Below are 288,358 nucleotides of genomic sequence, written 5' to 3'. Positions count from 1 at the left end.
CACCCAATTCGAGCTCCCAGGTGGCTTTACCTACTTAAGCCTCAGCAATGGTGGGTGCCCCTCCCCCAGCCTCACTGCCGCCTTGCAGTTAGATCTCAGACTGGTGTGCTAACAATGAGGGAGGCTCCGTGGGCGTGGGACCCTCTGGGCCAGGTGTGGGATATAATCTCCTGGTGTGCCTTTGGTAAGACCCTTGGTAAAGCACAGTATTAGGGTGGGAGTTACCTGATTTTCCAGGTGTTGTGTGTCTCAAATTCCCTTGGCTAGGAAAAGGAATTCCCTTTCCCCTTGAGCTTCCCAGGTAAGGCAATGCCTCGACCTGCTTCAGCTCTTGCTCATCGGGCTGCACCCACAGACCAGCATTGACTGTCTGACACGCCCCAGTGAGATGAACCCGGTACCTCAGTTGAAAATGCAGAAATCACCTGTCTTCTGTGTCACTCATGCTGGGAGCTATAGGCTGGAGGTGTTCCTATTTGGCCATCTTGGTCGCCCCCCAACAATTGTGCTTTAATCCTTTGTTTTGTTTTAACTACTTGATGAAGAGTGCCCCCAAATGCTTGACAGAACTAATTCTCTTTAGAGGAACCTGCCTTCATTCCAAGACTTAAAGAATTTCCCATGAGGAAAATTAGCATATCACACTCAGGTTCTCTCCGATTTACCATAATATTTACCATTTTCTTGTTCCCTACTTCTTAAATTTCATTTCTTCTATCTGGATTGACTCTCCCCCCTGAAGTACATCCCTTTATAATGTTCTTCAGTGGGAGTTTTCAGATTGCAGATTTTCAGCCTTTGCTTGTTTGAAAATGTCTTTAAGTCCTCACTGTGGAGAGAAATTTTCTGAGTATAGAACTGTGGATTGAACAGTAATTTTCTTTCAGCATATTGAAATGCCATTTATTTTCTTCTCACTTCTATATCAATTGCTAAGAAGAGAACTGTCCATCTAATTGTGCTTCTTTCTCTCAGGCTGCATTTAAGATCTTTTGGTCTTCTGTGTTCTGTAGATGCATAGTGATATGTTTAGGTATGGATTTCTGTTTATTATTCTGTTTGATTTATTAAAGCTTTTGAATCTGTGAAATGGTGACTTTTTGGAACATTCCCAGCCACTATCTATTCCAATATTGCTTCTGCTCCACTCTTTTTAAAACTGATAAAGTTCATGTTAGACTTTTTTACTGTATCCCCTATGACTCTTAACATTTTTTTCCTATTAACTCTGGGATGTAGTCTGCATACCTTAATTGTTTTAATATGCTCTCTTTGTATTGAATCTGCTGTTAACTGTATCCATAAAATTTTAAAATTTTCAGTTATTACATTTTTCATTGTAGACATTCTCTTTTTTTCCTTCAACTCTACTTGTAATTTACTCATTTTCATGCTTGCCTTTTATTTACTAAAGCGTATTAAGCAAAATTATTTTATGTCTGAATATTCCAATGTCTAAACTTTACTCAGGTCTGATTCTGCTATCTGTGGTTTCTGTTTGTTCTAACCTGTGGGATCTTTTCCTTAATGTTGGGTGATTTGTATTCTGTCCTAATGTCTTAATTGTCCTCACATGGTAATTCTTAGCAGCCTGGAATAAAGAAAGTTTCCTCCAAAGAGGATTAGATTGTGTCAAGCATCTGAAGATCTGGAAGTACTATTAGTCCACTACCACTTTATATTTATTATCTGAGGTTTTGGAGACTACCAAAATAATGTAAAATTAGGCTGCAAACCTGCTCAAAGACTAGATTGTGAATACAGATTATCAGGAGAAATCCTGCCTATCTCCAGCGTGCTAAAGTTGGAGACAGATAATTTTTCTTACAGTCCTAATGGTTGTGTTAGCAGAAGGAGGGCCTTGAGTGTAAGTTGTCCAGGTTTTTGGCATTTTAAACAAAGAATTAGACAAAACCCACGAACAAAGTAACAAAAGAATGAAACACAGGAATTAAGCATCGAAAGCAGGAATTTATTAGAGAAAGCACTCCACAGGGTGGGAGTGGGCTCAAACAAGCGGCTCACGGGCCCCGTTACAAAGTTTTCCGGGTTTTAAATACTCCTGTTGAGGTTCCTACTGTTACCCGTTATCTGGATGAAGGATTTGGTTTGTGGCTAAAGGCTGAGGTAAATGGGTGCCCCATGCAGATGAAGGGATGGTCCCTGCTTGGCCCCAAGGCCAATCCAAGGCACTCTGCCTTTCCATCTGAGACATGGAGGAAGGGGAGGGTGGCAGGGACAGTAGCCTTTGATCCTTTGCTACTCAGGTGGTTGTAGGGAGATGGAATTTTTCCTTTGGTTTAGCTTTAGGAAGTTGGCCTGAATTGGCCTTAGAGTCCTTGCCTCCAGACTCAGGTGTTTTCTCTCTTAGAAAGTTAGCATAAATTGACCTCAGATTCCGTGCCCCCAAATCTTGGTGTTTTTCCTTGATTCAGCACGAAATGGCCTTCAGTTCCCTGCCTTCAGACCCTATTCTCCTACCTCAGTTGGGGAAATGTGTAAGTATTTCTAATTCACCCTTATACTAAAGGGTAGATCCTTGTGGTTTCAGCATTGTGTGAAGTTGTCCTCGTAGATATAAATTGTATTTTCCATCTTCTGTTGACAAGGCTGTGAAAACGCATGCTCACGTTCATCCAGTTCAGCAAACGTTCTCAAGGAAGAAGTCATCTCTCTGGGTTCTGCCTTCAATTCGTTTTTCTCCAGAGTGTTTTTTTTCTCTCTTTCCAGATTAAAGACCTATTTAAGAAAACTTTAAAATATTTTGGTTATTTTCAGTGAATTTTTTTTCCTGGCTCTACTTAATAATTTTTATTGGGTGGTTTGGTGTTTTCATCTGCAGATTCATTTTAAGTGGTATTTTTTTTTCCTTTGCCTCTTTCTGTGCTCCCCCTTCCCTGTCTAGCAGTTCTGTGGTTTCTCCCCTCTAGTTGTCTAGGACTCTGCTCCAAAATTATGCCTCAGTGGCTAGAAACTCCTGCCTCAAAGTGGCAGCTGGCTCAGCCTCTGAGGCAGTATGTAGCTTTGCTCAGATTTCTGTGCAGTTTTCTCTTATGCCACTCCCAACCATGAAGTTAGACAGGTTTACATAAGCAGTAACCTCAGGCAGTGATCACAACTGTTTTCACACAGAGAGCCCAGCTGTACAATGGTTCCATGCCACATACATAGTGCTTTCGTTACATCAAAGGAGTAAAAACTCCCAGTGGCCCCTGGCTGCTTCCTGGACCTAGACATCTGCAGGGCTGCAGCTTTAGCCCCAGCTTACTACGTTGCCGCCTTCTGTTTCTGACCCAAATAGATGCTTATTTTGTATCTGAGTATACATGAATCTGTCTTTTTCTTGTTAATTGAATCTATAATTCACATTTGTAGAGCAGGAGGAGAGTTCAGAGTGTTGAATTTACAGCACTCTTGACCTAAATTGTCCCCTTCACACATTTTTCTCAGTTTATTTTGTTGTTCTTTTTCTAGCTGCTTCATTTGGATGCGTAGTTCCTTTTGAATTATTCTTATTTTCTAAAAATGAGTTTAAGGTGAATATTTTGTATAGCTAACATTTACTAACCATTTGCCATATGGCAGGCACCAAGCTAAAAGTACTTCACATTGATTATTTGCTGTAATCTTCCCAAAAGCCTTTTGAAGTAGAAACTATTAGTATCGCAGTTTATAAATGAGAAAATTGAGATACACAGTGAATAAGAAATTAGTTAAGTGTAACCAAATAGGTACTCTGACTGCCAAAAGCGTGGACTCTTGACTAGCATTAGATACATACCTATCACAGCCAGTTAAGTGATGCATACATAGATATAAAGAATGACTTAATAGACGTTTTTCATTTCTCACTTTCCTTCCTCCTACCCAATATATCTAAAGTGCAATGTAGCTTTTGTTTTTTTGTTTTGTTTTGTTTTTTGAGATGGAGTCTTGCACTGTTGCCCAGGCTGGAGTGCAGTGGTGTGATCTTGGCTCACTGCAGCCTCCGCCTCCCAGGTTTAAAGGATTCTGCTGCCTCAACCTCCCGAGTAGCTGGGATTACAGGAGTCTGCCACCACGCCCATCTAATTTTTGTATTTTTAGTAGAGACGGGGTTTTACTATGTTGCCCAGGCTGTTCTCGAAGTCCAGACCTCAGGTGATACGCCCGCCTCAGCCTCCTTAAGTGTTGGGATTACCGGCGTGAGCCATGGCGCCCAGCCAATGCACCTGTATTTTGAATTGTTACCCAATTATCTATTTAAAAATAAATTTAAAATACCTATTTTAAGTCACTAAATTTGTAGGAATTTGTCATGCAGCACAGAAAACAAATACAAACTATTTCTGATTTTTAGCTATTAAGAGCTGCTTTGAACATCACATACAAGTCTGTGTATGGACATAAGCTCTGATTTGCCTTTGTTAAGTAGGAATAGGATGACTGGGTGGCATGGTAAGTATGCTTTTAATTCTTTAGGAAACTGCTAAACTGTTTTCCAAAGGGGCTTTTTGTTATATTTTCATCAGCATTGTATGAGAGTTCCAGTTGTTTCCAAATTGTCACTAACACTTGGTATGGTCAGTCTCTTTAATTTTGTCCATTCTAATGGGTGTGTAGAGGTAAACCAGAGAATATGCTTTCCATAATTGTAGTCTTTGACATATATTAAGATTGTCTTTATGGCTGAGTATATGGCGAGTTTTGGTAAACGTTTTATGTGCACTTGAAACAAATATATATTCTGCAGTTGTTGGGTACAATATTCTACATATGTCTGGTAGGTCAATTTTCTTAACTTTGTTATTCAAAACTTTTATATCCTAACTGATTTTGTTTGACTACTTGTTGTATGAATTACTGGATACCGTGAATTAAAATCTTCCACTCTGAATTCATTTCTCTTTTCAGGTCTTCAGTTTTTGCTATATTTCAGCCACTGATAGTTTTTCTTTTTGGGAGTATCACATAAATGAAATTGTTACTGGAAAGGCATCCCGATCCAGACCCCAAGGGAGGGTTCTTGGATCTCGTGCAAGGAAGAATTCACGGTGAATCTGCAGTGCAAGGCAAAAGCAAGTTTATTAAGAAAGTAAAGTGGTTAAAGTACCGCTACTCCTTAGACAGAGTAGGGCATTCCTGAAAGTAAGAGGAGGAACGCGTCCACCCTAGGTATGATAGTTGTTTATATATAGGATAAAAAAAATCATAGGGAGATGTGCTCAGGTACAAGGGTTTGTGATAAAGGATTAATTTTCTTAATTACTGTATTTTACAATAATCGATATTACCATTAAAGCAAAACTAGGAATGCTTCTCTTCTCAAGATATTGGGATATCAGGACACTCCCAAGTCTGGATCTGTTTAGTAAACATTATCAATCTGTTCCCTTAACCATAAACATCTAGAGGTTAGGAATACCTTACTTTCTGGGAATGTAGCCCAGCTAGTCCCAGCCTCAGTTTCCCAGCCCTCACTCAAGATAGTGTCACCCTGGTTTGAACGCCTCTGAAAGAATGACACGTTACGTAACACTTTGAGACTTTGATTCAGCATAAGGTCTATGAGATTCGTACAAGTTGTTGCATGTATCAATAGTTCATTCCTTTTTATTACTGAGTAGTAATCCATTCTATAAATAATACGTTTATTCATTCACCATTAAAGGACATCTGAGTTGTTTCCTGTTTGATTATGAATAGAGTTGGTATAAACATTCATGTACATATTTTTGTGTGACCATACGTCTTAATTTCTGTTGTAAATACCCAGGAGTAGGGTTGCTGGGTCAAATGGTAAGTGTATGTTTAACTTACAAGAAACCAGCAAGCTGTTTTCCAGAGTAGCTGCACAATTTGCATATTCACTTTTTACTTAGAATCAGTATTTTACTTCAGCTGGAATGTAGAAGCCTCACCCACATATGTTCTTTTATCCTGCATGCTTTGTTATAATTGTCATACATATTACATTTATATTCATTAAAACCCATTGGATAATGTTACGAGTTTTGCTTTCAGTCATCAAATATATTTTAAAGAACTCAAGAGGAGAATAGTCTATTATAGTTACTTAGGTAGCCGCCATTTTCGTTGCTCGTCCTTTATGCATAATATGCCAAGTTTCCTTCAGGTATTATTTCCTTTTGGCTGAAGACCTTTCTTTATAATTATTTTAGAGCAGATCTGATGACAACAAATTATCTTAGTTGTCCTTTTTCTAATGATGTCTTTATTTCATCTTAATTCTTAAATACTTTTAATAGTCTATAGAATTTTAGGTGGACAGATTTTTTTCTTTGTTTCTGCACTTTAAAAATGTCCATTTCATTTGAGTCTCTCTGGTTTCTGGTGAGAAATCAGTAGTCATGTGAGTCAATGTTCGTTTCTATAATAAAGCATTGTTTTTCTTTGCTACCTTCAAATTTTTTTCTTTGTCTTTAGTTTTCAGCAATTTGATTATGGTGTTGTCAAAGTCAAATAAAATGACAGAGATGAATCTCCAAAGAAAATGTTTTATTTGGAAAAACATAATTACAGTTCAGTGCATATACACAGACCTGGGTGGTCTTTGGTATCTTCAAAGAGCAAAAAAAAGGTTGGGGGTTTTATTAGAGAAATGTTATGTATTGTTTTGTAAGAAAACTCATGGGCATTAGGAAAGTTTTTGGGAGCTCATAAGCTCTGATTGGTGAGTAATGATGGGTAGGTATAACTAGGCTTAAAGTCATGGCAGTTCATCTTAGCAGCTACTAGGTAAAAATAGTCTTAAGGTTATAGCAGGTCATTTTGGCAGTTGGCTTAGGAGACAATCCCTGGGCAGGCACTTGTGCCCTAAGTGCTTTTCTTTTCTTCCCGTGGTCTCTTGACTCTAATTTAATTGGGCGTGATAACTCCAATTTGTATAATCAATTCTCATAGCGTTTGGTTGTGGATTTGTTTGGGATTTTTCCTGTTTGAGATTCACTGAAATTCTTGAATCTGTAAGTTTATATCTTTTGTAAAATATGGGAGGGTTTTTTTGTTTTTTGTTTTTTTGCCATTATTTATCCTACCCCTTTTTTATTGTGGTAAAGTATACAGAAAATATAATTTACCACTTTGACATTTTTAGTGTATAATTCAGTGGCATTTAGTATATAAACAATGTTATGTAACCATCACCACTATTTTGAGAAATTTTTCATCATCCCAAACAGAAACTCTCTGTTGAGCAATAACGCCCCATTCCCCCTGCCCCTAGTACCTGGTAATTTCAATTCTATTAATCCTTTCTGTCTTTATGACTTTGTGTATTCTAGATACCTTATATAAGTGGAATCATATAACATGCGTTTGTCCTCATGGCTGAATTACTTCACTTAGCATACATTTTTCAACTTCATGTTGTAGCATGTATCAGAATTCATTCTTTTTGTGGTTGAGTGATATTGCATTGTACATATATATCAAATTTTGTTTGTGCATTCTGCTTGTCCATCTTTTGATGGACACTTCAGTTGTTTCCACCTGTTGGCTATTGGGAATAATGCTGCCAGGAATGTTTGTGTACAAGTATCTGTTTGAGTCCCAGTTTTCCATTCTTTGGGGTATATACTTAGCAGCAGAATTGTTGAGTCATACGGTAATTCTATATTTAACATTTTGAAGACTGCCAAACTTCCCATAGTGGCCGCACCATTTTACATTCCCACCAGCAATGTACAAGGGTTCTGTCTTGGGTGAGCGACGACCATCTGGGCTGATGGTATGGAGGTAAAAGGATTTACCAAGACAGTTGTAGGTAAAGAAAGGCAGATTAGTTAAAGAAAGTATAAAAGTACATTGCCAGGGAGCTATGGGTGGAATCAGCAGAATAGTTGACTGCGAGGAAACAAGGCTTGCTGGGGATTTCACAGATTGGTTCTTATGCTGAAGAGTGCTACAGGCCATACTGATAATGCTAAGGTTGCACTGAGCTAACTTGCAGGTGTCTGGTGATAGTTGGACCCAGCAGGGCTATGTGTCCTGGACCCATGAAGAAAGGCAGACTTGAAGCTTATCTGCTTTCTCTTTTTGCTTTGCCTTGGTCCAGCCAGCCTGACTCCTTTTCCCCAATTAGGAATCTATAGGTTCCAATTCCTCCAAATCCTTGCCAACACATGCTAATTTCAGGAATTCTGGGAGTAGCCATTCTAGTGGATGCAAAATGATATTAGCCATTATTCCTTTCTCCTCTCTGTCAGTCTCTGATAACACAAATATTAGATCTTTGTTACTGTCCCACAGGCTCCTTATGTTCTGTACTTTATGAAATATTTTCTCTGTTTCAAATCAGGTAATTTCTATTAACCTATCTTTGAATTCACTGATTCTTTTTTTTTTTTTTTTTTTTTCCTTTCTGCTATTAAGACTATCTAGTGATTTTTTTTTTTAAATTAGCGATTATATATTTTTTCAGTTCCAAATTTTTCATTTGGTTCTTTACGTCTTCAGTTTCTTTGCTGAGACTTTATATCTTTTTATTCAATTTAAGAGTGTATGTCCTTACTTCCTGGAGCACTTTTATACTAATAATAGCTGCTTTAGCATTTTGGTCAGATAATTCCAACATTTGTGTCAAATCAGCATTGGTGTATGTTGATCATCTTTTTCTCATGTGAGCTCAGATTCGCCTAGTTCTTCATATACTAAGTAGTTTTGGATTGTATCCTGGAAATTTCAAATATTATGTTAAGGGACTCTAGGTTTATTTAAATCCTATGGAGAGTATTGATATATTTGTTTTAGTAGGCAATTGACTTTATTGGGTTCTGGCTGCAAGTTCCAACCAGTTTCTGTGGGTTGTGGTTTCAATGTCAGTTTCATTGTCAAAGCCTTCAGTTTTATTCAAATCTGCCACACATATATGCTACTCAGTGGCCATTCTGAAACCTGGCATGTGGTTTATCTCTTGGTTTAGTTCAGTCTTTGGTATGTTGTTTATGATCAGAACCACACATGTATCCCTCAGAAGTGATACCAGAAATTCATAAACAACATTATCTGGTGATTTCCCAAAGATCCTCCCTTTAAGTACTTTCCCCAGTAACTTCCAGTCCCCTAAGCCTCTTTTTTGATCTTCCATCTGTAATACTGTGGCTTTATTTGCCCCCACCCTGCCCTACATTTCCCATGTCTGCACTCATATCCAGGTACAAGTGGAGGGAAGTTGGAATTTAAAGAGCAATGTTGTTCACCTCACTCTCTTGAGAGTATAGCTCCTCTGACTGGAAAGTAACCCTCTCCCTGTCAGAATTTTGGTGCTCCTGTAGCTACCGGGAGATCTCTATCTTCTTCTCTGATCCTGAGTAGAAGTAGAAGGCTTCTCTGGAAGCTTTCTCTAGCAATTTAACCGTTGGTTAAATCCACACTGGGAAATACTAAAGGGGTTGAAAAGGGTCTATTCACTACCAGTTAGGTCTACTTCACTTAAAATGTTGTTCTTCAGTCTTCATACTATTATCTTGTATTCACAGCCCTTCCACATTTTTATATGCATTCTGTCCAGATTTTATAGCCACATTCAGTGGGAGAGTCAAAGTGGAGTGTGCTTACTCCATCTTACCCAGAACTGCAACTCCTAAAATAATTTTATAATTAACATCAATAGTAAGGGAGACTGCATAAAACAAATAAACAAAACCTAACAAATTTGACATGTAAGCACTCTCACTGCCAGGCCAGCATGTTGTTTAAAACTGTCCATATAAATTGAATCTAAGTAAAATTTCAGGTAGAATCAAACTTTATAATTCCACCAAACCAAGAGCAAGTCAAGAAAGCCTTCTATGCTACCCTGACTTCTTATTTTCAGGATGCAGAAGAGCTTCTCTGGCTAGCTTAAGAAAAATAACTTACTAATCAAGTATTATAAGAAGACACAAATACCTAAATCAGAAATGAAAGTGGGGACACAACTATTGATCTTTCAGAAGTAAAAAGGATTATAAGAGAGTACTCTAAACAATTGTATGACCAAAAAAAGATAACCTTGATGACATGGACAAATTTCTAGAAACAAATTACCAAAACTGACTCAAGAAGAAATAGAAAATCTGAATAGAGCTATAACAAATAAAGAGAGTGAAACGTTAATCAAAAATTTCCCAATGAAGATAATTCCAGGGTTAGATGTCTTCATCAGTGAATTATACCAAACATTTAAAGAAGAGTTAACACCAGTCCTCAATTTAAAAAAAAATAGATGAGAACACTTCCTAACTTATTTTTGATGCCAGCATTACCCTGATACCAAAATCAGATAAAGACCTCACAAGAAAAGAAAGTTACAGAGCAATATCCCTACGTAACATAGATGTAAAAATTCTCAACAAAATACTAGCAAGTCAAATCCAACAACATATTAAAAGATTATATACCATGACCAAATAGGATTTATCCCAGGAATCCAAGGGTGTTTTGACATGAGAAAATCAATGTAATATACCACATTAATAGAATGTAAGAATACCACATGTTCATCTCAAATGATGCAGAAAAAAATACTTGACAAAATCCAACACCTTTTCATGATAAAAACTGAGAAAACTCACTTTGGGAGGCCGAGGCAGGCAGATCACGAGGCCAGGAGATCGAGACCATCCTGGCTAACACAGTGAAACCCTGTCACTACTAAAAATGCAAAAAATTAGCCAGACGTGGTGGTGGGCGCCTGTCATCCCAGCTACTTGGGAGTCTGAGGCAGGAGAATGGTGTAAACCTAGGAGGCAGAGCTTGCAGTGAGCGGAGATCACACCACTGCACTCCCGCCTGGGCAACAGAGTGAGACTCCATCTAACAAAAAAACAAAAACTCAGAAAACTAAGAATGAAAGGGAACTTCCTCAACACAAGAAAGGGCAATTATGAAAAATTCTTAGCAGAAATCATACTCAATGGTGCAAGACTAAAAGCCTTTTCCCCAAGATCAGGAACAAGACAAACATGCCTGCTTTCACCACAGTTATTTGACATTGTATTGGAAGTTTTAGCCAAAACAGATAGGTAGGTAGGCAGGTAGATAGGTAGGTAGCTAGCTAGCTAGATAGATAGATAGATAGATAGATAGATAGATAGATAGATAGATAGACAGATAGACAGACAGATAGACAGACAGACAGACAGGTGAAAGATAAAATGGCATCCAGATTAAAAAGGAAAAAGTAAAACTATTCACAGATGATATGATCTTATATGTAGAAAATCCCAAATAATCCACAAGAAAGCTACGGGAGCTAATAAATTCAGTAATCTGTAAGATACAAGATCAACATGCAAAAATCAGTTGGGTTTCTGTATACCACCAATGAATAATCCAAAAAGGAAACTAAGAAAATAATTGGTATGGTTTGGCTCTGTGTGCCCACCCAAATCTCATGTTGAATTTTGATGCCAAATGTTGGAGATGGGGCCTGATGGGAGGTGATTGAATCATGGGGATAGTTTCTAATGGTTTAACATCATTCCCCTAGTGTTGTCTCATGATAGAGTTCTCATGAGATCTGATTATTTAAAAGTGTGTAGCACCTCCATCTGCTTGTGCTCTTCCTCCTGTACCAGCCATGTAGGATGTTCTTCCTTCCCCTTTACCTTCTACCATGATTGTAAGTTTCCTGAGGCCTCCCAAGCCAAGCTTCTGTACACAGTCTATGAAACTGTGAGTCAATTAAACCTCTTTTCTTTATATATTACCCAGTCTCAGGTAGTTCTTTATAGCAATGTGAAAACAGACTAATACAACAAACAATCTACTTGCAATAGCATCTGAGAATAAAATACCTGGGGATAAATTTAACCAAGAGGTGAAAGACTTGTACACTGAAAACTGCAAAAAAATGCTGACAGAAATTAAAGATGAACTAATTAAATGGTAAGACATACTGAGTTCATCGATTAGAAGACTTTACTATTTTTAAGATGGCAATACCCAAAGCAATCTACAGATTCAATGCTATCCCTATCAAAACTCCAATAGCCTTTCTTTTTTCAGGAATGGAAAAGCAAATCTTCAAACTTTTATAAAATTGTAAGGGGCCCCAAATAGCCAAAACAGAAGAACAAAGTTGGAGGGCACACACTTCTTGATTTCAAAACTTACTACAAAGCTACAGTAATCAAAACAGTGTGGTGCTGGCCCAAGGACTGACATATAGATAAATGGAACAGAATTGAAAATCCAGAAATAAACCATATATGTATGGCAGATTATTTTTTCATTCTTTTGTTGCTAAATAAATGTAACATAAAATTTACTCTTAGCCATTTTCAGGGTACAATTCAGTGGTATTAAGTACATTCATATTGTTGTGTGACAGTTGCCACCATTCATCTCCAGAATTCTTGCATCTAGTAAAACTGAGACTCTATACCCATTAAGTAATAACTGTACATTGCCCACTTTCCCTATCCCCTGGCAATCACAATTCTGCTTTCTACCTCTTTAATTTTGACTATTTTAATACTTCATACAAGTGGAATGATGTAGTATTTGTCTTTTTTGTGACTGAGTTATTTCACTTAGCATAATGTCCTCAAGGTTTATTCATGTTGTAGGATATGTCAGAATTTACTTCCTTTTCAAAGCTGAATAATACTCCATTTTGTATACCTATTCATCTGTCAATGGACACTTGGGTTGTTTCCATATTTTAGCTATTGTGAATAATGCTGCTATTAACATGAGTGTACAAATATCTCTTCAAGACCCTGGTTTTAATTTTTGCATGTAGGAAACAGTCAAGCTTTATAAAAATAAACCCAGTGCTCAGGCTATAGTCTAGACAGAGGAATTGCTGTGGTTAGGACCTAGGCTTCCCGATGTTGAGACTTTAAGGGTTAAAACTAGGAAAACTATTGACCTAGAACATCATAACACATAATAGACATTCAATGAAGGGCTGAATGAATGACTTAACTTGAGAAAGGCAATAGGATAGGCTGAAAGTAGCAGCTTGATGATGAATGTTCTGGCTTTCAGAAGCATGGTTACTGATGCCAAGTTGTTACTGACAGATTAGGATGAATTTAAAACCTAATTCTGGAGGCTACCTGATGCCACTAGCAGAAAACAATCAGTCCTTTCCTAGGACAGATGGTGGGAACCTTTACCTACTAAAACATTATTGTCAGACTAAACGCAAGGCTTCTAAAGCTACTTCCAGATTACAGCATCAATAAATAAAAAGATAAAGACCTATGAATTTCTGGATTCAACCAACAATTAAATTTCTGTAGTAGTTAAACACACTGTTTCTAGTACTTGATCTTATCCTAAATGCCAAATACATTTTCAGGATGAGGAAGATGAAGCAGCATGGGTGTAAAACTTGGTTTTGGTTGTTGTTATTAGGCCAATTTATAGACAGTGCTTTTCTAGAAAAAGAAAAACTTTTATATTCTCAGAATTTTGTTACTTCACTTCACTAATGTGTTAAGTAAGTATACTGAACCATATCAACATTTCTTGAAGTATATACCACACCTTGGTTCTAAGGCATGCAAACAGAAATTCTGTATAAATAAGAATTACCTGGAAAATAAATAAATATCATTACATCTGGATTAGGCAACAATAGGTGAGTTTCTGTATTTCAGAATTTCTCAGCATGAATCTACAACTGGGACGTATAGCATATGGCTTTCTATAAGGTTATTTGACTTTTTATTTTTCAGAGAGATTTCTCAAGAGTAGAGCTCCTCAAAACAGATTTTGATAAATATTATTCTGCATGATTATCTTTTTTAGGAGATGGGAAACTGTGGCCCATGGGTCAAATCTATCTGCTGCCTGTTTTTGTACAGCCTGCAAGCTAAGAGGAGTTTTTACATTTTTTAATGGTTTGGAAAAAACAGCATATCTTATGATGCCTGAAGCTTATATAAAATTTAAGTTTCAGTGATGAATACAAATGTATTAGAATACAACTATGCTTATTTACTCACATAATGCCTATGGCTGCTTTTACACTACAACGGTAGAGTTGAGTAGTTGCAACAGAAATCATATGTGTCACTCTTATTAATTCACACTGTTGCTTAGTACACTATAAGTCACAGTGATGTAGTTATAATTGGATAGAATTCCAAGTGTGTACCACCATACCACAATATTTTTTTTTACTAGTCTTACAAATCATGCCAAAACAAAGGAAGGGAATAGTAGACTCTAAATGTCATGTTTTAAAGATGCAGTGAAGTGTGGATTATTTTGTTGTCAAATTAGATGGCAAGGTATTTTATTTATCATGGAATAACATTAGAGCTGTGCTATAAAAATATAGTGTACATCTGCTTACCAGACTAAACACTTGTGATAGTCCCAACTCTCAGGAATACAATGGTCAGAAAAATTAAAAAATTAAAAACAACATTTTATTATAACATAAATTATTTACCAAGAAACAGTGAAGGAGACTGCAACCAAAGTGAGTTTCCAAATGGCTCATTTGTTAGTCACATGAAGAAAGCCATTTACCATTGGTAGGTTAATTAGATTGTTTGATTGCAAGAGAGAAAAAAATGTGTCTAGAGAAAATTATTTAACACTATTAGGCTTATGGTGAGAAGAGTTACTTGAAGAGAAGAAACATCGGTAACCAACTAAAGAATAAGGCAAATGATTTCAAGTTGTTTTCCTTGACTAGATGAGCCCACAGATCATACTGATACTGAGCAAGTGTTTATTCCTAGAGACAATGCCAAATTTGAAGTGAAATAAATATTAGACTCTTTATATAGAGAAACTACAGGTAAGATATATTTTCAGAGAAGTTGGGAAAACACTAATTCAGTAAAATCTGAAGTGGAATCTACCAAGATGTGTTATAATTGATGATGCTAAAAACATCTGGAGCAGGGAAAGTCTTTGGTTGACAAATTTACAAAGGTGTAAAAGTGTAAGTTGATTAAAACCTTGGTTTTTCATTGTATGACTCATCCGTAGGTATTTTGAGGAAAATATTTGAATCTATCATGTGATATTGAAGCAGTGGAACAACAATGAACTTCATTTGCTCTTGTGGACTTTATTACTTCCAAGAATTTTTGTCTGAAGTATAACTTGAATACTTAGATTTTCCCCATGAAACAGTAGTTTTCTGGCTTAGCAGTGGTAAAGTTTTACTGTGATTTTTTGAGCACAGGGCTGAGATTGCAATTTTTCTGAACAATAAGAACCACCTCAACCAGTATATCAAACACTGAATGGCTTTAGAAATTACCTTTTGCAGCAAACTTAATAGCTATTTAATAAATTCAACCCAAAATCACAAAGCAAGACAATGGTTAGATGTGAAACATACTGAATTAAAGTCATTTTGACAATAAATTTTTGAATCATAAAAAATGACAAGTAGCTTTATATGCTTCCCATGCTAGCAAAAATTAAAACAAGAAACAAGATCTTCAATACTATACAGTTTGCAGTGGATATATTTTCCAAGCTCAAACTACCTTTCTAGTAGAGTTTTTGGGACTTTGATGCAAGTGCAAAGGGCATTTCCATATTTTAAAATTAATTTAACAGTGAAATTGAGGAGGTTCCACCTAACCCTTTAACTAGAAAGTGATTAACCTGCAATGTAATGACATGCTAAAATGAGATTCTATAAATGCCTTCCAATTGATGAATATGTTCAATAAAAGTCATATGAGTGGCTCAATATTAGTATTTTATAGTAGTTACTGTGTATAAAAAGATATTTTTCATGATGAAATACATAAACTCTCATTACAAATTAGCATTAACATATAAACATTTGCAAATGATTTTTATGATAGGGAACACTAACTATGAATCCCAATTTAGCAAAAATATTATCCCTGCCATTAAAAAAACAAATTCAGTTCTTCTCACTAGTAGACCACTATAACAAAAATTTGTACTCAAGTTTTATTATATTTTGATTTTCATCAATTAAAAATTTGTGGAAATTTGTTTTCCCTCTTGTTATGTAAAAATTTATACAGTATCTTCAATTTTGCATCTTGGCCCACAGAGTCCAAAATATTTACTATCATGATTTTTTATTTAAGAGTCAGGGTCTCTGTCTGTCACTGAGACTTCAGTCTATTGGTGCGGTCATAACTCACTGCAGCCTTGAACTCTTGGGCTTAAGTGATCCTTCTCACCTCAGCCCCCTGAGTAGCTGGGACTACAGGCACATGCAATTGTTTCTATGTTTTGTAGAGATTGGGAGTTGGAGGGTCTCACTTTGTTGCCCAGTCTGGTCTCGAACTCCTGGCCTCACATGATCCTCCCACTCAGCCTCCCAAAGCGTGGGATTATAGGTGTGAGCCACCACATCTGGCCACTATCACACCTCCTGACCCATAAAAAAGCCTTTATAAAAAAGGCTTGCTGAATTATTAAACAGACTATTGAATTAGAATGGGAAGACCAGAGCAAAAACATGCATAGATGGATGAACCTTAATTTAGGAAAAGGTGGTACTGCAGTTTAGAGGGGAAAGAAAATTCTATTCAGATGAAAAAAATATAAACTTTACCCTACCTCACATCATCATGAAAACAATTCAGGGTGGGTTATAAATCTAAGCATGAAAAACTAAATAATAAAACTTTGACAGAGAATATAAAAATGTCCTTATGACTTTGAAATATAGAAAAGTTTCTTGAACAGAATATAAAAATTATTAACCATAACAGAAAATTGATAAATTTTGCTATATTATAATTAAGATATAATTATCAAAATATACTATGAAGAGAATAAAGAGTCAAGTGACAGTGTGATATAGTTTGGATGTTTGTCCCCTCCAAATATCATGCTGAATTCTGATACCCAATGTTAAAGGTGAGTCCTAGTGGGAGGTGTTTGGGTCATGCGGGACGTTTCCTCATGAATGGCTTGATGCCCTCCCCATAGTAATGAGTGTGTTCTTACTCTGTTAGTTCACATGGAATCTGGCTGTTTAAAAGAATCTAAGACCTCCCTCTTCTCTTTCTTATTCTTTCTGGTCATGTGACACACCTCACTCTTCCAGCATGATTGTAAGCTTCTTGAGGCCTTCAGCAGAAGCAGCCGCCAGCACCACACTTCCTGTACAGCCTACAGAATCATGAGTCGAAATAAACTTTTCTTTATAAATTACCCCCTCTCAGGTATTCCTTTACAGCAATGAAAACAGCCTAATACACAGTGCTTTAGATTTAAATAGACAAATCTGTGACAGCAAAAGTTTCAGTAAGTGGCCCTTGTAGGTATCAAGTTCCATTTCAAAAGGATAGCAGTCACAAAGCTCAAGGTTTACAGAAAAGAGAGCTAACAATCTTACCTTTCCTAGTTGGTAGAATTTATAATAAATCTAGAATACAAATTCTCAAATATGAAACTTAATTTATCAAATGAACAATGACTTGTTCTTATTGCTATTAAGCAGTACTTTGAAAAGAACACAGTAGATGGTACTAGAACTAAGATGTTCAGACATTTTACAAATAAATTATTTTTCATTCATATTATACCAACCACAACATTTTAAAGGCACTAGTTCTATTAGATACAAAATTAAACCTGATTAAATTGAAAACACATTACAAAGCAATTATCCATGTGGCTGTCATTTAAAGCACTGGCTCCACTGAAATAATCATTAGAATAGTAAATAAACCTCAACAAAACCAGTGTGCTATTTTACATTAGTAAATGCGTTAGCTTTATTGTAGCTAGTGGGCAAAACAATTTGATGAAACTCCTGGAGGATGACACATTTCACAGTGAGATATTTTTCCGTCCTTTTTCTGATAAAAATAGGAACCATTAGCAGTTTAAATGTGGCCAGTTTAGGTCAATAAAAACTATGAATATAAATTTTTTAAGTTAGTATTTCAAATTCAGTAATAGAATCCAGCAGACAGATGTTAATGTGCCTCAATCAAATGATCCTATGGCTTTTATATATAATTGCTGATCTGATGACTAGAGTATTAGTCATAACAATTTTTCTCATGTAACCTAATCCTTCATTTTAAAAAGAGCTTTTAAAACTTGGCCAGCGCTGTGGCTCATGCCTGTAATCATAGCATTTCGGAGGCTGAGGCAGGATCATCTGAGGTCACGAGTTTGAGAACGGCCTGGCCAACATGGTGAAGCCCCATCTCTACTAAAAATACAAAAATTAGCTGGGTGTGGTGGTGGTGCATACTTGTGATCCCAGCTACTCGGCAGGCTGAGGCAGGAGAATCACTTGAACCTGGGAGGTGGAGGTTGCAGTGAGCTGAGATCGTGCCATTGCACTCCAGCCTGGGCAACAAGAGCTAAACTCCATCTCCCAAAAAAAAAATTATTTTAAAAAAATGTTCTTCACACAGGGCAATTTTGGAACTTATCCCACTGTCTTTACTTCATACTATGTTACTATTTTTTACCTAATATTTAATTCATTTAGTCATTCAATAAACAAATTATTGTTTGTTTTGGAGGATTCCAAGAAAACTATTTTGTCAGATATTAGAAGACAGAAGACCCATAAATATTCACAACGTATTTATTATGTACCAAGAACTATACTAAGAATTTTGTATGCATTATCTCTAAATTTTATTTGGAAAAACTATTGTGATCATTTACGGACGAAGAAAGTAAGCCTTAGGTATGTTAACTCAAAAACATCTAATGCTGAGGTCCAAGATGAATGTTCTTTCACAGGCAGTTGAAACCAAAGTCTAAATTGAGAAAAATTTTGCTTACCTATTAAGGAAGACATGTCTTATATATTAAGACTTCACCGATAGAAAAAACAAACAGTGGCTAAAAATATGATAACTTCATTATGACAAGGAATCTAAAACCAATTGAATGAAATTAGTTAAAATAGCTGATCACTAAAATTTAAGAGTGAGCCTAAAATCATATATTAATCCAATGAAAACATTAAACTATGTTAACTGTTCCCATTAATGATAGATATAGTATGTCTGTTTGTTCAAGATTTGTTTTTTATCCTTAGACAAGATTTTAGAATTATAGTCCTAACATTTTGTTATATGTTTTCTTAGTTATTTACTACTTTTTTAATCCTATGGTAATGGAAGTTTTTCGAATATCCATTTCTAATGAGTTATAAAAACTATTGGTATTTGTATATTCATCTAGTATTCAGCCATTTTGATACATTTTGTCAGTAGTTCTTGGAGTTCTTCACTGAGTGTTCCAAGCATGTCATCTGCAAATGGAGATAATTTCCCCCCTTTTCAATATTTATATTGAGTATTTTAGTTTTTTTATTTCATTAGCTGGAACCTCCCAAAAAAGGGGTCAAATATACAGTAGACATTTACCATTTGGAGAAAAGCCTATTCAACATCTGAACCATTTCTTTGTTGAGAATTTTTTTGCCCTGTGAATCGGTGAAATCTGTCACTACATGAGCAGAAAAAGTCAAATGCTTTACCTTCCCAACCCCCTTTGAGCTAGGATATTGGCAATTGAATTAGAGTCAGCTAGTCAGATGTGCCTGCTAAGGAGTCTAAGATAATAAACCCAAGATGCAGATACAATAAAAAATTAAATTTTTGACAGTGGCACAGCATTCTTCTTCCAGGGAGTAACACTGCCTGTGCCACCATCTGCAATTGGATAGAGAATGCTTCTCTGCAATCTGTGGAATGTGTCCTCAGTCTCAGAGCAGCAGTGTCTCTCCACACTGATTCTGTAGCATGAATTCTATGTAATTCTGGCTGGCTGAACTCCCCTTTTTCCTGTCAGTTTTCCATGCCTGGTTCTTCAGCCTCTCTGGCAATTCCATGAGCCATGTGGAATATTCTTTAAAAAAAAAATCATCGAGGTGAAATTACATAAAATTAATTATTTTCAAGTGAAGAATTCAGTGGAATTGATTCTATTCGCATGTTGTTCAACTGCCGCCTCTATGGTATCTCCAATACTCCAAAGTAAAACCTTCTTACCAATGAAGCAGTTTTTCTGCACTGTCCACTTGCCCTGGTTTCTGCAAACCACCAGTATGTATTCTGTCTCTACAGATTTACCTATTCTGGATATTTTATTATAAATACTTATTTTTAATTATAAATATATAATAGTTGTACATATTTATGGGGTACATGGAGTACATGTGATTTTTTGATATAGACATATAATGTGTAATGATCAAATCAGGATAATTGGATTATCCAGCACCTCAAGCATTTATTTATTTTGGTTAGTAACATTCCAATTCCACTTTTAGTTATTTTGAAATATACAATAAATTATTGTTAATTATAGTTGCCCTACAAATCTTATTCCTTCTGTCTAACTGTATTTTTGGACCCATTAACCATCCCTAGTATAGTCACCCTACTGATCTATCAACACTAGGTCTTATTAGGTCTTATTTCCTCCATCATACTGTATGTTGTACCCATTATTCAACCTCTTTTCATTCCCCCACACCTTTCTGGCCTCTGGTAACCAATCTACTCTCTGTCTTCATGACAACTACTTTTTTAGCTTTCACATATGAAGGAAAACATGCGCTATTTGTGTTTCTGTGCTTGGCTTATTACACTTAACATAATGACCTTCAGTTCCATCTATGTTGCTGCAAATGACAGGATTTCATTTTAAGGCTGGATAATATTCCATTGTGTATATATACTACATTTTCTTTATGTATTCATCCACTGATAGGCACTTAGGTTGATTCCATATTTTGGCTATTGTGAATAGCGCTGCAATAATCATGGGAGTGCAGATATCTATTTGATTTATTGATTTCCTTTCTTTTGGATATACACTCAGTAGTGGAATTGCCAGATCATCTGATAGTTCTATTTTAAGTTTTCTGAGGAAGCTTCATACAGCTTTCTACAGTGGCTATACTAATTTACATTCCCACCAACAATGTACAGGTGTTACCCTTTTTCCATATCCTCCTCGTTAGCGTTGATTATTCCCTGTGTTTTTCATAAAAGCCATTTTAACTATGGTGAGATGGTATCTCCTTGTGATTTTGATTTACATTTCTCTGATTCGTGATGCTGGGAATTTTTTCATAAACTTATTGGCCATTTATGTCTTTTGAGAAATGTCAGTCCTTTTATCCATTTTAATCATATTATCTGGGAGTTTTTGCTATTGAGTTGTTTGAGCTTCTTATATATTCCCTTGTCAGACAGGTAGTTTGCAAATATTTTCTCCCACTCTGTATGTTGTCTCTTACTTTGTTGATTATTATCTTTGTTGTCCAGAAGCTTGTTAGCTTGATGTGATCCCATTTGTCCATTTTTGCCTTGGTTGTCTCTAGCATATTTGAGATAAGGTAGTGCGATGCTTCCAGCTTTGTTCTTTTCGATCAGGATTGCTTTGGCTACTTGGGGCCTTTGGTGGTTCCATATAAATTGTAGGATTTTTTTTTCCATTTCTGTGAAGAATGACATTGGTATTTTGATAGAGATTTCATTGAATATGTAAATCGCTTTGGGCGGTATGGACATTTAAACAAATACTGTTTCTTTCAACCCATGAACGTGGATTATCTTTCAATTTTTTTCAGTGTCTTATTCAATTTCTTTCAGCAATGTTTCATAGTTTTAATTGTAGAGGTCTTTCATTTCTTTAAGTTTATTCCTAGGTATTTTACTTTTTTGTAGTTATTGTGAATGGGATCACTCTCTTGGTTGCTTTTTCAGATTGTTTGCTGCTGGCAAATAGAAATGCTACTGATATTTCTAAGTTGATTTTTGCATACTGTAACTTTACTGAATTTATCAGTTCTAACAGATTTTTTGTTTTGTTTTGTTTTGTTTTTTTGATGGAAACTTTAAGCTTTTCTAAGATGTCATCTGCAAACAGGACTCATTTGTCGTCTTCCTTTACAATTTACATGCCCTTTATTTCTTTCTCTGATTGATTGGTCTGGCTAGGGCTTCTAGTACTATGTTGAATAAAAGTGGTGAAAATAGGCATCCTTGTCTGGTTCCAGATCTTCGAGGAAAGGCTTTCAGTTTTTCCTTTTTTAGTATACTAGCTGTGGATTTTTAGTATATGGCTTTATCATGCTGAGGTATGTTACTTCTGTACTCAGGTTGTTTTTATCATGAAGTATGTTAAATTTTATCAAAGGCTTTTTTAGACTGTATTGAAATGATTATATGGGCTTTGTCCTTTATTCTTTTGATGTGATGTATTACAGTTACTGATTTGTCTATTTTAAACTATCCTAGCATTTCTGAAATGAATCTCATTGATTACACTGAATGATTGTTTTAATGTGTTGTTAAATTTGGTTTGCTGGTATTTTGTTGAGTATTTTTGCAACTACATTGATCAGTGATACTGGTACAGTTTTCTTTGTCTGGCTTTAGTGTCAGGGTGATGCTTGCCTCATAGAATGAGTTTGGAAGCATTCCTTCCTTTTTGGTTTTTTATTTTTTTAAAGAATTTGGGTAGAATTGTTATTAATTCCTCTTTAGATGTTTTGCATAATTAAGCAGTGAAGCTATCAGGTCCTGGGCTTTTCTTTCATGGGATTTTTTAAAATTATGTCTTCTATCTTGTTATTTATTATTGGCCTATTCAGGTTTTGGATTTCTTCATGGTTCAGTCTTTATAGATTGTATGTGTTTAGAAGTGTATCCATTTCTTCTGGGTTTTCCAATTATTGGCATATAGTTGCTCAAAATAGACTTTACTAATCCTTTGAACTTCTGTGGTATCCAGTTGTCATGTCTCCTTTTTCAAATCTGATTTCATTTATTTGGATCATCTCACCTTTTTTTGTTTTTAGTTTGGTTAAAGGTTTGTCAATTTTGTTTATCTTTCCAAAAAAAAAACCACACACACAACTTTTTGTTTTATTGACTTTCTGTCTCAATTGTATTATTTTTGCTTTGATCTTTATTATTTATTCGGTTCTATTAATGTTGGGTTTGGTTTCCTCTTGTTTTCCAGTTCTTTAAGCTGCATTGTTAGGTTTTTGAAGTTTTTCTACTTTTTTTTTTTTTTTTTTTTTTTTTGTTGAGATGGAGTCTCGCTCTGTCGCCCAGGCTAGAGTGCAGTGGCCGGATCTCAGCTCACTGCAAGCTCCGCCTCCCGGGTTTACGCCATTCTCCTGCCTCAGCCTCCCGGGTAGCTGGGATTACAGGCGCCCGCCACCTCACCCGGCTAGTTTTTTGTATTTTTTAGTAGAGACGGGGTTTCACCGTGTTAGCCAGGATGGTCTCGATCTCCTGACCTTGTGATCCACCCGTCTCGGCCTCCCAAAGTGCTGGGATTACAGGCTTGAGCCACCGCGCCCGGCCTCTACTTTTTTGATGTAGGCATTTGTTGTTATAAACTTCCCTCAGTACTACTTTTGCTGTATGCTATAGGTTTTGGTATGTTGTTTTTCCATTCTCATTTGTTTCACAAATTTTTACGTCTTCTTTCTTAATTCCTCCATTGACCCAATGGTCATTTATGAGCATATTCTTTAATTTCCATGTGTTTGTATAGTGTTTAAAGTTCCTTTCGTTATTGGTTTCTAGTTGTATTCCATTGTGATTAGAAAATATATTTGATATAATTTCACTTATTTTGAGTTTTTTGAGACTTTTTATGGCCTAACGTGTGGTCTATACTTGAAAATGTTTCATGTTTGAAAAGAATTTGTATTCTGCAGCAGTTGGGTGAAAGGTTCTGCAAATTTCTATTAGGTCCATTTGGTCTAAAGTGCAGGTTATATCTGACGTTTCTTTGTTGATTTTTTGTCTAGATGATCTGTGCAATACTTAAAGTGAGATGTTGAAGTCTCCTACTATTGTCGTATTGGGGGTCTATTTTTTTTACTATAATATTTACTTTGTATATCTGGGTGCTCCAGTGTTGGGTGCATATATATTTATAATTGTTATAGCTTCTTGTTGAATTGACCCCTTTATATGATGACTTTCTTTGACTCTTTTTACCTCTTTAATTTTAGTTTACTTTATCTGATATAAGTATAGCTACTCCTGGTCTTTTTTGCTTCCATTTGCATGGAACACTTCTTTGCACCAATTTATTTTCAGCCTATATGTATCTTTATAGGTGAAGCAAGTTTCTTATAGGCAGCATACGGTTCGGTCTTGTTTTTTAATTCATTCAGCCACTCTGTGTCCTTTGATTAGAGAATTTTGTTCATTTACATTTATTCAATATTGTTGGTAGTTAAGGTCTTACTCTTGCCATTTTGTTATATGATTTATGGTTGTTTTGTTGGTCCTCCCTTCCTTCCTTCCTGTCTTCCTTTGTGTAAAAGTGATTTTCTCTGGTAATATGTTTTAATTTCTTGCTTTTAATTTTTTGTGTATCTATTATAAGTTTTTGTTTTGTCATTATTATGAGGCTTGTAAATAACATCTTTAACCAATTACTTTAAACTGATAACAACTTAACTCTGATTAGAAAGAAAACACAAAATTACAAACAAAAAGAAAACTAAAAAACTTTTCATTTTAACTTCAGTTCTTTCATTTTTTGTCTTTTTGTTGTCTCTATATCTTTTTATATTGTCTATCTCTTAAAAAGTTGCTGTAGTTATTATTTTTGATAGATTTCTCTTTACGTTTTCCTACTAAAGATAAGTGGTTTATACACTGCAATTACAGTGTTAGGGTATTCTGTATTTGTCTGTGTATTTACTATTACCAGTGAGTTAACCTTTAGGTGATTTCTTGTTGCTCGTTAACATTCTTTTTTTTTTTTTTTTTTTCAGATTGAAGAACTCCTTTTTATCATGTCTTATAAAACAGGTCTGGTGTTGACAAAAATCCCTCAGCTCTTTTTTGCTTGGGAATGTCTTAATTTCTTCTTCATGTTTGAATGATAATTTTGCTGAACATATTCTAGGTGGGAAGTTTTTTTTTTTCCTTCAGTACTTCAATATGTCATGCCACTACCTCCTTATCTGTAAGGTTTTCACTAAGAAGCATACTGCTAGATGAATTGAAGACACTGATGCATTCTTCACTGTGCCAATTGCATTTTTCAGCTCCAGAATTTCTGCTTAATTCTTTTTGATCATTTCAATCTGTTTGTTAAATTTATCTGATAGAATTCCGAATTCCTTCTTTGTGTTATCTTGAGTATCTTTGAATTTCCTCAACACAGCTATTTTGAATTCTCTGTCTGAAAGATTACTCTGTTTCTCCAGGATTGATCCCTGGTACCTTATTTAGTTCATTTGGTGAGGTCATGTTTTCGTGGATGGTGTTGATGCTAGTAGATGTTCTTCAGTGTCTTGGCATTAAAGAATTAGGTATTTATTGTAGTCTTCACTATCTGGGCTTGTTTGTACCTGTCCTTCTTGGGAAGGCTTTCCAGATATTTGAAAGGACTTGGATGTTGTGATCTAAGCTGTATCTGCTGTAGGGAACACCCCAAGTCCAGCAACACTGTGGTTCTTGCAGACTCATGGGGGTCCCACCTTGATAGTTTGGACAAGATTTTGTGGATTACCAGATAGACTCTTGTTCCCTTCCCTTACTTTCTCCCAAACAAATGGAGTCTCTCTCTGTTCTGAGCCACCTAAAGCTGGGGTGGAATGACATAAACACCTCTGTGACCAGTACAACTATGACTGCACTAGGTCAGACCTGAAGCCAGCACAGGACTAGGTCTTGCCCAAGCCCTGCTATAACCACTCCCTGACTACTGTCTATGTTTTCTCAAGGCCCTGGGGCTCTACAATCAGCAGGTAGCAAAGCCATCCTGGCTGTGTCCTTTCCTTCAGGGTAGCAAGTTCCCCCAGGCCCCAGGTGGGTCAAGCAGTGCAGTCCAGGAGTCAGGGACTAGAGTAAAAGTCCTTAGAAGTCTACCTGGTCTTCTACTGTACTGCAGCTGAGCTGAGTCTGAAACTGCAAGAAGCAGTCCTCCTCACTCTTCCTTCCCTTTTCCAAAAGCAGATGATACGGTTTGGGTCTATGTCCCTGCCCAAATCTCATGTCAAATTGTAATCCCCAATGTTGGAGATGGGTCCTGGTGGGAGGTGACTGGATTATGGGGGTGGATTTCCCCTTTGGTGCTATTCTTGTGATAGTGAGTGACTTATTGCAAAATCTGGTTGTTTAAAAGAGTGTGGCACCACCCACCTCAGTCTCTTCCTCCTGCTGCAGCCATGTAAGATGTGCCTGCTTCCCCTTTGCCTTCTGCCATAATTGAAAGAGTCCTGAGGCTTCCACAGCCATGTTTCCTGTAGAGCCTGTGGAACTGTAAGCCAATTAAACCTCTTCTCTTTATAAATTACCCAATCTCAGGCATTTCTTTATAGCAAGCAAGAACAGACTAAAACAGTAGAGGAGCCTCCCTTCATGGCCACCACCACCACCACAGGTTGCAGGGAGTACTGCTAGACTACTGCTGATGTTTCCTTAAGGCTCAAGAGCTCTTTAGTCAGATTGTGGTGAATGCTGTTTGGCCTGGGACTCACCCTTCAGGGCAATGGGCTCCCCTCTGGCCCAGGGAAGGACCAGAGATGCTGTACAAGAGTCAAGTCCTAGAACTGGGGACCCTAGGGGCTTGCTTGGTGATTAATACGGCTAGGACTGGGTCCTTCTCTTCAGAGCAACGGGTTCCCTTCTGTCACAGGGTGTGTCTAGAAATGTCATCTGGGAGCTAGGGCCTGGAATGAGGGCCTCAACCGCTCTAACCAGTGCCCTATCCTACTGTGGTTCAGCTGGTATCTAAGATGCAAGACAAAGTTCTCCCTGCTCTTGTCTCTCCTCTCTTCAAGCAGAAGGAAGGGATATCTTTTGGAGCCATGAACTGTGCAGCCTGGGGTTAAGGAAGAGGTGATGCCAGCACTCTCTTAGCTGCTGCAGCTGGTGTTTTAGTAGGTTGTATGCCCCTCAAGTCCACTGTCTCTGGGCCCAGTTCAGCACTAGGACTTGCTTCAGAGTTGCAGTCCTTATGGCTTAGATTACCTTTCAAGTTTATTTAGAGACCCATAGCACTTTTGCCCATGGTGGCAAGGTTTGCAGGAACTCAAGTTCTTACTACTGGGATCAGCAATTCCTCCTTGGCTAGGGCTGGTTTAAATGTTCCCTATGTGGGCAGGCATCAGCTGAGTTTGGTCACATTTTTCTTTCTACTCTAACAGTACAGCACTGAGTTTATTGCCTCAAAGTTGGTGAGTTCTCCCTTCCACAGCACCCAGAGAAGCTCTACACAGCACTCCACTGCCACTGCAAGGGGGTGGGGAGTGGGTGGTGTCAGCGATTCAAGACTGTTTTTTCTACCTCTTCAGTGCCTCTTGGTGATAGGAAATTAAAAACAGGTACTGTGAGTGTTCACCTGATTTTTGGTTCTTATAAAGTTTTTTTGTTTGTTTGTTTGTTTTGGTTTTGGTTTTGGTTTTTTTGTGCCTGTGTGTAGATGTTAAATTGGTGTCCTTGCAGGAGGGACAATCAGTAAAGCTTTCTATTCCACCATCTTTCTCTGCTTCTCTATTTATTTTTTGGTTTCTATGAAAACATATTTTTGCATTGATAGTTGTTCAATTTAGTGTTCCTGTGGTGGAACAATTGTTCAGTTGTTGGAGGGCTCTATTTGGCCATCTTTCTCTGCCTTTCCTGGGGATTTTATATGTATTTTATATATATATATTTTTTCTGTGTGTGTGTGTGTGTTTGTGTGTAATCCTGGTTTGTGACATGTTTCGTGCCTGGTTTCTTTTACATAATATTCTGAAGATTCACCTACTTTATAGCATGTATCAGTACTTCCTCCTTTTTATGGCTGAATAATATTCTGTTGTGTTTATGTACCATATTTTTCTACTTATTTGTTGATGGACACTTGGGTTGTTTCCACCTTCTGGCTGTTGTGAATAGTGCTACTGTGAGCATGAGTGTAAGTGTACTTGTTAGATTACATTTTCGATTACTGTTTCAAATACTCTGGGTTAAATACACTTATTATTGAAATTGTGGAGTAGTATGGTGATTCTATACTTGACTTTTTGAGGAACCACCACCAAACTATTTTCCATAGTGACCAGGCCATTTTACTTTACCACTGGCAATGTGCAAGATTTCTAATTCCTCTACATCCTTATCAGCATTGGTCATATTCCTTATTACTATTCTTATTGCCATCATAGAGGACATGATGTGGAATCTCACTGTGGTTTTGATTCACATTTTCCTAATGATGGACATATTCTTATGTTATTGTTCATCATTTCTATATCTTCTTTGAACAAATATCTTTTTAAAAATTTTGCCATTTAAAAGGTTGGATTGTCTATCCTTTTTGTTGTTAAGTTGTGAGCACTTTTACATATCATGGATCCTAGTCTCTTGTCAGATGTATGATTTGCAAATATTATCTCCCACTTTGTAGATTGCTTTTTCACTTTATGATAATGTCCTTTGATTTACAAAAATTTTAATTTTGATAAATTCCAACTTATCTATTTTTTCTTTTTTGCTTGTGTTTTCAGTGTCATTTGTAAGAATATACTGCCAAATCCAAGGCCATGAATATTTATTATGTTTTCTTCTAATAGTTTAAAAGTCTTAGATTTTATATTTATGTCATTGATCCAATATCCTATTGTCCCAGTATAATTTGTTGGAGACACTATTCTTTTCTCATTAAATGGTCTTGGCATCGTTACCAAAAATCAGTCAGTCAGTGACACCACAGGCACAGGCAAAAAAGGAAATATAAAGGCAAATTGGACTACATCAAAATTTAACATTTCTTGCATCAATAGACAGTATCAACAGAATAAAAAGGCAAAAAGAATGGGAGAAAATACTTGAAAATCATATATCTAATAAAGTATTAACACCCAGAATATATAATGAACTCCTACAACTCAACAACAACAAAAACAATCTGATTCAAAATGGGCAAAGGACTTGAATAGACATTTCTCCAAAGAAAATATACAAATGTCCAACAAGCACATAAAAACTCAACATCACTAATCATTGGGGAAGTCCAAATCAAAATTACCTGGTACTCTCTCACACATATTAGCATAGAAAATATTTAAAAACATAACCACAAAATAACAAGTATTGGTGAGAATTTGGGGAAATCGAAATACATGCACTATTGGTGGGAATGTAAAATTGTAGTGGTCCGACAGGTTCTTTTTGCCCCCTGCCCAGCTAGATCCAATTTACCAACAGTGAAATTGTGATAGAGAAGGAGTTTAATAAATGCAGAGACAGCTAAGCAGAAGACCAGAGTTTATAACTCAAATCAGTCTTTCCAAAAATTCAGAGACCAGGGTTTTTTAAGGGTAGTTTGGTTAAAGGGGCGTAGGAGATAAAGAATACTGATTGGTTGGGTCGGGGATGAAATCATAGGGGATTGAAGTGGGTTCTTACTGCTGTCATTAGTTCTTGGGTGGAATTGCAAAACTAGTTGAACCAGTTTATTGGTCTTGGTGGCACAAGCTTGTCCATCACAATGCAGGGTCTGAAAAGTATCTTGAGCAGCAGTCTTAGGTTTTATAATAATGAGGTTATCCTAGGAGCAACTGGGGAGGTTAGGAATCTTGTGGCCTCTGGCTGCATGACTCCTGAGTCATAATTCCTAATCTTGTGGCTAATTTGTTAGTTTTAGGGCTGTTTTCATCTCTGTTTCAGTTAAACTATAAAATAAATTCCTCCCATAGTTAGCTTGTCCTATGTCTAGGAATGAACAAGGGCAGCTTAGAGTTTAAAAGCGAGATGAACTCACTTAGGTCAGATTTTTTTCATTGTCGTAACTTTTCTATGTCAGATTTTTCTCACTGTCATTTTTATAAAAGTGGTTTCAAAATGGTACACCTTTTGTGGAAAACAGTGTGGTAGTTCCTTACAAAACTAAAAATAGAATTATATCCAACAATTCTTATAGCTAGGTATGTACTCAAATGAATTAAAAGCAGAGTCTTGAAATCTTGAAGAGATATTAATACACCTATGTTCATAGCAGCATTATTCATGATAGCTAAAATGTGAAAGCAACAAAGTGTCCATCAATAGATCAATGGATAAGCAAAATGTGCTATATGTAATAAGAAAAGAATTGTGAGCATGACATGAGCAAGGTGGCAGAATAGTAGGTCTCAGCCCCTGCCTCCTCATAGAAACACTGATTTAATAACCACCTATGGTGAAAGTACCTTTACAAGAGCTCATGCATCCAGGTGATAGGTTCCAGCACCCTGGTGGATCACAGAAATGAGAAGACATTTAAAAGAGTGAGGACAGTGGCTTAACTTTACCCATGTTATCCTCCCTCAAGTTGGCATGAGAGAGCTCAGCCCTGCTTTTCTCCGGTAGGGAATAAAAGAGTGTAAAGGGAGTGTTAAACCTTCCCAGCCTTTTAGGATGCCACCCAAGAAGCCTGTTTCTTTCACACTTCACCCAGAACACTGAGAGAATAGGCATGGCTAGATCACATAGGAGTATCTATGAACAAAGTAAAGGAGCAGGGGCTCTCAAAAATTAGCACATGGATCTCAACAGCTAACCTGTGGATCTCAACAGCTAACCTGTGGATCTCAACAGCTAACCTGTGGCCTGCAGTAGCAGGTCCACCTGCTCATGAATCCTTGCAGTGTGCCTGCTTGTCTTTCCACAATCCCTGGCAGTTGGCCTGACGGCAGACACTGCCAATCAGCCCATCTAGAATCTCTGATCAGGGTGACTAGTAAAAGGCTTTCCCTGCCAAAGCCAGTCTGTAAAGATGCAATATAGTCACTGCTTTTTCAAATGCACAGATACCAACCTGAGGCAAGAATCATAAAGAATCAGGGAAACAATGGCACTGAAGGAACAAAATAAACTTCCAGTAGCAGACCCTAAAGAAATAGAGTTTGACTAACTTCCTTAAAAAGAACTCAAAATAATCATCTCAATGTAGTTAATTGAGCTACAAGAGAACACAGATGGACAACTAAACAAAATAAAGAAAATAATACATAAACAAAATTAGAAGTTCAACAAAGAAATAGAAACCATAAAAAGAACCAAATGGAAATTCTTGAGCTGAAGAATATGACAACTGAACTAAAAAACTCGATAGAGAGATTTAACATCAGACCTGATCAAGCAGAAAAATCGATTACTTGAAGATAGGTTAAACTATAAACTAAATTCCTCCCATAGTTAGCTTGTACTATGCCTAGGACATTTGCAATTGAGTCAGAAAAGCAAGAAGGAAAAGAATGAAAAACAGCAAAGAGAGCCTATGGGACTTATGGGACACCAGCAAGGGAATCAATATATGCATAAGGGAGTTTCCAAAGGAGAAGATAAAGAGATAGTAAGCTTATTTAAAGAAATAGTCACTGAGGGCCAGATGTGGTGGCTAACACCTGTAATCCCATCACTTTGAGAGGCCAAGGTAGGTGGATTGCTTGAGCCCAGGAGTTCATGGCAACATGGAAAACCCCATCTTTACAAACAAAAACCAACTAGAAGTTTGCCAGTTGTGATGGTGTATATCTATAGTCCCAGCTACTTGGGAGGCTGAGGTGGGCAGATTGCTTGATCCCAGGAGGGCAAGGCTGCAATGAGCCATGATTGCATCACTGTACTCCAGTCTGGACAAAAGAGTAAGACCCTTTTTCCGAAAAAACAAAAATTATTGAAAATTTCCCAAATTTGTGAAAGAAAATGAACATCCAGGTTCATGAAACCCAAAAGACCCAAAATATGTTGAACCTAAAGGAATTTACACAGACAAACAATATAATTAAATTGTCAAACATAAAATACAAAGAAATAATTTTGAAAGCAGCAAGAGAAAGAAAATGATGACTTGTTGCATACATGTAACTCCGCAAAAGGCTGTGAGAAGATTTCTCAGCAGAAACCTTGTAGGACAGAAAAAAGTGGGATGATATATTCAAAGTGCTGGAGGGGAAAAAAACAACAAAGAAATCTTGCAACCAAGAATACTATACCCAGTAATAGTATCCTTTAAAAATGAAGGCGTGACAGGGCATGGTGGCTCACACCTGTAATCTCAGCACCTTGCTAGAGGCCAAGGCAGGCAGATTGCCTGAGTTCAGGAGTTCAAGATCAGTCTGGCCAACATGATGAAACCACGTCTCTACTAAAAATACAAAAAAATTAGCCAGGCGTGATGGCATGCGCCTGTAATCCAGGCTACTCAGTAGGCTGAGGCAAGGGAATTGCTTGAACCAGGGAAGTGGAGGTTGCATTGCAGTTAGCCGAGATCGTGCCATTGCACTCCAGCCTGGGTGACACAGCAAGACTCCACTGAAAAAAAAACAAAATGAAGGAGTGAGAAAAACTTTCTCAGATAAACACAAACTTAGGGAGTTCTTCATCACTAGGCTACCTTACAAGAAGTGCTAAAGAAAGATAGTTCTTCAAGGTGAAATGAAAAGGTGCTCAGCGGCAACACAGATATGAAAATATACATCTCCCTGCTAAAGATAAATATATAGATAAATACATAAAATATAATAATAGCACATTAATCATTTCTGATCCTACTATTAAAATTAAAAGACAAAAGTAATAAGAATAAATACAACCACAAATACAAAGTAAACACAATACAAAGTAAAATAAATTTTGACATCAATAATGTAAGGTTGAGGGGAGGGAAAGAACAGTGTCAAATTTTTGTATGTAATTGAAGTTAAGTTGTTATCAGCGTAAAACAGACAGCTATAACTGTAAGTTGTTTTATGCAAGCTATATAGTAACCACAAACCTATAGTACATACAAAAATGGTAAACAATAAAAGAATCAAAGAATACCACTACCAAAAAAACATCATATCTATAAGGAAGACAACAAGAGAGGAAGAGAGGAATAAAAGAAGTACAAAACAGAAAACAATTAACAAAATGGCAGCAGTAAATCCTTACCTATTAATAATTACATTAAATGCAAATGGACTAAACTGGATCAAAAGACAGAGTGGCTGAATGGATTAAAAAACAAGATCCAACCATATGCTGTGGGAAGAAACTCTCTCTAGCTTTAAGGACATGCATAGGCTGAAAGTGAAGGGGTGGACAAAGTTGTTTCATGTGTCAACCTAAATAGCAGAAAGAGACTCTCTTTAAAAATGATATTTATTGGGCAGGCGTGGTGGCTCACGTCTGTATTCCCAGTACTTTGGGAGGCCGAGGCAGGTGGATCACGAGGTCAGGAGATCAAGACCATCCTGGCTAACAGTGTGAAACCCTGTCTCTACTAAAAATACAAAAAAAAGTCAATGGGGCATGGTGGTGGGTGCCTGTAGTCCCAGCTACTCCGGAGGCTGAGGCAGGAGAAAGTTGTGAACCCCGGAGGCGGAGCTTGCAGTGAACTGATATCGCGCCACTGCACTCCAGTCTGGCCACAGAACGAGACGCCATCTCAAAATAAAAAAAAAAGATACTTGGCCGGGCGCGGTGGCTCAAGCCTGTAATCCCAGCACTTTGGGAGGCCGAGACGGGTGGATCACGAGGTCAGGAGATCGAGACCATCCTGACTAACACGGTGAAACCCCGTCTCTACTAAGAAGTACAAAAAACTAGCCGGGCGAGGTGGCGGGCGCCTATAGTCCCAGCTACTTGGGAGGCTGAGGCAGGAGAATGGTGTGAACCCAGGAGGCGGAGCTTGCAGTGAGCTGAGATCCGGCCACTGCACTCTAGCCTAGGCTACAGAGCCAGACTCCGTCTCAAAAAAAAAAAAGATACTTATTTGGAAATGGGTATTGCAATGGAAATATGTGTGCCATAGTAACCTATATGTATATTCAGGAGGTTAAGGAAGACAAAGGTTTTTAAAGGAAAAATGATGAGGATTATATAAGTTTTTGAATCAATTATTTTTGGCTATGAGGATCAATAATAAGGGTGGTATCAGTTTGATGTTGGACAAACAGTTACTGGGCATATGTCCTTGTAGGAGTGTTTTTTGTATAAGATTGTGATGGCTTTTGTGCAAGGCTGCAATTTTTATAGTCCTTTATGCCAATTCCTATTATCAGTGATTTATGCATGAAAACCCTCCTTTTATGGCCTTCCCTGGCTCCATTTGTCAGGCTTTTTTTTTTTTTTTTCTTGTTTTTGTTTTGTTTTGTTTTGTTTGTTTGTTTTTTGTTTTTTTTGTTTTTGAGACAGAGTTTCACTCTTGTTGCCCAGACTGGAGTGCAATGGTGCAATCTCGGCTCACTGCAACCTCTACCACCCAGGTTCGAGTGATTTTTCTGCCTCAGCCTCCTGAGTAGCTGGGATTACAGGCGCCTGCCACCATACCTGGCTAATTTTTTGTATTTTTATTAGAGATGGGGTTTCACCCTGTTGGCCAAGCTGGTCTCAAACTCCTGACCTCAGGTGATCTGCCTGCCTTGGCCTCCCAAAGTTCTGGGATTACAGACATGAGCCACTACGCCTATCCTTGTCAGAGTTTCTAACATGAGTATCTCCATTTTGATTCTGGCAACTTTTCAAAGTACCCTGCTAATCCCCTACCTTTTCTTTGGAGACAGGGTCTCACTCTGTCACCTAGGTTGGAGTACAGTGGTGTGATCATAACTCACTGTAACCTTGAACTCATGAGCTCTAGTGATCTTCCATTTCAGCTCCCTAAGTAGCTAGAACTGCAGATGGGCACCACCAGACTTGGCTAATTTGTTTTACTTTTTTGTTGACATGGGATTCTGCTATGTTGCCCAGGCTGGTCTCAAACTCCTGGGCTCAAGTGATCCTCCTGCCTCAGCCTTCTGAAGAGCTGGGATTATAGATGTGAGCTACTATGTCCAGTCTTCCTTCTTATCAGAATCTTTCACTAAAAGCATTGCTGATTAATCATCCTGTGGTTAGGTTTTTGTTGTCTCTTGATGCCAAGATAGACTTGTCCCAATTTGTTGCTCTGGTCCCATGTTTTAGGTAGTAGTTGGCAACTATGAGTCAGTGTCAATGCTCTTTAAGCCATATTTAAGCAACAAGGGAGGTTTGGAGGAAGTGACTCTGAGGCTAAGTTTACATGGAGTTCATTGGTAAGTTCAATTTTTGTCTGTTCCATAGGCATTGCTACCATCTCAAAGTACAGGGCCAGCATTATTGTGTTAGAAGTTGTACATCTGCAGAAATTGAACAAGTATTGGTAGTTTTTAGCCATGAATGTAGGCTTAAAGGCAACCAATTGAATAAAGGAAATGACCATAGGGAACTAGGTGGGATCTGATATAACCATGTGGCCTGTTTTCTTATTTTGTATATATGGGCCTCAGTTTCCTCAGAGGAATTTGTCCAGGTAAAGCGTGTAGTATCCATAGTATATACATTTTCTTATTTAACCAATAGATAATATAGAGCAATTTTACCATCTAGTAGTCCATGATTGGGTTGAATTAGAGCAGAAAGTGAGCAATAGTTGCATTAGGAATGTTGCTAAAGTTACCCACTAAGGGGACTAAGGGATCTCAGTTCAGGTTCTATCAAATTACCAGTGCAATGTACTGTCTGGAAAATTTCAATTACACTGTTTTCCTGCTGAGTGCAAAAGGTAGGCATTAAGAGGGTAAGAGTCTCATAATATAGAGTCCTGTTCTGATGTCTTGGGAAAAGCTGTTTACAGTATGAAGCCATCAACTTATTATCCTGGTTTGCAGCTTGAGTGTCTTTGGTTATGGCAATAGTTTGGTGAGCTTATCTGTGTGGCTCACACATCAGGCAAAAATTTGTCCCTTAAAATTCACCTAAGTTCAGCTCATAGGGCTTCAGGAACAGAGCAATTCCCATTTTTTAGTGGTCCTACAGAAAAAAGTTGAATTGGAGAAACCTAGAATAATTCAGGATCTAGTCTGGTCTACAGGTAGATAATAAAAACTTGAAAACAATGCATAGGGCTACAATCTAATAAATGGAGTATTACAGCTTTTCTTTAGAAATACAACTTTTCTCTCTATAGTCATCCCAATTTTTATTAAAGCTAATCAGTAAAAAATTATTTATAAAGTATATTTAATTTTATCACATTTTGGTATGATCATTTACATAAGTGCAGTAAGAATAGTGGTTGACCGCAGAGAAATCTCAGATTTATAAATCTCTCAAGATTGGGAAGCCAAACTAAGGCAGACTTTAGATTTCTTCTACAGTCTTAAGGTTCCTGGGCCTGCCAGGAAGTGACAATTTTTACTCACTATAAAGCTAAAAACTCTTGGAGCTAGGGATTCTATGCACATTCTCAAATATATATTCCAGCCAAAGCCTTGAAAATATAACCATTTGTTCCAATTGTGTCCTGTTATAAAGAGAGTAGATTCTTACTGAACTTGTGCAAACAATTATCCTTCCATAAAGATAACAGGACTCGTGAATACTTTCTGAATTTTGGAGGGATCAAGTAGAGTGCAAAAGTAAATGTTTTCACTTTTGTTTATAAAAGTACACTTTACCAAATTACTATAAACTATAGATAATTTAAGAGAAAACATTCCTTTAAATCTGGAAAACAAAATAGTTAAGTAAATAATAAAAAATTTTCAAATAAAAGTCTTAAAACATTGTCTTAATCAGTTATTTTATTTCATGTAATTAATTTTCATTTGGCTTTGAATTGATTAGTAGTTTTGCAAATTTTCCAGTTTTTTTTATTAGGGTTCTGGAAAATTTATATTTAGTCCATTGATCTTAAAGTTTAGAAAAATGTATTTAGGAATACTTTCAATGACTCTTATTACAAATGCTTTTAGAGAAGATTCAAAATTGTGGATGACAGAGATTTAGAATAGCCATGATTAAAAATCTGATGGAAGTTTATTCTAATCAGCAGTTGACAATAAAATTTGGTTATTTTTGTGGCATACAACATAACCAGAATTATGACTGATGATATATTAGAATTCTAAGAGTTCTATATAATTTTGGAACATTCATATAAATAACATACCTATAAATATAACTGAAAGAAGATCTAGCGTCACTTATCATTTGACAATGCTTCCCATACAATTTACCAAATAAGCCTAATTATTACAAGATGACACATCTTTCTATTGAGGCTCTCCAGGGGCCTAGGTTAATTCTAGGTCAAAAACACTTAATTTAGAATTTTGTTACAAAGGCAGCTCATCAAAGATGTGAAAGGTTTAAAACAGCGATCAAAACAGAATCACAGGTCACTGTGGCCCATAATCATGTCATCACTATGATACTATAATCATTCATTTGAGCAGAGTGATCAAAAGACTTCAAAAGCAATATAGAAAAGTCACTTGGATGTAAAAAATGCCTTAACCCTTTCAAAATTCAGTTTTCCTAAGTAATAAAAACAAACTAGTTTTTGTTTTAAACCCAGGGAATTACTGATAAAACATAAAATCTCTTTTTTTTGGACAGTTTTCAAAAATGTAAACAAAAATATTTTTCCGTGTGATTGTTTCTCCTTATGGGAAGCTATTTAGGTAACCCGGAAGTCAAATCTAATAAAAGACACTTAAATTTAATCAGATACAGGAAGAGCGTGTGCCCAAGGTTATGAGTGTATATCAAATCACAGAGGAAGGTAAACCAGAAAATTAATACCTTGAGCATGGAAATACATGATTCTTGTAAAAGCATGGGAAATTTTCTGAGTATGTGAAACAATTCAGACATATCTGGAAAAGCCAAGAGTACAGAATCAAGTTATACTAGTGCAAACATTGCTCTAAAAATGTAAAGCTGCAGTTCAGAAGATGGTTGAAAATTTAAAGAAACATTTCAGAATTAAAAATCAAAACCTCTCCTAATTTTTTACTAAGAGCAGATTAATACCTCAGGAAAACCTTGTGCTACCATACAAGACCAAATTTGTAATTTTGTATCACTGTGTATTTATAGCATGCACACATAAATCAAAATTAATCTTTAGAAAGACTCACAATTTCCTTCTAATTATAGCCAGTACACACAAATGTTTTTCTTTTCTTTGTTTTTTTTTTTTTTTTTTTGAGATGCAGTTTTGCTCTTGTTGTTCAGGCTGGAGTGCAATGGTGTGATCTCGGCTCACCACAACCTCCACCTCCCGGGTTCAAGCAATTCTCCTGCCTCAGCCTCCTGAGTAGCTGGGATTACAGACATGTGCCACCTCGCCCAGCTAATTTTTCTTGTATTTTTAGTAGAGCTGGGGTTTATCCATGTTGGTCAGGCTAATCTCAAACTCCTGACCTCAGGTGATCCTCCCACCTAAGCCTTCCAAAGTGCTGGGATTACAGGCGTGAGCCACGGCGCCCAGCCCAAATGTTTTTCATAAATTCATTCTTCACAAACTTTCCATGACTTACACCAACCTTCCATGACATGCTTAGACTATTAGTTTTGTTCTCTATTTCTTCTTTGTGAAATAACCAGGCATTTTACTTTAGGACAGAAAATTTACCACACAAGGTTCTTTTTAATAAAAAAAATTCCCTTAAATTTTTAAAAATTATTTTTAAAAATGTTTGTGGATACACAGCAGATATATATATTTATGGCATCCATGAGATGTTTTGATAACTTTCTTTACATCTCTCTCTCTGTCTTTCTTACTGGTTATTTTCTATCTTTGTATTTCCTTCCTTAATTTTACTTTTTGAAACAACTAGCCTCTAAATGACATTTTTTTAATGCCTTATAATTTTTCTCATCAGAAATATGTTCATTTCTGTATAGTTTGTATGCAAAATTATATATGTTAATTAGAATGTTTAACTCTTAGTAACCTTAATTTCTAGTGATAACCTAGGAAACAACAAATTTTGAACTGTCTGTTGCATGTTGGTGTTTTGTAGAGAAGAAACATTTTATAATTTTTAGAAAGAAGTTTTTCCATAACATAATTTTTATGCACATTGATAGGCTCAACTATATTTAGTCTTTTTATCAAATTTATGAAGCAAAGTAAAATCTTATGTTCAGCAATATATGTTTCATTATTTTATCTTCTTGGGAAGTTATCCAGACATTTAATGAGTATTGGTAAATTTAATATAACATAACTTTAAGATTTCAAATTATATAAAAGTTTGTTTATAAACATTTATCTCATTTACATTTACCTAATTAATTTTTATCAATTATACCTAGATTACTTATGAAAACTGAAATATTAGACAAAATTAGCTATTATTTCAGGTTATTTTTCTGTTAATGATTTTTACAGCCTGTGAATATTAGGTGTTCACCCAAGTAAGAAATTTGCAAGAGTATTTTGCCAATAAATTAGAAGATACAGCTATTTTCATTATACCAACAGTAATAAATTATTCTTATTTATTACAGTAATTATAAATTATTGTAGAATAATTATTAAAGTAATTATAAACAAAGATCATTCTGTTTTCAGGCTGGTTTTGTAGTATTTAACCTTTGTATCAAACCCTGATGCCTTAAAACATCTAGCAAAGACAAATATAAAACTGACTAGTAAGTCCAAGCAAAAATATATGCTAACAATTTTGAATTACATTTTTATTTTTTTTACCAAGAGTTTCAAAACCGACTTACTTATTAAAGGCCTACTTACATCACATAAACTAAAGGCATTTGGGTTAATTATTAGATATTTTAACAGTTTATATGAGTACTCGCTTATCTAAGCCAGTTTGAATGGAATTCCTTAAGGGATTTTTGGTCAACTATGCCAAATTCTACCATGTAGACACAACATACAACATAATACATGTGCATATATATAGACATATCTAAACATATATATGCACACATAGATCTTTTGCCTTTCATTTTAGAATTTTAGTTACGAGTCAGTAAAACATATTAATACATAGTATAAACTCATGAGTTTTAAAAGGCAGTTGAATCTAAATTATATTTCTGACAAAATGGGACTGGTTCACTTGACTAAATTTTATTTTCCCTGATAGGTAGTCTAACGAAGGCTGTGGGCCAAAACTTTGGATAAACCAGTTAAAAAAAAATTTTTTTTTACTCTCCCCATTTTTCAGTTTCAAATGAGTTTAAGTGGTTACATTTTTTAAATGTTTACATTTTAGGTGGGATGATCCGAATTGTGTGAGAAAAACAAAATCTCCAAGTAGTCTTGAATTTTAGTAACAAATTTGTCTTTTGTTTGTTGGTTTTGTTTGCTTGACTAGTCAATTGTGCAAGGAAGTACTGGAGGAAAAGTTATTTGCAGTTTTTTTCCCCCAGATTTTTCTGGTTCATGCATAGCAGACAATGAAATTCTCATGCCAGACAGAGATATCTTAGATTATGGCTCTGAATTTAAGATTTTGACCCCTTTGATCTGACAGCCTAACTTTGATAAACATTTATCTATTTATTTCCTTTTAGAATGTCAATCTTTCAATTAATTCTTCTATCAACTTAAGTGATTGTCATCCAGACAAACCTAAATATATATTTCCAAAAGGTATCTAGATTGTTGGTTACCATAGAGCTGTTGTATTTAACCTTTGTATCAAACCCTGACACCATAAAACATCAAGCCCTTTAAACCTAAAAAGAATCTTAACTGGAATTCCATAAGCAGTGAGCTTATCTTAATACCAAAAGAAAAGTCAGCAGATTCAAAGTAGGCAGATAAAAATGGAGATAGACACAGAACTTAGAAGGTTCTACATGTTAATGCTACAGTTGGCTGCAGTTTCTAATTTAGTTATAAGAAAAACAAGGTTGGGGAGTTTGAATGATCTCCTTTAATGGCCATAAATTATCCTCGGTGTAATTTCTGTCCATTGATTTAAAATGTATACCAGGCTGGACCATAAGTCTTGAGTTTATAGCTGTTTGAGGTCCTAGAGGTTTGGCATGATTTAGAATTTCAGGGATCCCATTCCATTCCTTTTTGTTCTGTTTGCTTTATTTTATTTTTTATTTTTTTTAATTTCCGTAGGTTATTTATGGAACAGGTGGTGTTTGGTTACATGAGTAAGTTCTTTAGTGGTGATTTGTGAGATTTTGGTGCACCCATCACCTGAGCAGTATACACTGCACCCTTTGTGTAGTCTTTTATCCCTCACCCACTTCCCACCCTTTCCCTCTGAGTCCCCAAAGTCCATTGTGTCATTCTTATGCCTTTGCATCCTCATAGCTTAACTCCCACTTATGAGTGAGAACATACAACGTTTGGTTTTCCATTCCCGAGTTACTTCACTTAGAATTATAGTCTCCACTCTCATCCAGGTCACTGCGAATGCCATTAATTTATTCCTTTTTATGATATATCACATATACATGTGAGAGAGATATATATATATGTCTCACAGTTTCTTTATCCACTCATAGATTGATGGGCATTTGGGTTGATTCCACAGTTTTGCAATTGTGAGTTGTGCTGCTATAAACATGCATGTGCAAGTATCTTTTGTGTATAATGACTTCCTTTCCTCTGGGTAGATAGCCAGTAGTGGGATTGCTGGATCAAATGGCAGTTCTACTTTTAGTTCTTTAAGGAGTCTCCACACTATTTTCCATAGTGGTTTTACCAGTTTACATTCCCACCAGCAGTGGTGAAGTGTTCCTTGTTCACTGCACCCATGCCAACATGTACTATTTTTTTATTTTTCGATTATGGCCATTCTTGCAGGTGTAAGGTGGTATTGCATTGTGGTTTTGATTTGCATTTCCCTGATCATTAGTGATGCTGAGCATTTTTTCATGTTTGTTGGCCATTTGTATATCTTCTTTTGAGAATTGTCTATTCATGTCTTTTAACCACTTTTTGATGAGACTTTTTTTTTTCTTGCTGATTTGAGTTTGTTGTAGATTATGGATATTAGTCCTCTGACAGATGTACAGATTATGAAGATTTTCTCCCACTATGTGGGTTGTCTGTTTACTCTGCCGACTGTTCCTTTTGCTCTGCAAAAGTTCTTTAGTTTAATTCCCTGCTATTTATCTTTGTTTTTATCACACTTGCTTTTGGGTTCTTGGTCATGAAATGCTTGCCTAAGCCAATGTCTAGAAGGGTTTTTCCAATGTTCTAGAATTTTTATGGTTTCAGGTCTTAGATTTAAGTCTGTAGTTCACTTTGAGTTGATTTTTATATAAGGTGAGAGATGAGAATCCAGTTTCATTCTCCTACACGTGGAGATTATCCAATTATCCAGCTAGCCAATTATCCCAGCACCATTTGTTGAAAAGGGTGTCCTTTTCCCACTTTGTTTTTGTTTGCTTTGTCGAAGATCAGTTGGCTGTAAGTGTTTGGGTTTATTTCTGGATTCTCTATTCTGTTCCATTCGTCTATGTGACTATTTTTATACCAGTACCATGTTGTTTTGGTGACTATGGCCTTATAGTATAGTTTAAAATCAGGCAATGTGATGCCTCCAGATTTGTTCTTTTTGCTTAGTCTGGTTTTGGCTATGCAGGCTCTTTTGGTTCTATATGAATTTTAGAATTTTTTTTGATTCTGTGAAGAATGATGGTGGTTTGATAAGAATTGCATTGAATTTATAGATTGCTTTTGGCAGTATGGTCATTTTTGCAAAACTAATTCTACCCATCCACGAGCATATGATGTGTTTCCATTTGTTTGTGCTGTCTAGGATTTATTTCAGCAGTGTTTTGTAGTTTTCCTTGTAGAGGTCTTTTACCTCATTGGTTAGGTATATTCTTAAGTATTTTAATTTTTTTTTGTTTTGCAGCTATTGTAAAAGGGGTTGATTTCTTGATTGATTCTCAGCTTGGTTGTTGTTGGTGTATATGAGGGCTACTGATTTGTGTACATTATTTTTGTATCTGGAAACTTCGCTGAATTCTTGTATCAGTTCTAAGAGCTTTCTGGAGGAGTCTTTAGGGTTTTCTAGGTAAACAGTCATATCATCAGCAAATAACAACCGCTTGACTTCCTCTTTACTGATTTGAATGCCTTTATTTCTTTCTCTTGTCTGATTGCTCTGGCTAGGACTTCCAGTACTATGTTGAAGAGGAGCCGAGAGAGTGGGCATCCTTGTCTCATTCCAGTTCTCAGAGCGAATGCTTTCAACTTTTCCCCATTCAGTATTATGTTGACTGTGGGTTTGTTAAAGATGGCTTTTATTACATTGAGGTATGTCCCTTGTATATCTGATTTTGTTGACAGTTTTAATCATAAAGCGATGCTGGATTTTGTTGAATGCTTTTTCTGCGTCTATTGAGATGCTCATGTGAATTTTGTTTTTAATTCTGTTTATGTGGTGTATTACATTCATTGACTTGTGTATGTTAGACGATCCCTGCATCCCTGGTATGACACCCACTTGATCATGGTGGATTGTTTTTGGTATACTGTTGGATTTGGTTAGCTAGTATTTTTGTTAAGGATTTTACCATCTGTGTTCATTACGGATATTGGTCCATAGTTTCCTTTTTTGGTTATGTCCTTTCCTGGTTTTGGTGTTAGGGTGATACTGGCTTCATAGAATGATTTAGGGAGTGTTCCCTCTCTATCTTGTGGAATAGTATCGATAGAATTGGTACCAATTCTTTCAACATCTGGTAGAATTCTGTTATTAATCCGTCTACTCCCGGACTTTTTTTTGGTAATTTTAAAATTATTTCAGGCTCACTGCTTGTTACTGGTTTGTTCAGAGTATCTAATTCTTCCTGATTTAAACTAGGAGGGTTGTATCCTTCCAGGAATTTATCCATCTCTTCTAGGTTTATCTAGTTTGTGCGCATAAAGGTGTTAAGAGTAGCCTTCAGTCATCTTTTGTATTTCTGTGGTGTTAGTTGTAATATCTTCTGTTTTGTTTCTTATCGAGCTTATTTTGATTTATCTCTCTTCTTTTCTTGGTTAATCTTTCTAATGGTCTGTCAATTTTATTTATCTTTTCAAAGAACCAGGATTTTGTTTCATTTATCATTGTATTTTTTTGTTTGTTTCAATGTTACTTAGTTCTGCTCTCATCTTGGTTATTTCCTTTCTTCTGCTGGATTTGGGTTTGGTTTGTTCCTGTTTCTCTAGTTCCTTGAGGTGTGACCTTAGATTGTCTGTTTGTGCTCTTTCAGGCTTTTTGATGTAGGCATTTAGGCTTATGAAGTTTCTTCTTAGCACTGCCTTTACTGTATCCCAGAGGTGTTGATATGTTGTGTCACTATTGTTGTTAAGTTGGAAGAATTTTTTAATTTCCATCTTAATTTCATTTTTGGCCCAATGATCATTGAGGAGCGGGTTATTTAATTTCCACGTATTTCCGTGGCTTTGCAGGTTCCTTTTGGAGTTGATTTCCAGTTTTATTCCACTGTGGTCTGAGAGAGTGCTTGATATAATTTCAATTTTCTTAAATTTAGTGATGCTTATTTTGTGGCCTATCATATGGTCTATCTTGAATAAAGTTTCCTGTGCTGTTGAATAGAATGTATATTCTGTGGTTGTTGGATGGAATGTTCTGTTTATATCTGTTAAGTCCATTTGTTCCAGGGTATACTTTAAATTCATTGTTTCTTTGTTGACTTTCTGTCTTGATAACCTGTCTAGTGCTGTCAGTGGAGTATTGACATCCCCTTCTATTATTGTGTTGCTATCTCATTTCTTCTTAGGTCTATTAGTAATTGTTTTATAAATTTGGGAACTCCAGTATTAGGTGCATATATGTTAGGATTGTGATATTTTCCTGTTGGACAAGGCCTTTTATCATTATACAGTGTCCCTCTTTGTCCTTTTTAACTGCTGCTGCTTTAAAGTTTGTTTGGTCTGATATACCAATAGCTACTCCTGCTCACTTTTGGTGTCCATTTGTATGAAATGTCTTTTTCCACCCTTGTACCTTAAGTTTATGTGAGTCCTTATGTGTTAGGTGAGCCTCTTGGAGGCAGCAGATAGTTAGTTGGTGAATTCTTATCCATTCTGCAATTCCGTATCTTTTAAGTGGAGCATTTAGGCCATTTACATTCAATGTTAGTATTTAGATATGAGATACCATTCCATTCATCATGCTGTTTGTTGCCTATATATCTTGGTTTTTTGTTTTTTGATTTTGTTTTCTAAATTGTATTTTTGTTTTATAGGTCCTGTGAGGTTTATGCTTTAAAGAGGTTCTGTTTTGATGTGTTTCCAGGATTTGCTTCAAGATTTAGAGTTCCTTTTAGCAGTTCTTGTAGTGGTGGCTTGGTAGTGGTAAATTCTTTCAGCATTTGTTTGTCTGAAAAAGACCATATCTTTCCTTCATATATGAAGCTTAGTTTCACTGGATACGAAACTCTTGGCTGATAATTGTTTTGAGGAGGCTGAAGATAGGGCCCCAATCCTTTCTAGCTTGTAGGGTTTCTGCTGAGAAATCTGCTGTTAATGAGCTAGGTCTTCCTTTATAGGTTACCTGGTGCTTTTGTTTCAGTTCTTAAGATTTGTTCCTTTGTCTTAACTATAGATAAACTGATGTCAGTGTGCCTAGGTAATGATCTTTTTTTCAAAAAATTTCCCAGAGATTCTTTGTGCTCCTTGTATTTGGATGTCTAGGTCTCTAACAAGGCTGGTGAAGTTTTCTCAATTATTTCCCCAAATATGTTTTCCAAAATTTTAGATTTCCATTCTTCCTCAGGAATGCCAACTATTCTTAGGTTTGGTCATTTAATATAATCCCAGACTTCTTGGAGACTTTCTTCATATTTTCTTATTTTTTTCTTTGTCTTTGTTGGATTGGGTTAATTCAAAGACCTTGTCTTCAAGCTCTGAATTTCTTTCTTCTACTTGTTTGATTCTATTACAGAGACTTTTCAGAGCATTTTGCATTTCTGTAAGTGTGTCCACTGTTTGCTGAAGTTTTGATTGTTTTTTATTTATACTATTTCACTGAATATTTTTCCCTTCACTTCTCAATTTTTTTTAATTTCCTTACGTTGGACTTCGCCTTTCTCTGGTACCTCCCTGATTCGCTTAATAACTAACCTCCTGAATTCTGTTTCAGGTAAATCAGGGATTTCTTCTTGGTTTGGATCTAGTGCTGGTGAGCTAGTATGATTTTTGGAGGGTGTTAAAGAACCTTGTTTTGTCATAGTACTAGAGTTGGTTTTCTAGTTCCTTCTCATTTGGGTAGGCTGTGTCAGAGGGAAAATCTAGGGCTGAAGGCTGTTGTTCAGAATCTTTTGTGCCACAGGGTGTTCCCTTGATGTAGTAGTCTCCCTCTTTTCCTATGGATGTGGCATCCTGAGAGCCAAGCTGTAGTAATTGTTATCTCTCTTCTGAATCTAGCTACCCAGCAAGTCTACCAGGCTCTGGGCTGGTACTGGGGGATGTCTGCACAGAGTTCTGTGATGTGAACCATCTGTGACTCTCTTAGCCATGGATACCAGCACCTGTTTTGGTGGAGGTGGCCGGGAAGTGAAATGGTCTCTGTGAGGGTTCTTAGCTTTGGTTTAATACACTATTTTTATGCTGGTTGGCCTCCTGCAAGGAGGTGGTGCTTTCCAGAGAGTATCTGCTGTGGTAGTATGGAGAGGAACAGGTGGTGGGTGGGGCCCTAGAACTCCCAGGAGTATATGCCCTTTGTCTTCAGTTACCAGGGTAGGTAGGGAAGGCCATTGGTTGGGGGCAGGGTTAGGCATGTCTGAGCTCAGACTCTCCTTGGGCAGGTCTTGCTGTGGCTGCTGTGGGGATTGGGGGTGAGGTTCCCAGGTCAATGGTGTTATGTTCCTAGGAAGTTTATGTTTGTCTCTCCTGTGTCATGCAGGTTGTCAGGGAAGTGGGGGAAAGCCAGTAGTCACAGGCCTCACCCAGCTTCTATGCAATCCAAAGGGCTGGTTTCACCCCCACCGTGCCCCACAACCCCAGTAGCACCGAGTCTGTTTCTAGGCAGGGGCAAGCAGGGCTGAGAACTTGCCCCAGGCTACCTGCCTCCCAGCTGTGAAAACAAGTATGGCTTTCCTTCTTCCCCTGCCTGTGAAGTCTGCACATCGGATTCATGCCCTCCCCCAAGTTCTGGCCAGGAGACTTCTCAATCAGTTCAAATTGTTGCAAAGTTCAGCTGGAGATTTCCTTCTCCCTGTGGCCTTTCCAAGTGCCTCTGGCCACCCTAATGAAGGACAACTGTGAGACCAGGCAGAAATAGTTTGCTAGGGTACCCAGAGAGCTCACAGGGCTTTTCCTGCTGTTTCCTCTTCCCCTGTATAATGCTTGGCTCTGTCAGTTGACTCAGCTCAAGGTAAGATGAGAATCTTCTCCCATAATCTAGACCTTCAGTTTCCTTAGGGTGGTGTGTGTTCAGAAGCGGACAATCTCCCTTTCCCACTTCCACAGTTTGGGCACTCAGTATTGGGGGTGTCTCCCAGGTCCTGCAGGAGCAATCTGCTTCCTTCAGAAGGTCTGTGGGTCCTCCCCGGTTTCCTGATTTATTCCTGCTGTCATTGAAGAGAGGCGACTTCCTCCTTGGAGACTTTAGATTCCACTGCTCAGTCTGGAAAAGCCCATTCCATTTCCTACTAATCTCTTGAGGGCAATGACAATCCTGAAAACCCCATAAAGGAAAGTCAGGAGTTTGGACCAGTGTTTTAGATGGTGGCCACTGCCCTCATGACGTTTAATTAGCCATCTTGCACCCACCATTTAGAATGGTTATTTTTGCTTGCAAAAGATAATCAGAAGAAAGCCGGGGATAAAAAGTTAAAAAGCCAAATTATTTATAAACATGCATAGCCAAACCAAAATAACAATGCTCAGAAAAATTTTAAGCTAGGCATGCAGAACAAACAAAGTATTAGACATATAGAAAGAATCAAAAGTGAATTCACCAGAAAAGGCATGCCTTACACACAGAAGAGAAATTCTATAGAAACCGGAGTACACTAACTAGAAGCACACATGGCTTTATACCAGAAAGGGTTTGCCAAAAACAAACAAAAAAATTTTTTTTTATTATTATACTTTAAGTTCTAGGGTACATGTGCACAACGTGCAGGTTTGTTACATAGGTACACATGTGCCATGTTGGTTTGCTGCACCCATCAACTCGTCATTTACATTACGTATTTCTCCTAATGCTATCCCTTCCCCAGCTCCTGACCCCTGACAAGCCCTGGTGTGTGATGTTCCCCACCCTGTGTCCAGGTGTTCTCATTGTTCAACTCCCACCTGTGAGTGAGAACATGTGGTGTTTGGTTTTCTGTCCTTATAAAAGTTTGCTGAGAATGATGGTTTCCAGCTTCATCTATGTCCCTGCAAAGGACATGAACTCATTCTTTTTTATGGCTGCATAATATTCAATGGTGTATATGTGCCACATTTTCTTAATCCAGTCTATCATTGATGAACATTTGGCTTGGTTCCAAGTCTTTGTTATTGTGAATAGTGCTGCAATAAACATATGTGTACATGTGTCTTTATAGTAACATGATTTATAATTCTTTGGGTATATACTCAGTAATGGGATCGCTGGGTCAAATGGTATTTCTAGTTCTAGATCCTTAAAAAATTGCCATGCTGTCTTCCAGAGTGGTTGAACTAATTTACACTCCTACCAACAGTGTAAAAGCATACCTATTTCTCCACAACTTCTCCAGCATCTGTTGTTTCCTGACTTTTTAATGATCACCATTCTAACTGGCATGAGATGGTATCTCCTTGTGGTTTTGATTTGCATTTCTCTGATGACTGGTGATGATGAGCATTTTTTCATGTGTCTATTGGCTGCATAAATGTCTTCTTTCGAGAAGCGTCTGTTTGTATGCTTTGCCCACTTTTTTGATGGGGTTGTTTTATTCTTGTAAAATTAAGTTCTTTGTAGATTCTGGATATTAGTCCTTTGTCAGACGGGTAGATTGCAAAAATTTTCTCCCATTCTGTAGGTTGCCTGTTCACTCTGATGGTAGTTTCTTTTGCGTGCAGAAGCTCTTTAGTTATATTAGATCCCATTTGTCTATTTAGGCTTTTGTTGCCATTGCTTTTGGTGTTTTAGTCATGAAGTCCTTTGCCCATGCCTATGTCCTGAATAGTATTACCTAGGTTTTCTTCTAGGATTTTTATGGTTTTAGGTCTAACATTTAAGTTTTTAATCCATCTTGAATTAATTTTTGTATAAGGTGTAAGGAAGGGATCCAGTTCCAGCTTTCTATGTATGGCTAGCCAGTTTTGCCAGCACCATTTGTTAAATAGGGAATCTTTTCCCCATTGCTTGTTTTTGTCAGGTTTGTCAAAGATCAGATGGTTGTACGTGTGTGGTGTTATTTCTGAGGCCTCTGTTCTGTTCCATTGGTCTATATCTCTGTTTTGGTCCAGTACCATGCTGTTTTGGTTACTGTAGCCTTGTAGTATAGTTTGAAGTCAGGTAGCATGATGCCTCCAGCTTTGTTCTTCTTGCTAAGGATTGTCTTGGCAATGCAGTCTCTTTTCATATGAACTTTAAAGTAGTTTTTTCTAATTCTGTGAAGAAAGTATGTGGTAGCTTGATGGGGATAGCATTGAATCTATAAATAACCTTGGGCAGTATGGCCATTTTCACAATATTGATTCTTCCTATCCATGAGCATGGAATGTTTTTCAATTTGTTTTTGTCCTCTCTTATTTTCTTGAGCAGTGGTTTGTAGTTCTCTTTGAAGAGGTCCTTCACATTCCTTGTAAGTTGGATTCCTAGGTATTTTATTCTCTTTGTAGCAATTGTGAAATGGGAGTTCACTCATAATTTGGCTGTCTGTTATTTGTGTATAGGAATGCTTGTTATTTTTGCACCTTGATTTTGTATCCTGAGACTTTGCTGAAGTTGCTTATCAGCTTAAGGAGATTTTGGGCTGAGACAGTGGGATTTTCTGAATATACAATCATGTCATTTGCAAGCAGGGACAGTTTGACTTCCACTTTTCTTAATTGAATACCCTTTATTTGTTTCCCTTGCCTGATTACCCTGGCCAGAACTTCCCACACTATGTTGAATAAGAGTGGTGAGAGGGCATCTTTGTCTTGTGCCAGTTTTCAAAAGGAATGCTTCCAGTTTTTGCCCATTCAGTATGATATTGGCTGTAGGTTTGTCATAAATAGCTCTTATAATTTTGAGATACGTTCCATCAATACCTAGTTTATTGAGAGTTTTTAGCATGAAGGGCTGTTGAATTTTGTCAAAGGCCTTTTCTGCCTCTATTGAAATAATCATGTGTTTTTTGTCATTGGTTCTGTTTATATGATGGATTACGTTTATTGATTTGTGTATGTTGAACCAACCTTTCATCCTAGGGATGAAGCAAACTTGATCGTGGTGGATAAGCTTTTTGATGTGCTGCTGGATTTGGTTTGCCAGTATTTTATTGAGGATTTTCACATCGATGTTCATCAGGAATATTGGTCTAAAATTCTCTTTTTTGTTGTGTCTCTGCCAGGCTTTGGTATCAGGATGATGCTGGTCTCATAAAATGAGTTAGGGAGGATTCCCTCTTTTTCTATTGATGGGAATAGTTTCAGAAGGAATGGTACTGGCTCTTCTTTGTACCTCTGGTAGAATTTGACAGTGAATCCGTCTGGTCCTGGATTTTTTTAGTTGGTAGGCTATTAATTATTGCCTCAATTTCAGAACCTGTTACTGGTCTATTCAGAGATTCAACTTCTTGCTGGTTTAGTCTTGGGAGGGTGTATGTGTCCAGGAATTTATCCATTTCTTCTAGATTTTCTAGTTTATTTGTATAGAGGTATTTATAGTATTCTCTGATGGTGATTTGTATTTCTGTGGGATTGGTGGTGATAGCCCCTTAATCATTTCTTATTGTGTCTACTTTGATTCTTCTCTCTTTTCTTTTTTATTAATCTTGCTAGCAGTCTATCAGTTTTGTTGATCTTTCAAAAAACCAGTTCCTGGATTCAATGATTTCTTGAAGGGTTTTTTGTGTCTGTATCTCCTTCAGTTCTGCTCTGATCTTAGTTGTTTCTTGCCTTCTGCTAGCTTTTGAATTCATTTGCTCTTGCTTCTCTAGTTCTTTTAATTGTGATATTAGGGCGTTGATTTTAGATCTTTCGTGCTTTCTCTTGTGGGCATTAAGTGCTATAAATTTCCAGCTACATACTGTTTTAAATGTGTCCCAGAGATTTTGGTACATTGTGTCTTCATTCTCATTGGTTTCAAAGAACATCTTTATTTCTGCCTTCATTTCGTTATTTACCTAGTAGTCACTCAGGAGCAGGTTGTTCAGTTGCCATGTAGTTGTGTGGTTTTGAATGAGTTTCTTAATCCTGAGTTCTAATTTGATTGTGCTGTGGTCTGAGAGACAGTTTGTTGTGATTTCTGTTCCTTTATATTTGCTGAGGAGTGCTTTACTTCCAATTATGTGGCCAATTTTAGAGTAAGTGTGATGTGGTGCTGAGAAGAATGTATATTCTGTTGATTTGGGGTGGAGAGTTCTGTAGATGTCTATTAGGTCTGCTTGGTGCAGAGCTGAGTTCAAGTCCTGGATATCCTTGTTAACCTTCTGTCTCATTGACAGTGAGGTGTTAAAGTCTCCCATTATTATTGTGTGAGAGTCTAAGTCTCTTTGTAGGTCTCTAAGGACTTGCTTTATGAATCTGGGTTCTCCTGCATTGGGTGCATATATATTTAGGATAGTTAGCTCTTGTTGTTGAATTGATCCCTTTACCATTATGTAATGGCCTCCTTTGTCTCTTTTGATCTTTGTTGGTTTAAAGTCTGCTTTATCAGAGACCAGGATTGCAGCCCCTGCTTTTTTTTTTCTTTCCATTTGCTTGGTAGATCTTCCTCTATCTCTTTATTTTGAGACTATGTGTGTCTCTGCATGTGAGTTGGGTCTCCTGAATACAGCACAGTGATGGGTCTTGACTCTTTATTCAATTTGCCAGTCTGTGTCTTTTAATTGGGGCATTTAGCCCATTTACATTTAAGGTTAATATTGTTATGTGTTAATTTGGTCCTGTCATTATGATGTCAGCTGGTTATTTTGCCCGTTAATTGATACAGGTTTTTCATAGCATCAATGGTCTTTACAACTTGGCATGTTTTTGAAGTAGCTGGTACCAGTTGTTCCTTTCCATGTTTAGTGCTTCCTTCAGGAGCTATTGTAGGGCAGGCCTGGTTGTGACAAAATCTCTCAGCATTTGCTTGTCTGTAAAGGATTTTATTTCTCCTTCAGTTATGAAGCTTAGTTTGGCTGGATATGAAATTCTGGGTTGAAAATTATTTTCTTTATGAATGTTGAATATTGGCCCCCTTACTCTCTTCTGGCTTGTAAGATTTCTGCCTAGAGATTTGCTGTTAGTCTGATGGACTTCCCTTTGTGGGTAGCCCAACCTTTCTCTCTGGCTGCCCTTAACATTTTTTCCTTCGTTTCAACCTTGGTGAAACTGACAATTATGTATCTTGGGGTTGCTCTTCTCAAGGAGTATCTTTGTGGTGTTCTCTGTATTTCCTGAATTTGAATGTTGGCCTGCCTTGCTAGGTTGGGGAAATTCTCCTGGATAATATCCTGAAGAGTGTTTTCCAACTTGGTTCCATTCTCCCCATCACTTTCAAGTACACCAGTCAAACATAGATTTGGTCTTTTCACATAGTTCTGTATTTCTTGGAGGCTTTGTTCGTTTGTTTTCACTCTTTTTTTTCTCTAAACTTGTCTTCTCACTTTATTTCATTAATTTGATCTTCATTCACTGATATCCTTTCTTCTGCTTGATCAAATCTGCTATTGAAGCTTGTGCCTGCATCGCGAAGTTCTCGTGCCATGATTTTCAGCTCTATCAGGTCCTTTAAGGTCTTCTCTACACTGTTTATTCTAGTTAGCCATTCGTCTAACCTTTTTTCAAGGTTTTTAGCTTCCTTGTGATGGGTTAGAACATGCTTCTTTAGCTCAGAGAAGTTTGTTTTTACCGACCTTCTGAAGCCTACTTCTGTTGACTCATCAAAGTCATTCTCCATCCAGCTTTGTTCCGTTGCTGGTGAGGAGCTGCGATCCTTTGGGGAAGAAGAGGCACTCTGGTTTTTAGAATTTTCAGCTTTTCTGCTCTGGTTTCTCCCCATCTTTGTGATTTTATCCACCTTTGGTCCTTGATGTTGGTGACCTACAGATGGGGTTTTGTTGTGGATGTCCTTTTTGTTGATGTTGATGCTATTCCTTTCTGTCTGTTAGTTTTCCTTCTAACAGTCAAGTCCCCCAGCTGCAGGTCTGTTGGAGTTTGCTAGAGGTCTACTCCAGACCCTGTTTGCCTGGGTATCATCAGTGGAGACTGCAGAACAGCAAATATTGCAGAACAGCAAATATTACTACCTGATCCTTCCTCTGGAAACTTCGTCCCAGAGGGGCACCCACCTGTATGAGGTGTCTGTCAGCCCCTACTGGGAGGTGTCTCTCAGGCTAGACAGGGGTCAAGGACCCAATTGAGGAGGCAGTCTGTCCGTTCTCAGAGCTAAATCACTGTGCTGGGAGAACCACTGCTCTCTTCAGAGCTGTCAGACAGGGACGTTTAAGTCTGCAGGAGTTTCTGCTGCCTTTTGTTCAGCTATGCCCTGCCCACAGAAGTGGAGTCTATAGAGGCAGTAGGCATTGCTGAGTTGCAGTGGACTCTGCCCAGTTCAAGCTTCCTGGCCGCTTTGTTTACCTACTCAAGCCTCAGCAATGGCAGACACCCCTCCCCTGGCCAGGCTTCAGCCTTGCAGGTCAGTCTCAGACTGCTGTGCTAGCAGTGAGCAAAGCTCCATGGGCATGGGACCCACTGAACCAGGCACGGGAGAGAATCTCCTGGTCTGCCAGTTGCTAAGACCACAGGAAAAGTACAGTATTTGGGTGGCAGTGTCTCATTTTTCCAGGTAGAGTCTGTCACGGCTTCCCTTGGCTAGAAAAGGGAAATACCCTGACCCCTTACGCTTCCTGGGTGATGCAACGCCCCACCCTGCTTCACTTCACTCTCCATGGGCTGCACCCACTGTCCAGCCAGTCCCAGTGAGATGAACCAGGTACCTCAGTTGAAAATGCCAAAATCACCTGTCTTCTGTGTCAATCATGGTGGGAGCTGCAGACTGGAACTGTTCCTATTCGGCTCTCTTGAAATGGATCCCCCAACAATTTTACAGTTCTAAGAGGAATACAAGTTTCTTTCTTTATAGCAAGCTTATAAGCAAATCAGATCCTGAATAAAGTAAAAAAGAACCCACCAGAGGAAAGAATCTAAGAATTCAAGATATTCACCAAGGCCAAAGAGGTAACTCACGGAAGTGGAGAATGCCAAGGGCTCAGTTAGTATTACACTTGATTCCAAGGGCCATTGATCTGTCTGTAATGAGGTTGCTTTCTTTCTGCTTAGTGAACACCAAATTAGATCAACCTATATAACAGACAGAGAGAAACTTTCTAAAAGCAAATGATGTTTATTTGTGAACGGGCATTACAATGGAAATACAGGTTGGTGCAAAAGTAATTGCGGTTTTGGACCATGAATTTTAAATCATTATAACTAGGCTCAGTCACATCTTTATTAATCAAAATAGGAACCATTATAATCAATACATTTTTTGCCAATAAGAAATAAGTTTGTTTATTCCTATAGCGTAAAAATCCATGCTTCAGGATTTGACAAACTCTTGGAAAGCTTTTTCTGCCTCCTGCTGGTTGTGGAAGCATTGTCTCTGGAAAAAGTTGTCAAGATGCATGAAGAAGTGGTAGTTGGTTGGTGAGAGTTGGGTGCATATGGCAGATGAGGTAAAACTTCGTAGTCCAATTTGTTCAACTTTTGAAGCATTGGTTGTGTGATGTGCAGTCGGGCATTGTTGTGGAGAGGAATTTGGCCCTTTCTGTTGACCAATGCTGGCTGCTGATGTTTCTGTTTTTGGCACAGCTCATCGATTTGCTGAGTATTTCTGAGATATAATAGTTTCTCTGGGATTCAGAAAGTTGTAATGGGCCAGGTTCGGTGGCTCACGCATATAATCCCAGCACTTTGGGAGGCTATGGTGTGTGGATCATTTGAGGTTAGGAGTTCCAGTCCAGGCAGACCGACATGGTGAAATCCCATCTCCACTAAAAATATAAAATTAGCCAGGTGTGGTGGCATATGTCTGTAATTTCAGCTACTCAGGAGGCTGAGACTGGAGAACTGCTTGAACCCAGGAGGTGGAGGCGTGAGCTGAGATCACGCCCTTGCACTCCAACCTAGGCAACAAGAGCAAAACTCCATCTAAAAAAAAAAGAAGAAAGGAAGGAAAAAAGGAAAAGAAAGAAAGAAGGAAAAGAAAGAAAGAAAGCTGATCAGACTGGCAGGAGACCACCAAACAATGACCATAACCTTTTTTGGTGCAAGTTTGGCTTTGGGAAATGACGTGGAGCTTCTTCTCAGTTCAACTACTGAACTGGTTGTCATCAGTTGTCATATAAAATACACATCACAGTCTGATCAAGAAATGATTCATTGTTGTTGCATAGAATAAAAGAGGACAACACTTCAAAATGACAATTTTTAAAAATTTTCACTCAGCTCATGAGGCATCCACTTATTAAGCTTTTTCACCTTTCCAATTTGCTTCTAATGCCAGATTATCATCAAATGGTAAGCACTGATTTCTTTGACAAACTTCTTGTATAGTTGTAAGAGGATCAGCTTTGGTGATTGCTCTCAATTGGTACTTCCGATGGCTGGCCACTGTGCTCCTCATCTTTAAGGCTCTTGTCTCCTTTGCAAAAGTTATTGAATCACCCCTGCATTGTACAGTTCATTAAGAGTTCCTGGGCCCAATGCTATTGATATTGTGGGTTATCTCCACTGCTTTACGACACATTTTGAACTTGAATAAGAAAATCACTAGAATTTGCTTTTGTCTAACATCATTTCTATAGTCTAAAATAAATATAAAATAAACAGAAAGTAATACCTCATTAGCACAAAAACATAAAGAAATGCACATTAAAGTGATGTGTAACATAACCACATTTATTTAAGAATATGTTCCAATATCAAATGGAGAATTTAAACAATGCGAAAATGACTGTGTACATATTCAGGGAGGTTAAGGAAGAAAAAGGTTGTTTTTTTTTTTGTTTTTTTTTTTTTTTTAATGACAGAATTACATAAGTTTTTGGAATCAATTATTCTTGGCTACAAGGACCAATAACAAGGGTGACACTAGTTTGAGATTGGACAGGCAGTTGCTGGGTAGATGTTCTTGTAAAAGAATTTGTGTGTGTGTATGGTTGCAGTGGCTTTTGTGCAAGTTTGTGATTTTTGCAGTGTTTTATAAAAGTTCTTATCAGGGATTTGTGCATAAGAACCCTCCCTTTGAGGCCTTCTCTGGCTCCATTTGCCAGATTTTAAACATGAGTGACTCCATTTTTAATCTTGCAACTTTCACATATGTAAATGATAACCAAAAGAGAGCAGGCATGGATACAATTATTTAAGATAAAATAGACTTTCAGACAAAAGCTGTAACAAGGGAAAAAGAAGGAGATTATATAATGATAAAAGGGCCAATTCAACAGGAAGATACAACAAATATAGGTGTCTGACATCAGAATACCTACATATATAAAGCAAATACTGACAGATCTAGAAAGGGAAATAGACAGTAGTACAATAATAGTGTAGACATTAAAACTCCACTTTCTTTTTTTTTTTTTTTTTTTTGAGACAGAGTCTTGCTCTGTCGCCCAGGCTGGAGTGTGCAGTGGCCGGATCTCAGCTCACTGCAAGCTCCGCCTCCCGGGTTCACGCCATTCTCCTGCCTCAGCCTCCCGAGTAGCTGGGACTACAGGCGTCGGCCACATCGCCCGGCTAGTAAAACTCCACTTTCAATAACAGATATTGCATCCAGATAGATTACCATAAAGAAAATGTCAACTTAAACAATACTAAAGACCAACTATTCTTAATAGACATACAGAACATTCCATATAACAACAATAGAGTACAGATTCTTCTCAAGTACATATGGAACATTCTTCAGGATAAATCACAATATGTCACAAAATAAGTCTTAATGTAAGCAGATAGAAATAATTCTAAGTATTTTTTCTAAGCACCATGGGTTGAAACTAGGAATCAATAACAAAAGAAAATGGGAGATTCACACTTCGTGCAAGTTAAACAACACATTTTTGAACAACCATTGGGTCAAAGAAAAAACCAAAAGGAAAATTTAGTAATATCTCAAGGCAAAGGAAAACAAAAACACAGCACACCCAAACTTATGAGATACACAAAAGCAGTACTAAGAGGAAAGTTGATCCCTAATAAACAACCTAATATTTTACTTCAAGGAACTAGGAAAAAAATAAATAAAGTTCAAAGGAAAGAAGGAAGGAAATAATAAAGATTAGAGCAGAAATGAATATAATAGGGAAGAGACAATACAAAAATTGTCAATACTAAGAATTGATTTTGAACAGAAAAGTATTGATAAGCCCTTAGCTAGACTAACAAATAAAAAAGAAAAGTTGAAAACAAAATCAGAAATGAAAGAGAAGATATTTCTGGATGTGACAGAAACAAGATAACGTAAGAGATTTAAGGGACTATTATGAACAATTATAGGGGAACTAAATTGGACAACTTAGAAAATTATGAATAAATACTTCAAAATGCCTACCAAAATGCAATCAGGAAGAAATAAGTAACCAGAACAGACTAATAACAAATAAAGAGATTTAATCAGTAATCAAAAACACCCCAATAAAACAAGCACAGCACCAGATGGCTTCACAGTTGAATTCTACCAAATACTTAAAGAATGAATACCAATCCTTTGTAAACTCTTCCAAAAAATAGAAGAGTAAACACTTCCAAACTAATTTTATGAGGCCAGCATTAACATGATACTAAAGCCAGCCAAAGACATCACAAGAAAAAAACCACAGGTCAATATCCCTGATGAACATAGATGCAAAAGCCCCCAAAATATTAGAAAACTGAATTCAACAGTACCTTGAAAGGATCATACAGCTTGACTAAGTGGTATTTATTCCTAGAATGCAAGGATGGTTAACATATATGAATCAGTCATTGTGATATACCATATTGTGATATACCGTTAAAAAATAGAAGATTAAAAAATCAAATGATCATCTCAGAAGGTACAGAAATTTTTTTGACAAAATTTAACACTCCTTCATGTTAAAAAAATTTTCAACAAATTAGATACAGAAAGAAACTTACCTGAATAAAGAAGGCCATATACAAAAATCCCACACCTAATATCATACTCATTGGTAAAAAACTAAAAACATTTTCGTCTAAGATCCTGAAAAAGACAAGGATGCCCACTCTTGCCACTTATATTCAACATAGTTCTAGAAGTCCTAGCCAAAGCAGTCAGGAAGTAGAAAGTTATAAAATGCATCCAAATTGGAAAGGAAGAAGTTAAATGCTCTATTTGTGGAAGACGTGATTTTATATGTAGTAAGTCTAAGATTATACCAACCACTCAATCCAAACCTGTTAGAAATCATAAATGAATTTAGTAAAAGTTTCAGGATACAAAATCAACATAAAAAATTAGTTGCATTTCTATATATGAACAACAAATGGTCTGAAAAGGATTAAGAAAACAATCCCATTTAATAAGCTCAAATATTTAGGAATAAACTTTCACGGAGATGAAAGACTTGTACACTAAAAACCATAAAACCTTGAGGAAAATAATTAAAGCAAACCAATGAAAAGATACCCCCTGTTCATAGATTGGAGGAATTAATATTGTTAAAATATTCATACTACTCAAAGCAATATAATGCAATCCCTATCAAAATCCCAATGACATTTTTTACAGAAATACAAAAAAATTCATAAATTCTATGGAACCACAGTAATCTCTAAGTAGTCACATCTATTTTGATCAAGGAGAACAAAGTTGGAGGCATCACACTTCCTGATTTCACAATACATTATAAAGCTATAGTATTCAAAACAAGATAGTACTGACATTAAAATGCACATGTCTTAGGCCACTGGAACATAATAGAACAGAAATAAACCCTTACACGTACAGTCAATTGATCTCCCACAAAGATGCCAAAAATACACATGGATAAAGGATAGTCCCTTCAATAAATGACACTGAGAAAACTAGATGTCTACATATAAAAGAATGAAATTGGAACTTTATATTACACAATACAAAACAATTTACTAATAATGGATTGAAGACTTAAATGTAAGACCTGAAACTGTAAAACTCCTAGAAGAAAACATAGGGAAAAAACTTATTGATATTGGCTTTGGTAATGATTTCAGGGATATAACAACCAAAAGCACAGGCAACAAAATAAAAAAACAAGCAGGATTACATCAAACAAAAAAGCTTCTGCATAGCAAAGAAAAAAAAAATTCCACAAAAGAAAAAGACAGCCTATGAAAAGGGGGAAAATATTTGCAAATCATGTATTTGATAAATGGTTAATATCCAAAATATCCGAAATATATATAGAATTCCTAGAACTCAATAGCAAGGAAAAAGTCCACAAATAACCCAATTTAAAAATGGGCCAAGAAACTAAACAGACATTTCTCCAAGAAGATACACAAGTGGCTACCAAATATATGAAAATGTGCTCAACGTCACTAATTATCAGGAAAATGCAAATCAAAACCACAATGAGATATCACCTTACACCTGTTATGATGACTGTTAGCAAAGAAACAAAAGATCACAAATGTTGGTAAAAATGCGGAGAAAAAGGAACCATTGTACACCGTTGGTGGGAATGTAAACTTGTAGCCATTATGAAAAACAATAGTTGTCTCAAAAATTAAAAAAATTACTGTTTGATCCAGCAATCTCACTTATGGGTGTATATCCAAATTGAAGTCAGAATCTTGAATAAATATCCACAATCCCATGTTCATTCCAGCATTATCATAATAGACAAAATATGAAAGCAACCTAGATGTCCATGGATGGATAAAGGACAAAGAAAATGTGGTACTATACATATAATGGAATATTACTCAGGCTTTATAAAAGAGTAAAATCCTGCCATTTGAAACAAAATGGATGAACATGGAGGACATTATACCAAATAAAATAAGCCAGACACAGAGAACAAGTACTACATGATTCCACTTACATGAGGAATCTAAAATAGTCACAGGAACAGAGAGGAATGGTGGTTTATGGGGGATAGGGAACGAGGAATATGGGGAAGTATTGGTCAAAGGGTACAAAGCATCACTTATGCAAGATGAGTTAAGTCCTAGAGATCTAGTAAAACAAAACCAATAGGAGTAAGTGTATTATATATATGTATACACACACACATATAAAACAAAACCAATATATTACACTTCTATTTGTTTTGTTTTATATATATGTGTGGGTATATATACACACACATGTATAAAATAAAAAATATACAATTTATATATACATTATATAAAATATATGTAGTTGGCTCATGTGATTATGAAGGCAACAATCTACAGTCTATGAGCTGGAAACCCAAGAGCTGATGATATAGTTCAGTCCCGTCCAAGTACAAAGGAACAAGAACCAGGAAAGCTGATGGTATAATTTTTAGTCTAGGTCCTGAAACCACCATAATAGTCCCATAGACTGTTCTTTTGGATAAACATAGAAACTGACTTTTCTGGTCTTAAAGCTTGAAACTTTTTGTTTTATCTGAGTTCCTTCCTCAGGAAAGGACCTTCAGGCTTCTCAAAAAAAAAAAAAAGAAAAAAAAGAAAAGAAAAGAAAAGAAAAAAAGTGTCAAAGAACTGAAATTAACCAGATCACCACATCCAGAGGATGAGACTTTGGACCCCCTCATTCATCATGATTGCTTCCTTGCCCCTCCCTAGTTCCTGTTTTCTTACACATTGTTACATTTCTTCCCTGCTATATAAACCCCTGGTTTTAGTTGGTCAGGGAGATGGATTTGAGACTGAGCTCCTATCTCTTTGGCTATAGTACTGGATTAAAGCCTTCTTCCTTGGCAATACTTGTTGTCTCAATGATTAGCTTTCTGTGCAGTGAGCTGCAGGACCTAGACCAAACCCCTGGTGTTTCAGTAATAGTCCAAGTCCAAAGTCTGAGCCAAAGATTGGTGTACCAGCTTGAAAACAGGCAGCGAGAAAGATTTCTTTCTTACTCAGCCTTTTATTCCATTTATGACTTCAACGGATTGGATGAGGCTCACCCACATTAGGGAGGACAATCTAGTTTATTCAGTCTACTGAACAAATGTTATTCTAATCCAGAAACACCCTTACAGACAACGTCAGAAATAAGGTTTAACTTAAGAGTGTCTTGGCACCTTGTGGCCCCGTCAAGTTCACACATAAAATTAACCATCATAACTGGTTCTTACCTGCAGCCAAGGCTGAGAACCACTACTCTGGGCACTGGAAAGAATGGCATTTAAATCCTGGAACTTTCTTCAAAGAATTAACAGTATTCTAAATGTTCAGATGCTTCTCAAAGGAAGTAGACATCCAAGATTAAAGAATGATTAAATAAGTCAGACTGGGACAGATAAATTGGAGGAAGTGGTATTTCAGCAAAAGTTTGTTTTACATAGATCTAGAAACATACTCACTTTTTCCACAGCACTCCATACAAGGGGGCAGATTCTAAACACAAAAGTAGGAGTTTTTATCTCTTTTAAGCAACAAACTACTTTAAAATTCTAATTCAGGTTTGTTGCATTGAACTAAAAAGATGACTTTAATTTTCTACCATGATTTGAAAACTTGCCATTCATTTACTAAATATTTAAAAACTTTTCAGTATGTTTCCTCTTGTACTCTTATAAACCTTTTATGAGTTGGGTAAAAGTCAGTGTAGGATTCATGAATAAGTAAGTACAAAGTCTGGATTGATGCAAATTCAATGATCATCACTATTTTGTTTTGTCATTTGGCAGCAGGGATAATCTTAACATCTAAACATAATTATCATTGAATTTGTGATACTTTATCCTACAACCCCAAATTTCACAATACAGAATTTGAATTTGTTTATCCTCTGGCAGTATTAATATAGGAACCAAAGCCAAACGGTGGAATATGAATCCTCTTTCCTCTTGGCAAAGTGTAGTTGCATTCTCTCTTTAGGGAAACATCTTTTCCACAGCAACTGGGAAAAGGTACATGAAGAAATGAGAAGGGCATATGATCTTATCTCAGTCAAGGGCCTTTCTGGCTTTGTTCTGGTTACAATCAAGTTTCACAAACTCAGTCAACACTCCAGGCAAGACAGAAAACAATCTCAGAACAAACAAACCCGTGAGTTCTGAATTCTATTTCCTTATTCTGTGTGACTTTGTTAACATTGGGAATGTTATCAAAGCTCTCTGAGCCTCTGTATATTAATTTATTTAATAGGTAATGATAATATATACTTCATAGGCTTGTCATAAATATTAAATGACATAACCTATTTAAAATCAATAGCACAGCTTTAGAGATATATTCAATAGATGCTGGTTCCCTGTGTCTACTAGTTTTCTATATCACTTTTCCTCTTCCCCTGTAAAATGTAACTGGACTTCACTTATCTGTCTAAACCTATAGTTCTGATAATGCAACATAATAATCTGAGGCTGAGGCAGATCTCAAATGAAAGGAAGAAAATAATCCAAGTGAAATTTCAATATTTGATGGAAGTGAGTCTGAGGTGTACAGTGAGTCCAGATAAATGGAAAAATCCTTAAAATTCTAGTAAAGTGAGCATACCAAAATGACTTCTTCAAACTGGATTGTCAGTGTATTGCATCAGTTCTAGAGGTACTGGGAGAGAAAGATTTCCTTTATAAGTAACTGAAGCTAATTTACAAATATTCTTAAAGGCCATATGACCAAATCACCTGATGTTGATTTATCCTTTCTGCCTGTTTTCCTTATCTGGGATCCAATCACATGAGTATGTTCAAATTTGACTATGATAACCATTCCCTACAGGTATCTATTGCCGTGAAGTTTTTCTGATTTTAGTCTATACTTCCCACATTGGTACCCGGGTACTATTATCTAAAACAAAATCAAAACCCAAAAACTTGTGCAACAGTTTAAATTCATGCCTTTGTCTCACTTTCTCCCACAAATCTATTAAAATTATAGTAAAGGGATAAAATGACAATAGATGGATGTGCCCCTTCCTAATCAAAACCCCTTCCTACCTCTCCAAAGGTAATCACTATACTGACTTTTTAAAAAAATTGTGTTAAAATACATATAAAATTTATCATCGTAATCACTTTAAAGTATACAGTTCAGTAGTAAGTTCATTCACATTGCTGTACAACCAATCTCCAGAATACTTTCCACTTGCAAAACTGAAAAATTATACCCACTAACAGCAAGTACCCATTCATCCCTCCCTCCAGCCCCTGGTAACCACCATTCTACTACTCTAAATATTTCACATAAGTGGAATCATAGAATACTTGTTCTTTGTTTTTTAACTGGCTTATTTCACTTAGCATAATGTCCTCAAGGTTTATCTATGTTGTAGCAAGTGTCAGAATTTTACTCTTTTTTAAGGCTGAATAATATTCTATTGTATTTATATAAGATACTTTATTTGTTCATCTGTTGATGGATACTTGAGTTGCTTCCACCTTTTGGCTATTGCAAATAATGGTGCTATGAACATAGGTATGCAAATATCTTTTTGAGACTCTTCTTTCAATATTGGAGGGTATATACCCAGAAGTAAGATTACCAGACTATATGGTAGTTCTATTTTTTAAGTTTCTGAGGAATCATCATATTGTTTCCCACTGTAGTCACACCATTTTTACATTCTCATCAGCAAGGCACAAGGGTTCCAATTTCTCCATATCCTCTCCAGCACTTGTTATTTTCTATTTTTTTGATAATAGTCATCCTTTGGGTGAGAGGTGGTATCAGTTTATTTTGATTCACATTTCTCTAATAACTCATGATGTTGAATGTCTTTGTATGTGTTTGTTGGCCATTTGTATATTTCTTTGAGAAATGTCTACTAAAGTCCTTTGTCCATTTTTTTAACGGACTGGGGTTTTTGGTGGTGTTGTTAGGTTGTAGAAGTTCTTTATATATTCTGGATACTAATCCCTTATTGGATATATACTTTGCTAATATTTTCTCCCATTCTGTAGGCTGTCTTTTCATTATTGTGTCCTTTGATGCACAGAAGTTTTAAATTTTGATGTAGTACAGTTTGTCTATTTTTACTTTTTTTTGCCTATGCTTTTGGTGTTACAGCAGTTTTACTTGTAATAGACTAAAACTGGAAACAATCCAAATGTCTTTCAACAGCTGAATGGATAAATATATTGTGGTATATCCAAACAATAGAATATTACCCAGCAATAAAATAAACCAAACTTTTGATACATGCAGCATTGTGGTTGGATCTTAATATAATTAATCTGAGTCAGACAAATATAAAATTCTAGAAATGCACATTAATCTGTAGTCATAGATGGTCAGATGGCTTCACAGATGCATTTCAATGCTTATCAGATGCTATGCCTTAAACATGTGCAGCTTATTGCTTGTCAAATTATAACTAAAAAAATGTTAAAAAGAATTATCTCTTTGGTATTTCTACAGAATTTTGTTTTAAATCTCTATTACAGTGTTACCTTTGAAGTTAGAAACTTTAGAGTTAGAATGTCTGGAATGGAGTCCCATTTCCATTAATTATTAAGCATGTTACTTTAGGGAAGTTAAAATCAGTTTTATAATCTATAAAATGGATATAACTAAAGTGCTTCTCTCAGAATATTGTTCAGATGATTGAATGTAACAACTTGGCCTATTGCCTATCAATTGGTGAGTGCTCAAAAATATCCATTGCTGTTATCACTAGTGCCACATGGTGACCACTTAATGACAGAGTTTGTGTTTTATCCATCCTTATATTCCTGCTGTGTAACTGTTGAACAAAAGTACACTCTCAATTACAGCTACGTAGGAGGAATAAATTCTGATGTTCTGTACCATTGTAAGATACCGTAACACACAATAATATATAGTTTAAAATACCTAGAAGGAGGATATTGAATATTTCCAACAAAAAGAAGTGATAAATGTTTGAGATATGAATATGGTAATTACCCTAATCTGATCTCTATATATTGCATCATTGAAACATCACAATGTACCTATGAATATGTACAATACGACTTGTCATTTAAAATAATAAGAAATTGAATGGGTTAAACTGGCTTATTATTGCAAACTTCCAAAGTATATTTAACCATTCCTTAGCATTTGAGCATTTGGAGCATTTCCAGTTAATTTTTTTAATGTTCAAATGTATGTAGCTATAATATGTTGGCACAGTAATCATACAAACCCTCCCCTACCCCCATTTCAACTTACTTCTTGGGATATATTCTCAGGAATACTATTATCACAACGAAGAGCATGATGAAAATATTGGATTGTAGTGGCTATTTTCTTTTGTCTAGGATGTTTTCCCATTTCCTGTCTTCTTGTTCACCATCCCCTTTTCTTCAGGAAATGCACAAAGAGGAGTGTGGTCCAGGGAGTGGTCATTTGTAGTGCTCACCTTCCCTGGCTGGGCTCCTCATCGTCCTATATTCCCCTGGGAAATGAGTGGTTTGTGAGGGTTGGGGTAAGGGCATGTAACCTGAGTCTGTCCAATCAGTGTCCATGTTGGAGACGGAAAGATCCAGTCCTCTGTTTCTCTTGGATCTTGAGATATAGGATTCAGGCCTTAGATGGCCAACAGCTCAGTCTTCAATGGTGTGAGCAACTCTGGGGTCCTTCAAAATTACAGAGGAATGCAATTTTTACTTACTTCAGAAAGCCTTGACCAATATGATTTGTTTTGTGATTTTTTTTCTCTAAATCTTCCTCAATTTGCTGTCCCGAAGGATTACTCATTTGCAATGTCACTAGCAGTGTATGAGTCAACCAACATCCCCATTGCCCCACACACATGGTTTTAGAATTTTTTTTAATTGCCTTTACTAATTTAATAGGTATGAAGGTCATCTAAGTTTAGAATTCTGGAACTATAGCCCATCTTGTCACATATTGCTTTTCTCAGACTCCTTAAGAAATGCAACGCAGAGGACTCTGTAGCCCAATGCATAATCTACACTGCAATCTGAAGTTTCTCATTCAACCTTTGTCTGCTTTGCAACCCTGATGAGCTTGCCTTAACATTAACTCAATGACCCATGTTGCCCTTTTCACCGAAATCCTGACACCAACACTGAGGTAGTCCTGGAGTCTGGCTGTGGCTCTGCCCAACATTCCTGAGCTTTCTCCACCCCTTGCTACTACTGGTCACAGTGGAGAGATACATAGAGGACAACAGGCAAGGAAGAGAGCCAAAGAAGATTTTCATTATTTCCTCACCCTTTCCACCAAAGATATTATCTCCTGGTCCTGAAATAGTAGTGAGTGAAGCATTGTTATCACATAGCTACCATTTATTATTTAGTGCTTATTAGGAGTTGGATTCTATGTTTTTTATTTTATTTTACTTTTTGAGATGGAGTCTTACTCTATCACCCAGGCTGGAGTGCAGTGGTTCCATCTCGGCTCATTGCAGCCTCCACCTCCTGTGTTGAAGCGATTCTCCTGCCTCAGCCTCCAGAGCAGCTGGGATTACAGGCACCCGCCACCATGCCAGGCTGATTTTTGTATTTTTAGTAGAGATGGGGTTTCACCATGTTGGCCAGGCTGGTCTGGAACTCCTAACCTCAGGTGATCCGCCTGCCTCTGCCAAAGTGCTAGGATTACAGGCGTGAGCTACCATGCCCAGACGGGTCTTATGTTTAAATACAGTCATTTTAACCCTCATAACAATTCCAGGTTGGTGTTGCTATCCTAGTGAACAGATAATGAAACTAAGTTTAGGGGAGGTTAAACTTCACATGTTAGTAAAGAACAGAGCCAAGATTTGATCCCAGATACCTGACCTTCCTGACACAAAGCATGCTGCTTTGCAGAGACAGCCCCATTCTGAGGCAGGATGCTTGGCAGTGCCCCTCTCCCCATGACAGGTACAGAAAGGTGATACACACTTTACAAACATGCTTTTTAATAAGAAAAATACTGCTGTCACCAAAAATAAATAAATTGTATTCACAACTTTGGGATCAAGGTAACTATCCTGAATGCCTTTTGTTGCTGTAGGAAAATCGATCAAAAGAAAAGGAAGGCATCAGTGCACATGAATTTTTTTTTTATTTTGAGACAGTGTCACTCTGTCGCCCAGGCTGGAGTGCAGTGGCGAGATCTCAGCTCACCGCAAGCTCTGCCTCCTGGGTTCATGCCATTCTCCTGCCTCAGCCTCCCGAGTAGCTGGGACTACAGGTGCCCGCCACCATGCCCATCTAATTTTTTGTATTTTTAGTAGAGACGGAGTTTCACTGTGTTAGCCAGGATGGTCTCGATCTCCTGACCTCGTGATCCACCCACCTTGGCCTCCCGACAGTACACATGATCTTAATAGATTTTAAATGTTCTTTATGATCCTTGAGCCACCAAATCTACACCAAAATGCTTTCACGTTCTAAACTGACTAGTGAAATTATTTTGTGCAGCCAATTTAAAATATGTTATATTCCTATTCCAAATGTGCTCCATTTGTAATTTATGATACGTTGTGATCCTTTGTATGAGCAATATATGTATAAGAATTAATTTGGAACTCGCAGTCTAAGTTTTCTGTTTTAGGATACAGTGGAGGGCAATAGTTGTATATTTTGTGAGTACATAAATACACAATTATGAACTTTTTCCTAAGTCAAAATATTAATGCTATATCGAAATTTCTAGTATCTCATATAGTAATACCCCTATTTCTCCCTTTCAGCTGCTCCTTGACACTCTCCTGAGATACCAGACAATAAAAAATGTAGATTTTAAAAAGTGACCATCACCTTATACTTTATAATAAGTCACAGTTCTGTGCTGTTCTTATTCTATTAAAGACAATAACTACAATATATAAATATGGTAAGTCAGTGACAAAAATTCAGTGGTTTCTAATTACTGTGAAAAACTTTGATTAGTTTTTCTTCCATGATTAAGTGTCAGACTTCTCTAAATCTTTTAAAAATATATACATTATTCTCTGTTCTTGTTTCCATCATTTCGCTTGAGATTTTTCAGAGCACTTTTGCTGTCAGTCTTGTGCCATTTTAAAATAAGATCTTTCACTACCTGTATCCAGTGTCAAAAAGTCCCTGGGTATAACTCCTATTAATAATTGAGAGTCCTGGTGGCTTTCTTTCTCTGCTTGTTAGTATTCAGCTAACTTATCTCTGCCAAAGAGAGTTAATAACAAGCTGGCTATTATACATTTTAAATGAGCTATGCATATTAAAAGGATTATTAAAATGTTACATGAGACATAAACTCAAAGGTAGAAACAATCATACATGAAGAGCAAGAACATTCTAATACTACACTCTGAATAAACAGGAAAGACATGGCAGAGGTTCACTGGTTTGCTGACACTAACAGCAATGAAGTCAGGAAAAGAGCTGGTACCTCACTAAAAATAACCTTGGGGGCCACCCACGAGCAGGTTTGCAAATAACTAACACTTGAGTTACACCACCACTTGGCCTAACCTGAATGATATTGATCCATGTGACATTTAATAATAGTGTAATTATACAGCCTTTTAACCTTTTCAAATGCAGCTCCAATTTGAGATAAGAAAAATGACAAATCTACATATTTTTTCTTCTATGAAATTTGCATAAAGCTGAATAGTTGTATCTGTGAATAAATATTTATAATGACAGAACAGAATGTTTCATTAGGAACAAGACTGAGTACCATTTTACTGATTCACTTACTTCTTTTGTATATCCATGTCATACCTTTTTTTGCCTTTGTAATTTTACACTTTATTCTAAACTATACATCAAATTTACTCAGGGATTTGAGGATCCGTTAGTTTCCTCACTTGCAAAATCAAAGGAGAGTAAGATAGATTATTTGTATTCAAACTGTTTTTAACATGTTTTTCAACATATGCAAAAGATGAGCTAGAGCCGGTAAGGCTGACAGGGGGTAGATAGGGACTTTCTCCCAGGTAAAATGCTGATTTTCCTTCCTTTCCACCCTGCAAGAACTCTAGGGAATCTAGTTAAAAACAAAGCAAAGCAAAAATACTTACAAGAACTAAGAAGTAAGGTTAGCAAGGTCACAGGATACAAGATTAATATAGCAATCCAACAATAAAATTAATAAAACATTTTCTTTCACAGTAGTAGTATTCAAAAGAATAAAATACTTAGGAATAAAGTTAATGAAACAAGGATAAGACCTTTATACTAAAAACTATAAAACATTATTGAGAGAAATGAAAGATCTAAATAAATAGTGATATATGTGTTTGTGGATTGAAAGAGTTAAGATGATAGTACTCCCCAAATTAAACAATCAAATCTATAAAATTCTTATCAAAATCCAGTAGGTTTTCTGTAGATGTTGACCAACATATCCTAAAATTTAGATTATAATCTAGATTAAAAAACACCTAAAATAGTTTAAAAGAATTCCAAAGAAAAAGACTGGAGGACTACACCACCTGGTTTCAAAACTTACTATAAAATTCCAGAAATTAACACAGTGTGGCATTGGCATAAAGATAGATATATAAATTAATGTAAAAACAAGAGAATTCAGAAATAAATGCACATATATATGGTAAGTTGATTTTTGACAAAGATTCCAAAACAATTCAATGTAGAGGAAGAACAATCTTTTTTTAAAAAAAATGGAGGTGGAGTAATTATATCTATGTATGTATCTATCAATTTATCTAAAAGAACATAGGCCCTTGCCTCACACAATAGACAAAAATTAGCTCTAAATGAAACATAGACCTAGGTGTAAAACTACAACTATAAACTTCTAGAGAAAAACATAGGTAAAAAATTCTGTAACCTTAGGTTAGTCAAATATTCATTAGATATAACACTAAAAGCACAATCCATTTTTAAAATAATAACTTGGACTTCATTACTATTAAAAACGTTTCCTTTTTAAAAGTGGTAAGAAAACCACAGGCTGGGAAAAATATTTGCAAATGATATATCTAAAAATTGACACATATTCAGAATATATAAAGAAAACCTACAACTCAATAAGACAAACATCTAACCAGGCATGTGGCTCAAGCCTGTAATCCCAGAACTCTGGGAGACTGAGGTGGGTGGATACCCTGAGGTCAGGCATTCGAGACCAGCCTGGCCAACATGGTAAAACCCCATCTCTACTAAAAATACAAGAAAAAAATTAGCCAGGCATGGTGGCGCATGCCTGTTGTCACAGCTACTTCGGGAGGCTGAGGCAGGAGAATCACTTGAACCAGGGAGGCAGAGGTGGCAGTGAGCTGAGATCACGCCACTGCACTGTAGCCTGGGCAACAGAGCAAAACTTCGTCTGAAAAAAAAAAAAAAAAAAAAAGACAACACAAAATAACCAAATGATTTTAATAGATATGCAAATGATTAATAAGCATGTGAAAAATGCTCAAGACTTCTGGTTTCTGGTCTAACATGTGTAAAGAACTTGGAAGTTATCACTTCCATCCTCACAATAAGAAAGCTGAACAAATTGAAAATCAACAGCTCTTCTTAGATCCCTTGGGTAATTGAGGCCACAGGGCAAACTGCTGCCCCCAAAATGGCAGAGACAGGTAAATACAGAGAATCACAGCATACTGGGAACAGAAGTTGCTAGTGGAGACAATACTATGGATAATGGACTAACTTTTGGATATTGAGCCTTGAACTAGTTGGAGAGAACAACTCCTGGACATCCAGCTTTAGGGATCATCAGTTTTACCTCTAGGAGTCATATAAGGTCTTCAGGGTAAAGAACAGAGAAAAATCTCCTCATGCTCTGGTAGGGGAGATAAAGATGGGGAATAATCATTTTGAAATACATGCAGAGCACTCTGTTCTCCTTAACAAAGACTTGTTCTCAAGGGATCGATCTTAATAGTGCCTAGCTGGTTTGAGTTTTGCTAGACCCTAAATGACTCTGGAGAAGGAAAATACCCAACTTCAGCCTCCTCAAGGCTTTGATGTGGGAGAAAGGATTACAACTGAAACAACTATAAGACTCAGACACTATTTGAGAAGGAGTTTCTAGGGAAACCCAAAGACAACAGAGAAAAACAAGGACACCAGGGGAAATTTTATTTTTTCACACCTACTGCAACAGCAGTAGTAAACACAGTCTAAATATGATTTAGATAAACGTAAAGCCTCACATGAAAGGTCTGTTTACCACAGTGCTATTTACCTGATACAGTATATTTGACTTTCAACAAAAAATTACAAAGCATGCTAAAGGCAAAAAACAAACAAACAAAAAACCCATAGTCTAAAGAGACAAGCAAACCAAATTCAGATACAGCAGATTTTGAAATTATCAGAAAATTAAAAATAACCATGATTAATATGCTGAGGTGCTAAAAGGTCTAATGAAAAGGTGAGCAACAAGAAAGAATCGATGGATAATATAAGCAGAGAGCTGGACATGCTAAAAAAGAATAAAAGGAAATGCCAGGAAAGAAACCACTTGTAACAGGAATGAAGAGTGCCAGTAGACTAGATACAGCAGAGGAAAGAATCATTGAACTTGAAGATATGTCAATAAAAACTTTCTATACCAAAAAGCAAGAAGAAAAAAGAATTTTTAAAAATGGAACAGAATACCCAAGAACCACAAGACAATTACTAAGGGTGTAAATATATGTAACAGAGTTGCCAAAAGGAGAAGAAAGAGAAGGAACAGAAGAAATATTTGAAGTAATGATGATGAAAATTTTTCAAAATTTTCAAAACCACAGATCTAGAAAGCTAGGATAACATTGAGCAGGGTAAATACCAAAAAAGCACACCTCCATAAAATAAACTGCAGAAAACTAAAGACGCTGAGAAAATCTAGAAACAAGCCAGAGGAGAGAAAAACACCTATAGAGGAACAAAAATAAAAATGACATTGGATTTCTCTTGAGAAACCATGCAAGCAAGAACAGCATGGGGTGAAATATTTAAAGAATTGAAAGAAAAAAAAAACTACCTAGAATTTTGTACCCAGTGAAATTATCCTCTGAAAGTGAAGGAAAAATAAAGACTTTCTCAGAAAAAAAAAATTGCAGTAGACCTACCTTGCAAGAAGCATTACAAGAAGTTCTTCAGAGAGGAGGAAAATGATATAGGATCTGCTTAGATCTACAGAAGCAAAAGGGAGCATCAGGAAGGAAGTGTAAGTAACATAAAATATTTTATTTTTCGTATTAATGGATATAATATATTGTTCAAAATAACAATGAAGCAATATATCTGATGATTACAGCTTATAGACAAATGAATGACAGCTGTATTATAGGGATGGGAGGCCCTCCTCTTTCCTTTCCCTCAGGCTGCTGGACGGGGACATGATGAGGAGCCATTTAGATCACATGGACAGGGATGAAACGATGAGTAGAAGGAGCCTGGGTCCCTAACCTTACAGATTACCATATGATCTCTAGATGTTATTTGAAGGTTCCCATTAGAATTAGCTGAGCCTCTAACTACATACAAGAGTCTAGGACCGGTAGAGAAGTGTGGGAGGAAACCCGAGTATGCAGGGTTAAAGGGGGATCAGAGAATGAAGGTAGCTCAGGTGCACGGTTCTCATCAGTAGGTTGTCAATAAAAGGGCCATGAGAGAGAGATGAGAACTTGAAGAGACAATAAAGGACACAATTTGCTGCTTTCTGAATCCCTGATGAATCTGAGTCAGTTAAGGTATAAATGCTTCAAAAATAAATACTATGATTGGCAAGAATGGACTCTTGTTAAGTGCTTTCTAATAGTAGAATTTGCATTTATTATAAACCTACTGCATTGATGTTGCACTTTTACCAAAATTAAAGCCATTAAGTCAAATAATCCTAGTTTGATTAAGAATAAGAGATGTATTAATCAGCTACTGTAAGAACATTATCACATTATTTAAAGAAAACTAAAAAAACATTATGACGAGATCATGTGCCAAACTTAATGAACATAGGCAGGAAAATTTGGGTTGCTTAAAGATTTTTAAAAACAAATTTGTATGGAGATTTTTGCAGCATAGATATGGATATAGATAGAGATAGATATACGAAAGATATATGAAACAAAGTCGTTAGCAATGTTTAGGTCTGGTTTATGGGATTAGGTAATATGTTTTCTTTTAGTATTTTTTACATTTTTGATCATTTTTTAAAAGAGGAAAAATAAATATTTTAAATTTAAAAGTCCTCCATCTTGAGAGGCCAAGGTGGGCGGATCATGAGGTCAGGAGATCGAGACTATCCTGGCTAACACGGTGAAACCCCGTCTCTACTAAAAATACAAAAATACAAAAATTAGCCAGGCACCTGTAGTCCCAGCTACTGGGGAGGCTGAGGCAGGAGAATCACTTGAACTCACAAGGCAGTGGTTGCAGTGAGCTGAGATCACACCACTGCACTCCAGCCTGGGCAACCAACAGAGTGAGACTTAATCTCAAAAAAAAAAAAAAAAAAAAAAAGGCCTCTGTCTCCCTAAATGTTGAAGGGAAACAGGTAGAAATAGTGGATATAAGGAATGTGTACACTTGAAGTGCTTTCGCTTTTGTAAAGGAAGAGAAGAGACACTTCCAAAGGCATGCGCGTTCTTCAGCTGTGAATGGGCCTTTGTCTGTGGTCATCTCTATCAGTCCTGCCAAGGACAGGGATTTTCCATGTGAGTCTAAGAGGATTAAAACAGTAAACAAGAGTGACTGTGACAAGCTAAGATGTGCCTTTAGGATAACCAAAGGTCAGAAAAGGATTAAGTAAACTGACGCAATTGGAGAAGGTTGAGAAATACCCTATCAAGGAGAACCTGACATTCTGAGGACAAGAGTGTTTGCTCGGGCAGAGCTGAGGAGAATGACACTCAGGGTGTGATCCTGGGGACAGCCTCAGATCAGAGAAGTGGAGTCTGGAGTAGGAAAACTGGAGAATTTTCTGTGAGGAGAACCCAGGGAGGCTGCTGGCTGAGCTGGCGAGAATGTGGAGAAGCAAAGCAAAGGCAAGACCCTGCTCCTGAGGTCTGGAGGTTGAAGAGAAAAGGAGACTGAGGCTAAGAGAAGTCTCTGGACTGAATAAAGGCACTGCCACTAGAGAAGAACCAGAAGGTCCCAGAGTGCGTTCTATCAAAATACCGGGGAATTGTTCTTAACATTTGCTTCAACTGTGTAGCTGTATAATGCACACACCTTAACTTCCCCGTTCTGTAAGTAGCAATACCTGCGTATCAACACCACAGTGCACCCTATTGGGAAAAGAAGCATTGTTGGTGATCAGAGAGTGAGGAAAGGAAGGATACTGACTTCAGTAGAGGGAATGCCATTTCACAAAATACAGCTAAGAATGTTATGCACGCAAAGTTGTCTTTTAATTATCACAGTAATCCTGTGCAGTCAGTAATATTATCCCTGCTCACAGACCTGAAGAGAAAAGAGTTGACTAATGTGGTCAAGCTGCCCATCAAGCTTAAGTCTGGTTTGAGCCCAAGCACTCACTTCCCACCTTACCATGCCCGTGAGCACTCTCTGATCTGACTCAGAAATGAAGAGTTAAATTCAGGTGAGTCAAAATAGATCATTCAAGTGGAGAATAATCTGTGTGGCATCCTTATTGCTAAAATGCATGATAAACTTTCAGTATTTTACCTAATTTCCTAAAGATTCCAAAGAGATACTTAATTCTCAAGACCCAAAAAAGCCAGAAGCATTCCATTCTCCAAATGAAAAAATTGCATGTAATATTTTTTAAATGGAGCATCATTATATTTGTGGCATTATGGAAATAGATATAATCAGGTGCATAAGCTGTATGCACAGTGTCCACATAATGTCTCAGACACACTAATCTGAGAGGTTGAAGAAATCAAATATTGTTAAATATTATTCAGAGATGTACAAAGGTAGCTCTCAGAGAGGAAGCCATCAGTAGGTTTATACCAAGTCCATGTTTTCCTTTTCTATTTTTGTATTAGAGAATAACTGTTGATAATCAAGAAAGATTATTTTTTTCCAGGGTTAGGGAGGGAGCAGAGGAAGCAACCAATTACACTAAATCAGAAGTATCATTTCAGGGGATTGTAATAACTGATAGGATGGTGAGTGTTTTATTTAAAGTTCCAACAAATAATTTTAAGGAGAATGTTTCATTAATTCACTTAGTCATTCGGTCTTCATTCTTTCCTGCCAGTGCCAGTACTGGTAAGTGTGAGAGAAAAATGAGTAGGACATGATCCTTTCCTCACAGTGAGGCAATAGACACACAGGAGTTAACTACAATGAAATATGATGGGCTTTGCAAGGACAGATGAGCAAAAGGTTGTGGGAGCCAGAAGAAGGGAAGCATCTATTGCACCAAGACCTGTGTGACTGTTAAGGCTCCCCAAAGGCAGAGGCCAGGCCCCAGCCCCTGCTGCCAGCATCGCAGCTGCAGAGCCGCGGTTACACCATTGTAGCAACAGCCAGAAAGCAAGATGCAGCCAGGCCCAGCAACCCCAGGATTGTGGTTAACAGGTGTTGAAGCAAGTGTGAAGGAAGTGTGAGATCAAACCACAGCTGGGTTTGGAGAGGTAAACCTCTCTTAAATGCATAAAGAAATAACCTAAGCAGGCAATGTGGTCACCTGACTGAAGTTTAAGTTCGTCTTCAAATTTATCAGGATCCAGGGTTTTTCCCATTGTTTTTCTAAGCTTTGACACTTACCTGGGTTACAGCTCTGAGTTGGAAAAGGACAGAAATGTTGAGAATCAAATGCCTGGAAGTGAAAGAGGAACCTCTGTAAGAAAGTGACTGGAGTATTCATTAGCACTTTGTTTGGAACTTTCTCACCTGCTAAGTCCTCATCTGCTTCTTCCCTTAAAAATTGCAATGCTTCATTCATTCATTCATTCATTCATTTGTTAATTAAGCATATATGGAGCACCTACTGTGGACTAAACATTGATGATTCATAGATGATTAAATGCCATCTCTCCTCTCTGGGAGTTCATCTTAGTGGGAAAGCAACACTCAATCCCGATACAAGGCAATAAATGTGTAAAACATATCCTGGAAACACGATGGAGGAACCGATTGATCTGCCCAAGAAAGATGTCACAGGAGAGAATGTCTTTGAGCTTGGGTGTAAAAGACGTGTAGGGATTTTCAAATAGGGTGGCAAAGAGCTTTTTTTTAATTTAATTTTTATTTTGGAGAAAGGGTCGCCCTCTAACATCTACATTGGAGTGCAGTGGCACAATCATGGCTCACTGTGGCCTTGATTTCCCAGTCTCGGATGATTCTCCCACCTCAGCCTCCCAAGTAGCTGGGACTACAGGGACATATACCACCGCACCTTGCTAATTTTTTATATTTTTTTTGTAGAGATGTGACTTTGCCATGTTGCCCAGGGTGGTCTCAAACTTCTGAACTCAAGTGATCCGCCTGCCTTGGCCTCTCAAAGTGCTGGGATTATAGGCATGAACCACCATGCCTGGCACAAAGAGTTTTTAAAGAGAGAAAACAGCCTGAGCTAAGTCACAAAGGCCCAGAATTGCATGGAGTATTCAAGAAAAGGGGCCAGCATTAGGTCAGGATTGGAGTGGCAGGAGATGTGCTGGAAAGGCAGATTCGGACTACCCTTATAGAAAAGAAGAAACAAACAATTATCTTAAAAGCTTTAGCCCGTCCCAACTTGTGGGTTCAGAGACAGTGGAGTTGCCTGTAGTTGACTCTAGCTTGACTTTAACCTGTTGTTTACTAGCCGAATTTCGAAGACATAGTTTTGAAACAGGCAAAGTACATGTAGAATGTCCCATTGTCCCCTTTCTGCTTCATTCCTCTAAAGAGCACTCTTTGTCTCCAGACTTCTTTCTAGCTTCTTTTATTCTGTGATCTAACAGAGTCTGGCAGCTGGAGGCTCCCTTCCTCTTGCCTTTACTCCAGGCTCAACTGAATCTGATAAACATATTTAAAAAAAAAAAACATAGTAGCTTCACTGTGCTCCTTCTCAAAACAATACATCTGACTCTCAGTAGAATTGTTCAATATTTTACATAAACTAATTTTTGGATCTAGCAAGTATGTACCTGTGTGTTTGCATATGTGGCTGTGAAGATTTTGAGAAGAAAGGAGAGCAGATACTATTTAGTCTGCTGATGTCATCATCTGGATTCACACGTCACTGAGAGTGAGGAGCTGACCATCTCTAAGCTCTACCTTCTTACAGGTTGGTGTGGCCATGGTCCTAGCACCCATAGTCTGATGGTTGAATGGGGCGTCAATGTACAAGGTTAATATGTTTCAAATATTTATAATAATCCCTATTAAAGATAAAGTAAATTACCCTACCAAAAACCAACAAATTTCATTCACGATGTCCCACTCTATCTTGAAGAATCCATAGGCTTCCTACTTTGAGAATAATCAGTGTGTAATGGGCTGCTTTGAACAAACTAAAGTGAGAAAACACAAATAGAGCTCTACATTTTATGATAGTTGTGTTGTCAATATTGGTCAATGGCCTACAAACATAAATATCACCATGATGATCTATGAAACCAAAGGTGCCTCCTGGCCCCTAATACAGTCATGTGTCACTTAACAATGGGGATACATTCTGAGAAATGCATCACTAGGCGATTTTGTTGTTGCGCAAACATCATAGAGTGTACAGTAATTAAGCAAACCTAAATGGCATAGCCTCCTTCCTACACACCTAGGCTATGTGATATGGCCGTTCGCTCCTAGGCTACAAGTCTGTACAGCATGTTACTGTACTGAATACCGTAGGCAATTGTAACACAATGGTAAATGTTTGTCTATCTAAACATCTGTAAACATAGGAAAGGTACAGTAAAAATAGAGTATGAAAGATTAAAAATGGCACGCCTGTATAGGGCATTTACCATGAATGGAGGTTGTGGGACTGGAGGTTGCTCTTAGTGAGTGGTGAGTGAATGTGGAGGTCTAGGACTCTACTGTACACTACTGTAGACTTTATAAACATTGTACACATAGAAGCTACATTGATTTTTTTCTTTCTTCAATAGTAAGTTAACCTTAACATACTGTAACTTTTTTATTTTAGAAACTTTTTTAACTCTTTGATTATTTTGTAATACTTAAAATACAAACACATTGTACAGATGTACATTTCCTTTCTTTATATCCTATTCTATCAGCTTTTTTCTATTTAATGTTTTTTTTTCACTTTCCAAACTTTTTTGTTAAAAACAAAGACACACACACACATTATCTTAGGCCTACAAAGGGTCAGGATTATCAGTTCTACTGTCTTCCACCTCCACATCTTATGGTCTTCAGGGTCATTAACATGCGTGGAGCTGTCATCTCCTATGATCATAATGTCTTTTTCTGGAATACCTGCTGAAGGACCTGCCTGAGACTGTTGTGCAGTTCCTTTTTTTTTTCATAAGTAGAAAGAGTATACTCTAAGACAATAATTAAAAAGTATAGCATAGTAAATACACAAACCAGTAACACAGTTGTTTTTTATCAAGTATTATGTCTGCACCACATAATTGTATGTGTTATTCTTTTTCACCTGCCAGTGCAGTAGGTTTGTTTACACTCACATCACCACAAACACGTGATTAATGTGTTGCACTAAGAAGTTACCATGGCTACAACATCACTAGGCAATAGGAATTTTTCAGCTCCATTATAATCTTATGGGACCACCATCATATATGCAGTCTGGCATCAACCAAAACATTGTCATGTGGTGTATGACTGTATTCTTTACTTACTCTAAATAGTAACTCACATATGGTCTATTACAAGAGATACAGATTTCTAATATATTCTCCATCTTCTACTGAGGTTCTAGAGGATTTGGGGATGAAGTGAGTGTTTACTATGATTGGTATGGCTAGAGGAATATATGTCTTTTAGTGCAAGCAGAACCCTGTACTATGATAGTTAAGCAAGAGCCATGTGCCTTTCCGTGTGTATAGTCTGAAACTTTTACAGTCTCTAGGGGCAGTATTGGGAGCAAGAGGAAGAGATGATACTAATAAGCTCTGATCTTGCAGATGCAGAATTCTGGGACAAGAACTGACTATAAAAGGCTTTGCCAACTGGGGATCCAGGACTGGCACTCAAATTAAAAAGTGAGAGCCTCTCTTTTTCTCTTTTTTGTGTGAACCTTTTCCTCTCTACAAAGTAAACGAGGCCTAAGGTACTCTTTTCCCAGTTCTACTGTGGGTGTTCAGCTTCATGAGCAAAGGGAGATGAAGGATTTGGTTTAAACCAACATCTTAAGCAGGTCAGTTGGGAACTCTTCTACACCTCCTGGGAAAGCTAAATATGGTAACATTCTCCCCAGGCCCTCACAGGGACTATGTCACAAAGCAGAGCTGGGTATGTTGTATAGGCCTTCATAACGAGCATCACAATGCAGGGTTTGCCAAAGGTGCTGAGCTGCCTCCATGCAGTACTGGGAAACAATTGTTGGAGGGGAGTCGAGAATTTTGAGCATTATTCTCTTCTCCTGAGCTGAACTCTTCATCTTATTTGACAGTGGCTGTGTGCAACACAGGTTAACCCATTGCCTTGGGTAAATGAAAATCCAAACTGAGGGTCTGCAGAAGCGTTTTCCATCTGTGACTCGGGCAGGGCTTTTGCATATTAGCACAGAGCTCAACGAGCAGCAAGAGGGTTGTTTGTGCGTGGGTTATGTTTGCTGTGTTCCAAAACTAAGACAAAATCTGGCCTCAGATCCCTGAGGTCTAACTAATCCAGTAATGAGCTGAGACAGCTTGATAGGTGTTTCCACCCAATTCCCAGACTGTTCTGTTCTGGGAAGCTGTTTTCTAAGTTGAATATGGGGTAAATGTAATGGGCCCTGCTCAAAAATGACAAATCTCATTGTAAAATCATCTACAAATGAGTTGAGCTGGTGATGCCTTAAAACACTCCTCTGTTTCTAAAGTTACATTAAAGAGTCTTATTGTCAAGAAAACATGATAGGTTTATCAAATACCCTGTAGAATACCGTACTCGAAGTGCCTGCTTTATCTTATGCAATTTTTCTATTTAATCTGAGCTGTATGTATGCTACTGCAGCTTCAAAACATCTGGGCACAGCAATTTTTTCTATCCTGCACCTGCAAAGGGTAAGTACACACATAAACAAAAAAGAAATTAAATCTTCCGCAGAGCTGGGGGAAAAAAAAGAACCCAACCAGCCATGAAGCTCAAGGGAGCAGTATGACAAGTGCTGAGCTGTAAACAAGCTTGAGAGGGATTTAATTCTTATGACAAGTGCCAGTGGTGGCATCTCACATGGACTCAGCATATGCACACATTTCAGAGAGGAGCCACACAGGATTTCATGCAAATAGAAAAGAAGGAAAAAAAAAGAAAAAAGAAAAAGCTCTCAGTGCATCAGCTTCTTCTCATCTATAAATAGCCAAGCAAATCAGGATGAGCTAGTGTTGTAATTATCTTGATTTTCAGAATTTTTTGCCACTCAGAAGAGATTTTTACAGTCTCCTCCCTGCTCTTTATAATTATAGCTGCTGTTCCAACCTCTGCCAAGGGTTGGTGGTTGCAATGTGATATTTGCCAGGTGGCTGCTCTGCAGCAGAGAAAATTACCAAGTTTCCTTGGTTTGTCCGGTTTTGTCTTGTAAGATCCAATTCAAAACTTCAGAAGGCAGCCATTCATCATCTTCTGACAGCCATTTCTTCACTTATCCTTGTAACTTCTAGACTGTGGCACCGTGGGTTCTTCCTGCACTTGAGTAAATGACATGACTAAGATACCAGAGTAGCCGTGCTTCACTTTGCACAGAATCACAGACACCAATGTCGGGAAAGGATTAGAAACCAAGCCTTGTGACAGCCCAGAAGCTGGATTCCTTCCAAACGTGGAATGCCATGTTTGCTGATTTGTATTTTCTTTGTGTGTTCAAGAACTACACTGCAGAGTGCGAAAGGAGGGTAGAGAATGATGATTGAAAACAGGCCGGTGGGATGGGAGATCCTGCTCGTTGCCTACCTAGTACCTTTCTCCTTGTCTCTCATATCAAGAGTGGGCAAACTGCAATCCACAAGCTAAATCTAGCCTTCTGGCTGCTTTGAAAAATAAAGTTTAATTGGAATGCAGCCTCACATGTATTGCCTATGGCTGCTTTCATGCTACAAGGGCAGAATTGAGTAGTTGCAACAGATGCTGTATATTCTGCCAGGCCTAATATATTTACTATCTGGTCTTTTATAGAACAAGTGTGCCAACCTCTGTCTTATATTCACAGAATTCCATTTTGATGGTGGCAGCCATGTGCCAATTTTTTAAAAGTCACTTTCTTATAGCTGGAGGTAACCACATGATCCAGTTCTGCCTAATGAGATGCAAGAGAAAATGAACTTGGGGGAGGCCTCCAGGAAAACTATTGTTTGCCATATAAAGCTGGCACTGGCCACTGCCCTTCTCCTTTCTCTTTCTTTTTCTTCCTTGTGGAGTGGCTATGCTAACACTTTTTGGGGGCATGGTTCCCACTTCTGGTGCCTGGTGGAAATGGTGGCTTTCTTGTGACTGTGAGGATGAAAGTAACATCCCAAGGACGTAAGTGGGAATGTGGGTTCTTAATGGCTTCCTTGAGTAGTTGCTTTAGTCCTGGACTGGTTAACCCTAGAAAGATTAGCCCATTGGCTGACCCACCTACAAGGGTTTCTATACATTGTAAACAAATGGAATCCCAACTGAAAACTAGGCTGGTCTTGATGGTATGAGTCAGAGAAAACGGATGTCAGAGAATGTAAGAAGCTGCCCTCCCTGTCCTACTTCCATGGAAACATTCTAGGTAAGATTAAAATCCCCAAGTCCTGTAATGAAATTTCTATCTTCAGTGTTAGATGGTCACTTGAATCCTTTTTTTTTTTTTTTTTTTTTTTTGAGATGGAGTCTTGCTCTGTCGCCCAGGCTGGAATGCGGGGGACGGATCTCAGCTCACTGCAAGCTCCGCCTCCCGGGTCTACGCCATTCTCCTGCCTCAGCCTCCCGGGTAGCTGGGACTACAGGCGCCCGCCACCTCGCCCGGCTAGTTTTTTGTATTTTTTTGGTAGAGACGGGGTTTCACCGTGTTAGCCAGGCTGGTCTCGATGTCCTGACCTCGTGATCCACCCGTCTCGGCCTCGCAAAGTGCTGGGATTACAGGCTTGAGCCACCGCACCCGGCTTGAATCATTTTTTAATGAACAATTCAAACATTCAATGCAAATTGTCTGTACTGTAAGAAGAAAGTTCCCTGAATTTCTTTCCTAAAAGTTACCTACTTTTGTGGCATATGCCTCCTTAAATCTATTAGCTATTTTCAGTGGTCAATAACAGCATTATGGAATGGTGATAACTCCTTTTAACTTAGATAAAAATGATTGTATTTAGGATATGAGAATAGGTAGAATCAGGTGAATACTCTTAACTCTGTACATGAAAACTTTATGTTCATTCAGTTTCTGAAGAGTTAAAAACCATTTCTGCACAATTTCCACAGTTCTTCCCACAGTCATTGTCTTTTCCCTGCCCTCTTCTTCTTTCTTCTCTCCCCTGAGTTCCCATGTTTGATGCTTTAGGGCATGGGGTTAGTGAGAGATTAGAGAAGGCTGGAGAGTGAGGAGTTCATAAAATAATCTGCGTAATTTCTTCCCCTCACTTTATCATACACTGATCAAACTGAATCCATTAATGGATTTTTCGCAAAATACGATCATTGCAGTAACGAAATTGGTCCAGGCCAAAACAGCAGCTTTAATGGGGACACAGCCAAAACCACCCTGCTGCTCCCCACTGCTTTCTTCCCTGGGCCTCGGTAGAACAGCAAAGATTCTGAAAGAAAACTTTAAGTGCATGTTGAAATACCTAATCTTTTCTCATGAAATCCAAAGAAAATATGCAGTGTCTATGGAAAATAATTCCTCCGTAGGGTCCAAAAATGTCTGCAGTGAATATGACCTCACCGTGTATGAGATCTATGTTGATTTTTTTTTTTTTGTTTGTTTGAGACAAGAGTCTCGCTCTGTCGCCCAGGCTGGAGTGCAGTGGCCGGATCTCAGCTCACTGCAAGCTCCGCCTCCCGGGTTTACGCCATTCTCCTGCCTCAGCCTCCCGGGTAGCTGGGACTGCAGGCGCGCACCACCTCGCCTGGCTAGTTTTTTGTATTTTTTAGTAGAGACGGGGTTTCACGGGGTTAGCCAGGATGGTTTCCATCTCCTGACCTTGTGATCCGCCCGTCTCGGCCTCCCAAAGTGCTGGGATTACAGGCTTGAGTCACCGCACCCGGCCAATGTTGATTTTTAAGATAGGAATTTTACTTCATTTTTAAATAACAAAATCTTTAAAAATAATTTCATTTGGCCATTTGTATGACTGCGTCTGTCTCACAGACATCCTTTAAGAAAGCATAAAATATGCTTTGTTGAGGGATATTAAGTTTAAATATTATTTGGTTATTATTGCTATCTTGGTTTGATTGCTTTATACCAAAAAGGCCAGTAGTTGGTTTCGCTCTTCATGATTTTGTCTACAAATTATTATAGACTTTTGGCTACCATGTTTGTGAAGTTTCGAAGTCAAGCAAATGTGGTTAAATTATAAAAAAGTGATCAGAATGTATAAGGCAGTTGGTGTGTTAAATAATCATATTTCCACAATTCAAAGCAATCATTTTCTCTTCTTTTTTATCCTATGAATGACAGCAGATCCACCACACTCCCTCAACAGAAAAATGGTTCTAAAATGTAAGCACAGCCAATGATGGCTCAGCCTCCTCTCCACGTATCTGTGAAATGACAAAGCTGTCTGGAAATATTCCTGATTTTTTTTTTTTTTTAATTAAAAACCCTAGAGTTTAAGGATTCTGAGTCAGGATGTAAATAAACTGTTTACTTTAAATAAAATCTGGGAATTTAGGACGGGTGTGGTGGCTCACGCCTGTAATCCCAGTACTTTGGGAGGCCGAGACGGGTGGATCACGAGGTCAGGAGATCGAGACCATCCTGGCTAACATGGTGAAACCCTGTCTCTACTAAAAATATATTAAAAATTAGCCAGGCATGGTGGTGGGCGCCTGTAGTCCCAGCTACTTAGGAGGCTGATTCAGGAGACTTGCTGAACCCAGGAGGCGGAGCTCGCAATGAGCCGAGAATGCACCACTGCACTCCAGCCTGGACGACAGAGTGAGATTCTATCAAATAAATAAATTAATTAATTAAATAAAATAAATAAAATCTGGGAATTTAGAAGGGCATGAGAACTTGTATCACTTGTGTAGGCAGAATTCCAAAATGGCCCTGAAGATTCCACCCTTTGGTGTGCATGCCCTGTATAATCCTTCCCTTTGTGTGCAGGCAGAACCTGTGAATATGATGGGATATCACACATCCAGGTGAATAAGCAATGGACTTTTCGTTAATCAAAAGGGAGGTTTTGTGGGTGGGCCCTAGAGAGTGGAAGTGTGAGAAGGCCTGTGAGGGAACCACGTAGCTGAGACCTGAGGGCAGCCTCTAGGAACTGAGGGCAACCCCAGCTGTTTCTCGACCAGCAGGAATCAGGGACCTCAGTCCTACAGCTGCAAGGAAATGAACTCTGCCAGCAACCCGAATGAGCCTGGAAGAAGACCTTAAGCTCCAGATGAGACCCCAGACCCAGCCAATACCCAGATTTCTGTCCAGTGAGATTGATCAGAGGACCCAGCTAACCTGTGCCAGGATTCCTAACCCATAGAAACTGTGAGATAATATTTGTGTTGTTGTAAGCTGCTAAGGTTGTGGTGATTTGTTATGCAGCAATAGAAATCTAATAAAATCACACATCCAAAGCCTATCTTTGATAACACTTACAGCCAGGGAGCTCATATTCTATTTGTAGGAAAGAGATATCTCTTCTCTAGAACTTTTCTTCTGGGGTTGAGGGTCTGTTGGATGAGTGTTGTACTTGGCAAGGAACCCATAAAAGTTCATAAGAATGACTTGATTGACAGTAAAATTCATCCATTCATTTATTCATTTTAAAAAGATTTGAGTGCCTGCTCTATGCTAGGCATGCTTCCAGGTATTATTTTATATGATGATGCTCAGTTTTTTCTGTTTTCCCCTCTAGATACTATTTCCACTCTTCTGTGTCTCGCGATGCTTAATTTTGTAGAGTACTCTGTAGGGCTTCCATGTATTATGGATGAAACATGAAATAAACTAACAGGAAGATTAAAGTATAGAAAGAGAATGAAAAAGTCAGGACATGTATTTCCCTGAGTTTTTCCCTATGGGAGAACCTTGAATTAGCTGCCTTTCTCCATCTTGTTGGTCTATCTCTGAGTGGCCCCCTCCCCTTGTCCCTGTTCCTGGATGGTAAGGTCTCCCCACGTCACTAGTCCTGGTGTACTGCCCTATCCCTGCTGGTATACCAAAACCTTTGCCATACCTTTATAAGAAGTTTCTTGATCAAACTCTCTCCATTTCTTTGATGCTCTTTCCTACCAGTACCTTGAGGATACAACAGCAAACATGCCCCCTGAATACTGGGTATTTGGAGCCATTGGATCGGGGGATTGGATTCTAGTTTCAGTTCATTTTCCATCTATCTACAGGAACATGGTCTTTCAGGAACACTGTTTCCTTATCTGTACAATGATAGAAGAATTTAAAGTATCTCTAAGGTTTCTATCAGGTCTCATAATCTATAAATTGGTAGTTGGGTTATAAAACTTACATTATGTGATGTTCAGAGCAAATATAATTTCTTTACTTGTGACTGATCTGGACTTCCTCATAAATATAAACCCTTCCATTGGAGACTATATTCAAGCCAATGCAATGAAATAATGTAACTTTCCCTTTAGAATACAAGGTAAAAATGTCCAGTCTCTTGAACTTCTTAGTTCAGTTTTTAGTCCCTTCTCCAGCTTCTCTCCAGGATGGTGTCTCGGCTCTGGTGGGTGGGCACCAGCTTATGTTTTGTGACCTCCTAAGGAAAGGAGTTTCTAGCCTTTGAGTTGCCTGTATCCTTAGGCTCCTCTGATTTCCAAGGCATTATTCCCTGTCTGCCTCCTTGCAGCGTGTTCTGTAGACTTTCATAAGGTCTAGGGCAGAGATTGGCAAACTTTTTCCATAAAGGGCCACAGACAGTAAATGTTTTAGGCTTTGTGGATCATATGGTCTTTGTTACAACTACCCAACTCTGCAGCTGAAATGCAGCCAAAGATAATATGTAAACAAATGAGTGTTTCTTTATAAAAATAGGCCACTGAGTTGGATCTGACCCGTGGGCTGTAGTTTGCCCACTCCCTGTCTACATGCTCCTTGGCTTTCTCGACTTCCCTTGGCTGTCAGTCCTGTAGACCCCGGCCCCTGAATCCTTACCAGGCAGGGCTCCAACTAGGTCCATCTGGCTCCCTAGCCAGAGGAGTCCACTCCAAGCCGGTTAAGCCTTCAAGAATCTGAAACTCAGAACCAGCTCACACAGGAACAAAAGCCAGCTCCAGTCTTTCCGATGTACTTCTCCCAGCTTCATGCGTATATGCCTCAGTTTACCTGAGTGTTTTCATAACCATTCTGTCCTAATGCTTTGCCCCAAGAAGAGAGTAAAAACAAAAACTCTGCAGGCCACTGTTTCTTGTTCCCTTTTTCTATCTCCTAGTGTCAGAAGGGTCAGATTTCCACTCTTGACCTTTATTCTTTTTCTGCCATATTCTTACTCTTACCACAGAATGATAAACTTCTTGGTCTAGATGTGGAAGGAATATATATATTGAGTGCCTTCTCTGTGATATGAGAGAACTATTTGTGTTCTTCATATGTGCACTCTTAGTTTTTAGTATGTTCAAGGGGAAATGAAGGAATTTTGAAAATCCTGTTTTGAGAAAATAGTCTGGTTTTAGGACTAATACCGTTCTACAGAAATCTGTTTTGAATATCAAAAGCTGCATATCAACTCTCTCACTTTCTCTACATGCCTTTTGGCATCTGATACCACTAAACTTACACAAATGCTTCTAGTGGACTAGGGGGAAAGTCTTGTATTCAGGAAAGCAAATGAGAAAAGCACATTAATATTTTTTCTAAGTAGTACCCCTATTACAAGTGAAAAGCAAAATGAGGCAGCTATATAAGATACACTGGAAAAGCATCCTGTTTCTAAACAGTTATACTTTATCTTTTATGCAAATCAGGACTGATCATAACTTACTCAACAGAGGTGGCTCCAAATGACTGGGCTGTTCCCTAACCAGTATTACTTTCAAAACCCAAAGTTTCCCTACACAAAGATGTCAGAAACATATGCTGGTTGCTCTCTAAGGCATTTCTGAAAGAGATAAAGTGTGGAGCAAAGGGAAGAACTTAATCTCAGGGTTTTACAGGACCACATTCCCATCTCTACTTTGTTCCTCAATGGCTATGAAATTGTGGGACTACTTCTTTACTCTTTCTGAGTCTCATGTTTCTTATTTTAAAAGTTAGCATTAAAATATGTACTTTAAATACAACTGCCTAGAATAAAACCTGATAAATAGTGGATACTCAAAAAAAAAAAAAAGGACTTTGATACCTATGGCCATTATTATCAGAAATTTAAAATATCTTTAACTTAGTGACATTAGTGGATAGTCACAACTCTCTTTCATAAATTCTGTGTACCTGTAAAGGCTCCTTAGTGAGTTGAATTGAAGTTGGACTAAATTGGACAGTGCCTAGATAAGTCCTCACTATCTTTGTGTTTCTTCACTCCTTATCGGTGACCTCCAGCAGAAGAAATCAATAATAGGTTGGCTGGTACTGGATATAAGTACAATTTGTGATATGAAACACATATATTGCCTTTATATTTTTAAAATCATAATTCTTCATTGGCAAAGCACAAACATACTAATGGAATGTACTATTTTAATTGACTAGACTGATGTGTAGACCCTGTGGTTCATGTCAAGAAGGGAGTGGGTTTCAGATTTGTATGAGCAATTCAATCCTTTTAATAGTGTACTCCATTTGTCTCATTTTCAACAAACAGAGAGGAAACCCGCCACCCCTTGCTTTTTTCATTCTCAATAATACTTAATGAGAAATGCATTATCAAATTAGGTTAAAAAAAAAAAAGTTCCAAACCATTTAAAAGTTAGTACCAATTGTTACATTGCCCATAACAAATCCATAGCAGAAAATAATTAGATTAAGTATCAAACTCACTGTTGCTGTCTTACTCCATTGATTGCTATTCTCTGTGGAGAGGCAGACTCAATGTTATTGCCTGTAGATTGTTTTATAGATTGTTTTAAAAATACGTTTTAGTTTCCTAATTCCCATGAGAGAGTTCGAATGGCCACAGCTGATGGATTTATCAAAGGGTAGCTGCAGACATCTGCACTGTGTTTCCTGATGTTTTTGATGTTCTCTGATTATTTAAATGTAATGCAACTGACCCATAGCCCAATCAGTTTAACTTTACATTGAGAGTTTACTGGAGATAGTGGAGGTGGGGAAAAGGGTGAACTTCATGATGAAAACTCATGTGTAGAGGTAAAAGATGTCTTGAGGAAGTAGACCAGAAAGAAAAAAAAAAAACAATTACACCCTCAAAGGCTGCCCAGGTAAGACCCCATTATAAGAACTGAAGAACTGTGGAAAACTGGAAATGAACATGAGAAACGGATAATGGTTCCATGGTCCACCCTGTGCCTATTCTCTTTCCTTTGCCCATTCAGCATTTTTTCTCATGCTTTGTGCCCTCTCCTGCTGCCTATACCTGGCCCAGGGGCACCTCCTCTAAACCTCCCCTTCCTTTCTGCCATTTCCTTAATCTTCATTAGAAAGTATTAGATCCCTGGCCTGGGTAATGGAATTGCTAATGTTATAATCTGATACCAAATATAAAGGCACTGTCTTTAAATTGTACAATGAGGGTTTGGGTAACCTGGGACTTATCTGACTGTAATGGAGAGAAGATAAATTGTGGAAGCAGGATAGTTGGAGAGATCATTGAATGCAGGAAGCTGCTCCAACAGATCAGATTTCCTCAACTCATACCTGCTTAATCTAAGGAATGAGCCAGCTCTGGACATGCACGTCAGAACATTCCATTTTAGTTTGATGAGGATAAAAGCGCATGACTGAGGGAAGATGGCAGAGCGAGAGGGCCCAAAGGTGATGACAGCTGTGGCAGGAGGAGCCCACTAAGGGAAAATCAAGAGGTCAGAGGTGCTAAGAAGGCATCACTTCCAACACTGTGCCTGCTGCTACTGTGTTTATAGAGTGGTGAAGATAGAATTCAATAAAAAGGAGGGGAAGTGGCAGGGTGATTGACACAAGTTGTATTTTTCCTATATTGTTAAGAGTAGGGGCCAGATGGTGAAAACTCTGAATGTATGCCAAGGATCTTGGGTTTCATTTTATGGGTGGTGAGGCTGTGGAATTCCTAACACTCTTGTGCTATAAAGCATGGAGGTTAGTCTTGGGCCAACATGGTGCTCTGCACTCCACTTTCTCCCTTTGGGTCTGCTTCCCCTCAGGTGCCAGGAGCTGAACTCATACACACACACTTCTTCCTCATGGCTCCCTGTTGCCATGGAGTCTGTGCATAGGCTTTCATTTATTTCATTGTATTTTATTTTCATTTCATGTTTTTCCTTCAATCATGATCCCCACACCCATTCTTTGCTTCCCATAGAGGCATCTACTCTGATGGACTTGGCAGATGTCCTCAGATATTTATATATCCTTGTAATTTATGCTGTGCCCTTTGTTTGGTATGTGTTTGTGTTTTAAACACATACTAATTATATTGGAATGTAATTTTTTTTTCATTCAACAGTATGTTTTATGGCCTATCCTGTGGCTGTATGTCTATTTAATTTATTGCTTTCTATTCATGTCTAATAGCCCACAGAATCTGTTCACATTCTCTGATTTATTCCCCTAAAGTTGAGCAAGAGGTTCACTGCCTTATAGAACAAGCACCATAACAATCAACATCTTCTTTACATTCTTTTATGGCTCTGTGCAGGAATCAAGAACTGGGGTTGCAGGTACGAGCTGTATGAAGAATTGGTTTCCCCAATTGCTGGCAGAATGCTCTCTAGAGAATAGCTAGCCCAGTTTATACTCCTACTAAAAATACATGAGAGTACCATACCCTTTCATCCCCACCAACATATTATATTTTCTAACTTTGTAGTTTTTGACAAACTTATGTTTGTCAAGTGGCATCTCATTTTTACTATATATTCTTCTCCACTAATGTGATTGAATGTCTCTCCAATGATTTGGTAACTGTTCCAATTTCCTTTTATGTGAATTTCTCATTTATCATTTGTCCCTATTTTTCTGCTGTGTTTCCTTTCTATTTCTTATTTATTTGCAGGTATTCTTCATGTATTCAGATATTAACCCCTTGGCTTCTTTAATCGTTGCATATATCTTTTCCCAGGGTGTCACCTGGTAATATTATCCATAGTGTTCTTCATCAAACAGAAATACTCAACTTTGATAAAGTCAGATCCATAAGATTTTTTTGTCTTTACCTTATGATATAAACATTTTAGCTCTTGCTTATGTTCCCTCTAACTCCCTAGTGAACAGACTCTTTTTTTCATTTTCTTCTACTGGCTGTATCATTTTACTCTTTCGTATAGTTAGGACTCACTGATCCGAAGTTCACTTTTGTGTATGGTGTAAGGTAGGGATCCAGATTTGTTTTTCTCCAAATAGTCATTCTGTCTGATGTGAAATGGTATCTCATTGTGGTTTTGATTTGTATTTCTCTGATGACTAGTGATGTTGAGCATTTTTTCATATGTGTGTTGGCTCCATGTATGTCTTCTTTTGATAAGTGTCTGTTCATGTCCTTCACACACTTTTTAATGGGATTATTTGGTTTTGGCTTGTTGAGTCATTTAAATTCCTTACGGATTCTGAATAGACCTTGGTTGGATGCATGGTTTGCAAATATTTTCTGCCATTCTATAGACTGTCAGTTTACTCTGTTGATAGTTTCCTTTGCTGTGCAAAAGCTCTTTAGTTTAATTAGGTCCCACTTGCCAATTTTTGGTTTTGTTGCAATTGGTTTTGAGGACTTAGTCATAAATCCTTTGCCAAGGCTGATGTCCAGAAGGTTATTTCCTAGGTTTTCTTCTAGGATTTTTATAGTTTGAGGTCATATATTTAAATCTTTAATCCATCTTAATTTCTGTATATGGTGAAAGGTAGGGATCCAGTTTCATTCTTCTGCATATGGCTAGCCAGTTATTCCAGCATCATTTATTAAATAGGGAATTCTTTCCCCATTGCTTATTTTTGCTGAGTTTAGATGGTTATTTAGATTGCTTATTTTTGCCTACTTTAGATGGCTTAGATGGTTACAGGAGTGCAGCTTTATTTCTAATTTCTCTATTGTGTTCCATTGGTCTGTGTGTCTGTTTTTGTACCAGCACCATGCTGTTTTGGTTACTGTAGACTTGTAGTATAGTTTGAAATCAATTAACATGATGCCTTTGGCTTTGTTTTTTTGTTTTTTTGCTTAGGATTGCTTTGGCTTTGGGGTTTCTTTTTGATGCCATATGAATTTTAGAATAGTTTCTCATAATTCTATGAAAAATTATGTTGGTAGTTTGATAGGAGTAGTGTTGAATCTATAGATTGTTTTAGACAGTATGGCCATTTTAATGATATTGTTTGTTCTAATTCATGAGCATAGAATGTTTTTCCATTTGTTTGTAGTCATTTCTGATTTCTTTCAGCAGTGTTTTGTAATTCTTCTTGTAGAGATCTTTCACTTCCTTAGTTAGATGTATTCCTAGGTATTTTTTGTGTGCATGGCTATTGTAAAAGGGATTGTGTCCTTGACTTGGCTCTCAATTTAAATGTTACTGGTGTATGGAAATGCTACTGATTTTTGTACATTGCTTTTGTGTCCCACAACTTTACTGAAGTTGTTTTTCAGGTTTAGGAGCCTTTTGGCAGTCTTTAGAGTTTTCTAGGTATAGAATCATATCATCAGTGAAGAGAGATAATTTGAATTCTTCTTTTCCTGTTTTCACGCATTTTATTTCTTTCTCTTGCTTGATTACTCTGACTAGAATTTCCATGACTGTGTTGAATAGGAGCAGTGGAGTGGGATTGGGCATCCTTTTCTTGTTCTTGTTCTCAAGGAGAGTGGTTCCAGCTTTTGCCCATTCAGTATGGTGTTGGATGTGAGTTTGTCATAGATGGCTCTTACTCTTTTGAGGCATGTTCTTCAATGCTTAGTTTGTTGAAAGTTCTTAGTCACTAAGGGATGTGGAATTTTAGCAAAATCTTTCTCTGCATCTATTGAGAAATAATATGAGTTTTGTTTTTAATTCTGTTTATGTGGTGAATCAAATTTACCGATTTGAGTATGTTGAACCAACCTTGCATCCCAGGAATAAAGCCTACTTGATTATGGTGAATTGTCTTTTTGATGTGCTGTTTGATTTGATTTGCTAATATTTTGTTGAGGACTACTAGGTTCCTCAACATAGGTTGTATCTATGTCCGTTAGGGATACTAGCCTGTAGTTTTCTTTTTTCATTGTGTCTTTGCTAGATTTTGGTATCAAAGTGATGCTAGCTTTGTAGAATAAGTTAGGGAGGAGTCTCTTCTTCTTGATTTTTTAAAATAGTTTCAGTAGAATTGGTACCAGCTCTTCTCTGTACAACTGGTAGAATTGGATATGAATCTCTCTGGCCCAGGGCTTTTTTGGTTGGCAGTTTTTTTTGTTTTCTGTTTTTTTTATGATGGATTCAATTGTGGAACTCTATATCGATCTGTTTGGGATTTCAGTTTCTTCCTGATTCAATCTTGGCAGGTTGTGTGTTTCTGTTTCCTCTAGATTTTCTAGTTTACGTGCATAGAAGTGTTAATAATAGTCTCTGGGATCTTTTGTATTTCTGTGGGTTTGGTTGTAATGTCACCTTTGTTATTTTTTATTGTGTTTACTTGGATCTTCTCTCTTTTTTGTTAATCTAGCTAGCATTCTATTGATCTTGTTTATTCTTCGAAAAGACAAACTCTTAGTTTTGTTAATTCTTTGAATGAATTTTTCGATATCAGTATCCTTCAGTTCTGCTCTGATTTTAGCTTTTTAAAAAATTTTCTGCTAGCTTTAGGGATTAGTTTGCTCCAGTTTTTCTAGTTCCTCTAGATGTGATGTTAGATTGTTAATTTGAGATCTAACTTCTTGATGTAGGTGTTTAATGTGAAAAGCTTTCCTCTTAACACTGCTTTTGCTGCATCCCAGAGATTTTAATATGTTGTGTCTCTGTTTTCACTTACTTAAAAGAATTTTTGCCTTACTGTTGTTATTCACCCAAAAGTCATTCAGGAGCAAGTTGTTTAATTTCCATGTAATTGTGTTGCCTTTGAGGGATCTTCTTGGTATTGATTTCTATTTTTATTCCACTGTGGTCCAAGGTAAATTGGTATGGTTTCAATTTTTAAAAATTTATTGAGGTTGGTTTATGACCAAGCATGTGGTTGATCTTAAATTGTGTTCCATGTACAGATAAGAATGTATATTCTATGATTGATGGCTGAAGTAGTTTGTAGATGTCCATTAGGTACAATTGGCCAAATTGATGGAATTTAAGTCCAGAATTTCTTTGTTAATTTTATGCCTTGATGATCTAACACTTTGAGTGGGATGTTGAAGTCTCTCACTATTATTGTGTGGATATCTAAGTTTTTTCATAGGTCTAGAAGTACTTGTTTTGTGAATCTGAGTGCTCCAATATTCAATGCATATATATTTAGGATAATTAAATCTTTTTGTTGAATTGAACCTTTTTTCATTATGTAATGTGTTTCTTTTTCCTTTTTTACTGTTGTAGATTTCAAGTCTATCTGATACAAGAATAGCAAACCATGTTCTTTTTTTTTTTCCTTTTTTTTTTTCTGTTTGTGTGATAGATCTTTCTCCAATCCTTTCCTCTGTGCCCATGGATATCATTAAGTGTAAAATGGGTCTTTTGAAGATAGTAGATGGTTGGGTCTTGCTGTTTTTTTTGTTTTTTGTTTTTTGTTTTTAATTTAACTTGCCACTCTGTGCCTTTCTGATGGGCAGTTAGACCATTTACATTCAAGGTTGGTATTGTTATGTGAGGTTTTCATCCTATTGTGAAGTTGTTAGCTGGTTGCTTTGCAGTATCTATTCTATAGTTGCTTTATAGGGTTTGTGGACTATGTACTTAAGTGTGTTTTTGTGGTAGCAGTTACAGTTCTTCAGTTTCCATGTTTAAAACCTCCTTGAGGATCTCTTGTTAGGATGGTCTAGTGGTAAAAGTTTACCTTAGTAGCTGCTAGTCTGGAAAAAATTTTATTTCTCCTTCGCTTACGAAGCTTAGTTTGATGGGATATAAAATTCTTGGTTGCAATTTCCTTTCTTTAAGAATACTGAATAGGCCCCCAATCTCTGCTGACTTGTGTAAGGTTTCTTCTACTAAGAAGTCTGTTGTTACCCTGATGAGGCTCCCTTTGTAGGTGATCTGACCTGTTTCTCTAGCTACCCTTAGGATTTTTTCCTTAGTGTTGACTTGGGGCAGTCTTGTCACTTTATGCCTACATGATGTTTGTTTTGTATTGTATCTTGCTGATACTATATGTATTTCTTGTACCTGGATGTCTATCCTTCTAGCAAGATTAGGGAAATTTTCTTGGATTATTCTCTCAAATATGTTTTCCAGGTTGTTTACATTTTCTCCTTCTCAGGAATGCCAATAATTTGTAGATTTTGTCACTTTACATAATCCTACATTTCTCAAAGACTTGGACTTGTTTATTTTTTAAAATTCTTTTTTTTCTGAATGGATTAGTTTGAAAGATTGACCTTCAAGCTCTGAAATTATTTCTTCTTGGTTTAGTCTATTGATAAAGTTTTCAATTGTATTGAGAAATTTCTTATGTGAATTTTTTAAGTTCAGAAGCTCTGATTGATTTTTTTAAAGATGTTTGTCTCTTCATTTCCTGGATTGTTTAGAAGTTTCTTTGTGTAGATTTTCAAACTTGTCTTGAAACTTATTGAGCTTCCTTGAAATCCATGTTGTGAATTCTTTATCTGTCATTTCTGAGTTTCCATTTTGGTTAGTGACCATTGCTGGAGAGCTAGAAAGATCTCAAATTAACAAATAGTGTCACAGTGTTCAGATTTTTCATGGTGCCAGAATTCTTATGCTGTTCCTTCTCATCTGGAGATGTTGGCACATCTAAGTTTTCTGATTATTTTCATATGGATAGAATCCTTTCCCTTTTCCTTTCCTTTCCCTTCCCTTTTCCTTTTCCCTTCCCTTTCCTTTCCCCTTTCTTTTCTCCTTTCTCCTCTTTCTCTCCTTTCTCCTTTTTCCTCTTTCCTCTTTCTTTCCGCTTTCCTCTTTCCTTTCCTTTCTTCCCTTTCCAATATTATTACTGTTTTTCTCCTTTGTTATTTTCTTCCCCCATCCAAAGGGATGTGACTATAGAAAATGTTGGGTGGAGTCTTTTGACTTTGCTTCTATAGCCCTGTGTAATTCTGTGAGCTGGTTTTATACTGGACTGTGTGGTTTATCCTAGATGGCTAGTAAGAGCTGGCTGTGGTCAACACAGATGGGTATATATTTGATCTTTGTTTACTGGGAGAAGGTCTCAGTTGCTACAGGCTAATCTGTGAAGTACACAGTGGTCTGAGCTCTCTGCTCAGCCTCATAGAGGGCGACCAAGATGAGTGGGACCAGACTGAGCAGACCCACCTACAGGTCACCCAATGGCAGGCACAAACACCAGTGCTTGAGGGAGGGTCCAGGGGATGGCCATCAAGTATCCAGAGGCATATCTAGTTTTGGGTTTTACATTTAAGTCTTTAATTCATCTTAAGTTAATTTTTGTATATGGTGTAAGGAAGGGGTCCAGTTTCAATCTTCTGCATATGGCTAGCCAGTTATCCCAGCACCACTGATTGAATAGGGAATATTTTCCCCATTGCTTGTTTTTGTCAGGTTTGTCAAAGATCAGATAGTTGTAAATGTGTGGTATTTCTGGGTTCTCTATTCTGTTTCATTGGTCTACATGTCTGTTTTTGTACCAGTACCATGCTGTTTTGGTTACTGTAGCCCTGCAGTATAGTTTGAAGTTGGTAGTGTGATGCCTCCAGCTTTGTTCTTTTTGCTGTGGATTGCCATGGCTATTCATGCTTTTTTTTGGTTCCATATGAATTTTAAAGTAGTTTTTTCTAATTCTGTGAAGAATCCCAATGGTAGTTTAGTAGGAATAACATTGAATCTATAAATTACTTTGGGTAGTATGGCCATGTTCACAATAATGATTGTTCCTAACCATGAGCATGGAATATTTTTCCATTTGTTTGTGTCATCTCTGATTTTTTTGAGCAGTGGTTTGTAGTTCTTATTGTAGAGATCTATCGTTCACTTCCTTAGTTAGCTGTATTCCTAGGTATTTTATTCTTTTTGTGTCAGTTGTGAATGGGAATTTGTTCCTGATTCGGCTCTTGGCTTGACTGTTGCTGGTATTTAGGAATACTAGTGATTTTTGCACATTGACTTTGTATCCTAAGACTTTGATGAAGTTGTTAATCAGCTTAAGAAGCTTTTGGGCTGAGACTATGGGATTTTCTACATATAGGATCATGTTGCCTACAAACAAGGATAGTTTGACTTCCTCTCTTTCTATTTGAGTGCCATTTATCTTATTCTCTTCCCTGATTTCCCTGGCCAGGACTTCAAGTACTATGTTGAGTAGGAGTGGTGAGAGAGGGTATACTTGTCTTGGGCCAGTTTTCAAGAGGAATGCTTCCAGCTTTTGTCCATTCAGTATAATGTTGGCTGTGGGTTTGTCATATATGGCTCTTATTATTTTGAGGTATGTTCCTTCAATACTTAGTTTATTGCGAGTTTTTAACATGAAGGAATGTTGAATTTTATCAAAAGCGTTTTCTGCATCTATTGAGATAATCATGTGGTTTTTGTCTTTAATTCCGTTAATGTGATGAATCAAATTTATTGATTTACATATGTTGAACCAACCTTGCATCCCAGGGATAAAGCCTAATTGATAATGATGAATAAGCTTTTTGATGTGCTGCTGGATTTAGTTTGCTACTATTTTGATGTGGATTTTTGCATTTATGTTCATCAAGAATATTGGCTGGAAGTTTTCTTTTTTGTTGTTGTATCTCTGCCAGGTTTCATTATCAGGATGATGCTGGCCTCATAGAATGATTTAGGGAAGAGTCTCTCCTCCTCAATTTTTGGAATAATTTCAGTAGGAATGGTACCAGCTCTTCTTTGTACCTCTGGTGGAATTCAGCTGTGAATCCATCTGGTCCTGGGCTTTTTTTGTTGCTAGGCTATTTATTAGTTCCTCAACTTCAGAGCTCATTACTGGTCTGTTCAGGGATTCAATTTCTTCTTGATTCAGTCTTGGGAGGGTGTATGTGTCCAGAAATTTATCCATTTCTTCTAGACTTTCTATTTTGTGTGCATAGAGGTATTCATAATATTCTCTGATGGTTGTTTGTATTTCTGTAGGGTCAGTGGTAATATCCCTCTTGTTATTTCTGCTTGTGTTTATTTTAATATTCTCTCTTTTTTTCTTTATTAGTCTAACTAGAAGCATATTTTATTTATTTTTCTAAAAAGCAGCTCCTGGATTTGTTGGTGTTTTGAATTTTTTTTTTCATGTCCCAATTTCTTCACTTCTGCTCTGGTTTTGGTTATTTCTTGTCTTCTGATAGCTTTGGGATTCATTTGCTCTTGGTTCTCTAGTTCTTATTAGTTGCAATGTTAGGTTGTTAACTTGAGATCTTTCTAACTTTCTGATGTGAACATTTAGTGCTATAAATTTCCATCTTAACACTGCCTTAGCTATGTCCCAGAGATTCTGGCATATTGTATCTTTGTTCTCATAGTTTCAAAGAACTTCTAGATTTCTGCCTTAATTTTACTTACCCCCAAAATCATTCAGGAGCAGGTTATTCAATTTCCATGTAATTCTATAGTTTTGAATGAATTTTATAGTCTTGATTTCTAATTTAATTGTGCTGTGGTCTGAGAGACTGTTACGATTTTGGTTCTTTCGCATTTCCTGAGGAGTGTTTTACTTTCAATTATGTGATCAACTTTAGAGTATGTGCTATGTGGCAATGAGAATGTATATTCTGTTGTTTTGTGTGGACAGTTTTGTAGATATCAGGGCCATTTGATGCAGTACTCAGCTCAGGTCCTGAATATTTTTGTTAATTTTCTGTCTAATATTGTCAGTAGGGTGTTAAAGTCTCCCACTATTATTGTTTGAAACTCTAAGTCTCTTTGAGGTCTCTAAGAACTTGGTTTATGAATCTAGTTGCTCCTGTGTTGGGTGAATATATATTTTGGATAGTTAGATCTTCTTGTTGAATTGAACTCTTTACCATTATGTTATGTCCTCCTTTGTCTTTTTAAAAAATATTTATTGGTTTAAAGTCTGTTTTGTCAGAAATTAGGTTTACAATCCCTGCTCTTTTCTGTTTTCCATTTACTTGGTAGATTTTTTCTTCATCCCTTTGTATTTTAACCTATCTGTGTCTTTGCATGTGAGATGGGTCACCTGAAGACAGCATACCAATCATTGGGTCTTGGTTCTTTATCCAGCTTGCCACTCTGTGTCTTTTAATTGGGATATCTAGCCCATTTATATTTAAGGTTAGTATTGATGTGCGGATTTGTTCTTTTCATCATGATGTTAGCTGGTTATTTTGTAGACATGTTTATGTAGTTGCTTTATAGTGTCACTGGTCTGTGTACTTCAGTGTGTTTTTGTAGTGGCTGGTAACAGTCTTTGTTTTCCATATTTAATGCTTCCTTGAGCACATGTCTTGTAAAGCATGTCTGGTGGTAACAAATTCTCTCAGCATTTGCTTGTCTGAGAAGAATCTTATTTCTTCTTCACTGAGGGTGCTTAGTTTAGCCAGATATGAAATTCTGGGTTGGAATTTCTTTTCTTTAAGAATGTTGAATATTGGCCCCCTAATCTCTTCTGGCTTATAGGGTTTCAGCTGAGAGGTCTGCTGTTAGTCTGATGGGCTTCCCTTTGTTGGTGACCTGCCCTTTCTCTCTAGCTGCCTTTAACATTTGTTCTTTCATTTTGGCCTTGAAGAATCTGATGATTATGTGTCTTTAAAAAGATCTTCTTGTGGAGTATCTTACTGGAGTTATCTGCATTTCCTGAATTGAATATTGGCCTCTCTAGTTAGGTTGGAGAAGTTCTCATGGATGATATCTTGAAATATATTTTCCAAGTTGGTTCCATCCTCTCCATCTCTTTCAGGTACACTAATCAGTCATAGATTCAGTCTCTTTACATAATCCCATATTTCTCCAAGGTTTTCTTCATTCCTTTTCATTCTTTTTTGTCTGTTCTTGTCTGCCTGCCTTATTTCAGAAAGGCAGTCTTCATGCTCTGAGATTCTTTCCTCTGCTTGGTCTATTCTGTTATTAATATTTGTGCTTGCATTATGAAATTCTTATAGGGTGTTTTTCAGCTTTCTCAGGTTGGTTACATTCTTTATACTGACTATTTTGTCTGTCAGCTCCTGCAATATTTTATGATTTTTTAGTTTCTTTGCATTGGGTTATAATGTACTCCTGTAGTTCAATGAACTTCATTCCTATCCATATTCTGAATTCTACTTCTGTCATTTCAGCCATCTCGGCCTCAGCTTGGTTCTGAACCCTTGCTGGGGAGGTGATGTGGTCATTTGGAGGAAAGGCACTCCAGCATTTTGGGTTTTCAGCATTCTTGTGCTGATGCTTTCTCATCTTTGTGGGTTTGTCTACCTTCAGTCTTTGAGGTTGCTGTCCTTTGGATGGGTTTTTCTTTTCTTTTATCCTATTTGATGATTTTCAGGATTTGGTTGTGGTATAAGATGGATTCAGCAAATTAGTTTTGTTTCTGGGAGATTCTAGGCAGCCAATGCTCAGCTCCCAACTCTTGGACTATGTGCTCTATCTCTGGAATCTTATATTGGGCCCCAACTTTGTTCTCTGGCTCCTCAAAGTTTGGAGTTTACTGTACTTGGGGGACCAAGGTGTGGCAGCTGCAGCAGACTGCTAACAGATGTAGGGCTGCCTGCCTCCCTGTGGATGTTCACCACAGTGGTGGAGGCAAGGTAGCTGGTGGACAGCAGGGGGCCTCTGCTGGATAGTGTGTGCACTGTTGTACTGGAGGTAGTGTTGGATTGGGGTGGGGTGTTAGTCAGCAGAGGTCTAGGTGCCTTCTCTGTGCCCTGCTAGCAGGAGTGATTGCTCAAGGTGTGGGAGGATCCCCTGTTCTCTGCATAGCATTAGGGCAAGGACAAGGCACTGGCAGGGGTGGGGATTACTGGCTCTGTGCCCACCAAGGATCTGTCTGCAATGGTGGTCAGCGGGGTTGGTGGGGCGTACTGCACTCCTCTGTGCTGATGGAACAAGTAAAGCAAAACCTGCCCTTGTAGACATGTGCCAACAATGTGATGTGGGGAGTTTCTGTGGGCTCAGGGGAAGCTGCAGTACGAGGAGGGAACATGTGGGCTGGTGTGCAGCCATAGTGGCTGCCTCACTGGAGCTCTCCAACCAGTCAGGCATGGTCCACCTGCACAGAAGCCATTGTGTGGGCCCCCAGGCCACCAAAGACTGCCCTGTAAGTGTAACCAGGTTGGGGCCCCAGGAGAGGCCAGCAGCCCAAGGAGTACTCAAGTTGGACCAGCCCTATCTGATGTGCAAAACCGCTGATATGGCTTGGCTGTGTCCACACCCAAATCTCATGTTGAATTGTAGCTCCCATAATTCCCATGTGTTGTGGGAGGGATCCTGTGGGAGACAACTGAATCATGGGCTCAGTTTCCCTCATACTGTTCTCATTGTAGTGAATAAGTCTCATGAGATCTGATAGTTCATAAGTTTTATAAGAGGTTTTCCCTTTTGCTTAGCTCTCTTTCTCTCTTACCTGCCGCCATGTAAGATGTACCTTTTGCCTTCCACCATGATTGTGAGGCCTCCCTAGTCCATTAAACCTCTTTTTACCTATGAATTATCCAGTCTTAGGTATGTCTTTATCAGCAGCATGAAAATGGACTAATATAACTGCCCTGCAGAGATCAGGTCTGACAGTTCCCCTAGGGCTAAAGTCTCTTCTGGGAGCAACTTGAGCCTAGAGAGATGGCCTTCCCTGGCCATGCTCTGCTACAGATGTTCCTTCACTAAACCCTCTGAGCTGTATATTAGCTGGATTGCTGCCCCCACCACTTTGCTTGTCTCCTGGAGGCTCCACTCCAGAGAGATGTGAGTCAGCAATCACTCAATGCTATCAGCCCAGGATGGAGGATCTATGCTGTGGGCCTAAGCCACAGGTTCCCTGTATGGTGATGAGCAGTGGAAGGTATGTGGGACCTGTGAAAGACAGTCTTGCCTCCTCTCCCTGGGTTGACTGCAGCTCACTGGAGGTGTGGATAAGGTACTTGGGATCTTTGCTCCTTCATTAGTCCAAAGGTGACAAGGACAGCTCTATTGCAGAGACAATGACAGAGAGGCTTTCAGTTGCCCCTGGAGGCCCTGTCCAGGGAGTTGATGAGTTGCTACTGGCTTGAGAGCTCTGGTGTGGGGTGGGTGGAGGCCCAGGCCTGGAGGACTTTGCCAGTGAGGAGATATGGGAATGGGCATCCATGTAACAGACTGACCACTTTTCCATAGGACTGCTGCAGTATGCTGGGAGGTCCACTCCAGTCCCCAGTTGACTCAGATTTTCCAGTACCTGGAGGTATCACTAGTAAAGGCTGCAAACAGAAAAAATGGAAGCCTGCCCCTCTCCCTGGGAGCTCTGTTCCAGGGAGGTATGGATCTATGGCTGGCCCAAACACATCTATAGGATGTGGCTGGAGACGCCCAGTGAGGATGAACAGGATAAGGGACCTGCTTTAAAAAGTAGTCTAGCCACATCTTTGTAGAGCAGCTGTGCTGTGCTAGAGGTCTGCTTCAGCCCCTGGTGATCTTGGACGCTCCAAAGCCTGAAGGCTGAAACAGCTAAGTTGCCCAAACAGCAAGGATAGTGGCCCACCTCTCCCCGCCAATCTCTGGGAGTTCCATCCCAGGGAGGCACAATGCTGCTACTGGTGGCTGGCTGGAATTCCAAGCCAGTGGGTCTTATCCTGTGAGGGACTATGAAAGTGGGGCCCAGAGACCATCACTGCCCAGCCCCTAGATTCAGTCCCTTTCCTAGGGATATGTGTGGGGAACTAACCTCCCACTTTTGTGGAGCTGCAGCTACTTTTGCTGGGAAGCCCAAAAGGCTGGAGTAGCTAAGGCTCCCAGGTCTCTGCATGTGCCTGAGTGGCTGCTCTGTCAAGACTCCACATGGCTCTATGTGTCAGACTGAGGGCCCTGGTGGAGTGGGTTCACAAGTATATTTCCTGACCTGGGGATTGCAAAGACCTGTTGGAGAAGCATGGGCTCCTGGGGTTGCACATTCACACACTGTTTCCTTGGTTGAGGGAGGTTCCCTTGGCTCCATGTCACTCCCAGGTGGGCTGTCAACCTGCCTTGCTTTTCTCTGTTCTCCATGGGTCGACTTGTTTTGTTTCCTTAATTAATCCCAATGCGTGTGTTAGGTTGGTGCAAAAGTAATTGCAGTTTTTGCCATTACTTTTAATACCTGGATGTTTCAGTTGAAGATGCTGTATTTACTCACCTCTTCCATTCCTCTCCCTGAGAGTCACACACTAGCTGCTTCTAGTCAGCCATCTTGGCCACTCCCCCTTTATTTGATTTTTATATATGATGAGAAGTAGGGGGTCTAGTTTCATTCTTCTACATATGGTCATCTAGTTTTCTCAGCACCATTTACTGAAAGACTGTCCCTACCCCACTATATGTTCTTGGTGCCTTTGTCAAAACTGGGTTAGCTGTAAATGCATGGTTTTATATCTGGGTTCTCTTTTTTATTACATTGGTCTATGTATCTGTCTTTGTGCCAGTACCACCCTGATTTGGTTACCATAGCTTTGTAGTGTAGTTTGAGGTCAGGTAGTGTGATGCTTCAGGTTTATTATTTTGGTTAGGATTGCTTTGGCTAATTTGGTATCTTTTGTGGTTCCATACAAATTTTAGGAATGTTTTTTCTACTGTGAAGAATGACATTGGTATTTAATAGCGATTGCATAGAATCTATAGATTGCTTTGGATAGAATTGTCATTTTAACAATATTAATTTTACCATCTCATGAGCATGAAATATCATTCCATATTTTGTGTATCCTCTTCAATTCCTTGCATCAAAGTTTTTTATAGTTTCCCTTGCATAAATCTTTCAATTCTTTGGTTAAATTGCTTTCTAGGTGTTTTAGGTTCTTTGTAGCTATTGTAAATGGGATTGCTTTTTAAATTTCCTTTTCCAATTGTACTATTGATTTTTGTATGTTGATTTTGTAACCTGCAAACTTACAGAATTTGTTTTTCAGTTCTAACAGTTTTCTTGGTAGAGTCTTTAGGTTTTTCTAAGTATAAGATTACATTATTTGCTAACAAGGCTAATTTAACTTCTTCCTTTCAAACTTGGATGTCCTTTATTTCTTTAGACTAAATGCTCTTTCCAAGACTTCCAGTATTATGTTGAACAAAAGTGCTGACAGTGGGCATCCTTGTCTTGTTCCCTATCTTAGAGGAAAAACTTTCAGTTTTTCCCCATTCAGTACAATGTTAGCTGTTGGTATGTCATGTATGACTTTTATTATGTTGAAGTATGTTCTTTCTATACTCAATTTGGTGTGGGTTTTTATCATAATTGAATTTTATTGAATGCTTTTTCAGTGTCTATTGAAATGATCATGTGGTTTTTCTTCCTGGTTCTGTTAATGTAATATATCATGTTTATTGATTTGCATATGTTGAACCATCCTTCATCTCTGGGATGAAGTCTCACTTGATCATGGCTAATGATCTTTTAACATGTTCTTGAATTCAGTTTGCTAGTATTTCATTGAGAATTTTTGCATCTATGTTCATCAGTGTAATCGGCCTGTAGTTTTCTTTTTCTATTGTGACTTTGTCCAGTTCATTGATTTTTTTTTTAAGAGATAGGTTTCACTGTGTTGCCTAGGATGCACTCAAACTCCTGGGCTCAAGAGATCCTCTCACCTTAGCCTCCTAAATAGTTGAGACCACAGGTGTGTGCTACTGTGCTCAGTTTGTCTGGTTTTGATATCAAGGTGACGATGGCCTTGTAGAATGAGTTTGGGAGTGTTATCCCCTCTTCAATGATTTTTAAGGAGTTTCAGTAGGTCGGTATTAATTCTTCTTTATATGTTTGACAGAATTCAGCACTGAAACCATTAGATTCTGGGCTTCTCTTTAATGGAGAACTTTTTATTATGGCTTTGATCTTGTTACTTGTTATTGGTTTGTTGAAGGTTTATACTTCTTCCTGATTTAATCGTGGTGGTTGTATGTCTCCAAGGATTTATCTATTTCCTCTAGGGTTTCCAATTTGTTGGTGTATAGTTGTTCAGAATAATCTCCAATTATTTGTATTTCTGTGATCTCAGTTATATCTCCTTCACTTCTGATTTTATTGATTTGGGTCTTCTCCCTTTTTTTCTTTGGTAATCTAGGTAAAGATTTATTGAGTTTGTTGGCCTTTAAAAATCCAACTTTTTGTTTCACTGATACTCTGTATTTTTAGTCTTAATCTTATTTAGATTTTGGTATATTATATGTCCATTTTCATTCATTTCAAGAAATTTTTCAATTTCCTTCTTAATTTCTTCATTGACCCAATGGTTGTTCAGCACCATATTGTTTAATTTCCATGTGTTTGTGTATTTTTCAAGGTTCCTCTTGTTATTGATTTCTAGTTTTATTCCATTGTGTTCAGAAAAGATACTTGTTATAATTTCTATGTTTTTGAATTTAAGATTTGTTTTGAACCCTAAGGTATAATCTAGTCTAGCAAACGTTCCATATGCTGATGAAAATATTGTGCATTCTGTAGAAGTTGGGGGAAATGTTCTAAAACTGTCAGTTAGGCCTAACTGATGTTTCTTTGTTCATTTTCTCTCTAGATGATCCGTTCATTACTGAGAGGAGGGTGTTGAAGTCCCCTACTATTATTGTATTGCAGTGTATCTCTCCCTTTAGATCTATTAATGCTTGCTTTATGTACCTGGGAGCTCTGGTGTTGAGTGCCTAGATATTTATAATTGTTATATCCTCTTGCTAAATTGACCCCTTTATCATTTTATAGTGACCTTATTTGTCTCTTTTTCAAGTCTATGATTTGTGGTTTATTTCATCTGATAGATATTATAGCCACACCTGCTCTTTTATAGTTTTCAGTTGCATGGAACATCTTTTTCTACCCCTTTACTTTCAGTCTATGTGTCTCTTTATAGGTGAGTTTTTTGTGGGCAGCATATAGTGGGTCTTGTTTCTTTATCCATTCAACCATTGTATGGCTTTTAATTGGAGAAATGAGTCCATTTATGTTCAATGTTATTATTGATAAATAAGGACATACTACTGCCACTTTGTTGTTTGTTTCTGGTTATTTTGTAGCTCCTATTTTTCTTTTTTTCTTACTGTTTTCCTTTGTGGTTAAGTAATTTTCTATGGTAGTATGTTTTAATTTGTTGCTTTTTATTTTTAGTAAATTGATAATAGGTTCTTGCTTTGTGATTTCCATGAGGCTTACAAAAAACATCTTATAGGTATCACAAGTTATTTGAAAGAGATGCCAACTTATCTTAGATCATGAAGAAAGTAATATAAACAAATAAAGAAATAATGAAAAATGTCCTATATACTTTATTCTCCCCTGACCATTTTGACTTTACGTTCTATCAATTTACATATTTTTATTTTGTCTGTCTCTTATCAGATTGCTGTAGGTATTATTGTTTTGGATAGATTTGTCTTTTAGACTTTACACTAGAGTTAGGAGTGGATTGTATACCATAATTACAGTATTAGAGTCTTCTGGGTTAGTTCATGTACTTAATTTTACCAGTGGGTTTTATACCGTCAGATAGTTTCTTTTTGCACATTAGTGTTTTTTTTCTTCTTCTTCCAGATTGAAGAACTCCTTTTAGCATTTCTTGTTAGACAGATCTAGTGTTGGTGAATTTTGTCAGCTTTTGTTTGGGCAATACTTTATCACTTCTTCATATTTGAAGGATAGCTTTTCTGGATACAATGTTCTTGGATGGCAGATTTTTCTTTCAGCGTTTAAAAAATGTCATCCCTCTTCTCACTGGCCTGTATGGTTTCTATTGAGAAGTCTGTTGGCAGATGAATTGAAGCCCCTTTGTATGTTATTTGGTTAAGTTTTATTTTTTTCTCAATTTTCTTAAGATAGCTATTCTGAATTCTTGGTCAGAGTTCACATATTGCCATCTTGTTAGGGTCAGTCACTCATTCCTTGCTTTGCCTATCTGAGGAGGTTGTGATTCCCATTTTGCCATTGTTTCTTGTGCATGTATATCTATGTCTTATAATTGAAGAATTATTTATTGCCATCTTCTCTGTCTGGCTGTTTTCTTTTTTAATGGATACGTTTGCTTAGAGAGTCTTTGTAATTTACTTGTTGGTTTTGTTTTTAAATTTTTGTTCCTGCTGGGTTGCTGCTTCTTTTTCAGTACTAGATCGAGCCTTAAGCCTCGGTTTGCTTTGGTTCTAGGAAACATTCAGAGTACCACACATCTAAGATAAGGGAGGTCCCAAAGGGGACATCCTAGTAGTGTGGGAAGGCTGACTTTTGCACAGAGGACCTGTGGAATGGAGTTCCTACAGCACGGTACTGCTGAACAGCCTCTCTGACTTGGCATCTCCTTTGGTTGAGTTACAAAGAAGTTTCCAGGGCTGAGAATGGTAGTCCCACTTCCCCCTTTGTCTCTGGCTGTCCTGGGGGATAGTTCTCCCTTCAGGTACTCAGTGCTTCCTGTGAGTTGAGGCAAGGATTGGTCTCCTGCCTGAGAACCCAAAATGGTGGAGAAGCTGATTGTTCACCTCAATCTGACTTTTTTTTTCAGTGAGAAATTTTTGAATCAGGGAGAAATTTTTTTGTGCACTTAGTGCTGCAGGGCGGGGAGCAGCATAAGAGGTGCTATAGATATGGAAGCCTGATTCTCTTACCATCTTCTCATAGATTTTTCATTTCTTTATGGCCCTGGGAACTGTCTCATCCTCATATTTGAGTTCTGGAATTTTGTTGGTGATAATCTTGGCACTGTATATTTGATTTTGGTTTTCTGAGGGGGACAAGGAAATGGAGTGAAACTAGCTTGTTTTGATGCTACATTTGAAACCAGAAGTCCTCTTGGTTTTTTTTTTTTTTTTTCTCTCCCTGAACAGAAGTTGGCCATTTTAATCCAGAGTTGAGTAAGTGTCAATGAATCGAGATTGGCCATAAGGCTGGATGAAGGTGGAAGGAGTTCTTTTTGTTGTTGTTTTTAACCTTCTGTATCCAGTTTGAAGTATGCTGAGAACGTATCCTTTATAGAGGCGTGTGTTTTATTTACAGTCGTTGTGAGAAGAGTAGAAGTGGAGAAGGAAGTAAGTGAGGCTTGGCTGAATGCTTCTTCACAATGGATGATGAGTTAAAGAAAGCGGTTTCAATTTAGGTTCTGTGGGTGGTATATAGCTTGGAGAAAGGCAATGTGTATATGTGAATGTGCAAGTGTGTGTGTGTACATGTGTACCTTTCGTGAACTGGAACACTAGGACATCAAACTGCCTTACTTTGGGACATCTTAGACATTGAGAAACACAAAGAGAGGGAATACTTTGTTATCACCTCCAGACTGCTACTGCCTAGATAAAATGAGAAAGCTCTGTGCTTTGGTTGGCAGAAGTGGCTATTTAAATTGGAACCACCTTTTTTTCATAGTTTGTGCTTTGTGTGAACTAATGTAAAATTTACCAGAAATGTAAATAAAGGCTACACATTAATGGGTGGTTGAGCCTGTAACTAATATTTTTTTAATGCATGTGAGCATTCCTGGGGCTCTCAGAAATATTTTGGGATGTGAACTTTTTAAAAAACCAGATAAACAGAAGAGGGACTTAGGGCCATTCTAGTTTGGCTATTAAATGTTAATACGACTTGGGTTGTACTCATGGGATGGTGACATACTTGTTTTTGCTTTGTTAGAAACGGGCCTTTGCTCTGTTGCCCAAGATGGAGTACAGTGGTAATAATAGTTCACTGCAGCCTTGAACTCCTGAGCTAAATTGATCCTCCCATCTCAGCTTCCTGAGTGAGCTGGGACTACAGGCATGCACCACCATCCCAGCCAATTTTTGTATTTTTTTTTTTTTTTTTGTAGAGACAGTATCTCACTATGTTGTCCAGGCTGATCTTGAACTCCTGGCCTCAAGTAACCCTCCCACCTCGGTCTCCCAAACCTGACATACTGGTTTTTATGTGTGTGTGCATTACCACATTATATGTATTTGGAAAATAAATATATAACATATATATCACTTGTATTCACAATAGCATACTGCTATGTTAATCTGCTTCATTTATCAATATGCCATTGATATAGTCTAACAGTCAATGAAAATTTCTAATAATAATCAGAAAGAATTAATACATTCGAAATGTTTAGGTATTCACCCACTACTAGTCTGTCTGATGAGGCCCAATTTCCTTAGCAGGGAAGTTTCCAAACATTTAAATATGCAAATGTATAAAGCCAAATGAGACATCGTTTAATTTGTTTATTGTCTTACAGTGAAAGAGAGCAAATGAGCAAGTTGATGGCTTTATGCCAATTATTTTTAGTATGATTTCTTTTGTGCTAAGGTATAGCTGAAGGCAAACCTCAAATTCTAGCATGAACATGCAGCAGCAATAACATGAATATTTTAGGGGCTATACAGTTCTTTTTGTGGGTTATGGTTGGAAATAAAATTTTAAGTTACAACTCCTTTGGCAAATACGTAATAAACTACTGGGACTAAGTCAGAATGTGTTTAAGGCATCAGCCTCAGACCTGTTTCTATGAGACCCAAGTCCTAGGTGTCCAACATTTTCCGTGTGATCCTCTTTCCTATTACTCTTTTACCATTCACCCCACTTAATTCAACCCTAACTCCCTCTAGTCATATGAACTTACCTGAACAGGACATGCATTTTCATAGTTAAGGAATGTGACCAACTGACTATCTTAAAATACCAGGGCCAGCAAACCTGCAGTACAACGGCGGCAGCACTGACAAACTCAGCGTGACTGGCTGTGCTCAAGTGCAGTGGCCCACATGACTTGGTCACGGGTTTGACCCATACCATGGAAGCTCCATTTCTTCTGTTCTTTTCTACCAGACTTCACGCTTAACTTCACCTAGTCATCGGTAGAATGGTTCTGTTGGTCAGAACGGGGTTTGCGTAAAAGCCCTGCCTTCAGCCAACTTCAAAGCCCTGTTCCAATGACAGCTGGTCTGGAACAGTCATGGAAATTCAAAGGGAGATGTTATTATTCTTGAGGAGAACTAACCAATCATGGTACTAAACCTATTTAATGATGTTTTCACCCTTCAAAAAAAGAAAACAAAGTACAGAATTTCTGTGTTTAAGGTATTTCAAGAATTAATGAGCCTCATTCTCTTTTTCTTACCCAAGGCACATCGCTGCTTAAAACCACAAAGTGCTGACCTAGCCAGTGGTTCCAGAACCCAGGGCCTCAGCACAGCATTTTAAAGCCTCATCCTTATAATAAATTACTATTTTAATGATAGTCCTGGTAACATATGGCAAACGGAAAACACTTTCTGTAGATTAAGCAACATAGTTTTCATTAATGGTTTACTATACTTGAGACCTTAAAGAGATTTAACTAATTGTTCATTTGGTACAGTTGCTGCTGAATTATTTAAAACACCTCCTTCCTGCTTTAACTTTGAATTTGCATTAGAAAGCATAATACCAATTAAGACTCCTCCATTGCCTCAAATGATCTAAAAATAATTGCAAATGAAATCCTAATCACAAATACATTTCTTTCCCTGTGACCTCTCGGTTATTGTAAGTTTAAGCGAAATAAACAAACAATACACGGAATTTACAGACGAGACAGCCAGAAGGTTAGGAAATTGCTTATTAAGGTAACCAAAAATTAAAGACTAGCGGATGGCTTTTGGAAGTGCTGGAGACATGCGGTTCAGAGTTCTACATTTAGGTGGAAAACTCAGTGTTTCCATTTGACTAAGAGATGTTGAATTATCTCCAGAATTACATAATGTAAAATATAAATGTAACCATGACACTTCTGTACAACCCCAATGGTGGCTCAGTTGGCTGATTTGAGTTTTCTTTACTATGATAAATAATCAAAAGTGAAAATTGGATGCCAGGCATAACTTTGGCTGACCATGTCTTGTTTGCTTATTTTTGCTAAGCTTGTGTTTCTCTTGCCCCCTCTTCACTTTCTCCTCATGATATGAAGCTTAAATATTGACTTTAAGCCTGTCTCAGATGACTTCCTCAAGGTAGACCCAAACTATTTCACATTCCTCATACCTGCTTCTCTGGTTACCTTCCTAAAGGCCACTTCTACCTAGAATATCTGCTTCTTGCTGCCACATGTTCCTTCCATTCCATTCCATGAGGTCTTACTTAATGAGCCCCTTCAGTAGAGAAGTTCTCAACGCATCCTTTCTGGATCCAGGCATTCTGATTACTGTATTATGCCTGTGTACTCGACCCATGTACATGTCGGCTTTCCTAAAACAATCTGCAAATCTTGTTTTAACTTACTTTTGTGTTACTACACATTTTCACTTGAGTACATGCCGGCAGATTAGTATAGTTTGCTTACCATTACTACCGAACAGACGATACTGCTGGACAACAGGGAGCTTAGAATATCAGTCTGAATCAGAGTGCCATCTACTGGCACAAATGCTACAACACTATCAACAGGATTACATGATGCTCCCTAAGCGTTCAATATGTTCACGCTCACACATACACATGCATTGTTCTCACAGTTTGATTAAATAATAAAGAATATGCTATATACATATATATAAAATGAATACTTTGCTATCACCTTAGTAATATCTATGTTTTTGAAAAAGATACAACGATGACGTGAGAAAATACTTCCATTTGGATCCTCTAAACAAAACTGTCATCTCCAAAAGATGAGTGTGAATTCTGGATTATTCCCTCTGGTTATTTTGTAACTTAGATTTTTAAATATTTATTGAAAATCATATTTGAAATAAGGAACTGAAACAATGTACAATGAAATTTCTAAATGCCATTAAGTTCCTAGACAAGTAGCATTGTGTTGTGAAGAAGACTAGTTTTTGTCTTTATTTAAATCCAGGAACTTAGTTCTTTTATAAGGCGAGCCACCCCTATGGGACTGACTACACCTTCATGTCACGAATGGCTGAGAAAGCACGATTTCTCAGCACAAAGGAATGTGGAAGGACTGTATAAAAGATCAATATTAAAAGCATTTAATCTCTGCTTGTCAGGGTAACATCTTAGCCTGTTAAATATTTTCTCAAACCCTTTAATAAATCCAATATTTTTACTCATTCTAAATAAAATTTCCTTGTGGGTAGATTTAAATAAAAGGCACAGAAGTACGTCTGTCAATGAAGAGAAAACATGTCTGCGCTCACGTAAAGGCTGATTTGGATAGCATGGAATCATTGGCAGCAAAACAGATACCCTCATCTATAGGCCAGAGACAGCTCTCAGCTGTACGGAGAACATTTCATTTCCAACAGAGAGGTGAACTTAGAACTTGTCACTGATTTTTGCACCCTCTTAATCTTCCTGTTTATTCTGTGCTTCATTAAAGTCAATCTCCACAGGGCAGACTGTCATCCGAGCCCGGCCTGTCCTGCTGTCTGCTCTCTCCAGAGAGCATCCTTCATCCTGATAAACAGGCAGCGAGCTGGGCACGTGACTGAGCTCCTTAAGGTAAATAGATTACAGAGAGTTGTTCCTTCCACGCTGGCTCAACAGAATTTGATAAGCGGAATCATTGACGTGGGCATCATCGTGGAGACAATGCTTTTCCAAAAGATGGGGTTTCAAAGTTAACTGTTGTAAAATGAGATAGAGGATATTTATGTTTATCTTTGTGTCACACCATGCCTTTAAAGGCTGTATTAGCTAGTGTCATTCATCTGCCAAGTGGCTCCCTCAGGATTCTGCATCATTTATAGGATGTCTTTGCATGCCAGTTCTGGGCTAGGCACTGAAGATGTAAAGACTTACATGGGGAGGGAAAATGGTGGCCATGGTAGGAAACATAGCAAATCTCTCTTGGGAAGCCATAAAGCATGCCTTATTAACAATGCCAGCCTGTGTGCTGAGTGTAGGGTATGCCTGTTTGTTGGACTCGCAGATCACATTATTCCAGAGCAATTGTTTTAACTGGATGAAAGGGCAAAACTGGGGCCCCAGACTGGTTCACTCTGTCTCATGTTGACAGGGGTAAACAAAAACTTACCCCTGAGGGTCCATGGCTTTCTGTCTCACCTATTAAACCAGACCTCGACCAGACTCTGGAGAATGAAAGTCTAATCTCTCAGGTAGAGGGGCTTAGAGAAATCTTATATACCTGAACTGAGGACAGTTAAGTTTCCATGGCCACCAGCTGAGTACTGGAATTACTTTTCCAATAGCTGGATGATGGGAACTCTGAACAAGATACCCCAAGTGTCATGGCAAGGGTAAAGCCTCAGATTGTGGGTGGCCCCATAAGAAGTGGGAAGGTTTCATCCTGGTAGATCAGGGCAAGGAAGGTCTGTGTTTGACAAGTGGAAAGCATTGTAGTGAGACTTGTTCCTACTTAACTGAGAAGGAGGGTGAAGTCAAGGAGGACTCTCAGCCAGCCCAGCCCAGTTTTCTCAGTTTATGAGGAACAAAAATCCAAAAAGTGTCCTGATGGTTGTCCCTTCTCAACAACTCCTGCAATTTCTGCTTGGGAGGCATAACCCACAACAAGAAAACCAGGACAGCTCAAGGAGATGGGTCACTCCAGGCTCCAGGCCCGGGGCAGGGCATCAAGGGCAAGGGCTGCAACATCAGTAGGGCTGTCAAACCTGTGCAAATCTGACCCATCTTCAAAGCTTAGTGTAACCAACTAAGATCTAACCCTTTCAGATCTCCCTTCCCTCCCTGGACCACACACAGCTCTCCTGCTTCTGATCTCCTCTTACAATGTGGTACAATTAAGCTTTTTATTATATTAGTCTCATAGTCTAATTGTTCCTTCTATGTTGTGTTACCACAATGAGATCACAATTGTGTCTTTCATTTCTTTGAAATCAGAAACACACAAGGTCAGATATGTGGTAGGTATTTAATACTTAATCTAAATTAGAGAATCAGAAAATTGACTTTGGGAAAACATTTATATAGCTTCTGCCTTTAATACAATAGAAAACAGATCCAGAGAATTGCTGCTCTATTTGTTCTACAAGCATCTAGTGAAACTTCCAAGCCACTGTGCTGGGTGCTGTGGGGGAGACAGAGAGCCCAAGAAATGAGCATAGCCTCACAGACCTTTCAGTGAGGCGTGAGAAAGAGTACGTGTGCACCAGTTATCAAAGATGGAAACCCATATGGAAGGTGAAAACAAGGCTGTGGAATCTCAGGTGAGGGAGGTAGCGGGTCAGCTGAGAGACTCAGATGGTTTTATTGAGACAGTGGCACCTGAACCCAACCTTGAAGGATTTGATATGTGGGGTTTGGGGAAGAGTACCCAAGTGTGAATGCATTTTGGCTTTTACCAAGCTTTAAGTCCAATTCAAAACCAGACCACAGAGTCATATGTGACAACTGTGATTGTGGCGACAATTCACACTGAGTGCTGTCGTTTGAATGTCTGTCCCCGACCCACCAAGGTTTGTGTGTTGAAAGCTTGATTCCCAAAGCAATGGTGTTGAGTGATGAGGCCTAATGGGAGGTGTTTGGATCATGGGGGCTCTTCTCTCATGAATGAATTAATGCAGTTATGGCAGGAGCATGTTCCTTATAAAAAGAAAAAATGAGTTTTGTCCCCCTCTCTCTGTCCTTCTACCATGTTATGACACAGAAAGAAGGCCCTGGTCGGATGCTAACACCTTGATCTTGGACTTGCCAGCCTCTAGGAACACGAGACATAAATTTCTGTTTTTAGCCACTCTTCTTGGGTATGTTATGTTATAGCAGCACAAAACAGACTAAAACACTGAGCCTCCAGGGGGTTTACTGGAAGAACACTTTGATCTGCCTGAATTGGAGCTCCTCTTGATGTGGCCAACCCCAGCTCCCCCACAGAAAAAAAGTTGTCTCTCTTCTTGTTTCTCAATTCCACTTGTCCCTTCTTACCCACACCCCACAAGCGCAGGGAAGTTTCCAGTCCCACTCTCCTTTGGCAGAGTCAGGCAGAGACGGGGCACTGACCCCACCTGCTCTTGCCCCAGCACATTAGACCGTGTGTTTACCTGCTGCAGTCCTGGCCCCCGCTCTGTTTTATGTAGGGTTCAAACTGTGCTCCCAGAGTCTGGGCAGGAGTGCTGGCCACTTCTCTCTCAGCTCAGCCCACACTCTGCCTCCAGAATTTGCACTTGATCTGGAGGGAAGCCAGGTGGAGCCTATTTCTGAGAAAAGCCACAGTGGTTGAGCAGCTCAGACAGCACAGACAGAAGCTACCTAGCCCTTTGCAGCTCAGACCTCTCCTCTTAATCCCTCACTCTTCCTTGGGGTTGGCTTTCCACAGTCCTCCAGCCTGCACAGCAGGTTCCAGACAAGTCAGGACACCCTTGTTTCTTCTCCCTGATGCTGCCTGGAACTCTTTCTGTCCTGCCCCACCTCCAGGAGTAGCAGCTCCAGCCTTGTTCTTGATTCTGCTCATCTGGCTCACCCTCACTGGGCATCTCTGGTGGCCAAAGCAAGTCTCCGCACAATATCCTTTTTTTTTTTTATTTTCTGCTTGCTTGCTTTTATCTCCCTTTTCTTATTCCCTTAGGATTTAGAGGGAGAGGAAAAGCATGAGGATGCCAGGACAGCAGTATGGGGTCACAGAGGAGTACTGGATAATGCACTGCTTTTTGCAAACTCCACTTAGAAGACTGCGCCCACAATTTGCTCTTCTATCTTCCTTCCAGACAGAAGTCTTCAGTCTCCTGCCCTCAACTTAGCTGGAAGCTGGATGACAGCACATTAAGAGGCTTTCTGGAAGTGGCTTTTCGATGAAAAGGGGGCCTCTTAGGTACTCCACTCTCACCTTGCAGGCCCTGCAGCAGCTGGTCTATCTGGTGGCACTTGGAGTAGGTGGTATGGGAGACCCCTCCATGCCGGGGTCCCCTGGAGTGTCTTCCTCGTAGCATGAGGGTTCTTCTCAGGGATACTCAGGATAATTCACAATGGCTTTATAGTCACAATATCCTTTTTTTTTTTCTTAAGTTCCTGTGTCCCAAATTTTAGTACAAATAAACATTTATACATGGCAAGAAAATATCCAGTGCTATATTCTTTAGTAAATATGTGATTTCATGTAATTTCACCTTGTCTAGTGTCACCCTCTTTGAGGCAGGGTAGTCAATCAGGATATTAGCCAATTTACTTTCCCTCACCTTCCAGCTACTCCTTACTCTTATCACCTGACTGTGAATGGGAGCCTCACTCCTTCACCCTGAGCTATCCATCAAGACCCAATACCAGGGCCAGGTCTGGTGATGGTGATCAGACTGAGCTCACACAGCTGCCCCAGAATATCCAGGTACTTTAAAACACTACTTGCTTGGGGCTTTCTGTAGGTTTGGACCTAGTGAAAAGGCTAGAGGTGGATGGCCATAATTGGTCCCACAGGCTTGGTATTTGAAAATATGGGTAGTAACCTCTAGACCCCGGCCTGATGGTATGAGAGCCTCAAGCTCTGAGAACTGGTGGGTCCAGGACAGCCCAGCTCCCGGCCAGTCTGATTAGGTGGGAGGGGAATAGAACAGGATCCCACCTGATCCTTCTCTACCTCCATCCCTAGAAACCCCATTAGGGGTTGTTAAATATCTTAGATTAGCTCACCAATAAGTCTCAGGATATAGTCACTGGCAAAAATGGCATGAAACGCACAGACATTAAGTTCTTAATATTAATCTTCTCCAAAGAGGTTTAACACTATTAAAAACTGAAAATAAACTCAACATAGCTTGCATTTTAGAAATGGTCCTCTAGATGCATTCAAATGTGTGATAAAGATGATCCTTTTCAATCTGCTAAGCAAATGTTTTAGAATATGTGAACTCAAGGCTAATTCAGCCGAAGCACGTTCTGCAGATTGCAAGCCTTGGCTCCCTCTAGTGGCCCTGACTTAGCCTTTGTTTTAGGCTTATAATGTTCAGGACTTAACTGTATGGGGATTTCAAAGCCCAGTTCAGCTAGCACCTCTTCCTTGTAATGCTCTGGTGACTCTTGACTACATGTATCTCCTCCCACTATAAGCAACTTCGTTATTTTCTGTTGCTAACAACTAGCATTTTAAAATATTCAGTTTATAGGTGAATTGTTTCTTGTGTATTGTCTTTCCCCCAAAAAAATCACAATCGTGTCTTTGAAATGGAAAACACAGTATCAGGCATGCAATACTATCGAATACTTTAAATTTAGGAATTATATTATTAGAGTTAGTAGAAATCTTTGTATCTTAAGAAAGCTGCTCCTTTCACAAAATGAAAAACAGATCCAGAGAATCACTGCTCTATTCATTCCACAAGTGTCTGTCAAGTGAAACCTCCAAGTCACTATGCTGAGTACCATGGAGGAGACAGAGACATCCAGGAGATAAGCCCAGATCTCATGCACCTTTCAGTGAGGCATGAAAAAAAGGACAGGTGCACCAATCATCAAATGTAGAAACCCCTAAGGAACGTAAAAGTAAAGCCTGAGGGATCTCAGGTGAGGGAGGTAATGAGTCAGCTAAGGGACTCAGCATAGTGTTATGGAGATGGTGGACCTTGACCTTGGCCTTGAAGGGTGTGTAAGATTTGATTATATGGAATAAGGGGAAAGTGTGATGGTGTGAAAGCACATCCCGGAAAGGTAATGTAAAGGGAGAATATCAGAAACTAGGACATGAGTGCCTTAGGGTCAAACTACAGAAGGTCTTTTTATTTTTTATTTTATTTTTATTTAACATAGGATCTCACTCTGTTGCCCAGGCTGGAGTGCAGTGTCGTGATCATGGCTCACTGCAGCCTCAAACTCCCCAGGCTCAGGTGACCCTCCCACCTCAGCCTCCTGAGTAGCTACAGGTGCACACCGCCACGACAGTCTAATTTTTATATCTATTGTAGAGATGAAGTGTCACCATGTTGCCCAGGCTCTTCTCAAACTCCTGGGTTCAAGTGATTCTCCTGCCTCAGCTTCTCATTTACTTTAGTTTTTTAAGAGACAGGATCTTGCTGTGTCACCCAGGCTGCAGTGCAGTAGCATGATCGTGAGTCACTGGAGTCTTGACTCCTGGGCTCAAGCAATCCTCCAACCGCAGCCTCCCAAGTAGCTGGGACCATAGGAGCATGCCACAATGCCCCGCTAATTTTTATTTTATTTTATTTTATTGTAGAGACAAGATCTCACTGTGTTGTCCAGGTTGGTCTCAAACTCTTGGGCTCAAGCAATCCTCCCACCTTGGCCTCTCAAAGTACTGAGATTATGGGCTTGAACCACTATGCCTGGCCTACAGAAGGTCTTGAATGGCAATGAAGAAGCTTGTACTCTGTTGAGCAGGAAGAGGGACTGAAGGAAGAACTTGTAAAAATTCCAGCTTCTAGAATATGTATTTGGCTCCTTTAAAAAAATGGATTCTCCATCCAGCTGTCCATTTATCATTTATAAAGAGATTCATATAGGAGATTCAGGTATGGACTAGATATCTGCTAAGTTTACTACTTTTTTTTTTTTTTTTTTTTGAGACGGAGTCTCGCTCTGTTGCCCAGGCTGGAGTGCAGTGGCATGATCTCAGCTCACTGCAAGCTCCGCCTCCCGGGTTTACCCCATTCTCTTGCCTCAGCCTCCTGAGTAGCTGAGACTACAGGCGCCCGCCACTTCGCCCAGCTAGTTTTTTGTATTTTTAGTAGAGACGGGGTTTCACCGTGTTAACCAGGATGGTCTCAATCTCCTGACCTCGTGATCCGCCCACCTCGGCCTCACATGCTAAGTTTACTTCTAATCGATATTACGTGATTGAGATTTTTGAACCATAAATTGACCCTAGATTATAGGAGGGAAGACCTTGCATTTCTTTTTGTACTTAGTAGGTGCTCAATGAATGCTTCCTCAATTAACAGATGATATGAACAGGGCTGTATTTTAGAAAGAGAAATTTGCCAGCAAGATTTAAACTAGATTGGCAAGAAGGGAGAGACTGGATACAGGAAGGCTGCTGAGGACATTATTATTCATTTTCATTACCTGAACTAGATGAGTGGAAATGAGAGTAGAAAGAAGAGTAGAATCAATATTGCTATTTTGTTGTAATTATTTGTGACCCTCTTCCTCAGTGAACTGACAATGTCATGAGAGCAAGAACTCTTACTTGGCACTGTATCCCCACTACCTAACAATAACTAGCACATGTAAGTGCTGAGTATGTATTCAGTGAGCTGTGGAATAAATGTTGACTGGCTTTTTGAATAAGTAATTGAGATAGTGTTATTTGAGGGGCATTGGCCATCCAAGCCCCTGAACAAGGAGCAGCCAGAGATGCTGGATGTGAGCCTAGGATTTGAGTGACCCTGGCCCAGGGCAGAAGGGACACAGCACACAGCAGCAATCCCCACCTTCTCAATATCCACTCCCTTTAGCCTGTGCTGGGCAGGCCTTCATCCCTACATCCTATAAAAACTTCACATTTGGGTCACCCACACCCTCATGTCCTTCTCTCCTCTCTCATTTAATGTGTCATTAGCATTTGTCACAGTTGACCATTCCATACTTGCAACAGTCTCTTCACTTAATTTCCAGGATACTACTGTCCTGATTTTCTTCCTACCTCGCTTATGGCTCTTTTCATTCTAGTAATTCCAGCTTAGCCTTCTCTTCCCATTTTTTTTTTAAGAGTTGGGGTCTTGCTCTGTCACTTAGGCTGGAGTGCAAGGTATGAACATAGCTTACTGTAGCCTTGACCTCCTGGGCTTACGTGATTCTCCCCACTCAGCCTGTCAGACAGCTGCTATTAACAATTTTTAATCAGTGGTTTTCACCTTAGCTACGCATTAGGATCACTGAGTTTTAAAATTTCTTGATATTCAAACTGAACCCCAGACCAGTCCAATCAGATGTGTGAAGGATGGGTGGAGATTCAACATTTTAAAAAATTCTAGTAATTTCAATGTGCATGGAGTGTTGTAAACCACTTCTGTAAATATTGAAGTTCCTCAAGGCTCAGTCCTTGATCTCTTATACCTTTGATCTCCTTGATATGCCTAGTCTCATGGGTTTCAAAAGCATCCTTATCAGTTGATGTGTAGAACTACACTTCTAGCCCCAGCTTCTCTTCTGAACTATAGATTTATATATACAAGTGTCCTATTTAAGATCTTCAGTGAGATGTAGACATCTCAAATTTAACATGTCCAAACACAACTCTTTACTTTACCCTGGCCTCCAAGTCTACTCCAGTGTTCTCCATCCCAATCGATAATACTACCATTCATTCAGTTATGCCAGCAAGGACACCTGGGAGATATATTTGAGTCATCTCTTTGTCATTCTTTATACCTAATCCATTGCCAAGTCCTGTTGGTTTTATTTCTAAAATCCATTCTGAACCTAGTACTTCCCATAACCTCTACCACCACTATGCTCAACCTCACCCGCTATGTAACTCTACCTTTCCAACTGACTTCACTGTCATTCCCTTACAGCCCTCTCCTCAAGCAGCCGTTGGAGGGATCTCTGCAAATTTAGATCACATCAAATGTCTCATTCTTTACAAAAAATCCTTCAGTGACTTCTGTAATTATTTAGAACGAAATCCAAATTATTTGATCTGACCCCTGCCTACTGCTCCAACCCATCTGTCATTCTCCCCTTTGTTTGCTGTGCTCCTAATACAGCCTTTGCCTGGGATGCTCTTCTGCCTAAATCTTCACGACTTGATGTTCACCATTCAGGTGTCTGTTCACATGTCACCTGTTCAGAAAGGTCTTCATTGACCTCACTTGTCACAGCTAAAATGGTCACCTGGTTGTCCTCTAACTTAACCTTGCTTTATTCTTGTCTTAGCCCTTCTTGCTATCTGCAACAATGATATTTGTTTATCTGTTTGTTTATTTGTCTTCTTCCAGTAGAAGGCAGGGACCTTGTCTTGATTGTTTACTACTGTATCTCTGGCACCTGGTAGGTTCTCAGTAATTACTTATTGAATGAATTGTCAAATTCAGAGTTGAAGTTCAAACTGATAGTGAGGCAAACTGTATGACCAAGGTGTCAGTGTGGGGTGGATGAGTAATCACAGCACAAGGCATAATCAAAGGCTCTATTAAAGGTGTTTGGAAAGATTATCTGGCTCAACACTGGGTAGACTGTCTCCCCTAAATTACCATTTCTGCTCTTAGTTATAGTATCTGAAACTCTCATTGGCAATTCAGATTCATGCTAATATGTTGAAAGATTATACCTTCTTTTGAATTCTCTTCTAAAATTCAAATATCTTCTGCATACTTCTATTGGCTAATAAAATATTAGGGGGAAAAGATGTTCTGAGAGACCAACAGCAGAGGGGACTAAGAACAGAGAGAAGGCAGATGATGGCTACACGAAGTCATCTTCACTATGCTGTAATGCCTTTGACAGAGCCCTTTGTGGGAATCTGTCCTAGCCTTCAAGAAGCTGTATAGCTAGAGGCCTTAACAACAACAACAAAAACTTCGTGTGGATCCCACTGGGACTAGCAACCTCCTAATTTCTCTGCCCTCTATGTAAACTCCAATGCCATTTCCCAATTCACAATATGGTTTCTCAAGTATGGAGACTTAACAATTTTGTAGCCTACTTTAAATGCCCTTCACACTCCTGATTGTTTTTCCATCACAGCAAATCAACCAGCCCTACTTGTTTCCAGAGGAAAGTGGTTCTGTGGCAGGTAATTTTAACATATCCAAACAATAGCATATTTTTAAATGATTATTAAAAATGTGTACATCTTTAATGTAAAGCAATACATTTTAATAACATTAGAAACAAGAAATTTGATTACATTGGTATTGCAACTTGGGTTCCCTGAGAAACAGTCTTAGAGATGGATATTTGCATGCAGAATACGTATTAGGGACTCTATTAGTCCATTCTCACGTTGCTATGAGGAAATACCTGTGACTGGGTAATTTATAAAGGAAAGAGGTTTAATTGACTCACAGTTCAATATGGCTGGGGAGGCCTCAGGAAACTTACAATCGTACTGGAAGGGGAAGTAAACACATCCTTCTTTGCATGGCAGTGGAAAGAGAAGTGCCTAGCAAAAGGGAGAAAATCCCCTTATAAAACCATCAGATCTCATAAGAACTCACTCACTATCATGAGAACAGCATGAGGGAAACTGCCCCCATGATTCAATTATCTCCCACTCCTCTCTTGACATATCGGGTTTATGGGAACTACAATTGAAGATGAGATCTGGGTGGGAACACAGCCAAACCATATCAATCCACCCCTGGCCCCTTCTGAATCTCATGTCCTCACATTTCAAAACACAATCATGCCCTTCTAACAGTCCCCCAAAGTCTTAACTCATTCCAGCATTAACTAAAAAGTCCAAGTCCAAAGTCTCATCTGAGACAAGGTAAGTCCTTTCCACCTATGAGCCTGTAAAATCAAAAGCCCTCTTCTCACAGCACCACTAGGCAGTGCCCCAGTGGGGACTCTGTGTGGGGGCTGTGACCCCACATTTCTCTCTCACACTGCCTTAGCAGAGGTTTTCCATGAGGGCTATGCCCCTGCAGCAAACTTCTGGACATCCAGGCATTTCCATACATCCTCTGAAATCTAGGTGGAGGTTCCTAAACCTTAATTCTTGACTTCTGTACACTTGCAGGCCCAATACCACATGTAAGCTTCTAAGGCTTGGGGCTTGCACCCTCTGAAGCAATGGCCTGAGCTGTACATTGGCTCGTTTTAGCCCCAGCTGGAGCTGAATCCACTGGGATGCAGAGCACTATGTCCTGAGGCTGCATAGAACTGGGGGTGCCTGAACCCGGCCCATGAAACCATTTTTCCCTCCTAGGCCTTCAGGCCTGTGATGCAGGGGGCTGCTGTGAAGGTCTCTGACATGCCTTGGAGACATTTTCCCCATTGTCTTGGTGATTAACATTCAGCTCCTCGTTACTTATGCAAATTTCTGCAGCTGGCTTGAATTTCTCCTCAGAAAATGGGGTTTTCTTTGCTATCGCATTGTCAGGCTGCAAATTTTCCAAACCTTTTTGCTCTGCTTCCTCTTGAACACTTTGCCACTTAGAAATTTCTTCTGCCAGTTACCCTGAAATCATCTCTCTCAAGTTCAAAGTTTCACAGATCTCTAGGGCAAGCGCAAAATGCCACCAGTCTCTTTGAATAGCAAGAGTCACCTTTATTCCAGTTTGCAAGAAGTTCCTCATCTCCATCTGAGACCTCCTCAGCCTGGACTTCATTATCCATATCACTATCAGCATTTTGGTCAAAATCATTCAACAACTCTCTAGGAAGTTCCAAACTTTCCCACATTTTCTTGTCTTCGGAGCCCTCCAAACTGTTCCCACCTCTGCCTGCTACCCAGTTCCAAAGTCACTTCCACATTTTTGGGTGTCTTCATAGAAGCACACCACCCTCTACAGTACCAACTTGCTGTATTAGTTACTCTTTCACATGGCAGCAGGAAGGAGAAGGGGGAAGCCCCTTATAAAACCGTCAGATCTCGTGAGAACTTAATATCACGACAATAGCATGGGGGAAACTGCTCCCATGATTCAGTTACCTCCCACAGGGTCCCTCCCACCACACGTGGGGATTTTGGAAACTACAACTCAAGATGATATTGGGGTGAGAGCATAGCCAAACCATATCAGAGACTGCTCAAAGGATCAACATTTGTGGAAGGGAAGGAGGCAGGTCTGGAGTGAAGGAAAAGCTGAGCTTACTGCAGTCTCAACAAAGGCCTCAGCTATTCCCTCAGCAGCTGTAAAGCTAGATGACCCTTCAGGGTTGACTCCGCTCACAGTGAGAAGGCTAGGCGTTCATGGATGCAAGCTGTTACTGGGTGAGAGTGGTCTACAACCAAGGATAATTTCTGGAGAGGGCTGACAGCTAGGGCTGTCTACTGGCAGCACTCCCAGAATCTGGGAAAATAAGTCCTCAGACCTGGAGACAGCATCCATTAAACCTAGTGTTTTCAAATTGATGTCATTTTTTGGTTGCTATTAATAACATTATTCTGAGTATCCATTGCGAGGCAGTTGGATAAAATGATGTACTAAGAGTCTCTAGTGAGCTGGCTTTGCTGCAGAGGACTCTTTTCTTGTTAGTGTTGTACTTCTTTTTTTTTTTTTTTTTTTTTTTAGAGCAGAGTCTCGCTTTGTCACCCAGGCTGGAGTGCAGTGGTGTGATCTACGGCTCACTGCAAGCTCCGCCTCTCGGATTCACACCATTCTCCTGCCTCAGCCTCCCGAGTAGCTGGGGGACTACAGGCACGTGCCACCACACCCTGCTGATTTTTTTTGTATTTTTAGTAGAGACGGGGTTTTACTGTGTTAGCCAGGATGGTCTCGATCTCCTGACCTCATGATCCACCTGCCTTGGCCTCTCAAAGTGCTGTGATTACAGGCGTGAGCCACTGTACCCGGCCTGTACTTCTAAAATACTTTCACTTTTCTATCTCTGATAGGTGTTGCCATATGTAGATAACAGTGTTGTTTTGTTGTTACTGACATTATTGTTGTTAGTTGACATCCTATGAGGGATTTACATTATGCACCAGGTCCTGGGATTGTGTCTTAACCATCTGCAGTGGTCATTCTGCTTCGTAAGAAAGATAAGACTCGACTCTCATTAATTCTACAGATTCATTTGAATCCAATTCCCAGGACTTTTCTTTAAAATAAACAAACCATATTAACTCCTCAGGTTGGATGGTGTTGGAAGAACTAATGATTTGTGCTTCCCGTTACAGTTTTGTCCACATAAGGACTACAGATTGCAGCACTGAGTAAGCGTAATTGAGAATTAATGTGTTCTGTGGCTCAGAGGTGGAAAATAAAACTGAGGCAGCCCATACGAGGAAAAAGTGGATTCTTGTCATGTAAGTGAGGTCACGAGGACACATGACTGTGGCCTTTATTGCTGTGGCCTTTATTGCTCAGGCCTGCCCAGTGGATACTAGGAAAAGGACCCTCTTTTCAGTATGTTTTTTCACCCTGGCAAGTTTAGTCTCTGAAATAAAACTAAATTATACCTTAGCTCCTTCATCTTTCTGCAAAAATATGGCCATGAAAGGGCAAGGATGTTATAATTAGTAAATTCTGCGTATGTCTGAGCGAGCATTTGGCAAATCATAGATTCTTATTAGATATGTTCTACTAGTCTGAAATTATAATTTTGGGGCTTGTAGTTGGCACCAGGTGTTTCTCAAACCCAACTCCCTCTCACTGCACTACTCCCAGCATCTGGGAATGGTGAGAGGAGAGTTTATCTGATTGTTCACGGCTTCAGTTTATTGCTGAGGAGGCTCTCAGTGTTTGCCTGGATGGTAACATGGTTCAGTGGTTCAGCATGTGGATTCTCAAATCCTGGCCTCATCACTTCATAGCTGAATTATCTTAGGCAACCAAGATTAGCTGTTCAGGTTCTTTCTCTTTTCCTCTCTAAAATAGCAGTACTCATAGTACTTACGCCTGGAGTTGTTAAAAGGGTGAAAGTAGATAACAGATGCGAAGTGCTTATAGTACATAATAAAACAAGTACATATTAGGTATTATTATTTGCTGGGATTCAGTTTACAGCTATAAGGATCACTTGGACAATTTCTAGGGCAAAGAGTAGAGCATCCAGGTCTGGTTAAGCCAAAAATACTTTGAATGCATAAAATTAAGTAAATAGAATACTAATAAAGAAGAAGAGTTTTCATGCAAGAAGAGTTTTCATGCAGAGTTGAAATCAATGAGATAATTCCCTCATTAAAGTTAGATGTAACTGTGGGCACAGGATTAGACAGCTTACTGGTAGCAAAAGCAGTATTAAATGTTAAATTGGGAGCAGCTATTGCTGTCAATAATATTCCAGGGATACGATTGGGCGCGGTGGCTCATGCCTGTAATCTCAGCACTTTGGGAGGCTCAGGTGGGTGGATCATGAGTTCAGGAGATTGATACCATCCTGGCTAACACTACGAAACCCCGTCTCTACTGAAAATACAAAAAATTAGCCTGGTGTGGTGGCACACACCTGTAGTCCCAGCTACTTGGGAGGCTGAAGCAGGTGAATCACTTGAATTCGGGAGGTGGAGGTTGCAGTGAACCGAGATTGCACCACTGCATTCCAGCCTGGGCAACACAGTGAGACTCCATCTCAAAAAAAAAAAAAAAAAAAAGTCCAGGGATAGCTATTTTTATCAATCATAGAACATAGGAGTCACTTAAGGAATTGGCTTTTCTACACCAGAAAGCCTTCCCCAGCTGAGCAGAACAAAATGTCAACTCACTAAACTCATAACCTACTTTTCTCATAAGAGAGCATTAATTATATAAGTAATATTTTACTTATTTGTTAAACCCTGAAACACACTTTCAGATTTTGATTTGCTAGCCATAAGTCCCTATTCTTCTAAGCTATAATTAACTGGACAGGAGGAATTGGTCTTTCTGAAGCCTAATACATTTCTAGTCCTCCTTTTCCATGTTCTAGGCGCTTTATTTGGGTATATTAGATTTCTATGTTAGAAATGACTGTTTTTTTTTTTTATTTTAGGGAAGTGTTTCTTACACATAATACTGCTTTTCCTAATAGAATTTGCTCCGTATTTATTCATTCAACAAGTATTTATTGAATGCCCACTATGTGCCAGTTAATAGTAGATAGGTGTTCTGAGTGGAGGCAAAAGGAAAACAATTTTTAAAAGAAGGCTAATAGTCAAATATATTTTAAAATCTTTTTTTTTTCATTTTATATTTATAAATCCGCATAAACTCAACTCTATGCTACCTTAGCCTTGGGACCACATCTCCATGGTGTTTTGGTAAAATTTCCGTGGTCTCTGATATTGTATCATGTATCTACTTGACACATTTGTTGATTGATGCTAAAATATTGTCATAATACAGTGGAGACAATGACTCCAAGGGCAATGTGATTACTAGTAAGATAATTTCTCTTGTAAGAAGAAAGAACATTTAGAACACTAGAAAAGTGCCTTCTCCCCTTTCCCTTAGGCTCAGGAGTAGTAATATTTCCCCAGAGTTACTGGCTCCTGAGTACTGTACAATTCCTGTTTATCTCCTTAAACCTTGTCTGCATCTTTTTAAATGACTCAATTTGAGGGTACTGTTTCCTGTTTCGACCCCAAATAATATAGATATTATTTATGACAGCAACAAATAATTTAAAATACCTAGGAATAAATCTAACAAAAAAGCATGAAATCTTTATAGAGAAAATTATAAAACTTAAACGACATTTTTAAAGAGACATAATAAAGATGCACCATGTACATGAATAGAACTTAAATTGTTTGGCTTTTAAAAAATTGATCCATAAATTCAATTAAATTCCAATAAAGTTCTCAACAGTTTTTTTCCATGAAACTTGACAAGGAATATCAAAATTTATATAGAAGAACAGAGGGCAAAGAATAGCCAAAAATGTTCTGAAGAACAAATTAAGACCTTGCTCTACAAGGTAGCAAGTATTATCATAAACAGATCATAATTAAAACAGTATGAAATCAGTACATTATAGATTAATAGGGAGAGATAGTGGTGCGGGGACAACTTGTTATCCCTATGGACAAAAGAGTAATAAAATTGGACACCTACCTCACATTATCCAAAAAAAATCCCAAGTGAATTAAAGGTGTATTGTGAAAAGCTTTATGATCTCAGATTAGTAAATGATTACTGAAGGCAAAAATCACAAAACATAAAGAAAATGATAAGCTTGACTATATTAAATTTAAAGTTTCTGTGCATTAATAGACATTTCAGAGAAAGTAGAAATATAAGTCATAGCTTGTCAAAGATAAAGTAGATGTAAATATACTACAGTGGAATATTCTCACAAACATGGTGTCTAATTTAAAGAGATTTGCAGAAATATGACTCAATCTTATTACACATGCAAAATAGTATCACATATCTCTTTCAAGTTGAAAGTATAAAGGCATGCACAAGCATGATTAACACTATTAAATACAGTACAATGATATCTCTGGGTGGAAGAAATGGGACAGAAAGAGGTGCACTGATGGCATAGAGCCAGGTTCCACAGTTTTTCATGTGTCAGATTATGGATACATGTGTGTTTATATTATTCTTCCTGCCTTTCTGTATGTCAGAGATATTATTGGTGCAAATAAACATGACACAGAAGTAGAAACTGGATATTGGAAATCAAAGTTCAATACACTAAAAGTTGTGAGATTTAATTTTTAAATCTAAAGTAGATATGAGCTATAATATTTAAGAGAAAAATAGAAAATATCAGTACTGCTTAAATACATAAGCATTAAAAGGAGTATATGGGCTGGGCACGGTGGCTCACGCCTGTAATCCCAGCACTTTGGGAGGCCGAGGCAGGCAGATCACTTGAGGTAAGGAGTTCGTGACCAGCCTGGCCAACATGGTGAAACCCCATCTCTACCAAAAAATACAAAAATTAGCTGGGCATGGTGGCAGGTGCCTGTAGTCCCAGCAACTCAGGAGGCTGAGGCAGGAGAATCACTTGACCTGGGAGGTGGAGGTTGCAGTGAGCCTACATCACACTACTGCACTCCAGCCTGGGCGAGAACTCCAACCCAAAAAAAGAAAAACACCCACACACAAAAGGGAGGATATGATGAGATACTTCTCTATTAACTGGAAACCCAAACTGATTTTTTTTTTGCTAGAAAATAAACCAACATGTTTTTCTATTAATAATTCAATGTTGACTCAAGTACAGGTAAAGGCAAGGGAAGGGAGGCAGGCAGAAAGCCAAAGAAAAGTAAAAAGAACATAATGGAATTAGATAAAGTAGATGTGGGCAGAATTAAAGTCCCTGATCACAGATATCCTTGAGAATTTCAGAAATTGATGAAGAACTTCATAAAACCACTTTCATTTCATAAAACTGTAGCGGAGTGCCTGCTGAGCTTCTGAATACTAGGGGGGCATGGGGCGGGGGTAGGGAAGTCAGTACAACTTTTTGTAAATAGAAAAGAATGGTTTAAGTATTACAATGTGTCTATCAGGTCAAATTTCTTGACCTGAAAGCTTTTGAACCTTTTGTGAAAGCATTAATTTGCAATCTTAAAAAATAATGTTGGACTTAAAATCAACATGAGTTGGTGAAGATTAAAATCTGTCAGTTGAATCTAATTTTCTTCTGTGATGGGTCTGGTAAAGGGCAGCGACAGTGTAATTAATTGCTTGAGGCTCAGAAACCCAATTAATCTCTAAGTGGACTTTTATTTCATAGAATGTTAGTGCTAGATGAGGCCTCAAGGATATTCTACCCTACCCTCTTCATTTTATAGAAGAGGAAATAGACATCAGGGAGGTTAAATGACTTGTTCAAGGTCAAAGATACTGTCTATTCTTGCCGCCATACCCTATAAATTGATTCAGTATTGCATCCTTAAAGCTTGTATGAGTTTCTGTGTTTCTGATCATGACATATTATTTGAACACAGATGGTTCTTTTGTTATAGCCTTTTATAAAATACCTGGACATTCATCTCACGAATGTTTTCTTGTAAGGGTTTTCAAGCCTCAGTTTTAAAATTTTGAAACCTTTTCCATACTCTTTATGCAGTAACAGTTGTGAAAGAGGAGTGGGGAAGAACTGTGTCCTAATTTGCGTACTTAGCCGGTAAACTCTGGGAAGGAGATGCAGTGGGTGTTTTGCCTTAAGTGGGAGGTTGGGAAACAGGCATTGCAGTTCGACCATGTGAGTGATGTCTAATCCAGGTGGTACTTGCAGGCCATGCCATCCCTCAGGGATTCTATGTGTCTGATTCCAAGATGTGGGCAGAAAATCTAGCATGTAGAGTAATTTTAGAGAAGAGTTCAGTGAAGCAGCAATAATAATAAATACGATGTATGAAACGATTGGAGGAAATGAGAGCCACTATAAATGTGGGAAGCGTGGTAGCATGCCATATGTCAGTGTGGCAGTCGTGGAAGTGCCCTGCTCAAAATTGTTCTTAAAGGAACCTACTGCAAGGAAAGTGCTCTTCCACAAACCTCCAGATGCTACCACTCAGATTTGCTGCTGCGTCCATGCTGAGACCATGCTATCCCCTGAGTACTCCTGGCCAATGCCAGGATATGAGAGCCAGGGCTTTTGATACAACATGGGACATATCTATTGGGAAGTCTTTGCTTGGAGATTTCCCATTAGCCTAGTAGAAACTCTCTCAGAATTGTGCTGCTGCTTAACACTCCTTTTTCTTTTCCTCTCTGCCTTTATGGGTTAGATCTGTATTATGGTCTATCTCTTTTTCCCCTCCCTCTTTATCTTTCTTAGGACTTTCCCCAAATAAACCTCTTGACCATCCAATTCTATCTCGGCATTTGCATCTCAGAGGACTCTAACTGATGCAGAGTGTAGCGATTGCCCTGGTTGATGCCAAGGAGGGATAAAAATGTATATAACTTGAGTAGTAATTAGGATCTTACTGTGCTGGTGGGGACTGAATAGCAATGGTTTCTCTTTGGTTGTTGTAGTTACCATTATTGCAGTTCCTCATTTACGCTCTCTTAGGATGGCATGGCATTAGGATAAATGCATTATAGTAAAATTTACTTCCAGAGAGAAAAAAAAATCCATGTTTTCACAGATTCTAAGACTTTTTTTCTTTGCATTCTAACCTTTCTGAAATTGGGATATCTTAAAATAGATGATTTGCTACAATTTAATTAGTAGGATTGTTTTCTTCTTTACTGATGAATAAAATAATGGTGCATATCATTGATGATGTCATAGATTTGATCAAATTTATCAGCTCAGTTCAGGTCACCAGATGCCAGGTACTATAATAGATTCTAAACCACTAAGGGGCTGGATTAGGTTTTGTGAATTATTTGACTATTTCTTAGGTATATCCACCAGGAAAGAAAGAAAAACCCTAAGGAACAGAATTATATGGTGGAGAGGTACACAGTTGGTAATTGTTGCTCTGAATACATTAGTATAGAAATAGCCAAAGAAGCATAAAAAAATAATAGGAAGCAAGAACATCTCTCATCACTTAGGGTGCTATTCACTCTTTTACTCTTCCCATTTTCTTTCTTTCTTTCTTTTTTTTTTTTTTTTTTTTTTTTGCTACTTTTATGACTGATGCTGCCTTAGAGGCCACTATTACCTTGTTCTGGTTATTCTGTAATCCTCACAGCAATATCTTATAAAACAAGAGACCTATGATAGGGTAGGTTTTCACTCTATATATTGAACTCTTCATTGATATGTGGACAGAAATCACCAAGTAGAGGACCAAGGAAACTAATTAAGTTTACACACCATCTCCAGTGGGACGGGTCAGATGGAAGGATCTGTTTCCTTGATTCCCGTCACATGGACCTGTTGATCTAATTGGATCCCTTGGCACTACCTGCTTATAAAATTAATATTGAAACTGTTGTTTCCATTCTCTCCAGATGCTACCTTTATGCCTGCATCAGTTTTCTCTAGCATTCCCCACACTTCCAAATTAGAAAGTCTCTGCTTCTAAAAAAATATCACTGTTATTACTGATCTGGACACAAATCAGCAAGTACTGGATACCCAAAAAAATTTAGTAATTGTCATTATTGTTCTATAAATACTATGTAGAACATATATTGTATAATATTCTATGAGCACATCACATTTCATTATGTATAAATTGTTATATCATCTATGATATTGTTAACATGATGTCTTTTATTATAGTCAGAGTAATTAATTGTAATACAAAGTAGGGTTTGCCTAGGAAAGAGTAAACAAGGAATCACTTTGGGTTACTACTCTATAATCATTGGAAGGATTGGTACAACTTGTTGAAAATACTTCAAATATGTCGGATTCAGTGATTCTTTGAAAAAATTATTTGGAGTGGAGTGATGCCCTCGACATTGTGGGAAAAATTCTTAAAATGTGAAATGTGCTATAATTCAAAGAAGCATCTTCCTAAGATTTAGAAAGAGAGGCAATATGGTCTAACTCATTTTCAAACCTTTTTGACCTTCACCCTTAGTAAGATACATATTTTACATCGTGATCCAATGTATACATTCTATCTATCGATAGGTCAATCTATCATCTATCTAGAACTAAAAATTGTCACAAAACAATACCTAGTTAACTAGATTTGATACACTTTATATTTTCTGGACTATTCTATTCCATTTCTTTTTAAATACTGTTTGTGATCCATAGTTTGAAAAATGCTAGATTCATGAAAAGAGCTATAGAGACAGACTTCGTACAAATCTCTGTCCCACTATTACCCCTTTCTACAAGCTTGCCTAGTTAATTCTTTCCTTTGAATCTTGTTTTCTTCATATATAAAGTGAATGGGGTTGTTCTACTAAGTAAAGACAATTATATGTGAAGTGATTGGCATGTAGGAGGCACTCAATAAATCAATAAATGATAAGGTAGCAGATAATGTTTTCTAATATTAATCAAGTGTTTTCCACTGCACTTCCTTATGCGCTTTGTCATCTATTATCGAGGCAAGGTTGTTACAGAACTGCTGGACTGTTCTTATCTGTTTCATCTTTCAGTTAATTGATTCAGTGTCTCTTTCTCTTTCTCTTTCTCTGTCTCTCTTCCTCTCTCCGTCCATCTCAGACATCTATCAGTAGTCCAACAGTCCAAGGAGAGTGGGTCCAAGGACAATGTAGACAGCCCTGGGCCTCTGCCTTACTTCCTGTGCTCACAGCAAGCTTAGCCTCTTTGGCTCTTCCTCCTTGGTGACCACATTCTTTATCTGCTGTTCCCCATGGAGGGCAGCTGTGTTCCTCTTTTTCCCTAGGACCTTAGAGTCAGTGCCCAGCTTCTGAGTGCCCAGTTATTCTCCTTTCCCAAGATGCTGCTGCTCAGGCTTTCCACAGTTTGTGTCTTCTGGGCTGGCCCCTCTGGCCCTCCAGACACACTTCTCTAGGTACATAGCTGATATGCCACAATTTAATTAGCCATGGGTGATCTTAGCACTGCATGTTTAGATCACCCATTTTTGTGGGTTTTTTTTTTTTTTTTTTTTTTTTTTTTTTTTTTTGCTAAATTAGAAAATTTTGCAGTAAATAAAAAATCATGTATTTAGTTGTTTTAAATTTTTGGTCTGGTTTTCACTAGAAAAATTGCCATAAATATATCAAATTTCATCAAATTTGGTACCTTTTTAAAGTTAAGAAATGAAAAAAATCCATATACACGTAGTTTACACATGTATATATCTCTATACAAATATAGGTATATACATATACTTTTTACCAATAAGAGCTTATATAATTCAGAAGGGGATTCCTCCACTCTTCACGATGAATTTAATGTGGTCATCTTTACTTCACCACTAGCCAAATTACAGTCTCTATGCATCATATAACAAATTCCTAATGACATCACAAGTTATTGGACATCACAGTTCTATATTCTGTTCCTATATATATAATATGTAGATGCCAGTCTTCTATTTTACTACTCATTTACAAAAAGTGGCTTTTAAATAAAATTACCCAGGTAAATTTTTATTCATATCTACAATGAATAAGCATTCTTTCTGTGTGGTGTTCTCAACCCTGGAAATCAAGATATAACAATTCTGTAGTTCTTTCTCAGTGTTATTCTAGAATTCATGAAGTCAGCAATCTCCCATTCCTGTAGACATGGCGAAGACAGATGCAAGAGCAAAAGTGAAAGTGAGAGAACAGGAACAAAAGACATCCACTAAGCCTGGTTTCAATGAGGTCACCAACCATTTCATCGTGTCTCTTCACCCCTAACAATTATTTAGCACTTGATCACATCATCACACAGTCCATATGATTCCCAGATTATGATGGCTAAAATATCCAGAAACAGATTTTATTGTCTTAATGAAACAATCAAATTCAACATATGGAAGTTAGCCTATTCTGCATCGACTAGAAAGTAGTCACTTTCTAACTACATGACAGACAGAAAAAGTACTAAAGGAAGTTGTATACAATGAAACCATTAAATGCAGATTTGCCACAAGGCAAGATGGTAATACTTGAACATTATGAAGTGCAAAAACTGCACGAGCACATTATATTTTAAACACTTCATCCATTTAACAAACTATGTACCCTCTTCAGCTAAATAAGATGAATTGAGATTCAAGAGGCAGCACCATACTGGCAAATCTCATCCTAAAGGCATCCATTAATATAAATCAACAGCAGCAATTTGGTTTGATCATTTATTTGCAAGAATCATTAAGGTTTATTAGCATAATTGTTCCCTCTGGGATTTCATGTCGAGGAAATGAAGAATGGCATTATCAATATTTAAAAGATAAGTGTGTGATGTTCAGAGTACTTCAACAGTCATCTGCAGGTGGTGTCCAGCTGCAGCAAATTAGATTAGATTTGGGCATTTTTCTGAACGAAAGAAAAATTGTTTTGTTCTAATTGCTTTATTTTATAAAGCAATACCATTTTGTAAATAATTTTTACTGTATAGTTACATGTAACAGCGCACATCTATTAACATGCTTTATTTCAGATCAGTAACTCTGTTAACTTCAACCCTGTTATGTTGTAACTATTGGGGGACATTAATCAGTATAATTCATCATTTATTATAAGGAAAAGCTCCTTCCCCTCAGTACTCTAGACCTTTCAGTCTAGACCTGTAGGTAAAAAGCTATTTTCTAGAGGGAAATGAACAAGAAGACTTCCTTGTAATGTTGGGAAGGCATAAATCCTCCCTTAACAATGAAGTATCATTTATGATAGTAATAATTTAGTACTAGAAACACTATTTAAATGTAATAATTGTTTTTTAATAATGACATGCAATGGAATGTTATGTAGTGATAAAAATAAATGAGCTATCAAGTCACATAAAGATTTGCAGGAACCTTTAAATGAGTGTTGCTAAGGGAAAGATGCCTGTCTGAAAAGACTACATACTGTATGATTCCAATGATATGGCATTCTGGAAAAGGCAAATCTATAGAAACAATAGAAAGATTAGTGGTTTCCAGGGGTTTGTGACGAAGGAGTGAGGGAGAAATGAATAGGTAAAACACAGCGACCTTTTAGGCAATAAAACTATTCTGTATGATACTGTAATGATAGATACATGACAATATGTCTCAATTTTCTGACCTCAAGCAATCTTCTTGCCTCAGTCTCCCAAGTAACTAGGATTACAGGTGCAAGCCACCACTCCTGGCCAGATACATGACATGATGTATTTCTCAAAACTCGCCTGGGAGCAGTGGCTCATGCCTATACTCCCAGCACTTTGGGAGGCCATGGTGGGCGTATCACTTGAGATCAGGAGTTCAAGACCAGCCTGGCCAAACTGGCGAAACTCCGTCTGTACTAAAAATACAAAAATTCGCCTGTAGTCTCAGCTACTTGGGAGGCTGAGGCAGGAGAATCACTTGAACCTGGAGGGCGGAGGTTTCAGTGAGCCGAGATCATGCCGCTGCACTCCAGACTGGGTGACAGAGTCAGACTCCATCTCAGAAAACAAAACAAAGCAAATCCTCATAGACCTATACAAAACAAAAAGTGAACCCTAATGTAGATTATGAACTTAATCATATTAATATTCGTTCGTCAAGTGTAACAAATGTACTACACTAATGTGTAATGCTAAAAGTAGGGGAAATTGTATAGGTGTGGTGGGGAGGAGAGGTGAGATGGGGAATTCTCTGTATTCTGTAAATTTTTCTGTAAATCTAAAACTGCTTCGAAAAAAGAGCAAAGTCTATTAAAAATGTAATAATTGTTAGGCTAATGTTTTTACAGGTTAAAATCAGCTAATTGTTACAATTGATTAAATTTGTCTTGGATTTAGGTCAATATTCTGGCCAAAAATCTTTTTCACAGATTACCTATTAAATTATATGAATCCTTCTACCATATCCAAGGGTATACTGGAAATGAGGAATTATAACTGAAGTTCCCTTTAGAAACAAAAGTCCTCAATTCGAGAAGCAAACAAAAAACATACATGTTTGCTGAAATACTTTGCAATGTCACTATTTCACTATTAGGAATTAACAAATTAAAACCCACATTCTATTGACACGCTATTGAATGTGTTATACCCTGTTCAACCCTGAACCCATGCCTGACTTCTATCCCTTCTATAGAGGGCCCAACCCCTTGCGGAGATGGATATGCTAAGAAGAGAAATTTATAGCAGGCTGCCTACTTTGCTCCATTCCAGATCAATTTACACAGAACACCCAGGGGGCAGGTTTACGCCTTCTCTCCATTCCTCTCAAACAGTGATGGCAATGAGTGGAGTAGCAGTGACAACATAGATATGCAACCACGTGATAAATGACCAAAGGACAGAGAGAGGAGCGACCTCAGTTGTATGATGGAGCCAAGAGAAGTCGCTGATTTTTAGTTGTTTTTTTCTGGTTGTAAGGATGGGGTGACAACTTCCAAGCTTTTACACGTCAGCACTGAAACTGGAAGTCCTATTTGTTATTAATCTTTAAGCAGACATATTGCTACAGAAGATAGACTTCAAATTAGAATAACACAAAGTTATACCACTAATCGCCTTTTAAAAATATTTTAGTGTTGACAAGATTTCTCTGAATGTATCATTTCTAAAATCAGTATCTAATTTCTCTGATCCATTATCGTTCTTAAACTCTCCCATTTAAAATGGACTTTAGTGTCTAACCTGCCTATGAAATGAACCAGATCAACATCCTGCCATCATGTAACGTGCTCTCTCTTAGTACCTGGACCACATAGCAGAGTAAGATTCATATGGCTCATACATTTTAGTCCCAAAAATTACCAGCAGCTTCTGCAGGGTGTGAAGTGAAGGCTGCTGGAAGCTCATGCTACCTCAGTGCCTCACAACCCAGCAAAGGCGACAGCGACCTGGACTCCCACAGCTGAGGATTAAACCAGTCATCGTCTCTAGCAGAGCCTGGCTGACTAGGCATTTAGTGTGCAGGATGCTCCATGCGTGGAAATTGCCTTTGGCTCCAGGTATTAGGCAGTAGTTTGTGTATTTCTCTGTGCACAGTTTCCACAGGCCTGATCTTCGCTCCCAAACCCACTCAAACCACAGTTCGGCCGCTGGAGGGAAATCGAGCTTCCCTAGCCCACTGCAAAGTCCTTGGGGTCAGGCCACAATCTGAACGTCCCGCTTTTCTAGTTTAGACCTATAGAAGTAGCCCTCCTGCCCAGTTCCTAAGAAGCTCAATGCCGATTGGATCTTGCCGCGCCCAATGGGAGGCCACGCCCTGCGTGGGTCAGTCTTGGTCGAGCGGAGGGCGCGCAGCTCCACCGTTGCCAGGACGCCGCGTAAACACCCGAGCGCGCGCAGCCAGGTGCGCTCCTTGGGGCTGCTGGCTGCTGCGTTTGCGGCGGGAGGTGGTGGCCGCGGTCCCACGAGAGGGGATATTTTTCGTCAGCCAAGATGGTGAGCCAGTTGGGGGACTCGAAACTACTTGTTTATTTGTTGATTTAAGTCTAGTTTGGCGCTCATTTGCTTCTAAAAAAGGATTTTAAGTGCTTAATCTGGGCATTAATTGGGGAACTTGTATTTGCTTTCGGAGGCCTCAGGTCCTATTAGAAGGGACGCTCGCGGTGATTTCCAGCCTTTTTGGCTCTTTTCGGATAGTATATTAAATACATCTTTAAATCTGCCCAGTAGAACCTCTGAAGAAATAAGTAGAAATAAAGGTGTAGGAGAAAGCGAATGGATAAATAGCAGCAGCGAGTTGACCTGTTACACTTATATTAGGAAAACCTGAGCAGCTTCTGAACAGCAGTTTATGGCCCTGTGATGGTAGTCGTGGTGGTGGTGGTGGGTGGAATGAAGGGAGGAGAAATTCCCGGGTGGTAGTAAAGATATGGGTCTGTAGGGTGCGATTAATCCTAGCACAGCTATTTTTTAGCTGCAGAAACTTGGGTAAAGTTACTTTTCATGTCTCATCCATAAAATAGGAAATAATAGCAATACCTATTTGATCGATATGTGAACATATTTATCTACCACGTTTACTTTTTATTCGGTATACTCCTTTGAATTTAGGAAGGAAGCCAGGCTCTTTGTGTCCTTTGTTACTAAGGTTTATATCAATATATTTTTTTAGATTTTGGAATATCAAAATATGCATCTTTTTTTCTTCCATCGTAGGCTTCCAAAAGGAGAAATATGAGCTGTAGTGAAAGGCATCAGAAATTAGTAGATGAAAACTACTGCAAGAAATTACATGTCCAAGCGCTAAAAAACATCAACAGTCAAATCAGGAATCGAATGGTGCAGAATGAAAATGATGACTGTGTTGAGCGCAAGCAGTTTCTCAGATTATTACAAAATGAACAATTTGAGTTGGATATGGAAGAGGCCATTCAAAAGGTAAGTTTTTCTATTCATTGTTACATTTTGTTTTCTCCATTTTGCACCTTGGAAATGATGAAAGCGAGCTGCTAATGCTGGAAATGAGTAGATAAACAGCAGCAGCAGGTAAGGGATGCCGGATTGTGCCTCAGCTCATTGTAATCGGAAAGAGCTGGGTTTCTGGAGCCGGCCTGTCTTTGAATCCTACTACTGCTATACCTTAGCCACGGACCCCTGAGTAAGTTGCTTTTACTTTTTTTTTTTTTTTTCTTTTTTTTTGAGACGGAGTATTGCTCTGTCACCCAGGTTGCAGTGCAGTGGCACGATCTTGGCTCACTGCAACCTCCGCCTCCGGGGTTTAAGCGATTCTTCTGCCTCAGCCTCCCGAGTAGCTGGGACTACAAGCGCCTGCCACCTGGCCTGGCTAATTTTTTAATTTTTAGTAGAGACGGCGTTTCACCATAATTGACCAGGCTGGTCTGAAACTCCTGACCTCGTGATCCGCCTGCCTCGGCCTCCCAAAGTGCTGGGATTATAGGGGTGAGCCACCACGCCCGGCCTGCTTTTTTATGCTTTTTCTATAAAATGGGGAATAATAATAGTACCTCCTACTTAGGATTGTTTTAATAATGAGTTAATACATGCAAGGCCCTTGGAATAATGCCTGATATAGAATAAGCACTCAGATTTTTTTTAACATAAATATGAACTCAGTCATTACTACAAGTTTTGTTCATGTAAGTACAATTGTGTTGCCTTTCATAAATTTCTAAAAACAAAAGTTTAAGGGTGCCTTTAAAAAATTTACTGAAATTAACGTGTACATTATTAAGTGGTAGAAAATGAACACTTTGGTATATCTCAACATTTTAAGGGATTAAGGTGGTAGAAAAGGGAAACTAATAAGAATCGAGACATGACAGAAGTGAATTCTTATAAATACATGAAAGGTATTCTGCTATGTCAGTAGTTTTTGAGTACCTGCTGTATGTTAAACATTTTGGAGGATTTTGTGGAGAATAACAAAAGCAAATTTAAAAAATAGTATCCACCCTTCTGTGTTCCAAATTCAAAAGCTTAGATACGATTTTTTTTTTTAACTCTGCGAAAGCACATCTTAGGGGTTGGATATTTTTCCTATTCTTTTTATTATTTTTTTCTTTAATTTGAAAGAAAATCCCAGGTATCAACACCAACTCTTTCCTACATACTTAAGAATACATCTAACAAAATATGGATGTTTTCTTATATGGAGTACCATACTATTATCTCGCCCATTCCATAAACACATTTCTGTGATTGTGTCAAAAATCTGCTTTTACAGTTGGTTTGTTTTAACCAAGATCCAAGCAAGGTTCATACGCTGTATTTGGTGGTTATGTCTGTTTAAGTCCCTCTTAATTGAAAACAGCCCCTCCTTCACCTTTTTTTTTTTTTGACTTCATGTTTTTAGCTTGTTAAACTAAGCCAGTTGTTTTATCCAGTAGCCCACATTCTGAATATATATGTTTGCTTCCTCATGGTCCTTTAATTTATTTCCCTATCTGTTATATTTCCTCTAAATAGAACCTAGCCATAAAGACGCAGTTAGATTGCGGTCCACCTTTTTTGGTGAGAATACTCCATAGGTGAGGCTGTCCTTGTCATTGTGTCACAACAGGGAGCACATGAGGTCTGGTTGTTCCACTTTTAGTGATACCAGTATTGATCAGTGGGTTTAGGGAGACAGTCTGGTTTTTCCACTGTAAAGGTTCCCATAAACTTTCATCTGTGGTTTCACAAAAGAATTTTTTCTTTCATTAGTGGTTACAAAAACTGATTTTCTGATTCTTTTACTCCTTTCACATTTAATTAGCTGAAATTCCTTTGTAAAGAACGTTACCTCGGGCCAGTGCAACTGCTCACTCCTATAATTCTAGCACTTTGGGAGGCCAAGATGGAAGGATCGCTTGAGCCCAGGAGTTCAAGGCTGCAGTGAGCTATGATCTTGCCACTGCACTCCAGCCTGGATGACAGAGACCCTGTTCCCCTGCCCCTGCCCCACAAAAAAAAAAAAAAAGAAAAAGAAAAAGAACTTGTATTATTGACTAGGGTTATTTATTCTTACTGAAAAAGGAAACAGTTAATTTTCAGAGTAAAGAGTTGGTGTCCTATTTTCTTCCATTGGTGTCTACCTATCTTGTGGTTGTTTTATAAAATTTTGTTTTTAGTTTTTGATTTTGTCTCTTTTTAAAAATACCTTTATAGACTAATAGATATTTATGTACTTAATTGCATTTATTATTTTTGATGCTCAAATTATTTCATCCTTGGCCATTGGATGCCCTTTTATATTGCCTCTGTGTGTTTTTTTTTTTTGAGACAGAGTCTTCATCTGTCTTCCAGGCTGGAGTGCAGCCGCACCATCTTGGCTCACTGCAACCTCTGCCTTCTGGGTTCAAGAGATTCTCCTCCCTCAGCCTCCCAAGTAGCTGGGATTACAGGCCTGCACTACCATGCTAGGCTAATTTTTGTATTTTTAGTAGAGATGGGATTTCACCATATTGGCCAGGCTGGTCTTGAACTCCTGACTTCAAGTGATCCGCCTGCCTCGGCCTCCCAAAGTGCTTTGATTATATGTGTCAGGCACTGTGCCCAGCCCTCTGTGCCCTTTTGACAATATTTCCTTAATCTTTGATACCTTCCTTGCTTTCTGTCAAAACAAAATGTTCTAGGCTTGTGATAATTTTATGTGTCAACTTGACTGGGCCTTCGGGTTTCTAGGTATTTGATAAAACATCATTCTGGGTGTTTCTGTAGGTTGTTTTGGATGAGATTAGCATTTAAATCTGTAAACTGAGTATAAAGCACATTGCCCTCCCTAATATAGGTGGGCCTCATCCGATGAGTTGAAGGCCTGAATAGAACAAAAAGATTGACCTTCCTTTGAATAAGACAGAATTCTTCATGCCTGATTGCCTTTCAGCTGGGACATTTGCTTTTTTTTTCTTGTCATTGAATTGAAACTAAAACATTGGCTCTTTCTGGGTCTTGAGCCTGCTGGTTCTCAGGCTTTAGGACTCAAATGAGAACAAAACCATTAGTTCTTCAGCTTGCCAGCTCACCTTGCAGATCTTAGAACTTGCCTGCCTTCATAATCACTCACTCTAGAGAACCCTGACAAATACAAAGCTTATCTCTTATATTACACCTGGAATCAGCCATTGTGCTAGGAAGCCCTGTTATCATTTAGTGGAAATAATATTTCAAGAAAACTTGGGTGCTAGGTTTACTCATAATTCTTGGGTTATAATTGCTTCCAGGTCTTTTCAGTGAACAATCTTGGAAATATGCATATTTTTAACTTTTTATTTTGAGATAAGTTTAGATTTATAGGAGAGTTGCAAAAATAGTGTAGAGAATTTGCATATACCCTTCACCTGACTACTTCTTAACATCTTACATAGATGAAAATCATAAAAAAGTTATCAAAATAGAGAATTTACCTTTGATAGAATACTGTTAACTATGAGATTTATTCAGATTTCATCAGTTTGTCCACTAATGTCTTTTTTTGCTAGTTGAGGACCACAGATTGCATTTAGTTGTCATGTCTCCTTAGTTTTTAGCCTTGAGAGGAATATGACTATGTCCTGAGTCACATAGCATGCTGCTACAACTTCTGCTTTTCCAATTACAGATTAAATCCTCCTTATTCTTGTTCTGTAAATGATTAGGAAAGACACCAGATATAAGACCCCTCAAGATCATTACCCTTTCTCATGGAATGTTCCTTGGAATGCAACTAATTAAATTGCTATAATATATACACTGACCTTATATGGAAAATGTTGCAACCCTGTTAAGCTTCTCTATCTCTACCTATATAAGTGAAACCTTAACTTCCCCACGTTGGAACAATGACCCATTATTTTGCAGTTTGTGTTTCCTGAGTGGCTATCCTCAAGCTTTGCACTTGAATAAACTATAGTCATATATATGTACACACACACACACATATACATACACACACACACATATATATATATATATATATTTTTTTTTTTTTTTTTTTTTTGAGGCAGAGTTTCGCTCTTGTTGCCCGGGCTGGAGTGCAATGGTGCAATCTTGGCTCACTGCAACCTCTGCTTCCTGGGTTCAAGTGATTCTCCTGCCTCAGCCTTCCAAGTAGCTGGGATTACAGGCATGCGCCACCACGCCCGGCTAATTCTGTATTTTTAGTAGAGACGGGGTTTCTCCATGTTGGTCAGGCTGGTCTCCAACTCCCAACCTGAGATGATCTGTCCTCCTCCGCCTCTCAAAGTGCTGGGATTACAGGCATGAGCCACTGTGCCCGGCCAGTCATTGTTTCTCCTCCATTCTTTGTCTCCTCTAGTTTGTAAGAATTCTTCACTTTTTCCTGTCTTGCATGACCTTGACAATTTTGAAGAGTACACGTTAGTTGCTGTAGTAATTTTCAATTGCTAAGTAACAAATTACCACAAACTTAGCAGCTTAAAACGACACCCATTTATTATCTCAGTTTCTGCAAGTCAGAAATCTAGGTGTGGTGTAGCTGGGTTCTAAATATATTCCCGAGAGATAATTGAAGGCATATATCTACATAAAACTCATACATGAGTGTATATAGCAGCATTATTCATAACACCCAAAAAGTAGAAACAACCCAGATGCCAATCAGCTGATAAATGGATAAACAAAATGTGTTACATCTGTACAACGGAATATTACACAGCCATAAAAAGGAAAGAATTACTGATACATGCTACAACATGTTAAAAACATTATGCTAATTGAAATAAACCAGATACAAAAGGCCACATATTGTGTGAATTCATTTATATGAAATATCCAGAATATGCAAATCCATAGAGACAAAAAATAGATTAGTGGGTGGCAGGGATTGGGGGAAAAGGTGAGAGGAATAGTGAATGACTGCTAGTAGGTTACAGGTTTCTTTTGGGGTGATGTAAACATTCTGGAGTGTTGACATTTTATGCCACACACAAATGTAGACACGGATGTGCTATATATAGTGTGTACACACAATCTTCTATATAGATCTATGGCATTTATAAAAATATATTTATAACATGGCAGCTTTATAGCTGCCATTAGCACAGATGTTTATAATATATAGCAGAATTATTCATAAACGTCAAAATTTAGAAGCAACCAAGATGTCCTTCAATAGATAATGGATAAACTGTGATACATCCAGATAATGGAATATTATTCAGTGCCAAAATGAAATGAGCTATGAAGCCATGAAAAGATGTGGAGGAATTTTAAATGCACATTACTAAGTGAAAGAAGCCAGTCCAAAAAGGCTCCATTCTGTATAATTCCAACTATGTGACATTCTGGGAAAGGCAAAACTACGGAAACAGTAAAAATGTAAGTTGTTTTTTTAGGATTTTAGGTGAGGAAGGTTTGAATAGACCACAGAGGATTTTTAGGGTAGTGAAATGATTGTGTACAATACTATTATGGTAGGTACATATGATTACGCATTGCCGAAACCCATAGAACATGTACCACCAAGAATGAACCTTAATGTAAACTATGGACTTTGGGTGACAATGATGCATAGGTTTAAGTAACGTAAATACAGGTTTATTGAGTGTAACAAATGTACCAGTCTAATGGAGGAGGTTGATAGTAGGGGAGGCTGAGCATGTGTGGGGACAGGGAGTATATGGGAACTCTGTGTACTTTCTGCTCAATTTTGTTGTGAACCCAAAACTTCAAAGTCTTTTTTTTTTAAGGATCTGGAACGAAATAGTGGTTACAGGCACACAATATTGTGAATATACAAAATCATTGAATTGTGAATTGTAAAAGGTGAATTTTATGCTATATGAATTATATTTCAATTATTAAAAAATAACATGTACTAAGAATATTACATAAATAGCATCAAACTGTATGTAATCTTTTGGAATTAGCTTTTTTCACTTAGCGTAATTCCTGGAGATTCATCCAAGTTTTGCTTGCATTCTTTTTTATTGCTTCATTTCTTTTTATTGCTGAGTACTATCCCATTGTATGGATGTACCACAGTTTATTTGACCATTCACAGGATGAAGGATGTCTTGAGTATTTTCAGTATTGGCTATTATGAATAAATCTGCTGTAAACATTTGTATACAGGTTTTTAAATAAAAAGTTTTCATTTCCCCGGGGTAAATGGTTAAGAGGTGCAATTGTTGAGTTGTATGATAATTGCATGGAGGCTTTTTTTTTTTTTTAAAGAGACAGGGCTTGCTCTGTTGCCCAGCTGGAGTGCAGTGGCGTGATCGTGGCTTACTGCAGCCTTGAACTCCTGGTCTGAGGTGGTCCTCCCACCTCAACCTCCTGATGTAGCTAGAACTACAGATTTGTGCCACCACACCTGGCTAATTTTCTGTAAAGACGGCATCTCTCTATGTTGCCCAGGGTGGTCTCAAACTCCTGGCCTTAAGGATCCTCCTGCCTTAGCCTCCCAAAGTACTGGGATTACAGGTGTAAGCCACAGCACTCAGCTGCATGTTAGTTTTATATCAAACTATCAAGCTGATTTTCAGAATGCCTGTACCATTTTACATTCCCACGCAGCAATATATGAGTAATAGTTTCATGCCAGCATCTGGGGTTGGCACTGTTTTTTGTTTTGGCCATTCCAATAGGTACGTACCAATATCTCATTGTAATTTTAATTTGCATTTCTTGATGGCTAATGATGTTGAACATCTTTTCATGTGTTTTCATTAGATACTGAATTTAATCAAGCCTCAAGATCTTTCTGCCATTTTACAGGAAATATAAAAGAGAAATAAATTCAGTGATATATCCTGGGGAAGCAATCAGTCAAATGCAAAATGTGGAACATTCTACGGGATGTATGTCCTAATTTCTATAATAAATCAGTGGCTTGGGGGGAAAATGTATGTAGAGAGGTGATTGTTACAGAATATATAAGAGACTTAAGAAAAATAATAATTAGATGCAATATGTGGATCTTGTTTGGATTTTGATTTGAGCAAACCAACTAGAAAAGTATCTTGAAACAACTGGGGAAGCTTGAATACGGACATAGTATTAGACATTAAGGAATTATTGTTAATTAGACATGTTGATGACATGATTGTTTTAAAAAATTCTGATCAGGTAGATATTTGTACTGAATTATTTACATGGTAAATGACATGATGTCTAGGATTGTTTTAAAACACCCTAGCAGAAAAAGAATAAGGGAAAAAAGAGTGAAATGGGAGGTAGAGAAAAAAGATTAGCAGAATGTTGACAGTTTTTGAAAACATGGGTGGTGGGTACCTGAGAGTGTACTTTAATATTCTTCTTGCCATTGGCAATGCTTGAAATTTTCCATGATAAAATGTTTTGAAAAAGTCTTTATTAAAACAACATTTTGTATTTTAAAATAAAACATCAATTGTTGGCCTTAAGGAATTTAGTTTTCTGTTATAAAACAAATTCAACCTTGATGAAAAAAGTCTGATTCTAGAGCACAAACAACAAAGTTACATTTTTCATTCAGGCAGAAGAAAACAAGAGATTGAAAGAACTCCAGCTCAAACAAGAAGAAAAACTGGCTATGGAATTGGCAAAACTAAAACATGAAAGTCTAAAGGACGAAAAGATGAGGCAACAAGTAAGAGAAAACAGGTATCTTGGTTTCTCTAAATTTCATTTATTTAGTCTTTATCTTTAAACTCTTACGTAATTCTTAGCACCTGAAAGTGAAGTTTCTTTGTTTATATCTTTTCACTTAGTTAATATTTTGCCTGGAAATACTTATTGCTTTAAGTTCTATAAATATTTATTTGAGAAAATAAGTTGTATTCATGGAAGTGCGAATATTTACCGTGAAAAATAAATATCAGTCCCCCTGCTCTTTCCTTTACGCATAAATTTTAAAATGACCTCTTATAAAAAACGAATTCCTAATCTTAAGAGAAACCTTAGGTAATAACTAGTTTAATTTTATACCTCTACATACATTTCCTACAGTATTTTTGGAATGACTCTTGAGCCTGTGTTTCAGTACCTCTAGTAACTGCAGTAGGAACTTTTTAAAAGTTTAATGTTAATTAATCTTTCCCCCCCTATTGTTTTAAAATTAATTTCTATGAAATTCATGCATCTATCTTCTTTAGGATATCCTTTCATACATTTGAACACACTAAATGTTTTCTTCTATAAGTTAACTATCCCTTGCTCCTTCAGTTGTTTCTTATATAACCTGGCTTTAAGTTTATTCATCATCCTGGTTTCTTCTCTGATTACAGTTTAAATTATTAGTGTTCCTTAGTGGTCCCCACCCTTCTGTATAATACTCGAGGAAAGACTGCCTGCTACTCCAGATTACAGGACATTATTCTAGAATGTTTCTTGATCCTGCCTAAGGTCGAATTACTTTTTAGGAACAGCCTTGTCACAGTGTTAATCAAAACTCAGGGCCAAGTAAATGCTAATCATATACTTATGTAATTGAATATATTGGAAATTTACTTTGATAGTTATTACATTTTATCTTAATTGAGCAGGATGTCTACAGAATATTACAGGAACCATGGATGAGCTTCAGGGATTTTTGAACCTTGTTAAATTATATTAATATGTTTGGCAAATGTATCCATGTGCATTTTTCTGGCTCCACAACTCTAATCAGATTCTCTAAGAGATTACTGATCCTTAGAAAAGAAATTTAGAATTACTGCTAAAATCTGCATATTGTTCTAGTCTCAAACTATCTTTTTGGACCCTAATTCTCCAGTCATCATTAGCTGTTACTCATGGTTTTTTTTAATCACCTGAAGATGAAATATTTCTTATCTCTAATTCACTGAAAACAAGAATTAAATAGAAGAGCTTTTCACTTGTAGCAATTGCAGATTAGGTTATTCAGATAAGTGTTCCTCCTGAGAAAACATCTAGGAAAAGCATAAAATTAAGATCTGTGAAAGGAAGGAAACCAGAATGTGAGCTTGGCATTTGTGGTGGCATTTCCTCTAGAGGTTTCTGCTGATTCCAAAAAATGGCTGAGAGTTAAGTGAAGCAGAGCTTGGCCAATAAGCATATGGCAGTATGTTCAACAGCGTTCTACAAGCTGTACACTTAAGATTTGTGCACTTTAGTGTGTGTTTTACTTCAATAATACAGAATTAGATTTTATTAGATAGACATAGATTAAGGGATAATCTGTGAAAAGGTTCTGGAAAATATTCAGAATAAAGCATGGAGAGACAAAAGGACAGAAAAATACAGATGAGAATTTAAAAGAGGTATGGACTATGGTACAAAATTCTAGCAGATGTATTAATATAATTTTAGTCCTCATAGAGAGGTAAAAGAGGATAATACAGAAGCATTATTTGAAGAGATGCTGGCCAGGAATTTTCAGAAAATTATAAGTAATGAAAACTATACTTTCAATTATCCTAATAAAACTTTTAAAATCCAACAGTAATAGAAAATCATTAAAAAAGCAGCCAGAACAAAAAAGATTATTACCTCCAAAGAGACAACGGTAAGAAGTATGACTTAATCCTGAATAGAAACAGTTGAAATTAAGAGAGAGCAGATTTACCTGGGTATGAAAAAAATAGAATGAACGAGTAAGACCTAGTATTTGATAGCACAACAGGGTGACTAGCGTCAATAATAATTTCACTGGACATTTAAAAATAACTGAAAGAGGATAATTGGATTATTTGTAACACAAAGGATCAATGCTTGAGGGGATGGATACCTCATTTTCCATGATGTGATGATTATGCATTGCATGCCTGCCTCAAAACATCTCATGTACCCCACAAATATACACAAATATATACTGTGTACCCACAAAAACTAAAAGGAAAAAAGTGCTTGAGTATATACAAACAAATTTACAAATCACCCAGAATTGTATACCTTGTGAAAAATGTTTTCAAACCAACTCATTCAGTTGAGTACTCTTTCACATAGAGTATGCTTCCTCTCAGCAGTGTCAGAATTGCTAAGAGTTTTTTTATTTTGTGCAAAAGCCATACTAAAATTTTGACTGTCATGCAGAAATGGACCATATTTCAAATTGGTATATTCATGTGCAAATTGGCAGGTCTAAATTCAGGGAAATGCTCTGGTGCTTAAAATGTATCCTAATTTATTTAAAATCACCTATATTAAGATCAAGCTTTTTTAATGTAAAAGAAATTAATTTTTTAAATGCATGGCACATTTAAAAAATCTTTGAAGTTTATTTTGAAAATATTTCTTTGAGCTCAGAAATGATAAGACTCCTGTTAATTGATTTTGGAACACATGGTTTTGTACTCCAAGAAAGTACTTAAAAGATAATTTAACTTTGCTGCTGTTTTTAACTGGAGTTGGGAAACTTACTGTTTATTTTTAGGAATCCTATTTTAAATTATGGCACTAAACAATTAGTAGTTATAATTAATTGCCCAATTAATTAAATGTCTTTATTACACAGTTAACACATACTGTTATGAAAGCAAAAGCAAGTACCTCATATCTCATTTATATTTAAGTTCAGCAAAAACCATTTCAAAGAAAAGACAGACACAATTTTTCCTTCTTAATACTATTACCATTACCTTGCTAATACCAGTACAATTATGTTCTGGACTGATAATCAAGCTGTTAATTCATAAAATAGATGAGATGAATTAAAAGAGCACAAAATAACATTTTCTGATAATGTTATTCTAAGAAATAACAGAAGATTGATCACCAATAGTCCTGCATTAAAGGGAATACTAGCAGTTCTTCATTAGGTATTGATAGAAGAAGAAAAATGATCCCAAGCTTAATTTTGGAACTGCAAGAGGTACCTGTGTAGTAAATTTAGGTGAAATTTGAACGTATAAAACATTGTGTCTTTTGGGAATTAAAACATGTAAAGAGTTAAAAATATGACAAAAATGAGATAGGAAGTAAATGAAGTTAAAGTCAAGAATCTTGCATTGTCAAATAATAATGGATAAATTTATTCTCCTAGAAACAAACATGCTGTAATATCTGTAATAAAAATTTGGAAAAGAAAATATAACTGACTAATAGAGAATAAAACGTGATAATTGGAATTGATGATTCCAAAAAAGTCATGTGAAAAAGAGTTGACATAGCAGGCTTGAAGCTGCTATCTTAGAAAGTCCTGCTTGGAAGTTTGGTCCTTGGCTGGTGTCTGGAAACTGGGCTTTTGAGAAGTTTCTTACCACTTAACTGCTAAGAGTGACTCACTGTGCCTAAACTGTGAAAACAATATGGATTATACTGAATACCCATTTTCTTTCTGGGAGTCTGAGATTTGGTACATTTTAAGTAGAGGGTGCCTAAGTTACCACCCTCAGTTAGAACCCTGGGCACTGAGTCTCTGATGAGCTCTAATGTTGTCTGGCAGACATTTCACACATCACAACTCATTGCTGGGGAATTAAGCATGTCCTGTGTGTTTCCACAGGTAGAGGCCTTTTCCACTTAGTTTTCTCTGGATTTCACCCCATGTGCCTTTTTCCTTTGCCAATTTTACTGTGTATCCTTTCTTTAAAGTAAATCATAGCCGTTGAGTATAACTATATGCTGAGTCCTGTATCCTCCTAGTGAATCATCTAACCTGATGGTGGTCTTGGGAACCCCCAACACAGAAGCAAAAGGGAGAGAAGAGAGAACATGGGACAGGGAGGACAAGTAGAAAGAAGATACAAGCTTGTAAATGGAAACCCAATTATATTAGTAGTTATAGTAAACATATTTGAACCATTTACCAAAATTGATGAAATGTATCAGAATAAAAATAGCAACAGATTTTCAGAGGAATCCATTTATACACAGTATTTTCTCTGTCCGTAGTGGAATTAAACTAGATGTAAGCAATTAAAAAAAAAAACTAGGTAATCTTTATATCCTTAGGTACTTAAAAATGTGCTTCTACATTACCCTTTGGTCAAAAAGTACAGCTGCTCCTTGATGTACAATGGGTTCATGTCCCAATAAACTACATTTCCAATTTATGACAGGTTTATTGGGATGCATCCCCATTGTAAACTGAGGAACCTACTGTGAATGCATATGGTTTTCTCACCATTGTAAAGTCAAACTATCATTAGTCAGAGACTGTCTATAATCCAAATTGAAATTAGAAAGTATTTTTAACAGAATAATAATGAAAATACCACATAGTGAAAGTGGCAGGATTAGATTGACATTAGCAAAATAGCAGAGTAGGCAGCTCCCAGCTCCCAGCCCATCCCTCCACCAGAAACATCAGAAAACAAGCAGAAACTCTCCGAACCAATTTTATAAGAACTTTGGACAGCATTCAAAAGTTTACTGCAATCAAGTGAATGCTGAAACAAGAAAAAGCCTAAAAATGGTAGGAAAGTTTTGTGATATCTTTGCTTGCCCTTTCCTCATTCCCTCCTAGCTCAGAGGCAGGTAGCCCTTGTTCCCAGTGCAGGACCCTGGTCCCTGGTTCAGGAGGAGCAGAGCGGATCTTATTCACAAATTGTTGGGCATATCTGTTCTAACCTACCTTGGGGCTACCTGAAAACCTAACACAAGGAACCTGTTTTACCTCACTCAGAACTCATTTAGGCCAGAAGGACAAATTGCATCTCAGACAAGGATTTAATATCTGAAATATATAAAGAACTCATACAATTCAATAATTTTAAAAACCCAGTTCAAAAATGGACAAAGAACTTAGACGTTTCTCTAAAGAAGATGTTCAGTGAATGATAAGTACATGAAAATATACTCAACATTATTTGTCATTAGGGAAATGCAAATCAAAACCACAAGAAGAAACTGTTTCACATCTAATAGGCAATTTTAATAAAAGTAGTGGAAAATAATAGGTATTGCCAAGAAAGTGGAAAAATTGGAACGCTCAGAAATTGCTGGTAGAAACGTAAAATGATGGAGGTGCTATGGGAAAAAGTTAAACACAGGATTACCATATGAGCCAGCAATTCCACTCTTAGGTATAAATATACAAAAAATTCAATAGTGAGACTTAAATGGATACTTGTATACAAGCATTTGGTGCAGCATTATTTACAATAGCCAAAATGTTGAAACAACCTGAATGTCTATCAGATAGGTAGATAAACAAAGTGCAGCATATATACACTATACAATATCCTTCAGTTATAAAAAAATAATGAAGCACTGATACATGCTAAAACATGAGTGAACCTTGAAAACATTTTGCTAAGTAAGCCAGACATAAAAGGACAAGTATTGTATAATTCCACTTTTGTGAAATATCTAGAATAGGCAAATAGACAAAATGTATATTAGGAATTACCAGGGGTTAGGGAAAGGGAAGAATGGGGAGTTATTGTTTAAGAGGCACAGCATTTCGCTTTGAGGGGAATGAAAAAGTTTTGGAAATAGTGTTGATGATTGCAGATCACTGTGAATGTAATTAACACCACTGAGCTGTACATTTAAAAATGGCTAGGATGGCAAATTTTTGTTACATATATTTCAACACGGTAAAAAATGGTATAGAACTGAAAAAAAAAAAAAAAACCAACTTCTGGCATATAGTTAAGGCTGTTCCTCAAGGGTAGGTCTTAATCTGAAATAACTATATTAGAAAGGAAGACTCCGTCTGGAATTATTAGAAAACAAACTGCAAATTCTCTTCTGGAATGATTACAAGAAGAATGTAGGAGGAAGGCAATAATAAAGATAAGAGCAGAAACAAGTGAGTTAGAATATAAACATAGAGTAGAATAAATAAAGCCAAGAATTGTGCCATAAAAAGGTGAATAAAATTGATGACCCCTTGGTAGGAATGATAGAGTAAAAGAGAATGCACAAATAACCAGTTTTTGGAATGGATAATGGGATATCACTATAGATCATACAAACACTTAATGGACCAAAGCAGGATATTGCAAACAATTTTATGAAAATAAATTTGAAAACGTAGATGAAATAGATAAATTCTTAGCACATTTTACCAAACTGATTGGCACAAGAAGAAATAGCTAAATGTTCCTATAACTTTTAAAGATATTGCATCTGTAATTTAACCTTGTCCACAAATAAACCTACAGGGCTATGTGAATTTTACCAAACATTCAGGACATAGTAACACCAGTGTTACATAGTTCTGTAGAACAGAGAAAGAGGAAGCACTTCCCAATTTGTTTTAATCAGATCAGTACCTGAAGAGGATATTATGAGAAACCTGTAGACTAATCTCTCTCATGAATTTAACTCCTGTAATCTGAAGTATTAGTCAATATGAAATCCAGTGCTATATAAGAAAGATAAATCATCCTGACCAAATTTAATTTATTCCAGGAATGCAAAGGTGGTTTAACATTTTTAAAAATCAGTAAATGTAATTCATTTTATTAAAAATTATATGATTAGAAAAAGCCCATTGATATGAATCATCATTCTATGATTTAAAAAAAAAAAGAGTGTAGCAAACTAGGGATAAAGGGAATTTACAGCAATATTACCCTTAATAGCAAAATGTTAAACACTTTTCTTCTGACATTGAAAAGAAGACAGGGATGCCTGCTCTGACAACTTCTAGTCATCTTTGTATTATACATACTAATCAGTGCAGTAGGGCAAGAAAAAGCAAAGACAGGTGCCAGGATTGGCATTAAAGGAATAAAACTTTTAATTATTCACAGATGATATGATTATATGTGTAGAAAATCCTAAAGCATCTATAAATAGCCAGATGGCTCATACCGGTAGTCCCAGCACTTTGCAAGGCCAAGGCGGGTGGATCACCTGAGGTCAGGAGTTTGAAACCAGCCTAGCCAACATGGTGTAACTCCATCTGTACTCAAAACACAAAAAATTAACTGGGCGTGGTGGCACACAACTGTAGTCCCGAGCTGAGACAGGAGAATCGCGTGAACCTGGGTGGCGGAGCTTGCAGTGAGCTGAGATCACACCACTGCACTCCAGCCTGAGTGACAGAGCAAGACACTGTCTCCACACACACACAAAAAGAAAGAATCTAAAAATAAGTAAGAATGAATAAATCATTCTACCAAAAAAGCATATGCACTTATATGTTTACTGCTGTGCTATTCATAATAGCAAAGACATGGAATCAATCCAGTTGCCCATCAGTGGGAAATTGGATGAAGAAAATGTGGTACATATATACCATGGAATACTCTACAACCATAAAAAGAATGAAATTATGTCCCTTGCAGAAACATGGATGGAGCTGGAGGCCATTATCCTAAGCAAATTAATGAAGTAACAGAAAACCAAATACTGCATATTCTCACTTATAGGTGGGAGCTAAACATTGATTACACATAGACATATATGGGAACAACAGACACTGTGGACTATGAGAGGGTGGAGGAGGAGTGGGGTAAAAAACAACCCATTTGATTCTGTGCTCACTACCTGGGTGACAGGAGCTGTACTCCAAACCTCAGTATCACACAATATTCCCATGTAACAAATCTGCATATGTACCCCCAGTATCTAAAAGTTGAAATAAAAACTTAAAAACCACTTTAGTAGACAGTTTGGCAGCTTCTTAAAAAGCTGAACATGCATCTACTGTATGACCTGATCATTCCACCCCTAGGTATTTATCCAAGAGAAATGAAAGCCTATGACCACAAATAATTGGTACTCAGATTTCCATAGCAGCTTTATTTGCAATATCCACATACTTGAAAGAACTCAAATGTCTGTCAGCATGCGAATAGATAAGCATGTGAGTGGATATCGATAATCTAAAATAATATCCTGCAATAAAAAGGAGTAAGCAATTACTATATACAATAAATGGATGTATTTGAAAATACTGAGTGAAAGAAGCCAGAGAAAAAGTGGTACCTGCAGTATGATTCCATTTATATGAATTCTAGAAAATTCATAATGCCTAAAGTGACAGCAAATTAGCTTGCCTCAGGATAAGTACAAACATAAAGGGGTAGAAGAGAGGTACCACAGGTTTATAAGGAAATGATTGGAATGTGTTCATGATCTTGATTGTGGTGATGGTTTCACAGGTGCATACATATGTCAAAATTTAACAAACTGTATCCTTTAAACATGTTCAGTTTATTGAATACTGTACATCAATAAAACTGAAAACTAAAAAATAAATTCAGTGATGTTGGGTATAAAGTTAGTATATAAACATTGTATTTCTGTAAATTATCAACAATTAGAAAATGAGATTTGAAAAATCTGTACAAGAATATGAAAAATACCTAATGAAAAGTATAAAACTACCAAAATAAAACACAGATATAAAACATTGATAGACTTTTAAAAAACCAAATAATTAGAAGGATACACTACGTTTATTGAAGACTCAGTAATGTAAAGATATTAGTACTTTCCAAATCAATTTATGAATTCAGTACAGTCACAGCCAGTTTTGTTTATTGTGAAGTCTGACAAGCTGATTCTAAAATGTATATGGAAATGAAAGTATCAAGAATGGCTAAGACAGTCTTTAAGAAGATGACAAAAATTGGAGACTTATCCAGGATATGAAGATGTATTATAATTTACGGTAGTTGAGATAGTGTGGTATTGACACAGGATAAGCAAACAGATAAATGTAGTAGAACACAGCAGTCCTTTTCAACCAGAAAATGTAAGCCCTAATGCCCTAACGACGTCCATTAAATATAATGAATTATCTCTCCTATGGATGTAAAATAATAACCCGCTGTATTCCCTCTAAGTAAATTAAAAATACAGTCACTCAGTTTTCTGTGAGGTTTTCATTCTCTTATGGTCCTAACATTTAAATTTGTTTTTGTTTTTTTAAACAGCATTGAGCTCAGAGAATTGGAGAAGAAATTAAAAGCAGCTTACATGAATAAAGAAAGGGCAGCTCAGATTGCTGAAAAGGATGCCATTAAATATGAACAAATGGTAATCAGGTTTCTGGTCATTGTTTTTAGCTTCATTTAGAAAATAAAAATTAGACTTGTTTCTTAAAAAATTGTCATATTGTATAAAGAATTTACATTGCTAGATTTCTTAAATATTTGTAAATTTTCAGATCCTTAAGATGTAGAAAATCCTGGGTGATTTCATTTTTAGTATTAGAGCCTTTTGGAAACATAGGTTGCTGCTTAGAATAACCAGCTATATTCAGTAACTCCCAGCATTCTTTACAGTCTCTGATTATTCATTGACAAACTAGTACGGTACAGATTGTTAGCATGATAAGTATATTTTAGAATGTTATGAAATTTTTAATTTTTTAAATGTGTTTAAGAGTAAACTACTTGATAATTTTATGTAGGAAACTTTCCTGTTTTATAAAAGCCGTCTCTTTTTCTTGTGTTTCTCTTTGCTTTTATCCCCTTTTCTAACTCCTGATAGGGTACCAAGTTGAAGATAAGAGTTACTCTTGGACAAAGGAATTTCAGGCTTACTCACTAGGAGTGTTACGCTGTATGAATATAAAATAGGGTTTACTGAATTAACAGTTAATTAAAAGGGTCCACATCATCCCTTGAGCTCTCATTATCAAACAGAAGGGCCAGACAATTATATATGAATGTATATATACACATACATATCTATTGTGTATGTCCACATAAACATATGTACACACACAAAGACACTCTTATGGGGTGATATCAAAATACTTAACCAGTGCAGTGCAATATGGGTATCAATTAAGAATAGATGCCATAAATGACACATATATGTGTGCGGTATGTGTGTACAATTGTGCTAGTATAGAAAATGTCTAGCGGGTACACAGCATGCTGTTAACAGCAATACCTTTAGGTGTGGCAGGTGATAAGAGAAGGTGGAGAGACTTCATTTGCTAAGACATATAGTTCTGTCCTTTGAAAAAGAAAGTAGCACAAACAATATCCTGTTTGTCCAGTGGTTTGCAGTTTTAATTATCCTGATAGTTGAGGTTATTCAAGTACTTGTAGACGTTTTAATCTGACTCCTAAGAGAATTGTTGCTATTTTCCAAATAAAGATTGATCCACAAAATCAAAGTCCAATACTGCTAGGACTTGATGAGGTGTCATGCAAGTACTAGTTTTGGCTTTTTCTCTGAGCCTTAGTTTTCTTATTTGTAAAATGAGAACATTGTTTTCTGTAAGTGTGTGGTAATCTACACATAAATGTTATTGTCATCTCATTTTTTCAGAAAGAATTTAGTAGAGCATGTACAAAGAAGATAATCAGAAAAATTTTTGGTCAAGTCATACTATCAGAGTATATGTTAAAGGCTTCAGTCATGTCAGGAATGACATTCATTATTCATATTTTAATCTGTTTACTCTTTATGTTTGATGCTGCTGACCATTCCATCATTTGGGATGTGATCATAAAAGTAAAGCGTAGTTTAAAAAATTGCCTCAATATATTTCATTTAAAACTTATTTTATTAAACGATTTGAAAAATGCTCAAAAGAAATAAGGGGTTTAACCCATCCAAGAAGAAAGACTGTCTCTTGACAATGGGAATGGTCTTGAGTGAATCAAAAGCTGCAGAAAACAGGCATAATAGCATCTGTGATTCTTTTCAGATAAAGGGCCTTTAATAAATCAGAAAGGGGAAACATCAAGGGCCAATGGCAGGAAAGAAAGTTTAGGCTAGGAGAAACTTAAGAGCTGCTCAAAGCCATTTAATAGCAGACCTGTAAGAAAGAGGTAGTACCATCTTTAAATAGCAGCTGATAAACAATGAAGCTAAAAATGATGAAAATTGCCTAGCTCAGTTTATAAATAGAGTAATAAGATAATGACTGCTTTAGCAGCTAAACAGTTATTAAGAAAGTACTTATAATTTTATTCATTGTTTTTTGAATGTGGAGTTATTAATAATCCTTATCAGGTATTGTCCTGGGAGAGCTACTTGAAAGGAGAGGAAAGCTTCTTTAGGGTCTGACTCATTATTCACACTCTTCAGATAATAATAACTTACTTTTGCTTTTTAACCTAGACAGATGAAAAAATTTATGTAAAAGACTTTATAATATTCAATAACATTGGTGTAAATTATATTATCATACTATGTTCAAATTTGAAAATGGAAAGATCAATTTTGTTTGAATAACAGAAACGTGATGCTGAAATAGCCAAAACCATGATGGAAGAACACAAGAGAATAATAAAGGAAGAGAATGCTGCAGAAGACAAACGAAACAAAGTGAAAGCACAATACTATCTTGACTTAGAGAAACAACTTGAAGAACAAGAAAAAAAAAAGCAGGAAGCTTATGAGCAGTTGCTAAAAGAGAAACTCATGATTGATGAAATTGTTAGGAAGATCTATGAAGAAGATCGGTTGTAAGTTTATCCTAACTTTCTTACATGCCTAAATGTTCACTTTAGATTGATCGTAGGTTTGTTGTGAGGAACTGAAACACCTAATACATAGTAAGTGCTCAATAAATATTAGTTATGAACACATAAATTGGGACCAACTCCTTGTCATCTCTGTTAGCATAATTAATAAATGAATTATCTGATGATTAATAAATGCTTGTGATTGAATGACCTAAACCTTTTTTTTTCTTATATATGCCCATATCATATGTCAGAGGACATGTATTCTGATGAATTTTTTTGGTAGACAGCTTAAATATAGAGTGCTGCAAAGCTAATGTTTGTAGCATTTATGAAATAAGATGCATAAAACTTCATTAATAGGTTAGAGGAGACTATCACAGTATTTTACCCAAAGAAAAATTCATACCTGGCATTATATTTAGCACATAGTAAGCATTCAAAATGTTTGTTGCATGCACGAATGAAAAGAACTGTAGTGTTTTTCTGTACATTATTATGAACAAAATGAAATTACTTTTTCATATTTTATTATTTATGTTAAATCCGTACTTGTAACTGCTTTTCAGGGAAAAACAACAAAAGTTAGAAAAAATGAATGCAATGCGAAGGTATATAGAAGAGTTTCAGAAAGAGCAGGCTCTCTGGAGAAAAAAGAAACGTGAGGAGATGGAAGAAGAAAACAGAAAAATCATAGAGTTTGCTAACATGCAGCAGCAAAGAGAAGAAGATCGGATGGCAAAAGTTCAAGAAAATGAGGAGAAAAGGCTGCAGCTTCAGAATGCGGTATTAAAATAACCACTTCTTTAACACTACTGAATTCTGAAATATTAGTTACAGAATTTGGGTCCTATAAATATTTATGTTTTTTAAAAAATTTAATAGTTGACACAGAAATTAGAAGAAATGCTGCGGCAACGTGAAGATTTGGAACAAGTGCGACAAGAATTATATCAGGAAGAACAAGCTGAAATATATAAGAGGAAGCTAAAAGTAAGTTTCAGAAATGGAAAGAATGATTAACATAAAGAAGAATATAATTTTGAGATGAAGCAGAAGAGAAATAGTACATTTAAATCCAACCATACTGGTAATTGCATTATATGTAAATGGTATACTACAGTTAAAAGACAGAAATTTTCAAGCTGGCTAAAAAGATAGACTCAGGCATCAATTTATAAACTATTATAAAAAGCATGATGCAACTATGTTGTCTGTAATCATAACTTAAATATGAAGACACATAGTTTAAAAGCAAAAGGGTGGTGAAAGATATATAACACAGACACTAGTCAAAAGCAGGTTGTAGTTGCTATGTTAATATGAGACAAAGTCAACTTCAGGACAAGCAATTCATGATAATACAGTAAATTCATCTAGAAGATGTAATAGTCCTAAAGGCGTGTGAACCTAAATAATAAAGCTTCACAATACATGAAGAAAAACTGAAAGGAGAAATAGGCAAATCCACAATCAGATTCCAATATTTTTTTTTTTCTTTTTTTCTTTTCATCTTTTACTTTAGGTTCAGGAGGTACATGTGCTGGTTTGTTACAGGGATAAATTTGTGTGTCATGGGGGTTTGGTGTAACATTATTTTGTCACCCAAGTAATGAGCATAGTACTTGATAGGTAGTTTATTGATCCTCATCCTCTTCCCATTTCCACCGTCAAGTAGGCCCCAGTGTCTGTTTTCCTTCTTTGTGTCCATGTGTACTCAATATTTAGCTCCTACTTATATGTGAAGACATATAGTATTTGGTTTTCTATCCTTGCATTAATAAGCATAGGCTAATGGCCTCCAGCTCCATCCATGTTGATGCAAAGGATGTGATTTTGTTCTTTTTTATGGCTGTGTAGTATTCTGTGGTGTATATGTACATTTTCTTTATCCAGTCCACCATTGATGGGTATCTAGGTGGATTCCATATCTTTGCTATTGTGACTAGTGCTGCTATAAATACACACATGCATGTGTCATTATGGTAGAATGATTTATATTCCTTTGGGTATATACCCAGCAATGGGATTGCTGGGTCAAACGTTAATTGTTTCCATTATTTGAGGAGTCGCCACACTGCTTTTTACAGTGGTTGAATTAGTTTACATTCCCACCAACAATATATAAGCATTCCTTTTTCTCCACAACCTTGCCAGCATCCATTATTTTGTGACTTTTTAATAGCCATTCTGACTGATGTGAGATAGTATCTCATTGTGGTTTTGGTTTGCATTTCTCTAATGATTAGTGATATTAAGCACTTTTTCATATGCTTGTTGGCTACATATATATCATCTTTTGAGAGGTGTCTGTTCATGTCCTTAGCCTATTCTTTATTTATTTATTTATTTATTTTTTTAGACAGAGTCTCGCTCTGTGGCCCAGATTGGAGTGCAGTGGCGTGATCTCGGCTCACTGCAAGCTCCGCCTCCCGCGTTCATGCCATTCCTGGGACTACGGGCACCCACCACCATGCCCAGCTAATTTTTTCTTTTGTATTTTCAGTAGAGATGGCATTTCACCATGTTAGCCAGGATGGTCTCAATCTCCTGACCTCATGATCCACCTGCCTCGGCCTCCCAAAGTGCTGGGATAACAGGTGGGAGCCACCACACCTGGCCAGCCTATTTTTTAAATAGGGTAGTTAATTTGTTTACATTCCTTAGAGATTATGGATATTAGACCTTTGTCAGATGCATAGTTTACAAATATTTTCTCCCATTCTGTAGGGTGTATGTTTAGTCTGTTGATAACTTTATTTCCTGTGAAGAAACTCTTTAGTTTAACTAGGTCCCACTTGTCAGTTTTTGTTTTTGTTACAATTGCTTTTCGAGTCTTCATCATGAAATCTTTGCCAGATCCTATGTCCAGAATGGTATTTCAATGCATAGTTCTCATTAATCTATAGACTAAGTAGTCAGAACCGCAGGATATAGTGTTGAAAGCAGTGTCAATAAATTTGACCTGACATTTAGAGAATACTCCACCCAACAACAGCAGAATACAAATTCCATTCAAACATGGAACATTCACCAAGATAGATCATATTCTAGGACATAAAGGAAGTCTCAATAAATTTTCAAGGTTTTACATAATACTAGATATGTTTTCTGACAACAGTGGAATGAAATTAAAAATCAGTAATGAAAATATACCTGCAGAATCTTTAAGTATATTATAATTAAACAATATATTTCTAAATAAGCAATAAGAAAAGGGGAATAAATCATATTGGAAATTAGAAAAATATTTCAAACTAAATTATTTAAAAAACAGCATATCAAAACATGTGACGTGCAGTTAATGCAGTGCTTAGAGGAAAGTTTCTATCTTTAAATGCATGTATTAGAAAAAACAATGGTTAAAAATTAATGAGCCTATGTCTACCCACTTACACAGAAATGTTTATGCAGCATTATTCATAATAGTCTAAAAGTAGAAATAACCCAAAAGTAGAAATAACCCAAATGTCTGATGAATGGATAAACAAAATATAGTATATCCATGTAATAAAATGTTATTCAGCTATTAAAAGAATGACAGACTGATCATGCTAAAACATGGATAAGCCTTTAATTATAAAAAGTATGTGCCTCAAGAATGTTATATAAATGATATCAAACAGTATGTAACTTTTTCAAGTTGGCATTTTTATTCAGCATAATTTCCTGGAAATTCATCCAAGTTGCTTGTATTGATCATTTGTTACTTTTTATTGCTGAGTAGCATTCCATTGGTATGTATGTACCATTTTATTTGACCGTTTGCCCATTAAAGGGCATTTGGAATGCTTCCAGTATTTAGCTCTGATGAGTAAATCTGCTGTGAACATTCAGGTAAAGGTTTTTGTATAAACATCAACTTTCATTTCTCTGCAATAAATGCTCAAGAATGTATTAGCTGGGTTTTGTGGTAATTGCATGTCAGCTGTGTAACAGACTACCAAAGTGATTTCCAGAACAGCTGTAGCATTTAACATTCCCATCAGAAATGTGTGAGTTAGCAGTCTGTCTGCATTCTCACCAGCATTCGGTGTTGCCACCGTTTATTTTTTAATTTTTTTTCTCCTCTGTCCTCAGAAGCTCAACAATTTTTTATTATAGCCACTTTTAAATATCCATGTAGTGATATCTTGTAGTTTTATTTTGCATTTCCCTGATGGCTAATGATGCTGAACATCTTTTCACGGGCTTATGTGCCATCTTCTTCGGTGTAAGATCCCCTTTGGTGAAATAATTCTTCGTGTCTTTTGCTGATTCTCTAATTGGGTTGTTTGTCCATTTATTGTTGGGTTCTGAGAGTTCTTCATATATTCTAGATACTAGTCCTTTGTCAGGTGGGTGGTTTGCATATATTTTCTCCTACTCTGTAGCTTTGTCTTCTCATCCTTTTAACCTGATCTTAGAGCATGGTTTTTCTTAGAGCAAATGTTTTCCATTTCTATGAAGTTCACTTTATCAGTTTTTCTTTTTATGGATCATGCCTTTGGTGTCAACTCTAGAAACTCTTTGCCTAGTTCTTGAAGAATTTCTCTGTCTTTTTTCTAAAAGTTTTTTTGTTTGTTTTTGTTTTTGTGTTTTGTTGTGTGTGTGTGTGTGTGTGTGTGTTTGCTTTTCCATTTTACATTTCAGTCTGTGATCTGTTTTAATTTTTGGTACAAACTATGAGACTTAAGTCAAATATGGTTTTAGCCATTGGATTTAGTCCAATTGTTCCACACCATTTGTTGAAGTGGCTGTTTCTCCAACGTTGAATTGCTTTTGCACCTTTCTTAAAACACAGCTGGCATGTTTGTATGGGTCTATTCCTGTGGTCTCTATTTTGTTCTGTTGGTCCTATGTATTCATCCCTCCACCAATACTACACAGTTCTGAATACTGCAGCTATACGGCAAGTCTTAAAATTTTTTTTTCACTATTCTAGTTCCTTTGCCTTTCCATATGAATTTTTGAAGAATCTCTATAAATAATTTTTGCTGGGATTTTGATAGGAATTGAATTAAATATGAGTATCAGTTTGGGGAGAATTGATAAATTCACTATATTAAATTCATGAACACAATTTGGCTCTCCCTTTATTTAGATCTTTGAATTTTTTCATCAGGATTCTCTAGTTTCAGCATACAAATCCTGTATGCATTTGGTCACATCTGAGTATTTCATTTTTTGAGCGATTATAAATGGAATGTTAGCTTTTACTTTGGTGTCCGTGTACTCATTGCTAGTGAATTGATATTTTTGTGTTTATCTTGTATCTTACAACCTTGCTGAATTCACTTGTTAACTGTAGGAATTTTTTTCCCTACATAGTCAGGCCTGTCTTCTGCCCAGAGGTACAGGCTGTTTCTTCCTTTCTGATCTGTATATTTTTATTTCCTTTCCTTACCTCACATGCTGGCTAAAATTTCCAGCACCACTGGCTAGAGCTATGTTGAAGAAGAGTGATGAGAGTAGACATCACCTTTCCTTGTTGCTGATCTTAGGGGGAAGCATTAAGTTTTTAACCATTAAGTATAATGTTAATTATAGGTTTTTTGTAGGTGTTCTTTATCAAGTTGAGGAAGTTCTCTTCTATACCTATTTCTCTGAGGGCTTCTTATCATGAAGCAGTGTTAAATTTTGTTAAATGCTTTTTTCTACTGATACAATTATGTACTTTTTCTTCTTTAACCTAGTATGTTACATTGATTGATTTTTGAGTATTGAACCAGCCTTGTATCCCTGTAATAAACACTACTTGGTCATGGTGAATAATTCTTTTAATGTATGATCTATTTTCTAATATTGGGTTAAGGATTTGTGCATCCATATTCATGAGGAATATTGGTCTGTAATTTTTTATATTGGTAGCAGGGTAATACTATCTTCATAAAATGAATGGGGAAATGTTTCCTCCTCTTCAGTTTTCTGGAAGAGATTGTGTAGAATTGGTGTTAAACATTTGATAGAATTTTCCAGTGAAACCATCCTGACTTGGGGTTTTATTTTGGGGGAATTTCAAGTTATTAATTCAATCTCCTTAATAGTGATAGGACTATTCAAATTACCTTATTTCATATTTGGTGAGTTTTGGTAGCTTGTGTTTCTCAAGGAAGTGATCCATTTCGTCTAAGTTGTCAAATTTATGTGTGTATAATAATTTGTAGTATTCCTGTATTATCCTTTTGTTGTCTGTAGGGTCTCTAGTGATATCCTGTTTTATTCCTGATATTGGTAATTTGTTTATTCATTAATTTTTTTTTCTTGGTCAGCCTTGTTAAAGGTCTGTCCATTTCACTGATTTTTTTAAGAACCAGCCTTTTGTTTCACTGATAATTGTCTATTTTCTATTTTTAATTCCATTGATTTCTACAGTTTTCTTTATTATTTTCTTCCTTCTGCTTATTTTCGGTTTACTTTACAGTTCTTTTTATAGGTTCTTGAAGTGGGGGCTTAGATTATTGATTTGAGACTTTTCCTACATACATGCATTTAGTGCTACATATACCTTTTCCTAAATGTATGCATTTAGTGCTATAAATGTCTCTCAGAACTGCTTTAGCAGCATCTCACAAATTTTGCTATCTCATTTTTATTAACTACAATGTATTTATTTTCCTTGGCATTCCCTCTTTGGCCCATGAATTATTTAGAAGTGAGTGACCATTGTAAAATTATATTTTTTAGTATGTATGAAATTTTTCATAATAAAATGTTCAGAAAATAAAAGCTCATAGGAAAGGACTTAACTGCTCCAACTATATTTGAATTTCCCTAAAGAAGTACTGACTGTCATTGATAGATAATTGTTTTTAAATTTTAGAGAATTTTGGAGAATGAAGGGAATATTAGAAAACTAGAGATGGGTAAGTGCAGTTTTGATTTTGAGGAGGAAGTTGGAAACTGAAAAATACTTATAGGTGGTTTGGACAGCTTTTGTAATCAAGAATCTAGAATGATTCATAGTTACCATAGATTTCAGATGAATAAACTCAAGTGTGCAAAAAAAGCTTCTGTAACAGCTCTTTTCAAAGCAGTTATGTGTTAAAACTGAGTACAGAAAGAAGATGGTAAATATAAAATTTATTCATGAGTAGCAGAAAACAATCCAAAGGTAAACATATTCTTTATCCAGCTAGTTTTTTTTTTTTTTTTTTTTTTTTTTGAGACGGAGTCTTGCTCTGTCGCCCAGACTGGAGTGCAGTGGCCGGATCTCAGCTCACTGCAAGCTCCGCCTCCCGGGTTTACGCTATTCTCCTGCCTCAGCCTCCCGAGTAGCTGGGACTACAGGCGCCAGCCACCTCGCCCGGCTAGTTTTTTGTATTTTTTAGTAGAGGCGGGGTTTCACCGTGTTAGCCAGGATGGTCTCGATCTCCTGACCTCGTGATCCGCCCGTCTCGGCCTCCCAAAGTGCTAGGATTACAGGCTTGAGCCACCGCGCCCGGCCTATCCAGCTAGTTTTAAAGGGATGGACAATGTGTTATCATGAAAAGCCTTATAACTTTCTCAGTTTGTAATACTAAATTTAACCAATACTAATTTAACCAAACTCTATCACTCTTCCCTTATAAATCTGGTGTAAGCAAATAGTTACTAAATTAACTTTTAGCTGTATTGTTGTTTAGGAAGAAGCAGAAAAGAAACTGAGAAAGCAAAAAGAGATGAAGCAAGATTTTGAAGAACAAATGGCCTTGAAGGAATTAGTACTACAGGCTGCAAAAGAGGAAGAGGAGAACTTTAGAAAAACTATGCTAGCTAAATTTGCTGAGGATGATCGGATAGAATTAATGAATGCTCAGAAACAAAGAATGAAGCAGCTGGAACACAGGAGAGCTGTGGAAAAACTTATTGAAGAACGTCGCCAACAATTCCTTGCAGACAAAGTAAGAAAAAGTTGTGGGGTTTTTTTGGTCGTTATCATTAAACAGCAATTAGCTCATGTATCATCCACTAAACATTTACTGAGAAGCTTTATATGCCAGACAATGTTAGTATGTTTACTAATATATATATAAATTTTCTGACCATTTTTGCTTCTAGAAAATATTTATTGATGCTTTCTATGTGCTAAACACTGGTTGGTATTGAGAACATGAAAGGTAAATAAAACTAAGTCCATATCACCCATGAATTTATGGTCTTGGTTAAGAAAAATATATAAAAAGTAATTATAAATATGTCATGTACATGTGATAATAGGTTACAGAGCTATGGATGTTTTGGTATGGCAGAGAGAGAAACAGATCATGAACACCCTGCATGCTATTTTAAGAAGGTGGGCTTTTCTAAGGGAAGCCACGGAAGATTGGAAAGCTGTATGTTAAGATCTGCACTTTGAAAGACAATTCAAGTGAGAGCATTGAAGGTAGATAAGAGATGAGTAAGCTTGGAGATAGGAAGATCAGTAAGTTATTATAATAATCCCAGTGACAACTGGTGAAACCCATGCAAATGGAGAGGGGATCCACCCAAGAGATATTAAGGATATAGAATTGATGGGGCTTGGTGACCAGTGAGATCTAGAGAGGTGAGAGAAGACTTAAGGATACTACTAATAAATAATACTGTCATTCCATCTTTTTAATTATTTTTGATTATTTTTATTTTAAGTTCCAGGATGCATGTGCAGAACATGCAGGTTTGTTACACAGGTATATACGTGCCATGGTGGTTTGCTGCACCTGTCAACCTGTCATCTAGGTTTTAAGCCTTGCATGCATTAGGTATTTGTCCTAATGCTCTCCCTTCCCCTTATCCTCCCCTACCCCCCGACAGGCCCACAGTGTGATGTTCCTGTCCCTGTGTCCATGTATTACTACCGTCTTTAATGGGTGACTGGGTGATATCCTAAGGAAAGAGTATAGAGGAAAAGAAATGATTTTGAGGGGGCAAATAATTCTATTTTGTCCACCCAGAATGATTTGCGTGGCCCAGGGGAAGATTACTAGTTGGAAATGCAGATTTAAGTGTTGGAGAGGGAATTAAGTTTTTGGCTTTGGACACATTGATTTATGTCTCATCCGTAAAACTAAATACTTATATTCTCTCACTGGATTTTCGTGGTTTAAGAACCAAATGGATAATACGTAGGTGTTCTGAAAACTGGTAGGAAGAGAAGAATTTACTTTTAAAAGGAAGACTCAGTGAGACTTACATGACTTCTTTTAAAACTATACAAAGTAGGAGTCAAAATAATGCAAATGTTTCAAATATGAGAAATTTATGGGAATACAAGTGCTGTTATATTTCAGATTGGAGCTCATCTGTTCTCAGAAGCTAAGCAGAATCAGGCCTGGTTAGTACTTCGGATAGGAGAAAGCTCCTGGAAAAATTAGCAAGACAACTAACTAGAAATCAGACTAAAAACTAAATGGAAATCAGATAAAGTCACCTAATGCATAGACACTTATACAAATAATTTATGTCTTAATTTTTAAAGACTTATAAATGTTCCCAATATGAAGCTGTCGGCTTAGTTTTGTCAGTTCGATTGGGCAGCATTTTTGTTCTGCCCCCAAGGCAAGGACAGATCTTCATGATGAAACTCATTAACACCATTATACAATCCTATAAGGTCTAACTATGTTTTCTGGATTTCAGAGATATTCCTAAATAGGTATCTATAATTCTGTCTACCTCTACAAAAATCATATGGTCAGACAAAATCTGAAACTTCCCAGGAGGTAGTTTCCTACCTACCACCAAAGCTATTCAGAATTTGTCCTAAATGGATACGATGATTTCATAACTACCTAAACTATTTAATTTACTTTAAATTTTTCTTTTTAGGATAAACATTGAATGTGGCCTACCAGATCCTTCTTAGGAAATCCTGCATTAGCCCAAATTAGACTCTACCATTGGACAAAAATCTATCAAGTTTGCTTTCCCCTGTAACATTACAGAACTTTCCTGTATCTCTTCTTTATAAGGAATGGGTGAATTAAGATAGAATTAGGTTTGAATGCAAGTACAGTCTCAAATTAACAGTGGCTTAGTAGATTACTGTTCTTTCACGTAGTTCAAGTCATCTTTTCTATATGGCCCAGAATTTTGATGTGATTACGAGTATTCAAGAGCTCTTTCCTAAGAAATACTAGTGGAATTCTCATGCTTCATATCTTTTAAAATGTATATATATATATTATATATATTTTTAAAATATATATATTTTTAAAATATATATATTTTAAATATATATTTCATATCTTTTAGATATTTCTGATCTTCTTTATTCACTTTTTGTTTTACACTGAAAACTCTTCAGCATCTGGCATATGGTAAGCATTCAGTAAATATTTACTGTATCAGGGCAGTCACTCCTTTGAATATTTTTTCCCTTGGTAATGAAGACACTTTCCTGAAAATATTTGTTTGCCTCCTTGTAATTTTAAAGGAATAATCATAGTAAAAAATGTGTACAGACTACAGATATGTGTACAGACATAAAATATATATTATCTAGAATCTTTTGAACTTAGTGTCGTAAATAGTTCATCAATTTTATCTAATTCATTGCATGAGTAGTTTTATTTGAAAACTTCGTATAAGATTAATGTACTTTGTGATAACAAAATTTGATCTGCATTTCCAGCAACATGAACTAGAAGAGTGGCAGTTGCAGCAAAGGCGGCAAGGATTTATTAATGCAATTATTGAAGAAGAAAGGCTAAAACTTCTCAAAGAGCATGCTACAAACTTACTAGGCTATCTCCCTAAAGTAAGTGAGATTTATCTCAAGTTGTAATCTTCATGACCTTTAATAATGAAAAAAACATGGTATTTGGATTTTAGAGTGCCTAGATTTTGCTCACTTCTTGCTCAGTTATGAAGCAGTGATGGGATCCTGTCCAGGCACTGAACCTCTCTGGGCCCATTTCAGTATATCTACAATGATTGGTCTTGGCACATTATTAGAGGTATGAGCTTGATTTACTGAATTTGTACTTTATTTATCACCCAGGCTGGAGTGCAGTGGCAGAATGTCAGCTTACTGCAATCTCCGCCTCCCAGGTTCAAGTGATTCTCTTGCTTCAGCCTCCTGAGTAGCTGGGATTACAGGCGTTTGCCACCACACCCAGCTAATTTTTGTATTTTTAGTAAAGACAGGGTTTCGCCATGTTGGCCAGGCTGGTCTTAAACTGTTGGCCTCAGGTGATCCATCCGCCTCGGCCTCCCAAAGTGCTGGGATTACAGGTGTGGGCCACCACACATGGCATGAGCCACCACACATGGCATGAGTTTGTATTTTAGAGGTTCTTTTCTCCCCTTTTAGTATATGAAATCTAAAGCTACCCTACAACAACTGTGGTACTTATACGCCAAAGCTGAGAATGTGTATGAAAACATTGTCATTGGTAACACCAGTAATAGGAACATGCTTGAACCGAGTCTGAGACAGATCTGCTCTATAGTAGGAAGTTGTAACTAGTTAAACTTGATTTTTAAAATTCCAGAAGATAGTGAATTTTAATGTATACCTGAGACACACTGTGACTTCAAATAAAATAGTAACTGGCTGGGTATGGTGATGCATGCCTATAATCCCAGCACTTTGGGAGGCTGAGGCAGGAGGATCACTTGAGCCCAGGAGTTCAAGACCAGTCTGGGCAACATAGGGAGATCCCATTACTACACAAAATAAAAAGTTAACTGGATGTGGTGATGCATGCCTGTAGTCCTAGCTACTCTGGAGGCTGAGGTTGGAGGATTGCTTGAGCCTGGAAAGTTGAAGCTGCAGTGACCCTTGATCTTGCCACTGCACTCCAGCCTGGGCAACAGAGTGAGACCCTGTCTTAAAAAAGTAGTAACAGTTTCATAGGACACATAAACATCTAGACTCATATAAATAAGATCACCATCTTTCACCTATAGAAATGCCGTTTCATATTTTATTCAGTAGAATCAAGTGCATATTTTACATTCAGTCTGGTGCTAAGGAAGGAAAAATATATAAAATATATAGGTAATTATTGCCTGGCCACAGGACTTTTGATAGTCTAATTGGTTACATAGGATTAAGGAATGCAAAATGATGTATTAATGATAAAATCCATATGTAATTAATAAATTTCATAAAATATAAACTATAGGAATGTCTTTGGGATGTGATATTTTTGTAGAGGAAATAATTGTGGAGGCAGCAGGAGTGATTAATAAACTTGATATCCAAAAATGATCTTTATCCTTTAGATCCTAATGGCGCCAAATGACCTCAGTTATCCTTAAAATTCTTTAGATTGCAAGATAAGTAAATATTTAATTTTGTTTTAAAGAGCCCTTTGCAGTATACTATAGGGGAAAAGAAAAATAGAACAGTGAAGAATTCCAGAGGGTTTGCTTAAATGGCTTAGCTCCAAACCTGGATTCTTTTCTGCAAGACTGATTGATTGCTGATTAGCCATAGAACTGACACATGAAGAACTAATCCCATGCATGAATCTATCGAAGCTCACCCTTATATCATATTATAGAGCTATTTAAAGAAAAGGGTAGGGTACACTATAGATGAAGTGCCTTCCTATCTAGGTAATCCAAGCAGTAGAACTTGTAGAAGAGCTCAGATTCATATGACAAGCTCCTACACTAGAGCTGATAAATCAGAAAATTGGGTCAGTCTATGAATATTCAATATATATGTAAAGTCTTATTTTTTTGAAAAGTGTTGATTTTTTTTTAAAGTTTCATTAATCTATTGAACAGATTTCATTACCTTGGCGATAACTTTACTAACCTCATGTCTTTGTCAGTCTTAAAAGCATTTAGTGAAATATTCTGATATTCAAAAGTAACCCACAAAATATTTTTCTTGTAGGGAGTATTTAAAAAAGAGGATGATATTGATCTGCTTGGTGAAGAGTTTAGGAAAGTGTATCAGCAAAGGAGTGAAATTTGTGAAGACAAATGATAACATCAAAATTGGGTAAACCCTAGATTTTTCGTATGTTACCACTAGATGTCAGCATAACTTTTGTTTTACAGTTCAGTGGCAGTAGGAATCCATTGTCTATTTGGATTTTGTAAGTCATCACTGAATTTATAACTTGTAAACAATTATCAGATAAAAATTAATTTTAATCAAACTGTTATTTTTTGTACTGATAATTTGAAAATCCGATTTCTACCACACTACAGAGCATTGTTTGCATCCCCATCCTCAAGACAGTGTATGTACCTTGACTAATACAGAACTCTACCCCAAAGTGAACTAACTGCCTTCTCTCTGTATTTAGGAACTTTCCTTACTCGATTTAGCCAGGGAAATAAATATTTGGAATTTTCTTTTAAAGCATCTTTTTCGGTCTACTTGAAGGGAGGAGAACTGTAAATGAAAAGAGTCAAGAATTTTATTATCTAATGTGCTTAATTGTCACGTTCAGTAAGAACCTAACAAACTCAAAAATAGCTAATAAGTCATAAGATAGCAGAATCAAAAGTTAAATTGTTGCTTTATTTTACAAAATTTTTTCTAATAGTTACTACATATTAGAATAATGCATCAGTTTTATATCTCCCAAATCTAAAAAGGGAATTCTTTGAAATTATTTTGATTTCATAATCAACTATATTACTTATGAAGAGTAAAAATAATTCAAACCATTACAATAAGTAAAATGGGTATCCACCACATACTGTCATAGAGACTAACTGAAGTAGGGATCACTTATGAATTTCCCCATTCAAGTGCTTTCATAAATTCCTCCTCAGTGAAAGACAGCATCTTGGCAGCTTCAATATGCATCTGTTAAAAAAAAAAATCAGTATTGTCTGATTTAGTATTAAGAGTAGGCCACCAAACAACAGGAAGTTTGTAAAAATGTGTGGATAATATATTGTCAGAATGTAAGTTCTGTTGTAGGAATGTATACTGTTAATTCCAATAAGCATGATATTTGAAATGGTAGTAATTACATTCAAGGACCAACCTATAGAATACTTTTTGTCTAACAGTAGTATTTAACCAACTTATTTTTAAGATAATAATTCTATAATATTGTAATACCTGACCTTTGCAAAGAAGGAAAGTGTCAGAACTATGAATTTTTAGATAAAGCAGCAACAGTGGTTTGGAAGCAATGTTCACTCTAAGGTTTGAAGAGGCAAACAGTCCCCTAAGATAATAGTCATTCTTTAATGTGGTACTTTCTGTAGTTGAGACATACCTGTACTGTATTTTCCAGTCCCATTTTCTACACTAATTTACTTATGTGAAAATATCCACTTGCTTAATGACACATACATACATCTCACTATACATGTTAGATTTCATATGAATAATGCATTTTATATGAAATTCAGAGCCTAAAGATGTCAAAAATTAAACATACCTAAAGTGAAAAATGCTGAATTGTTTAGTAAGAAAGGTACAGATAATATGATGATTTAACTTTAACGACAGACTCACCTTTTGCCTTTTTAAAACATCAATTAATTTTAACTGTTTCTTGAACCCTATCATTAATTCTCCTTTTTGTTTTTCTAGCTTCTTGTTTTCTGATTTTAACACTTCAATTTTTTTATGTTCTTCATTTGCTATGTCCTACAAAAGGAAAAAAAAGTGCCATATATTCTTTTTTAATATACAGCCTTTCAATGGACAGAATTATAGACTACCATCACAACAGTAATAAAAAGTACTTTTTAAAACTGAAATATAAATTTTTTTGTAGATAAAAATTGCTTTCCATTATCGAATTACTGGAATTTGATAGCTTTTAGTCATGCTCAGGTACTTCCCATTTTTAAAAAAGTTTTAAAAATAACTCAGTTCTAATTCTAGTAACAGCAAAGTAGCTTGTATTGAACCAACATAAACTCTGGATTTGTGAATTTTAAAAAATATATTTGAAGGCACAGATGAATAATCAATAATAAGTAGAAACTGGAAGTGGTATGATCTTTGAAAGAGCAGAAATACTGGTTTAGATCCACATTCAACTAGCTTCTCCTGAAAGCGCTTTCCAGTTCGTGGGTTCACAGAGATAAGAACTCAAGCAAAAAGTAGTAGTCTTATTGGACTGAGGAGTCAGAGAGCAGGGCTGCCAAGGTGGTACAAATTTTTAAGTAGGAAATTCTAGAAAAAAGAGACCCCTCAAAACATGCATACGTATTTCCCTCAAATGCTTGGCAGACATCTAAATACCATTTACAGGGTAAGACACCTAGGTACCTGTGAAAGGAAATGGCTGTAGTCTTTAGCTAAGCAGAGAATTTACCCACTTCCCATGACAAGGGGGAGACCAAGTTTGTAATCTTGGTAAAAATGGACTGGATAAGGTCTTTAGCAATTTGAGCAAAGCAGAAAAAGGGTCAGTAGAAATCATTAAGTATAGGAAGATCTATACTTGAAATGTTAAAGGAAGTAATTCATACAAAAGGAAAATGATACCAGAAGGAAATCTGAATCTCTGTACACACACATAAAAAAGATGGAGAAAATAGAAATAGTAATGTGAAATCTATCTATAGATATGTGTGTGTGTGTATATAGAATTTTTCTTTTCAAAAAAAAAAAAAAAAACACCTCTTTAAAAGATACAGCATTAGCAAAATGGTGGATTAGGAAGCTCCAGGCCTTTGCTCCCCCCATTCAAAGACTGAATATATGATACCCAGACCAAAGTAGCTTTGGGAGAGCTCTAGAAACCAGTCAGTCAGCAGAAGCAACCAAAAGAATGCCTAAGAAAAGGCCATACTCAAAATAGTAGGAAATGTCATGGTGTTTTTCTTACCCTTTCCCCACATACTCCCTCGCACAGCACAGTCAGGAAGAAGCCACCCAATTCCCAGTTCCCTCCCTTGGAATGGAAGGAAAAGAGTAGACTTGCTTGCAACATTCTGGTTTTTCTGGGGCCTGCCTGAGGGACTGGTATCTGTCTTGCCTGACTCAGTACTGATGGGAACAGCTGCGTCATTTGGATATCAGGTTGGAAGCTGCAGAAACAGGTGGTTGGTACCACTGAATGTGAGAGGTGCAGTGAGTCCACAGAACTGCAGGAACCTGGTGGCAAAAAATTATGGGCAGAGGAATACAATACAGCATCTAAATCTGTGAGAAGTAGGTGAGACTTTTAGGTAATTAGGACATTTAAAAGAAGCCATGTGTATGGAAAACTGGAATAAAAACACACAGGCCCAGGAAAGACACATCCCCAGAAAAGGTTTGAGAGAACCTCAAGACTTTACACCACGCTGATTAGTGAAGGTCTTTGCTTGCATGCAGCCAGTCTGCAAGACTGAGAGAACTGACTGGTTTTTCAAACACCCATTTTTCAACGTTAAGATCACAAGACATCCAAAGAAACAGGGAAACATGGACCATATTAAAGGAACAAAATTAATATCCAGAAATTTATCCTAAAGAAACAAAGGCTTCTCACTTATTAGACAAGGACTTTAAAATAACTGCCATAAATATGCTCCATGAGCTGAAGGAGAATATTGACAACTAAATGAAATCAGGATACCTATATATTAATAAAATGAGACTATCAACAAAAATTACAAAAAAGAACAAAACAAATTCTAAAGCTGCAAAATACAGTAACTGAATTGAAAAATTCACTTGAAGGGTTCCAGCAGAACAGGTCTTATACCTGCTGAACAGGTATAAGAAAGAATGAGCGAGCTTTCAGACAGGTCATTTGAAATGAGCAGGTCAGAGAAGCCAAAAGTAAAAGAATGAAGAAGAAAAGTGAACAGCAGCTAAGGGACACCATCGAGTGGGCCAATATGTATATTAGTGTAATCTTAGGAGAGAGAGAAAAGGAGACAAATAACTTATTTGAAGAATTAATAGCTGAAAAATTGCCAAATTTAAGGAAAAATGGATATACAAATACAAAAAGCTCCATGAACTCCAAGTAGGATAAACCCAAAGAGACTCCACAGCAAGACACATTTTTTTTTTTTTTTTTTTGAGACGGAGTCTCGCTCTGTCGCCCAGGCTGGAGTGCAGTGGCCGGATCTCAGCTCACTGCAAGCTCCGCCTCCTGGGTTTACGCCATTCTCCTGCCTCAGCCTCCCGAGTAGCTGGGACTACAGGCGCTCGCCATCTCGCCCGGCTAGGTTTTTTTTTGTATTTTTTAGTAGAGACGGGGTTTCACCGTGTTAGCCAGGATGGTCTCGATCTCCTGACCTCGTGATCCGCCCGTCTCGGCCTCCCAAAGTGCTGGGATTACAGGCTTGAGCCACCGCGCCCGGCCAACAAGACACATTTTAATCAGTCGAATGTCAAAGAGAAAATCTTGATAGCAGCAAGACAAAATGGCTCATCACATGCAAGGGAGCATCTGTAAGATTATCAACAGATTTTTCAGCAGAAACTTTGCAGGCCAGAAGTCAGTAGGATAATATACTTAAAGTGCTGAAAGAAAAAACACCTAGAAGAATACTATATCCAGCAAAGTATCCTTCAAAAATGAAAAAGAAATAAAGACATTCCTAGATAAAAGCTGAGGAAATTCATTACCACTATATCTTCCCTACAAAATCCTAAAGAAAATCCTTCAAGTTGAAACAGAAGGATACTAGACAATAATGCAAAGCTATATGCAAATATGAAATTCTCCAGTAAATGTAAATATTTGGACAAATATAAAGGCCTGTATTATTTTAATTTTGGTTGACAACTCACTTTTCATTCTTTCATAGAATTTAAAAGACAAAAGCATAAAACATACTATAAATCTTTGTTAACAGGTACATAACCTAAAGATCTAATTGGTGACACCAGTAAAACAAGGTAGGACAGGGGCTGAAAAGCAGTAGAGTCTTTATATACTATTGAAGTTGCATCATTACACAAATGAACTAAACACTAAGGAAGGCAATAAGGGAGGAAATGAGAGGCTAAAAGTCCTCAAGACATACAGAAAACTGTGAACAAATAGCAACAGGCCTCCCAATAACTTTAAATGTAAATGGACAAAACTCCCTAACCAAAATAAATTGAATAGAAGAATGGATTTTTAAAAACTAAATTCCAACTTTATGCTGTCTACATGCAACTAACTTTATATCCAGAGATATGCATAGATTGAAGGTAAAAGGATGGAAAAAGATAATCTGAAATTTTGTAACCAAAAGAAAACAGGAGTGACTACAGTAATATCTGACAAAATAGACTTTAAGTCAAAACTGTTAAAACATACCAAGAAGGACATTATATAAGAACATATGAGCCAAACAAAAGGGCCAGTTCAGCAAGAAGATAGATACAATTATATATGTACCAAACATTAAAGTGCCCAAATATATGAAGCATTGACAGACTTGGAGAAAAGACCACTCTACAATAAAAGTAGACTTCAATACCCCATTTCCCATAATCGATAGAACCACTGGATAGAAGACCAATAAAGAAATAAGGGACTTGAACAACATTACAGACCAATTAGATTTAAGAGACATAAAAAACAATTCTCTAACACAAAGGCATAAGAAGGATATAATGGACTCTAGGGACTTATGGGTGAAGGGTGAGAGGGATAAAAGATTAATTGGGTTCAGTATACACTGCTCGGGTGATGGGTGTACCAAAATCTCAGAAATCACCGCTAAAGAATTTATCTGTGTAAGCAACACCACCTGTTCCCCCAAAAAGACTGAAATAATAAAGAAAAAATAGAATCATATGCCACAACAGACAAATATGGAGAGACAGGAAGTAGATTAGTGGTTGCCTAGGGCTAGCATGTGGTGCAGGGTGTTGGGGGAATATAGAATGGCTGTGAATGGGTACAGAGGTTCTTTTTGGGGTGATAAAATTGCAAAATTGATTGTGGTGATGGTTGCACAACTTTGTGACTGCAAAAAACAACTTATTTATATATTTTAAGTGGGCTGTATGGTATATGAATTATATCTCAACAAAGATGTTAATGAAAATAAATGAGGAGAATACAGTTTTCTCAAGTGCACATGGAACATTCCCCACATTTTATAAGACTGAAATCATACAAATTATATTTTCCAATCACAGTTGATTCAAACTAGAAATCAATAGCAGATGGAAAACTGGAAAATCCACAAATATGCGGGGATTGAACAAAATACTCAAACTACCAAGGGCTCAAATAAGAAATCACAATGGAAATTGGAAAATAATCATGAGACAAATTAAAACAAAGCTACAATATGCCAAAACTATAGGACAGAGTATAAACACTGCTAAGAGGGAAACCTGTAGTTGTAAATGTTTACATTAGGAAATGGAACAGAACAGAGCCCTCAGAAATAACACCACACATCTACAGCCATCTGATCTTTGACAAACCTGACGAAAACAAGAAATGGAGAAAGGATTCCCTATTTAATAAATGGTGCTGGGAAAATTGGCTAGCCATAAGTAGAAAGCTGAAACTGGATCCTTTCCTTACTCCTTATACGAAAATTAATTCAAGATGGATTAGAGACTTAAATGTTAGACCTAATACCATAAAAACCTAGAAGAAAACCTAGGTAATACTATTCAGGACTTAGGCATGGGCAAGGACTTCATGGCTAAAACACCAAAAGCAACGGTAACAAAAGCCAAAATTGACAAATGGTATCCAATTAAACTAAAGAGCTTCTGCACAGCAAAAGAAACTACCATCAGAGTGAACAGGCAACCTACAGAATGGGAGAACATTTTTGCAATCTACTCATCTGCCAAAGGGCTAATATCCAGAACCTACAAAGAACTCAAACAAATTTACAAGAAAAAAACAACCCCATCAAAAAGTGGGCAAAGGATATGAACAGACACTTCTCAAAAGAAGATATTCATACAGCCAACAGACACATGAAAAAATGCTCATCATCACTGGCCATCAGAGAAATGCAAATCAAAAGCACAATGAGATACCATCTCACACCAGTTAGAATGGCAATCATTAAAAAGTCAGGAAACAACAGGTGCTGGAGAAGATGTGGAGAAACAGGAACGCTTTTACACTGTTGGTGGGACCATAAACTAGTTCAACCATTGTAGAAAACCTTGTGGCAAGTCCTCGAGGATCTAGAACTAGAAATACCATTTGACCCAGCCATCCCATTACAGGGTATATACCCAAAGGATTATAAATCATAGCTATAAAGACACATGCACACGTATGTTTATTGCGGCACTATTCACAATAGCAAAGACTTGGAATCAACCCAAATGTCCATCAGACAGACTGGATTAAGAAAATGTGGCACATATACACCATGGAATACTATGCAGCCATAAAAAAGGATGAGTTCGTGTCCTTTGTAGGGACATAGATGCAGCTGCAAACCATCATTCTCAGCAAACTATCGCAAGAACAGAACACCAAACACCACATGTTCTCACTCATAGGTGAGAATTGAACAATGAGATCACTTGGACACAGGAAGGGGAACATCACACAATGGGGCCTACTGTGGGGAGGGGGGAGGAGGGATAGCATTAGGATATACACCTAATGTAAATGACGAGTTAATGGGTGCAGCACACCAACATGGCAAATGTATACATATGTAACAAACCTGCACATTGTGCACATGTACCCTAGAACTTAAAGTATAATAATAAAAAACTTTTTTAAATTAACAATGTAGTTTATAGATAAAACATAAGACAATAGCAGAAAGGTGGGGGGTAATGGAAGTATACTGCTAAAAGGCTCTTAAATTATTCATAAAATGCTATATTACTTGAAGTAGACAGTGATAAACATATATATATATAACAAATGCTGAAATGCATACAAAGAGGTACAGATAATGAGCTAATAAAGGCGATAAAATGGAATCTTTAAAAAAGCAATTCACAAAGAAAGGAAAGAAAACATATGGGCCAAATAAAAACAATAGCTAGCTAACAGACTTAATCCCAACCATATTATTAATCATTTTAAACGTAATGGTGTAAGCACCTCAGTTAAAAAGTTAAGAGACTGTCAGATTGGATTTTGACAGTCTTTTGTTTTGACAGGATTTTGACAGATATTGAAGCAAAGTCAACTAGATGCTGCTAACGGGAAGACACAAAGGAGTTACAAGTAAAAGAACGGAAAAAGATAAGACAATGCTAACATGAACTAAAATAAAGCTTCAGTTGCATGAATATCAAATAAAGTTAATACAGGTTGAAGTCTGAAATCCAAAATGCTCTAAAATCTAAAACTTTTTGAGTGCCGACATGATGCTCAAAGATGAAATGTCCACTGTAGCATTTCTAAAACACTTCTGGTACCAAGCATTTCAGATAAGGGATACTCAACCTGTATCAGAATGCAGGAACAAAAATAAATATAAATAAATAATAAGAGGTCAATTCATTCAAGAGGATTTAACAATCTTCTTAGATATTGGGTATTAATACACCTAATAACCAAGTCTCAAAATACATGATGCAAAAATTGGTGAGACTGAAAGGGAAAATAGACAAACTCACAGTTCTATTCAGAGTTTAGTACCCCTCTCTTTATCACTGATAGAACAAGGACACATAGAATACATAAGATACAGAAGTGTTGAACAACACTATCAAGCAATTTGACATAATTGACATTTATAGAATACTCCACCTAACAAATACAGAATGCACATTCCTATCAAGGGCACATGAAATATTTACCAATTTAAACCATATTCTGGGCCAAAAAAAGTATCCATGCATTTAGAATGATTCAAGTAAAACCAAATGCATTCTCTGTCCACAATGGAATTAAAAATCAGTAAGAATGCTATTTGGGGAAAATCCCCAAATATTTGAAAAATGAAATGACAAACTTTTAAAGTTTGTCATGGCTCAGAGGAAATAAAAAAGAAAATTAGAAAGTATTCTGAATAGAATAAAAATGAAAATACAAAAAATCAAAATTGGTGGGAAGTAGCTAAGGAAATTCATAGAGAAACATTTACAGTATTTAAAATGCTTATATTAGAAAAGATGAAAGGATACAAATCAATAGTCTCCACTTCCATTTTAAAAAATTAGAAAAAGAGGCTAGGCGCAGTGGCTCACATCTGTTTAATCCCAGCACTTTGGGAGGTCGAGGCAGGCAGATCATGAGGTCAGGAGTTTGAGACCAGCCTGGCCAACACGGTGAAACCCCCTCTCTACTAAAAATAAAAAACTAGCCAGGCATGGTGGCGGGGGCCTGTAAGCCCAGCTACTCAGGAGGCTGAGGCAGAACTGCCTGAACCCAGGAGGCGGAGGTTGCAGTGAGCCAAGTTTGCGCCACTGCACTCTACCCTGGGCAACACAGCAAGACTCTGTCTAGAGGGAAAAAAAAGGAGAAATTAGAAAAAGAACAAATTGAACCCAAAAGTAAGGAGAGGGAAAGAAGAGCAGAAATCAATAAAAAAATAAAAAACCAGTAGAGGAAAATCAATAAAACCAGAATTAGTAAACCTCTAGTGAGACTGATCAGAAAAAGTAAAAAAGACACAAATTATCAATACAAGAATGTGAGGGGGGAATGACTCACAGGAATGTAGGAGGACTATTCAAAGGGAAATAAGGAACTAGTGTAAAAAACCGTATGCCAGTAAATTTGACAACATAAATGAAATGGACAGATTCCTTGACCAGATACAAACACCCAAAACACAATAAAATATAGCCTCTATAAAGAATATTTCTGTATCTATTAAAGAAATAGAATTTGAAGTATAAAATCTTTCCACAAGAAAACCTCAAGCCCAGACGGCTTCACCTGTGAACTCGACCAGACATTCAAAGAGAAAATAATACCAACCCTACAAAAACTTCTCTGAAAGTTGAGCTTCTCCAGAAGAATGATTTGGAAATTCATTTAATAAAGGCAGCATTAACCTGAAACCAAAACCAAAACAAACGCAAAGCAAAAAACCTAAAGATGAAAACAATGTGTAAGAAAACTAAAACAAGACTACAGACTAAACAGACTAGAACTATGTTCCCATGTATACAGACATTCACAAAAATGTAACCAATAATATATAAAAGATAATGATACACCATCACCAAGTGGAGTATATCCCAGGAATACAAGGTTGTTTTCACATTTGAAAGACTAAAAAAGAAAAATATAATTTCAATACATCCAGAAAAAAGCATTTGACAAAATTCAACATTCATTCCTGGTAAGATCTCTCAGGAAATTGCAGTCAGTTTTTCTAAAACTTGTGAACTAAAAATGATTTATTTTGAAGGTGTTAAATAAATTTTAAAAAAGAAAACCAGTGAAGAATACACAAGGGAGCATATGTAGCCCACAAAGCCAAAGCACCTACTAGTTGGTCTTTTACAGAAAAAGTCTGTAGAAAATCCTAAGGCTTCTAGAGTAAGTGAGTTCAGCAAAGTTGAAGATATAGACTCAATCTGCAAACATAAATTGTATTTCTCCATTATAGCAACAAACAATGGGAAACTGGAATTTAAAGAACATTTATAATATCAAAAATAGGAAATACCAAGAGGTAAGTTTGAAAAACATGTGTAAAACCTGTATTCTGGAAACCATATATATATATAGTTTGAAGAAATTGAAGAAGGCTTAAATAAACAGATATTCTCTATTCATGATTTTAAAGACACTACTAAGATGTCAATTTTCCCAAAATTGATCTATAGATTCAATGCAATGCCAATCAAAACTCCAACATGTGATTCTAAAACTTACATGGAAATGCAAAAGAACTAGAATAGCCAGTTGTAATAAATGCTCATTGGATCTTTAAAAAAACAAAAGGCATTTATTGGCCATTTATTGGCTTGGTTACTTGCCCAAAGCACCATATATTTTCCACAGCATTTATTACAGTTGCAATCTTAGCTTTGATAGATTATATAAATTCAATAATTATCTAGGTTTTGCTTCATGGATTATCTAAAAATTCAATTTCATTATAAGATAGATGCACAGCTACAAGGATTACATCTGTTTGTTTGTTTGTTTTTTAATTTTTATATCTTTACCCTCCACTAAAGGTCTGGCAAGTACCTAGCAGGCCCTCATAAATATTTCTAAATGAATTAATAAAGAATTAGAAATTACCTATTCCTAAATGAAGTAACATGAACTCTGGTGTCATATTTTAAATGGATTTCAAGACACCATCTAACCCAATGCCCTGTTTTTAGGTAGAATTCCAGTTAAACTATACTTCCATCATTCCTTCCTTCAGTGTGTTTCAGAGCACTCCTACAGCATCTGGTTTAAGTTTACTGACTTTTAATTTCAAAAGCTATTGTTACTTTAAAGCATAATTACTTATTTCCTAACCTCTGTGGAGAAAAAGTTTATCATTTTTTTAAAGTAGATCTTTAACTTTCTGATGATTATGAGGTAATCTTGTTCCATTTTTTGGAAACCTTACTATTTCCCTGTCATATTTTCTTAAATTTATAGACTTGAATAATTTTAATTGCCTGTTAACTATTATATGTCTATTCAGAATGGGAAGCAAAGTACAAATAATTAAAATGGAAAAAATACACCTGCTCACAAAAGAAAATTTATATACAGATTAGACTCTCCGGAAAAAGTTATTGCATATCCCAAAAATCTCCCTCAAAGATAAAGCCTAGAAATAGGCAAAATAATTGAAAATCAAAAGTTTGAGATACATAGTTTTTCAGAAACGTAAAATAAGTTACATTTAAGAATTCTGACATCAGACTGGGCACATGGCTCATGCTTGTAATCCTAGCACTTTGGGAGGCTGAGGCGGGTAGATCATTTGAGGTCAGGAGTTCAAGACCAGCCTGGCCAACATGGTGAAACCCCGCCTCTTCCAAAAATGTAAAAATTAGCTGGGCTTGGTGGCGGGTGCCTGTAGTCCCTGTACTTGGGAGGCTGAGGCAGGAGAATCGCTTCAACCTGGGAGATGGAGGTTGCAGTGAGCAGAGATCACGCCACTGTACTCCAGCCTGGGCGAAAGAGCAAGACTCTGACACACACAAAGAATTCTGACATCAAAAGTCTACTTTCTAGTAAATAGTGGGCTGGGCACAGTCGCTCACACCTGTAATCCCAGCACTTTCTGAGGCCAAGGTGGGAAGCTTACTTGAGCTCAGGAGTTCAAAACCAGCCTGAGCAACAAAGTGAGACCCCCATCTCTACAAAAAATAAAATAAATTTTAAAAAAATATTTAAAATATGATAAATAGTAATGCAATATATACACAAAATGTTATCCCACTGTGTTTAAATCAATTACCCATAGTGCAGAGCTGAGGTCAGAAGTTTGTATCTTGAACACCTCTAGATTATTTTTAGTACTGATGGTTCTATTCCGAGTTGTTCACATATCAAGTCCTCATTACTTGAATTTTCAAAATGGGGGACTAACCAGGGAAACAGCTTGATCCATGGAGAATGAAGGAAAGACAGTACAACAGTCCACCCAGGAGTAACACAGAGCCAGAGGATGCTCCCCCGCCCAGGGAAGCAGTGAGTGAATGTGTGATGCCGGGAAACCACACTTCTCCCAGGGCTGTTTGTAACCGCGGGTCAGGAGATCTCTTTGTGAACTCACTCCACCAGGGCCTTCAGTCTGACTGACAGAGCTACTTGGAGTCTTGGCAGAGCAGCCACTCAGGTATGCGTGGAGACCCTGGAGCTTAGATACTGGGGCTTTCTGGCAAAAGTAGCTGCAGCTCCTGCAAAGTAGGAGGTTAGACCCACATATATACCCTTAAGAAAGAGAGGCCCAATCTACAGGGCTGAGCGATAGCCTGCAGGCCCCACTTCCACGACATCTCACAAGATAAGACCCACTGGTTTGGAACTCCAGCCAGCCACTGGTTAGCGGCATTGCACCTCCCTAAGAAGGAGCTCCAGGGGTGGAGAGGGAGATCTTTTTTTTTTTTTTTTTTTTGAGACGGAGTCTCGCGCTGTGTCACCCAGGCTGGAGTGCAGTGGCGCGATCTCGGCTCACTGCAAGCTCCGCCTCCCAGGTTCACGCCATTCTCCTGCCTCAGCCTCCGAGTAGCTGGGACTACAGGCGCCCGCCACCACGCCCGGCTAGTTTTTTGTATTTTTAGTAGAGACGGGGTTTCACTATGTTAGCCAGGATGGTCTCGATCTCCTGACCTCGTGATCCACCCGCCTCGGCCTCCCAAAGTGCTGGGATTACAGGCTTGAGCCACCGCGCCCGGCAGGGAGCTCTTTTTTAAAGGAGGCATGGGGTGGGCTGCCATCTTTGCTGTTTGGGCAACTTAGCCATTCCAGCCCTCCGGCTTTGCAGAGTCCGAGCCAACCAGGGGCAGAAGGGCTCCCCCAGTACAGCACAGCCCCTCTCCCAAAATGTGGCCAGACTGCTTCTTTAAGCAGGTCCCTGATCCCACTCCTCCTCACCAGGCGAATTCCCCCTGGGACGGCGCTCTCAGAGGCAGAGGGGCAGGACACCATCTTTGCTATTTGGGCGACTTAGCTGATCCAACCTTTGGGCCTCAGAGTGTCTGAGGTGACCAGGTACTGAAGTGGAACACAGCATAGCTACTCTACCAACATATGGCCAGGCTGCTTTTTCAACAGGTTCCCAAATCCCCTTCCTCCTCACTGGGTGGGACCTCCCAACTGGGGTCTCCAGCGACCTCCTACAGGTCTGGCAACAAGCCCATACCTCCCTGGGATGAAGCTCCCAGAAGGAGGGACAGGCTGTAATCTGCTGCTTCACAGCCTTCACTGGTGATACCTCCAGGTTCTGGAAAATCCGAGGTCACTAGGGACTGGAGCAGGCTCCCAGCATACCATAGGAGCCCTATAGAAAAGTGGTCAGACTGTTATGTCGGTGCCCATTCCCATATCGCCTCACCAGGAGGGTACTCTAGGCCTGAGCCTCTAGCCACCCCCTACCAGAGCTATCAAGCCAGTGGCAACTTGGCAACTCCCTGGACAGAGCCTCCAAGGGCAACTGAAAGCCTCTCTGCCACTGCCTCTGCAGCTGCCCTTGCCACCCTCAAACTAATGAAGAAGCAAAGACCCTAAGTCCTTTATCCATACCTCCAACAAGCTGCAGTCAGCCCAAGGAGAGGAGGCCAGTCCCTCTCCCGTGGGTCTGACAACACCCCAACCCCCACTGCTCATCACCAGACAGGGAACCCCTGGCTTGGGCCTACCGCACAGACCCACCATCCTGGGCTGATTGTACTAAGCAATTGCTGACCCGCATCTCTCTGGGGTGGAGCTCCCAGTAGACAAGCAAACAACCTCTGGTCACAACCACTACTAAGATCCCTTCCTCTGCTTCCTCCAAGTTGGGGAAGGAACATAAACACTGAGATAGCCCCAGAACTGCAGTGGGCACCCCAGGAGTGCCAAGTTGTGATCTACAGCCAGCACTCAAGCAAAGAGGAACCCACACTTTCACAGCATTAAGAAGAAACATGGCTACAACTGTGAGGAAACATAGGGGAGCCACACAACCAAGCAAGAGTCTACCAACTGACCAATAAGCCTAAGTGCCAACTACAGGATCACATTCCTCAAAGCTTTAACACCAAAAATACCTGAAACATACCCTTCTGTGAAACCAGATACAAGAGGTCAGCTTCAAATAAAGACCCTCAACAAAGCATCAGCCCAGTGAAAGCATCCAGAAAAGAAATGTACTGACTATATTCACTCTACACTGCAGTTAAAGTTTAGAACACCCACACACACAGATGACAAAGAACTAATGCAGAAACTCCAGTAACTCAAATGGCCAGAGTGTCATATGCCTTCCAAACAGCCATACCAGTTCTTCAACAAGAGTTCTTAACCAGGCTGAACTGGCTGGAATGACAGAAATAGAATTCAGAATACAGATGGGAACAAAGATCATCGAGATTCAGGAGGATGCAAAACCCAATCCAAGGAAAATAAGAATCACAATAAAGTGGTACAAGAGCTGAAGGATGAAAGAGCCAGTATAAAAATGAACCGAATGGGTCTGACAGAGCAGAGCTGAATAACACAATTAAAGAATTTCCCAATGCAATCACAAGTATTAACAGCAGAAAAACCAAGCTGAGGAAAGAATCTCAGAACTTGAAGATTGGTTCTCTGAAGTCAAACAAAAAGAAAAAAAAATAAAAAGGAATGAACAAAACCTCCAAGAAGTATGAGATTATATAAAGAGGCCAAATCTATGAATCATTGGCATCACTGAAAGGGAGGGGAGAAAACAAACAACTTGGAAAATGTATTTCAGGATATTGTCCATGAAAACTTACCCAACCTTGCCGGAGAGGCCAACAGTCAAATACAGAGAATTCCTGCAAGATTCTACACAAGAAGATCATCCCCAAGACACATAATTGTCAGATTTTCCAAAGTTGAAATGAAAGAATGTTAAAAACAGCTAGAGAGAAAGGGCAGGTCCTCCTACAAAGGGAATCCCATAAGGCTAACAGCAGACCTCTCAGTGGAAACCCAAAAAGCCAGAAGAGATTTAGGACCTATATTCAATATTCTTTAAAAAAAAAAGTCCTCAAGAATTTCATATTAAGCCAAACTAAGCTACCTAAGTGAAGGAGAAATAAGATCCTCTTCAGATAAGCAAATGTTGAGGGAACTTGTTACCACCAGATCTGCCTTACAAGAGCTCTTGAAAGAAGCATTAAACATAGAAAGCAAAGACCACTACCAGCTAAGACAAAAACACATTTAACCACACAGACCAATGTCACTGTAAAGCAATCACACAAACAAGTCAACCTGATAACCAGCTAACAGCAAAACAGCAGATCAAATCCACACACATCAATACTAACCTTGAATATAAACAGCCTAAATGCCCCCACTTAAAAGGCATGGAGTGACAAGCTGTATAAAAAAGCAAGACCCGGCCAGGCATGGTGGCTCAAGCCTGTAATCCCAGCACTTTGGGAGGCTGAGATAGGCGGATCACGAGGTCACTAGATCAAGACCATCCTGGCTACCACGGTGAAACCCCGTCTCTACTTAAAAAAAACAAAAACAAAAACAAAAAAAAACTAGCTGGGTGAGGTGGCGGGTGCCTGTAGTCCCAGCTACTGGGGAGGCTGAGGCAGGAGAATGGCGTAAACCCGGGAGGCAGAGCTTGCAGTGAGCTGAGATCCGGCCACTGCACTCCAGCCTGGGCGACAGAGCGAGACTCATCTCAAAAAAAAAAAAAAAAAAAAAAAAGGCAAGACACAAATGGTATGCTGTCTTCAAGAGACCCATCTGACATTTAATGACTCTCATAGGCTCAAACAGATAGAGGAAAATCTACCAGGAAAAGAGAAAACAGAAAAAAGCAGGGGTTGCAATTCTAATTTCAGACAAAACAAAGATCAAAAAAGACAAAGATCAAAACCAACAAAGATTCAAACCAACAAAGATCAAAAAAGACAAAGAAAGGCATTACATAATGGTAAAGTACTGAATCCAATAAGAAGACCTAATTAGCCTAAATATACATGCACACAACACAGGAGCACCCAGATTCATAAGGCAAGTTCTTAGAAACCTACAAAGAGACATAGACTCTCACACAATAATAGTGGGAGATTTCAGCACTCCATAGTATTAGATCATTGAGGCAGAAAATTAACAAAGATATCTGGAACCTAAACTCAATGCTGGACCAAATGGATATTATAGACCTTTACAGAACTCTCCACCCAAAAACAACAGAATATACATTCTTCTTAGTGCCATATGGCACATACTCTAAAACTGACCACATAATTGGACATAAAACAATCCTCAACAAATGTAAAAGAACCAAAATCATACCAAACACACTCTTGGACCACAGCACAATAAATTGGAGTCAAGACTATGAAAATTGCTCAAAACCATGCAATTACATGGAAATTAAATAGCACACTCCTCAATGACTGTTGGGGTAAATAATGAAATTAAGTCAGAAATCAAAAAGTTGAAAATAACAACAAAGATACAACATACCAGAATCTCTGGAACACGGCTAAGGGAGAGTTAAGAGGGAAATTCATAGCAGCACTAAATGCCCACATCAAAAAGTTAGAAAGATCTCAAATTAACAATGTAACTTCAGAACCGAAAGAATTCAAGAAGCAAGAAGATATCAACCCCAAGGCTAGCAGAAGATGAGAAATAACAAAAATCAGAGCTGAAGTGAAGGAAATCAAGACATGAAAAACCAGTCAAAAGATAAATGAATCCAGGAGTTGTTTTTTTGAAAAAATTAATAAAATAGACCACTAGACTAGTAAAGAAGAGTGAAGATCCAAATAAACACAATTAGAAATGACAAAGGGAGTGTTACTACTGACCCCACAGATATAAAAACAACCATCAGAAACTACTATGAACACCTCTATGCACACAAACTAGAAAACCTAGAAGAGATGGACAAATTCCTGGACATGTACACCCTCCCAGGACTGAACGAGGAGGAAACTGAATCCCTACACAGACCAATAATGAGCTCCCAAATTGAATCAGTAATAAAAAGTCTACCAACCAAACAAAGCCTGGGACCCAGTGGATTCACAGCCAAATTCTACCAGATGTACAAAGAAAAGCTGGTACCATTCTTACAGAAACTATTACAAAAAACTAAGGAGGGACTCCTCCCCACTCATTCTATGGAGCCAGCATCATCTTGATACCAAAACCTGGCAGAGAGACAACCAAAAAAGAAAACTTCAGGCCAATATCCTTGATGAACATTGATGCAAAAATCCTCAACAAAATATTTGCAAACCAAATCCAGGAGCACATCAAAAAGTGTATCTACCATGATCAAGTAGCATTCATTCCTGGGATGCAGGGTTGGTTCAACATACACAAATCAATAAATGCAATTTATCACATAAACAGAACTAAAGACAAAAACCACATGATTACTTCAATAGATGCAGAACAGGCTTTCAGTAAAATTCAACACCCTTCATGTTAAAAACTCTAAATAACATAGATATTGGAGGAACAGACCTCAAAATAATAAGAGCCATCTATGGCAAACCCACAGTAAACATTATACTAAATGGACAAAAGCTGGAAGCATTCCCCTTGAAAACTGTCACATGACAAGGATGCCCTCTCTCAACACTTCTCTTCAACATAGTATTGGAAGTCCTGCCAGAGCAATCAGGCAAGAGAAAGAAATAAAGGGCCTCCAAAGAGTAAGTCAAACTATCTCTGTTTGCGGACGGCATAATTCTGTATCTAGAAGACCCCATAGTCTTGTCCCAAAAGCTCCTTTGGCAGATAAACAACTTCAGCAAAGTTGCAGGGTACAATATCAATGTACAAAAATTACTAGCATTCCTACACACCAACAACAGCCAAACCGAGAGCCAAAGCAGAAAAGCAATCCCATTCCCACTTGCCATAAAAAGAATACCTAGGAATACAGCTAACCAGAGAGATGCAAGATCTCTACAATGAGAATTACAAAACACTGCTCAAAGAAATCAGAAAAAACACAAAGGGAAAAAACATCCCATGCTCATTGATAGGAAGATTTATTAAAATGCCTATACTGCCCAAAGCTATTTACAGATTCAATGCTATTCCTATCAAACTACCAATGACATTCTTCACAGAATTAGAAAAAACTATTTAAAAATTCACATGGAACCACAAAAGAGCCTGAATAGCCAAGGCAATACTAAGCAAAAAGAACAAAGCTGGAGGCACACTGCCTGACTTCAAACTATACTACAAGTCTACAATAACCAAAAGAGCATGGTACAAAGACAGGTACTGTTACAGAAACAGGCACATAGACCAATGGAACAGAATAGAGGGCCCATAAATAAGGCGCACATCTACAACTGTCTGATCTTCAACAAACCTGACAAAAGCAACAGGAAAAGGCTCCCTCTTCAATAAATGGTGCTGGGATAACTGGCTAGCCATTTGCAGAAGATTGAAGCTGGACCTTTTCCTTCCACCTTATACAAAAACCAACTCAAGATGAATTAAAGACTTAACTGGAAAACCCAAAACTATAAAAACCCCGGAAGACAACCTAGGCAATACCATCTTGGACATAGGAATGGGCAAAGATTTCATGACAAAGAGAGAAATAGAAACTGCAACAAAAGCAAAAACTGACAAGTGGGATCTACTTAAATTAAAGAGCTTCTGCACAGCAAAATAAATGATTAGCAGAGTAAACAGACAACCTATAGAATGGGAGAAAATTTTTGCAAACTATGCATCTGATAAAGGTCAATATCCAGCTTCTATAAGGAACTTAAACAAATTTACAAGAGAAAACCCCATTAAAAGGTGGGCAAAGGACAAGAACAGATACTTCTCAAAAGAAGTCATACATGTGGCCAACAAGTATGAAAAAAAGCTCAATATCACTGATCAACAGATAAATGCACATCAAAACCACAATTAAATACCACCTCACACCAGTCAGAATGGCTATTACTAAAAAGTCAAAAAGTGAAGTTGCAGAGAAAACGGAACACTTACACACTGCTGGTGGGAGTGTAAATTAGTTCAACCATTGTGCAAAGCAGTATGGTGATTCTCAAAGAGGTAAAAGCAGAACTACCATTGGACCCAGCAATCTCATTACTGGAATTATACCCAGAGGAATATAAATCATTCTACCATGAAGACACATGCACACAAATGTTCACTGCAGCACTAGTCACAATAGCAAGGACATGGAATCAAGTAATGCCCATCAATGACAGATTGGATAAAGAAAATTTGGTACATATACACCATGGAATACTATGTAGTCATAAAAAAGAACGAGATCATGTCTTTTGTGGGAACATGGATGGAGCTGGAGGCAGTTATCTTTAGCAAACTAATGTAGGAACACAAAACCGAATACTGCTTGTTTTCACTTATAAGTGGGAGCTAAATGATAAGAACTTACAGAACACAAAGAAGGAAACAAAAGACACTGGGGTCTACTTAAAGTGGGGAAGGCAGAAAAAGGGAGAGGAGCAGAAGAGATAACTATTGAGTACTGGGCCTAATACCTAGGTGATTAAATATATGTCAACAAACCCTCATGACACCTGTTTACCTACGCAACCTTCACATGTACCCTCAAACCTAAAAAAAATTAAAACAAAACAAAATGGCTGGCTAGAATATGGAGAGTCATCTGTTTCATGAAACCATTTTCCTTCTATTTTCTTAATATGTGAACTAATACAATATAGAGATCAAATCTATAACAATTAGGAAATCCTGATACCTAGGTGGTTATTCTTCCTTTTATTTTCTTCAAAATCCCTTTAAAATGCACCAAATTGGAAATAACACTCTAATAACAGGCTAATTACTGGTAAGTCTATAAAGATGACTTCCTAACTTGTTAATTTAATAACTTCCATTAATAAATCCCAGTTATGCCATCACTGATGGCCCTTGAATATGAAAATGACCTGACCATATAACAAATTACCTCACAGATGACATCTTAAAACTCTGTAATCACTATGCCACATATTTGCCTCTCAAACATGTTAGAGGACATATCAAGGTCACTTTCAGTCTATTCCTGTTAAGTGTTACTAACTTAATCCAAAATGTATTATCTGTGTATATAATGAAAGTGGTTCCTAATTTCATTATCCAAGTCATGGTTAAATTATTAAATATTGTTCTAATTATTAAGCAGAGTCCAATGGACTATCACTTATTACCCTTTTAGGTCAATACAGAACCAAAAGTAACCAATATTTATAGAATGTACAAAGGGCTTTCATGAACACTGGTATTTGAACTTTCACTTATTCAACAGATATTTAAGGCACCGCATGCTAATTCTATGCCAAGCATTGGCTAGACACTGGAGTTACGGTGATCCTTACAAGTTCCCAGGTAAATTTTTGTTAAAACTGCGAATTCTCAGGCCTCACTCCAGACCTATTAAATCAGAAATTCTGGGGATGGGCCCCAGCAATCTGATTTAACAAGCCCTCCCAGAGATTCTGATACATGCTCAAGTTTGAGAACCACTGCCCTGTAAAATAGAGCCTTACTTTATATATTAGAAAACCGAGGTTCCGAGAATAAAAGACGAGATACGAAAGATGCTTTTTTAAAATAGCTTTTTCTAAGAGCTCAGAAAAGTGTCTGACATATAATATAGGCACCTGATAAAACTGGTTGAAGAAATTAATGTTCCAAAGAGTTGTGCCATCACCCAATTATGGCGATAGACAAGCATATCATCCTAATATGTTAGAAATGCGTATACTGCTAATGAATATATTTCTTCTGAAAAGACAAATGTTCAGCATGACATCAAGAATTATAATTTAAGTATTATTTTTGACATGTTCATAAAAGAAGTAGTTACCAAAAGGGATCACTACAAAAGCTATTCAATTTTTCCATACCTTGTTATTTTGCCTTAATTTACTTAACTCCAGTTTATACTTTTCTGCTTCTTCTAGAGCTCTATTCAAGCGAACCTCTGTGGCATTTTGACTACTTGCAGCCTGTTTTTGCAGTCTTCTTTTATTTTCTAATTCCTGTATAGTAAAAAAGATTATGGAACATTTATAAATGTATCATAGGTTCCCCCTTGATCATTTTGCAGTATCTTCCATATCCATATTCCTTGCTTTCTCTCAAACTTTACACACACACACACACACACACGCATGCACGCACACGCGAGGCTAGAGGCTGAACACTAAGTGTTAGAGGTCTCAAGGAATTCTTGCCCCAAATTAGTATTAGAGAAATATATCCTAAAAAATGTACTTGTGAACTGGGCTTTCAAATTACTTTTTGTTTGGAATTTTGTCTCTCTTTATTGACTCAAGACACAGTATACCTGTCCTCTATTTTATAAACAACTCTTTATAACTGTATTTCTTCTTCTGGGAACCTCCCAAAAAGACCAATGTTAAGAGAAACTCTCCACTGTTTTTCTGTATACCTGACAAAGTAAATCATTTAAGAATATATTCATCACAACATTCTGTATAGCCCTATAGGAAAATTCCAATTCTGAGTAGAAACAACAGATCTTATAGATTATTTTCCACATCCTGGGGTGAGTTTAGTCTTATATTTCTGCAAACATCCTAGGATATTCTGTTGCAGAGAGTCAACAGGCCAACACCTGAAGAAACACGAACGTAGAGGATAAACAGTGAACTCCACCATAATCTTTCCCCTGTCAACCAGCTTCATCTCCTGCCAAAGATGTTACTTTTAGTAATACGAGCAGTAATTGGATCTCTCCCAAACAGCCATGGTGTTTCCTGCCTCAGTCTTTTGCTTGTGCTCTTCCTCCTGCCCTGATCTCTGCCCACTCATTTTCACGTAACTAGCACCTACTGACTCAGCTAGGTTTGTACTCTAGGGCATTAGCTCCCCCAAGACGTATTTCCTTTCTAATCCTCACTATCCACCCAGATTATATTAAGTGCCCTCTTCAAAGCTTGTATAGCACCTTAAGACACATTTATCATCGTATCTGCTACATGGTACTGAAACTATCCCTTAACTTTATTTCCCCCACTATAGTTTAAGCTCCTTGAAGAAAAGAACTGTCTTAATTTCTGTATACTCAGCACTTCAGTGGGATATAAAAGACACTAACACACATGTTAATTAAACTGAACTTATTTTGTAATACTAAACTCACTCTTCTTTATATCCCCTACAAAGTAACGCCTAGTCCAGAGCCTTACTCAATAAATTGAGCAGATACTCAATATATTAGAGTTGAAATGATGCAGTTAAAAATACAGTTGTCCATTTTTTTATAATTTTTTTCTGGCTATATCACTATATTTTATTTAAAAACTAGTCTCCCTGGCTCTGAGTAATTAAGGGGAAAAACAAAACAAAACACATGCTGCTCTTTATGTAGGTTTCTAAACAAATCAAACTGTGTATGGATACCATCTGCTATCACAGCCTTCTTCACAGCTTTGTGGGTGGTAGCAACAGGAAGAGCTAGCCTGATTTATCTCACTGTTCACATAGAAAAGGCAAAGATTCTCATTAGCTACAAAGTCCACATTTCTTGCTGCCTCGTTTCAGTCTTCCTTCTTAAGAATATAGAACTGAATCTTTCCTCTTGCCTGCTGATGACTCTGTAACCTATTTCACAGAAAAATGAAAACCATCCTGTACCATATGATGTCCCCTATCCCTGAACCAATACTGCCCTCTTCTTGGGAGGTGTGGGGAAAAAATGGTACCCAGAAGAATAGTAAAGTAGGAAATAAAGTTTTTCTATATGAGTAATCCACTAAACAAATTTCTACTGTTATAAAAATTTAAGCAGTTACATGTCGCTAGACAAAAATTTCATGACAAATCTGAAATCCTGAGTTGCACATTAGTTTAAAAAAAAAAAACTAAGAAAATCAAATTTAACATTAAAATTAAAATACTGTTAGCTTCAGGAGGAAATGATGTACCACTCTCTCATGATTATTAAAGCATTCATAAAAGGCACTGGGGGAGAGTAAGAAAAGAGAGGGGCATGCATCAGCCACAGCAGAAGACAAATGTAATAAATGCTCTGGGAATAACACAAAGCACCACAGAAATTCAGATAAGAAATAATCAGATGAGGATAAATCATCAGATAAGGTTTCAGAAATAAGGGGCTAAGGTAGAAAAGAATGGACTTGGAGTCAGAAAACCTGCCAGCTGTGGTAGACTTACTTCCATATCTGAAATTGTGAGTAATATTATCTATACCTAATAGGTTTCATTCATTTATTCAACACATTTATTAAGCACTTACTACATGCAGGATACTATTCTATATCATGGGCACACAAATTAACCAAATTTCCTCCTCTCATGACGTTTGCATTCTAGAGGAAGAGACAGAAGATGAACACATATTTACACATACATATATGCAATATCTGGTAGTGATAAGGGCTATGAAGAAAAAAAAGGGTAAAGGGACAGAACAATGAAGGGAGGGTATAACTATTTAAAATAAAGTAGTCAGGGAAGTCTTCCAAATGAAGTGAGGTAATGATTTAAGTTAAAATCTTGGGGAGGCCAGGCACGGTGACTCACGCCTGTAGTCCTAGTACTTTGGGAGGCCAATGTGGGAGGATGAACCCAGGAGTTCGAGACCAGCCTAGGCATCATAGGGAGACCTTGTCTCTATAAAAAAATTTAAAAATTAGCTGGGCATTGTGGCGTATGTATGTGGTCCTAGCTGCTTAGAAGACTGAGGCAGAAGGATTGCTTGAGCTGGGGAGGTGAAGGCTGTAGTAAGCCATGATTGCACCACTCCAGCCTGAGCAACAGAGTGAGATCCTCTCTCTAAAAAAAAAAAATACAATAATCAAATAAGGATCTTGGGGAAAGAATTCCAGATAATAAGAACAATAAAGATAAAGATCCTGTAGTAGGAATCCACTTGATACATTAAAAAATCACCGAGAAGGTCAGTGTGGTTTCAGCTGAGTGACATAGGCACAGCGTTAGGTTTTGAGGTAAGAGAAGTGGGCAGGGCAAGCCTAGGTGAACCTTGTAAGCTTTACTTATAAATTTGGATTTTATTCTGAGTGACACAGGAAGCCTTTGGAGGATTTTAAGTGTGTATGCATATGTGTATGTGTGTGATGATCTGAGTTAATTTTTTTTTTTTTTCGAGATGGAGTCTCACTCTGTCACTCAGGCTGGAGTGCAGTGGTACAATCTCTGCTCTCTGCAAGCTCCGCTTCCCGGGTTCATGCCATTCTCCTGCCTCAGTCTCCCAAGCAGCTGGGACTACAGGCACCCGCCACCATGCCAGCTAATTTTTTGTACTTTTAGTAGAGACGGGGTTTCACCAGGTTAGCCAGGATGGTCTCAATCTCCTGGCCTTGTGATCCGCCCACCTCGGCCTCCCTAAGTGCTGAGATTACAGGCGTAAGCCACCGCACCCGGCTCTGACTTAAATTTTATAGGGATTGCTCTGGCCACTGTGGTATTGCCAATCTAGGAGGTTATTATAATAGTTTAAATAAAAGACAGTGGCTTGGGCTTGGGTAGAAGTAATTAATGTTTTGAGAAGTGGTTTATTCTATGGATTTTGAAGACAGAATTGACAGGATTTGTTGGTGAGCTGGATCTGGATATAGGAAAAGAGATAGATCAAGATGACTCTTCAATTTTAGACTGAACAACTGGGTGATGCCTTTTACTAAGAGAGGGAGAAGGAAGAGAAGCAGGTTTGCTAAGGGCAGGGAAGCAAGAGCTTCCTTTAGGACATGTGAAGTTTAACACACAATAGAGATATCAAGTGGGCAGAAAGGAAGAGGTAAGGGCAAGAAACGGAAATGTGAGTATGAATAACATATATATATAGATGGTATATAAAGTCATGGAACTGAATGAGATCATCTAAGGATTAGATATAAAGAGACTTGAGCACTCTACTATGTAAGGCCAGGAAAATGAGGGAGAATCATGACTATGGTGCTCTAGAAGCCAAATGAATAGTGTTTCTAGGAAGAAGTAATCAACTATTTCAAATATTGCTGAGATATAAATTCATGTCAAGAATAACTGACCAAGTACAATGGACCACAACTGCAATGTGGATTATTAGTGACCTTTTTAAGAGTAGTTTCAATGGCAGGGTAGAGATGGAAGCCTAAGCAAAGTATTTTCAGGAGAAAATGGCACATGAGGTATAGAGACATTGAGTATAAACAATAATTTTGGGAAGCTTCACTATAAAGGGGAGCAATGATATAGGACTGGAGGTAGATGTAAGATCTAAAGAAGTTTTAACATAAATAAATATATGAATGATTCTATGAAATGTTTGTACACTAATGAGTATAATCTGATAAGAGTAAATTTGATTTTGCAAGAGAAAGGACAATTGCCAGTGCGAAGTCCTTGAGGAGAAGAGAGTATATGGTATTCAGTGCACAAGTGAAGGGGCCAGCTTTAGACAGAAGAGGTACTAATTCACTGTAACTGGAGTGGGGAGTGGTATAGAGGCAGCGAGGTTGTAAATTTAGTGAAAGGATGATCTTTTGATTGTTTCCTTAATGAAAAATGAATCTGAGTCATGAGTCAAGAATAAGGATGTTGGAAGGGGTGTTAGAAAGTTGAGGAAAAAAGACCAACTGTTTAATAATCATCTCCAAAAATGGGAGAGGGAATCGACTTCTCAGAAAGTGAGGGTAGAAAATGCATTATTCTTGAGATTTGTAAATAAATTTAAAGTAGGACTGATTAAGAAAAAATGACAGAAGAGACAAATTATCAGTATCAGAAATGAAAGAGGGGCCATTATTACACATCATACAGGTATTATAAATATAATAAATATAATAAAGGAATATTATGGACAAATTTATGCCAGTAACTCTGACTTAGATGAAGTGGACAAATATCATGAAAAACACAAATTAGCAAAGCTGACTCAAAAAGCAGCAGAAAATCAGAATAGACTTGTATCCATTAAATAAACTGAATTGGTAATTGAAATCCTTCCAAAAGAAAACTCCAGTGCACGTGGCTTTCCTAATGAATTGTATCAAATGTATATATCAATATAACAGAATAGTTCAAAGAAGATCCATACATAAATACAGCCAATTCATTTCCTTCACTGGTGCCATGGTAAGCAAATGGGGAAAGAACTGAATTATTATCCATACGGAAGAAAGTGAACCCTGACCCTTATCACACACAAAATGAACTTGAAATAGAGTACAAGTCAATTTATATATGATTTTGAGGTACACACACACACACACACACACACACACACACACACACACAAAATAACACTTCTAGAAGAAATCAGGAAAAAACTCTCATGACTTTGGAGTGGATAAAGATTTCTTGGATAGAATGAGGGAAAAAAGCACAAACCCCAAGAAAATAATATTTTGGGGAAAAAAGCACAAGCCACAAGAAAATAATATTTTTTAATTCATCAAAATTTAAAACTTTTGAAACACACTGTTGAGAAGATAAAGCCAAGTCAGATTGGGAGAAACTATTCAAAATATATATTCTTCTAATAAAGGAATTACATAGGGAAACAAAGAATTTGCAACTTAGTATTTTTGAATGGGCAAAAAAAATGAACAAATACATCACAAAAAGGATATATGAATGGCCAATAAACACATGAAAAGATGTTCAATATCCATTATAACTACGGATAACTAAAGGAAATACAAATTAAACCACAATGAGATACTATTTCTTCCCCTCTAGAATGGCTAAAATTAAAAAGATAATAATCCCAAGTGTTGATGATGATACAGAGTAACTCTAATTCTCATATATTGCTAGTGGGAATGTAAAATGGTACAATCACTATGGAACACAGTTTAGCAGTTGCTTAAAAAGTTAAGCATACACTTTCCATAAAATTCACAAATTCCACTCCTAAGTATTTGGTATACACAAAAACATGTGTTCACACAGAATACTTGTACATGGAAATTCACTGTGGATTTTTGATAGCCACACTCCATAAATAAATAATATGGAGCAATACAAGGAAATTAACCACAAAACATGTAACAACATTGATGCACCTTAAAAATATGCTGAAGGCCGGGCGCGGTGGCTCATGCCTGTAATCCCAGCACTTTGGGAGGCCGAGGCAGGTGGATCATGAGGTCAGGAGATCAAGACCATCCTGGCTAACACAGCGAAACCCTGTCTTTACTAAAAATACAGAAAAATTAGCCAGCCTTGGTGGCGGGCGCCTGTAGTCCCAGCTACTCAGGACTCTGAGGCAGGAGAATGGTGTGAACCTGGGAGGCAGAGCTTGCAGTGAGCCAAGATCACGCCACTGCATTCCAGCCTGGGCGACAGAGCGAGACTCCGTCTCAAAAAAAAAAAAAAAAATGATGAAGAAAAATAACCAGATATACAAAAGTCCATATTCATGATTCCACTGGTATGAAATTTTAGAAAAGGAAAATGTAATTTATAGTGAAAAAATATAGCTCACTGGCTGCCTGGGGCCATGATTAGAGGTCGGAGATTTATGGGGCAGAGTACAAAGGATATTCTGGGAGGGTAATATAAATTTTCATTATCTGAATTACGGTGGTAGTTATGAGGGAATATTAATTTGTGAAAACGTATTGAATTATAAGCTAAAAACAAGTATATTTTATTGTATTTAAGTTATTCTTCAATAAAGTTGATTTTAAAGAAATCACTAACAGAAAAACAAAATCCAATGCCAAAACAAATTGGTTTCTGTTTTTGTATTTTAGAAAACTCCATCTGTTAGCATTAGAAGCTTAAGTTATATATAACAATTTTTAAAACGGTTGGCTTTTGCAGATTTATAAAAGCAAGTCCATCAAACTCAAGCTCTGGCATTTCTGTGAACTGTACACTGAGGTTTGTTTGTATAGAGATATAAAATGAGACTTAGCAAAGAATGATTCAATCTTGAGTTCTCATGGTTACATGACCCATGAGAATTATTATGCCTACCTGGCAGGGTAGATAGGGATGCAAGCTGGAAAGTTCAGAACCAATGGAAGTTTTTATAAAAGCCTTCAGATAGCCAATATATCATAACCGCTTAGTACATTCATTGTGAAATAAAAGTTTAAAGTATTAAACTCTTAAACAGTGATAAGATTTTGAAATAGCTGGTACTTACATTCATTTAATTTTGGGGGATTCGGGAATGATATGATTTGTGGAAAAAACACAGACTGTGGTGTCAGACACAGTTTGAATCCTATTCTGCCACTACCTATATATAAACTTGGGTAATTTGCTTCACCATCAAACTCAGTTTCCCTTTGTTTGTTGTTGTTGTTGTTGTTGTTGTTGTTGTTGTTGTTTTGAGATGGAGTCTCGCTCTCTTGCCCAGGCTGGAGTGCAGTGGCGCCATGTAGGCTCGCTGCAAGCTCCAACTCCCAGGTTCACGCCACGCCATTCTCCTGCCTCAGCCTCCCGAGTAGCTGAGACTACAGGCGCCCGCCAATGTGCCAGGCTAATTTTTTTGTACTTTAATGTTTTTTATTATTATAGTTTAAGTTCTAGGGTACATGTGCACAATGTGCAGGTGTGACACATGGGTACACATGTGTCATGTTGTTTGCTGCACCCAACAACTCGTCATTTACATTAGGTATTTCTCCTAATGCTATCCTTCCCCCAGCTCCCCAGCCCCCAATAGGCCCCGATGTGTGATGTTGCTGCCCTGTGTCCAAGTGGTGTCATTGTTCAATTCCCACCTATGAGTGAGAACATGCAGTGTTTGGTTTTCTGTCTTCGTGAGAGTTTGCTGAGAATGATGGTTTCCAGCTTCATCCATGTTCCTGCAAAGGACATGAACTCATCCTTTTTTATGGCTGCAGAGTATTCCATGGTGTATATGTGCCACATTTTCTTAATCCAGTTTATCATTGATGGAGATGTGGGTTGGTTCCAAGTCTCTGCTATTGTGAATAGTGCTGCAATAAACATACGTGTGCATGTGTGTTTATAGGAGCATGATTTATAATGCTTTGGGTATACACCCAGTAATGGGATTGGTGGGTCAAATGGCATTTCTAGTTCTAGATCCTTGAGGAATCGCCACACTGTCTTCCACAATGGTTGAACTAATTTGCACTCTGCCAACAGTGTAAAAGCGCTCCTATTTCTCCACATCCTCTCCAGGCATCTGCTGTTTCCTGACATTTTAATGATCGCCATTCTAACTGGTGTGAGATGGTATCTCACTGTGGTTTTGATTTGCATTTCTCTGATGACGAGTGACAATGAGCATTTTTTCATGTGTCTGTTGGCTGCATAAATGTCTTCTTTTGAGTCACGTCTGTTCATATCCTTTGCCCACTTTTTGATGGGGTTGTTTTTTTCTTGTAAATTTGTTTGAGCTCTTTGTAGATTCTGATTATCAGCCCTTTGTCAGACGGGTAGATTGCAAAAATTTTCTCCCATTCTGTAGGTTGCCTGTTCACTCTGATGGTAGTTTCTTTTGCTGTGCAGAAGCTCTTTAGTTTAATTAGATCCCAGTTGTCTATTTTGGCTTTTGTTGCCATTGCTTTTGGTGTTTTAGTCATGAAGTCCTTGCCCATGCCTATGGCCTCAATGGTATTGCCTAGGTTTTCTTCTAGGGTTTTTACAGTTTTAGGTCTAACATTTAAGTCTTTAATTCATCTTGAATTAATTTTCATATAAGGTATAAGGAAGGGATCCAGTTTCAGCTTTCTACATATGGCTAACCAGTTTTACCAGCACCATTTATTAAATAGGGAATCCTTTCTCCATTTCTTGTTTTTGTCAGGTCTGTCAAAGATCAAATGGTTGTAGATGTGTGGTTGTAGATTCTGAGGCCTCTGTTCTGTTCCATTGGTTTATATCTCTGTTTTGGTACCAGTACCATGCTGTTTTGGTTACTGGAGCCTTGTAGTATAGTTTGAAGTCAGGTAGCAAGATGCCTCCAGCTTTGTTCTTTTGGCTTAGGATTGTCCTGGCAATGCGGGCGCTTTTTTTGGTTCCATATGAACTTTAAAGTAGTTTCTTCCAATTCTGTGAAGAAAGTCACTGGCAGCTTGATGGGGATGGCATTGAATCTATAAATTACCTTGGGCAGTAGGGCCATTTTCACGATATTGATTCTTCCTATCCATGAGCACAGAATGTTCTTCCTTTGTTTGTGTCCTCTTTTATTTTGTTTAGCAGTGGTTTGTCATTCTCCTTGAAGAGGTCCTTCACATCCGTTGTAAGTTGGATTACTAGGTATTTGATTCTCTTTGTAGCAATTGTGAATGGGAGTTCATTCACGATTTGGCTGTGTGTTATTGGTGTATAGGAATGCTTGTGATTTTCGCACACTGAGTTTGCTGAAGTTGCTTATCAGCTTAAGGAGGTTTTGGGCTGAGACGATGGGGTTTTCTACATATAAAATCGTGTCATCTGCAAATAGGGACAATTTGACTTCCTCTTTTCCTAGCTGAATACCCTTTATTGCTTTCTCTTGCCTGACTGCCCTGGCCCGAACTTCCAACACCACACCATGTTGAATAGGAGTGCTAAGAGAGGGCATCCTTGTCCTGCGCCAGGTTTCAAACGGAATGCTTCCAGTTTTTGCCCATTCTGTATGATATTGGCTGTGCATTTGTCATGAATAACTCTTATTATTTTGAGATGCATTCCATCAATACCTGGTTTATTGAGAATTTTTTGGAATGTAAGGCTGTTGAATTTTGTCAAAGGTCTTTTCTACATCTACTGAGATAATCATGTAGTTTTTGTCTTTGATTCTGTTTATGTGATGGATTATGTGTATTGATTTGCATATGTTGTACCAGCTTTGCCTCCCAGGGATGAAGCTGACTTGATCGTGATGGATAAGCTTTTTGATGTGCTGCTGCATTCAGTTTGCCAGTATTTTATTGAGGATTTTCACATAGATGTTCATCAGGGATATTGGTCTAAAATTATTTTATGTTGTGTCTCTGACAGGCTTTGATATCAGGATGATGCTGACCTCATAAAATGAGTTAGGGAGGATTCCCTCTTTTTCTGTTGATTGAAATAGTTTCAGAAGAAATGGTATCAGCTCCCTTTGTACCTCTGGTAGAATTTGGTTGTGAATCCATCTGGTCCTGAATTTTTTTTGGTTGGTAGGCTATTAATTATTTCCTCAATTTCAGAGCCTGTTATTGGTCTAATCAGAGATTCAACTTCCTCCTCGTTTAGTCTTGGGTGGGAGTATGTGTCCAGGAATTTATCCATTTCTTCTAGATTTTCTAGTTTATTTGCATAGAGGTGTTTATAGTATTATCTGATGGTAGTTTATATTTCTGTGAGATCCGTGGTGATATCCCTTTTATCACTTTTTATTTTGTCTATTTGATTCTTCTCTCTTTTCTTTATTAGTCTTGCTAGTGTTCTATCAATTTTGTTTTTAGACAAAATTCAAAAAGTCAGCTCCTGGATTCATTGATTTTTTTGAAGGGTTTTTCGTGTCTCTATCTCCTTCAATTCTGCTCTGATCTTAGGTTATTTCTTGCTTTCTGCTAGCTTTTGAATTTGTCTCCTCTTGCTTCTCTAGTTCTTTCAATTGTGATGTTAGGGTGTCGATTTTAGATCTTTCCTGCTTTCTCTTGTGGGCATTTAGTGCTATAAATTTCCCTAAACACACTGCTTTACATGTGCCCCAGAGAGTCTGGTATGTTGTATCTTTGTTCTCATTGGTTTCAAAGAACAACTTTATTTCTGCCTTCATTTCATTATTTACCCAGTAGTCATTCAGAAGCAGGTTGTTCAGTTTCCATGTAGTTGTGTGGTTTTAAGTTAGTTTCTTAAACCTGAGTTCTAATTTGATTGCACTGTGGTCTGAGAGACAGTTTGGTGTGATTTCTGTTCTTTTACATTTGCTAAGGAGTGCTTTATTTACAATTTGTGGTCAATTTTAGAATAAGTGTGATGTGGTGCTGAGAAGAATGTATATTCTGTTGATTTGGGGTGGAGAGTTCTGTAGATGTCTATTAGGTCTGCTTGGTGCAGAGCTGAGTTCAAGTCCTGGATATCCTTGTTAACCTGTCTTGTTGATCTTTCTAATATTGACAGTGGGGTGTAAAAGTCTCCCATTATTATTGTGTGGCAGTCTAAGTCTCTTTGTAGGTCTCTAAGGACTTGCTTTATGAATCTGGTTGCTTCTGTATTGGGTGCATATATATTTAGGATAGTTAGGTCTTCTTGTTGAATTGATCCCTTTACCATTATGTAATGGCCTTCTTTGTCTCTTTTGATCTTTGTTGGTTTAAAATCTGTATATCAGAGACTAGGATTGCAACCCCTGCTGTTTTTGGCTTTCAGTTTGCTTGGTAGGTCTTCCTCCATCCCTTTATTTTGAGCCTGTGTGTGTCTCTGCACATGAGTTGGGTCTCCTGAATAAACCACACTGAAGGATCTTGACTCTTTATCCAATTTGCCAGTCTGTGTCTTTTAATTGGGGCATTCACCCATTTACATCTAAGGTTAATATTGTTATGTGTGAATTTGATCCTGTCATGAGGTTAGCTGGTTATATTAATTGATGCAGTTTCTTCATTGCATCGATGATCTTTACCATTTGGCGTGTTTTGCAGTGGCTGGTATTGGTTGTTTCTTTCCATGTTTAGTGCTTCCTTCAGGAGTTCTTGTAAGGCAGGCCTGGTGGTGACAAAATCTCTCAGCATTTGCTTGTCTGTAAATGATTTTATTTCTCCTTCACTTACGAAGCTTAGTTTGGCTGGGCATGAAATTCTGGGTTGAATATTCTTTTAAGAATGTTGAATATTGGTCCCCACTCTCTTCTGGTTTGTAGGGTTTTTGCCGTGAGATCCACTGTTAGTCTGATGGGCTTCCCTTTGTGGGTAACCCGACCTTTCTCTCTAGCTGCCCTTAACATTTTTTCCTTCATTTCAAACTTGGTGAACCTGACAGGTATGTATCTTGGTGTTGCACTTCTTGAGGAATATCTTTGTGGTGCTCTGTGTATTTCCTGAATTTGAATGTTGTCCTGTCTTGCTAGGTTGGGGAAGTTCTCCTGGGAAATATCCTGAAAAGTGTTTCCCGACTTGGTTCCATTCTCCCCATCACTTTCAGGTATACCAATCAACCGCAGATTTGGTCTTTCCACATAGTCCCGTATTTCCTGAAGGCTTTGTTCATTTCTTTTTACTCTTTTGTCTCTAAACTTCTCTTCTCACTTTATTTCATTAATTTGATCTTCAATCCCTGATACCCTTTCTTTCAATTGATTTAATCGGCTATTGAAGCTTCCGCATGCATCACAAAGTTCTCGTGCCATGGTTTTCAGCTCCATCAGGTCATTTAAGGTCTTCTCTACATTTTTTATTCTAGTTAGCCATTTGTCTAACCTTTTTTCAAGGTTTTTATTTTCCTTGCGATGGGTTTGAAAATGCTCCTTTAGCTCGGAGTTTGTTATTACCAACCTTCTGAAGCCTACTTCTGTTAACTCATCAAAGTCATTCTCCATGCAGCTTTGTTCTGTTGCTGGCAAGGAGCTGCAATTCTTCGGAGAAGAGGCACTCTGGTTTTTAGAATTTTCAGCTTTTCTGCTCTGGTTTCTCCCCATCTTTGTGATTTTATCTACCTTTGGTGTTTGATGTTGGTGACCTACAGATGGGGTTTTGGTGTAGATGTCCTTTTTGTTGATGTTGATCCTATTCTTTTCTGTTTGTTAGTTTTCCTTCTAACAGGTCCCTCAGCTACAGGTCTATTGGAGTTTGCTGGAGATCCACTCCAGACCCTGTTTGCCTGGGTATCACCAGTGGAGGCTACAGAACAGCAAATATTGCAGAACAGCAGTTATTGCTGGCTGATGCTTCCTCCGGAAGCTTCATCCCAGAAGGGCACCCGCCTACATGAGGTGTCCGTCGGCCCCTACTGGGAGGTGTCTCACAGGCTACTTTGGGGTCAGGGACCCACTTGAGGAGGCAGTCTGTCCATTCTCAAAGCTCAAATGCCGTGCTGGGACAACCACTGCTCTCTTCAGAGCTGTCAGACAGGGACATCTAAGTCTGCAGAAGTTGTCTCCTGCCTTTTGTTCAGCTATGCCCTGCCCACAGAGGTGCAGTCTATAGGGACAGTATGCCTTGCTGAGCTGCGGTTGTCTCTGCCCAGTTCAAGCTTCCTGGCCACTTTGTTTACCTACTCAAGCCTCAGCAATGGCGGACGCCCCACCACCAGCCAGGCTGCCGCCTCGCAGTTCGATCTCAGACTGCTATACTAGCAGTGAGCAAGGCTCCGTGGGCATGTGACCCGCCAAGCCAGGCACAGGAGAGAATCTCCTTGTCTGCCGGTTGCTAAGACCTTGGGAAAAGTGCAGTATTTGGGCAGAAGTGTCCTGTTTTTCCAGGTACAGTCAGTCACAACTTCCCTTGGCTAGGGAAGGGAAATCCCCCAACCCCTTGCACTTCCTGGGTGAAGCAACACCCGCTCTGCTTTGGCTCGCCCTCCATGGGCTGCACCCACTGTCCAACCAGTCCCAACGAGATGAACCAGGTACCTCAGTTGGAAATGCAGAAATCACCTGTCTTCTGCATCAATCATGCTGGGAGCTGCAAACCAGAGCTATTCCTATTTGGCCATCTTGGAATGGCATTTTTTTGTATCTTTAGTAGACACAGGGTTTCACCGTGTTAGCCAGGATGGTCTCAATCTCCTGACCTCCTGATCTGCCTGCCTTGGCCTCCCAAAGTGCTGGGATAACAGGCATGAGCCACCATGCCTGGCCACTCAGTTTCCCTTTCTATAAAATGCATTTTATCTGGCATATGGCACTCAAAAAATCATCCCCATACAAAGGGAAAAAAATTATCCCTCTACAAAGGGAAAAGTATAATCAATGTCACCCTCTGGGAACATTAACCTACTGACAAAGTACAGGATACAATGGATAAGAAATGGAAAATGGACACAAAATGGGAATTGAAAAGAAGCGATGAATGAAAAACATTTGGAAGAAAAATTGCACAGGATTGGAGATGATGGCCAAGAACATGAAAAGAATCAAAAATATAACCAGTGTTTCAAGATTATGTGAGACTAGAACAGTGATGTGACCAGAACTTGGGTGCATAATGGTAAATGGTAAAGTCATGACAAATTAAAACATGGATGTTCCCCCAGACACTACAGCTTTTTCCCTTTACACCCATTATATATATTTCTTAGACCAATAGAAATAGAATACAGCATACTTATGTAATTACAAAATTTCTAGTAGCCACTTTAACAGGTGAAACAGAAACTGGTAAAATTAATTTTAGTAATGTATTTCACTTAACCTCATATATTCAAATATTATTTCAACATATAACCAATACAAAAAATATTAAGAGATTTTTATATATTTTACATTCTTCATTCTGTTTTACATGAATTTTTCAAAATCTGATTTTTACTTTACAGTTACAGCACATCACAATTTAGCCACAAATGTAAGTGGCTACCATATTGGAAACACAAGTTTAGACTATTAAATACTATAATTAAGTTTTATTACTGGATGACTGGGGAAAGAAACTGAAGTATATTCATTCAGTGTTTACACTACTCAGCAATAAAAAGAAATGGACTATAATAGGGATAAATACTGCATGTTGTATTAGTCCGTTTTCATGCTGCTGATAAAGACATACCCAAGACTGTACAATTTACAAAAGAAAGAGATTTATTGCACTCACAGTTTCACGTGTCTGGGGAGACCTCACAATGATGGCAGAAGGTAAAGGCACGTCTCACATGGTGGCAGACGAGAGAGCTTGTGCAGGGAAACTCCCATTTTTAAAACCATCAGATCTCCTGAGACTTATTCACTATCATGAGAACAGCACAGGAAAGACCTGCCCCCATGATTCAATTACCTCCCACCGGGTCCTTCCTGCAACACGTGGGAATTCAAGATTAAATTTGGGTGGGGACACAGCCAAACCATATTCTACCCCAGGACCCTCCCAAATCTCATGTCCTCACATTTCAAAACCAATCATGCCTCCTAGGCCTCCGGGCCTGTGATGGGAGGGGCTGCTGTGAAGATCTCTGACATGCCTTGGGGGACATTTTCCCCATTGTCTTGGGGATTAACATTCATCTCCTCATGACTTATGCAAATTTCTGCAGCTGGCTTGAATTTCTCCTCAGAAAATGGGATTTTCTTTTCCACTGCATTGTCAGGCTGCAATTTTCCAAACTTTTGTGCTGTTTCCCTTTTAAAACTGAAGCCTTTAACAACACCAAGTCACCTCTTGAGTGCTTTGCTGCTTAGAAATTTCTTCCACCAGACACCCTAAATCATCTCTCAATTTCAAAGTCCCACAGATCTCTAGGAAAGGGGCAAAATGCTACCAGTCTCTCTACTAAAACGTAACAAGAGTCGCCTTTGCTTTAGTTCCCAACAAGTTCCTCATCTCCATCTGAGACCACCACAGCCTAGATTTCATTGTCCATATCATTATCAGTACATTGGTCAAAGCCACTCAACAAGTCCCTAGGGAGTTCCAAACTTTCCCACATTTTCCTGTATTCTTCTGAGCCCTCCAAACTTTTCCAACCTCTGCCTCTTACCCAGTTGCAAGGTCACTTCAACATTTGCATCAGCGCCCAACTCTACTGGTACCAATATACTGTATTAGTTCATTTTCATGCTGCTGATAAAGACATACCTAAGACTGGGCAATCTACAAAAGAAAGAGGTTTATTGGACTCACAGTTCCACATGGCTGAGGAGGCCTCACAATCATGTTGGAAGGTGAAAGGCATGTCTCACATGGCAGCAGACAAGAGAAGAGAATTTGTGCTGGGAAACTCCCCCTTTTAAAACCATCAGATCTCCTGAGACTTTTTCGTCATCACAAGAACAGCACAGGCAAGACTTGCCCCCACGATTCAATTACCTCCCACTGGCTTCCTCCCACAACACGTGGGAATTCAAGATGAAATTTGGGTGGGGACACAGTCAAACCATATCAAATCTTTTATGCTAACTGAAAAAAAAAACAATCAGATTCAAAAGGCTATATCCTATGTGATTCTATTTATGTGACATTTGGGAAAAGGCCAAAATTTAAAAAGCAAACACGTCAGTGGTTGCCTGGGGCTGGGATTAGGGAAGGCCTTGAGTAAATTCACAGGGAATTTGGGGGGTCTGATGGAACTGTTCTATGTCTCAATTATAGTGATACTTACATTACTGCATACATTTGTCAAAACTCATAGAATTGTACACTAAAAAGTGTGAATTTACTGCATACAAATTATATCTAAGTGAATTTGATATTAAAACTTATTACAAGATAATGCTAATTATACAAGACCAAAATGTTTAAAAAGCAGGGTTTTTAAATATGACCATACAAAAGAAAAATATAAGGGTATTAATAAAGGGGGCACATTTTCTTACTAAATCTCACGATGTGCTATATTACATAATTCTTATCACATTTTACAAAGCAATCGCAAACAGTATATTTTTACTTTCACAATGGTACACTAATATAAAATGTTTTAAGCTAGGATAGTTTATTTAAAATACATTCTCCCCTTAAATATGACAACAAAAGCATAGGCAATCAAATAAATGTTAGATAAACTGGACTTCATCAAAATTTAAAACTTTTGTGCCTCAAAGAGTACCATAAAGTGAAAGACAACCCACTGTATGGGAAAACTATTTGCAAATCATACATCTGATAAGGGACTTGTATCTAAACATATAACTTAAAAGTTCTTATTATTAATTTTTAAAAATCCAATTTAAAAAATGGGCAAAGATCTTAAGGACATTTCTCCAAAGAAAATAGACAAATGCCATTAAGCACATGAAAAGATGTTCAGCATCATTAGTTATTAGGGAAATGCAAATCAAAACCACAATGAGGTAACTCTTTTACCCTTGCAGTATGGCTATAATCAAAAAGATAATCTAGTAGATGTTGGTGAGGATGTGTAGAAATTAGGACCTTCATGCACTACTGGTAGGAATGTAAAATGGTACAGGCAGTTTGGAAAACAGCAATTCCTCAAAAGGTCAACACAAGATTTCCATATGACCCAGCATTTCCATTCCTGGCTATATAACCAAGAGAAATGAAAACATATGTGCACACAAAAACTTATACATGCATATTCAAAGTATTTAAAATTGCCAGACAGTAGAAACAACCCAAATAACCCAAAGCTACCAACTGATAAACAGGTAAATTACATGTGTTATATACAACAGAATATTACTTGCCAATAAAAAGAAATAAAGTACTGATAGGTGCTGCAACATGGATGAACCTTGAAAACATCTTAAGTAAAAGTCAGTCACAAAGACCACATATTATATGATTCCATGTATATGAAATTTCCAGAACAGACAAATTTATTGAGACATAAAATAGATTAGTGGTTGCCTAGGGCCATAATGGATTGAGGGGAGCAGGGTCAGGGTGGGGTGGCTAAAGGGTATGAAGTGTTCTTTAGGGATTATGAAAATGGTTGTGGTGATAGTTGCACAATTCTATGAATACACCAAAAGCCACTGAATTGTATACTTTAAAAGGGTGAATTACATTACATCTCAATACAGTTGTTAAAAAATATTCTATGGCAGGGGAAAGAGTTTTCAGTAAATACTAATAAAATAACTCAAATGTCAAAATGGCATCTATACAAATGTGTAACCTTAATAATTTTATTGTATTTTTGGCATTAAGTTAGGAAAAATACTAAAATAATTACCCGTTCTACTAAAGACAACTGCTGCTGTACTCCATCACACTTTTTGTTTGCTTCTTCGAAAAGAGTCTTATATTTTTCTACTTGAGACTGCTGCATATTAATTGTTCGCTGCTGTCTCATAAAATCTTCTTCAAATTTTTTTACTTGAGACTTTAAATTCTGAATTTCATCCTCCTATAGTTATGAAATTATAGATTATGTGAAAAAATATGTAAGATTTGTTATCAAAACAAAGCAGAAAAAAAGAAGTTTCATATGTTCTTTGACATTTATACACATTTCATGAAAAACAAATTACAGTCTATTTTTACCTTCAAAAAATGGAAGTCAAATGTTTTATTTGCATTTAATAGCTTACACTACACTTGTAAGACTAATATAGAGAATACTAATTATAACAAAAATGTAAGATATTTCAGCTCTGTGAAAATTCAACATATCAGAATAAAGTTCAGTACTTAGATACAATTTTTGATTTCAAAATTTAACTATGATTTATATCTAAATAAAGTTATTCAAAATGTAATGGAAATTGCTCCTAAAATGTCTTTGAATATTGCAGCCTTTTAAGAGGTTTTTAAAGCTTACCTTTTTATTGCATTCACATACAACATTATCCAATTCCTCCTGCATAACACGGAGTTTGGCCTTTAGAAATCTGATCTGTGCTTCTGTGAATTTAAATAATTATATTTACTGTCTTTTGTTGAATCTAAGATGACATCAATTGTAAGACAGGCCATTACTTTATAAAGAAGAAAATACTCAAGACGGGGAGTCAAATAGGAGATACCTCTTAGGGGGCACTATAGGTACTAAACAGTCCTAATGAAAAGGTCAATAACGAATAAATCCAGTCAACAGAAAGAAATCACAGGTAGTATTCACATAAGTTTGCAGACTAAATTCACACTCACCAGGGTGGTCCAAACTACATCAGAGAATTTAAAGTGTTCTCAGGTCAATAATGTCCCTGAGTGTTTGGTAGAAACAAACATAAATCTTCTCTAGCAAAACTCAGCTTCTATCTAGTCATTGTGATTACAAAATGCCACTGACTGTAATGCAGATGCCAATTTCTGAGCAGTTAAAATGTAGTATATGTGTCTTTGAAGCAAAGAAATACACTAATACCTTAGTGTCTAAGCTTTCTCCCACAAACCTTCAAGATCTATCTTTGGTATTTTACTGCCAGCAAAAGTTCATTATTCAATAATATCAGCAGTAAATCTTTGAAGTTTGTAGGCCCATAAAGTAAATAAAGTGAAAACTGAATTAAGAACTCACTCATAAGTCATTCAGTCATTTGTTCAAAATGGCATAGTAGGAATATTATAAAACAATCATGAAATTTATCTTGAGGAAACACTTGGAACTGCTCTGAGAAGTCATTAGGACAAATCCACTAAGCCATACACATGTGATGTGCACAGCATAAAACATCTCCATACACACTTCTGGCTTTTTTAAGTGCCCTCAGTGTTATCATTGAGCTGATGAATTATGGGTTGGCTCTAACTCTACCTAGGTCTCTTTGGCCTCAACTCTCCTACCATGTAACTCCAGGTGAGCAGGGAATAGAGGGAAATGACAAATTAAAAAGTGTGAAGTTGACAGTAGTTGGCCTCTGAGGGAAAGAAGGAAGAAAAAATAGGAAAGCATGACTTTTCCCATTTCTTTTTCTCCCTAACTCTAACCTTAGTAACTCTACCTCAACTCTAACCCAAGGAGCAGAGTGCTCCCATATCTGGAGGCCCACAGTACTAAACTCTGCTCCCCACTCGACCCTAGCTTTAATCTTACAAAGTAATCTGTGCTCCCAAACTATTTCTTGATCTTTTTCTCCCACACATAACCAAACCATTCCAAGCAATCACCTGAAATAAGAGAAAATTCTCCCAAAGAAGAAGACACCTAGACCATTGATACTAAAAAGGGAACACAGGGAGGCAGTTCTAACAGGGCCATGGGACCTGGGACCATGTTCCTCTGCCGAGGAACAATCAACACCTGGGTATCACATCCTCAAAAGCATCTTAGAGAGACCTAAAGGCAACTTACTGCTCCACTTACATTTCCTTACCATAACTAGCCCTAGAAAGCTTGATTCGGTCAGTAAATATAGTAAGTGCAGAAGAAAATTGCTCCCTACTTATGACTAGTATATAACACAATAATTATTACATATATAAATTATGATTTCTCACAGAATCAAATAATTTTAAAGATAAACTGATATGGTTTGGATCTGTGTCCCCACCCAAATCTCATGTTGAATTGTAATCCCGTGTTGGAGGTGGGGCCTGGTAGGAGGTGAATGGATCATGGGGGTGATTTCTCATAAATGGTTTAGTATCATTCCTTTTGGTACTGTCCTCATAATAGTGACTTCTCATGAAATCTGGTTGTTTAAAAACATGTAGCACCTCCCGCCTCTATCTCTTATTCGTGATCCCACCGTGTGACGTGTCTCACTCCCTGTTTGCCTTCCACCATGATTGGAAGTTTCCTGTGGCCTCCCCAGAAGCAGAAACTGCTCTGCTTCCTGTACAGCCTGCAGTACCATGAGCCAATTAAACCTTTTCTTTATAAATTACACAGTCTTAGGTATTTCTTTATAGCAGTGCAGGAACAGACTAATACATAAACTTTATGATCATCTAATACAAACTGCTAAATTTTCAAATGAATAAACTGCTATTACAGAGGGGCTAAGTGGCTTGCCTGTAGTCACAATTAATTGTATTATAGTTCGGCAGTAACTAGTTCATATATACTCAATTGTCTTACTTTTTTGCTTCAATAGCATAGGAGGCTCCTCATAAATTTAGTAATGTTTTTAGTTGATTGAAATTTAGTATTATTCTAGTGATACGCAAAGAATGAGTTAATAAGAAAAATTATATACATTAGAAAATTCATTTATTTTACCTGATGCAATGTCAATTCATTTGTCCTTTTGCATGTGTTGATTTAACATGCAATAAATAAAATATAGTAACAGTAAATGAAAAAATTCAGAAAAACTTTTTAAATATTGTAACAATAAGCGATGGGTATTTTAACTTAAGTTGAAATGTATTCAATCAAACCAGTAAATACAGTCTTTTTTACTTTTACTTTTTATAATGGAAAATATGAAACATAAAAGTAGGCAAGTTCAATGAACCCCATTTACCCACTGCCTATCTTTAACAATGACTGACTCATGGCCAGTTTTATTTCATCTATAATCCCATTCATTCCTCCCTCCACCACATCCTACTAGATTATACTGAAACAAACCAAGACATCACAATACATTTTTTTTTTAATGTAAGAAATAGTTCCCCAAGACTTCCTCTTCTAAGTAACTGTGCTATAAAGATAAAAATAAGAAACAAAAGAAAATCTACCTGTTCCAATGTCATTACTAACACCAGAAAAAATATCATCTGTATATTCAGGTAAGCCTTCTTCCTCCAGTTGCCCTTCAATTTTGCTAATTGTTTTTGCAAGGGAAAAGTCTGAGAAATCCTCTGGAATGGCAACATCGTCGGCAGTTTGGACATCAGAGTATTTCAATTTAACACTAAAAAATAAAAATTAAATACATATGTCTGTATATACGTATATGTGAACAAAATAGAAAGGTAGAAAGGATATATGCCTTTTACCCAAATAAGCAGATCAAGATTATTATAAATTTAAATTTATGATGAAATCTGTAATTGATATTAAGGTTTATATTACAAGAGACTACTATTACACATTTGAAATTTATGATGAAATCTACATATGATACTTTCAAGGACTATATTACAAGAGACTTAGCAGATTTTTGGTCTTTATGAATCACATGACCACAGAGCTAGAGAAGGCTTTATGAGGCCAGATGGTCTAGACTTTGCCTCCATATAAGGGAATACCAAAACTAAGAGTACTGCACTTGGCCTCCTAGGTCAAATCCAGCCTGTGGCTTTGAAATTTACATGCCTCTGGAGAAAAACTGTACAAACTGACATCACCCTGGCCATAATTCTGCAAACAGCAAAGAAAAATACCTCTTGAGAAAAAATTACAGAGTGAAGAGCTAATAGCTCAAACAACATTTTTTTCCACCCAAAGAAACACATTCTTACCATGATCAATATTAACCAAAAAGTTGGATTTGATTTTTTTTTAATGAAATGGAGAAGACCGACAAAATAAAACTCATTTCTAAAGGCACTGAGGAATGGGCCAGGCCTAATTCATTGACACATCAACAAATTTATGGTTCTGAAAGGCAAATTCACTTTTAAAACATAAGCAAATGCTTCAGAATTCTTTTCTTTTCATTTTAATTTTTTGTGGGTACACAGTAGGTGTACATATTTATGAGATGTTTTGATACAGGAATGCAATGTGAAATGAGCACATTATGAAGAAGGGGGTATCCATCCCCTCAAGCATTTATTGTTTGAATTACAAACAATCTAAATACACTCTTTAAGTTATTTTAAAAATACAATTAAGTTATAATTGGCTATGGTCACCCTATTGTGCTATCAAATAGTAGGTCTTGGTCTTCGGAATTCTATTTGAAAAATCAACTTTAAAAAAAAAAATGTGAAGTCTGAAAAGGTAACCCTTTCCAGTTATGTATGCATGTATGTGGCCTGTAAGTTCTTTTCTTCAATCTATTGTATAGTTATTTTCTGTTCCTTATCACTTTACTCTATTTTTTCCATCCCTTTTATTTAAAAAAAACAAAAACAAAAAAGTTATTTAAACAATTAAAAGACACAAAAATGAACAAAGATTTTTCCAAAATTACAATGCAGTGATCAGTTTGGGTAAGTAATAGACATCTAAATGTAATAACTGACTGAAGATGGTTGGTGCAACTCAATCCTCCACCTTTTCTAGAAAGCATCCTATCCTAGGGAGCATCTTGGGTCCCTTTTTATGCCTATAAAACTAAGAACTGTCTTGAATTCTTTCTCACCAAAAACAATAAAATGTAAATTATAATTATATTATAGTCCTATTCAGAGCATGGCAAATAATTCTGTAGCTCAATAGACAAAATAATGTATGCACTTTGTCAAATACTCAAAAACTAGACTATTGAGCCTATTTGAGAGAACTAGGCAGCGATCAAAAAACAAAACAAAACAAAACAAACCTCAGTTGCAGTCACAGTTCTAAGAGAATAAATCACTAGAAATAACATTTATAAAAATTTTAGATTTAGAATTTTTCTTGAGAACAATATAAAGTATTTGTTAACTGCTGCAAAACATTTCTGAGTAGAAAATGTTCTAAATTACTGAATATGGATAAGATATATGCAGGGTAACTTAATGTTTAGGGTATAAAAAGATCTGGAAAAACAAACAGAGCTTAAAAATTAAGAATGATGGTATTGTGAATTATAAAACTAAAAAAAAAGAAATACTTTGAAAACTATACTATACCTTGAATTTGTTTTCCTTCCTTTATTTGCAGAGTGTAATTTGTTTTGAACCTTGTTTACAGGATCAATGTTTTTGGTCTTTGGCTACATTAAAAGAATTGAAAGTATTGATTAATTAGAGTCTAATCATTTGCCAAAGAAAGCAATTCTGTAACACATAGAATTGCTATTTTGCTACACAGAAAAACTGCTATTTTGATGGAATTACCAAAAATGTCTTTTCAAGAATATCACAACTGTATAGCTGGAAAAGACCTAGATAATACCAAAACCAAGAAATTCAAGGATAAGGAAAATGAGTCCTAAAGATTCAATGGTATTCAGCTAGCCAGTGGACTGTCGTGAATAAATCTGGACATTCTGACTCACAGAATTTAGTTCTCCTCAGGAACCAATTATTCCCCAGGCAGGCCTTCCGTGGCCTTCAGGTATACAGTTCCCTTGGCTTAGGTCTCCATGGATGGGAAACATAGATCCCAGTATGTTCTACACCTAGAAGAGTGATCTCTACACTATAAATATTTAAATGAACGAACAAACTTTTCAAATCACCTTCTTTGCATATGAGTATCATTCTTTTTCAGGTCTTCGCTCTACTAGATGTAAGCTTCAGAAAAAAAAAATAAGCCTCAGTTTACAAAGTCATTTCACCTAGAATTTTTTCCACTGTACCTCCAAATTATTCAGTGAAATTATGAGACAACAAAGGATTCCATTTATTATATGAGTGACATTTCATAAATGCATCCCTCTGACTATCAAGGTTTATATTGTATCTGTTGAGTCATACCCCTTCTCTGCTTTGTCTAAGAAAAGTCTAAAAAAACCTAAGTTCTACAGAATATAATTGTATTCAGAGAAAGTTTAATTTCATACCTTAGTTTCTGAATGAAGATGAACTATCCCTTCAGATGGTAATACACCTCTACAGACCAAAAATAAACATTATACATTAATAATAGATGACATTGAGCTGAGACAATGATATTCAACAATTGTATTTGAAAGGGAAACTATTCAACTATCAAATAATCTTTGCTATAATTGTAGTTATCCACATGTTAATTTTTTCTGAATGAGTACCATAAACAAGAAAAATGCTTTGGTTAAATAATTCACCTTTAAGAAGATACACTATAATGCCAATATTCTAGTAGGAAACTAGCAAAAATTTTAATGAATGGAAATCATCAAGAGTAATTGTGGGCTATCCACAGCAATTACCCATTTTACAAACGATTCACCACAGGGCTTTTTATTATGAGCCCACTCAATGGTATCATTCTTTTAATCCACTTAAAACACTTGGTCAGTGCCTGTTTTCCTCATTATACTGTGAACTCTATGAGGGCAGAAATCATGTCTGCCTTGTTCAATATTCTATGCCTAGTCAATTTAAAAGCTTATATGCCAGGTACTACTGGCTTAAGTATTTGTTGAGTGCATGAATAAACACATCTAAAATGCAATTTATTTTTATACACAAGGTTTTCAAAATATATTTGTAGTTTAAAACAAGGAGTGTTGGCCGGGCGCAGTGGCTCACACCTGTAATCCCAGCACTTTGGGAGGCCAAGGCGGGCGGATCACAAGGTCAGGAGATCGAGACCATCCTGGCTAACACAGTGAAACCCCGTCTCTACTAAAAACACAAAAAATCAGCCAGGCGTGGTGGCGGGCACCTGTAGTCCCAGCTACTTGGGAGGCTGAGGAAGGAGAATGGCATGAACCCAGGAGGTGGAGCTTTCAGTGAGCCGAGATTGCGCCACTGCACTCCAGAGCGAAACTCCGTCTCAAACGACAACAACAAAAAAACAAGGAGTGTTTATGGAAGTCTGCAAACTATGGCCCACAGGCTGAATCCACCCACTCATTCACTTATGTCTGATCTATGGCTGTTTTCACACTACAACCTTAAAGTTAAGTAGGTACAACACAGACTAGCCCACAAATCTAAAAATATTTGCTATCTGCCCCTTTACAGAAAAAATTTGCCTAACACATTGTCTTGGGCATTGTATTTACATCTCTGAAAACATACCATGTTAGCATCCATTATTGCTATGAAAAAACTCTGTCATATCCCCTGAGAAGTCCTAACCATTGGAGAGGACATACAACTAAAATTATTTTCCATCAGATGCCTCCCACTGAGCTAGCCATGCATAAGTTTTTTCAGTATTAAATACAAAGATACACTTAGATAAATAAACCTCTTAACTATTAGAAATACCTCTGGGAAGAAAAAAAAGGCTTTCAAAATATGTTAAAAATTACAGAAACTAAAGAATCACTCTCACAAATGACATGAAAATGTTTCCAAATATTATACAAATTTTAAGTGTCCTCTTTAATCTTCCTCATTTTAAATTAATGTTTGTCATTTCTTTAGTACATTTTCTGTACCTCTCATTCCATTCCCCAACACACATGCATACATATCAGTCAAAAGACATTAAAGGGTTATCTGTCTCCATCAGATTTTGCAATGATATTACTTTGCTAGTGTATTTCCATGAAAAATAAGCTACAATATGGTATTCTTACTTTTGTTTAACTCCATGAAATGTTTGTAATATGATGGAAATGACTGTATGGTAAACCATGCTTCAAGCAGACTGGAGGATATGTATACTACATTATTAGGAGATTAAACTCTGGTTTCCCATCACAGTTTTTGACAGAGTCATCCTGGGTGTTGAAGACCTATTTAAATATATTCTTCCTTATTTAGGTGGAATATCATTGTTCCAACCTGAAATGAATGGTTTCTTTACAGAATTATTTCCCATATTCAGCAATTCCCAACTGATCACCAAATGCCATGTTTTACATGGTAAAAGCCATCTGTTCAAACAGTAGCATTAAAAAAAACTGATAGATAAACAGAGCGTTATCATCACAACATCATCTGTTGTTAGTATCATTTCAGTTCTTCAGTTTACTGGATAAACACCATGTTAAATCTATGTATAATCCAAATTTTGGAATTTTGATAACTTCAATATCTTTTTTTACAGAATATCAGAGTATTACAGCTAATAAAGTGGTTTCATGTTATATGTATGCATACATATGTATATCAAAATATAAAAATGTGTAATTGAGGTACTTAAAAAATACTCAAAAGCAACACATATTAACTTCTTGGAAACAAGATCAGGTCTGTTTACTCACCACTGTAATACCAGTAGCTAGACCTGGCACTAACAGTGTTCAAAAATTATTTTTTTCAGGTTTGAGATATAATTGATATATCATACAATATACTCTTTTTACATATACAGTTAAATATGTTTTAGCAAACATATATTGTCACATAACCACCACAACCACAAGACAGAGAATATTTCCATTATCTCAAAAAGTTCCCTTGTGTTCCTTGGTAGTCCCCTAACCCCTACTCAAGCCCCAGACAACCATCTTGATTTCTGTCCCTAAAGCTCTGCCTTTTCCAGAGCATCAAATAAGTGGAAACATAGATTATATATGTTTTTTAGCCTGGCTTCTTTCACTTAGCAAATATGTTGTTATTCTACTAGTAGTTCATGGCTTTTTATTGCCAAGTAGTATTCCACTGCATGGATATACCATAATTTGTTCATCCAGCCACCATTTGATAAATATTTGAATTATTTCCAGGTTTTGGTAATTATGAATAAAACTGATCTAAAAATTCACATGCAGGTTTTTTCATGGATATATGTTTATATTTCTCTTGGGTAAATATCTAGGAAAGGAAATACTGGATTGTATGCAATAATTATTTTTGAATACATGAATAATGTCCCAATATTTCACATGAGCCAAATATACTGCCATGTAGGAATAAACTTCTCTTTTGTCTCTAAACCCTGTAGGGCTGTGCACCTCTTACAGCCTGCTTCTTGATCTTAGAATACTGGGAGGTGGGGTACCCATAGCTGTTTTAATATTTTAAAAGCCACAAATAATTTTAGTCCATTCTTAGAGTTTCTTTGCTGATAAAACTTTCCCCCAAACTAGTGGGTTTCTTCCCTATTTAATTTCAGTCAGTTCTACATGCCATTACATCACCTACAATTCTTTCCAAGACTAATTCTTTATTTATTTCTTCACCTGACCTCTCTTTCTCAATTTAAAAATGGGTTAAACAGTGTCAACCTTCTAAGGAGAGACTATAACTTTAGTTAGGTCTTTGCCGTGGGTCATTTTACCCAAATGAAAAGTTTCACTGTGTGCCATTTAATCTGATTCTTGCCCTGAGAAGCCTTAATCCATTGGAAAATTTTATCAATAGTCATAAAGTCCACATGTTTAGTCTGATATTTGCCTCAAGGTTGAATTTTGATAGGCTTTTGTTCCTTATAGATTTTCTCGATTTTACCTTGTAATTCTTGAGGTCTAAAACCAGTTTACTCCACAACTTGACAGTTACAACAAGGGTAATCAAGAGTGTGCTACTGGCATAATGACAGCTATATAGATCAATGGAACAGATATGAAAGTCCAAAAATAAAACCATATGTCTACAGCCAACTGATTTTTGACAAGAGTGCTAAGAACATTCAATGGGGAAAGAATAGTCTTCTCAACAAATAATGCTGAGACAAATGGCTATCCATGTGCAAAAGAATGGAGGTTGACTCTTATACCACATACAAAAATTAACTCAAAATGGATCAAAGAACCTGAATCTAAGAGTTAAAACCATAAAGCTCTTCAAAGAAATCATGGTTGTAAATCTTTGTGAATCTGAATTAGATAATCAGGTATTCCCTTTTATTTCTGCTTGCAAATCAGCCAAATCTATCCCAAACTTGTCTCTTCAAGAGCACATACTGAGGCCGGGCGCGGTGGCTCACGCCTGTAATCCCAGCACTTTGGGAGGCCGAGGCGGGCGGATCACGAGGTCAGGAGATTGAGAACATCCTGGCGAACACGGTGAAACCCCATCTCTACTAAAAATACAAAAAAAATTAGCCGGGCGAGGTGGCGGGCGCCTGTAGTCCCAGCTACTCGGGAGGCTGAGGCAGGAGAATGGCGTGAACCCGGGAGGCGGAGCTTGCAGTGAGCCAAGATCGGGCCACTGCACTCCAGCCTAGGCGACAGAGCGAGGCTCCGTCTCAAAAAAAAAAAAAAAAAAAAAAAAAAAGAGCATATACTGCTAATATTGTGTTTCAGCCTCTTTCCCCAGAGAACAAGTTCATTAGACACCTGTTGTGCCTCCCAATTTACCACAGATGACAGTTTTACTAAATTCATTGCCACTACATAACATTCATCCTTTATCTTTTCAGCCTCCAATATCAGTTTCCTTGCTGGTTCCCACCTAACTGCTAAGGTAATGCCACACTTCTGAGTTTTTGTTATGCAGCATTCCATTCCCAATACCAATTTCAACATTAGCAAAGATAAGCAGGCTAGTAACCTAAAAATTCCAGCAGCTTAACCCATTCAATGCAGCCATAGTGAGGAAGAAGGACCCTTTTTTCTACATGTTCCACACACGGTCACCCAGAGACCAGGCTAGGAGATTTTATCAATTGGAATTTTACTCATCTTCATGGCTAGAAAGTCAGCTGGAGGTTCACACACCAATTCTTGTCTGTTTTGGCTTGGAAAAGATTAACTAAACTTCTATTCATAGCCCACTGACAACTATAAGAGACCTGGAATGTTTGGTGATCATCATTGTGTCTGCTACAATATGATTTCATAGTTTTATTCACATCAATTATATACTTTTTCCTGTTTCCTCTCTAAAGTTTTTAAAATGAGGACAAGAATATACATTTCAAAATAATATTTTGAAAATTACATGAGATAAAGGGCTTCCACTGTGTCGGATTGGTATAAGCCCCCTATATATACATTATTCTTAAAATTATAGAATTTTCAATGTTTGCATGCAAAAAGATCTTACATAGTTAAAGATCCATGTACATCAATTTAAAAGAAGGTGCTTGAGAATTTAAGTTACTTACCTTAAACTGTAATCATCTTCATCATCACATGATTTCATTTGTTTTGAAACAGGCCTAGATCGTACTTCTTGCCGATCTCTCTTAAATGAGTAGAGAAAGGTCATATATCATACAGAAAAAAAACCAAACCACTAAGATATACTCAAGTGCCTCTCTGAACATTCATCATTTCAGAACTGTCCTGGGTTTCCATAACATAAAGGCACAGAATTCTAAATGCTATAGTATGAAGATAAGGTCTATAACACTAGTTGCACCTTTCATTTGTTATGGGTTAAAAAATTCCATCCTAAGGGGAAAATGTAAGAATATCAAGGCCTTTACATAATATTTCTAATTCCGGCTTCCCCATCCCTTTAGAGTCTTTCAACTTACACAGCATACAACAGAAATTAGAAGTAGGCATAAGACATTTTTTAAAAAATTCACTTAATGGGTAGAAAAATTTGTCTCAAATCAGGAAAAACTTCAATGTTGAGAAGGCTGTGAAGATGCTAAAAGTGAAGTATCAGGAGTAAAAGCTTTTGACAAAGACACATCAAGAAATTAAAGTAAGGCAAGATGGTGGAATAGAAGCCTACACTATTCATACCCTCTGCAGGAACACCAAATTTTAACAACTACCTGCACATAAAAACATCATCATGAGAGCTAAAAATCAGGTGAGCAATCACAGTACCTGGTTTTAACTTCATATCATTGAAAGAGTCATTGAAGACGGTTGGAGAGACTTAAATCGCTGACACCACCCCTCCCTGACTCACTCCTGCAGTGGCTGTGCAGCCTGAAGAGTCTGTGCACTTGGGGGAGGGACAGCACAGTGAATGGGGGACTGTACACTGAACTCAGTGCTGCCCTGTCAGAGTGGAGAGCAAAGTCATGTGGGGCTGAGACAGTACCCATGCATGGAGGAAGCATTTGGACTAGCTATATCCAGAGGAAAATCGCCCATCCCGTGGGTCAGAACTCCAGTTTGTCAGCAAGTCACCACCACTGGCCAAAGTGCTCTGGGGTCCTAGGTAAACTTGAAGGCAGTCTAGGATACAAGGACTCCAATTTCTAGGCAAACCCTAGTGCTGGGCTCGGCTCAGAGCCAGAGGACTAGGGTGGCACATAGGGAGACACCAACTGTGACCTAGGGAAACACCAACCGGGGCACTAAAGGATTGCTTCCGCCATGCCTTCCCCAACACCAGGCAGTGCAATTCGCAACAACAAAAGTGTCTCCTTCCTTCTGTTTAAGGAGAGGAGAGGAAAGAGTAAAGAGGACGTTATCTTGCATCTTGGATACCACCTTGGCCATGGAAGGCATCCAGTGGGGTGCCAGGCAGAGTCACACAGCCACCATTACAAGCCCTAGCTCCTGAATGACATTTCTAGACACACCCTGGGCCAAGAGGGAACCTGCTGCCTTGAAGGGAAGGACCTAGTTCTGACAGCGTTCATCACCTGCTGACTAAAGGGATGTTGGGCCTCAAATAACCAGCAGCAATACCAAGGTATTAATAGTAAGCCATGGCCCTTGGGCTCTGAGACATACTGACTTCAGGGGTGGCCCAGCACATTCCCAGTTATAGTGGCTACAGTGAAAGACTCCTTCTGCTTGTGAAACAGAGGGAAAAGTAAAGGGACCTTTGTCTTGCACCTTAAGTACCAGCACAGCCACAGCAGGGCAGAGCACCAAGTGGACTCTTGGGGTCCCTGATTCCAGGATTTGACTCTTAGACAGCATTTCTAGACTTGCCCAGGGCCAGAGGGGAGCCCATTCCCTTGAAGGGTGAGTCCCAGGCCTGGCAATATTCACCACAACCTGACTGAAAAGCCCTTGAGCTTTAAGTGAACACTAGCAGTGGCCTGGCAAAACCCCGCTATGGACTGGTGGTGGTGGTGACCGCAAGGAGAGGCTCTTCTGCCTGTGGAAAGGGGAGGGGCGAGCGTGAAGGACTTTATGTTGTAGTCTGAGTGCCAGCTTAGCCACAGAACACTAGAGCACCAGATAAATTCCTAAGATTTCTAACTTCAATCTCTGACTACTAGACAGCATCTCTGGACCCACCCAGGGCCTGGGGGAACTCGCCACCCTGAAGGAAAGGACACAAACCTGGCTGGCCTCATCACCTGCTGATTGTAGAGCTCTAGGGCTGTGAGTGAATATAGGTGGTAGCCAGGTAGTGTTTATAGCAGGTTGTGGGCAAGATCCAGTGCTGTTCTGGCTTCAGGTTTGACCTAGCACAATCCCAGTGGTGCTGGGTACAGGGGTGCTTGCATCACCACACCCCTAGTTTCAGACAGCTCAGCACAGACAGAAAGAGACTCCGTTTGTCTGAGAGAAAATAAAGGAAGAGAAAGAGTCTCTGTCTGGTAACCCAGAGAATTCTTCCAGATCTTATCCAAGACCACCAAGACCTCTATGAGTCAGCAAGAACCCTAGTGATATTGGGCAGGGGACCCAAGTCCCTTTAAATAACTGGAAAGCCTTCTCAAGAAAAACTGGCACAAATAAGCCCAGACTGTGAAGAGTACAATACTTAACTCTTCAATGCCTACACACTGACAAACATCTACAAGCATCAAGATCATCCAGGAAAACATGGCTTTGCCAAATGAACTAAATAAGATACCAGTGACCAATCCTGGAAAAACAGAGGCATGTGACTTTTCAGACAGCGAATTCAAAATAGCTGTTTTGAGAAAGCTCAAAGAATCTCAAATAATGGAAAAGGAGTTCAAAATTCTATCAGATAAATTTAACAAAGAGATTGAAATAATTAAAAAGAACCAAGCAGAAATTCTGGAGTTAAAAATGCAACTGACATACTGAAGACTGCATCAGAGTCTCTTAATAGCAGAACCAATCAAGCAGAAGAATTAGTCATCCTGAAGACATGCTATTTGAAAATACAGAGGAGACAAAAGAAAAAAGAATGAAGCATGCCTACAACATCTAGAAAATAGGTTCAAAGGGACAAATATAAGAGTTATTGGTCTTAAAGAAGAGGCAGAAAGAGAGATAGAGGTAGAAAGTTTATTTGAAGGGAAAATATCAGAGAACTTCCCAAACCTAGAGAAAGTTATCAATGTTCAAATAAAAGAAGATTATAGAACACCAAGCAGATTTAACACAAAAAAGACTAACTCAAGGCATTTAATAATCAAACTCCCAAAGGTCAAGGATAAAGAAAGGATCCTAAAAACAGCAAGAGAAAAGAAACAAACAACATACAAAGAAGCTCCAATACATCTAGCAGCAGACTTCTCAGTGGAAAACATACAGACCAGGAAAGAGTGGCATGACATATTTAAAGGGCTGAAGAAAAAAAATCTTTTACCTTAGAATAGTATATCCAGCAAAAATATCCTTCAAACATTAAAGAGAATAACAGATCTTCCCAGAAAAACAAAAGCTGAGGCATTCCATCAACATTAGACCTGTCCCACAAGAAATGCTAAAGGTAGTTCTTTAATCTAAAAGAAAAGGATGTTAATGAGCAAGAAGAAATCATCTGAAGGTACAAAACTCACTGGTAATAGTAAACATACAGAAAAACACAGAATATTATAACACTGTAATTGAGTGTAAACTACCTTTAAGTAGAAAGACTAAATGATGAACCAATTAAAAATAATAACTACAACTTTTTAAGACATAGACAATACAATAAGACAGAAACAGTAACGAGTTAAAAACTAGGGAGATAAAAGTGTAGAGCTTGTATTAGTTTTCTTTTTGCATGTTTGTTTATGCAATCAGTGTCAAGTTGTCATCAGCTTTAAATAATGGGTTATAAGATAGTATTTGCAAGCCTCACAGTAACCTCAAGTCAAAAAAACATACAATGACCACACAAAAAATAAAAATCAGGAAATTAAATTATACCACAAGAGAAAATCACTTTCAATAAAAGGAAGACAGGAAGGAATACCACAAGACAACTGGAAAACAAATAATGAAATGGCAGGATTAAGGCCCTTATCAGTAATAACATTGAATGTAAACAGACTAAACTCATCAATCAAAAGACGGACTGATTTAATGGATGATAAAACAAGACCCCATGATCTGTTGCTTACAAGAAACATACTTCACTTATAAAGATATATATAGACTGAAAATTAAAAGGGTAGAAAAAGATATTCTACACCAAAAAGAAAAAAAAAGCAGGAGAACCTATACTTAGACAAAATAGATTTCAAAACAAAAACTGTAAGAAGAGACAAAGAAGGTCATTATATAATGCTAAACAGGTCAATCCAGCAACAGGATATAATGATTGTATATATATGCACACAACACTGGAGCACCCAGGTACATAAAGCAAATATTATTTGAGTTAAAGAGAGAGCTAGACTGCAACACAATAATAGCTGGAGACTTCAGCACCCACTTTTGCCACTGGACAGATTTCCCAGAAAGAAACTCAACAAACATCAGACTTAATCTGCACTACAGAACAAGCGGGCCCAATAGACATTTACAGAACATTTCATCCAAAGGCTACAGATACACATTATTCTCCTCAGCATGAATATCATTCTCAAGTACAGACCATATGTTAGGTCACAAAACAAGCTGTAAAATATTTTAAAAACTGAAATAATATCAAGCATCTTCTCTGACCACATGGAATAAAACTAGACATTAATAACCAGAACTTTGGAAACTATACAAAGACACAGAAATTAGATAACATGCACCTAAATTACCAGTGGGTAAATGAAGAAAATAAGAAGGAAATTGAGAAATTTCTTGAAACAAACGATAATGAAAACACAACATGCCAAGATCTATGGGATATAGTGAAAGCAGTACTAAGAGGGAAATTTATGCAGCTGTAAGTGCCTACAACAAAAAAGAACAAAACCTTCAAATAAATGACTTAGCAATGCATCTTTTCTTCTTTTTTTTTTTTTTTTTGTTTGTTAGTTTGAGACAGAGAGAAACTCTGATGCCCAGGCTGTAGTTCAGTGGCATGATCATGGCTCACTACAGACTGGACCTTCCTGGGCTCAACCATCCTCCCTCCTCAGCCCCCCAAGTAGTTGGAACTACAGGCGTGCACCACCACATGTGACTAATTTGTATTTTTTTCTAGAGATGGATTTTCACCATGTTGCCCAGGCTGGTCTCAAACTTCCGGGTTCAAGTTGCATGCCTTGGCCTCCCAAAGTGCTGGGATTACAGGCATCAGCCACCACATTCAGCCAGCAATGCATCTTAAAGAACCAGAAAAGCAAAAGCAAACCAAACCCAAAATTAGTAGAAGAAAAGAAATGAAGATTAGAGCATTTGAGATTACAGCATAGAGAATTTGAAATGAAGAAAAGATTGATGAAACAAAGTTTGTTTTTTTTAAGATAAGCAAAATTAACAGACTAACAAAGAAAATAAGGGAGACGACTCAAATAAATAAAATTAGAGATTAAAAAGGAGGCATTACAACAGACAATGCAGAAATTCAAAGGCTCATTAGTGGCTATTATGAGCAACTATATGTCAATAAATTGGAAAATCTAGAGGAAACAGATAAATTCCTAGACACATACATACAACCTACCAAGATTGAACCATGAAGAAATCCAAAACTTAAACAGAACAATAATAAGTAATAAGATTGAAGCCACAATAAAAAAAAATTTCCCAGTAAAGAAAAGCCCAGGACCTGATGGCTGCACTGTGAATTCTATTGAACATTTAAAGAAGAACTAATACCAAACCAACTCAAACTATTCCAATAATTGGAGGAGGAGGGACTACTTCCAAACTCATTTTATGAGGCTAGTATTACCCTGATACTAAAACCAAAGACACATCAAAAAAAGAAAACTACATGCCAATATCACTAATGAATATTGATGTAAAAATCCTCAAAAAATACTAACAAACAGAATTCAGTAATATATTAAAAAGATCATTTGTCATGACCATGTGGGATTTACCCCAGGGATGCAAGGACAGTTCAGCATACACAAATCAATCAATGTGATACATCATATCAACAGAATGAAGGACAAAAACCATATGATCAGTTCACCTGATCCTGGAAAAGCATTTGATAAAATTCAACATCCCTTCATGGTAAACACACTTCAAAAACTGGGTATAAAAGGAACAGACCTCAATACAATAAAAGCCATACATGACAGACCCACAGCTAGTGTAATACCGAATGGGAAAAACTGACCGTCTTTCCTTTAAGATCTGGCTTACTTTCACCACCGTTATTCAACATAGGACTGAAAGTACTAACTAGAGCAATTAGACAAGATAAAGAAATAAAGGGCATCCAAATCAGAAGGAAGAAGTCAAATTATCCTCATTTGCAGATGATATGCTCTTATATTTGGAAAAACCAAAAGACTCCACCAAAAACTATTAGAAATGATAAACTCAGTAAAGTTGCAGGATACAAGATCAACATACAAAAATCAGTAGTGTTTCTGTATGTCAACAATCTGAAAAAGAAATAAAAAAGTAATCCCATTTACAACAGCCACAAATAAAATACCTAGGAGTTAATATAACCAAAGCAGTAAAAGATCTCTACAACAAAAACTATAAAACATCAATGAAAGAATTTGAAGAGGACACAAAAAAATGGAAAAATATTCCATGTTCATGGATTAGAAAAATCAATATTGTTAAAATGTTCATACTACCCAAAGCAATCTACAGATTCAATGCAACCCCTTGCAAAATACCAATCACATTCTCACAGAAATAGAAAAAACAATCCTAACATTTATGTGGAACCACAACAGACTCAGAATAGCCAATGCTACCCTAAGCAAAAAGAACAAAACTGGAGAAATCACATTACCTGGCTTCAAATTATACTATGGTGCTATAATAACCAAAACATCAGAGTACTGGCATAAAAACAGACACACACACCAATGGAACAGAATAGAGAAATCCAGAAACAAATCCATACACCTACAGTGAACTCATTTTTGACAAGGTTGCCAAGAACATACACAAAGGGAAAACGGAATATCCACATGCAGAAGAATGAGACTAGACCCCTACCTCTTGCCATATACAAATATCAAATCAAAATGGATTAAATACTTAAACCTAAGATCTCAAAACAATGAAATTACTATAAGAAAACATTGAGGAAACTCTCCAGGACATTGGAGACAAAGATTTCTTGAGTAATACCCCACAAGCAAAGATCACCAAAGCAAAAATGGACAAATGGGATCAAATAAAGTTAAAAAGCTTCTGCACAGTGAAGGAAACAATAAAGAGACAGCCCACAGAATGGGAGAAAATATTTGCAAACTACGCATCGACAAGGGAATACAAGGCAGAAAATATAAGGAGATCAAACAACACTATAGGAAAAAAAACTAATAATCCAATTTAAAAATGAGCAAAAGATGTGAATAGACATTTCTCAAGAAAAACATACAAATGGCAAACAGGCATTAAAAAGGTGTTCAACATCATTGATCATCAGAGAAATGCAAATCAAAACTACAATATCATCTCAACTCTGATAAAATGGCTTATATCCAAAAGACAGGCAATAACAAGTGCTGGTGAGGATGTAGAGAAAGGGAACCCTGGTACACTGTGGGTGGGAATGTAAATTAGTACAACCACAAAGGAAATAGTTTGGAGGTTCCTCAAAAAACTAAAGTTACCATATGATCCAACAATCCCACTGCTGCGTATAGGTCCAAAAGAGGGAAATCAATATATCAAAGAAATATCTGCACTTCCATGTTTGTTGCAGCACTGTTTACAATAGCCAAGATCTGGAAGCAACCAAAGTGTCCACGAACAGATGAATGGATAACTAAAATATAGTACATATACACAATGGAGTACTATTCAGCCACAACAAACAATGAGGCCCTGTCACTTGCAACAACATGGATGTAACTGAAGGTCATTGAGTGAAATAAGCCAGGCACAGAAAGACAAGCTTCACATGTTCTCACTTATTTGTGGGATCTGAAAATCCAAACAATTTAACATACGGAGATAGAGAGTTGAAGAATGGTTATCAGAGACTGGGAAGGGTAGTGGGGGATGCAGGGGTGGGAAACAAGGATGGCTAATGGGTACAAAAAACATAGTTAGAAAGAATGAATAGTACCTAGTATTTGATAGCACATGTTTATTATAGTCAAAATAATTTAATTGTACATTTTAAATTAACTAAAAGAGTATAATTGGATTTTTTGTAACACAAAGGATAAATAGTTGAGGGGATGGATACCCCATTTTCCATGATGTGATTATTATACAATGCATGCCTGTATCAAAATATCTCATTTACCCCATAAACACTTACTATGTAATCACAAACATTAAAAAATTTAAAAAGAGAAAGTGAGTAAACAAAAATTAAATATGAGAAACCTTATATTGTTCGCTTCTGCAGGGGTAGGAATCCACTCCCCAACCCCTTTCCTAGCTTGTCCGTATTCTATTCTGTTTTTTATTTGCAGGGGGAGATTTTTTTTTTTTTTTTTTTTTTTTTTTTTTTTTTTGAGACGGAGTCTGGCTCTATCACCCAGGCTGGAGTGCAGTGGCCGGATCTCACCTCACTGCAAGCTCCGCCTCCCGGGTTCATGCCATTCTCCTGCCTCAGCCTCCTGAATAGCTGGGACTACAGGCACCCGCTACCACGCCCGGCTAGTTTTTTGTATTTTTTAGTAGAGACAGGGTTTCACCATGTTAGCCAGGATGGTCTCGATCTCCTGACCTCGTGATCCGCCCGTCTCGGCCTCCCAAAGTGCTGGGATTACAGGCGTGAGCCACCGCGCCCAGCCTGGGGGAGATTCTTTTTATGGGGCTCTCTGAGCAGAAAACGTAAGGAATCCGTCATCTACTATAACATGGGGTCCTTTTGTACAAGTATTTTCCTGCTCTTCAGACACCGGCAAAAACTAAAAAAATGAAATAAAAATATTTTTAGTAAAACATTTAATTATAAATTAGTAAAATGTAATTATGAATTTAATTATAAATATTTTTAGTAAAACATCTACTTATAAATTATAAAATACAAATCTGTAACCATTATCAAAATACATTACTTGAAATGTTATATATTATACATTTCTTATTCCTAAACTAACAAATAATTGTAGATTTGTATAAGGCATTAAGAAAAAATATTGCCTAGGTTTCCTTCCCTGCTTCCATCAACTCCACTGTGGGGGACAGGAAGGACAGAAAGTAAGAAGCAAAATTAGGTAAGAACTGGTAAAAGTTTTAAAGTAGACTCTACTCCTCTAAGGAGAGTCACTCTATCCTATCAATTAATAATGAGAATTTATAATGAGAATTTAGAAGACTGGAGCATCTAAATGGAAAGTACTTTTTCAGTGGCTTTTAGAAAATGTGTGCTTACTAAAAACATATACATATACACATTCCTATATCTGTGCATACACATTCATGTTCAGTTTGTAATAATTCATTGAACTGAACACACATGCTTTGGCTAGTTTTTTGTATATATGTCATATATCAAATGAAAAAGATAAAAAACTAGCATTTATATGGAATTATTAATAATTGTACATTTACTTACTATTATTTCCTTAGCTTGTCGAACCACATCAGCTGTTTTTGCCTGTAATTCTGCATTTAAACGCCTAAAAGCAGAAAATAATTGGGATATACTGAAGATCCTAACAAAAATAAAAATTAAACTTCAGCAGTTACACGTTATCAAGTGACCTAATCAACAAATGCCAAAATATACATATAGTATTCTTACTCTAAAATGAACACAGCCATTAAGAACTTATCCTCAACTCCCCATGATTCCTCCTTCCTTGTGGTAGGACCTCAAACACTAAGTGTTAGCCTTTCTGTGGCCCTCTACTAATTTCAAGGGACACAACTTACCTAATATATTTGGGAAGAATAAGCTGGGTGAGTTCAACAGAGTTGTTATTAGCCTACCTGCAAAGAATACAAGTTCTAATCTTGCTTCTCCAGAGACAGGCCCTGTTCTAATTGTGGGCAGAAGTGGGCAGGGTATGGGGGAGACCTGTTCTGGTTTGGGGTGTTGCTTTAACTGGGGAGCTAAATGTGAGGTTTAGTGAGCAGCCCACCAGCTGAGGTGTGAGGTGGCTCACACCTCAGCTACACACTTTAACATCAAGCTTCCTTGGAAATAAAGGTGACTATCTTGACCTCGACCTGTCACTCCTTTTTTTTTTTTTTTTTTGAGACGGAGTCTCGCTCTGTCACCCAGGCTGGAGTGCAGTGGCCGGATCTCAGCTCACTGCAAGCTCCGCCTCCCAGGTTTACGCCATTCTCCTGCCTCAGCCTCCCGAGTAGCTGAGACTGCAGACGCCCGCCACCTCACCCGGCTAGTTTTTTGTATTTTTTAGTAGAGACGGGCACTCCTTTTTTAATTATGATTTTTCATTCTACCTGGAATCTAGCAAGAAAAGGAATACTATTTACTTGGTCCTATATTAAAACTGCAAGAATGACATTATTATTGAAAGAAATTGTTTTTAAAGGAAAAACTGCCCATAATCCTACCACCACCATCCATTTTTATTTTTAATGTTCCCTTCCAATTTTCATCTATAGCATATACACAATTTTGTACTGTTTGGCCACAGCAATATAAAAGGAATATCTATCTCCACATAATCTTTATAAGCATGTTAAACGGCTATGCAATTCAATAAATTGCAATGAACATAATGTACTGAACTCTGTCCCTATTGTTAAGTCCCCTTTTTCACTTTTAAAGGTTAACACCATAATAAACATACTCAAAAGCATATAACTTTTTTCTCCTGTTGAAATGTCACATTTCTAGACCACCTAGGATCTTCTGAGGTTATGTGAAGGAGACATAAGGATTTGAAAAATTAGTTATCTTGTTTTTCTTAGACATGTGATTCACAAGTAACACAAAACACAACCTCCAGCCCAAGGGAAAAAAAAAAGAGGGAGATCAGTACCATATCCTTTAACAGTCTGAAGCTTTAAGAAATATTTTTATATCTTAGGATTACGTGGTCAAAAGAAAAATATCTAAGAAAGACTTAAAGGTGCCTTTAAAGTGCCATTACCTGATTTTTCAAATTTCCCTAACAAGGACTAGATCACAAGGACTTAAATGGAAGTTTCCAATTAATATAGTGGACCAAGATGACTGAGAAGACTATTCTACTCTAAATCCATGGACATGCCAGATAAAATGTAATGGAGGAAATATTGCTAAGCTCAAACTCAGGCAAGGGAAATGCCCTGGCACTAAGAATAAAGCAGCAATTCAAAGTGAGAGCAACAAACAGGAACAGAAGCCAAAATAGCTTAAAAGCTAGAATCTGATGCATGTGAGTCATGAAGGGATACACCTGTGAAACACAGACTACAAAAATTCTACCCACAACCTTAGGTGAGCAGAAATGAAACTAGAACCATGGGTAGAAAAAGATTCTCTTGCGAGTAATTAAAACAAACAAGAGGGAAGTCCAAATTCATCTTACCTAGATGATACATGCCAAAACTTTAAAATAGAAGAAAGCTGATGTGGAATCAATGAAAACTTGAAACTAGCAAAGGTAAATTGAAAACCACCCTATAGGGACATTTACTCATCTAGAATATGTAGGACTCTCTCAAAAAGCAAACTGCTAATGATGATTTCAAAAAGGTAACAAATTGCGTAAAGAAACAAGCTGCGAAAAGAAAGAATCAGCAGACGTGAGGAAAGAGAAAATTTGTACTATAAGAAGAAGAGATAATATAACAATTCAAAAAAGATTTTAAAATTAGCATTAATTTGTAAAAAAAAAATGCGTACAGAAAAAAACATTAGGCAAGAGCCAATTTTATCACCAAAAAAACGCTGAATTAGATTGAAATAATAAATTACACAAATGAAAAACACAGTCACTGAACTTAAGAAGAACTCAAGGAAATTTGACGGATATGTTGAACAATATAATGGACATAGAAGGAATGAGTGAATTAGAAGGCAGATATAAAGAAATCACCTACAAGGAGATACAAAAAACAAGGGGATAAAAACACAAAAGACAGGTTAACATCCATTGAAGACAGATGTTCTGTACCTACTATAACAGAAGTTTTAGAAATCCCAGAGAGGCCCGGGCACAGTGGCTCACATCTGTAATCCCAGCACTTTGGGAGGTGGAGGAGGGAAGATCACTTGAGGCCAGGAGACCAGCCTGGCCAACGTGGTGAAACCCCGGCTCTACTAAAAACACAAAAATTAGCCAGGTGTGGTGCTGCATGCCTGTAATCTCAGCTACTCGGGAGGATGCGGCACAAGAATCGCTTGAACCTGGGAGGCAGAGGCTGCAGTGAGCCAAGATCATGCCACTGCACTGCAGCCTGGGCAACAGAGTGAGACTCTGTCTCCAAAAAAGAAAAAAAGAAATCCCAAGAGGAGTGAATGACAGTATTTCAAGAGCTGATGCTAAGCATTTCCCAAACTGAAGACATGGATCTCATGAAGAATAAAGAAAACAAATCCACCTGTGCATACATCACAGTGAAAGTACAGAATTTTAAAGATAAAGAGAGTACTCCCTAAACTACCAAATCATTATTTTAAAAGAACAGAGAAAAAGTCTACCAGCATAATTATCTAAAAAGCTGACAGCAGATGGCTCATTAACACTTCCAACACTGTAACATTTATATTGTCTGTTGACAATATAAGGATATCTTTAATGGGCTGAGAAGGAAAAGTTGGCCATCTAGAACTATATTCAGATAAACTGTCATTGAAGAATAAGTGCAAAGTAACAATTTTCAAAAAGACTGGAGAGTTTAAGACTCAGGTTTTCACAGAAAATAACGAAGGGTCTACACTTCAGGAAGGAGGAAAATGAATCTGGAAAAAAAGAATCATGAAGATATCAGAAAACATGATAAATCTAAATTAGTACAGACTATAAAAATACATTGATGATTAACTGGGTGTGGGTGTATTCAAAACAACAAAGTAAAATATTATCTAACTTAACAGAGGAAACCAAGTTAAAGAATTCTAACATCTTTCCAAACCAGTAAAAATAAAGACATAATGAAAACCCATTCAATCCAGCAGAAGACAGACAAGAACCAAAGACAAGACATAATAGAAAACATAAAAAATAAGGTGGCTAAGACAATTTCAAGTTATGTAATAATATAAATAAATTAAATTCACTTATTAACAGGCAGAAATTATCAGACTGGTTATAAAAAGAATGCTCTTACTGATAAATGACACACAAAGTTTGAAAATAGAGGGATGAAGAAAGATATAACAGACACTGCATAATAATGAAAGGAATCAAGAAGATTTCAATAAGTCAAATAAGATACTCCCAAACAAAAATGGCCACAATCATAAGGATTTTTTAAAACTATAATTATAATTGATGATTTTTAATACACTTCTAACAGAAACCAATAAAGCTGCAACAAAAAAAGGCGAGGATACCGATGTCATGAAGAACAAATATAGAACAGATTAGACAACAAATAATAAATACATTTTCTATCAAAGAACACATAGAACTTTTACAAAAAGTGAACATGCACTTGGCCACAAATAAGTCTCAATACATTTAAAAACTTAATATATCAATTCTCTAATCATAATGAAATTTAAAATAAACTAGGCTGGGCCTGTAATCCCAGCACTTTGGGAGGCCGAGGCAGGTGGATCATTTGAGTCCAGGAGTTAAACACCAGCCTGGGCAACATGGTGAAGCCCAGTCGCTACAAAAAATATAATACAAAAATAAGCTGGGCATGCTAGCACATGCCTGTAGTCCCAGCTACTCAGGAGCCTGGGAGGTGAAAGTTGCAGTGGGCTGAGATCACACCGTTGCACTCCAGACTGGGCAACAGAGTGAGACTCTGTCTCAAAAAAAAAAAAAAAAAAAAAATTACCATGGCATGGTGGCATGCGCCTGTAGTCCCAGCTCCTCAGGAGGCTGAGGTGGGAGAACTCTTAAGCCCAGGAGGTTAAAGCTGCAGTGAGCCATAATCACACCACTGCACTCCAGCCTGGACATCAGAGCAAGACCTTGTCACATACATACTTAGAAAAATAAAAACTAGACAACAGTAAACAAACAACCCTATGTGCTTGCAAACTAAAAAACACACTTCTCAAAATTACTATCAAAATCATATAATATTTAGAACTAAATAACCCTAAAGAAATATACATCAAAACAAGTCCTGGAATATAGTTAACCTATAGTTGATGAGAAATTTAAAGACACAAATATATTTATTTAAAAATAAGAAAAACAATAAATGAGGTAAAGAAATTAAGAAACAAAAAATCAATCCACCTCAGTTAGAAGAGATCATTTGTCTTTATTTCTATAAAGATTAATGAAATTTTAACATCGCACAGATTAGCAAGAAAACCAAAGCTGGTTCTCTGGAAAGACCAATGAACAGATAAATCTCCCAGGAAGCTTGATAGAAAAAGAAAAAGACAAAACTAAACAATATTGGAAAGCTACCAAAAGGAGGGGTGTACATGGTTATGCATACAGGCAAGATTTCAAACGTACCACCATAGAGTCAGTTTATGCTAATATATTTTAAAACATACATGATATGAACACTTTTCTAGAACCAAAAATTATTTTAGAAATAACCAAAAACTATTCTAGAAATAGTACATCTAAATAATCATTAAAGAAGCTAAATTCATAGACAAAAAGAATCCCCTTGAAAAAAGAACACTAGACTCAGACAGTTTCACAATTTTAATCAAAGGGCAGAAAATCTGTAATTATAAAAAGCTTTCAAGAAAAGAAACAAAAAAGGAAAACTATTTGGCTTCTTTCATGTAGCCAGAATAATATTGATATCAAAAACGGAAAGGAAAAGAACTAGAAAAAAAAGTTTAACACCCATTTCACTTTTGTTCATAGATGCAAAAAACCTACATAAAATTATAGCAATCATATCTAGCAGTCTTTAAAGCAAAACAAGAAACCTGCCTTTGTAGTTCAGTATGTTAAAACATTAAAGGAGGGGAAAAGAACATACCAATACCCGAATTAATTGGGGAAAAAATAAGTTTTGATACATATAACTCATTCAAATTAGGAAATAAGGGGAAGAATTTTAAACAATAAAAAGAATCTACCAAAACCCTAGGGAAAATCTCAAATGTAGTGATTATTAAAAGTGGGCTTCTCAAAATCATAAACAAGGAAGCTCACCATCACTTTTTCTGTTCCATATCACATGGGAAGTCCTAAACAGAGAAAAAGAGAGAATGCAGGAGAATTATCAAGGGACAAAATGATCAAAATTTGCATATAATTGTCTTCATCAAAAATCCAAGGGACTTCACAGAATGAATAAAAGAGCCCAGCAGGACTGAAGATCTGTGTGTATATAAATACAGATGTAGCATCAACATCTAAAAATTCTACATTTATAACCAATTAGAAAATTTAATAGAAAAAATTCCACTTATTATATAGCAACTAATCAGTACCTTGAAGCAAATTATATATGCAAGAATTTTATGTAGTAAAATGATAAAATACTATTAAAGGTCAAATAAATCCCATAAATGGAGAAGTATCATATTCATGGAAGATTTAATAGCATAAATAACTCAGTTATCTGCAAATTAATCTGTAAATCCAATGTAACTGGGATTTATGAGGGTGCTTGCCCTACCAGTTGTCATGTTATCTTATTGTTAGCTATCTGTATTATAATACAGGAATGAAGCTTGAAAAATTTATCCACTTGAGCGATTACCATCTTCCTTAGTCTATCCTCTTAGATAGTGATTATTTCCTCCAACAGGAGCAGAATTGCAAAGGTTTTGGATTGAGGTCCCCGGGAAGTAGCATTCTAATGATTAATGCCAAGACAACAGGTGGCAAAACAGATACCATACTGTTATTTCATATTCTTGTTTACAGGGATGGCCAGACATTTTACTCTTCTGCATGACACAGAAGTACTCTAGAAGATTCAGGTAGTGTAGGGAGTTACTCTGTTCATATGCTTCAGATGTGCACAACTCAGAGTACAGATGACAGAACAAGTAACAGCTGGCCACCATATAATACTGTTTAGCTATCTCGTTTTATAAAACAACTCGTGCTAGAATAGAATAATGGTCCCTGTATATTTCTCATTTTAAGCAGGACTATATCCCTAACGATGCACCAGAACTAGGTGCAAAATACAAAATACACTCTCAAATAACTGAACAAATAAACCTAATCCAGGTATTTAATACTATATGGTTAATGATAATGAAAATAACCGTTTTGATTCAGACACAGCTGATAAAGAACTATATATAAAAAATAGATTAAGTTGCTTAAGTACACTTTTGAACTGGGATAATCTGCCCATTTCATAAGAGAGAAGAAGATATGATTATCTTCCTACTTGCTGTGGTAAATTGGTCAGTGTATAGTTCATCTAAACACAGTATCCTTCAGTTTTAATTTCAAATATGCTTTAATTTTAAATATAGATCATATGTAGATCATATGGTAACTCTAGTTTAACTCTCTGATACAAACTGCCAACTATTTCCAATTTTAATCTAGTTATTTTATATTAAATTAAAAAGAAAGGGAGTCGTTAAAAGGCACTTTTTTATAAGGGTATGTACGATGGCAAATAAAACAGGCACGGTCTCTGCCCTTAGAACTTACAGTCCAATGGAGGAGACAGACAAAAAGGAAATTCACAAATGAATTTATTGTAACAAATTATGCTAATTAGAAAGAAAAACCAGTGAGACAATGAAAAAGACCAACAAGGAGCATACTTAGCATGGTCAAGGAAGGCCACTCACATTACAGGTTGAAGGCGTGTGTGACTGCCTCTTTCCAGAGACAGAAAGAAAACCTGGGAGTTTTCGGAACTAAAAGGCCAGTGAAGCTGGAGAGTTTTAGGATGAAAAGGGAAAGAGAGAATAAGATCAAATACGGGAGGCAGGAGGAGCCACATCGATCAGAGCTTTTGAAACGCAACAGGAAACTATTGTACAATTTTAAGAAAAGGAATGATATGATCAAATTAAAAGATTACACTGACTGCTGTGTGAAAACTTGGGGATGAGGAGTGGAATGGGCCAAAAATGAAAGCACCGTTGTCAAGATAGTTGTAATTACACCGAGAACAGGTAAGAAAAGGAACATCTGAACGAGAACGGTAATTCTGATTGCAGTGGGAAGCATCCTTTCAATTTAGAAACCAACGTAAAGGAAATTTACCGAAGGTAAACTCTATGAACTTGAAATTAAGCGAAATAACCTAAACTATCAAATGAACTATTTGCGGCAATTCCTGCTACCCGAATAACTTTCAACAGTATCTTGCTGTTTACTTGAGCTACATTTCAAATTAAACAACATGTTTACTTGGGCTAAATTTTCTCCCACTTCAAATATCTTCGAATACGCAGGCGAACTACTCAGATCAGAGATAAAAGGATCAACGGCAGGTGAACGAGATGACGAGAAAGGAATGCTGCAGAGTGAGTGGTCCCGAAGATCCAGCCAGTCTCCAGGAAAAAAAGCCTCATTTAGATGAAAGAAAGAAGGAAAAGCTCAACCGCTGAATTTCTTACTTATATTCTTCCTCCAAGGCGAGGAGGTCGGGTCCAGGTGTAGAGGGTTGCTGAACGGGTGGCGGGAGCGGAGTCCCTGGAACGCTGCTTCTCTGTAAAAGAGCCAGATACTTTCAGAGCCAAAGTTAAAGGAGGTTAGGCGTCCTAGTCGCCGGAGCCTAGACGCTCTCCAGGAGCCTGGAGTTGAACTGACCGTAAAACCCAGACTTCGCCCCGCCATCTTTGGCGACTGCGACGCGGTTACCGAGGCAACGACGCATCTTCCCGCGAGAGTTTCCACATCCCGGGCAGCCTCCAGCCCGGTCACCTACGCCTTCCCACTCCCAAATTCTGTGCAGAGAGCCGGGCGAGACTCTGGCAGCCGGCCCGGCCTTTGCTCGCACCACTCGGCACTGCCCCAGTAACCCAGGAAGGCTTCTTAACTGGAAATTCGACTTACAGCCGGTGTAAATTCTCAACTTGGGGGTTGGAGGAGTTTCAGCCCAAAGAGGCAGGTCCGTTGCTGCTACTCTGTAGAAAGCAAGCTGATGAGGCAAGTTCCTCCCTGTTGTGCTCTTCAAACCGTTAGTGGCTAATCCGACCTTCACCCCTTTTGCTTAAAGTGAACTCTTCAGTGGAATTCAGAAGTTTTGATTTCTAATTTTTGTTTACAGCATGCATGGCTAAGACTCAGGCTCTCAAGTTAGTAAACCTAAATTCTTATCCTGTCACTGCCACTTACTAGTTATATGGCCTTGGGCAAATCACACTGTATCTCAGCCACTTCATTCGTCAAATGGGAGTGAGAATAGTGCCCACTTAACAGTTACGAGAAGCAGATGAATTCGTGCTTAGGATCATGCCTGAAACACGTAAGCAGTTAATTATTTCAGTTGTTTTGGAATAAAATTGACGTCCGGAAATAAACCGTGATATGTATGGTCAACTGATCAAGGGTGCAAGACCATTCAATGGGAAAAGAATCGTCTTCAACAGATGAGGAGACAACTGGATATACAAATTCAAAACAATGCAGTTAGACCCTTACCTCACAACATATACAAAAATTTAAATGTATCAAAGACATAAACTTAGGAGCTAAAACTCTAAAACTCGTCAAAGAAACTGTTGGTGTAAATCTTTATGACCTTGAATTACAATTCTTAGAATCCTTGATGGATTCTTAGATATGACACCAAAAGCATTAGCAAAAAAAAAAAAAGGAAAGAAAAAAGAGCCTGGGCACGGAGGCTCATGCCTGTAATCCCAGCACTTTGGGAGGCGGAGGCAAATGGATGACCTGAGGTTGGGAGTTCAAGACCAGCCTGACCAACATGGAGAAACCCTGCCACTACTTTAAAAAAAAAAAAAAAAAAATTAGCCGGGTATGGTGGCTCATGCCTGTGATCCCAGCTACTCGGGAGGCTGAGGCAGGAGAATTGCTTGAACCTGGGAGGCAGAGGTTGCAGTGAGCTGAGATCGCACTCCAACCTGGACAACAAGAGTGAAATTCTGTCTCAAGAAAAAAACAAAAAAGAAAAAAAAAAGAAAAATAGATGAACTAGACATTATCAAAACTAAAAACTTTTTGTTTCAAAAGATACCATAAATAAAGTAAGAAGACCACAGGAAGAGGGGAAATTCTTGCAAATTATATATCTGATAAATAACTTGTATCTGGACTATAGAAAAAACTATTAAAATTCAAAAATAGGTGAGTGCAATGGCTCATGCCTGTAATCTCAGCACTTTGGAGGCTAAGTCAGGAGGATCACTTGAGCCCAGGAGTTCCAGACCAGTCAAGCCAACACAGTGAGACCCCATCTCTACAAAAAAAAAGGAAACAGATAAATAAAAATTAGCTGGGTCCAGTGGTACATGCCTGTAGTCCCAACTACTAGGAGACTGAGTTGGGAAGATTGCTTGAGCCAGGGAGATCAAGGCTGCAAAGAGCCATGGTCACACCACTGCACTCTAGCCTGGGTGACAGAGTGAGACCCTGTCTCAAAAAAAAAAATTTTTTTAAAAGACAACCCAAGTTAAAAATGGGCAAAGAATCTTCAATAGGGACTTCTCCAAAGAACATATACAAGTAGCCAAAAAGCACATGAAAAGATGCTCAATATTATTTGTCTTCAGGGAAATGAAAATTAAAACCAAAATGAAATGCCACTTGACAGCCACTAGAATGGCTATAATCAAAAAGATGGACAGCTAGACGCAGTGGCTCCCACCTGTAATCCCAGCACTTTGGGATGCTGAGGCGGGCAGATCACCAGAGATCAGGAGTTTGAGACCAGCCTGGCCAACATGGTGAAACTCCATCTCTACTAAAAGTACAAAAAATTAGCCAGCGGTGGTGGTGCATGCTTGTAATCCCAGGTACTCAGGAGGCTGTAGCTGGAGAATCGCTTGAACCCAGGAGGTGGAGGTTGCAGTGAGCCGAGATCGTGCCACTGCACTCCAGCCTGGGTGACAGAGGGAGACTCCGTCTCAAAAAAAAAAAAAAAAAAAAGGATGAACAATAACGTGTAGAGGAGGACGTAGAGAAACTTGAACCCTCATAAACTGTTAATGGGAATGGGAAAATTGTGCAGCCACTGTGGAAAATGGTCTAGCAATTCCTCAATAGTTTATACACAGAGTTACCACACAATCCAGCAACCAGCAGCCACTGCTAGGTATACCCCACGCAAAATGAAAACACACCCACATGAAAAGTATATATACAAATGTTTATATCAGGATTTTTCATAGCAGCCAAAATGCAAAACGAACCCATAATGGTCATAAACCGATTAGTGGTTGAATAAAAAGTGGTATATTCATACAATGGAATATTATTCAGAAACAAGAAAGAATGAAGTACACATATACCACAATATGGATGAACCTTGAATATATTATGCTAAGTGAAAGAAGCCATTCACAAAAGACCAAGTATTATCTAATTTCATTAACAAAAGATCACATACTATAGGATTCTATTTCAATATGACTACATATTGTAGAAAATGTCCAGAATAGGCAAATCCATAGTGACAGAAGTAGATTAGTAGTTGTCTAGGCTTGGCAGATGATGGAGGGTTAGCTAAGGAGTTGCAGGGTTTGGGGGGTGCTAGTGAAAATATTCTAAAATCAATTGTATTGATGGTGTACATGTCTGTGAATACATTTAAAGCCAATAAGTAGTACACTTTATATGGGTAAATACAGATATGTGAAATGAATCACTCAAGCTGTTAAAACATCTTAAAAATAACAATTATTTACAACATCAAGGGATAAAGAAAGGAATACTATGCTAGCACTAATCAAAAGGAAGCTGGAGTAGCTATATTAATTTCAAACAAAGATGACATCAGAACAAGTAAAATTATCAGGGACAAAGAGGAGCATTAATGATAGAGGTCAATTCTCCAAGGGGATAGAACAATCCTGGTGTATATGCTCCTAACAATAGTGTCAAAATGCATGAGGCAAAAACTGATAGGACTTGCAAAGAGAAATAGACAAATCCATCATTATATTTGGAAACTTCAACATTACTCCTTCAGTAATTAACAGGTTAAGCAGGCAGAAAATCAGCAAGAGTTGCTCTGGACAGCACCATCAATCAACTTGATCTCATTGACATTTATAGAATACTCATTTCAATAACAGCAGAATACACATTTTTCTCAAGGTCACATGGAACAGTCACCAAGCTAGAAAACATTGTACCCATAACACACTTTAATAAATTTAAAAGAATAGAAATTATATAGTTTAGGGTAGCTGTAACAAAGTACCACCAAGTGAGTGGCTTAAAACAACAGAAATTTATTGTTCCATGGGTCTGGAGGCTAGAAGTACAAAACCACAGTATCACCAGGACTATGTTTTGCTTGAAACCTGAAGGGGAGACTCTTTCTTTGCCTCTTTCTAGCTTCTGATGGTAACTGTCACTTCTTGACATTCCTTGGCTTGCAGCTGCATCACTACAACCTCTCTTTGCCTCTAATCATGTAGCATTTCCCCTGTGTGTTTCTGTCTTTGCATGGCATTCCTGCTTTTCATTAAGACTCCAGTAGTATTGGATTTGGGCCACCCTAATGACCTCATCCTAATGTAATTACATCTGTAAAGACCATATTCACAGGTACTGGGGGTTAGGAATTCAATATATGGTAGGGAGGGGGAGGTGGCACACTTTAACCTATAACAGAAATTATACAAACTGTGGTCCCAGACCACAATAAAACTAAACTAAAAATCAATAACAAAACAGCTGGAAACCCACAAAATATTTGCAAATTAAATTCATACTTCTAAATAATACATGGATCAAGTAAATAATTAGAGGAATTAAAAAAACATTTTGGGCTGGGCGCGGTGGCTCATGCCTGTAATCCCAGTACTTTGGGAGGCTGAGGAGGGAGGATCACGAGGTCAGGAGATCGAGACCATCCTGGCTAACACAATGAAACCCCATCTCTATTTAAAAAATACAAAAAATTAGCTGGGCATGGCGGCGGGCACCTGTAGTCCCAGCTACTCGGGAGGCTGAGGCAGGAGAATGGCATGAATCCAGGAGGCACAGCTTGCAGTGAGCCAAGATCACACCACCGCACTCCAGCCTGGGTGACAGAGTGCGACTCCATCTCAAAAAAAGAAAAAAGAAACATTTTGAACTAAATAAAATTTGAAATATAACTTATCAAAATCTGTGGAATGCTATGAAAGCAGAGCTTGGAGTGCTTAGCATTCAATGCATGTATTAGAAAAGAAGAAAAATCTAAACTCAATCTAAATGTCTACCTTCAGCAGCTAAAGGAAAAATATTAAACTTAAAGAAAGCAAAAGAAAAGTAACAATAAACATTAGAACATAAATCAATGGAACTGAAACAGGGAAACAATAGAGAAAATCACAGAAACCAGAATCTAGTTAAAATCGATAAACTTATAGCTATGCTAACCAAGAAAAAGAGAAGATCCAAATAACCTGTTCTGTGTTCTTTTCTGTGATGGTCAGGTGTGGCCATGAGAGGAAAACAACGTTTGTTATACTCACAGGTTCTAGAAATAGAAAGCATGCCATGTCATATAGGGTTACATGGGGAAGCCTTGGGGTAGTCAGGAGACAGAAAACAGGAGCAAGAGAAAAGCCTGGACTAGAGCCTCTATTGGAGTTTCCACAGGAAAAGCAAGGTAGGGCAGAGTAAACCAATTAGGATTGCCTAGTATGAATAATTTCAGATGGCCTCGTAGTATACAGGTTGTCCTTAGTTATCTGGTACATAGCTCTACAATGGCTAAGACAGAGGAAGGCCTGTTGTATATGGGCCAGACAGAGAAGGTAAGGCTTCATATTAGTTTTTTACATATCAAAGCCATGCTCCCTGGCTAAGCCCTTTTGCTTAGCTAAGAATTGGCTTGCCCCAGGAGGGAGCAGTTTTTCCCAAGCCAGAAAGGATTTTTTTAAGATGTCAAAACATCATAATATACAGAAAATTTAAAAATCTAAACAATACAGTACCAATATTAGAAATGGAATATAAGTCATCATCAGTTGTCCCATGAAAATATAAAGGATAATAAAGGAATACTATGAACTCTATACCCTAACATTTAATAAATTAGATGAAATGGACCAATTACTTGAAAGATACAAACTACCAAAACTCATGCAAGGAGAAATAGATAATCTGAGTAGACAAGGACATTGAGTCAATAACCTTCCAAGAAAGAAATCACCAGTTCCAGATGGTTTCTCTAGTGAATTCTAACATACATTTAAGGAAGAAACACCAATTCTACATAATCTTTTTCTGGAAAATAGAGGCAGAAGGAACACTTCCCAACTCATTCTATGAATCTAGCATTACCCTAACACTAAGAGCAGTTAAAGACATTATAGGAAAACTACAGACTGATATCCCTCATGAATATAGATTTTTAAATCCTTAACAAAATTTTAGCCAATATAATCCAAAAATGTCTAAAAAGGATTATGCAACACAATGTAGTGGGATTTATTCTCAGTATACAAGGATGGTTCAATATTCTAAAATCAATGAATTCAGCACATCAAGAGGATAAAGAAGAAAAATTATATGATCATATAAATTCATGCAGCAAAAGTGTTTGACGAAATCTAGCACCCTTGAAGGTACAAACTCTCAGGAAACTAGGACTAGAGGGAAATATGCTGAAGTTGATAAAGAACTTCCACAAAATATCTACAGCTTAATGGTGAGAAACTAGATTTCTCCCTAAGATCAGGAACAACACAAACATGTCCTTTATCATCATTATTATTTAATATTACATCTGAAGTTCTAGCTAGTGCAATAAGACAATAAAAGGGAATAAAGAGTATACAGATAGGGAAGGAAGAAATAAACCATCTTTGTGTATAGATGACATGAATGTCTATAAAGGAATTTTTTTTAAAAAGGAAAATCGGAAAGGAGAAATAAAACTCTCCTGTAACTAATAAAATGATAAAAATAAAATTTGTGGATTCATAGAATGGACAATACGATAGTATTCAACCTTAAAAAGGAATGAAATTCTGAGACATGCTACTACATAAATGAACCTTGAAAGCATTTTGCTAAGTGAAATAAGCCAGACACAAAAGGACAAACATTGTGTAATTCCACTTATTCAAGGTGCCTAGAAATGGTTAATTCACAGAGACAGAAAATAGAGTTTACCAGGGACTAGGGAGAGAGGAAGTTAGAGAGCTATTTTTTCATGTACAGTGTTTCCGTTTGAGATGATGAAAAAGTTCTGAAAATGGATAATGATTATTAAATTATTGCACAACTTTGTGAATATATTACACTTAATACCACCAAATTGTATATTAAAACATGGTTGACATGGTAAATTTTATGTATATTTTACCACAATAAAAATTTCCAGTAGAGGGGTATCCTATAAAATATCCAACCAGTACTCCTCAAAATTGTCAAGGTCATCCAAAACAAGGCTGTGAAACTGTCACAGCCAAGAGGAGTTTAAAGAGACATAACAGCTTTGTAAAGTGATTATATTAGTCTGTTCTCACACTGCTGTAAAAAATACCTGAGACTGGTAATTTATAAAGGAAAGAGGTTTAATGGACTCAAAGTTCTGCTTGACTGGGGAGGCCTCAGGAAACTTACAATCATGGTGGAAGGGGAAGCAGGCATGTCTTACATGGCGGCAGGAGAGACCAAGTATGTGAAAGAGGAAAGGTCAGACACTTATAAAACCATCAGATCTCATGACAGATCACTCACTATCACGAGAATAGCATGGGGGACACCACTCCCACGATCCAATCACCTCCTACCAGGTCTCTCCCTCAACACGTGGGGATTATGGAGATTACAACTCAAGATGAGGTTTGGGTGGGAATACAAAGCCTATCAGCATATCAATGATATACTGGACCAAACCCTAGAATAGGAAAAGACACAGTAAAAAACAAGGAATTCTGAATAAACTTTGGACTTCAGTTAATGTATCAGTAATGTACTAATTTCAACAATTTAACCATATTAATGTAAGATCTTAATAACAGGGAAAACTAGGTGCAGGGTGCATGCGAACTCTATGTATGATAGTCTTAGTTTTTCTGCAAATGTAACACTTCTAAAAAAATAAATCTTTTTTTAAAAAAAAGTTAAAAGGGGTTTTTTCTTCAACAAAATTGTGAGCTAGATGATCTGGGACACCCTTCCACTGCACAACCACCAAATTCTGAAAAAAAAAAAAAATCCTTATATGCATTGCTGAACTTGAAGAAAGCAGGAGAAATTTCCATGTGTCCTCCTGACATCTCATTCTCCACATCTCTTCCCCACAAATAAACAAAACCTTCTGATAGTATGCAGTTAAGAATAAAAACATTAAGCTGAGAAAATGCCCAGGGAATTGTATTCAGAAAACAAGGTTTACGCCAACAGCAATATGGAAGAGCTGAATCTGAGACCTCTGTGCTAAGTTAAAAACCAAAAGAAGGTACAAGTCATTTAGACTGGTAGTGCCCCAATGGTCGTAGGAGATTCAAACACAAATCTTCTTCAAGAAAACGTTTCTAGTTAAGCCCACTAGATTCCCAGGTTAAGATTAAGAAAGTGTGAGTTCACCATCAAAAATTACCAGACATAAAGGAAGTAAGTCACCATAAGTGCAAAATTAGAAGAAATAACAAATATTCGGACTTTCAAGAAATTCAGATATTAAAATTTTGTCAGCTGTGAAATACAGAAAATCTATTTTAAAAAAATAGAAATAGGCGGCACAAGATGGCCGAATAGGAACAGCTCCAGTCTCCAACTCCCAGCGCGAGAGACACAGAAGACCGGTGATTTCTGCATTTTCAACTGAGGTACTGGGTTCATCNAAATGCAAATCAAAACCACAATGAGATACCATCTCACACCAGTTAGAATGGCGATCATTCAAAAGTCAGGAAACAACAGGTGCTGGAGAGGATGTGGAGAAATAGGAACACTTTTACACTGTTGGTGGGGTTGTAAACTAGTTCAACCATTATGGAAAACAGTATGGCGATTCCTCAAGGATCTAGAACTAGATGTACCATATGACCCAGCCATCCCATTACTGGGGATATACCCAAAGGATTATAAATTATGCTGCTATAAAGACACATGCACACGTATGTTTATTGTAGCACTATTCACAATAGCAAAGACTTGGAATCAACCCAAATGTCCATCAGTGACAGATTGGATTAAGAAAATGTGGCACATATACACCATGGAATACTATGCAGCCATAAAAAAGGATGAGTTTGCATCCTTTGTAGGGACATGGATGCAGCTGGAAACCATCATTCTTAGCAAACTATCACAAGAACAGAAAACCAAACACCGCATGTTCTCACTCATAGGTGGGAACTGAACAATGAGATCACTTGGACTCAGGAAGGGGAACATCACACACCGGGGCCTATCATGGGGAGGGGGTAGGGGGGAGGGATTGCATTGGGAGTTATACCTGATGTAAATGACGAGTTGATGGGTGCAGCAGACCAACATGGCACAAGTATACATATGTAACAAACCTGCACGTTATGCACATGTACCCTACAACTTAAAGTACGATAATAATAAATAAATTTAAAAAAAAAAAAAAAAAAAAAGATCAATACAAGCTCAAGGCCTAGTGAAATGAATAAAAAAAAAGTATGGTATTTATGGGACCAGGAATGCTGTATTCCCCAGCAGAATGAAACTAATGGTTGAAACTAAATTAGGCTAAATTAAAGTTCAGACTCACCAGGTCACAAGGCTTTTCTAGATTAAGTGAGTAGAATCGGAAGTTAGTTGGTGCGAAAGGCATTAGAACCTTCCAGGCATCCGTGGGCTCCCGACATGGCTGCCTTCTTCTGTAGCCCCTTACCACTAGTGCCTACTCAGCACGACATAAATTTTATCTTAGTTACTAACTTCAAAGGCCTTTCCCATTGCTGTTTCTGGAATCCTTAATAGGAATCCAGTCTACTTGGTTGTACTCCAAAATCATCCTATCATTAACAGGCCAAAGGTTATGTTGGACATGTGCCCTTGAACACTGTAATTTGAATATCTGGACATTACACACTTGCCAACAGGGCATCATAAAAAATAACGTATGTATATATTTTGCATATTAATGCAGACATAATATTTAGCAACAAAATATTTAGTATCTATATACCAGACTTTGTACTAAGCATTGGGGATACAAAGATAAATAAACTAGGGTCCCTGGGCTCAGATTCTCGAAAAAGAAATCTACACATAAGTAATTTCACTACAATATAAGTACTATAAGCAAACATGGCATTGGGACCTATGCGAGCACAAGGGAGGGACACCTCACTTTCAACCTAAAGGAGAGGGGAGTAAGGGAGGGTTTCTCTGAGAAGGTAAAGTCTTAACCAATTCTTGACAAATGAGCAGATGTTCTTTAGGTTAAAAAGAGAGAAATGAGAAATGGGGTTCAATTTCTGGTATAGCTTAGTAATTTACTGGACCAATCTATTTGCAGATAACTATAAATCTGGGCACACACACACATATATATGCACTCACAAGTATATACACGTGTGTGTATACACATACATATACATATATACATGTGTATATGTGCTTATATACATACACACATGTGTGTATACACACACATATGCACAGAAAGCCACCTGTAAGCACTGGAGAATGACTAAGAACAGGCAATTTATGAAAGGAAAACGATACTTGGGTGAAGGGAATAGCATGGGGTGGGTTTCCTATTTTAATAGCTTTAGTCTATTCTAAAGGTTAGACTGAGGGAAAGCTGCAGCTGTTACAACAGAGGGTTGCTAAAACACTTATAGAAAACCCATAGTCTTTCAGACCTAAAGAACATGAGAGTAAATTTGGAGCAACTAGACAAGAGAGCATTAGAGAGGGAAATCCCAAAATTATGTATATAAAGTCTGCCCAAATCTCTAGCTGACCCCTGAATTACACATGCATGGGCAGATTTCAAGCAGCTCAGTTAACGATGAATATCAGATTTGAGCTGTTTCCCAAGAGATAAATTTTGCAGGTTGAGTCTGACCAAGTTAATTCCATGCTATAACAACTCTTAGGAAGAATACAAGACAATTCATACTCTCTACAACACAAGCATTCATATTATCTAAGATACAATCCAAATTTACTTGACATACAAAGAAATAATGAAATGTGATTCATTCTCAAAATAAAAAATCATCAACAGAGACTGACCTTGAGAAAGCCTAGATATTGGAATTAACCAACATGGAATTTAAAGCAGTTACTATAACTACTCGTGGAAACACTGAAAAATTCACTAGATGGGCTGAACAGCAGAATAGGGGTGACAAGGAAATGGTTAGTGAACCTGAAGATAGGTCAGTAGAAATTACTCAATCTGAACCAAAAATAAAAAGAGGAAATGGTTAAAATATGAACTCAGGGACTTCTGAGGCAGTATCAGTAATTATAATATATGTGATATATGAGTTATTGTAAAAATCACAGGAGGAAGGAAAAGATAGAATGAGGCAGAAGAAACATTTAAATAAATAACAGAAAGAAATTTCCCAGATATGGTGAAATAAGAAGCTAAGTGAACACCAAGTAGTACAAATACAAAGGAAAGAAGCCATGCCCGCATGCCATAGTTGTATTTCTGAAAACAAAAGATGAGAAAATCTTGAAGGTGGTTGAAGAAAATTGGCACATAATATACATGGCAACAGTGATTTGAGTCATAACTGACCTGTCTTCAGAAATAATAGAAGTGAGCAGACAATAGAACATCTCTAAAGTACTGAGAGGAAAAACCATCAACCCTGAGTTGTTTAACAAAAACTTTATGTCAATAACGAAGGAAAAATAGACATTTTTGCATCAAAGGAAACTATGCAAATTTTTCATCACGTCACTTATACTACAAAGAATGCTATAGAAGTTCTTCAGGCTGAAATGAAATCGACTTTCTCTCCGGGTGTCCAGGAGTTGGAATCTCAATTATCCTGATTCCTATGATGCAATTTCCATCCCTAACAAACCACTTCCAGGAGTAGGAGCACTTCACAAACTTTCCATGACATAACAGATGTCAATGCAAGTTATCTTAATCCCCTCCTTTTATATGAAAAACTCTTACCATTTTAAGATAATTTTATATTCGCATTGAGTTCTAAGAAATAATACAGAGATTCTATGCATCTTCACTCAGTTTCCTCCAATGGTGATATCTTGTAAAATTATAATACATTATCACAATCAGGATATTGACATCGATACAGACAAGGTACAGAACATTTCCACTACCAACATGGATGTCTCACGTTGATTTCTATAAATACATGCTCTGTTCTAACATCCTCTATCTTCTTTAGTGAAATGTCTCTTAAAGTTTTTTGCCATATTTAAATTGGATTGATTTTTTTTACTGTTGGGTTCTATATACTAAGCCTTTATAAAGAATGTTGTTTGTAAATATTTTCTGCCACTCTATAGCTTGTATTTTCACCCTCTTAACAGGTTCTTTCATGAGGCAAATGTCTTTAATTTTGATAAAGTCCAGTTTATCAGTTTTTCTTTTTGTAGATCATGCTTTTGCTAATAAATCTAAGAACCCTTTGCCTGGCCCTAATTCCTGAAGATTCTCACCTGTGGTATTCCTAAAAGTTTTATACTCTTATACTTTATGTTTAAGTCTGCAGTCCAGTTTGAATTACTTTTGTAAAAGGTATGGAACTTAGATCAAAGTTTTTGTTTTGTTTTATTTTTTTGTTAGTTTATTTTCTTCCTTTTTTTTGCCTATGGGTTTCCAATTGCTCTGGAGCTGTTTGTTGAAAAGGCTATATTTATCCCGTTTAATTGCTTTTGCATCTTTATCAAAAAATCAATTAGGCATATTTTTGTGGCTCTCTGGGTTCTCTGTTATATTCCACTAATCTATGTGTCTATCCCTCTGGCAATAGGACATACCCTGATTACTATATATACATAATAAGCATTGAAACTAAGTAGACTTACCCTCAATTTATTTTCCTTTTTAAAAAAGTTTTAACCTGTTTTAGTTCCCTTGGATTTTCATTCAAATTTTAGAGTAATATCACTCATATCCACAAAACAACTTGCTGGGATTGTGATAGGAATTGTATTAAATCTGTATATTAATTTGAGAAGAAATGTCTTTATTATGTTGTTTTTCAATTCATGAACACAATATGACTTTTCATTTATTTTGTTCCTCTTTGAAATCTTTCATCAGTGTTTGTACAGATTTCACCATACAAGTCCTACACATATTTGGTTAAATGTACACCTAAGTTTTTTTTTTTCTGAAATACAGAGATTGTAAAGGGTACCATATTTTTACTCATGGAGCCCAAGTATTCATTGCTAGTATACAGAAATAGAATTTCTTTTGTATGTTTATCTTGTATTTTTTGAGACTTGCTTATCTCAGTTATTAGATGGAGATTTCTGGTAGATTTCTTAGGATTTTCTATGCAGACAAATGTCATCTACAAATAGTGACAGTTTTATTTTTTCCTGTAAGATTTTTATGCTTTTAATTTCCTTTGCTTGGCTTATTGTGCTGTCTAGAACTTTCCACATTATATTGAATAAGAGTGTATAGAATGGGTGGGGTTGGTTTCTTCTACCTGCAAATGTCCTAAAGAAAAACGTGTGGTTGAGTCATAAAGCATATCCCAAATGTGTTATCAATGAAGATGATTCACCTTGGGACTAAGATGGTAGAGAAATGGGTTAGAAGACTCAAGACTTTGGAGAGGATATCAGAACAGCAAATGGAAGTTGGGCTGACTTAATTCTGGGGCTTTAAGTGTTTCTTTGTGTGCAGAGGTTAGACTTATTTAAAAGATTTGGAAAAGGATAGATGCCATCCTGGGCTCCAGGAAACACCATTTGCAATCCTGCCTCAGCCCATCCCTAGTAAGAGCCAGACACCCATCTTAGCTCAGTCACAGCTAAATTCTGGCAAACTCATAACCTACCTCCTCCTCTGGAGAATGAACTGAGATACCCCAAATCATACTTGAGCTCACTCCCTGCTTCTCTCCTACCTCTCTCAGGCGTCTTCTTCCAATCTCAGCTGAAAAATTCACTTTCATTTGGACTTCTTCTTGTCAATTGAGGAACTTCACTATATCTGTTTTTCTGAAGAAACTCTGAGTATTTATGGTGGTTGGTTACATCTCAAAATATATTAAACTCTATGAGAAGCAAGCACGCAATGTTTATATTAAGTACTCCCAAATTTGTATTTGGCACTGCCATGTATCCTGATTCTCACTTATGGTAGGCACTCCACTCAGCTTAACTGACCAATTGTCCTTCCCAAGTTGTAACCCTGTTGTATTATGAATGCTTTCATATTATGAATCAGAAAGGATGGGGCCCAGAATCCAGCCACGGACATCCAGTGGTTCCTGCAACAACATGCTGTCCAGCTGAATGTCTTTAGAGCAGCACTTCTGACTCCAAGTTGTTCCTTGCCTCAAAGCTATTACTAGCTTATCCACAGTCTGCTCTGTGCTTGGTTCCCTTGTGACAACCATCACCATAATCTGGGTCACACTATCTCAACCTTTTCCTTATCTTGGTGGTTGCTTTGTCCAGGTTTTTCTTCCACCCACAAACCGGCAACTCTTGCTCTAAAAACCTCTCCTGAAGGGATGGGACTTGGGTGACACTTTCCCTTTAAAAAGCTAGGAAAGAAGCTGGGCGCAGTGGCACATGCCTGTAGTCCCAGCCTATTTGGGAGGGTGAGGTGGGAGGATCACCTGGGCCCATGAGTTTGAGTGTCATTTGGGCAACACAGCAAGACCCCATCTCTTAGCGGGAAAAAGACCAGAAAACACTTTCACTTGAACCTGGGATGCAGGCTTAGAAGCCTCAACACAGTTCTTTAGGCACACATTATGAGTTGCTTGCCATTAGCAATTCCTGCCTTTTAACCTTCCCCTCTTAGGGTTACAGGATTCTCCCCCACCACACAAATATGTCAGAAAATTGCCCTTCATGAAAATTGTCCATTCATGTCTATGCTTCCAAAATATCTATCCTTTTAACCCTCAATCCTTTCCCCACCCCCAATTTCTATTCATTCAGTGGAGGTCTCTTAATCTGGGAGGAGATATGCTCTCCCAGAATATCTGCATTTAGAAGATTATCACTAATGTGTGGAAGAAAGTCAAACAATTCAAATTTTATATATATATATATATATATCCAGATAGATAGATAGAAAAATGAGTAAGTAAATCAATAAACAAAACAAGCAAACAAACAAGGTGAAGATACTGAGTAGACTGAGTCGGGGTAATAGTAACAGTCATTGTGGATGGGGTCTAGGTATTGTGTTAAACAGGGGCAAATAGTTCTGCTAACAAAGACGGATCTAACTTTCCTGTAACTCTGCTTTTTATGATCCAAGTGTATTCTTAATTTTTTTAAAAAAGAAGAAAATAAACAAAAATTTTCTCATTAGACTTTGTATATATTGTATAATAGAAGCAAGTGTTTTCCTAATGATTTTTTTTTCTCATTTCTCATTTGGCCAAATATCCAAATATGATGATGTCCTACCTAATATGGCATCATTGGAGTATATAATATGCAATTCACCCATTTAAAGTGAACAATTCAGTGGTTTTTCACAGAGTTTTGCAACCATCACCACAATCAATTTTAGAACATTTTTATTACCCAAAAAGAAACCCCGTGCCCATTAAGACTCACTTCCCATTTCCCTCCACCCACCTAGCTGTAAGCAACCACTAATTTCTGTCTCTATGGATTTGCCTATTCTGGAAATTTTATATAAATGGAATTATACAACATAGTCCTTTGTGATTGGCTTCTTTCATTTAGCACAGTGTTTTCAAGGTTCACTTTTGTTGTAGCATTTATCAATCCTTCATTCATTTTTATGGTAAATAATATTCCATTATATAGATATATCACATGTAGTTATCCATTCGTCAATTGACAGAAATTTGGATTATTTCCATTTTTTGGCAATTATGGATAATGCTGTTATGAGCATTCATGTACAAGCTTTAGAGTGAATATATATTTCCAGTTCTCTTGGGTATATATCTAGGAGGAGAATTGCTGTGTCATATAACTCTGTGCTTAACCATTTCAAGAACTATCAAACTGTTTTCCAAAGTGATTGCATCATTTTACCTTCTCACCAGCAGTGTAAGAGAGTTCCAGTTTCTCCACATCCTTGCTAACATTTGTTATTGTACATCTTATATAGATAGCCATCTCATGGGTGTGAAGTGGTATCTCATTGTAGTTTGGATTTGCATTTCCTGATGGCTAAAGATGTTAAAAGGTTTTTCATATGCTTATTGTCCATTTTTACATTTTCTTTGGATCTAATCCTTTGATCCCTTTTAAATATAGGTTATTTATTTTCTTATTTATTGGGTTGTAGGAGTTTTTGTGTATTCTAGATACAAGTTCTTTATCAGATAGATGTATTATTTAAAATAATTTTCTCTGACTCTGTGGGTTGTCTTTTCACTATCTTGATGGCAAAATGTGTTTCTAAGGTGTCAGTTCCTTTCATCTAAATTGTAAAATTTATTGATGTGAAGTTGTTCATAATATCCTCTTACTATACTTCTAATTAATACAGGATCATAATGAAATCCTCTTTTTCTGCTCATATTGGTAATTTTGCCATTTCTTCTTTTTTACTTGATTAGTCCTGCTTGGAGTCTATCAATTTCATTAATTTTTTCAAAATACCAACTTTTAGCAGGTTAATTTTTCTCTACAATATATTTATCTTCTGTTTTATTGATTTCTGTTCTTAGCTTTATTATTACCTTCTACTTTCTTTAGGTTTGATTTGCTACTCTTCTAATAGTTTATTTGAAAAAATTGGTATGTAGCCTTTCTTTTCTGAATATCTAGATATATTTAAGGCTAATAATTTTCTCTAGGTACTACTTTAGCCTCTTCTGACAATTTTAGGTGATATGTTCAATATCAGTCAGTTCATATATTTTCTAATTTCTATAGTAACTTCTTCTTTGATATATGAATTTATTTTTATAAATCTCCTCGGATTTTTCTTTCCTAATCATATGTTTTCTTTTTCACGGCCTTAACTCCTTTCTCCTGCTATGTTACCGTTCTATTTTTCTTGCTTCAGTAGCCTTTTGAAAAGACAAGTTGGAGCATTATACAGCATCTGAAGCCTTGCAAGATAAATTGTTGCCCTTAGGAAAAGATTAAAATCATCTGTCTGGAGAGCTATGATTAATATTCTCTTCTTTCTCATCTGGCTAATGATGTTTGGACTTAGGTAACACGGGAGTTTACCCCATTAGGAAAGCATACGTCCTACTGACTGTTGGGAAAAACAGCTGAGAGATTCCATTTTCTCTCTCCAGGAGCTGCCACTTTGGGTACAGCTGCAGGAAGTTTCTTGAATAGACTCCTTAACTAAACCACATTTGTCCTTGTGGGTTGTGTTTCAATCCAACATAACCTTTCCTTATTTTCTTCCATGAAGGCTTTTTTAAAAAGTTCTTTACTGTTCTTTAGTGTAGGGACTCACTGCACTGGGCCAATGTTTAAGTGTGTTTATTTCTGCCACTCCCCGATAATACCAACTTTTCTGCTGCACACGAGAGCTTTTCTTTCTTTTAAATTAAATGTTAAATGCCCTGAACCGTAATGCTTGCTCTTCTTCTTTTTTTTTTTTCTTGACCACACACAGGTGGATAGAAGTTTATTGTTGCAAGCGGCAATAGAAAGGACAATTATTCTTAAGGTTTGATTTTTCAGTAGCCAGTTGTTTTGGGGCTGAATTTTCAAAAAATGAGTAGAGGTAGCCATGTGGCTCATTTATTTACTGGCTATGTGTTCTTTTCACTTAACCTCTCTGAGTCTTAGCTCCCTAATCTGAAAAATAGGGATAATAACATTTCCTACCTCACAAGCTTATTGTGAAATATAAGAGTAATGAATATGAAGTATTAGGAGAGTGCCTGGCATAGATTAGTTACTATTTTTATGGGACCACAAGAGAAGTACCAACTGATGACGGTGTTAAGTGAAAAGGAAGGAGTGATATTTTAGTTCTTAGCTGGATGGTCATGTCTGAACTTTCAAATTCCACACCCTAGGCTTCATCAAAGGGATTAGCAAGAAATTTAAACTATATCAATGTAATAGAAAAAGTTAACTTATCAAAAAAAAAACATAGCTGAGAAGAGAATTTGAGAACAGCCACATAATATGATAAATTGGGGAAACCAATACAAACTCATTACTTAAACAAAGAACTATCTTTTCCACCTCTATCTCTAAAATCATCAGCATTTTTGCCCACCATCAACTCTTATGTGCACCTAGAACTGACATTAAAAATCTATTAAAGTCAATTTTTTGTATTTATGAGTACATTTTTATATTTTATATCAATATTTTCGCATATTTATATCCACTCATGACCTTTCATGGATTCAACTTTTTAAATCAGTTATTTAAATAATAATTACTGTTATTTTTCTGCTCAAATGATCATAATCGACCAAGGGAAATATTGCATGGTTTTTTCCCTTCCTTACCTTCCCTCTTTCTTTCTTTTTAGGGTTTCCCCTGAAGTACACTCCCTGAATTCCCTTCTACCTGAATCTCTGTGTCAGCTTCTGTTTCTAGAAAATCCAACCAATGGCACAACCGTATTAGGTATGGAGTAGAAGCAGACCCTAAGGGTGGTATTCAGGAGTTGAATCACCCCTGGCCAGCTGTCAAGAATACCCTATTGCTACTAATAGGTTGAGCATTGGTAATTCAAGATACGTTAAAGCAGTAAAATTGTTAACACTTTTCAACTGTGGTTGAGTGCAATGGGATCTACTAGAAGGAGATGCACTGGCCTGTGTAATATCTCTGGCATTTAAGAAGTATGGGAGGAGGAGTAATCTTAAGGATTGTGGAATTGCATAACTGTTGCTAAGTGCCATGAATGCTTTGAAGAGAAGAAAAGAAAAGGCTAAAGGTGATTGCTCATCAATTAAAAGCCAGGTATAAAAACTAAATCTCTTCATTGGTATTATTTAGAGAAACCCTCGTCTTCACAGAACCTACTGTTTAAGAGTAGCAGAACTTTAGAAAATATAGCATTCCCAACCCTAGCAAGCCCCCTATGCCAAAATCAGGGCCCCAAGATGGGAGTAATAAAACTCCAAGACTTGGGTTAAGAATTCTAAATAGACCTACTTCAGAATGTTGAATCCCAGGTGTGCCTGAAATCCTATGGGCCTGCAGAAATGGCCCACTTTTTTGTTAAAAGATGCATGCTGCTTTGCTTGAAGAATATGCAGATGTTTTAAATAGGCAGATGACTTATAAAACAGTGTTTGACCATTTCAGGATCTGTCATCCACTCCTGTCTTGGCAACCAGATTTGACTAGGGTCAAATCTCAGCATGATAAAGGAGAGGCAGGTCTGATAAGGAAGTAGATGGATGAGCTACAAATGAGCTGCAGGAGTTAAGTAACATATATGAGCAAGAACTAGGAAGTATATCCTGAGGATGTAGAATCAAGGGAAGTAGAGCATAGAGTGGAATAAAAAAGTCTGTTGATCTAGGGGCTCTCCCATGACATTGGGCTTAACACCCTGGTAAGGATCTTGTTGTCCAGTTCTCATAAGCTGAGATGGATTTTAGGAGCTTGAAAAAAGCAATGGCTTATTTTAAATGAAATGGAAAATTCAACAGCTAACTAATTATGTTCCTTAAAAGGGGAATAACTTTTGAAAGATGTTGAACAAAAGTTCTGATTGAATACTAATAACCAATGATGTATTATGATGATTGTTAGAATAAAAGAGGATGTCAGGTAATAAATAGAGTATTGGCTCAAGTCTATCTCACAGTGAGCCCATTATGTTTATTGACCCACCTAATGGTCATTTTCATGATACCTAAATATATAATTGAAATGGACATACTTAGCAATTGGCAGAATCCTCAATTGGTTTCTTGAACTGTGAACAAAGCCATTACAGCAGAAAACCCCTTAAATTTCCCTTACCACCCTTGGAAGATTGTAAAATAAAAAACAATGCTGATTCTAGGGGGAATGGCAAAGATTAGTACCATGCTTAACATGAATGATACAGGCTTAGGGGTACCCATTATATCCCTAAGTAATTATCCACTTTGGCCCGTAAAATACAAGGTGAAGGTCTTAATCTATTTCAGCTGCTATAACAAAATACCACAGACTGGGTGTCTTATAAACAACAGAAATGAACTGCTTGTAGTTCGGGAGGCTGCCAGCAGATTCAGTATCTGGTGAGAATCCACTTCCTGGTTTAGAGACAGTCATCTTTTCACTATGTCCTCACAAGTCAGAAGGGGTGAGGGAGCTCTCCAGAATCTCTTTTATAAGGGCACTAATCCCATTCATGAAGACTCTGCCATGATGACCTAATCACCTAATAATGGCCCCACCTCTTAATACCATCACACTGGGGAGTAGGTTTCAACATATAAATTGGTGGGGAGATGTAAGTATTCAGCCTATATCTGCGAATAATGTCTCAAACTTAACTAAGTAGTAACCCTAATTGCAGCTACTCTGCTGAATGTGGTATTTTTATTACAATAGACTAACACAGCCCCTAATAAATTATATGGGGCTATTAATATGGCATATGCGTTGTTTTCAATACCTAACAGGCATGAAGAGTATAAACAGTTGGCCTTATATGGGATGGAAAACAGTACAAATGAATGGTTTTGCCCAGGGGCTAAGTTATTCTCCTTTTTTTTTTTTTTTTGAAGACAGGGTGTTGCTCTGTCACCCAGGCTGAAGTGCAGTGGCATGATCAGGGCTCACTGCAACCTCTGCCTCCTGGGTTCAAGTGATTCTCCTGCCTCAGCCTCCTGAGTAGCTGGGATTACAGGCACACACCACCACACCTGGCTAATTTTTGTATTTTTAGTAGAGTCAGGGTTTCACCATGTTGGCCAGACTGGTATCGAACTCCTGACCTCAGGTGATCCACCTACCTTGGCCCCCCAAAGTGCTGGAATTACAGACGTGAGCCACCACACCAGGCCTGTATTCTCCTATTCTTTTTCATAACATAGTTTGAAAATACCAGGACTATCAGACCCTCCCACAGAACATCATGAGTAAGAAATGACAAGTATTCAGGATGCTTTTATAAAACACATGCACACCAGAGCATACGGGACACCCCTATAAAGATTCAGGCCTACCACATCAGTGACTTTTTTTTTTTTTTTTTTTTTTTTTGAGACAAAGTTTTGCTCTTGTTGCCCAGGCTGGAGTGCAATAGCGTGATCTCGGCTCACTGCAACCTCTGCCTCCCAGGTTCAAGTGATTGTCCTGCCTCAACTTCCCAAGTAGCTGTGATTACAGGCACCCACCACCATGCCCAGCTAATTTCTCATATTTTTAGTAGAGATGGGGTTTCACCATGTTGGCCATACTGGTCTCAAACTCCTGACCTCAGGTGATCCACCCGCCTTGGCCTCCCAAAGTGCTGGGATTACAGGCCTGAGCCACCATGCCTGGCCAACGTTTTTAACAGTCCAGTGGTCTGGAACTTGCTGAAACATCCCCTCCAAAATAAATAATAACAACCATTTCAAATATAGGTTTACAGTTCTCACGCAAAGCGCCTCAGCCTACACCACTATACAAGGGATCACTGTCTCAGACCGAGTGAGCTATTGTACAAATAAGTTGTGGCAGTGGATCCATGACTATGAGATTCACTAGTCCTGTCATATACTGCACCACCCAAAACCTGCAGGTCTGATAGACAGGTGGAACAGACTTTTGAAAGAACAGCAGCATGTGAAGATGGGGAATTACCCTTTAGGATAGGCTTGGCATCTTTAGACAATGAACATTGAATGGTACTATTTTTCCAAAGAGGAGAATCCAAGTGGCAAAAGTCTCATTAAACTTTAAGCTATGGCTGCCACCTGTTCATTTCAGATTCCTTGTGCCAAAGGACTAGCATGGAAGGAAAAGAGTCTCCATACTGGTGGGAAAATTAACTTGAAAGAAACAGGGTTACTGTTACACAATGGGAAGGAAAAACCATTTAGGATGTAGCTCATCTATTGGAACGTCTTATCAACCTGAAATAAGCAAAAGGATCAGAATCCAGTTTTAAAGAGTTTATTTAAGCAAAAAACTAGGACTAGCCACTTGGGAAACACAGATTCCTGAAATGAGGTCAGTGCTCCAAAATTAAAAGTTAAGGTTTTGCTTATATATGAAGAAAACCAAAAAATGTAACAGGATTACAACATTTTCTACACAGGGCTTGTTTATGAGTTACAGTAAATTAATGAATTAGTTTGTTTTATTTTCCTTTCCAATTTAAAAGGGTGTTAGACAATGTAATAGCCATGAAGTCTTTCTGTGACAGGGGTGAGAGGGAAGTTCATCTATAATGAAGATGAACAGTAAGAAGGAAGGGGTCTTCCCTGGTGCCTTTTAGTCATTCACAACATTTTACAAAATACGGCAAGTAAAAAGGCTAATCTTTAACCACAAAAACCAAAGGTTACACCTGTCTCCGTTACAGTTGCTTGCACAGACTCAGGCCCTATAATCACATTCATTTAAGGCTCAAAATAATTTAGTTCCAACAGCTTATACTTTGAATTACTTATTTTCACAGTCTCTTGATAACTCCCCTACCCAGTTTTGATGCCAGATGAATACATGCAGTATCCACAGCCTATGACAGATATGGTAACTAGAGGGTCAGACCCCTCAAGGATAAGCATCTGAATAGCCCCACCAGACAAGCCACTTAGCCCAGCAGAAGTGCAAGTTGAATGTGAAGGGGATATAGAATGTGTGGAAGAGGAGGGAAATAATGAATTATCAGTTACAGCCTCAGGATGAAGTGTAATGTCAGGATTTGGAATTTTTCCCACTAATCTTTTTCTTGCAAATTTTTCCAGGAAAAAAAGACTAACCAGAATCCAGGGTAAGTTATTTCCAGATGTGAAATAACTATTACATGAAGCAAGAGAATACAAGCTGTACAAGCGGTAGACTATAGAAGATGTTGTCATGCATTGTTCAGATATCCTCTTCAGGGTTAAAGTTCTTACACCCCTAGCTGCTGGGAGTGTCAAACGCTTGCACTTCACAGCTGAGTCCTCTACTGGGAATTGCCCTACGCTGAAAGGTAGTGCCTTGCCCCAGTTTTCACTCCCCTCTCCAAGGTGCAGCCAACAACCAAAGACTGGCTGATGTAGGAGTATAAGGGCCCAATTCCCTTGCCCGAATTCAGGATAATTCTGAAGGGCCATACCAGCTCCTTGTAGTATCACCTGAGGCTGTTGTTGCACCTGCATTGCAACTCAACTTCTCCAGCTGCCCAATCATTCTCATATAGGTAATGCTTATCAGACTACTCCCCATTAAATCTCCTACATTCTAATTTCCATCTATCAGCTCAGGCTGTTATAACAAAGTACCATACACTGGGTGGTGTATAAACAATAGAACCTTATTTCTCGCAGTTCTGGAGGCTGGAAGTCTGAAATCAGTGTGCCAACATGGTGGGGTTCTGGTGAGGGCCCTCTTCTGAATTGCAGATTACCAGCTGGTAATCTGGGAGGGATTGCCAGAGAAATATTGGGAGATATTATAACAGGGGAGAAAGAGAACTAGCTAGTTCTCTGATTTCTTACAAGGAAATCTCATTTATGCAGGGACCACCCTCATGATCTAATTACCTTCCAAAAGCCCCACCTTCAAATACCTCATATTGGGATTAGAGATTCAACATGAATGGGGGGTGGGGAATACAAACATTCAGTCTATTGCACCATCTCAGAGTCTATTTCCCAGAAAACCAACCTAAGACAATCACACCCACTGAACAAGTTGAGATTATGGGGATATGATACATAATTTGCCACTGCTACAAACTAACAAATAACAAGTACTCTGAGAAGAAATAAAAGTATTTCAGTGCTACAACTGCACATAGGAGGCCATGATGGTACTGAACTGGACTTTATGCAGGTAAAATCCAAATCAATATTCATAAATGTAAATAAATGCATCCTAAGTTGAGGTAGCAGCAGTATATGAAACACATGAAGTTGAATCCCTGTAACCTAAATGGCTGTAATTTATGATACAATCATATAATATTTTACATTTAAACTTACATAATATTTCTAAACTACAAAAAAATATGAAACATTTGTGTTTAAATACATGGTACACTGTAACAAATTTTTTTTATTTTTAATTTTTGTGGGTATATAGTAGGTATAAATATTTATGGGTTACATGAGATACTTTGATACAGATATGCACAGTATAATGATTATATTAGGGTAAACAGGGTGTCCATCATTTCAAACATTTGTCCTTTACGTTACAAAAATCCAACTATATTCTTTTAGTTATTTTTAAATGTACAACTAAATTATTTTCTACTATAGTCACCCTGTTATGCTAGCAAATATTGTCTTATTTAATCTTTCTAACTATTTTTTGTACCCATTAACCATCCCCACTTCCCCCATCCCCATACCCTTCCCAGCCCCTGGTAACCACCCTTCTATTCTCTATCTCCATGAGTTCAATTGTTTTAATTTTTGGCTCCCACAAACGAGTGAAAACATGTGATGTTTGTCTTTCTGTGCCTGGTTTATTTCACTTAATATAATGACCTCAAGTTCCATCCATTTTGTTGCTGCAAATGGCAAGATCTCATTCTTTTTTATGGCTGAATAGTGCTCCCTTGTGTATATGTACCACATTTTCTTCATCCGTTCATCTGTTGATTGACACTTAGGTTGCTTGTATATCCTTGCTATTGTAAACAGTGCTGCATCCAATATAAGTATGTAGATACCTGTTGAACATACTGATTTCCTTTCTTTTGGCTCTATTCCTAGCAGTAGGATTGCTGGATCATATATTATCTTTATTTTAATTTTTGAGGAACCTCCAAACTGTTCTGCATAGTGGTTGTACTAATATACACTCTCACCAACAGTGTATCAGGATTCCCTTTTCTCCCCATCCTCACTAGTATTTGTTATTGTCTGTCTTTTGGATAAAAGTCATTTTAATGGTGTCAGATGATATCTCATTATGGTTTTGATTTGCATTTCTCTGATGTTCAGTTGAGCACCTTTTCATATACCTGTTTGCTATTTATGTGTCTTCTTTTGAGAAATGTCTATTCAGATCTTTTGCCCATTTAAAAAATCAGATTTTTAAATTTTTTTCCTAGGAAGTTGTTTGAGCTCCTTATATATTTTGGTTATTAATCGCTTGTCAGATGGGTAGTTGAAAAATATTTTCTCCCATCCCGTGGGTTGTCTCTTCACTTTGTGGACTGTTTCCTTTGTTGTGCAGGAGCTTTTTAACTTGATGTGATCCCATTTGTCCATTTTTGCTTTGGTTGCCTGTGTTTATGGGGTATTACTCAAGAAATTTTTGCCCAAACCAATGTCCTGAAGAGTGGCCCCAATATTTTCTTTCAGTAGTTTCATGGCTTTGAATCTTAGATTTAAGTCAGTAATCATTTTGATTTGATTTTTGTATATGGCACAAGACAGAGGTCCAGTTTCATTCTTCTGCATGTGGATATCCAATTTTTCCAGCACTATTTATTAAAGAGACTCTTCTCTCCTTAGTGTATGTTCTTGGCACTTTCGTCAAAAATGAGTTCACTGTAGGTGTACAGACTTATTTCTGGGCTCTCTACTATGTTCCACTGGTCTATGTGTCTGTCTTTATGCCAGTACCATGCCGTTTTGGTTACAATAGCTCTGTAGTGTAATACGAAGTCCGGTAGTGTGATTCCTCTAGCTTTGTTCTTTTTGTTTGGGATAGCTTTGGCCATTCTGAATCTTCTGTGGTTGCATTTAAATTTTAGGGGTTTTTTTCTTTCTGTGAAGAATGTCCTTGGTATTTTGATAGGGATTGCATTAAATCTAACAATTGCTTTGGGACATATAAACATTTTAACAATATTGATTCTTCCAATTTATAAACATGAAATATCTTTCCATTTTTTGTGTCCTCTTCAATTTCTTGTATCAGTGTTTTATAATTTTCATTGTAGAGGTCTTTGACTTCTTTGGTTAATTCCTAGGTATTTAATTTTATTTGTAGGTCCTGTAAATAAGATTAGTTTTTTGCTATCTTTTTCAGATTGTTTGCTGATGGAATATAAAAATGCTACTGATTTTTGTATGATTTTGTATCTTGCAACTTAACTGACTGTATCATTTCTAATAGCTTTTTGGTAAAGTCTTACATTTTTCCAAATATAAGATCATATCATCTGCAAACAAGGATAATTTGACTTTTTCCTTTCCAATCTGGATGTCCTTTATTTCTTTCTCTTGTCTGATTGCTCTAGCTAGGACTTCCAGCACTATGTTGAATAACAGTGGTGCAAGTGGGCATCTTTGTCTTGTTCCAGCTCTTAGATGAAAGGCTTTTAGTCTTTTCCCATTCAGCATGATATATTATCTATGATTGTGTCATCTATGGCTTTTATTGTGTTGAGGTATGTTTCTGTGTATCTGGAGTGTTGAATTTTATCAAATGCTTTTCCAGAAACAATTGAAATGATCATATTTTTTTTTTCCTGCATTCTGTTGATATGATGTATCACATTGATTGATTTGCATATGTTGAACTATCCCTGCATCACTGGGTTAAATCCTACTTGGTCATGATGAATGATCTTTTCAATGTGTTGTTGAATTTGGTTTGCTAGTGTTTTGTTGAGGATTTTTGCATCAATGTTCATCAGAGATAATGACCTGTAGTTTTCTTTTTTGATGTGTCTTTGTCTGGTTTTGGTGTCAGGGTAACACTGGCCTCATAGAATGGTTTGGAAGTATTCTCTCCTCTATTTTTCAGAATAGTTGGAGTATGATTGTTATTATTTCTTCTTTAAATGTTTGGTAGAATTCAGCAAAGAATCCATCAAGTCCTGGGCTTTGCTTTGCTGGGAGACTTTTTATTATGGCTTCCAGCTTGTTACTTGTTATTGATATGTTTAAGTTTTGGATTTCTTCATGGTTCAATTTTGGTAGGTTTTATGTATCTAGCAATTTATCCATTTCCTTTAGATTTTCCAATTTATTAACATATAGTTGCTCATGGTAGTCATTAATGATCCTTCAAGCTTCTGCCTTATCAGTTGTAATGTCTACTTTTTCACCTCTGATTTTATTTATTTAGATCTTCTCCCTTTTTTCTTATTCTGGCTAAAGGTTTGTATATTTTTTCTTTTTAAAACTCAATTTTTTGTTTTATTGATTGTTTTTTCATTTCAATTTTACTTATTTCTGCTCTGGTCTTATTTCTTCTACTTATATTGTGTTTGGTTTGCTCTTGTTTTTCTAGTTCATTAACATGCATCATTGGAGTGTTTATTTTAAAATTTTCTTTTTTTGATGTAGGTGCTTAAGGCTATAAAATTCCCTCTTAGTACTGCTTTTGCCATATTCCATACGTTTTGGCATGGTGTGTTTCCACTATTATTTGTTTCAAGAAATTTTTCAATTTCCTTATTAAATCTCTTTATTGACCTACTTGCCATTCAGGAGCATATTGTTTAATTTCCATATGTTTGTATAGTTTTCAAAATTCCTCCTCTTACTGATTTCTCATTTTATTTCATTGTGGTCACAGAAGATGCTAGATATTCTTTCAACTTTTAAAAATGTTTTAAGACTTCCTTTGTTGCCTAACATACAGTCTATCCTTGAGAATGATTTGCTTGCTGAGGAGAGGAATGTGTATTCTGTAGCCCTTGGATGAAATGTTCTGTAAATATCTATTAGGTCTATTTGGTCCATAGTGTTGACTAAGTCTGATGCTTCTTTGCTGATTTTCTGTCTGGATGATCTGTCCAATGCTGAAAGTGGGGTGTCGAAGTCCCCAGCTATTATTATATTGAGGTCTATCTCTCTCATTACCTCTAATAATATTTGCTTTATATATCTAAGTTCTCCAATATTGGCTGACATATGTTTACAATTGTTTTATCTTGTCACTGAATTGACCCTTGTATCATTACATAATGACCTTTTTTGTCTCTCTTTTTGTCTTGAAATACATCTTGCCTGATATAAATAGAGAAACTCCTGCTCTTTTTTTTGTTTCTATTGGCATGGAATACCTTTTTCCACTCCTTTATTCTCAGTCTCTGTGTCTTTTCAGGTAAAATATGTTTCTTTTAGGCAACAGATCATTGGGTCTTATTTTTTTTCAATCCAGTCAACTACTGCATGTCTTTTTCTTGGAAAGTTTAGTCCATTTACATTCAATCTTATTATTAAAAAGTAAGAACGTAATCCTACCATATTTTTTTTCTGGTGGTTTTGTGGTCTTCTCTTTTCTTATCTTTCATATAGTGATGGTGATTTCCTCTGGTGCGTATCTGCAGTGTGTATTTTGATATGAGGTTACTATGAGACTAGCAAATCCTATTATATAATCCATTATTTTAACCTGATAATAACTTAACTTTGCTTGCATAAACTAACTAAAGCAAAAAGAAAACTAATAAAAACTGTAACTTTGTTCCCTCTACTTTTTTACCTTTTTACTGCTTGTACTTATATCTTATTACACTATGTCTTGAAAAGTTGTTGTACTTTTTATTTTTGATTGGTTCATCATTTAGTCTTTCTACTTGAGTAGTTTACACACCATACAGTGCAATAATATTCTGACTTTTTCTGTGGACTTACTCTTACCAGTGAGTTTTATACCTTCAGATAATTTCTTCTTGTTCATTAATGCCCTTTTCTTTCAGATTGAAGCACTCCCTTTAGTATTTCTTGTAGAGCAGGTCTGGTATTGACAAAAATCCCTCAGTTTCTGTTTGTCAGGGAAAGTGTTTATTTCTTCGTCATGCTTGATATATTTTCACTGGATATATTATTCTAGGGTAAAATAGTTTTTTCCTTCAGCACTTTAAATATGTCATGGCACTCCCTCCTGGCCCATAAGCTTTCCATGAAAAAGTCTGCTGCCAGACATATTGGACCTCCATTCTATGTTTCTTTTTTTCTTTTCTTTTTTCTTGCTGCTTTTAGGATCCTTTCTTTATCCTTGACTTTTGGGAGTTTATTAAATGCCTTGAGGTAGTCTTCTTTGGGTTAAATCTGCTTGGTGTTCTATAACCTTCTTGTACTTGGATACTGATAATATTCCATAGGTTTGAGAAGTTCCCTGATAGTATCCCTTCAAATAAACTTTCTACCCCTATATCTCTCTCTACCTCCACTTTAAGGCTAATAGGTCTTAGATTTGCCCTTTTGAGGCTATTTTCTTTTTATTTATTTATTTATTATACTTTAAGTTCTAGGGTATATGTGCACAAGGTGCAGGTTTGTTACATATGTATACATGTGCCATGTTAGTGTGCTGCACCCATCAACTCGTCATTTACATCAGGTAGAACTCCCAGTGCAATCCCTCCCCACTCCCCCCTCCCCATGATAGGCCCCGGTGTGTGATGTTCCCCTTCCTGTGTCCATGTGTTCTCACTGTTCAATTCCCACCTATGAGTGAGAACATGCAGTGTTTGGTTTTCTGTTTCTGTGATAGTTTGCTGAGAATGATGGTTTCCCGCTGCATACATGTCCCTACAAAAGATATGAACTCATTCTTTTTTATGTCTGCATAGTATTCCCTGGTGTATATGTGCCACATTTTCTTAATCCAGTCTGTCATTGATGGACATTTGGGTTGGTTCCAAATCTTTGCTATTGTGAATAGTGCCACAATAAACATACGTGTGCATGTGTCTTTATAGCAGCATGATTTATAATCCTTTGGGTATATACCCAGTAATGGGATGGCTGGGTCAGATGGTATTTCTAGTTCTAGATCCTTGAGGAATCGCCACACTGTCTACCACAATGGTTGAACTAGTTTACACTCCCACCAACAGTGTAAAAGTGTGCCTATTTCTCCACATCTTCTCCAGCACCTGTTGTTTCCTGACTTTTTAATGATCGCCATTCTAACTGGTGTGAGATGGTATCTCATTGTGGTTTTGATTTGCATTTCTCTGATGACCAGTGATGATGAGCATTTTTTCATGTGTCTGTTGGCTGCATAAATGTCTTCTTCTGAAAAATGTCTGTTCATATCCTTTGCCCACTTTTTGATGAGGTTGTTTTCTTTCTTGTACATTTGTTTGAGTTCTTCATAGGTTCTGGATATTAGCTCTTGGTCAGATGGGTAGATTACAAAATTTTCTCCCATTCTGTAGGTTTCCTGTTCACTCTGATGGTAGTTTCTTTTGCTGTGCAGAAGCTCTTTAGTTTAATTATATCCCAGTTGTCTATTTTGGCTTTTGTTGCCATTGCTTTTGGTGTTTTAGACATGAAATCCTTGCCCATGCCTATGTCCTAAATGGTATTGCCTAGGTTTTCTTCTAGGGTTTTTATGGTTTTAGGTCTAACATTTAAGTCTCTAATCCATCTTGAATTAATTTTCATATAAGATGTAAGGAAGGGATCCAGTTTCAGCTTTCTACATATGGCTAGCCAGTTTTCCCAGCACCATTTATTAAATAGGGAATCCTTTCCCTATTTCTTGTTTTTCTCAGGTTTGTCAAAGATCAGATGGTTGTAGATGTGTGGTATTATTTCTGAGGACTCTGTTCTGTTCCATTGGTCTATATCTGTGTTTTGGTATCAGTACCATGTTGTTTTGGTTACTGTAGCCTTGTAGTATAGTTTGAAGTCAGGTAGCAAGATGCCTCCAGCTTTGTTCTTTTGACTTAGGATTGTCTTGGCAATGTGGGCTCTTTTTTGGTTCCATATGAACTTGAAAGTAGTTTTTTCCAATTCTGTGAAGAAAGTCATTGGTAGCTTGATGGGGATGGCATTGAATCTATAAATTACCTTGGGCAGTATGGCCATTTTCACGATATTGATTCTTCCTATCCATGAGCGTGGAATGTTCTTCGATTTGTTTGTGTCCTCCTTTATTTCACTGAGCAGTGGTTTGTAGTTCTCCTTGAAGAGGTCCATCACATCCCTTGTAAGCTAGATTCCTAGGTATTTTATTCTCTTTGTAGCAATTGTGAATGGGAATTCACTCATGATTTGGCTCTCTGTTTGTCTGTTATTGGTGTATAAGAATGCCTGTGATTTTTGCACATTGATTTTGCATCCTGAGACTTTGCTGAAGTTTCTTATCAGATTAAGGCGATTTTGGGCTGAGACGATGGGGTTTTCTAAACATACCATCATGTCATCTGCAAACACAGACAATTTGACTTCCTCTTTTCCTAACTGAATACCCTTTATTTCTTTATCCTATCTGATTGCCCTGGTCGGAACTTCCAACACTATGTTGAATAGGAGTGGTGAGACAGGGCATCCCTGTCTTGTGCCAGTTTTCAAAGGGAATGCTTCCAGTTTTTGCCCATTCAGTATGATATTGGCTGTGGGTTTGTCATAAATAGCTCTTATTATTTTGAGATATGTCCCATCAATACCAAATCTATTGAGAGTTTTTAGCATGAAGTGCTGTTGAATTTTGTCAAAGGCCTTTTCTGCATCTATTGAGATAATCATGTGGTTTTTGTCTTTTGTTCTGTTTATATGCTGGATTACATTTATTGATTTACATATTTTGAACCAGCCTTGCATCCCAGGGATGAAGCCCACTTGATCATGTTGGATAAGCTTTTCGATGTGCTGCTGGATTCAGTTTGCCAGTATTTTACTGTGGATTTTTGCATCAATGTTCATCAGGGATATTGGTCTAAAATTCTCTTTTTTTGTTGTGTCTCTGCCAGGCTTTGTTATCAGGGTGATGTTGGCCTCATAAAATGAGTTAGGGAGGATTCCCTCTATTTCTATTGATTGGAATAGTTTCAGAAGGAATGGTACCAGCTCCTCCTTGTACCTCTGGTAGAATTTGGCTGTGAATCCCTCTGGTCCTGGACTTTTTTGGTTGGTAGGCTGTTAATGATTGCCTCAATTTCAGAGCCTGTTATTGGTCTATTCAGGAATTCAACTTCTTCCTGGTTTAGTCTTGGGAGAGTGTATGTGTCCAGGAATTTATCCATTTCTTCTAGGTTTTCTAGTTTATTTGCATAGAGGTGTTTATAGCATTCTCTGATGGTAGTTTGTATTTCTGTGGGGTCGGTGGTGATATCCCGTTTATCATTTTTTATTGTGTCTATTGATTCTTCTCTCTTTTCTTCTTTATAAGTCTTGCTATCAGTCTATCAATTTTGTTGATGTTTTCAAAAAACCAGCTCTTGGATTCATTGATTTTTTTGAAGGGTTTTTTGTGTCTCTATCTCCTTCAGTTCTGCTCTGATCTTAGTTATTTCTTGCCTTCTGCTAGCTTTTGAATGTGTTTGCTCTTGCTTCTCTAGTTCTTTTAATTGTGATTTTAGGGCGTTGATTTTAGATCTTTCCTGCTTTCTCTTGTGGGCATTTAGTGCTATAAATTTCCCACTACATACTGTTTTAAATGTGTCCCAGAGATTCTGGTATGTTGTGTCTTCGTTCTCATTGGTTTCAAAGAACATCTTTATTTCTGCCTTCATTTTGTTATGTACCCAGTAGTCATTCAGGAGCAGGTTGTTCAGTTTCCATAGAGTTGTGCAGTTCTGAGTGAGTTTCTTAATCCTGAGTTCTAATTTGATTGCACTGTGGTCTGAGAGACAGTTGGTTATAATTACTGTTCTTTTACATTTGCTGAGGAGTGCTTTACTTCCAACTATGTGGTCAATTTTGGAATAAGTGCAATGTGGTGCTAAGAAGAATGTATATTTTGTTGATTCGGGGTGGAGAGTTCTGGAGATGTCTATTAGGCCTGCATGGTGCAGAGCTGAGTTCAATTCCTGGATAACCTTGTTAACTTTCTGTTCGTTGATCTGTCTAATGTTGACAGTGGAGTGTTAAAGTCTCCCATTATTATTGTGTGGGAATCTAAGTCTCTTTGTAGGTCTCTAAGGACTTCCTTGTGAATCTGGGTGCTCCTGTATTGGGTGCATATATATTTAGGTTAGCTCGTCTTGTTTAATTGATCCCTTTACCATTATATAATGGCCTTCTTTGTCTCTTTTGATCTTTGTTGGTTTAAAGTCTGTTTTATCAGAGACTAGGATTGCAACCCCTGCCTTTTTGTTTTCCATTTGCTTGGTAGATCTTCCTCCATCCCTTTATTTTGAGCCTATGTGTGTCTCTGCACGTGAGAGGGGTCTCCTGAATACAGCACACTGATGAGTCTTGCCTCTATTCAATTTGCCAGTCTGTGTCTTTTAATTGGAGCATTTCGCCCATTTACATTTAAGGTTAATATTGTTATGTGTGAATTTGATCCTGTCATAATGATGTTAGCTGGTTATTTTGCTCATTAGTTGATGCAGTTTCTTCCTAGCCTCGATGGTCTTTACATTTTGGCATGTTTTTGCAATGGCTGGTACTGGTTGTTCCTTTCCATATTTAGTGCTTCCTTCACAGTAGCTCTTGTACGGCAGGCCCGGTGGTGACAACATCTCTCCGCATTTGCTTGTCCATAAAAGATTTTATTTCTCCTTCACTTATGAAACTTAGTTTGGCTGGATATGAAATTCTGGGTTGAAAATTCTTTTCTTTAAGAATGTTGAATATTGGCCCCCACTCTCTTCTGGCTTGTAGAGTTTCTGCTGAGAGATCCGCCATTAGTCTGATGGGCTTCCCTTTGTGAGTAACCCGACCTTTCTCTCTGGCTGCCCTTATCATTTTTTCCTTCATTTCAACTTTGGTGAATCTGACAATTATGTGTCTTGGAGTTGCTCTTCTCAAGGAGTATCTTTGTGGCATTCTCTGTGTTTCCTGAATTTGAATGTTGGCCTGCCTTGCTAGGTTGGGGAAGTTCTGGATAATATCCTGCAGTGTTTTCCAACTTGGTTCCATTCTCCCCGTCACTTTCAGATACACCAATCAGACGTAGATTTGGTCTTTTCACATAGTCCCATATTTCTTGGAGGCTTTGTTCATTTCTTTTCACTCTTTTTTCTCTAAACTTCTCTTCTCGCTTCATTTCATTCATTTGATCTTCAATCACTGATACCCTTTCTTCCAGTTGATCCAATTGGTTACTGAAGCTTGTACATTTGTCACGTAGTTCTCATGCCATGGTTTTCAGCTCTATCAGGTCATTTAAGGACTTCTGTACATTGGTTATTCTAGTTAGCCATTTGGCTAATCTTTTTTCAAGGTTTTTACCTCCTTTGCAATGGGTTCGAACTTCCTTCCTCCTTTATCTCGGAGAAGTTTGATCATCTGAAGCCTTCTTCTCTCAACTCGTCAAAGTCATTGTCTGTCCAGCTTTGTTCTGTTGCTTGCGAGGAGCTGTGTTCCTTTGGAGGGGGAGAGGCACTCTGATTTTTAGAATTTTCAGCTTTTCTGCTCTGTTTTTTCCCCATCTTTGTGGTTTTATCTATTTGAGGCTATTTTCTACATCTTGTAGGCTTGCTTCATTGTTTTTTATTCTTTTTTCTTTTATCTCCTCTAACTGTGTATTTTCAAATAGCCCAGCTTCATGCTCACTAATTCTTTCTTCTCTTAGATGGACACTGTTACTAAGACTTTGATGCATTCTTCAGTATGTCAACTGCATTTTTCAACTCCAGAATTTCTGTTTGATTCTTTTTTTAACTATTTCCATCCTGTGTTAAATTTATCTGGCAGGATTCTGAATTCCTTCTCTGGGTTATCTTGAATTGGAGTTTTCTCAAAATAGCTATTTTGATTTATCTGTCTGAAAAGTCAAATATCTCTGTTTCCACGGGATTTATCCTGGAACTAAATGAACTTATTTAGTTCATTTGGCGTCATTATGTTTTCCTTGATGGTCTTGATGCTTGTTGATGTTCATCGGTGTCTGGGCATTGAAGAGTTAGGTATTTACTGCAGTCTTTCTTTACAGTCTGGGCTTCTTTTACCCATGCCTCTTAAGAAGGCTTTCCAGGTATTTGAAAGGTGTTGGGTGTTGTAATCTAAGCCGTATCTGCATTAGGGGTCACTCCAAGCCCTGTAATGTTGTGGTTCTTACAGACTCACAGAGGTACTGCCTTGGTGGCCTTGGACAAGATCCAGAAGAATACTCTTGATTATCAGGCAGAGACTCTTGTTCTCTCCCTTTACTTTCTCCCCAACAAATGGAGAGTGCTTCTCTGTGCTGCGCTGTGTGGAGGTGGGGGTGGGCTGACACCAGCACTTCTGAGGTCACCACCACTGGGACTGCTCTGGGTCAGACCTGAAGCTAATACAGCACTCGATCTTGCCCAAGGGCCATTGTAGCCACTGATTGCGACTTATGTTTGTGCAAGGCCCTAGGACTCTACAATCAGCAGGTGGTAAAGCCAGCCAGGCTTCTGTCCTTCTCTTCAGGGTGGCAAGTTCTCCAGTCCTAAGGTCCAGCGATGCCATACAGGAGTCAGGGCCTGGAGTCAAATACGTTAGAAATCTATCTGGTGTTCTATTTTACCACTGAGTGCTGAGCTGGCACTCAATCCATGAGGCCCAGTCCTTCCCACTCTTCTCTCCCCTTTCCACAAGCAGAGAAGACACACCTTGTGGCCACTACTACCACAGGTCCTTGGAGAGTACTGCCAGGCTACTGCCAATATTCACTTAAATTCAAGGGCTCTTCGGTCAGCTTGTGATCAATGCTGCCCAGTCTGGGACCTGCCCTTCAGGTAAGTGGGCTCCCCTCTGGCCCAAAGCAAGTTGAGAAATGCCATCCAAGAGTCAGGGCTGGAATCAGGGACCCCAAGAGCCTGCTTGGTGCTCTTCCCCACTGTGGCTGAGCTGGTACATAAGGTGCAAGACAAAATTCCCTTTACTTTATCACCATAGCCACCACAGTTGGGAATGTGCTGGGTCTCACCTGAAGCTAGCACATCTTGCAGTCTCACCCAAGGCCCATGGTGTATTACCTGGGTGTCACTGCTGGTTATTCAGGGCCTAAGGGCTCTTTTGTTAGTAGGTGATGAATCCTGCCAGGACCAAGTGCTTCCTTTGAATGCAGCAGGTTCCCTTTTGGCCCAGGGTATGTCTAGAAATGTCATCCAGGAGCTAGGGTCTGGAGTGGGGCCTCATGACTCTGTGCAGTGCCCTACCCTATTGTGGCTGAGCTGGTATCTATGATGCAAGACAAAGTCCTCTTTACTTTCCCCTCTCCTTACAAGCAGAAGAAAGGGGGGCTCTTTTGGAGCTGCAAGCTATGCTGCCTGGGGTTGGGGGAGGGGTGGCATAAGCACCCCCTTAGCTGCCCTGGCTGGTGTCTCAGTAGTTTGTGTGTCCCCCAAGTCCATTGGCCTCAAGCCCAGTTGAGAACTAGGACTTGCCTAAGAGTTGCGGTTCTTGTGGCCTAGACTGACTTTCAAGTTTACCTAGTGCCGGAAAGCACTTTAGGCTTCAGTGGTGAGGCATGTTGGAACTCACTTTCCGTTCAGACTGCTAGAATGGGTGTTTGCCCTCTGGCTAGGGGGGCCGGTCTAAATGCCCCCACCTGTGACTGCTGGCTGAGTTCTCCCAGGTGTCGGCAGCACCAGGTTTCAATGCAAAGTTCTGTAATCGCTGCACTCTCCCTCTTGCAAACATACAGATTATCTTTCGGCACCACAAGGCTGCTGTGATAGCATGGGGGAGGAGTGGTGTTGACAATTCGAGACTGTCTTTCTTACCCTCTTCAGTGCATCTTTCAGTATGAAGTGAAAACCAGGTATTGTTTGTACTTGCCTGATTTTTGGTTCTTATAAAGGTGTTTTTTGTGTGTAGATACTTGTTACATTTGGTGTTCCTGTGGGAGGCACAATCAGTGCAGCCTTCTATTTGCCATCTTGCTTCACCCCTCTCCAATAGTACTCTTTCCCATACTGTTTATATTTTTTAAGCATTGTTTTAATAAACAAAATTAAGTGGCAGCTGAAGTAAGTAAGGATTCATTGTTCAATGAAACTGAAATAAAGCATTTTTCATAATGATAGCAAAAACCTGGAACTAATCTAAATGTCCAATCAAGAAATTAAATAAATTACGGCGTACTATATCATCAGTAATAATATGAGTAGATTTATATTGATTAAAATAGAAAAATGTGGTTTTATTAAGTGACAAGACAACTACGAATTAATGTTATAGAATGATTTTTCTTTAGGAATAATTTCTATTCAGGTATATATGCATTTGGAAAAAATCTGAATGAAAGAATATCAAAATGTTAATCATTATATTGATAATGATTTTTTATTTCAATAGTTTTTGGTTACACGGATAAGTTCTTTAATGGTGATTTCTCAGATTTTAGTGCACCCATTACCCAAGCAGCATACACTGTACCCAATGAATAATTACAATTATCATTAGCTTATTGACTTAGATGCTTAGTGTCCCACCCAATACTCCATCCAACTTCTAATGGCTACCTCCATGCCTGAGGGCTTTTTATTCCAGATCTGTGGAATACGGCTCTGCATGTGAGTGAGATGAAAATGCTGAGGAAGTAGCCCACTACTGAGGTAGCATAATTCTGAGGTATTTATTTTGCAGCATCTCCAAGAGTTTCTCCATGAGATTTTTCTCTAGTTGCCCACCCTGACAGCTGTCTTAAGAACATACCTTTCATTGGCTGGATTATTTTCCTTATGTTACTCTCTTACTCTTCTGAATTATTCTGCATTTTCCACATCTGCTTTTACTCAAATCCTTGTCTCATCTGCTTCTGGACATACTCAAACTAAGATAGTTACCTTTAATTTCTAAATATTTCTATAAATAACTCAGATTATTTATATAAAGTGTGGATGTTTAAAATATTTTATATCAGATGTTTTATAAACTAGATAATAAAAACATTTGTAATTGAAAAAGTTGAGTTTATTTTGTGTCCTTCAGTAAAGATATTTGTCTATAAGTTTTTGTTTTGAAGCTATGGTGTGGGCATGAAAACTACTTTCAAATATCAAAAGGCTGATATGTGCAAGAAAAATGGAATGTATTCATAATGACACTTAAAAAACCATAGAAAAAGAGGCTAGTGGGTAGAAGTTACAAGGAGAAGGATTTCTATTCAAAGAAGAACTTCCTAGCAGTAAAAGCTGTCCAAAATTGAAATAAATTACTTGTGGGAAAAAAGGACTTCATTCAGCAGCAAGTGACAATATGTAAGCAGTCACTTGTTACTTGGATGACTCTCATCTCTTGAGGGTCTCTAATCCTTGAGATTATCTCATCAAACTATCTGGCTACCAAAGAACCATTTGTGCTTTCTTGTCAATGATACCTGGAGTATTAAATAATTGGGGACCATATGTCATTAGACCTTCAGACATGAGTGAAGGAATCATTGCAGCACCTTGTGCAAATGGTAAATGCACAGTCACAAAACACAGAGGTGGGAAGAGACTTAAGATTCTGGATAAATCACTAAATTTTGGTCAAAAAATGTTGACTTAAATTTTCTCATTATTAATACTGGCTATAGTCAGACCATGAAATAGAGATTGTTTTATATACTCAGTTGTAGCATTTGAAATATTATATGTGAACCAGAGTCCATCAATAACATTTGGTCAGTTTGGACAAATAGAAAAATTCATTTTCCATCCTTAAAACAAAGGAAACAACACTTATATCTTTACTTTACATTATGAGAGGGTGCAGAAACAGGAAGAGCCTATGTGTAATACTGTTGGATCCCCAATTTTGATAATGAATAATTTCTTAAGGTAGTTAAAGGAGATTTTAAAAATATGGTACCATAGAAATGGGTAAGAGGTTAAGTATGAAGCAATAGGGATGAATAAAAGAAAAGCAAATGTTTTGCTAATGAGTTTGGAATCTTGAGTCTTTTGTCCTTTCATCCCTGTAAGTCATACCAGACTTTCTAAACCACATATTTCATGTGTTCTGTTTTCGAAAATATGGCTCCATTTCTGTGGCAATGAGATTTCTGCATCACAAGATCCAGGACCTACTCTTTCTTTCACTGCTAACTAGCTCATGCATTAACCTTGAGAAAGTGGCTTAATCTTTCTTAATTTCTCCATAAATAAGTGGACTATATGATTCTATAATTCACTTCCAGCATTAGCATTTGTGTTTCTACAAGGTGGTAATCAATGCTACACAGAAAGAGAACACATACTCATCTACCAAGGAACCAAGGACCTTCTAAGGCAGGCTGTCTTACACAGTGTATTGCCAAACTGACTTAAACCAGTTTGATCATTTCTGATTATTAGGCTCTATTGGAATCTTCCAATGATTACAGGTAGGTGAGAACTACTGGTCTCTTCCTTTATAATCTATTATGTGGATTTTATAATGAAATCAAGTTATAGACCAAATCTGCCACACTTACACATGTTCTTCAGTAAGAAGGAATAAAAGCAGTCACACAGCCTATAGTGTAAACTTGCTAAAGCCCCACTTTTCTGACCTTTTAAATGCTAGAGCAAGTAACTTGCATGAAAGAGTCACTCAAGGCAGATGCATCATGATTTAGCTAAACATCTAGTGAAGCCAGGTCACAAAATCCATCCTAAGTAGCTGTACAAAGAATTGGAATGCTAAGCATAGCGCACATTCCAAAGGGTAAAAATAATGAGTTCACACATTTCCATACTTTGTTCCTGTTTATGCAGCTCTGGAAAAGCCTGTACAATATTCCTACACAATCCACATCTGTTGAATACTATATATTTTACCAATGAAAAATAATTCCTAATGCAGTATGCCTATTAACAAACCCTCTCAGTTGATTAAAGATATTAGGAATATTCCCTGTGGAATGTGAGCCTTTTTCCTACACGCCACTTATGTGTGTAACTCAATGTTAATATGCCTTCCTAAGGTGTATATTAAAATTATACACATATATACCACATTGTCCATAATGAACTAAATTAAAGTATAGACTTGTGATGATCTGATATGCGGGCTTCCAGGAAGGACTACTTCCAACAGGACAAGAAGTTGTACTTTTTTTTTTAACAGATAAAAAATTGTATTTACTTAGAAGCACTCAGAATGGCAATAAAACCACTGTGACTTTTTTTTTTGTAATTACAGAGTGATATTTAGTTAAAAGAACAATTATTTTATATCAGAGACAACTGAAGATGAAAAAACTACCATCTCCATATATAACTAATTTGTGCTGTGCACCAGTAAGAACTTGCTTTCGATTTCTATGCCAATTTACAACCCCCATACTGTACCAGGCCAGTTTAGTGGCTATGGAAAATGCCACCAGGGCATGCTATCTAAAGACAAATTCATTAGCATGTTAACTATACAAAAAGGGACACTGTACAGTTTAAAAAAAAAAATCTTACAGAGCCTTACATTTTAATTATTTTCTTTAAAAGGAGTGAGTTGTGTACAGGGGAGTTAAATGGTTTGCAGGCAAGAAAAAAATCACTAGAACCAACTATTACTACTTTCTTCTTCCTCTTTCCCTTCCCCCTCCCTCTCCTTCTCCTTCTTCTCTTCCTTCTCCTCCTTCTCGTCCTCCTCCTCCTTCTCTTCTTCTTCTTCCTCTTCCTCCTCCTCCTGTTCTTCTTGTTCCTCTTCCTCCTTTTTCTCACTTTTTTCAGCCTTGACATCTTCCATTTTTTGCTGCATCGGGCTTTCCTTTAGCTCGGTATGCAGCAATATCCTTTTCATATTTTTCTTTCAGCTTCACAGCCTTCTTTTCATACGGCTGCTTGTCATTTGCAGCAGTGTTATTCCATATCTATCCCAGTTCCTTTGCCTCATCACCAATGGGATGTTCTCTTTTGACTTCTGGCAGATATTTGGAACAGAACAAGAAAAAAAGCTGAAAGAGGCCTCTCAGATGCATTGAGTTCCTTGAACTTTTTTTGTTTAGCCTTTAGGAAATATAGGTTTTCATTACTTTTTCATGTCCATCTTTGCCATGTCTTCAAATTTTCCTTTCTCTTTAGCAGATGTGATCTTCCACTTCTCTGAGCACTTCTCAGAGAACTTTGAGAAGTTGACTGAGGCATTGGCTGCTTTTTCTTGTGCTCCTCCCAACAAGTTTACACAAAGAATGCATATGAGGACATTTTGACTCTCAGCTTCTTAGAATCTCCTTTGCCCATGGTTAGTTATTTTTTCTCAGTGAGGCAGAGTCATCCAGTGCCCATCCAGCTCTCACTTGCCCCAGCGCTGTCTCTATGGAGCTCAGTGTACTGCCATAGCTGTGCCTCCATTCTTTATTTTTGTTAGGAAGTACTCTGTGATATTCTTTTCCCCCTCCTTCTTCCCCTCCTCTCTTTACCATCCCTCATCCCATTCTCTTTTTACCATTCTTCCTGCCGTACTCTTAGCATCATTCCCACCATCTTCTCTTCATTGTGTGATATTCTTTTTTACTGTAATGTGATTATGTACTGCATTAAAATATTAACTCTTTAGTGTGAATCACAGTAATATTATTTGGCCCCTTTGTTCATTCCTCACACACATCTGGCAAAACATTGACTCTGGATTAATAAAACCATCTGCCTTCTCCATTCGTACACATGGGCTCCTGAACATTGCTAGAGAAAATCATACAGTCTGTGCCTTGGAGCCACTAAAAATTGAGTTACCAACTTCAGCTCACCTTCAAGTTGCCTAGCAGCATTTCTACATGTACTACAACATCTCTTTAAGGCCCAAGAGATAAGGAATCCTAAGGTAATATCAAGTATATCATTGCAATGGTGAGACAGGATTCTGGTTGGGCAGTAGAAAAAAGCTCCCCTCTCACCCACTCCTTCCATACTAAAACCCTTCCAAGACCATTTCTGCATGACCACGATGGTTTCCTTGATTCCATAATTGCCCCCTAATATCTCTTCTCCATATAAGAGCAGAGTAAGCCTTTAAAAATGCAAAGTTGACCAGATAATTCCCCTGCTTACTCTCAATGGCCTCCTGCCACACCTAAAATAAAATGCACTTCTTACTGAGGCCTATCAAACTTGACACAATCTGTCCGCTCCTCACTTCTACCCTACTCCTCTCTATCCACACTGGTATTCTTGCTGATCTGCAAACCTGAAGCTCATGCCCACTCCTTTTCTGCTTGCTTCTCCTTTGGACTGGAACACTCTTCCTTGGAAGTGGACATGGTTCCCTTTATTTTTAAATTTACATATAGTAAAATTTACTGTTTGTGATGTATACTTCTATGAATCCTGACATATGCCTAGAGTCATTAATCTATTCCCACAATCAAAATATAAAGCAGTGCAATCACTCCCCAAAACTCCCTCAGGCAGCCAATTTACAGTCAACCCCTTCCCCCACCCAGTCACAACCCCTGGCAACTACTTATGTTTTCTCCATCTCTATTGCTTTTAGACCCTAGTATTTTTATTCTAACCATTATTTGAGGTCTAGCTAGTCCTAATGTCTGCAGGAGTCATTCAAATCAGTACTTGAGAATTGCAAAATAACTCGTTAAACATGACTGAAAGAGTATTAACTTAAGTTTAGATACATTTAATAAACTAAATATAAGCTTTAATGGGAATGTGATATAGATTCTCAGGGCAAAACCTCAGCTGAGCTGGTTAGAAGAATAATTTACATGCTGGCCTGGCTTGGGTCAGATTCTTCCTCTCCTAGTTTGTCAGGTTCCTGCTAATTCCCTTCCCAATATCTGTTCCTGTACCTCATAAATTACCTTTTTATATAATGGCCTTAATACTAATTGCAGTATTTTCTTTGGATTTACCAAAGTCCAAAGATCCTTCTAAGCACTGAGTAACTGTTGCTGAATTGTTGAAGGTTACTCTCATGATGTCTGCAAAATGGTATTTGCCTGTGCAGTTCCTGCAGCTCCCAGTCTCTTTCCATTTGAGCCCTGCATTCTGAGTCAGATCCCTCCCTCAGGAACCAGCTGCTTCTTAACCTGAGTGTTCTGTGCTCTGGCCTTGGTTCTTTGGTTTGCCACATCTAAGTTTTGAGTATGCCCTGGGACAAGAGGGTTTAAATGTCAAAGTCAAACTTCCAGCCTAGTTACTGTGGCCTTATTGTATTACTGTTTGATTATATCACAGCCACTAATCATTCGCATCTACTAGGAACTCTGACCCATGAATTACATAGTGGCATTGAGTTTCCCATAAGTAGGAAATAAAAAATAACAAGAAAGGTCACAGGTTAGCTTCTGTACCTGCAGCTGTAGCATCAAAACCAGAAGTTAACAAATCTGGCAGGCTACGATTGTAAAGTGGCTTTAACAACCTTTGGTGATTCACAACATGGCTAAGGCCTTGTCTCGTGCATATTAGTGGAACTGTACTGTCTTTATTTCCTAGTTCCAGCCACTCTTTGCAATATTCCTGAGGGAGATATGTGTTCAAAGGGGCAAAGGAAAACAAAGGAACCCTTTAGTATTAGACTAGTATGACCATATGGCCAGGTTTGCCAGGATAACGCTGGATATAAAGTGTAATTATCATAGCACATTTTTTACTCTCAAAGTGTACCCATTCTGATGATAAATCATATGGCCACCCTAATTATGTACAGCAAGCATACACAACATATTACTCTCCCTATCTCCACAGCTCTGGAGGGAATAGGTAACTGAAGTTAAATGAGGTCATAAGGATTGGACCCTGATCTGACAGCAATAGTGTCCTTAGAAGAAATAACACCAGGGTGAGTCCTATTTCTCTCATGCACATGCTCGCGCTCTCTCTCTCTCTCTCTCTCCTTCTCTCTCTCTCTCTCTCCTTCTCTCTCTCTCTCTCTCCTTCTCTCTCTCTCTCTCTCCCCCCACACACAGAGAAGAAAGGTCACATAAGGACATAGTAAAAAGGAAGCCCTCTGCAAGCCAGGAAGGGAGCCCTTACCAGAAACTAAATTGACTAGAACCTTGATCTGAGACTTTCCAACCTCCAGAACTGTGAGAAAATAAATTTTTGTTGTCTAAGCTACTAAGTCTATTGTATTTTATTATGGTAGCTGGAGCTGACTAATATAGAGGTATAACAAAAATTATTGCCCTAAAGAAGCTTACACTTCAGCAGAGAATACACTCTGATTGCTTTCTAGAGAATAACTCCATTGCAGCGGAAGTGAGCACCTAAATACTACCTAATCCTAGACAAAATAAAATGATAGTTAAAAAGGTGTTGCAATAAAAATGCCTATGAGGGTCCTGAACCTGTAGCTGTAGCATCAGGTACAAGGCTCAGGGGACAGTAGTTAATTACAAGAATATGACACAGGTTTTAGAGAGGACATAGCAGAAAGAGTTTTGTCTCTCTTCATCCTGATATACTTCCTTAAATAGGTGATCCTGGCTCCACATTATACACCATGTTTTGACGTGGACCACCTACCTTATATTCAACAAACCTATGCTTTGAATTGAACCTACCCATCCTCCAGTCTTCTGACCACTGACTTTAATACTTGTCTTCCAACTTCTCCCCACCTGAAAGATATGATTCACAATAATATTTTCGTGGCCATAACACTGGCTCATACAAACTGGGCTTCTGCCTCCTTATCCTGGGAATTGATCTTAGGACCAATTTTGACTGTGCTCTCACCTGCTGACTCTCTCATTTGGTGCTCCCATTTCCCTAAGTTTCTGCTGGGCCCAGACAATTTGATTTTGAGGATGAGAAATAAATTAACAGGAAAAACTGAAGTTTCAACATTAAAACTGAAATAAACATTCAAACCTAAGGAACAGCAAAAGCAAACATGAAAATCTTGAAAGGGTACCTTTTTATTATGGAAAGAAGAATGTGTGATTGACATTTTTGCATGCTTTGTTCTCTGTGTTCTGAAATCTGCAATCAGAGCATCAGAAGTGGTTGAAATGCCCACTATGATCTGTGATTTGTCTTACGTAGCTATATTTCTTGTTTTGTTGACACAGTTGGTAAGTGTCTTCTGCTTGTGTATCATGGAAAGCATTATCATTAAAAACCCTTTGTTTGATATCTGAACCACTTAGTAATACAGTCTTAGTAATGAGAAACTTTAACTTAGCCATTCAAATGGTCAAGACGTTTTGAAAGGGTTTACTGTGGCCAATACAAAGGGGTTGGTCCTGCCTTATGACCTAAGAAATTCTCAAATTTATAGTGATAATAGGGTAATACAGATTGATGATATAGATTTTTAAAATTTCATTTGCGAAACGTCGTCTCTGAGCAATACCAGTGGGATTTTTAAATACTGCTTTAAGCAATTAAATAATTTTCTTTTATGTTCTAAACCTAGGCAAACAGAGACACTTTAATACAGTATGGATTTGGGCATGTTATGTTATTAGGGTTGTAATAGTGTAGAGTTCTTTAATCTCATTTGTTGAGTAGTCTTTTAACAACTGCATAAATTATTAATTATAAAACTGCACTAATGGGTTTATAACATAATGACATGTGTGACAATAATAGCACAAAGGAGGGAGGAAGAAATGGAACAATATCAGGGCAAATTTTTATATACTATTAAAATTACAGTGGTATTAATCTGAACTTGATTGCTTAAGTTAAGATGTTAATTGCAATCTCCAAGAAAACCACTGAGTATTTCTCAAAAAAAAAGTAAAAGAAACAACAAGAAAATTAAAATTATATGCTAGATAATATTTATTTAACACAAAAGAAGGAAGTAATAAAGGAATAAAGAAACAAAAAAGACGAAAGACATACAGAAAACAAACTGAAAATAGCAGACGTAAATCCTACCTAATCAGTAATTTTATTAAATGTAAGCTAAACACTAATCAAATTTAGTGGACAAAAGACTCTAATCAAAAGGCCAAGAACTGTAGAATAAATAAAAACATGATCCAACTATATGCTTCCTATAATATGATGCACTTTAGATTCAAATGTGCAAATAGGTTGAAAGAAAAAGATGATAAAACATATAGCATGCAAACAGTAAACAAAAAAGAATAGGAGCAGCTATATTTATATCAGATGAAATAAGCTTTAAAGCAAAAAGTGTTAACAGAGACAACGAAGGACTTTTTTAATAATAAAAGGATCAACGCATTAGGAACATAAATAAAAGGGTCAATTCAACAAACACAAAACAATTACAAATATATGTGCACCTAACAACAGAACTCCAAAATACATGAAGTAAAACTTGAGAGAATTGAAAGAGAAATAAGACAATTCAACAATAATAGAGATTTCAATAGCCCACTTTCAATGATGGATAGAACAAATAGACTATCAACAAGAAAGCAGAAGATTTGAAAAATGCTATAAACCAAGTAGACCTAATAGACATCTATGAACACTCTACTTCAAACAGTGATATACACATTCTTCTCAAGTGCACACGATATATTCTCCAGAAAAGATCATATGTTAGACCATAAACAAGCCTCAATAAATGTGTCCTCCAACAAAAATGTAATAAAATTAAAAATCAATATGAGAAAGAAATTTGGAAAATTCTCAGATATGTGTAAATTGAATGACATAATCCAAAATAATCAATTGGTCAAAGATGAAATCACAAGGGAAATTAGGAAATACCTTGAGATGAATGAAAATGGAAGTACAATATATGGAACACAATTAAGCTATACTTAGAAATGTCTAGCTATAAAGGCCTATATTTTAAAAAACATCTCAAATAGAAAGCCTAAATGTCTGCCTTGATAAACTAGAAAAAGGGTAGTAAACTAAATTCAAAGCAAGTAGAAGGAGAAAAATAATAAAGATTAGAGTAGAAATAAATAAAACAGAAAATAGAAAAACAATAGAGAAAATCAACAATGCTAAACATTAGTTCTTTGATATGATTCACAAAACTGACAAACCTTTAGCTAGACTGAAAAGGAAAAAAGAGGGGAAGACTTAAATTGCTAACATAAAGAATAAAGAAGGGGGCGGATATCTGCTTACCTTACAGAAACTAAAAGGACTATAAGGGAATGAATAATTGTTTGCCAATGAACTCAGTAGCTTAGATGAAATGAGAATATTCCTAGAAAGACAAACTAGTCAATTTGACTTGAAAATAGAGAAAATCTGAATAGATTCATAACAAGATATTGAGTTTGTAATAATAATTAAAAACTTCCCACAAAAATCCCAAGCCCAGATGCTTTACCAATAAATTCCACTCAACTTTTAAAGAATTAACACCAATGTTTCTCAAGCTTTTCCATTAAAAAATAGAAAAGGAGAGAATACTTCCCAATTCATTCATTACCACCATACCAAAACCAAAGATTTCACAAGAGAAAAAAATCTGCAGACCAGTATTCCTTATGAATGTGGACGTTACAACCATCAACAAAATATTAGCAAAACCACATCTGGCCATATAAAATATCCAGTGTTTGACACCATGACAAACTGGGATTTATTCTAAGAATGCAAAGTCAGGTAAACATCTGAAAATCAACTAATATAATACCAATAGAATTTAAGAAAAAACACAGAATCATCTCGATAAACACAGAAAAAATGGACAAATTCCAACAACCTTTCTTAATAAAAAAAACCTCAGCAAATTAGGAATAGAAGGGAATTTCCTCAACCTAATGAAAAACCATCCATAAAAACCCTACAGCTAGTATCAAACTTGATAGTGAAAGTCCTAATGTTGTTAAGATGGTAACACTCCCCCAAATGATCTGCAGATTCAAAACAATTTCTGTCAGAATTCCAGCTGGCATGTTTTATGTAGATTGACAAGCTTATCATAAAATTCATATGGCAATACAAGGAATCCAGAATAATCAAAATAATCTTGAAAAAGGACAAAGTTGAAGGACTCACAGTTTCTGATTTCGAAACTTACTACAAAGCCACACTAATGACAGTGCAGTACTGGCATAAGATTAAATATATAAATCAATGGTAAAGAACTGGGAATATAGGAAAAGAAGTCCTTCTACTTATGGTCAATTGATTTTCAGCAATGGTATAAAATAATTCAATGGCAAAGGTAATCATTTCAATGAATCATCCTGGGACCACTGGATGCCCTTACACAAAAAATAAAGTTGGACCCTTTCCTCATACACTATACAAAAATTAATTCAAAATGAATCATAGGCCTAAATGTAAGAGCTAAAACCATAAAACTATTAGAAGAAAACAGGAGTAAAAAATTCCTTGGATCAGGAATGGTTTCTTAGATATGATACCAAAAACACATGCAACAGAAGAAAAAAAATAAACTGGACATTATCAAAATTAAAAGCTTTTGTGTTTCGAAGGACATCATCAAGAAAGTGAAAAGACAACCCACAGAATGAGAAAAACATTTGCAAATCATATATCTAATAAAGATCTAATATCCAGAATAAAGCACTCTTACAACTCAACAAAACACCAATAATTCAATTAAAGAATGGGCAAAGGATTTGAATAGACATTTCTCCAAAGAAGACAAATAGTCAATAAGCATATGAAAAGATGCTCAACACCATTAGTCATCAGCAAATGCAAACTGAATGACAATGAGATACCATTTCACACCCAATAGGATGACTATAATAAAAAGATGGAAATAACAAGTATTGGCAAGGATGTGCAGAAATTGGAACCCTATACACTGCTGGTAAAATGTAAAATACTGCAGCTGCTTTGGAAAACAGTTTGGCAGTTCCTCAAGAGTTAAATGTGGTTACCTAAAGACCCATCGTTTTCACTCCTAGATATATACTGATGAAAACTGAAAATATGTCCATGGACAAACTTGCACAGATGTTCACAGTAGCATTATTCATAATAGCTAAAAGGTAGAGACAACTCAATTGTCCATCAACTAATGAATGGATAAACAAAATATGATATAACCAGTCAACGAAATATTACTAGGCTATAAAAATAAGTGTACTGATCCAAACTACAACACAGATGAACTTGGAAATATTAGACTAAGTTAAAGACGCCAGACACAAAAGGCTATATATAATTCCATTTCTGTGAAATGTCCAGAATAGGCAAATCCATAAAGACAGAAAGTAGATTACTGGTTTCCAGAGACTCAGAGACTGGGGGCAGGGGAGAATTACGAGTATATGTTAATGAGTATGAGGTTTCTTTTGGGGGTGATTAAAATGTCCTAAAATTAGACCTTGGTGATTGCACAACCCTGCAAATACACTAAAAACCACTGCACTGTATGATTTAAAAGGGTGAATTTTATGGTATGTAATTTATGTCAACAAAGCTGTTATATTTTAAATGCCTGGCAAACATTGGACATTTAATAAATGTAGGTTGGTTTTATTCCCATCAACCTCAATTCAAATCACAGAGCTGAGGCTATTTCCTGCCCAGAGTTTTACAAACCTTTTATCTCTTCCGTCCTGGCAGTGGCCAGGTGGTACCACCTGGGGATAGCCAGTGAGGGAAATTGGAAACAGCTGTCCAGATTGGTGGGCTAGGGAGAGGAGCTGCAGTAAAGCATGGGGAATCCAAAATTGGGGAACAGATGCAGGCTCTTGTTAGAGGCTGTTTAGACAATAAGCTTGGGGAAAGGGTAGAGGATAAATGTTGAGACAAGAGACCAGTGGCCTGTGATCTGAGGCACCTTAATTCAGTTAACAGCTTCTTATATCCCTCTTTCTGAGTTTCATTAGGCTGCCAACTTGATTTCTTAGAAAGCTAGGGCAGGTGTCCTACTGCCGGTACTCACAGACATTTAGTCATTTTCCTCCCAGGAAGCTGTATTTTAGATAAATACTTATGTTACTGAGCACAGCCAGGAAGAACAAAGAGAGTTGAGATTTTAAACTACCCTGGATAAGAGTGAAAAAAGACTGTTGAAATTTATTGGGCATATTAGCAACGGGTAAACTAAATATAACTGTATTAATGGCTGGTATAAGTTTCTTTTAATTTTTAATGTTTCATGGGTACATAGTAGGAGTATATATTTATGGGGTACATGAGATATTTTGATACAAGCATGCAATGCATAATAATCACATCAGAGTAAATGGAGTATCTATCACCTCAAGCATTTATCCTTTCTTTATGTTACAAACATTCCAATTATAGTCTTTTAGTTATTTTTAAAATGTACAATAAATTATTGTTGACTGTAATCACCTTGTACTATAAAATACTAGATGTTAGTCTAACCATATTTTTGTATCTGTTAAATATCCCCACTTCCCCCAACTCTAAACCCCTTCCCAGCCTCTGGTAACCATTATTCTACTCTCCATATCCATTTGTTCAATTGTTTTAAATTTAGCTCCCACAAATGAGTGATAACATGCAAAGTTTGTCTTTCTGTGCCTGGTTTATTTCACTTAACATAATGACCCTCATTTCCATCCATGTTGTTGCAAATGACAGAATCTTGTTCATTTTTATGGCTGAATAGTACTCTACTGTGTATAGGTACCACATTTTCTTTATCTGTTCATTTATTGATGGACACTTAGGTTTCTTCCAAATCATGGCTTTGTGAATAGTACTGCGATGCACATGGAAGTGCAGATATCTCTTTGATATACTGATTTCTGTTTTTTTGGGTTTTTTTTTTGTTTGTTTGTTTGTTTGTTTTGGGCTATGTACCTATCAGCCTAGCAGTGGCATTGCTGGTAGTTTTATTTCTAGTTTTCTGAGAAACCTCCATACTGTTCTGCATAGTGGCTGTACTAATTTACATTTCCACCAACAGTGTACAAGGGTTACCTTTTCTCTGCATCCTCACCAGCATTTGTTATTGCCTGGCTTTTGCATAAAAGCCATCTTAACTGGTGTTATCTCATTGTAGTTTTGATTTGCATTTCTATTGAGCATCTTTTTATATGTCTGTTTGCAATTTGTATGTATTCTCTTGAGAAAAGCCTGTTGACGTCTTTTGCCCATTTTTAAATCAGATTATTACATTT

The 288,358-nt window shown here is 37.4% G+C and overlaps 2 protein-coding genes across 2 annotated transcripts; one reads left to right on the top strand and one right to left on the bottom strand.

Moving 5' to 3' along the window:
* The first annotated feature begins 136,441 nt into the window (after positions 1 to 136,441).
* MNS1 (meiosis specific nuclear structural 1) lies at positions 136,442 to 170,013 on the top strand. Its single transcript, XM_025390055.1, has 10 exons — positions 136,442 to 136,605; positions 137,326 to 137,547; positions 145,067 to 145,194; positions 154,332 to 154,434; positions 156,598 to 156,827; positions 157,397 to 157,613; positions 157,713 to 157,820; positions 164,432 to 164,689; positions 167,401 to 167,526; positions 169,621 to 170,013. Exons 1-10 carry the CDS (start codon positions 136,603 to 136,605, stop codon positions 169,711 to 169,713), a joined length of 1,488 nt encoding a protein of 495 aa, XP_025245840.1. The 5' UTR covers positions 136,442 to 136,602; the 3' UTR covers positions 169,714 to 170,013.
* A 117-nt stretch (positions 170,014 to 170,130) lies between these two features.
* On the bottom strand, positions 170,131 to 238,156 carry TEX9 (testis expressed 9). Its single transcript, XM_025390056.1, has 13 exons — positions 238,109 to 238,156; positions 237,916 to 238,007; positions 229,873 to 229,936; positions 220,319 to 220,398; positions 215,229 to 215,277; positions 214,354 to 214,436; positions 212,308 to 212,483; positions 209,501 to 209,583; positions 208,913 to 209,086; positions 191,077 to 191,211; positions 171,211 to 171,345; positions 170,315 to 170,547; positions 170,131 to 170,218 (listed from the first exon to the last, which is right to left on the bottom strand). The coding sequence occupies exons 1-12, from the start codon at positions 238,133 to 238,135 to the stop codon at positions 170,470 to 170,472; spliced, it is 1,176 nt and encodes a 391-aa protein (XP_025245841.1). The 5' UTR covers positions 238,136 to 238,156; the 3' UTR covers positions 170,131 to 170,218; positions 170,315 to 170,469.
* Positions 238,157 to 288,358: the final 50,202 nt, after the last annotated feature.

This window comes from Theropithecus gelada, chromosome 7a, assembly GCF_003255815.1.
Source record: "Theropithecus gelada isolate Dixy chromosome 7a, Tgel_1.0, whole genome shotgun sequence".
In the NCBI taxonomy this organism is placed as follows: Eukaryota; Metazoa; Chordata; class Mammalia; order Primates; family Cercopithecidae; genus Theropithecus; species Theropithecus gelada.
Note: the sequence above shows the minus strand (reverse complement) of the source record. Positions and strands in the feature narration are given on the sequence as shown.

Bases quoted from the DNA above. Each gene is read 5' to 3' on its own strand.
- MNS1 (XM_025390055.1), top strand. The intron at 137,548-145,066 runs GTAAGTTTTTCT...TTTTTCATTCAG, and splicing joins TGGAAGAGGCCATTCAAAAG to GCAGAAGAAAACAAGAGATT. The intron at 156,828-157,396 runs GTAAGTTTATCC...ACTGCTTTTCAG, and splicing joins ATCTATGAAGAAGATCGGTT to GGAAAAACAACAAAAGTTAG.
- TEX9 (XM_025390056.1), bottom strand. From the start codon at position 238,135: ATGGCGGGGCGAAGTCTGGGTTTTACG. The intron at 212,484-214,353 runs GTATAGTATAGT...TTTATTTTTTAG, and splicing joins GGAAGGAAAACAAATTCAAG to TGTTAAATTGAAATACTCTG. The intron at 191,212-208,912 runs GTAATTATTTTA...TTTACTATACAG, and splicing joins AGTTGTCTTTAGTAGAACGG to GAATTAGAAAATAAAAGAAG.